We start from the raw sequence: 235,042 nt of genomic DNA, 5'->3' as shown, positions 1-235,042 counted from the left end.
CTGCCTGCTCTCTGCCTGCCCGGTGCCCAGTTGCTGCCTGCTCTCTGCTTGCCCACTGCCCATCCGCTGCTTGCCTGGCTGGGGCAGGGGCTCCAGCTCCCTGTCCCAGCCAGAGTCGGGCAGCAGCCGATAGGCAGGGCAGCTCCTGCCTCAGATTCCCCATAAACATCACAACAGGCTCCAGGATGGCCGAGGGGTGTGATGATGCCAGGGCCATGTCTGGTGCTTCACCAACACCGTGTCCTGGTTGAGGAAGAAGGAGCAGCTTCTCCATCCTCCTCGCCACCCAGGGCAGCACCCACCCTCTCTCCCGCCTCCCCATTTGGGCCGGGGGCAAGGCAGGCTGGCGCTGGGGAGAGCTTTCCGGCTGAGCGGAGGCGGCCGGCTGCGCGCCAGCCCGCTCTTGCCCGGGGTGGGCACCTTGAGACCAGTACGGAGAGACAGAAGGAGAGGATTTCGGTCTTTCTTACAGCAACTTGTAATAGATTTTTCCAGGCGAAACATCTTTGCATTCAGGAGGCCCTGTCACAAGCCATCAGCCTCAGCCAGGGAGAAACAGATGGAGAGTTAATTTTGGCGGGGAGGGCACTGCTGCGCTCCCCTCCTCTCCCCTCAGTCTGTTCAGGGAGAGGAGCTGTGTCGGCAGAGGCAGGGTTTAACCCTCACGGCCGCACAGCCCCTTGCCCTCGCCTCTGTGGGCAGGCTGCCTGCATGGGCCCTGCTTCCTCCTGCCCGGTCCCTCCCAGGGATGCCGAGTGGGTTGCATGGCTAAAACCACTGCCAGTTGCCACCACGGGTCTGCCCTATGCAGGAATGGGGTTGTCCACCCACCTCAGCTCTGTGCTGCTCAATGCCAAGGACACGCTCGGACATCTTAGCCCAGTGACCTGGTGGTGGCCCTTGTCATGATGGTGGCTGTGTGGCCAGCCCGGGTGGGCAACTGTGTCCTGCCTTCCCTGCAGGCCATGGCTCTCCAGAGCCACATCCTTGGCGAGCCCCCTACCAGCCAGTGTGCTGGGGGAAAATCCTGCCATGCCAGGAGCTCGGCAAATAAGTGCCCAGTGCAGCCAGGGATGCTCAGGCACTGGGTTGGCTGGTGCATGGAGAGGAAAGCATCTCCCAGGAGCAGGTGTGTGGATGGCAGCAACACTGCTCGTGGCCCCAAGCCACTGGGAGCCCTCAGGACACCCCCAGGGCCACTAATCGGGCAATGGCCAAGAGCAGTGGCTGTGGGGGAGAGTGAGGTGACATCAAGCCATAATTGTGTGTGATTCACAAGGGTTGAGCCAGCATTAACTGCTTTATAATGACATATAACTGTGTGTCAAAAGATATAATTGTATTTGACACATCAGGTTTGGAGTAGTGTGTTGATTCATCAATGAATTTGTCATCCCTTGACTCCATCATGTCTTAACCCTGAGGTCTGAAAGGGGAGTTGGGGACAGGCAGTGCGAGCGGTGGGTCAGAAGGGAAGGACGGACAGCAGGACGGGGGGAGAGGGAGGAGGAGTGCTGTTGTACCAATCCATATGAACAGCATAGAGGCTGGAGCACATGTGTGACAATGAAGGTAGCAAGCAGGCAGGGGGTGTCCTGCCAGGCCCTGGAAGAGCTGTAAGACTCTAATCAAGGGGAAATGGCTACAAAAAACCAAGTGAAAGCCCAAATCACCCCTGGGAACGCCAGGTCACACTTGGTAGGACTGGGAGAGCTGTGGACACATGAGCCTACCACGCTACTGCTGCCCATAGCACCGGTCCCCTCCAGGCACAGGGTCGATGCTGCTCCTCCCTGCCTGGCCATGAGGATGCTCAGGCAGGTGAAGGCATTTGCTGTCCCATCGGCATGGTCACCACCCCTTGACCTGCCGAGTCCAGGGGTGTCTCCCAGGACCAGAGGTGGAAATGTGGATCCTTGCTGCGGGATCCAGGTGGGAACTAGCTGCTCGTCAGGCCCTGGCACTGCCACCGCTTGGGCCCTGCAGCCACACCGGGGCTGTGCAGGGAGGGGGCACATCAAGGAGCGAGGGCTCGAGCACTCTCTGTGATTCACTCTGACTATAATGGGAGCTGCTGGTGAATATTTTATGGTTCCCACAGGGCAGATAGAACATATTGTGCATTTTACGCCACAAATCTCCGCCTAGAGACAGAGGGAGGCTTAAAAAAGAGCAGTACCAGCGCTGCACTGGGCTGGAGAGGGGCAGAGCTGCAGTGCCAGCGTCATAGTAGGGTCTGCAAGGGCATGGCTGCCAACCCATGCCACCCTCCCCGGGGTGCCCCAAGGCTGGCATCATCCGGGGCAAGGAGGATGTTTTGCAACTGTGGGAACAGGCCGCTGCCAAAGTGCTCTGCGGTGGCTGCGGCTGCTGGGCCGGCCGCCCCAGGCCAGGCCTGGCTGCTCTGCGGCTCTGCGGCACAGGCAAAGTGCTTTGCCCGGGGCTGAGTGCTGCAGGAGGGGGCCCTGCCTGCACCGCTGCTGCCTGCATCGGGATCTGCCTTCCCCTTCGTTAATAATGCAGTCCCTGCCCTGGACCACCTGCTGGCACTGCCCGCAATAATGGATCAGGGGTGTGAGCAACCACTCCGGCTCAGCCGAGCAGGAGGCTCTGCACCACCCACCCAGCTCCTGGCCCCCTCCTCATCCTCAGCCGAATCTGATGCTCTGCCAGGAGCTGGCGAGCAACGAAGGAGCCCACCACTGCCTTCACCCTTGCACGCACCAGCCACTGCCTGCTGCTGCCTAACTTGCAGACACCAGAGTGGGGGCTGGGGGGGGAACAGGACGCTGCCCGCAAGGTGACCCCACGCCAACCCTGGCATCCCCGGCGGGAGCTGGTGCTGTTGGGGCCAGGGGTCCTGCCTGGTCCTACTCACCAAGGACACATGGCCCACCCATGCTCTGGGTGCCAGGGTGCTCACCCTGCTCCCCTTGAGCACACTGGCTGCCTGGCAGGCAGGGAGCCATTAGAGATATTGCCGGCAGCTGCCTGCACCAACATGGTCTGGGCTGGAGCCAGGGGAAGCAGCTCAAAGTCCGGTAGTGCTCTGGGGGAGGAGGAGGAGGAAGATGTAAGCACAGGAACCACTGCGTCAGGGCTAGCCCACGGGTGCCACTGCAGGTGCTGAGCAGCCCCTCCCACCCCCACTCTGGAGATCCTTGGCTCCCCACACAACAACCATCGGCCAGGGGGAGAACCTTAGGGTGGGGGACAGTTGGACCTTCAGATGGGAGAGAAGCCCCTGAGGTCTGGGTCAGGCCTGGGCACACCCCACTGCCCAGGGTCAGCCCCCTGACATGGCCATGCAGGCAATGGGCAGGGGATACATGCTGCCACCAAAGAGGCCTGGGCATCATGGCTGCATCACGGACTCTCTGTGTCCCCAGCTCTGATGGGTAAGCAGAGCCCTCTGACATGCCCCCCCCCACCCTGAATGGGCGTACAGCAGAGCTGCACCCTGAGAGTGGTGGTGGGGCTGCTGTGGGGTTCTCAGCTGGGGGTCACAATGTCACGGTGGCACATTGCCAGGTGGCTTCGCAGCAGGGCTGTGATGGCGTCGCAGGGGGCTGTGCTGGCCACTGGGTGGGTTTCCCCAGGGATGAGGCTCAGGGGTCGATGCAGGCATCCACCCCCATCTGGACCATAAGCACAGGCAGGCCACAGAGAAGTCTTTGCTGGGATGACAAGGAAAGCCCCAGTCCAGGGCAAGTCCTCTCCTCCTCCTGCCTGTCCTTTCCATCCAAAGGTGGCTGGGCAAGGGGCTGTGCCATGGTCTGGGGCCAGCTGGCACAGCTGGGGCTGTGGTGGCCACGCTGCCCTGGCTGTCATGGGCTGGGCTATCGAATCTGAAAGCAATTAAAGCCATCATCAGTGCTCGCTCGGGGCTGGCTCCAGGCTGCAGAGAAGCTGCCACAACAGATCATGTGCTTGATGCTGCTGGCCTGAGGACCCAGCTCAGCCCCGCGCCAGCTCCCATTCACGCCCCGCCATGCACCGGTGCCAGCCCTGGCTAGCACCCATGCAGGGAAGGACAGGGCAGGGTGAGAGGTCACGGCGAGGGGCCAGGTGGCATCCCTGTCAGGCAGCTGCTCACTCTCAGCGCATCAGTGTGGCAGGATGGCGTCCTGCTCGGCAGCGGGCCTTGGCCACCAGCTTTGGCCACCACTGCGATCACACGCTTGTGAGAGGAGACGGCAGTGCTGGGCAACAGGACGGGATGGCTCAGGGATGTTCCCATGCGTGCTGAGGAGGGCTTGGCATGCTGGTTCTCTCCCTTGGGGCACAGTGGTTGGGCATGGCTGGGAGCTGCCTGCACTGGTGGCTTTTCCCAGCAGGATGGCTGTAGTCTGCAGCCCATGGCTCATCCCATGTGATGATGATAGGGACAGCCCTGACAGGCCGTACCTTGGGGCAGGGGGCAAGAAGGAGCAGACCTCAGCCCAGGGAGCTGCTGCAAGCAGAGTGGGTGATGGAGGGGTGCTGCAAAGGGTCCATCCCCGGGGCGAGGAGGGGGCTGTCACTGAGCCCCTTCCACCCCTACAGCCCCTTCCCTGCTGACAGGGAGTGGTGCTGGGACCTGCTGGCCCCAATGCCATTTTGGTGAGGCCACAGCTGCCTGCTTGCTGTTCCCTGACTCAGGGCCTGATCCAGCCGCTCTAGGAGCAGCTTCTAGGACTAAAACCATCCTTGTGCTCCTGCCGGGGCTCGTCAGGGCAGAGGGTCTCCCCTCCTCGGGCACCGCACAGTTAAGCAGAAGTTTGCTGGTACGGAAGTTGCACATTGTCTTGAGGCACATTTTCTGTTTTTTCACTTGTGAAATATTTCTGTCAGAACCAGTTAATGTACAAATTAGCAGCGGTGGTCTCTCTTACGTCTTCTGACTCACTAATTTGACAGGGGGTGTTTCACTGGTGGAGCTTGCTCTTGACAGGCAAACAGGAGGTCAGGGACCCGCAGGGGGAGGAGGCACCAAGCTGCATCTTCCCGGGGGTCTTCTCCTTCCTAGCCCACCCCACAGCTCCCATCTAGTCACCCCTGGCTGGAGGAGCTGAGCTTGGGTTTGGGTTTTTTCTCCCAAATAATTTTTTTTCCAAAAGAAAGGCTCCTGTGCTAGGTGAGGAAATGGGAAGGCAGCCCAGGGGGTGCGGGTTACAGTTTTGGAGTCCTGCAGGCAAACCCAAGGTGCACAGCAGGAAAGAGCCTGCATGAGGAGGGGACACAGGCATGGAGAGGGCTCTCCGCACCACGGCCGCACCCTTCACCCCCTCAAACTAGGCCACTCCTGGGGCTCCAGCTCTGCATTTGCAGGATGACCCCCCCACAACAGCCCCAATCCTCCTCCTGCCATTAGAGAGAAACTATTAGATGCTCATGTTATCTGTGCACATCATCCCTCCACTCCAGGTTATCGATGAGCCAAGGGGCTGCACAGCCCCCTTTTATTTCTATATGTGCATAATTGGGATGTTAATCAGCAGTGGGGGGAGAGATGCACCGCTGCCGGGGGGGGCTGGAGGCACTGTCTGAGCATCGTGGCAGTGGAGGGGAGTGGCCGGAGCCAGCCGTGCCTGGGAGACACGGTCCCAGCATTGAGCAATGCTCAGGACCATGTCATGCAATCTGTCCCCGGGCTAGAGGCTCACACAACAGATGGACCTCACGCCGTGCCCAGGAGGTCAGCAGCTCTTCGGGCTGTGGAGGGATGTGTCCTAAAAACCACCAGCCTCTGCTCGTGCTACCCTCCTCTAATATCCGGTGACTGATAGGGACTGCAGCAAATTGGCCCAGGACTGAGATGGGCAAGCACAGGCACCTCCTGCCCATGCTCCTGCTGGAGGAGGGGAAGGAGTTTGGTGGCTGCTCTCTCCAGCCATGGTCTCCTGGCTGTGTGGCTGCCAGGGTCTGGAAATGAGCCCAGGAAGGTGACCACAACTGTGGGAAGGGCAGCTCCAGAGCACACGTGCGCAGGCCCATGTTTTCCTTATTTCCCCTCATTCTACTGATGTTTGGTGAGGGCTTTGTTGGGGACTGAGCTCTCCCTGCTCATTGAGTTTACTCCGAAAGACATAAAACCCTCTGGAATGCTGGTGGTGCATCCTATGGCCTGTGTGTACCAGACCCACCCCAAAATCCTCCCTTTTTGGTACTTGGGTGACCAGAGCTAGTGTATCACAACATCAGGGCAGCAACCTGAAGACTTTTGAGCTGTTGCATCTGCAAAGGTCTCCTGTCAACCAGACTGAGTGGTCCTCTCCGCCCCAGAGATTCAACCCCATTTTCAGACATTCTGTCTCAAACTGGAGCCCTGAGCTGTTGCCTTGTAAGGGTGAGACATCAGGCTCCAAAAGCAATAGTTGAGAAAAACAGTTTCACATCATGTTGCACAGAAACAGCGGCTCAGTCAAGCCTGTTCCAAGAGCCCCTTGGCAGCAGCATCAGGTCTGGAATGCAACTGGGAACTCCCAATTCCTATTTCTAAATGAAAAATTGAAGTTTGCTTTCCAGGGATGAATCTGTGCCCAGCTGGCAGATGCAACCAGTCTCTGGTTACACTGGTGAGGTTGCCCAGGCAGCTGCTGGCACAGCCCTGCACTGCAACACGTAGTGGCTCCCATGGCTCATAACCCTTGAAGAAACTCCACAGCAGCACTGGTACCATCCTTTTCCTGACATGGCCAACTTCATCGTAAACCTGTCCATGCCAGATGGCACAGCAGTCACCCTAACACCTTTTGGCGGCTTCACAGAATCACAGAATGGCAGGAGTTGGAAGGGACCTCTGGCGATCATCTTGCCCAACCCCCCAGCTTGAGCAGGCACACCTAGAGCAAGGGGCACAAGGCTGTGTTCAGGCGGGTTTTGAAACTCTCCAGCTCTTCATAGAGATGTTGCACTTCTCCCCATACCTGACAAGTCCCACTGGCAATAAGCTGACATGAAAACCACCATGCTTAAACCAAGGCAAATTGCCTGCTACATTGACCATTGCTTTTGGCAAGAGTAGTTGGAGTAGGCAGATGAATGGGAGAGACCTCTGGATTAAGGCAGCAGCTTTCCTTCTCAGTCAGATCCAGGCCTCCTTGAGGCCACCTGAGATGCCACATCATGGAGAGGGGATCACTGGAATGGAGAGACCCTCATGAATTGCTGCCCCTGGCACAGTGCAGTGGCTTGGGGAGGGCTCCACGTAGAGCTTGCAGTGCCCTTTAGGGGCTGCAGTGGAGATCTGGTGGGGAGCAACCCACCTGCAGGAGACAGCACAGAGCTGATGGATACCCCAGGGCTGCAGTAGATAGCTCTCCAAACCCAGCTGTATGCTAGAGTGGGTGTCAGGCTCCAGCCAAGTGTCTTGAGGTTCTCCTGCACCCCAAGGTGCCCTTTTAACCACGTGGCTGCAGATGCATCCACCACCCCACCCCAAGCACCCACCCCACACGGTCCAGCTCCCCACCCACCATGGCACTGGTCACATCCCACCAGGGATGGGGAGTAGGACCACAGCTGGTTGCACCCCACGGAGCTGCCAGCCAGCTTCCCCGGCACAAGGGGCTGCGAGAGCAGCAAGCACCAGCCTCGCCGCTGCCTGGGAGGGAGCTGCCGGATGCAGAGGCAGCCGGGGCGAAACAGCTCAGGCAGCACAAATCGACTGTGACAGCCCCAGAAAGGCTGAGCCCGGGGGTGCGGAAAAATACAAGTTAGTTTCCTTTTCCTTACCATATGCTCCCCTTCAGCTGTGGGCGGCACGATAATTACTGCAATCCACCATGCTGGTCTGGCTTGTCATACACGCTGCCGGCTGCTCCACAGTGAGGGCTGAGCACAGCACCAGATCTGCAGGCAGCGCCTGCCCCTGCCCCACTCATGCTGGGGAGAGGGATTTGGGTCCCTGGTCTCCAGGTTTGGGCCTTCCTGGCACAAGGGGCATCAGCCTGAAGGTAGCAGAGGTGGAAAGCAAGCTGCAGACCCCTCTTCCTCCAGCAGTGTCTCCTGGGGGGGACACATGCCACCTTGCTGCTCACCTTGGCATGGGTGTATCTTCTCCACCAGTCATCTCCCAGCTGCATCAGAGCTGGGTGTGAACAGCTCTGGCCCCCTTAGCAGGACATTTCCAGGGAGGTCCCGTGCTAGCTCCCATGCCTGGCAGCCAGAAGACTCTCTGGGACCAGCTACTGCTTGTGCAGATTAGAAGAGCTCTGTGGCATGCCCTAAAGGTCAGGGAGGAGGTAGGCTTTGAGCAGGGGGTGGGACCAGACCATCTCCAGAGGCCCCTTCCAGTCCCAAGTGTGCTGCAGATCTGTAAGGATGCCACTAGTGGAGTGCAGGGAGGAGCACCATGCCCTGAAGAACATGCAGTCACTCTGGCATGCACAAGGCACAAGCCAGGGCACCATTCCCAAGGCAGGAGCTGGCTACAGGCTGGGAAGAGGGTAGCCCAGTGCCTTGACAGCCCCAGGACCATAAGGTCCCTATGTCACAGGATGGAGCTCTGCCCAATTCAACCCTACAGACCCCTCCAAAACACAACAGTGATTCTTCAGGCTTCCTGGTGCTCCACCAGTGATATCCCTCTAAAAAGCACCCATGCTGGTGTCTTCCTGGACTGTGTAGACCAGAAAGGTTGAAGCATGACTGGTTCTCATTACCTTCGGTGAGAGATGCCATGCCAAGGAATGGACAGGTTTGTCTTCGTCAACCCATGAGTTCCTGTGCATGGGTCAAATTGGATCTTCATTTCCCAGATTACACCCAGCATGAACACAAGCTTTTTCAGTCCCATTAGTTAGCAAGGGAAAGATAAACCCAGTGACCATGTCACCTCAGTCTCCCTTTGTACCAGAGCTTGGACCGCATGCCCCATGTAGATGGCTGCTGGTGGTGAGGAGGTGTGCCTGTCACCAAAACAGCCCCTCTTTCCCCAGTCTTCACTGGCAAAGCCTCCCAGGTGCAAGGTGGATGAAGGGCCTGGGCACACACCCTGCATCTTGCATGACTTGCTCCTCACCATGTACCATGGGAGTGGGATGGAGACACGGTGCCACAAATTGGTATAGTCCTTTCCTCTCAGACTGTCACAGCAGGGTGTGTCCAGCCATGGGACTTGCTACCCTTTGCAACAGCAGCTTCTTCTGTGAAAACAAAGCCAACAGCTTCATAAAAGTCCTAAAGCCATAATGACTTTGGATAACATGTGTGCTGAAACATCCAGCCCCTGCCTCAGTTTACCCATCACATCAGATCACCCTCTCTGGCCTCAGCAGCATCCTGCAGCTGTCAGAGGTGGGATGCAGAGCAGACAGCTCCAGCTGGAGCACTGGAAGATGCAACAGCTGAAAAAATAATCCAGACTCTGGCAACTTCCCCAGGATCCTCTCAGAGGCTGTGATGGAGACAGGAACAGATCTGACCCCTGGCTGAGCTATCCTTCCCCAGCCCTGCCCTGAGGGCTCGGCTTTTCAGGGCGTACACATGGTAAAGCAAAATTTGGGAGATCTGGGGTGCTGCAGGCTCAGCATCACCTGGAGGGGTTATTTGGAAGATGATCTTTCCCACATGCTGAACAGGGATCTTGCTTTCCTTTCCACATTTCAAAAGGAAAAAAACCCTAGACTCCATCTTTCCTCCTCTGCGCGATCCCTGGGAGGTGCCCATGCCTGGCGGTGCCCACATCACCCCTGGCTCTGCCCAGCCGGTTGAGCGAGTCGCTGACTCTTTAACTGGTTCTGCGGCGAAGGACCTTAATCGAGTCACCGCATCGGGGCTGGGACACTGATGTAATGTGACAGCCACCCTGCACACCTCCCTGAATGCAGCCGCTCGGGGCAATGGCCAGCACAGCACCCCGGTGCTGGGGCGCGGGTGGCAGCAGGGTTTTCAGTAGCACCAGGGTGGGGGGCAGCCACCCAGGGAGGGCTGGAGCACTTGGGGCCAAAGGGGGCTGGGGAATCCTTCACCATCACCCAAGTGACCCCTGACGTCACTGGAAGGCGGTTTAATATCTGTCAATCGCACGGAAAATTGCGTGTTTGGCCCCAGAGCCCTCCTCCCCACGCCCCCCCAGCTGCCTGTCCTATTTTGAAGGGCTCATTTTCTCAGCGCTAATGAAAGCGACAGCCGTGCAGGGCTGGTATTTGGGGTTATCAGTGAGAATATTAATGGCTGGTGCTTGGCGTTAACTCTTTGAGAGGCCAGCCAGAGTCCAGAGCTGGGCTGCCACTGCCACAGAGCCCAGCCACGGTGGATCCTGGTCTTCCCCATGCTGTGTCCGGGACTGGGGGTGGGATGGCAACCCCCTTGCCAGGAGGTTTTAATTGCCAGTTTTCAGCCCTAGGGGATGCCATTGACCCACCTGCCTCCTGCTGAGGAGGCTGGGGAAGCAGAAAGGTGGAGGCTAAAGAGATGGTGCTGGGTGCTGCTACCTGGTGCAGCAGTGACAGAAGACTTGGGCCAGTGGTGGAGGATGAGTGCCTCTAAGGGACCTCCCTTTGCACCTCCTTAGATCTGAGGGGTAGGCAGGTGCCAGAGGTGACCTGTCGTAGCCATGACAGACGTATGGAGAAGGGACAAATGCACCTTGTAACAGGAAGGCTCTGGCAGTCTGAATGTGTTCATGTTTGGCTGAAGATGTTCATGGTCAACTGGGTTGCAGCGTTCCCTACAAGGGCTTTGCAAGCACCAGCATACAGTTGTCGAGGAACAAACATCTCAGTCTCCCGTAGCACTCATGGTTTTTACCTCCCTCACTCCACCATTGGCATCTCATTTGGTTTCAAGATAACTTAGGTCACTTCAATGCCAATGGAGATGTCCATGTGAAATCAGCCAGCCACTGACTCTGTGGGACCTCAGGGTGCCTTGTAATTGTTGATCCTGTTGGGCGTGGGCTTGTCACAGCGGTGAAGGGGTGCTTGTGGTGGGCAGCCTACAGCGCACAGCCCGCAGAGGACATTCATGTGTGATGGCTCCTTAGGAAGGAAGCATCAACTTGGGCTGCATCTCAGCAGCAGATGATTGTGGTCGTGAAGAAACCAGCTGAGAAGTTGGCACATCAGCCTGTCATTACACAGGCTAATCCTGCCAATGAAGATGGGACAGGAGAGTTGTACCATGTCCAGAGATACCAGGCAGCAGCTACAGCAGTTCCTTTGGAGATCCAGGACCGGTGTAAATGAGACAGAGAAAACACAGACTAGTTTTGTATCAACAACTATGCAAGCTTTGAGCACACTAGGACTCACTTGCAGGTTTCTTGGTTCTGCCATCAGTTGTGCTGGTGTAAAAATCAGGATTGACACCGTGAAGGCCAGCAGAGCAACAGCAGTGACAGGTCATGCTGAAGGGAGGATTGTGTTTACCGGGGGAAGAACAACTCACCATCAGTCTCCAGTTAGGACATGAGGTTTTTTTGGCAGGGGCCCCTGGACATTCAGGAGCTGACTGCTTGTCTCTAAAGCCCCCTCTAATTGGATGTATTTAAAAATGCCTCCTGAGCTGTCTTTGTCTCCTTGCGGCCAGCAGGACACACGTCCCTAAAATGACACCAGCTAATTAAGGCCATGGAAGCCCAAGAACTCTTCTGTGCCTTGTTTGTTATCCAAGAGCCTGAGGCAATGCTGAGGCCAGTAGGACCATGACAGGCAGCTGGGGAAACCTGGTAATGACAGGGCCACCAAACCAGTCAGGGAGAAAGAGGCTGAAGAGTACAGAAATCAGCAATGACAACAACAACCAGCCATTCTAATGGTGCTGAGGCGCCTACTGTGCCTTGGAGAGATGGGATCAGTGAACCAGAGAGCTTTCTCCCTGCTCCTCACCTTTTTCCAGGCACCTCCAGGCTAAATGGGATGGAGGGCGGGGGTGGCAGAGGGAGGGCACCGGGGCTGGAGTCTGCTGCATGAAGGTCAAGAGATTAGTCTCTTATGAGGCTGTTTCATGCTTGCTGGGAAAACAGCAGCACAGCTCTGGTTTGGCTAGAGAACTGTCCCACTCACCAGCTGCCTGGGATGCTATCCTGGCAAGCCTTTTTTATTTGCCTTCAGCAACTAGAAGCTAGGGCAGAAACTCTGTGTTTAATACATACATGTGCAAGCCTGGACCTGGGAGACCAGTTCACAAGAGGACACCACCTTCCTCCCCTCTGAGTATCTCCTTCTGCTATTGTCCACCCTCTGCTTTTGCCTTCTGAAAAGAAACACCTCTTTCAGCATCCCTGTGCCCACTCCCACCTCCCTCACCCTGCACCATTTGCAAGTCCTCAAGAGCTGCCTCTGCACCTCTTCAGTGAGGTGGGACACACATGAATGCATGGGTTAGCATCAGCAGCTCTTCACACAATCCACCCTGCTGGGGGTCCCCCATCTATTGGGAAGGAAGAAGGCAACTGATGCCCAGGGACATTGAAACACATGCACTAACACCAGAACTGCTCCTCATCAAGGCCTGGGACAGCCACCCTTGTCTCCCCCAGGTCCTCAGTGCCACCACCCAGACTGGGCCTCACTAACACACTTCCTCTAACACCAGCCCCAGCAGAGCAGCCAGCAGATTAGCCACCCGTACAGCACCCATCAGAGAGTCAGGCACCTTGATCCCCTCTTCCCAGCAGCTCCTGTCCACAGCCTTGTCCCCAAAAATCATGGTCCCAACTTGCTACCAGCTTTTCAGCCTCTGGAGGAACAAGAGAGCCCCCTAAGATAGAACACAGACTGCTGCTGAGAATTGAGTTTATATTGATTTCCTGAGTGGAAATACCTGGGAGTGTTTCCACCTGAGTGGAAACTCCTATTGATGAAGATGGGAAATTATTCCATCTTCATTAAGGGAGACATGCACCTGCTGGGGATCTCCATTACAGCATGTGCGTCCACCCCATCATTCCTTTTTCTCTGACACCACCATATCAGACAGAAAAAGAGACGTTTCCTGTGTCTTGTGCCATTCCTGTACCATCTAAGCAAATACTAGTAGTGCAGTAAAACATCATGGTTAATGACTGTTATGGTCTGCTTGTCCCTTCAGCCATGCTCTGGTGATGGAGTAGCATGCTGGGGAGTTTCTAGCTTTGTTTTGAATTGCTCTGAAACAAAGTCAGGGAGGGGTGTCTGGATTGGTGAGGGCATTCAGGCTTTCTGAAAAGATTTCCCCAGAGTATCTCACGGCCAAGAGAAGCTGGTCTTGCAGAGACATCCTGGACCATAAGAACAGAAATGTCATCCTTCCACTGATCACTTGAGCTCCACATTTCAGGACTCATTTGTGCAGAGGTTAGATGTGATGGTGGCCTGCTGCTAACGCTGGTGGTAACTGGCTAGAACAAAGGTATCTGATGAGCTCCTTGGGTGACAAGACAGCTTCATGTCTGCAAGTGGAAGGAGGTGCAGACACCAGTGTGTAGCCCATTTGTGGCCAGTGCAAGGAGCATCCCCGTGCTTGGGGTTGCTTGCAAGAACTGTTTCCAAGGATGGTTGTCCATCCCAGTTTCACTGGCGTGAATTGTTACTTGTACCTATGGGGGGACCATTACATTCAGCACTGGCCGGCACAAGAAATACCCAGACTGTACCCAAGTGGAGTAACTTCCAGGCTCAGCAAAGGTACCACCAGCACCAAACCCAGGTGACCTGGCCCGTTGACATGTCCTTACCCAACCCACTCAGCTTGCAAGCACTCTGGGAGTCCCTCGGGGAGCGTTGCATGGCACTGAGTGTAACGGGCCTGACCTCCTCCAGCTCATCATGCTGCTCACTCCTTTGAAAAGGGGTCAGTACCATTGCTGAGTGCAGTCCTGGTACGGGGAGGACCATGGTGTCAGGCTGATCTGAGTGGCCAGAGCAGACCAATGGATGCCAGGGGATCTGGATCTGCAGAGACTTGTTTTGCCATGAAATCCATCCATTTGTTATAATTAAAAAAAAAAATCAGTTTTGGCTGTTTATATTTTTTTTTCTTTAGCAATAAGCAAGTGGGGGAAAACTGAGGTACTCAGAAGGAGCAGATAAAGAAATGTCAGTGCTGCAGCAGGGTGGTTGCCTCAGCTCTGTGTGAGTGCTGTGTTCCTGGAGATGCTCTGGGGAGCCTGCAGCTCTCCTAAAGACCACATTATATTTTACTTTTCTCCTTCCAGTTACTTATGATTCCCTGAGCATCCAAACCCTGGAGTTTACATTATATGACAGAACAAAAATGTCCTATGGGCAGGGGTCTAGGAAATCACACAAATAGCAATTTACTAATTTCATGCTGCCCATAGAAATCCTGAAGGCCTGGGGCTCTGGGGATGGCACATGGAGCTTTTCTTTTTGGGGGCAATTAGTTTCAGTCCAGCCTTTCTAATGATGGAAGGTTCTTGCATGCCTGAAGGCACTTCAGAGGCCTGCAGGAAAAGGGCCAGGGTCTCTGTGTCACTCAGGTCTCTGGATCATCTAACCCATCTCTACAAGTTGGGTTGTCATAGGCCAACTCAGCAGGGTTTCACCCTTTAAGCTGGTGAGAAGATTCATACACACAGAATACACAGAGAATCATTTAGGTTGGAAAAGACCTTTAAGATCATCAAGTCCAACAGTAAACCTCACACTGCCAGTTCACCACTAAACCATGTCCCTAAGCCCCACATCTACACGTCTTTTAAATATCTCCAGGGATGGTGACTCCACCACCTCTTTGGACACCCTGTTCCAAGGCCTGACCACTCTTTCAGGAAAGACATTTTTCCTAATCTCCAGTCTAAACCTCCCCTGACACAGCGTGAGGTCATTTCCTCTCATCCTATCACTCGACACTTGGGAGAAGAGACCGACCCCCCACCTCACTACAACCTCCTTTCAGGTGGTTGTAGCGAGCGATAAGGTCTCCCCTCCGCCTCCTCTTCTCCAGGCTAAACACCCCCAGCTCCCTCAGCTGTTCCTCATCAGACTTGTTCTCCAGACCCTTCCCCAGCTTCGTTGCCCTTCTCTGGACACGCTCCAGCACCTCAATGTCCTTCTTGTACCGAGGGGCCCAAAACTGAACACAGGATTCGAGGTGCGGCCTCACCAGTGCCGAGTACAGGGGCACGATGACTGCCCTGCTCCTGCTGGCCACACTATTCCTGATACAAGCCAGGATGTTGTAGGCCCAAGTGCAGGTCCTGACACTCAGCCTTGCTGAAACTCATACAATTGGCCTCAGCCCATTGTCCAGATCCCTCTGCAGAGCCTTCTTTCCCTCCTGCAGATCAACCAGTTTGGTGTCATCTGCAAATTTATTGAGGGTGCACTCAATCCCCTCATCCAGATCATTGACAGATATTAAACAGAACTGGCCCCAACACTGAGTCCTGGGGACTCACCACAACTCTTTGGGCCCAGTCATCCAGGCAGCTTTTTACCCAACAAAGAATCACCTGTCCAAGCCATGAGCAGCCAGTTTTTCCCAGGAGAATGCTGTGGGAAACAGTGTCAAAGGCTTTACTAAAGTCTAGGTAGACAACATCCACAGCTTTTCCCTCATCTACTAAGCAGGTCACCTGGTCATAGAAGGAGATTAGGTTAGTCAAGCAGGACCTGCCTTTTACAAACCCATGCTGAGTGGGCCTGATCACTTGGTTATTCTATATGTGCCGTGTGATAGCACTCAAGATGATCTGCTCCATGACCTTCCCCAGCACTGAGGTCAGGCTGACAGGCCTGTAGTTCCCCAGATCCTCCTTCCCACCCTTCTTGTAGATGAGCACCACATTTGCTAATCTCCAGTCAACTGGGACCAACCCAACTAAGCGACTGAGATCAGCCAGGACTGCTGATAAATGATGGAAAGCAGCTTGGTGAGCACTTCCACCAGTTCCTTCAGTACTCTCAGATGGATCTCACCCAGCCCCAGAGACTTGTGTGTGCCTAGGTGGTGTAACAGGTTGTTAACCATTTTCCCTTGGATTATGGGGGCTCCATTCTGCTCCCCATCCCTGTCTTCCAGCTCAGGGGGCTGGGTACCCAGAGGACAAGTGGTCTTCCTATTAAAGGCTGAGGCAAAGAAGTCATTAAGTACCTCAGCCTTTTCCTCATCCTTTGTCACTATGTTTCCTCCCACATCTAATAAAGGCTGGAGAGTCTCCTGAGCCCTCCTTTTGCAGATAATGTATTTATACAAGTATTTTTTTAATTGTCTTTTACAGTAGTAGCCAGGTTAATCTCTAGTTGGGCTTTAGCCCTTCTAATTTTCTCCCTGAATAACGTCCCTACATCTTTTTAGTCCTCCTGACTTGCCTGCCCCTTCTTCCAAAGATCATAAAGTGCCCCAGTACAGGACTTTTCCCCAGGGCAGCAGGAGGGACAACGTTCCTGCAGCAGAGCTACAGGATGCTTCAACAGCCCAAGTCCAAGTGTGAGGACAGCCACCAGTGTAGCACGCTGTGGGAAACACAAACCCCGGACATGTCCCCAGCCCTTGGGGACCCTGCCCCATCCCCATGTTTGGTGGGGAGCCACGACCATCCCCCTCCAGCCCTGCCTCCCATCATGACCGTTGCCATGCACTCTCCCGCCGTCCCACCACTTCCCCCGTGGCTGTCAGCACCGAGATGGCTGATGGACCCTGACAGTGCTGCTCTTTTTCTCACGACCCGTTGGCTGGCTGCAAGCGGGGGGACCCAGCCCATGTGAATACGATGCCACACGCACACCCCACACACACCCCCCCCCGCCACTCCCCGCAGGAGGTTGTGTTGCACCGAGCAGCTGTTCCACATCACATCATGTCACACTGCCTGTGCCGATGGGCTGCGGCACTCGCACCACCAACGCGGCGCCCGGAGCCATGGAGCCTGGCAGGATGGGGACGTGCCCGGGGAGGACAGCCAGCATGGTGATGGATCCGGCTGACAGAGACTGGGGGTGTGAAGGTGCTGCAGAAGGGGTGACAGGAGCAGGCAGGTCTCTGCACAGTGCAGCAGCCCTCGCCCAGCCGCTGTATTGGCTTAACATGCTGGTCCCAGCCTGCCTGCTGACCCTTATCCCTGCCCTACAAAACTCTGCCTCCATCCTCTTCATCCTCCACCTCCAAAGCTGCATCCAAGCATGCTGTACCTTTCTTTGATATTCTTGGCTCATCCAGCCTACAGCCAGTTCTGGCCTGCAGCATCTGGCTGCCAAAGACAGAGGGTGTCCAGTACTCCTGCTTTGCGTCCAGTCCTACAACTTTTTTTTGCATGCTGGCCCTACCCTGCAGGAGAGGGCAGCTTTGCAGAGCTGGCAGCAGGTTCACCCAGGATGCAGTAGCCCCTCAAGATAGGTGGGACATGACCGTGGTGTCAGGAGCTACTCAAGCTTCTGGAGAAAGGAGCTGGAAGAAAATTTCCCTTTCAGCCCGAATCCTGAGCAGGAGTAAGCCAGTGCAAGGGAGGCAGTGCAGGTCTTGCAGCCTGCCAGGGGCTCCACAGAAGCAAGGACTTGATATGCATGCTGCTTCCCCAAGCATAGGCTCGCTCATCCTGGCCTTCCTTGGGCAGCAAAGCTTCCCGTCCCTGGTGCTTGCAGTAGTTCTGCAGTCTCACTGCACAGCTTATCCATTTTTAAAGAGCACACCTCATAAATACTTTGTAAAGCACCTTCTAGCCAATGTGCTTTTTTGATTTTTTTTTCTTCCTCGGCTGCTTGGAAGGGATTCTCACTCTCCCCTTCCTCTCCAGTCTGCAGCTCTTGCCGTTATCTGGTACACTTTAGCTGCTTTGAAGCTGCTGGGGCTCTACCTTCAAGTTGAGCTCTGTGTGGTGCAGTGTGTTGTCCCCCATGGTGGGTCACAGTGAAGGATGACAGCTTCCATGCACCTTCCCTTTGTTCCATGCACCCTTCCCAGCACCCCACAGATGCTGTCGGTGCCTCCATTGGCCCCACCGAGTGCCGAGAGTGGCCCAGGTGAGCTGGGGCAGGCTTCTCCAGACCCTCACCCAGACCCTCCTCACCCTTCCCCTCCCAAAGGGCCTCCTTCCCTGCTGTCCATCTCAGGCACCTTGCAGTACCAGAAGAGCTGGACCTGCCCTCTTCCCTCATGGCTGCTCTCACATCTTGACATTTGCCTTCAACTCTGCCATTTTTCAGTTGATTTCCACATTCAATTTAAAAAGCAGGTGACTGGTGGAGCAGACAGACACAACTCGCCAGGGTTGACTCACTGCCTGGGAGATGTTCCCAAGCCAGTGTTTGGCTTGTTCAATGTGCAGCAGGTTGTTCTTATCTTTCTCTGTTTTCTGAATCAATATGTTGCATGGTGCCAGACCAGGCACTTCCAAAGCAGCTTGCCACAGAGCTATTCTCATCATTGGCCAAACTTCATCCTTTACAAAAATGCATCAGGGGAGCTGATCTCCCCAGATCTCCCCAGATCATGTCAACTGATATGGACTTTCCTCTAATTCCTCATTGTACAGCTCCAGCAACCCTTGACTCCACCAGGTGCTGACATCTGATAAGCAACAGGGCAGCAAGGTTCATGTAGTCACACTGGCTGTCCCAGCCTTCAGCTTCCGAAGTGCTTGATCCCATTTCAGCTGAATTGGTCAAAATAGTAACAATCTCAAAAGCGGTAAGAGGTTTTGTGAAAATTCTTGGCTTAGTCCGAGAGAAAGACCCGAAGTGCTGCCCTACGTTTCCAAAGAAATGCTGCCACATGAAAGCACCAGTATCTTCTAGAACCACCACCAGGCCAACGAGCGTGTGCATGGCCAGCCAACCAGCATCAATGTCCTAGGAGATGCTGGCTCAGGTCCCATGGGAAGAGGATACAACAGGGGACAGGAATGGGAAGGTCCTGCTGAGAGCTGGAGGAGGTGAGATGAACAGGGCTGGAGGACAGAAGTGTCTCCCAAGGGACAAAGGCTGAGGAGTGAAAGTGAGGTGGGAAGAGAGTGGAACAGGAACCCAGCTGCATGGCTGCAACTGCTCATGCTCCAGCTTTATCCATCCTTTATAACCACCATCACTGGCTTCTGAGGCTGGTTGCCTCTTGCTCTTCTTACCCAGGTGGTAAAACCATCCCAGGTAGATTGTAGGAGCTCTTGCCATTTTTCTGCTTCTGATTTCATTTTTGTTTTGTTTTTATTTTTCAGCTGTGTCTCACCCTTGTCCAGAGCTTTGCCTCTGCAGGCTTTGGCACCCCCAGCCCAGGGAGGACTTTCCCAGGCATGAAAGAGACAGCTTCAGAGTCTTTTGTTGTTGCTTTCTCCCTGCCGTGGTGTTAATGGCTCTTGAAGGCAGCCTGACTCCATAAGGCAGCGCAGAGTAACCTGTGCATCGAGCGGACACCCTCGCCCCTGGGCAGGACCTGCCTGTGTGCAGGGTCAGCTTTGCTGCTGTCACTGCGAGGCATCACAAGGGTCTGTCCCGGCAACAAAGGCTGTTCGTGGCAGCAGGTAAGCTGGGGAGGATGGGGTCTGCGGTGGGTGCACAGGGCTCGGAGCTTTGTTTCTGCCTTGCTGTTGGCCAGGGACTCATCTGCTGTGCTGGGCTGTTGAGTTTTGCCTGAAGGTTCTGCCTGTGATATGTGCTAGCCGTCCCCAGAAAACTGGGTGTGGTGCAGAAGACAGGAGCAAGGGGAGCACACTTGAGCCCACAGTTGACAGAAGATGTCACGGAGTTTCCTGCCTAGGCTGGAGGGACACAGAAGTGCAAGCCTTCATTCTGCTTCTCTTGCAGATTTGGGACTGACAAGAAGACCCCTAGAAGAAAGGTCTAGAAATGAGCACATGGAGTGCAACTCTAGAATCCAGCCAGGGATGTCCCCCAGGAAGGGCACTTCTTTGCAAGGAAGGGAGGTGAGACCCCAGCTCAGTCCCTCATTAGAAAACCAAGCTGTGTGAGATCCATACACTCAGAGAGGGAAGGCAGGGCAAAGGATACTGTGCCCTGCCATGCACTCAGTTTTTAAAGGAGTCTGGGTATTTACTGGGCTAATGAAAAGCACCTTCCCAAAAAGCAAGTGTGGCAAGATCCAGACGGCTGGGGTGTGCCTGTGAAGGCTATGCTTCGATGCAAGCATTGGGAGCATCCCAACAGGCAGGCAGCAGGACCAGCTCTGTCTGCAGCAAGAGTCCTGCAGACTGGAGGCTCCACCTCTCCCAGCTGCCAAGAAAACAGCCAGGCCACCAAACAGAGACCAAAGGTCAGTCCCAGGAGAGTTTTGAGGAGAAAGGAAGAGCAAGCAGTTAAAAGACCTGCCAAGAGAACCATTATTCATATACAAGTCACATGCCCTTGTGAAACCCTGCCAACCAAAGACCTATGGCAACCAGGAGATCTGTGAAAGCATTTAACAGCAATAAAACAGAAGATCAGATGGGTAAAAATGCTTGACATGTCTCTGTCCAGCCTCATCTTTTGGAAGACATAGTACAAATGACGATGTGACCAGGTGAGCTGAACTGGGTGCAGAGCTTCTCACAGCTCCTGTAGTCCTGGAGGGGTTTGAAGAGACCAAGCCCTGAACAGAGAAGCAAAGCCAACAGCTCCTTTCTCCGAGTCACTGGGCATATCTGCACCCAAACTGTTGATGCACTTTCCAGGCAGGTGTATATTGTGGGGTCATCCTGGTTGCCCATATTTGTTACAAAATAACTCTAGCTACATCTTTGATATAGGTACAAGGTGGAGCTACTTCACACAAACACAATGAAGACTTCAGCTGTCAATTTTTTTATTACTCAGATCATTAGCTGTGCCATCGTTGCTCAATTTTCTCCCAGACACCTTTGATTGGAGCAGTTCAATAATTTGGGGGCATGCTTTCCTCTTGAATGGTGCTACACTGTCCTCATTCTTCCAGTCTGTTCTTCAGGTTTCCACACCCAAATTAAGATGCCACTCACTGTTGTTTTGGAAGTCCCTTGAAGATCTCCATATTTGTTCTTTGAAATGTCTTTGGGAGCTGACTGAAGAGTGAGCAGCATCCCGCTGATCTGATCCAGCCCGACTCTCCTGTGTTTTGTCCCTAACGCAATCATTTGTACATGTTCAAAACGAATACGGGATGGGAACAAAGCACTCCAGCATCCGAATGTCAGCAAGGCAATCAGAGAAGCTGCAATTTTAATGATATGGAAGGAGTCACTTGTTTAGAGCCTGATTCATGATGCTCTATTTCCTGTGACAGCTTGTGCTGGGACTATATTTGCTTCTGCTCTCACCTTTCCTTGGATAACTTTTATTCCATAGCTTTCTTTAACGCATCTGCCCTGATTTCCAGCTGTTCTTAGTTGGCTAAGAAATAAAGAATTAACCCTTCTTTATAAACTGTTTTGCTTTTTTCAGTGTTTTTGCCCTCTCCATTCTTAAGCAGATACTCACCTCTGCCAGACAAACACAGCTTTTTGTAGCTCAGTCACTGAACTTACTGTGCTTCATGTTTTACATGAACTTCATGTGCAGCTCTCCTTCCAACCACTCTGAGTGTTGGAAACCAGCTGGGAATAACCTCAGTGTCTTTGCTGTGTTTTCCCTATCGAAGCACCTTCCACTAGCTTTGTTGGTTGACAGGTCCTTGTCTCCTAGACAAGTGGTTATAGCTATGTTTACTGCCTGGTTTGGTTAAGCAATGTTATAAATAAGCACTACTAGAGGGATTATTGTTCAAATCCAACAGGAGGATTGTTGCATTGCTTATTTGGCATTTAAATTGACCCATAACTAGCTGTAATTAGATCCAATTGCGTTGAGTTTTTAGCATCTCTCATGACTTTGCATAAACAATTGAGATCACCGACCTTCGTCATGGTGGTCCCTTTTCCCAGCTGGAGGGCTTCTCTCCCCAGGCAGCCCTGTGCCCTCCTGGCTGCTTGGCCACTGCCCCACCAGCTGTGCTCCTCCGCTCCCACAAGCATCCCCAGCCCACTGCATGGGGCTGCCAACATGGAAATGTCACTGCCTCTGCTTTGGGGGCTTCCTTGTCAGCACTGTAGTGGTGAGGGAGATGTCCAGCTTGTCCTAACTGGTGCCAGAGATTTCATGCCTCCATTGTTGGAAAGTTTTCTTGAAAACCCAGTGATTTCAGAGGAAAAAGGAGCTTTGGCTTGCTATAATTGCCAGCTCCTACGCTGAATGTTTGAAAGGGCTGCGGTTGGACTAGGTGGTCATTGTGGATCCCTTCCAACTGTACTATTCTCTTCTACGCCTCTTCTCTTCTTGAGAATGGACAAAGTGCTTTATAGTCATTGCAACAGCACTCAGAGCCAGAAAATCCCTCAGGTTTCAAGAGATGTCTGGTCCAAGTTTGGATCCTGCGGTGGGAAACAGCTGTTTTTATCATTACACAACTCCTGGCCTGGTGGTGGCAAAGTTTGCTCTCTGCAGCATCCAGCATCTGGAAAACTTGAGGCTGGAAATTAAATTGTTCCTGTGCTCCCATCCATGACCAGAAACAACCCAGTTACCATTGTCAACTGAAATTTGGGGTCCATAGCGGAGACAATAAGTTGGTACGAGAATCCCAAGATTGTCAGATTGTCAAATTTGACAAGATTGTCAAATATCCCAAGATATTTGATAGAGGATCTCAATTTCTCAAAATTGGAAAAGCATCAAAAACACATGCCAAGTGAGGTGAACTGACATTCTTAGTATCATCTAAAGAGTGAGCGGTCTATAAGTACTAAGTTTCTTCCAGCCCAAGAAATCACCTCTTCAAGCACAATTGAATGGGATGAGTGGAGAAAGTCAAGGGAAGAAGTGACTTCTTTCTGTTAACCATACTGTACCTGCCTCAGAAGAACGGTAAAACTATAGCAGTTCCCATGGCTGAGATTTCCCATCAGCACCAAATTCACCCACCACAAAGAATTCAGTGTCGTGGAAAGGACAAGATGAGAAAGGAGAAAAGGGGAAAATTATATCCATAGGTGGACATCAGGGAACAGCTACTCTGCCTCAGTGTCTGACCTGTTCCTTGGCCCTGAGTGGCAGCAAGAGCCTGGGGTGGCATCGGGACTGCTGCATCCTCTTCCAAGGTCTGCTGCCCCTTCAGCCATGGTCTTGGACATGCCTATTTGTCCTCTTCCCTCCACTGTGGCACTCTTACTAACAATACCACCTTTTAGAACAGCTTTATGGCATCATTAATGTTTATGGAGAGTTTTGAGGTTCTTGGATTGTGAGGAAGTCTTGGATTTAGTGGACACCTCCATGGAGCAGAGGAGGTGCCCACCACACAACAACCCTTTGCTTCTTTCTTCCAAGACTGTTTAGGACCCTTGGCGTTCCTGAGTTGCGTGTTGCCAGTCTTTGCCCCTGTTGCTGCTGCTTTTTCCCCCCTCTCTCTCTCTCTCACTCCCCCTTTCTTTCTCCTCCTCCTCCTCCCCAGCTCTGTAGCAGTTTCCTCTGGAGTGTTCAGCTAGCTGACACATTTGCCACAGATGGATGGTGCACACGGAGACAGCTGTCACTCCCGATTTGTGGTCCACTGCGTGACAGCAGGACTGATGCCTTCTGAAAGGCCGTCTCACAGAGCACATGCACTCTGACATTCTTCGAGATAAGCCCTACAGACACCTCTCAGTGGACCTCGGGAGAAGCTGGCAAGCTAACCCTTCCCGCTCCCCCTCCCCGAAGCAGCCTGCAGGCTGGAAGAAAGCAAGCGCTCTGGTGTGCATACACACACACACACACGGCCAACCTCCTTGGGTAGTTCTGTGCCACTACTGGTCTGCCAGGTCCCAGCCCGGCTGTTTGCTCCTGATGCTGGTGTATCAAGTGAGGCAGGTTGAGATTTGCAAGAGGGAAAGGTCACCAGCGAAGCTGCTCTTTTCTCCTTTTCCACCTTTTTAATTGCAGGAGGGAGGGATATGGGCTCCAGTTTCATTCCGTCAGAGCAGCTGCCTCCAGCCTCTTGAGCTACCCTGTCACAGGAAAAGCTGATAGACTTTGCGGCACCAGCCCCTTCAGGCCTCTGTCTTCTCCAGCACTTATGGTGGTTTCCATCACTGATGATGGTTTCCATCACCTGTGACCCACACAGCAATATGGAAATTCCCTCTCTTGGCAGGGGTTTTCCCCAGCCTCTCCACTCCAGCATTGCACGCTGTGGTGGAGCAGGCTGCCGTAACAGGTGTCTGACATTTCCTATGGAGGTTCCTCTCACCAGGTTGAGGCCAGATGCAAAGGTAAGGGTGACTTAGGCTGACTTTATTCTTTGAGAACTGAGCCCTCTGTCCTTAGCCAGGCTGAGGTTTGTAGTCTCAGGTCCAAACCACCCACACCTCTCCTATGCACTGACATGTAGGCACCTGAGTATTCCACTCTGAGGCCTTCAACAAAGCCCTTCCGGTGGCACTTTCTATTGGACAGACTAAGTGAACCAGTGAAACAATCTTTAGCTTTGGTCAGAAGAGCAAAATCTTCCAGATGCTAGACTCCATGAAAATGGGAACTGGTCCTTTCTTCAGTCCTCAGAGAAGAAACTTCTTTTCAAAAAATTGATATGCACAGCTGTTAATTGTCCATCTGACTTGAGGGAGGTTGTGGTCAAGGGAATAAGTCCTCCCAAAAGGGAAATAGAAAGTTTGAACTAGGTCTAGAGGACATCATCTGGGCCTTTCTGGAACTGACCTGAGACTTCCTTGTCTTGTTCAGTGCCCGCGCCCTATCCCACATTACAGAAGAACCCGGTGGCTACACAAGGTCATGCCAAAAGTCCTTCTAGTAAGGTTCCTGTGTGGCATTCAACGGTAGAAGCCCAGGGGAGAGGACAAAAGCAGAACTAACGTAGATGAGACTTCTCTTGGGTACTTTCCAAGCCTTCAACCAGTCATAGCTGAGGGACTTTCTGAACCAGATGAGGTTTCTCTGTGTTCAATAACTCCTGGTGGAGCTCCTATCCTAGCAGTGCCTGGCTAGGTCTTCCCACCCATCCCCTTCCAAAGTCTTTAGGAGCCATTCTTAGATACAGGAAGACAGTTACAAAACTGTGGGGATATTAGTTATCCTGGTTGCTTTGATCCCTTGACTCCTGTTCCCAACCCCTCAGAGCAGGTTGAGTCTGTTGGGTAGGAGCCAGCTCAGCAAGACACAGAAAAAGTGTGAGTTTGCACCAGGACTCAGCTTTCCTGGGTCATTCAGCAACAAGAATGGTGTCTCCCACCAAGCTAACCATGAAGGCTGCGTAGTGGTTCAAAGTGGGCAGCAGGATACAGGCACAGAGGGTGTGAACAGCAAGTGTGTTGCCTTTGAGCTTTAAGGCTGAAACCAGCTCTGTTATCTGGGCAAGGACACCTGCAGCTTAGTGGGAGGTCACACCAAGCTGACATCGGCATGAGATGAAGGTTTCTATTCAGGTAGGGTGGTGATCCATGGGAGGGAAGAGAGGGCATGTACCCAGTGCGAAAGCTGGCAGACCATCTCCATATGTGGCAAAGTATTAGGAAAAGTACAGATCCAGCAAGAAACTCCAGCACCAGAACTGCACATTCAAGATTGCTGAAAGAGTAATTGAAAACCTTAAGAGGCTGAAATGGACCCAAGTGCAGTTGAAACTAAGGAGAAAACAGCAGTGCCATTCCCCTCTTGGATGAGAACTCCCCAGAAAGGCAAAGAGTTACTCTGCCTCTGGAATAATTCGCCTTTACCCTTCCATTAAGCCATCTGTAAATAGAGCTGTTTGACCCTATAAGATGGGATGTCCCAGGTCATAAGCTAGCAGCAGTGGCTGTGAGAAAGGGTCCTGAGAGGGGACTGTGCTCCTCTGCTGGAGAGAAGGAACTATGGACTCTTACAAGGTCTCAAGAGGTTCTGGTCTCAGCCAGTAGCCCTCAGCCAGGTCTGCCACACAGCAGCGAGCCCCCAGAGAGTGGTGGTCCAGTGTCACATCCTTTACTCTGACACCGCTATTTTAAATGAGTTTGGGAAGACCACCCATTTTGGCATTGCCATAGACCGCTCTACAGTGGTGTATCAAGGCTCCAGAACGTGCAGGGGCATGAGAAGCAATTATGTTGTGAGAACATGGGTCTCTGGGGAAACCATGGTCTGTCTGGAAAAAGCATGATCAGACCAGGCACTGGCCTCTCCAGGACTTTCCCTCTGAGATTGGCAGAAAGATGAGAACTGGTGAGGCTGGGTTGCCAAAGGAAGAGCTCTCTGAGCTTTACCAGGGTGGATGCATGAGATCCAAGGTAGGCGACCTCTACTCAGTCCACCTCAGATGAGCCAAAGGCAGCAGACATGCTAGATGCCTTCTAGCCAGACAGACCCTCTGTGAAGGCATGTTACCGGCTTGAGCCTTGGCCTTTCAGCTCCTAACGTGGTTATAAGGACAAATTTGCTCATAACCTCATGGGACTCAGTCCTAGATGCCATGTAATTAGATGGTCCTATTAGATGCTACCTCAAAGTCACATTCCCCCAAGTTTGTGCCGGCTGGAGATGGAAGGTCCCTCTCCCATACTCAGCTGTGAGTGTACCCAAGGTTACAGAATTGTTTCAATCAAGTAGTATAGTACAACACTATTTTTCTTCCAAATATTTTTGGAGGAGGTAGAAATGAAGGTCAGAAAAAGACACAGGTTTGCCAGCAGGGTCTCAGACCTTATGAGCACATTGTCAGTCCAGCCAATCCAGGCTGGGATGTTTTGGGAAGGGAGAAAACCAAGTTTTTAATGAAAACTTCACAGTTTTTGAACCTTGACAAAATATAAATTAAAAGAAAAATATTTGGGAAAGAAAACACCATATTTGTAAGAAAAACAGGAATCCATAATTTTGGACAGAGAAACAATACACCTGTGCTGTACATGACCAAGTCCACCAGAAGACGGCATGCTCCAAGAAAGGTTTGGGAGGGATGTCATTACCTTGGTGTCCCCTTTCTCAGGACAGGCTTGCTCAGCAAGGAGGCCAAGGCACCTGCATGGCTGCTGGGAGCACCAAGCCACGGTGCTGGGGTGACAGTTCCTGCGCTGACCCAGAGACATTGCTTGGGGCATGCTTTCCCAGAGGAGCTCCAGCTGGGAAGGCCCTACCCAAAAAGGGAGACAGATGTGCCCCACTTGGCTCTCAGCCAAGAGGCCCAGAAGGTGAGCAGAGAAGCAGGGCTGGTGCTTTGCCGTGGGAAACTGGTGGGATGGTGGCAGCGGTACCAGGTAAAATTTGTTGGAGAAGGTGGTGAAACAGGGATTTCTGCCCACAGCCTGCAGTCCCTGCCCCACACAACCATGTGCACACCCCAGCTGCTGGGGAGGGTGTAGATGGGTAAAAGTGGGGAAACTTCTCTGCTACTGCTGGAGAAATGTCCTCAAACCATCAGGGACACCTGGCAGGACAGTAGGTGCAGCAGCCTCCTGCCTGTCCTTACTGTCCCCACTGGGGTGGTGGCTGGGACACCCACAGATGCCTGACTATGTGCCAGCAGCTCCCCACCACCCCCTTTCCCTTGGACAGGTGAAGGGGGGTGCCCCATTCCCAAGCACTGCATAGAGCTCTTCCTGGCCAGCACCCTGCTCCAGGAGATGCCACCTCAAGAGCTTTGCACCAGCATGGTGGCCCTGATGCCCCAGGACCTGGTATCCGTTTGTGCTTCAGGAAGGATGGTTGGAAAGCCCTGGGAACACTCCATCCCTGCCCAGCCTGACAGCACCAGGGGCATTACTGGGGACGGATAAATATTTTGCACTCAGAGAGCTGCAGATGGACGGCAGCATTTGGAAGCAAAGCCGTAGCCCCTCACCTGCTCAGCAGCGAGGCAAGCACGGGATCAAGGCAAAGGCGCCTTCACATCTCGTCGGCCTTGAACAACAGATGAAAGGGGGCCGCTGGGAGCCACGGATAACAAAAGGAGAGCAGGGAAAGTTCGGGTCAGGCAGGGATTTCTGGCTGGTGGGTTTTCCACTGAGAAATTCTCTCTGCCTCTTTCATGATGATGAAGATCCTTTTAATTTTTTTTCTTCCCCCTTTCTCCTCTCCTTCTTCTTTTCCCCTTTCGGCAGGCTGATAGCTGGGAGCCACGGAGCATGTGATGCATCTTCCATATAGGGGCAGGAGCAAAGCAAGACCAACTGATGGACGCCCTAGGGCCAGACTTGCAGACAATATATAACCTACTGCATGATCTAAAACGCTTCCCACTTTCACAGAGTGAACATCAGGCGGAGTGGAGCCGCGGCGAGGGAAGAGGAGTCCTGAGTGCAGGTAAGTGCTTGTCGTCTCCTACCCCAGCAGGCTGTCCCGGGGAGGGGGAAGGTGCGAGGGACCCGAACCACTCCTGTGGCAAGCAGCAGCGCCTGGCTGTTGTGCAGGCAGGTGGGATGGGGCAGTTATTAGTGTTATTAGTGGGGTTTTTTATATGCTTTTCAATGTCAGCAGTGCCTGTGCAAGTCAGAGTTCAGGACAGTGATTGGGTGTGTGGGAGATTGGGTCTGGTAGAGCACAGCTTCAGCCTCTCTCCTTGCTAACCCTGATGCCATGAGCTGGAGAGCATCCCGAACTACGGGATTGTTTGCTTGTATTTCTTGCTGTCGATGTCTGCCTGGGCTGCGGGCAGCGCACAGCTCCCGCCTGGCTGCTCAGAGACATCTCCCACCCAGGCACTGTCCCATCCCATCCGGCCGCACTGGGGCTCCCCTTGCCTTTTACAAAGGAGCAAAAGGAATTATCAAACAACTTTTAAAAGCACTTTTGCTCAGCCTGTTGCCTCCAGCACCTGCCTGGCTGCCCTCACCTTCCTGTGCTGGAATCTCCTTTGCAAAGGCAACTGTTCCCAGCCAGGGCTGAATGGGGGATGTGGGCTGGGGGCAACGCAGCGGCAAAATGCAAAACAAAGTGTGCCGGGTGAGTGTCTGTCTATGCGTGTGTCTGTGTGTGAGCATGTGTGTATGTATGGGGGGCTCTATACAGCCCACCTGCTGCGGTTTTCCCTATGCCATATATCCTTCCTCACACTGGGGGAACAGACTTCATGCCTGAGATAGTTTTTGTCCTGCTGAATGGAAAACAATCCTAGCAACAGCTATGTGGTCTCTGCGGCCACACAGAATTCATAGCGGGGGTGGTGGTGGGGGTGGTGTTTCTGGTTTCCTTTGGGCTAGCAACTGTGTCTGAAGGTGACGTGGGGACTGAGGAGCCCCAGCTGCGTTTGGGGCTGGGAACCTCCGTAAAGTCCACGACTTGAGCAAGCCCCCACGGTCCCAGGCAAAACAGATGTCTGTGATTGTAAATGAGTTAGAGGGACAAAATCATTAAAATTAATGTTTTGGAGCATTTCTGCTTATACACCCCTAGCGAGTGCATGGGTGATAAAATTGCTGTGTGTGCAAGGGAAAGACCAGGCTGAGGATGTTCCCTTGTTCCGTGCCTCAGTTTTCCCATCTGTGCATTTCACCTTCCCGCAGTCCTGCCTGTCAGCCCCGTGCAATGGTAGTCTTCACTGCAGTCCCCCTGTGCATGTACAAAGAGATCAGCCCAGGGGAGCAGCTTTTCATCAAGGCATCAGAATCCAGCCACAGATCGTAATTAAGATTGTAATTAGATGATGGGACTCAGAGGACCTGCAATGTTAAGTCAGAGGCACCTCTGCAAGCAGAGCCAGCTCTGCAGGGTGGCACGGGTGGGAGAGGGGCGGCTGCGCCCCATGACACTGGACAAGGATGGAGGTATGCCTGGGCAGCACGGTGCATCCTGCCTGTGGGTGCCAGGACACTGGGCATGGCTGGAGCTGCCAATCCTGAAGGTAATCTCATGTGACCAAGTTGGGTTACAGACCCAAGGTCTGATGCCCCCATGACCAAGGGGCCAGAGATGTGCCTGGGAGGTTTGGCAGTGGTGGGCAAGGAGCTTGGGTCTGTGCAGGGTGTCCTGTCATGTGGTTAATGATTTGGACCAAACTCTTTCTCTGCTGCTGTGAGCTTTTCCTGGGTGAGAGGGGAAAGTCTGATTCCTCTCAACAGCTCAGCATCACCATGATGAGGCAGTGCAGGAAGAGCCAGCAGGGGATCGGGGAGTCCCCTGCCCATGGCTTTGACCACATCCCTTGGAAAGTAGAGGACACCAGCCAGCAGCTGCTGGCAGCTGCATCCCCTTGGCTCCTGGAAGGGGACAGCTGATGGACTGCTGGTGACTTTACCTTTCAAAACCCTTCCTGTTGGCAAATGTTCTCAGATTTGCCCCACTGAAATGAGGGCAGTGCAACCCCCCCCCCCAGATTTTCGAGCCCCCTCCTCTTTCCTGCCAAGCCAGTTGCTCTCATTTTCCCCACTGCAAAATCCCAGCCACAAGCAGGGCACCAAGCCATACCCCCCAGGCCAGGAGGTACACACGTCTCATGAGCAGGGCAAAATCAGGTGAAAGGAGTGGCAAGGCAGGTACCACCAGGTGCCCTATCCTGGTGCCCACTGGCAAAGACAGAGGTGCCCAGCACCCTACTCTAGTGCCCAGCCAGAGAGAGAAGCAAAGATGTCAGGGATTTTTTTCCCCTCACGGGATCAAACCACCCCCATCTCCCACTGTTTTCTCCTTCCCACTTTTCTCCTCTCCCACCCTTCCCAAATTTCAAATCTGGGACAAATTTCAGGGCACTTTTGGCGAAGCTGAAGCCTAAAGTAAGCCCCCAGACCGGTTTCAGCCAGCAGTGCTGGTTTTGCTGGGGGCAACATCAATAGCATGAAGCATCCACTCCAGCGCCATCCCCGGACGTTCCCACTCTTGATGCTTTCAAGAGCAACATCTGGAGAAAGTTTTACCCCTGTAGTGCCTTGCCCTACTCCAAGGATCATACCCCAAGTTTCTCAGTGGCACCCACAGCCCCTGCGTGGCTGTGAGGGCACTGCCTGTACGGAAACACCAGCCCTGCATGGACTACGCCAAGTGCAGTTCCAGAGCTGAGAGCAGGACCCATGTCTCCAGCCTCCTACAAGCACCAGTGCTTGATGGACCTGGAGGTGCCCTCAGCTTGCTCTTCTCATGCCAGGAGGGGGGCTTGTCGCCTGCCTCAGTGCTCAGGCTGTGCCATGCACCAGGATGCAAGTGCTGAATGCTGCCGTCTGTGTTTGCATCAAGCTGGGGCTTGTTATTATTTGTAGTTATTATTTTTGATCTGCTGGAGTGGAGTAGTACAGAGGTGTGGGGCTGGCAGGTGGGTTGTTGGGCACAGAGGGCAGACCTATTGCAGTTCCATAGGTCTTCATCATGGTCCTGCAGAGCTTGGGAGAGTCAGCCTTCAGATCTGGGGAGAAAAGGGACCATCCCCAGTTCTGACTTGCTGTATTGCAAGGAGCAAGCTGCAAGCCCAGCCGGAGGGAGCCACAGACAGGGCCATGTTAGCAGAGGCATCTGATCGGTCTCCAGCACAGGCTCCTCTCTGGAAGGCAGGGCAGTTACCTGGGCATGACATGAGCTGCCCCAGCCGAAACTCGGGGCAGGCACTGAGCTGGGCACCAGGAGTGCCAGGAAGGGCTGGCAGAGGCAGCAGGGCTGGCACAGCTGTGTGGCTTTCGGAGATACTTGATCGATAGCTTCTTCCTAACACTCCCCCATTCCCCCAATCCCCACATGCATTTTTCATGCTAACCCCTCCTGGGCAAAGGCTGTCTACTCAGAAAAAGAAAAAGAAAAAAATACAAAACACAACAAACTACAACCAAAATCTACTTTTGTTTCTCTGGTCCCCAGAGGTTGTTTTAGTTTAAGGGCCAGTCTATAGATTCAGGGCTGGGAATATATTTGCTCCACAAACAAAGAGGCATGAAAAATCTCCCTGGGGCTTTTCTTAAGCCTCTTCAGGTTGGCCCAGAGCTGGAAAAGGGTGGGCTCTGTACAGCAAGGTTGGGTCTAACAGTACAAAAGTGGCTGGGCAAGGTGGGGAGGCTGGAAATGGGAGCTGGGCTCCTCTGCAGCTCTTCCTGGGTTCACAACACTCCGAAGATGTGCCAGGATGAAGTGGGTGGCAATGAGGGTCCACAGCCACCCTTGCCAGGGTGCAAAGGGTTGCTGGGCCTCCTTGTACAGCTGCAAGTTGATCCATACATGCAGAGATGGATCCGGAGTGATCCCAGGACACTGCAGCTGGGAAGCCCAGTGGATCCCTGGGCTGATCCTGCCTGGTCCCCCAGGAGACAAGAGCTCAGATGAATGTTTGGGTATTTCCCAGAATTAGGGAAAAAAATGCAGTGTTTGGGCAAAGGGCAATTTTCAGGGTGAATCCCATTTTTCCGTCTCCTGTTGTCTGTGATGATGTCCCCTTTTTGCTCCCCATTTTGGGTGGTATCAGTAAAACCCAGGAGCATCCCACAGCCTGTGCTTTGCCAGTGCTCCTGTGACTCTCCCTCCCATCACCGGTGTCAGCTGCCTGCCAGCGTGTGTGTGCTGAAGGACTGATCCCCTGGGCAAGGGCTCAGCCCTTCTCAGGGACCCTCCAGACCCATGCTCCCCACTGTACCACTATTGCCCCACGCCAGGCACAGCATGGGCTGCTTCAGCCCCATTACCTTGGGAGCACATCTGTGCCCATGACACCTGGGGCCAGACCCCTCTCCTGGGGGTTCTGCAGCAAAAAGACTCCAGCAGCACCACACGTGCTGCCCACATCCCAAAATTCCCATCATTTTTCCTGCATTGGGGCTGAAGCTGACGGCACTGAGCCCACACACAGCTCTCATCACCCCACAGCAGTTTTTCTGGTCTGTAAAGAGCCCAGCCAGCACGGGCAGCGTGCGGGCAGCTGGAAAGCATCCTCCCTGCAGCCCTCCCATGCACTTCCAGAGCCGAGGCATCAGGGATGCAGTTGCACCGAGACTGCGTGTCCGGGGTCCAGCAGACAGGAGTGCTTCCCCGCTCTGACTGTGAAAGGGCATGGGCCAGAAATAGAAAAGGGAGAAGGACGCCGTGACCTTTCCAGCAGCCTGTGATGAATAAAACTTTCCGGCTACCTGTAGGAAGGCGCAGGGCAGGCTCCGTTATCGTCTCATCAAAGGACGACGTCCCCTGCGAGCAGGACAGCAATTGCCGCAGCGCCCGTGGGGATTCCTGGAATGAACCTGCCAGTGCCAGGCTCCGGCAGTTGTACAGCTCCAGATACACGGTGGGCTCCGGCCGCGGCCGGGGGCGGCCGGGATGCTCCCGGAGCTGAGCAGGAGGGAGGTAGGGATGGCGGCTGCCACCAGCACAAGCAGGAAGGCAGATCAGAGTCATCTCCAGCTTTCCTGCCTGCTAACAGGCTCCCGAGGCTGCTTGAGGCTGCTCCCGTTGGGACACCCCTGTACTGGCACCGGGGCGGTCCTGGGCAGGAGGGGATGGGACCGCACCCCATGCCTAGCCATGTGCACAGCGCAGGGGGGTCCAGATCCAAGAAACCCCCAAAGACACACCTCGGTCGGGGTCCATCTCTGCTCCCGTGCACAAGGGGACATCCAGAGGCACTTGCTCACACCTGGGGACCGGGGTGCAGCCTGTTCCCACCCAGGGACCCCACCAAAGGGCTCAGAAATGCCCCCCCGCCAGCCCCACTGCAGCAGACCCTGGGAGAAACCTGCGGGGGGGCTGCCCCCATACCCTCCTCTGCCTTCTGCCGGGTGTGGGTGACAGTGCCAGCACCCTCACATGGAGCGAGTCAGCCGTGTCCCCCCCCCGCCTGTCCCCCTGCTCGCTGACCCGGGCGGGGGGCGCAGACGGCTCCCCCCGACCTCCCCCCTTGCAGATGGCGTGGGCAGCCAGCACAGGTGGCCCTGCACCACGGCAGATTGGGGCCGGCTGCCTGCAAAGCGCCCGGGAAGGGCTGCGTCCCTGCCACGGCTCAGGGACAAGAGCAAAGCCAGGCCCCCCCCGTCATGGCGCAGGGGGTGCAGAGCCGAGAGGGCACCAGAGGCAGCTTCGGGTCCCCGCACTGCCGTGCTCGGTGCCAGATCCGGCACTTCGCACTCGTGTCAGAGCCCTGTGAGATCCTAAACTGAGGATGTGGCCAGGCAGGGAACTGGTGGGTCAACCACGAAGGAGGACACAGGGTCTCCTCGCTTGGCCCCAAAGAGACAAGCTGGGCTAGAACATCAGGCAGTTTTGGGAGGATCCCATTTTAAGGAATTGCATTAAACAATGCAATGCGGGGTCAGCCTGACACGGATGTCTGGGCAGCATCCAGCGTCTCCTTGCAAGGAGCTTCTCGGGTTAGAGCTGTCCCTGGTCCTTCCAGCCAGGGCCAACCCTTAGGTGGGTACCAAACACCAAAACTGGGTGGTCTGAGCCTCACTGCTGTAGGAGAAAGGGACAAGCAAAGGGAGAAGGGGGTCACCCAAGGTCTGAATCACCCCCCTGGGGGGCTTCTGTCTCTCTCCATGCGTGATGGTGCTCAGCCCCACACAGGGATCCTAAGGCACAAGCTCCAGTGTGGACGTGGAGTGGGGGTGATGGCAGAAGCTTCAGTGTGGGCACAGGGTGGGGATGACAGCAGGGCTGTCCTAGCCTGAGGAGTCCATCATGTTGCACAAAGTGGGGTATCTTGCCCTGGAGAGGTGGTGCAGGAGTTGTCAGGGCAAGGGTGGCGGCTGGAGCAGGTAAATGATTAATGCCGGAGAAAACCAAGCTGGCATCCTGCCCGTCACTTGTCGACAGGAAAAGTTGATGTTGGAAGGGGAATTTTCACATCTAACCTTCCCCTCCCACCTCTGCCTCCCCCCAGGGGCAGAAGGCTGGAACAAGGAGTCAGCCCCGAGCCACACACGCACCCAGCCCCAAACCAGCCTCTTGCCAGCCCAGCTGGTTTTGCTCCCAGCCTGCTCCGTCTGTGCACATTAAAGCTTTTTCTAGGTCTGAACTGCTTTTGGCAAGCCAGGCTCCTGTTGGCCTATCCCTCTCCCCACCACCCTCCCCATGGCTGGCTCCCCCCCATCCGCTCCCCGTCTGGCTCCCGCTCCCCCTCCCTGGTCAAAGCCCAGCCAGGGACATGGCAAATCAGCGAGAAGCCTGCGGGGCAAATCGGTACAAATGAGACCAAGCAAGAGGGTGGGGAGGGACGGCGAGGGGGGGGGAATGACTCCTGGGTTGGTGCTTCTGTTCCCGAGTTTGATGTTTCCTGCAAACAACCCTGTAAATGCTCAGGAGCAGCTTTGGAAGTCACCTGCCCCCTGCCTCAGCGGGGTTTGGGAACGCTGGGTCCTAGCCGGGGGGCACAGCCCCCGCCCTGCTCTCCCAGCCTCCCTGCAGCCTCCTGGCCCCGAGCAGGAACCCAGCTGGGACAGAAAAGGGGGCTGAGCTGTAAGTCCTGACATTTCAATCTGTTTTGGGGCTGGATGGGGGCAGGGGGGAAGGCGCTGGGGGGCAGCCAAGGGTCTCACTGTAGGTCCAGGCAGGGGAAAAAAATGCACCAAAGACCTGAAGGGGGAAAAAGCTGCCTTCTTCCATTGGTTTTGCACTCTCCAAAAAAAAACCCAGCCACCCCATGGATGTGCTGCAGCCAGGGTCTCAGCTGGGGGGCAGGAGCCAGTACCCGGACAGGGGATTTGCAAACTGCAGGAATGGGCAGAGGAACCACTGGGGCAGGGACACGATCATTCCCAAGTAATGCTTTTTGATCCAACTCGCCAGTCTCTTTGCAAGCGTTGTAACTCCTTACTAAAGACGCTCGGCACCGGGGAGGTCATATGGGGCCTTTCTGCTTGGGTTGCTCTCCTAATGACAGGTCCGATTGCCTTCGCTGGGAATTTGCTCACGCGAGTCTTTGACAATAGAAAGTTTGTGGTGGATTTTGGACCATTTCCCTGCGACCATGTGGTGGATTGCAGAGGTCTGACTTCTCACTGAAAAATGAAGCAATGTGTCGGGAACCAGACTGGGTGGGCACAGAGTGCAGATTAATTTTAACGTATTTACCTCTCCATGTTCCTATAATAATGAAGAAGAGTAATGTTTTTTTGCAGACTTGGAGACATGATAAGTATTTGGAATTGTGAAAAAGAAATACAAATGGAGGAGAAGGGTGAAATTTAACATTAAGACAATATTACCCATATTATCTGTAATCTTTTTTCCTCTAAATCCTTCTTAATGGAAGAGAAAATGAAACTGAGGTGCTGAATTGTTGGAGGACGTTAGTTACTGAAATGCTTGATGGTGTTGACTATGTATATACCTCCTTACACCAGAGAATGCATGTTTACAGTAATTTCAGCAATTAAATCAAGAGGTCCCGTAATGAGGAACAGTTCACAGCAGTCAGTGCCTTCTTAGGCCCTTAAAAAAAAAAAGGGCAAGGAAATCAGGTCAGTCAGTCCTAGATGTGTATCGTAGTGGTGGCAAACCCTGGGACCGAGATGGGGAAAGGTTTTGGGCATCTGTTGGATGCTGCCTGCACAGCTGCATGGGGTCACCCTGCACTCATCCCATCCCACTCCCCAGCCTTCACAGGAAAAATTTGAGCTCTCCCCTGTAAAAATCCGGGATGGGAGGCTGTGGATATGTTACCCCCCCATCCCCTTGCGTCTTCTCACCCTTTCCTGGAGACCCCAGGCATTACAGAGCCCTGCCCGACCCAGATGCAGTCTGGGGGGACCCGGGTTTGAAGGGGGGAGGCAGAAAGTCATCCCTCTTCCTGCATGGGCATCTCTGGGACTGTCACAGCAGCTGCTCCTGACATCCCTGGCCAGCACCCTCCACTGCTGCTGACGTGCAGTGCTGGGCAGACAAGGACTCGCAGAAATGTGGCTGCACGGCCATTTCGCATGGTGCCACGGCACAGCACAGGTTAATAAGCTGCCTTCCCTGCTTTATGCTCCAGCTAATAACATCCCAGAGGCGTGTAAAGTCCCGGTGGCTTTGCCTCAGGCCGTTATTACTCGTCCTGGTCATTCCTTAGCCAGTACAGACCTCACTGGGTGATTTCATGGCCAAATGCTACCTGCCCACTTGGCATCTCAGCCTCTGGCTTCAGTGACATCCTTTGGCTCCGGTCCCCATGCTGCAGCCCAAACGCTGCCCTCGGTGCAGGGCCAGGGGCTGAGCCACTCCGCCCTTTTTGGAGGGGAAAAGACCTGGAAATGCAGGGAGCAAGACCACCAGGCAGCATCACCCTAGAGCTGCCTTGATCTGCATTAAAAAAAAAAAACATCCAAACACCGTTATCAAGAAACAGGCAGAAGGCAGAGAGGCATCCGCTGCCTGCAGGTGAGCCTACAGCATCCCAATTGTTCCTGCCCAAGACTAAATATGTGTTTTGGGGTGGTGGTAGGGAATCTGCCTGCAAAGCGGCTGTGAAAAGGAATGCTGCCTGGCATGCTCAGGGTCCCCTCTTCCTTGGGCCTTGTCCCTTCTCTCTGCTGGGAGTGTGCTATCCCCCAGGAAAAATTAGAGTTTCTCTCCTGCAGACTTTGTGGGTATCCCTGCCTGCTGGCCTGGAGTCAGGGTGATCCCACCCCTGCGAGAGGTCTTCTGGCTTCTTCAGCTCCTGCACCTTCACTGGAGTCAGTCCCAACCATCTCTTTTGCTCTGCAATTTCCCTTGCTGTTCCCAAGCTCTCCCAACCAGCAGCAAACCATTTCCCTTTTCATTTTTTATTTTGTGGCTGGAGTTGCTTGTGCTCATCTAAGGATGGGGAGGGAGAAGCAGGGGAGGTTCCTAATCAGGGCCATTTTGAAATGGGGTTTACAACAGGCTAGATTTCATGGATGTGGTCACCAAAGTGCACCAGTGCTACCATCTGTACTGTACACAACACTGCCAGATTGGCACATCAACACACCTACACACACACACCCCCAGTTGAGTTTATCAGCTTTTACCTTTAACATACCCAGTCCTTTGCAGGCAGCAGTTACTTAGTGGCTGGTTAGACCTTCTCAGGATTTAAACATTTCCCTTGCTGGCTGCATCCTAAAATTGCTGACTGGAGCCAGTGCTGGGAGCTGGCAGGCAGGAGCAGGGACGAGCCCAAATCCTCCCAGGTGTGGGAACAACATTGCAACAGCCCCCCTTTTCTAGGGGTGGTTGAAATCACTGACCTATCTTGGCCATGTTTGGGCTAAAAAGAGACCTGTCCACTAACCTAGGGAAGGGGGATCTTTTGGGGATTGCCCTGGGAGAGCCAGGATCCCAGCCAAGGAGGGGTGTACTCTGTCTTTGCCAAGGTCTGTCCGCCGTGACCTGTGGTCCCCTGTCCTGCCCTGCCCTGCCCTGCCCTCCCCATCCCTGCCTTCCCAGGCTGGTAGGAGGGTGCAGCATGAAGAAGGGACTGAATGAGTGTGTCTACTAGTAGGTCAGTGCACTGATGATCCACTGAGGAAGGCTCTTTGGCTGCATGGGGCAATCCCAAATGACAGATGGGTGGCTGCCACTGGCAGGGCTCTGCCTGGGTATTCCCCAGGGACACTGACCTATCTCAGAAAGTCCCAAGAGGGTCAGCTGTGGGACAGCCAAGCAATCCTCCAAGCACTGCTTCCTCCATCCCACGCTTCACTGAGATGTGCAGAGGTCCCTGCAGGAATGCGATGGCTCTTGGCTCAAGGGGCCTTATCAGACCTATCAGGGAGTGCCCAGGGTAGACCAGCCCCATCCTGGGCTCTGGGAAGGCTCTGAAGCAAGTCCTCCTCAAAGTCCTTTCCTGCCTTGTGAATGACAAGAAGATGCCAGGGTGAATTTACCAGGCGCAAATCATGCTGGAGCAGCACAACTGCCTTTCGCGAGGAGCTGACTGGCTGCCTGGATAACGGGAGAGAAAGTGACGTTGTTTATGTGTCCTTAGCGGGTCCCCTGACATGGTCTCCTGCAGTATCCTCATGGCCAAATTGGAGGTGTAAGGACAAGGTGCGTCAAAAACTGGCTGACTGCCAGGCTCGATGTGTTGTGCTGAGCAATGCAAAGTGCAGGTCCTGGCTGGAGAAATGGGCTGGCAGTGACCTGCCAGAGCTCAGTGAAGGGACGTGCAGAGTCCTGTGTCTGGGATGGAGTAACCCTGTGAAGCAGGACACATCCAGGGCCAACTGGCTAAAAAGCAGCTTTGCAGGAAAGGAGCCGCATCCATCACATGAGCAGAGCCAGAACATTTTCTGCAGGAACTGAACCGAGAGAGGAAAGGATGGGAAAGACCCTGAAGAAAGCAGGAAGCATTGAATGGGGACATGAAGACAAGGGGTGAGAAAATGCACCTTGTTATGTAACAGAGCTCATTGCTTCGCAGGGGAGGTGGCAGGGTGCACAGTGTCCATACCCAGCCTCGGGAGCCATGCTCACAATGGGGCAGAAGAGATGATCCAATGTCTGTGTCCACACTGACGACCCTCACATGGCTTGATCTGTGGTGGGAGGAAGAGGCAGATTCTGGGAATCAGCAGAGCTGAGCCCCACACTGCCCTGAGCGGACTGACGCCTGTGTGCCACAGCACACGGGAGGGGATGGGCCCAGGTGACCAGGAGGAAGGGGCTTCTGGAGATGTGCAACCATCCCCCAAGGCCTGCCCAGTGGAAGGCTGAGTGGGCATCTCCCAGGACAGTGGTCACAGGCAGTGGGATGCCATCCTGGGCTGTCAGACCAGCAAGAGAAGGAGAAAACTGTAAGTGGGGAAAGAAACTTCAGAAGCCATAGAAACTGGAAGAAGTATGAGAATTTTTCACGTGCATCATTGTCTTCCCCTGCTCACCATGCCAGCCTTGGACACCATCTCTTCTGCATATCTTTAGGTTCCAGCCACGCTGCTGACCCTCCTGGCTTGCGCACAGCCACTTTCCCCTCTATCCAGCTGCACCTTTTCGTTTGGAGACTGATATTGTCTTCACAGATTTGGAAGTCTTCTTGCATTGAGCCACTGACTCCACAGCTGGGAGCCTGTGGTCTCCTGGGGCTCCATTAGCAGATAGACGTGGAGGTGGAGAAGGATGTAGGAAGCTTCTGCAGTGGGGCCCAGCCACAAGCTTGTGCAGGTGGTTGTTATAATGTGGAGAGACAGTCTTACATCTCCTCACAAGGACCTGCCTCTTTCCCTGAAGGGCTTGCAGCGGGAAAGGCTGTGGGTGGAAAGCCATTTGCTGTAGAGGACCTTCACATCTCTGGAGAGTAGCCCGGAGGCTGTGATGGCCTGATCTCATCTCTTAAGGAGCTTGTGAGTTGTGCTGTGTGTGTCACAGGCAGAAGATGATGACTCCAATTCATTGTCATGTGGTTGAACGCTTGCTACCATGCATGCTTTTCATAGGATGCTGGAGTTGCCCCAGGGAATCTTCAAGCTAACTGAGACTCAGGCACAGACAGATGCTTTTTGGGCATGGAGGCTAGAGGCAGGAGTGGTCAGGAGAGGTCAGAGACATATAAATGCTTCTTGAATAAGTGCACAGATGGGAGAAGATTTTGACCCAAAATTAGGGAAGACTTGTGTGCATGAAGGTGTTGTGGCTCTGGCACGCAGCAGGGAGTAAGTTCATCATCTGGCCTGAAGGAGACTCCAAGGCTGGGCAGGTGATCCCAGACAGCCCACACTTGGAAAGGTAGCAGTGCTCACAAAGATGAAGCCACCTGATGTCTGGGCTGCTCTTTGGGAAGGGCTACAGACTGGCTTTGGGTCTGCAGGTGGCCCTCACCAAAAGCTGTAAAGGAAATATGAGTTTTCCTAACCAAAAATTCCAGATTCCTCTGAATACTGGAAAACTAAAGGTTGGGAATCCAAATCCGATCAGATTTTTAGACCATGACTCTGACTTTGGCTTGCCCCCTGGATGTGAAGCACATGGTGGTGACCCTACACATGGAGACATGCAACTGGTGATGAAGAACCCTCCAGGCAGCAGAACCACACTGAGCTACAGGACATGGGTAACAGCGTCTGGGTCTTACATGCAAAGACGCGGTGGATGGGCAGACATGGAAGGATTGGCAGTTTGGGGCAGATGCAAAACCCCAGGCCTTTCAGAAGACATGTGGCTCTGGGAAGAGAATAGATTTTGGTGCAACAACAGAGACCAAGCCAGGTGAAGGCACATCTTGAAGTGGGAATAGTTTCAAAGCTGCTGATGTAGGGACCCCCAAAGGCGGAGGTAGCAGGATGGTCTCACACAGTCACTTTTACAAGAGTGATTCAGCACACAGCCACCAGCGGTGTGGTTCGGGAAGTGCAGAGCTCCCAGGCCTCACCAGCCAGGCTTCCCTCCTCTTGCTGAGTGCATGCTGCTTTGCCATGGCCAATTGCCCTTGTCCAAGCCTCCAATAAACACTTAAAAGCTCAAATCACACAACCCCAGGCTATGAAAACAAAAAAGGGACCCAATATCCACTAACAGCCAAGCAGCCCCTACGGCAAAAGCATGTAGCTTAGGGAAAGTGGTTTGCATCGATTGGTGGCTCCCGGCTGCTGCCTGTTCCCCTCCCTGCAATGCCTATCTGGCTGCTCCAGCCTCAGCGCTGCTAAAAAAGGGATAAAACCCCATGGGAAGCACCACAACGGGAGAGTCCAGCTAATGGCAGGAAAGGGGTGGTTTATGGGGTTATTGTGAGATCTCATAGAAAAGCTACCTTAACCCCTGCTCCCCACTGTACTGCCCTGGCTATCATGGTCATCAGTGCAGTGAGGTCCCTGGGATGGCAATTGCTGCTGACAAATATCAATGCCGGGAACACACAGACTGGCGTGATGCTGAGCCCCAGGAGCATGAGCGACCTGGACAGCCCAAAAGGGAGCAGCTGGATGGACATAGGTGCAGAGAAGAGTTGTCACTGCAGTTGGTGCTGGGTGTGCAGGGGGCTGCCAAATGAATTCCCCCCTGTGCAAGGTAGAACCAGCTCATGAGAAACCATGGGAGCCCACATCTGCAGGATGAGGTGGGAGGCAGGAGGTTCATTGCAGTGTCATTGAGTGGAGAACTTCAGTGCCTTTCTTGAGTCCCTTCCTCCATGCCATGTCCTATGGCCATCTGGGAAAGGTTGGGGACAACCGATTTCCATGGGAGTGTTGTGGCTCCCTGGCAGCCTACACACAGCTTTGGAGGACTTGGAGGACAGTGGCAAAGAAGGGAGGACATCAGTTTGAGAGATAGGGTCTTCATTCCAGCCAGAAAAGCTCTTGGGGGTCTGCAAAAGCAGATCAGGACAAGTCCACAGTGGTAGAGGTTCTCTGATGGACACACAGGTTGCAGAAGACCTGTCTTTGAACCAGACTGATGTCCTTCAGCAGAGTCTTCTTGTCTCTCCCTCCCCTGAGCGATGGGCAGTGGGTGTGCCTATCTGGTTTGTATTGGTACAGGAAACCTGCTGGACTGAGCCCCTTCCTGCAAATGGCTGCCACAGACTGAGAGGAGGCTCAGGGAAGGGGAAGAGGTATGGAAGGGTTTGGCTGTACGTCCAGCTTCAGCCTAGAAAGGAGATGGTGAAGCAGGGGTGTGATGGTGAACCATGTGGCTGGAGGGTGGACAGGGACCATGGTTGCTGCTTCCTCCAGCCAGGGAGCTGGGGACATCAAATGAAACTTGTGGGGACCAAAAAGCTTGGGAAGCTGAAGGATGAAGCTCTGAGCGGTGTGCTGGGAACTCCTCGCTGCAGGATGCTTTTGGAGTTGAACATTTCCACAGCTCCAAGAGAAGCCTGTGTAGATTCATGGTAGGGAGGACCACTGCCACGTGCTGCATGCATCAGCACCTGGTCTACTGTAGGGATGTGTCGTGATGGCTGAGGGGTTAGGAAAATCAGAACAGTACAATAGACACTTGCCCTACATCCTGGGAATCTGTTTTTGACTGTTATTAGAGACATGAGCTACATGGACGTCTGATGCAATGCAGTACAGCTGCCCCAACAGTTGTATGCACTTCCCTGCATCCCTGTGTCTGGAGCTCAGGCTGGGGCTGGGATTTTTTAATGTACTGGAGTACCAGGGACTGCAGATCTCTTTCCTGAGCATCTCTCCCTTCTTCCTTCCCTTTGTCTCTCCCTCTCTTTCTTCTCCCCTTGCCACTCTGCTCCCTCCATCTGACCATGCCCCCCTCCCCTTGGCGTTCCCAGGGAGGAGAGCAGGGATGCTGCAATTCCCAGGCACAGGTGCACAGTCCCTGCCGTGCACTGCCCCCAGGCACGGCCCCCACCACCACAGCTGACAGCTCACTGGAAATAATGTGTTGTGGCAGAGAGAGACTCAGCAGACCACGAAGATCTGCTGGTGCGGGAACTGCTCAGCAACCAGGAGCCGCAACGCCTGTCTCCCAGCTCCGCAGGGCCTGATCCGGCTCTGGGGATGCCTCCTCTCTACCGGAGCCTGCCTGCCTTACATGCAGGGCACATTCCCACCCTCTCCCCTTCTTTTCCTTTGCTCTCTCCTCTCTTGCTGTTCCTCTCTGCAATGTTAGGGAGGTGGAAGCAGCCAAGCTGCCTGTCCCCACACAGGACGGCTCCCTGCTGTCCCCTGCACTACCAGGCAAAGAAGGGGAACGAATGGCTTTTGCCACAGCGTTGGAGAAGGAGGATCAGGTGTGCAGGAATGGAACAACCAGTTCCAGTCTCCCAGCAAAGATTTAATCTGCCTCTGGCATATAAACAGCAAATATTTGTTCAACTGACCTGCAAACAGGCAGCAGGGGCATCGCAGCAGGGCTGAGGCACCCAGCTCTCTACTCAGCCGCTATTTGTTTCTAGCAGGGTGGGTGTACAGGGAGATGGGGCAAGGGACCAGGGCACAGCTACATCCAGGGTCCTCAGGGCACCCCAGGCTTGGTGGCTGGAGCCAGGGACTGATGCTTAGGGGGACCCATCCTGCATAACTGCTGCTGCATCCCTTCTGCTCCCCTGAGCATCGCAGTGTGTGTGCAGGGCTCTCACGGCTTACAGGCGTGATGCACACAGAAAGTGTCTGAGGGCTCAAGGGCAAGCATATCCCTCTGGGCAAGTGGTCAGGCTGTCGCTGGCTGCAGTGAACCTGCAGGAAGGAGGCCCCGGGCTCTGTCTGCATATCCTACTGTGATGGGAGAAATCAGCCTTGGCTGCTGTAGGTCAGGTCTGCACTCCTGGAGCTTCCCCCCAAATCCATGGGGACACAGGTTCATTACAAGTGGACGTTTTTGCCTATTTTCTGCCTATTTTCTTAGTGGCGGGGTCAGCTTCCAGCTCAACTGACACTTGGGCATGCAGAGGGCTGTCCCCAAACCCTGCATGCAGCTCAGCCCGCCCTGCAGGCTCCTGTGCCACAGGGTCCTGTGCCCCATGCTGTGGGGATGCCACAGCATGGCTTGCTCCCTGTCCCCATCTCAGGCAGGAGATACTCTCTGCTGTTTGACAACAAACCTCAGGAAGAAGTGGAAAGGATCCTGAGCATGTAATTCCCACTTCTGTCACGTAAATGTTCTCACCATGCTCCCACGGGAAGGTGATGCCCCTTGGTGGCAGCAGTGAGGAGAGTGGGAAGCAGAGCACAGAGCATCTTTCGGCCCAGCACAGCCACGGCCTGGGCATGGGGCTGCTGGGACTGTCCCTGAGGCCACCTTTCCGGCAGGGCACACGGTATTCCAGGCAGCGATGTGTACCGGGAGTGGGATGCTTAGGGAGGGAAGTGCAGGACTGTGGGGCTGCAGGGTGAGCAGCCAGCCCCAAGGACTTGGGCTGACTGAGGGGAGCTGTCTGCAGCAGGAATGCAATCAGCCCCAGGAGGTGGGGAGCATCGCAGAGCTACATGGCAACCTGCCTCCCAGTGTGGTGCTGCACCCATTCGAGCCCCTTCCTGCCCATCCCACTCAGATCCCAACTCTTCAGCCCTGCTGTGTCTGTCCCACCCCAGGAGCTGCAATGCTTCCCCCAGCCCCGCAGGGAAGCTGCCCAGGTCATGTGCAGAAGGATGCAGGCTACAGCTGGGATGGGTCAGGCATGCTCCAGTCCAGTGGGGAGCGATGCCCGTTGCAGGGGCTGTCATCTCCTTGAGCCACTGCCTTGACCTGCCCCTGGGCAGCTCCTGGTCCTGGCTGCCCAAAACTGCCACATATCCTAGTGCACAGGGATGCACTTTTTCCCTTCCCATCCTGGAAAACTCGTCTCCTTCTCCCCAAAAGCCAGGGAGCAGACTGTTTCCCTGAATGGCTCCAGCTACCACATTGGAGCAATCTGGAGATGCTGCTGCCCCCTTCTCCTTCGTGGGCTGTGCATCCCCACATCAGCCTGCCTGTGGAGATCTCCTGGGGTAGAGCTCTGCCCCGGGACCTGCCATGTGGGGGAAGGATCTGGCCTTTGAGAAATAAGCCCCACCCATGCAGAATGAGCCCTCACATTTGCTGCCCTCCCCAGGCCTGGAAGAAGCCAGCAAGGGCAAAGTGGCATCTGGAGGGATGATGCAGGCATGTGCATTGGTGTCAGGTGCCCTGCAACTGCAGGAGATTGCTGCTTGGCCATCTGTGGAGGAGCCTAATTTCATGAGCATGGAGCCTCTGCAGATCTGGCTTCTCCAGGAGGCAAGGAGTTGGGGTGCTGTGCTCCCCTGCCTGCTCCCAGGGCAGGCGGGGTGACAGGCTGCGGGACTGGCACGACCCCACTATCCCCAGGGAGGCTGCAGTGGGAAGCACGCAAGGGCCAGCGCTGCATGGCAGGGCTGTGGGGGACATTTCCCAGATTTTTTGATCTTGGGGAAGCCACCTGGAAGAGGGAAGGTGCATTTTAGCCCAGATTGGTTTTCCAGGCTGGATTACACCTGTCCTGGCACAGGACAGGATCAGCCCCGCACAGCCAGGGAGGCAGGGCTACCTTTCCAGCAGCCAACGCCATGTTAAAGGCAGTCAGTCTGCAACCTCTCCCCATCCAGTCTGTCCATCCGACTGTCCTCTTTGCACCACAACTGCACGTTCATGTGCAGGGTTGCAGGTATCTGCATTAAGCCCAGCCCTGCACCAGCTTTGGCATGTGAACTTGGGAACATCTTAGTTGGCTCCAGCACTATGGCACCCCAGGAGATGGCAAAGCTGTGCAGGTCTGTGCCCAGCAATAGCGCTCAGGGCTGCGGGCAGGTTTCTCCTCCATTCCCTACCCTCAGCAGGGAAATTGTCCCTGGTCTGTGCTGGGGCTGCCCCATGGAGGCTCTGGCTGGGTGGGCAGGTCACCTAAGAACTTCAGCATCAGCTTGAGGTGGTTTAGCTTCAATGCCTTTAATAGTGTTTGCTTTCCTTTTCCTCTGGGGTGGTTTGACAGAGGGTTAAAAATGGAGCCATCATGTATGGGCATACCAATAGGGCTTGGGCAAAAATTCCATCACTGGCTTGGGTTTAAATCCCAAACACAGGAGCTCCAGGCCAAGGTCCCAGCAGGTCCACTGGGACCAGGAGGTGCCCATGGAGCAGAGCCATCATCCCAGGGAGACACACACACAGCTCACCAGCTCCATGCTGTCCTTCTTCCAGGGCACGCAGTAGTTTCTGGAGAGGTGTGGGAAGATTCGTGCTGTGCCCCTCCATTCCCACAAGGAGCCATCTCCAGCACCCACCACCATGTCCAAGGATGACATGGGCTGCAAGCTGACGTCGGTCTACAAGCACAAGGAAAGGAAGCCGAAAAAGCCCCACTACATCCCGAGGCCATGGGGCAAACCGTACAACTACAAATGTTTCCAGTGCCCCTTCACCTGCATGGAGAAATCCCACCTCTACAACCACATGAAGTACAGCTTGTGCAAGAACTCCCTCTCCCTCCTCATCGAGTCTGACTGGCCCTACAAGAAGGGCAATCTACTCCACCCGGAGCTGCGGCTCCTGCACGCAACAGACACCTCTCGCCTACGCGGGCGGCAGGATGAGCAGGAGATCTGTGACTCCTCAGCCACATTGGGAGGGCCAGTTAGGACCAAGCAGGCATCTGGCAGGGATGGCCACGAGGACGAGCCGATGTCAGGGGTGGAGATCCTGCCTGCTGAAGGGGCTGGTGAAGAAGGTGGTCCATTCCAAGAGGAGGAGGATGACGTTGCTGGCCTGTTGAGGGAGATGGATGCAGGGGAGAAGAAAGAGAAAAATGAGGCAGGTTGCCAAGGTGACCCAGCTGAACCAGAAGTGAACACTTTGGTCTTCGGTTTCAAGAACAAGAGGGACAAGCCTTGCAAGGAGGTAGAGCCTGACTTCATCATCACAGATGTCTTCTCCCTCAAGAACCATGTCATGAAAAGCAGGGAAATGGCCTCCCCAGACCTAGATGCTAAGCCAAAGCATTGCAAAGTGCCAAAGAAATGCCTGGCCAGCAGTGGGATCCTCATGGAGCAGTGGAAGCTGGTGGCAAACGGGCAAAGAAGGAACACACCTGAGGTCTCCCCATCTTGTCCTGACAACAACATCATCCCATGCTACCCCCCTCCAGCCTACAGTGACTACCACGAACCTCAGGGCCTCAACCTCTCACTGCTGGGTATTAATTACCCTTTGAACCCCAGCCTCTTCTCCTACCTGAGCCCCACCATGGCCAACAGTGCTACGACACACCCGCACCTGGCTCAGCTGCCCTTCCTGGCCTCCACGACACAGCTGATGCACCCACATGCCTCCCACTTTCAGCCTCTGCAGAGCCCTGAGCGCTCAGCCTTCCTTCCCCGCTTCTACTACCCCTTGCTCTTTGAGCACACCTTCAGCTCCACTGAAAGGAAGATGTCCTCCAGCAAGCCAGAAGCCCAGCAACAGGTAGGCTCTGTCATGCCCACGCCACCCCAAGCCAAACCTCCCAGTGAGCAAACCAAGCCAGGGCTGCTGAAGGTACCACTTCTGAAGACAGGTTTTCCTTGGTCCAAAAGTGTCAGAGAGGAGCCAGCCTCCGAGCTTGGCCATCCTGCCATGCTAGGGCAGGAAGAAGAGGAGAAATGGCTGTCCCAAGAGGAGAGCAACCCAGCTTTGGGCCTCAACAACGTGCGCAAAAAGCCAGCCACTGACATCTACCAAAACATGGTGGGGATGAAGGATGGCACTTTTGTGCCCGGCAGCATCCAGAAGACAGACTTACCAGTGGTGACCTCTCTGGAGCCCAGCAGCCCTCCAGGCAACTCCCTGAAGAGCAAGTTCACTGCCAATGGGCTGGATTTGATAGGACCCGAAAGGCTGATGCCTGGAAAACTCAGCTACCAGAGCAGGTAAGATACTTGTGATCTCTGCCTCTTCCTCACATCTGGTTGGCCCTAAACATCATCTTAATACCCTGTCATATTACTGATTCCCCCCACTTGCCTCTAAACCATGAGATGAGTCTCCAAGGGCTAAGCACACACCAGGCTGGTGGTCCATACCAATGCCCACTCAGAACAGGCCTTCCAGGAACAAAGGACCTGAATAGCTTTCAGGTCCATCCATGCACCCGGGCTATATCACCACTTGCTGGCCCTTGCTTCCCTCTGTTTTATACAGAGCCAGAAGTGGTGAGGTGTCTGTGTGGTGTGGACCTGTGCTCCCCAGGCACCTGAAAAGCTCTTCTAGGGTCCCCAGATATCTGAGGATTGCTGGAGCAATCATTGTCTATTTTTAAACATACACATTTGCATTCCTTTGATTTGCCTTCTGGTTTCAAAGCCCAGAGGGAGGGTCACGTTTCCAAACATTTCCTTTTACCTGGGGCTAGAAATGTGCACAGCTCCTTTTAACAAAATTTTAGTTCTTCCCTGGTTGTGCAACTCCAGCTGTGGCTCCAAGAAAATGTCGCTGTAAAACCCACCGCTTTTGGCACCCAGAGGAGTGATCTCTGGAGAAGCCCTCCATGGTCTTCTATCTCCAGCTGCCTCTTCCCTGCTCTCAGTCTAGCTGGAGAGATCCCCTCCAACTGGGCCTCCAGGACTGTGGGATGGTCATTTCCATCAACATTCTCCAGGAAGAAGGAGAATCCAGGTTTGGCTAGCTGAGAGGGGATCACTTATCAGCACAATCTCCCCAGGCTGGTCTCTCTCCCTTTGTCGATGGGTCTCACGACAATAGCCTGTGTCAGGGTCCATCCACCTCCTGGGAGAACCATGGCAGGAGTGGGTCCAGCCAGGGCTCTGCATGCTCAGATCAAAGCCTTTCCTGGAAGGGCATCCTGCTGGCAGCAGACAGTGGAGGTACCCTGGCTGAATCTGGCAATGCTGGCCCTGGACATATGCCCAAGAATTTTTCCTATCTCTTTCCCTACTGATTGTATCCACTACTTCTCTGCAGTGGTTCAAGGGCCAACCCTGGCCACATCCACAAGACCCTGGACCACTGGCACATGGAGGTCCTCTCAGGCCGGCCTGAGGAACTGGAGAGGGGCAATGACACTGAAGTTCTTCCTTCTGTGGGTGCTGGCCTGGACCACGGCCTCTGCAAGCAGAGCAGACCCCAAGAAACTTCTGCCACCATGACAGATTCTGAGGCCACAACAGTGCTTATTGGGGACCTGTCCAAAACCTTAGAGGAGTACCAAGAGGTGGAGAAGAAACTGTCTGATCTGGCAAAGGAGGACACCCCTGGGCAAAAAGAGCTGAGGGACCAGCTGGTCAAAATCCGAAAGGAGCTCTACCACATCCACCAAGCACTGGAGAAAGCCACAAAACCCCACGAGGGTCCTCTGGACCTCTCAGTGAAGAGATCCTCCGAAGGTCTGGGGAAGGTCCAGCAGGCCAAGAAAGATCCCTGCAACATCAGCCTGGGAAGTGAGAAGCTCCACAGCAAAGACCAGGGGGCCCTCACCAAATGTATGGCCACTGGGGAGGCTGGAGATGGGGAAGGGCTGGCAAACTGCCTCCTTGAGACCGAGAACAAAACCATTGACCTGCTGATCAAGATGAGCCGCTCTGAGAGCCTCCAGGCATCCTCTGAGGCCCACCTGGGCACTGTAATCAAAGCTGAGGTCCTGCCGCTCACCATGCCCCTGGAGCTCCGGCACATGATGGAGCCCTACTACAGCCGTACCACCAAGTGCGAGGCAGACTCCAGTGTCCTGCTTTGCTCCGATGGCAGATCCAGCACCACCCAGGGCCCTCAGCTCCCGGTCACCACCGAGGATGGGCCCCTGGGCTGCCTAGCCATGCAGCGCTCTCTGTCCTGCAGCCTTCCCAGTGAGACAGACACAGTGTGTGTCCACAGCCCTCTGCATGCTGACCCCTAAGTCCACCCTGCTCGAAAGCTCCTGGATCTCACTGATCACCTCATCCTTTACCTTCCTAGTGTCTGACCTCTCAGCTCCCCCTCTTCCCCATGGATGAAAGCTTAGCCACTGCCTGGCTGGGGCCACGTTGCGCAGGGTCCCAGCTAGCTCCCCCAGCTGACGCCACAAAGTGTAAAAAACCAGTCCTTGTCCTATCCCAGTATCAAGGGTGGGGATCCCAGTATTAAGATCCTGGGATCTACATGCTCTACATCCCTGGTCCTGGAGCTCCCTTTGAAAGGGAAGTCACTAGCAGGCAAAAAAGGAAAATGGATAAAAGCACCAAGCTTTCAGCAGAAGGCTCATCCAGCCCTCTCATCAGAGACACTCAGGGACTTTTGCAACACAGCTCCCATGATCTGTGGACGGGGGAGGGACCACCAACAGGGCATCTGCAAGGCCAAGTCTCAGTCCAGCCATAGTTGTGCTCAAACAGACTGTGGCTGTCACCTTGTACAGAGAAAAGACATGGTGACTTTGCCCTATGGTGGCCTAAGGGTCACAGCAGGGAATCAGATGCCCACCTGGACTGACCCAGAGGCCAAGTACTTTCCGCACTGTGGAGACAAGAACATCCTCCCAGCCACAATGACAAGATGACACAGGAGCCACCTTGCCACAGCTCCACACCTGGATCCTGAGCTCTCCTGCCTAGGGCATTTGTTATGTGTGAGGACTGCTGGGCTGTGGGGATTTGTTCCTGCCCACTGGTCCTCCTCCTCTGGCTCCTTCTTTTGCCTTTATACAGAAAGGACCTTCCGTCCCTCTGCCCCAGTAGACTCTCCCCATGCACACATGATGCACATTCCTCACAAAGGCCCCAAGCCTGCAGAGTACAGCTCCCATGAGCTCCTGCCCTATAGTCCTAATCCCCCAAATGATGACACATGGGACAGCAAAATGGGTGAGATGATGTTGCCATGAACACTACTGCTCAAGGGGCAAAGTCCCTAAAAACATCTGTGAAGGGAGAAGCTTGGACTGTCCCAAGCTGGAACAATGCTGAGTGGCCACCCCTCAGCCAGAGCACTGGCGAGCCAACTACCTGGGCAGGTGCCTGCTGTTTGTGGGATGAGTGCTGGTCTTCCTGAAAGGCCACCTTCTCCCCACGCTCACTGGGGGCTCTTGCCTCTGTTGGGCAGGCTAGTACCCACCGCAGGGCAGTCACACCTCCCTGTCCCCTGCCACCCTGCTGAGCAGCATCTGCTCTGGCTCAGGATGTCACAGAATCACAGAATCACAGAATGGTAGGGGTTGGAAGGGACCTCTGGAGATCATCTTGTCCAACCCCCCTGCTTGAGCAGGCACACCTAGAGCAGGGGGCACAAGAAAACATCCAGGTGGGTTTTGAATGTCTCCAGGGAAGGGACTCCACAACCTCTCTGGGCAGCCTGTGCCACTGCTCTGTCACCCTCACAGTAAATAAGTTTTTTCTCATATTGAGGTGGAACGTCCTGTGTTCCAGCTTGTGCCCGTTGCCCCTTGTCCTGTCATTGGGCACAAATGAAAAGAGCCTAGTCCCATCATCCTGACACCCACCCTTTAAATATTTATAGGTATTTATGAAATGCCCCCTTAGTCTTCTCCAGGCTAAACAAACCCAAGCCTCTCAGCCTTTCCTCATATGGCAGATGCTCCAGTCCCCTGATCATCTTCGTAGCTCTCTGCTGGACTTGCTCAAGGAGTTCCACATCCATCTTCAACTGGGGGGCCCAAAACTGGACACAGTACCCCAAATGTGGTCTCACTAGGGCTGAGTAGAGGGGGAGGATAACCTCTCTCAATCTGCTGCCCACACTCCTTTTAATGCACCCCAGGATACCGTTGGCCTTCTCGGCCACAAGGGCACAGTGCTGGCTCATGGTCAGCTTGCTGCCCACCAGCACTCCCAGGCCCTTCTCAACAGAGCTGCTTTCCAGTAGTTCAGCCCCCAGCCTGTACTGGTGTGTGGGGTTGCTCCTTCCCAGGTGCAGGACCTTGCACTTGTTCTTGTTGAATTTCACCAGGTTCCCCTTGGCCCAGCTCTCCAGCCTGCCCAGGTCTCTCTGGATGGCAGCACAGCCTTCTGGTGTATCAGCCACTCCTCCCAGCTTGGTATCATCAGTGAACTTGCTGAGGTTACACTCTAGCCCATCCTCCAGTTCATTGATGAGTATATTGAACAGGACTGGACCCAGCACAGGCCCCTGGGGAACACCACTAGTGACAGGCCTCCAACCAGACTCTTCCCCATTGATCACGACCCTCTGAGTTCTGTTGTTGAGCCAGTTCTCAGTCCACCTCACTGTCCACTATCCACTCATCCAACCCACACCTCCTTAGCTTGCCTGTGAGGAGGCTATGGGAGACTGTTGAATGCCTTACTGAAGTCAAGATAGACAATATCCACTGCTCTCCCTTCGTCGACCCAGCCAGTCACGCCATCATAGAAGGCTATCAGGTTGGTCAAGCATGATCTCCCCTTGGTGAATCCATGTTGACTACTTCTGATAACCTTCTTGTCCTCTACATGCCTGGAGATGACCTCCAGGATGAACTGCTCCATCACCTTTCCGGGGACAGAGGTGAGGCTGACTGGCCTACAGTTCCCCAGGTCCTCCTTCTTGCCCTTTTTGAAGATGGGAGTGACATTTGCTGTCCTCCAGTCCTTGGGCACCTCTCCTGTCCTCATTGACCTTTCAAAGATGATGGAGAGTGGCTCAGCAAGAACATCCGCCAGATCCCTCAGCACTCACGGGTGCATCCCATTGGCGCCCATGGATTTGAGAGGATCCAGTTTGCATAGGTGATCTCTGACCCAGGCGTTCTCAACCAAATGTCCCCATGCTTGGGCCAGGATTTCTTGGACTCCCTCCTACTGTGGCAGGTATAATGTGCTCTCCTTCACCTTGGAAAAGCCAGGCACCCTTTCCTCTCCTACCCATACTCCCTGGCCAGGAGATGGTAGTGTCTCCTGTTAGTACCCAGGGCCTTCATCGACTTGACCTGTGGCTTGTTCTTTGCAATGAGAAGAACCAGGATGGAGGGCAAGAGGACAACACAAAGAGGACAGCAAGCAAAACCACAAATAAGGGGCCTACACAGCACAGCAAAGGAGCTTTAGATGCTGGATCTTCTTGGGGCACAAAGCGGCAATTCTACTGTGGGTGGCTGAAGAAGGCAAGCCCACACATAGGACCTGGGGCTCCCAAGTACTTTGATGGACCCATACAACAGGAAGGGTTGACTCTTCTCACCTGATTGCTCCCTGGACAAAGCTTCCACTTCATCAAAGGGGTTTATTTCTCACTCAAGGACTTTGCTTGGGGCACACAGACCTGTGGAGTTATTGGTCTCTTCTCTCTGGAGGAAAGTGTGGTGGGGTGGGGGAGGCATTCAAAAGGAGAGATGCTCAGCTCAGCACCATGTCGCTTTTGAGCCAGCTCTAGATTTTCCTGATGGGCTATGTTCTGCTGCTTCCCAGCATGGCCCTGGCCCCACAAGGCCCAAGTGAAGGTCATGAGACACCACCAGAATAGACTCCAGAGCTTGGGTGCAGGACCCTTGATCCCAGAGCCGAGGGGAGGTGGTGTTGGGCCTTTCTTTCAGAGTTTGAATAGTGCTGTCATCTTTGGATGCCCTAACACCATCAGCACAGCAACTCCCTCCATACCAAGCACCTTGCTCACATTACCCTCTCCCATCAGTCTGCCAGTCTCTCTGCAGAATCTTCTGTCTCCCTGTGCCCCTCTGTCACCCACCTCTTCCCAGGTCCCTCACTCATACAGCCCTGGCAGCTGCTTCTCCCCGACACCAGCACCCTCCCGTTCCCATATCTCAGGGCTCCCTACTCTCCCCCACACTAGCTTCTCTGTGCATCTTTCATGCCAGGACCCTCATCCAGCACACAGGGCACCCACAGGCACAGCCAACAAGCTGGAGCCCCATTTTCCCATGACATCCTTCCCTGCCCACCCGGCCTTTACCTCCTCTGAGGAACAAGAATTATAGGTCCCTCTGCCCACCCAGGAGCCTGCTCTCCTCTCAGCCCCAAGCATCACACTGTTTTACTTAGCAGATCTCCATCTGAACTTGGGCACCTTGGAGGTCCAAGACACCAGAGGGGTAGCTGAGCTCTGTGACCAGCAGCTCTGGGCTTCAGCAGGAGATCCGTGCCCAGACCACCAGGCAGTGCTGCCTTTCACCCCTTTTTAGCTGAGATATTGCCTGCACACAAGTCACCTCTCCTTCCACAGCCCTGACTCCATCCTGCCACACTGAGCTGCGATGTTGCCCTTCTCCATGGTGCCCGTGCTGCAAGCCGGGTACCTCTCCCACAAGCGAAGCTGGTGCCAGCAGCCATCGCCACATCACTCACAGCCTCCCTCACCTCTGCAGAAAGCAGCGGGGGCAAGTGGGAGGTGGAGAACAATCACACAGTATTTATTGTTCACAGTTTTACGAATGTACAAAACAAACACCAAACCATTAAAGGGGAAACCTCCAAACAGGATTTGCTGCTGTCTGCTTTGTTCTCCTCTCTGGGGAGCCCTGCCTGCTCTGGCCAGATCCTGCAGTGGCTCCACGCCATGGCTCTCCAACACGGAGTCACGCACTCCCCGGGTTTCAGAGGCTCAGGGTTAGCCACCAGCAGGATGTGGCCAGATGTTGATGCTGGTTGCACATGGTCAGTATTTATGTGGGTGGGCTTTGACTGTTTTCTTCTGCTGGATCAGCACTGGGATCCCACCAGCTTGTCCTGTGCTAGGGAGAGGGGCAGTCTGTTATGTCTGAAGGCATTAATCAAGAGAAGTGCCCTCACAGGAGCCACAAGGGTCTTAATTCCTCCACCAGAAATCCCTGCACACACACAGCACCTTTTTCTTCAGGGAGAGGCATCCCAGCTCCTTTTACAAGCTACCATGGCTGGGCCATGAGGCTGCAGCACCAGAGACTGGGTCCTGATTCAAGGAAGAGCAGAGAGAAGGGTGCGGGGTCAGGTGCCATGTCCCCAATGCCAACCTGCTGCTTTGCACCTTGTCCCCAAAAGTTCTGGGGGGTGGCTCCCCTCTCCACCTTGCCATGGCTGTCCAGGGCAGTCCCCTGCCCAGGGACTCTTGCCTGCAGGCCACCAGGATGGGACCTTCAGGAGGTGGCTGAGCTGGTGGCACCACTCCAGTTGAAAAGATGAAAGCATTTACCTTTGCATTTAAATAATGGATGGGAGCTGAACTACTGGGCTGGCTTATCCAGTCTGCAATCTGTACCCCCAAGGCCCTCAGCCCACTCCAGTGCAGGGCCCATTACACCGCTATTTGGTCACCCTAAAGGCATCTGATAGTGAGCCATTACCTGCCCTTTACAGCAGGCCCACCTGATAGCCATCTTTCTTGGTCATGGTTGACCAAAGTCCCCCTACTTGCATGTCCCCCCCCACTTTCCTGCCACACCAAAACCAGTCCCAATCAACAGCTGGAGTATCCAGCCAAATCCCTCCCCTGCCCTGCCGAGGCCAGCAGCCCCCCTTCTCCTGGGGCTGGGGGGACATGGGGTCACAGCAGGTCCCCGGCACAGCTTGGAGCCTAGCAGCTCCTGGTCAATGGAGCTGCACAACTTTTATAGTTTTCTAATGCCTGGTGGGTACAGCTGCTCCTGCTCAAGTATTCCTTCTCCTCTGGGTTCAAGAGCAATGAAGAGCTCAGGAATTGGGAGTGGGGGAAGTTTCCTAATAAACAAATGCTCAGGAAGGGCTTATGTTGGGTAAGGCAGTGGAAGGAACAAGATTTCAAGGTCCCTTGTAAAGGAGGACGTTGTTGTGCTCCTCATCTCATTGGCACAAGGACGTGGCCCCAGGGAAGCTGAGAGCAGAGGACACAGAGGGTGGGTTTGCTGCATCCCAAACCAGTTTTCCAGCCGTGTTGACATGGCTGCAAGCTGCAGCTCAATGCACTGCCGGAGTCAACTACGAGCGGAGACAGTGCAAGGTCAAGCAAGGCACCCCAGGACATGGAGATGGGGCCACGGTTTGTGCAGAAGGCTGGCAGGACATCAAGTCAGGCTGCTTCTCGTGTGCAGAGCAGCCCCAAGCACAAGGTAGGAGCATCCTACAGACCCCATGAAAATGCTGTGACCCCCTGGTTTCCCTGGCTTTGCGGCAAAGGGTCAGCAGCAAATGTGGGGGATGGATCCCATGCTGGAACAGGACAGTCCCTGCAGAGGCACAGTCTCGGGGCTGCATGGAGGACTGCAGGGACTGTGGTGGGCATTGCCTCCTCCCACTGCACTCCAGCCTGGCCTGGGAAACCATGGTCCAAGGGACAGAGCTGCAAATGCCCTTGGGTTTGCCCAGAAGTAAAAGACGGGGTAGACACAACTCCGTGTTCAGGGAAAGATGGGGCTACCACTGGCAGCACTGGCAGGGTGCTTGCTGTGGCACCAAGAAACGGGAACATGTTTGATGCCAAGGTGAGTTAACCCCTTGCACATACCAATCAGCAGCTGGGTGGGGGACGTCCAAGTGATTTGGGACCATGCAAATCCAGAGGCCACAGCTGAAATGACAGGGAGAAGGCAAGTGTTGAGATGCCCTGCCTGCTGCGTCTTGCCCGGCCGGCCGTGTCGAGGCATCCTGCGACACACCTGTGGCAGGGCCGGACAGCTGGGCACTCACTCGTAACAGTGGGCTACCAGGTGGAACCAGCTGGGGACAAGAAGTGGTTCCTGCCCAGCACAACCAGTTTTCTCTTACCCCAACACAGGCAGGCCAGAGCTCAGAGCAGTGGAAAGTTACCAAACGTGGACTAAAGAAGGACCAAGGTCGGCCAGGAGATTTCTGAGCAGACGTGCAAAGCTGCAAAGACAACGTGGAGCAGAATTGCTCTGTCTCAGGCAAGAGGGAGGTAATGAACCTGTTTTGCAGCAGTGGCAGTGCTGAGTGCAGTGCACACTCCTTAACTGCGAGCAGAGGGCAGGCAGAGATACCAGCTTGGGAGGACTCTAAAGCTGGGAAGACAAATCAGAAATTGCCCCCAAAGAGTCCCCATCATCCCAGGAAGCCTGTCCCAGCCCAACTGGCACTTCCCATCTGGGGAAAGGCATGCAAGGTTTTCTTTTGGCCAAACAACCGTACTCTGGGGGGAGTTTCCCCATGACCTTAAGTAAGGAGCGGTGGTGTTTTCAAAAGCTCCAAGCAAAGTGTCCTAGAAGGTACTAGCAGGCCCAGGAGGACCATTCTCTTTGTCTCTTCCTCTGTCCTCTTCTCAGCCTTGTCCTTCGCTTTGCCTGGAAGTGTCTTGGAGCAAGCAAGGGAGGATGCTGACTCCCCTCGAGGCAGAATGTCATCCCCAGGGCTGGTGGCACACGAGGGAAGAAGCACAGATGTGCTGAGACTTGGCAGGGGGCTGGTCTGCAAGAGCAATGCAGCTGCATGGATGGACAGCCCAGCCTGTGCTGCTGCCTGCTCTCACCCTAACTGCAGCTCTTGTGGAGGAACCACAAGTCCTCCTCATCCTCCTGGGATCATCTCTGTGGGAGGAAAAGGAGCAGAGCTCAGGCAGCCCGGAAGGCATCACCCCACTCATTGCCTGATGCTCATCTTGGATCTGCTGGTCCCAGCTGTTTGTGACAGCAGCACTACTGCTCCTCACCGCTCTCACCATCACAACCACCGTGGTGGCATCACTGCCTCCAGCTGTGCCCTGGTGACTGTCCCCTGGCTCTGCCGGGACACTGCTGAAGTGGTTCAAGTCTGTCACAAACCCTTCAACCCCCAGCAGGCACCAACAGACACTGAACTGAAGGGCAGTCCCAGGGGAATGCACTCGGAGCTGCTCAGGTAGCGGTTGTATTCTCCATCCCTCCACGGCATGCAGTGAGCATGGGCAAGCATGCAAGAGCAGCTATCCCATCTCCTCAGCTTTAAATGAGGAAAAAAAGAATATAAAAAGCTACAAAAATTCCCTGCTGTGTTTTCCCCCTGCCTATCTGTTATTGCAATTGGAGGTTTCCTACCCCTGCTCCTGGATGCCTCTGAACGGATTGTTTCCCTGGGTGTTTGCCCAGGGCAGAACCATTCTGGCTTTGGAGTTGGATCAAAGGCCCACAGAGGGAAGCGCTCAGAGTTTAAGTACTTAAAAGAGTCAGGGCAGGTGAGAACAGTGCTCTGACTCTCACTGGGGCTGATGCTCCCCAAAGGCAGCCAAGCTGAGCGGGGAGAAGGTTTCCCTCAGGCACTGCAGGCTATGGTGGGGAGAGATCCCAGCTGAGGATGATGTTTGTTCAGCTCCTGCCTTGCCTGCCCACTCCCTGCCTGGAGGGTGCAGACAAGGGTGGCCCGCACCTGCTGGGACTGAGGCAATGTGAGAGATGCTGAGTAGTGCTGAGGCATCAGGGCTGGGTGCTCCCTGCTGCTACACCCTTTGGGTGCAGGAGAAGATGCTGAGGGTCTAAAGGGTTGAGAGGGAAGGAGGAAATGCTCCTGCAAGGCAGAAGCTGATTGAAGACCTGGGAGCACCTGTACGGTGCCTGGGCAGCCCTGGCTGCTGTAGCCTGGGCAGCAACTGTTGAAAAGCCAAAATGCCCACATCATTTTCCCAGATCTGGGGTTGCAGGGTGTCAAACCCCTACAGCCACTGTTATTTGCCCCGTAATTTTAAGTGTGGGTCACTCAAGGATGTAGACAGTTTGGGTTTTGTGTGGGAAGGGGGAGCAGAAAGTGCAGTTACTTCCTTGCCCGTCTGTAGCTGGTGCCCACCAGCCTGCTGCATGCCAGTATGCCACCCTGCATGCTTCCTTGCTGGGAGCCAGAGCAATGCTTCCTGGAAGCCCAGATGGTCCAGTACAGTCCATAAGAGGATGCTTCTGGCATGTAGCTTTGCACCAGTAATCCCCATGTCCCTGGGGTTCAGCAGTGTCGCTGGATCCCCCCAGGAGCCCTCTCCACTATAATGAGAACACAGGCCTGTGTTTGCAGAAAGCATCTGCCCCTCTTCCACGTCTCATACAGCCTTGGGACATTGTCCCCTGACAGGACATACAGATGCGTTGCTTTTCTCCCATCAGCCTCCTGGAGCTGGTGTGGAGAGGCTGCAGGAGCCAGGCCAGGGTGGGATGGAGGGAGCCAGCCTGGTGGAACCACTGCCCAGCTCCTGCAGCCCTGAGGTCAGGCTGGTTCCTGGGATGGGTGGGGAAGGGGGTGGCAATAGGGACACTGCCACCAGGGCCAGCTGGGGCTTGCCCATAGGGCTGCTCCCCATAGGAAAGGGGCTTTGTGCCAGTGCCCCACTGTGCTTCACAGCTTTTGGCCCTCTCAGTGAGGCTCAACAGGAAACTTGATGTCTCAGAGAGGATTAACTTCCTAATCTTTTTGTGAGCCTTGCGAGAGCAGGAGGCTGCAGAGGAGGAGCCAAGGAAGGGAGAAGCCAAGGTGTTAGCTCAGCCCCTATCAGTCCCTGGAGAATCTTCTCTGTGGGTTAGCTGATGAGCAGCAGGGACTCTGGGGTGCCCATGCCAGCCAGAGGACAGTGCCAGGGTAGTTTTAGGGACCAGAGTAGTTACAACTTTCCTTCCTGGAGTGGTTTCTTTCTGTGATACCTGAAAAGGTGTTGAATTCCTGCTCTCTCCTCCATGTAATTGGTTTTAGGAAGCCCCAGCCCCAGCCTGCGTGAAGGACTGGGCTCTGAGAGCACGGTCCCCCAGTCGCCCCGAGCCCCTGCATGCCCCCAGCTAGACACTGCAGGCCTTTTGGGGACAGTGGGGGAGCACAGCTGGGACAAGGGCTCTGCTTGGGCTAGAGATCATATTTTCTGTGTGTGGCTGTGCAGGCAGATGCTTGGGCTCCCCACTGCAAGCTCTCATACAGTCCTGGGACACCACCTTCTGTTGCACACACACACACACACACACACACACACACATACGCACACATGGTAAATTGCATCTTTTTGATAATTAGTGCCAATCATCCCCTGGTTGTTTGGACAGACAGAGCCGCCTGGTGTCTGCACAAAGAAACAACAAGGCCTTGTCCAGGTCCCACTAGCTGGACACCCACCTGCCACCCCATTTCATCCCCGCAACCAGCTGCTTCTGCTCTCAGCAAACAATCAGAGCCCTCAGCCAAGATCTCCCTGTGCTGACAGTGGTCCAGAGCAGGCTGGGGACTGCTGGGGCCCTGAGGGCTGGAGTGCTCCACATGGACCTGAGCTACAGAGGGGTTTCATTGCACCACAGTAACACTCTGCAGATGCCACGGCCATCCATGTCCCCCTGACCCTCTCTGCAGCCATGGAGGTGTGATCTAGACAGGGAAATATTCTCAGTGGATGGGTTTGGGGCTTTTTGCACAAGTCTGTGACTAGGTAGCAATCACATCGGCTCGTCCCATGGGATCTCCCACTGGCTCCCTGCATGCATGTGTAGTGCCAGGCAGGTGCCGGCCCATCTCCCTGGGCACGGGGACTGACAGAGACCCAGGACTTGCACATTTCTTGTGGACACTCAGGCAAGAGCTGCTGTCCCTGGGCAAGAGGAGGAAAAGCCCGAAGGGGAGTAGCCCACCATTAATACCTGCACATAATGTGCTCCAGGAAAGCCTGAACTGACCCAAACTCTCTTCCCCGGTCCTTCTCCAGTGCCTGCAGCCAGACCATGCCCCCATCCTTGAACCCTGCAGCTCCCAGTGTCAGCATGGGCATCGGCTGTGCCAGGGTCCTGCCATAACACAGGCATCTCCTGGGGTCTGGGGCAGGATTTCAAACAGGCTGTGACAGAACCACGGTCCTGGAAAGGTGAACAGGAGCCCCAGGGCCAGGCTGTGTTTGTTTATCCTGGTGATGGAGCACACAACAGCGAAACAAAAGGTCAGACCCTGTTGCCCTGGGAGATGGTTTTTGAAACTGCCTACCGTCCTGCTGGGGCTCAGATAGAGCAGCCCCAGCACTTGTCATATCAAGTTATTTTTGTAATTTTGGCTGGTAACAGGTCTGAAGCAGCCTCCCAGATGCTGTGAGCTCTGAGAATACACTGATACAGGACCAGAAGGGCCCTAAACATACTGGAAGTGGAGCACCCAGCCCCAGGGCTTGAGAGGCAGATCCCTGTCCCACAGCTCCTGCAGCCAGGTGACCTCAACCCGCATCCTTCATCCAAAGGGCCAGACACACAGGGCTCCTCCAAGCACCCCAAAAAGTAGGAGGAGTCTGATCCAAACTTCATTTACCTTTGGCCCACTTAAGTAATGAACAGACACAAACTTCTTCAAGCCTTAGTCAGGTTTAAAGCAGATGCGTTGAGCTCACTGCTGGCAAGGGTGGACTGAGCAGTGTCACCAAGCACTGTGAGGGAAGGAGGGAAGGAGGGAAGGAGGGAAGGAGGGAAGGAGGGAAGGAGGGAAGGAGGGAAGGAGGGAAGGAGGGAAGGAGGGAAGGAGGGAAGGAGGGAAGGAGGGAAGGAGGGAAGGAGGGAAGGAGGGAAGGAGGGAAGACTCTGACCAGCCCCTTACAGGCTCCTCCTGGCTGACTCTGCTTTTACTCCTGACCCTCTTTGCTTGAGCTGAACCAATAAATGCCGCCATCAACTCCAAACAGCTGTGGGGAGCCAGGGTTGAGTGGCATTGAAATGGAGAGTGGAGCTGTGCCCTGCAGTCCCAGCTGATATGCCCCCTCCATTGCTGGGACTCAAAGCCTGACATGGCAAAAATCACCAGTCTCCTTTTGGTGAGTGAGGAAACTGAGGCACACAGCCACACAATGCCCAGGCTGGGAGCACACCAGGAGTGAAAAAAGCAGCAGTGAATCAAGCAGAAGACCTGATTCAAGGTGTGAGAGTATTCCTGTCACGTCCCAGCAGCTGTGTATCATGCTAAGGGCCAGGTGCAGCATATCAGCGCCTTTGCCTCTACGTGAAAGCCTCAAATAGTCCCTGCAGATAGGCACCTTGGAGTTTCTCCTTTTTCTAGCAGAAGCAGGTAGATGGGACTCAGCCTGACCTAGGAGGAAAGGCACTTTCTCTCTGGGCATAAGACTAGCAGGGAATAAAAACTGCACATATCAGCCCTCGTCTTGCTGCTTCTGGTTGTCAGCACAAGGAGCTTTTTTGTTTACTCAGAATCAAGGGCAATTGCCCGTCACTAACAATATCCCTCGGCCCTCCTGCCCTGTGCCTGGCGAGGATGCAGCATGGAGCTGGTGGGAGGGCAGTGCTGTCAGGGAAGGATGAGCAGCCCCCAGGACATCAGGACAGAGGTACAAGATGTATTGAGCTACGCTCGTGGTCACATATGTGGTCATTGGCCTGAGCTGTGCTGGGGACAGCGTCAGTGCCCTCTTCCTGGGCTTAGACCTGTGACTGAGCAGCTCAGGCTTGGCTCAGAGCACACCATCAAGGATCCGATGGCAGCTTTGGATGCCCCTGGTGCTGGGTGTGTGTGGTAGCTGACATGTTGGCTCCCTGTTTGGTGACTCAGTTTCCCCATCTGTGAAATACAGTTTCTTGGATTTTGAACTCTGTCTAGCTCTGAAGGAGGACCCTGACAAGCAGTCCTAGGGGAGTGGCAGAGGGCTTGCTTCAACTGAGCAGGTCTCTGCTGCTGGAGACCCAAAGCACAACCACTTTAGGGAAGAAGGTGGGAAAGCTGTTCCCAAGCCCCCAAACCAGCAGAAATTGGATTCCCTCCATATTCATACTGATTTCCACCATCATGTATTTGTGTTTGATAGCTCTGCAAGTATTCACGGGATGATTTTTAGACAATTGTGGTGTTTCAGCTGTGGTTTGTGTAAGGGACACAAGGCAACCAAGGTAGAGCGGTGGCTTGCAAACAACTCAGAACAGCCAAGTGAATCCATTATAGTAATAATTATAATCACATTTAAAGCAAAGTTAACCTCTGGCTCTCCAGGAACTTTAATGAGGCCACATTCTCTTAACAATTCTCTTAGCAGCTCCTGGCTGTGTGCTATGAGCTCCAGCCAGCCCCTGCAGGGCACATAGCAGAGCTGGCTGTCATCTCTGCCTTTCAGGGGACTCGTTCCTTATGGTTTTAGAACAGAGAGTGAGTGGGCAAAAGAGAAGTTGTGGCTCTTGTGGCTGAAAGAATTGTGTAGGCTGAATGCGTCCTTGAGAGCAGTACATCCCTTCTTCCTGACAAGTTGTTGGCCATTTCAGGAATAACTTAATTTATCTGGATGGGGAGGGGGCTACCTTTAGCAAAGACATGCACTGGCTAAGTGTGACATCTGACCCAGGCTGGAATGGAGGAATAGTCATCCCCAGCGTCTCAAGTGTTAGCATGGACTGAGCACAGTTTGGAGAGATGAGGCTTACAGAAAATTGGGTTAGGAAGTGTTAAAGGCCTGAGAGAAGGCATCAATGTCAGGAACCAGAGAGGTGGAGATCACATCCAGTGTGCTCACACACAGGGATCTCCTTTACACCTAAATCCTCAGGCCAGATCTGGCACCAGCCAAGCTGTCTTTGAAGCCAATGGACCTTTTTGGCTGGTTCCTCCAGCTGCAGATCCAGCTAGCCAACCCTTTCATTTTTGCGCCATGGTCCCTGTTTGTCTTTATATTCTGAGCACATAATTAGCTGGCAGGGCTATGATCTGGTCTCTGTCACATCAGAGTGAATCCAGACTAGCACCAACACCTTGACCCTGGGTAGACACAAGCACCTGAGCTCAGACCATGTCCCCAGAGGTGGCAATAGACAGGGACAGTAATAGTCCTACTGCTTCCCCCAAACAGGGATGGGAGATTTGTCATGGACTACACTCCAGAGACCAGCTAGCAAAAGGAGAAGCTTCTGAAAACCATCTACACCCTCCATCTGAAGTCAGTCGCCATGTTCCAGCCAGCCAGCCTGCTGCTGAGTGGCCAGCGTGGCACGGGCATGGTGACACAGCACCAAGTCCACCAGCTGGCAGACAAGGCCAAAAGCCTGTGTGGAGATCTGGACAACATTAAGAACCTCTTCCACTGTTGCCAGGACAACCTGGTCCAGTGGATCCACAACCCCACTAGCAGCTGCTATGGGGAAGGGGAGTAAGTGGAATCCATTGGTCCCTGGATGGTTCCATCTACATGACAGCCAAGGGTGCTCCCTGGGTCCACGTCTTCAGCAGCAGAGGCCAAATGCTGCACTCCTTGCCCTGCTGGCAAACAGGGAAGGAAAGCAGCACTTTCTTGCCAGAAGACGTGACTGGTTCAGACGGGAATGGTAGTGGTAGCTGACACGATGAATGGAGCCATCTGGGTCTTCAACCCTCACACCTGCATCTCCAAGGGGGAATGGATAAAAATCAGAAAGGTTGGTTCCCCCAGGGGTATTGGAGTGGACTCCACAGGCAAGATCTTGGTAGCAGACTATGCACAAGGCGAAGTCCACAGCTTTGCTCTGGACCATGCCTTCAAGACACTCAATATCCACTCAGTCCCCAACCTGCAGGGACCTCACTACATCAGTCTGGAGCCCCATGGAGGCTTTGTGGTGAGGAGTGCAGAGGCATCAAGGTCTTCACAAGCAGCTGTAAGCTCCTCTGCTCTCTCAGCAGCAAATATGGACACCAGTTTGGCAACCCAGCTGGGATCTGTATTGACATGGATGGCAGCAACATCCTGGTGGCAGATGAACAGCACCACATGGTCCACTTGTTCCCAGAGCATGGGGCTCCTGTCTGCCTGGTGTCTGCAGGGCTGTGGAGGCCCAATGGCATGGCTTGCTCCTCCTTTGGGCACCTCCTGGTGGCAGATGCAGGGGAGAACTGTGTCAAAGTCTAAGTACCTTGGGAGGCCCCCTCACAGACCCACCAACTCTGAGGGACCATGTGGTGACCTCAGCCTAACATCCATGACAGGAGTGGGGCTGGTTCCACTGCAGTCCCACTGAGCTTTGGGTCTGCTGGTGGGTCATGAGCTCCACTGCCCCCATAGCTGAGCATTGTCCCCACACTCGACTGCCTTATTGACCTGCAGGTACTCCAGATGGCAGAAGCAAGGACTAGATCAGCTCTGAGTTTCTTGGACCCAACAGAATAGCTAAGAGGACTGAGCTACCCAGAACTGGCTATGCTTTGGTGCCTTGGCAAAGTTGTTATCACCATGCCATCAAATTCTTGTGTATTTTTGCAATGATAATATTATTTCTCTTCCACACACAATTTTTATGTGGCCATGGTTCCACCTTCCTGATGCCAAAGTATGACTGGAGGGGTAAGGCCAGGCGGGAGCTGGCAGCCATGGTCTATCTGGCACACTGGGTTTGCAGCAGACTTCAGCAGAACAGTAAAATAAAGGTAACTAATTCAGTACTGCATTCCTGACCTCTACAGGGAAGCAACAACTACTGCAGGGAGTAAAATGTACATGGCCATGTAGAATTGCTCATATCAACCCACATCCTGGGGCTGAGCCTCGCCTGCCATCGGGCTTTCCCCCTGGAGAGGAGGGCTCAGGGAGCCACAGCTCATCTTTATCAGCAGAGGCCAGGGGAAAGCGGGCAGGGTGTGGTGGCAGAGGGAAGGGCCTTCTCTCCCCGCTGCAGCCCTTGGCACAGGCAGAGTGTTGCACAACTCCTCAGCCTCTGCTGATGTCGAGACCTGAGCTCAGTCACCTCTCACCTCAGACAAACCCCAGAGAGGACCCTCTCTCCTTCTTGGCCCTGGAAGAAGCACAAAAGACAACGGACACCCTGTGGTGCCCTCCCAGACCCCCTTTCCCTGCAGAGCAATACAGCCCCAAGAGCGAGCCCAGCAGCAGAGAGAAGGCTGCATAGTTTGCAGAAACAGGGATAAGCCTGTCCCATCCCCTCTCCTCACATGAGCTCCCAGAAAACCAGTCTTCCCCCTCCTTATGTGCAATTCTGTGGCACCCAAAAAAAAACCCAAACCAACAACCCAACCTTTTCTTCACAGGAAGGAAGCTCCCAGGCACTGGCATCTGTGCCCATGGCCCTCGGCCAGGCCCTGCTGAGGCAGCAGGGATGGGGGAAAACGGGGCCCCGTGAGGAAAGACGAGTCCCTGGGCTTTGGGGATGGGGGACAACGGGGTCCCACGAGGAAAGGCGAGTGCTTGGCCTTGCCCCAGGCCCGGGTGATGCCCCGTCTGAGGGCTGTGTGAGCTGGCGTTCCTTATCGGCCAGCTCAGCCGCAGCCCCGCCGCCTCGCCCTCAATGTGCGGGAAGGCGTTGGGGCGAGCCTCCGGTGAGCAGCGCTGCCGGGTGAGCCGAAGCAAGCCTCCGCCGCGGCAGCTCCGGGCCCTCTCCAGGCTACTGGGCGACGCAGCCTTAAAACCCAGGTGGAAAGGGGAGCTGGGGGCCGGGCCGAGCGCCGGGCGGGATAGAGGAATCGGCAGCCCCGCAGCGCGGGCGGAACGTGGAGTGCGGTTCCTGGCGCCGGCCGGGCTCGCCGCGGTGCACAACCCGGCGCCAGCGGCGCCTCCGAGCAGCCGGACCCCGGCAGCAGCCGGCGCGGCGGAGAGGGAGGTAGGCGGCGGCGGGCAAGGCTGGGGGAGCGGGGCGCGCAGGCCTGCTCGCCCGCAGGGGCCTCCCCGTCCCCGCCTGCCCTCGGTAGCCCGGCCCCGAGACTCCTTCCCCGCCGAGGCCTGGCCAGGGGCGTTACCTCTTACCGGGGGTGGCTTGGGCTGGGGGCGACGGCGCAGGATCCCGCAGGTGTTGCGGGGACAGCCTGAGGGCCGGGGGGGTGTGTGTGATTAAATCTGCCTTAGGCTTGAACGAGGCGGGTTGGGGAGGAGGTGTTTCATTGCTGTTCTCTCTCGGCCCACCTGTGCCCTAAGATGGTGGGAAGGCGCTCAGAGGGGTCTGGACAGGCTGGATTGATGGGCCAAGCGCAACTATGTGAAGCTTCACAAGGCCAAGACCTGTGTCCTGCCCTTGGGCCACAACAACCACAGGCAATGCTACAGGCTTTGGGAACAGTGTCTGGGAAGCTGCCCGGCAAAGGACCCTGGGGGTGCTGGCTGACAGCCGGCTGAACGTGAGCCAGCAGTGTGCCCAGGTGGCCAAGAGGGCCAATGGCACCCTGGCTTGTATCAGGAATAGTGTGGCCACCAGGAGCAGGGCAGTGATTGTGCCCCTGTACTCGGCACTGGTGAGGCTGCACCTTGAATCCTGTGTTTGGTTTTGGGCCCCTCAGTACAAGAAGGACATCGAGGTGCTGGAGCGTGTCCAGAGAAGAGCCTGAAGCTGGGGAAGGGTGTGGAGAACAAGTCTGATGAGGAACAGCTGAGGGAGCTGGGGGTGTTTAGCCTGGAGAAGAGGAGGCTGAGGGGAGACCTTATTGCTCTCTACAGCTACCTGACAGGAGGTTGTAGTGAGGTGGGGGTCGGTCTCTTCTCCCAAGTGTCGAGTGATAGGATGAGAGGAAACGGCCTCAAGCTGTGTCAGGGTGTGTGTGTGTGTGTTAGACTGGAGATTAGGAAAAATGTCTTTCCTGAAAGAGTGGTCAGGCATTGGAACAGGCTGCCCAGAGAGGTGGTGGAGTCACCATCCCTGGAGGTGTTCAAAAAACATGTTAGATGTGGCACTTGGGGACATGGTTTAGGAGGCATGGGGGTGTTGCGTTGATGGTTGGACTTGATGATTCTAGAGGTCTTTTCCAACCTTAATGACTCCATGATCCTAAGATCACATTTACAAACCTAAAAAACTGTAAGTAAGAAGTTGGTGGGCTTGCAGGGACAGAGCCCTGCTGCTGCTCCCCTGGGACAGCCATGGCCAGTTTCTCAGTGCTTTCCATATCTCCTAGCCTGGTGGCCCTAAACCCTGTGGAAGGACCTTGGGATGCTCAGGCATGGGTTTGTCAAGAGACCAGCAACCCTTGGCATGGCTGGTAGTGATGGGGCAGCCTGCATGGGGGGACCAGGGCCACATCCTGCTGTTTGCCTTTGTTTTTCTGTCTAAAATTCTGAAATTAATCAGTCCTGGGGTCCTTTCCTTGTTTTTAGGTTGCATTGATGCATTTTAGGCAGTTTCTATTGTTGGTTTTGCTGCGCCTGAGATGGTTGCGTTGATGCTGTGTGCCATCTTGGGGAAAAACTGGGGCTTTCCAGCAGAAATGGGCAGATCTGGAAGACTTTAGGCACTTTATGAGCACTGACTCAGCATATTGGTAGGATATTTATGTTAAAATTAGCAGCAGTGGCACAGTTGACTGTGATGACATTTAAAATTTCAAGTTTGGATTTCAAGCAGTCTATTGAAATGAATAAGGTAGGATGCACAACCAATTGTGGATTTGGGAATACGAGCCTTGCTGCCTGAGCTCCCAGGCCAGCTCCCTGGTTACCACCATGTTCTGCATTAGCATATGAATAGTTGATGGTTTTCAACTATTGAGATGTTTTGTACAGCCTGAAAATGGTATCAGAGTCTTCTCTGCCATATCTGCAGCAGCCAAAGAACAGATGATGTGCTTAGGTATTATTTAACCTGAGCTATACCCAAAGTAGTTAGCTGCATGAAACTAAGTTAATTTAAAAGGTGTAAGAGGAAGAACTCACAAACTAGGGAAGGAAAGGATGAGAAGTGTTTCTTCTCCATGAGAAGTTTTCCCAGATGACTGTGGCTATCTTTAAAAAAAAAAAAAAAGTCAGTGAAAAATAAATGCTTGTATTAAGAGTCAGTTGATTATTCTTCTCTGAGGTGTCCAATGGATGGACAAACCTTTAAGGAGGACAGCTGTGCAGAGACACTGGAAGTCTCTTGTAATGATACTCTCAAACAACTGTGACATCTCTTGAGGAAAAAGAAGAATAAAAAGTCAACTTTAAAAAGTTATCTGTCCAATATTACCTGTGGTAGCTTTGGTAATTAAAATAGAAATACTGAAAAAAAATTCAAGTACTTATTTTCTTCATACTTTTCTGGGATCTTTAAAATACTGAGTTCAGTTTCAGTTTTTAGGGTATTCAGTTATTGGTAAACTTCATTTGTAAGGTTGCAGTACTGCAATATAGCTAGAATATTATGACTTGAGCTAAGTTTTTATTATTTAAAATAATTTCTGAGCATATGCCTGTGTGTACATTCCCGACATGTTCAATCTGTTATTTTTCCTTTCAGAGCCCCTGTATTGATGTAATTTATTTCTTTTTCCTGGGAAAACGTCTGTGGGTCTTAAGAGGGAAAAGAAAAAAGTCCTTTTCTAACCTAAAGCTAAATAATGAAGCAAATCACATCTCACCTGATCATGTTTCTTTAACATTCTGAGTTCGGCAAGGAGGTAGGAGAGGTGATGAAGGGGAGACCATTTTGGCCAGTATCATTGGACAAACTACAGAGTCTTTCTAAAAGAAAAGCAAAATGTAGAGGACAGTGTTTATTTCAAACGTTTTTAAGGGCCAATCTAATTAGTCTAATCTAATTAATTCACCCCATACCTGGTGTCCTGTACCCTTCCAGTCTCACGGTGTCACATCTGCCATTTTTCTACCCTTCCTTTGATATATCTTTCCCCTTTCCCTTCTGCTGGAGGCTTGCAACCCTTTGGAAAAACACATATTATTTGAGGTTCTTCTGAGATCCTGCGTCCTCACAGACTCCTCTTCTCTGAGGTTATCCTTCTGGTCAAGGAGGGAGGGATGGAGGTCCCTCTGTGGCCTCCAAATCTCACTGTGGCCTGGAGGGTCTGTGAGGCAGTGATGGCATTCACTGCCCTCAGAACCTGCAAATGGTGTCTGCTCCCAGCAACATGCTGTGAACAAAATCCCTTATGCTTGATTGAGGGGAAGGCTTGAGGTGTGCTTTGCAGTTTGACAGTAAAAGGGAAAATTCAGACCCAGGGAAATAACCATTACTCCTTGCAAACGCAGCAACTGTGGTGCTTTTCCTATCGGAGGAGCAAGCTGTGTGCTAAGGAACTTCACCTTGCTGCCTCAAGGGGCTGACAACTCACCCGTGAGCAGACATCTCTACTGCTGTACTTGGCAGGCTGTAGGGCTGGCAGTAAGTTAATCGCTTGCCTTTGCTGCTTCCCCATTGACTCCTGTGTGCTGTAGCAAATTGCCAGGTGCTGAGATTTACTAGATCATTTGTCCTGTATTAAAAAGAGAGAAAGCCAAAACTACCAGGGACCTCCACGTTGTGCATCCTCCCTACATGTTATAAATACGCTCTGTGTTCCTCTTTCTGATTGACTGGGTCCCTCGCAGAGGAGCCAGCCTCGAGGGCCTGCAGAGTTCTCACATCTCTAATAAAGCACAGAAGGACAGGAAAGGACAACAGGCGCTGGATACTGACTGTTCTGTGCCAGCACCCTCCTTACTGCAATTACATTTCTGTTAGAAACCTCCACCTTATTTAATGAGACATTGTCAACTGCCTCAAAGCTCCTTTTTGTAAAAGTCTTACAAAGCCAATGAGGTGTTTTCTTAATGATGTGAAGAAAAATAATGTAGATTAAGAACACTGATAAAGCAGAGATTCTTCTCCTTTTTTAGGATCCTGTATCTAATGAATTAAAACTACTATGTAAACTGCAATCAGTTAATCAGTAGAGTCCCTTTTGACAAAATTATTTTCTCTGTTTCCAGATGAGGGAAGTGAGTCAAGAGCAGCTGAGTGACCTGGCCAAGGTTGTTCAGTGAGTTTGTTGCGGAGTGTAGCTCTGGGTTCTTAGGTGATAAAGGAGGCCCTGAAATTACCTGGCTTTATAGTGTAAACTAATATTTGATTGCCGGTGATAGGAAGAAATATTTCCCAGAGGCATCACAGTATGCTACAATGTAGTCTGTTCTCTAGGAAGTGCTCAAGTGCATCCAGTGTCAGATCCAAGACCCGAGGCTGGATGGATTCCTGATCTTGGCTGGTCCAACAGGCTGTGCTTGTCAGTGTACCACCATGAAAGACTGCTCCAGGACTCAGAGAAGGGCTTTTCTGAGAAACTCCAGGCTTGCCACCCCTCACTTCTAAGTCTGCAGTATATCAGGAACCTTCTAAATAATTATCTGATGTGTGTATATATGTTGGTGGTCACTAATGTCATTACAGGAGTGGCTGGACTTAGTGTTTTAAAACTTGATTGGTCCTCCTCCCCAGTGACTTTGGTCAGCTCAAATTTTGCTTGCATTTAATCACCATTCTGAAGTTTTATTTCTGTGTTTATTGGCAGGTGTAGCATTATTCCAGGATCTCTGCCATGGTACTTAAGGTCTTTTTTCCGTCATGCTGCTCCTCAGCAGAAAGTGGAATTTTGATTGGCCGCTGGATCTCAGAACAGAACTCTGCTGTTATCCTTGCTGTGGTCCATTTCCCTTTTATTCCTGTCCAGGTGAAGCAGTATCTCAGTGAAGTCCAACGGGTGACAAAAGTCAGTGTTTCTGTGCTTGGCTCATGGAGCAACAGCAAACAGGAGAAAGAAGAGAGTCTGAGTGAGTTCTTGGAAGATCTTGGGACAATATTCTCCCATGAGCCATGGATTCAGATAAGCAAAGAAGGAGGCAGCAAATTCTGGAGCTGTTCTACCCTTCAGAAACACTCCAACAACCCTAAGGAGGAAGAAATCATCTTAGTATACTATGACCAGCGCAAAGTCATGCTTTCCCACCTACATCCCCCTTTGGACACAGCTACCTCCACTGACCACCAGACAGACAATGCTTCAAAGCTCTCTGCCATCTTCAGTACAGTCGCAAAGAGTAAGGTACTGTTCATGACAGACAGATACGATGATGGGCCCATCAAGTTGACGCACTGGCAGTCAGATGGCGTTGAAGCTAGTATCATTGTGGAGCTGATGAAGCAGGCCTCTGTGCCTGTGTGCATGCTGCTGACATTCCTGCTTTCACTTATCTCTGGGATCTGCAGGAGCAGGTAAGTGATGTGACATCAGCTGGCTTACATTTTGCATGGGAATGTAATTCCTGTTTAGGCATTTGCAGGGTTCCTGCTCAACCCCAGTGAGAAATACAGCTAATAAAAAAATCATTCTACTGGAAACAGGTTGCTGCAGAGCTGCTATTAAAGTTTGGGGAGCTCCATTGAAAACACAAGCTAAAGGCTCCCTCAAATATGATAGAAGTCTTCAAGCAGCTGGGAGGTTTTCTGTGGAGGCACTGATCTCCCCATTTGCAGCAGGCGTAGCTCAGCCCCCCTTCAGTTTCATCAGAGCTGAAGCATTGGGTTTCTAGCTATTCCATGGCTGACAGAATGACATGAGGATCTCCTTAATGGCTCAATATCTGGGACTCCCTACTCCCTGTTTGCTCTGAATCCCTCAGCGGCTGTGAAACATCAGCATATAGTGTGTCTAAATCCATCATCTCTAACAGATGGTGGTGCTGCAACCTTAGTACCTTATAGCAGGTTACAGGGAATGCTGGTCTACATAGATCCTTGGAGAAATCCTCTTGTCACAACTGTGAAACTGAATAGGATGCTTCAAATGTAATGTGTGGCAAGGCCTTGCACTAAAGAGGAATTCTGAGCAGATCTGACGGGGAGAAGTTTCTGCATATAAAGCTTAACAACACATCTGGTCAGCCTAGAGAGATTGTGCCAGAGAGGAGTGGAGGTCAGGTTCCAAGCTACAAGGGGACACTTTGAAATTTGGATAACAGCTTCTACTGTATTCATGGATAAATCTTCTCAAATACAGCCTAAGGGTATGGGGAATGGAGTTTTTAACAGGTTTCCAGTTGTATGATACTGTCATTAAAAATTACAGTGAAGTTCCTAATATGCAAAGATTTTCTGAAGAGTGGGTTATGCCTTTTGGTACACAAAGGGAAAACTGTCTGGTTTTGGACTTCTCTGTTGGAAGAGGTTTAGGGCCAAACCCAAACCTGATATAGTCAAGGACCACTAGTTCCTGGGACTGCTCTGTAGACACTGACTATGCATTAATGGTTTTTAATGGTAAGCAAGTCAGAACTTTGTGGTTGGGTAGAAGATTCGGGGTCAGCTCTGAAGGTCCTTTTTCTGGGTGTCTGTGGACTGTGTGTGACTACCAACAAACAGGATGATCCTTTTCAGGGTCAGACTTGCTCATCTTGATCAGTGCTAGGACTCAAACAAGGCTTAGAGTCAAGCCTTGCAGGTCTCCAGAAGGCCACAGTCTAAGCATAACTTGGGAGCTCCAGCTCAGTCTGGCAGGATGGGCACAGATAGCTGCTACCCAGCTTGTTGGGAGCTATTCTGATTTCAGCTTTTCCTAAGCCCAGTACAGACGTTTTGAGCCAGAGCAGCAGCCAGGCTAGCAGCTAGGTGTATGTACCAGTAGGCAGAATGCAAGGCTTGCTGTGTGAAACCTAGGTTGAACTTGTTCTTAATCTTAGGAGGTAGATACAGGTTTCTTTCTGCTTTGTTTTATTCACCCATAGTATCAGTATTATATTTACTTACCTTATGGGTGTTTTAAAACATCAGGCTTGGAGAACAGTGATTAGTACCCAGCTTTATAACAAACCTCCTGATTGAGCTTCTAAGTCATTTAATGTAATTCGGTTCAGTTTAGCACGTGATGTGTGGTACAGCCTTCTTTGTGCCAACACACACAAGGCAGGGAGAGTTCAAGATGTCACATGCAGGTGTCCTTCCTGTCCCCTCCTCCCTGTGCTGGGACATGATGTCCCATAAAATAAGATCTACTAGGTTTTTGCTCCTTCTGGTCACCGGACTTCTTTCTTTCCCATGATTTTGTGATGGTGAGGGATAGTCAGCTTTGAAAAGCTAAAAAAAGAGGTCAGTGATGTCCTCTCAGGCTGCAGAGGCTTGGGGCTTTTTTGGATATGCCACTGTTGTGTATTTGTGCTGGGGACGCAGGGCAGCAGTGTTAGTGAGCACTGACATCCATCCAAGCTTACCAAGCGCTCTCAAGTCCTGTACGTCTCAAATTAAGGCATTTTTTCAGCACCACCTGGTGCTAAATAATAGCCATTGCAATTCTGTCTTCAGAGGGACTTGTGTGCAGGATTTCCATTACCGCTGAAGGTCTCTAGTGTGCTGTTGGGGACATCAAGATGATATAGTACTGAGGCAATAAACTCTGTGTGCTCCGTTTAAAAAAAAAATAAAAGGCCTTTTTACAAACACCATGACCTCTGATTCCTCATCCAGAAGGGAGGCACTGCTCCTGCAGTTTCTAGCAAGGAGCAAAAAGGCAGCTGGGTATTGCAGATAAGCACAGACCTCTGACGTGTCTTTTGGGCCTATCCTGTTCAATCAAGGAGATGCGTTTACCCGGTGCAGGCTGCAGTGGGTGCACATGTTGCAGGGTGCTCCTGGGGATGAGGCTGCTTTGGAAATCATTCTCACTTGTGCAAGATATTCCTCAGGCAGAAGAGAGCAGCAGCCTACCTTTTTCCTTTGACACGGGAGAGTAGAAGTGTCTGGTCAGTGGGTGACCCACAAGCTAGCTGCCTCTAGCCTGGGGAGTTGTGGAGCAGCAATGGATGGTAAGAGACACACGTTGTGGGGAAAGGATGGGAAGACTGTCGGTCCAGTGAGTGTTTAGCACAGCACCCCAGAGCCGTTGCTTTCTGCTTGAACTGAGACAGTCTGGCAGCTGTTGGTTTGACCAGTAATTTTTCACCTTCAGTTGTCTACATAACCACACAGGTAGAGCGTTTCTCCTTCCCCCTTCTTGGCATTTCACATGCAATTCTCCGCTCTAGCAGAGGTTTGCCACACCAGAATTTGAAACCACTGGACTGGGATATAATTGGAAGAGAAAACTCATCTGCACTTGTGCCTTGGTGAATCAGCAAGCCCAGGACTTTGAGATTAGTGGCCAGTGCACCCCCCATGTCTCTCTCCCCTGCACAGCGCTCTTTCCTCCACCACTTCAGATACCACCTCCTGAGTAGTCAGCTGAAGAACAGTGCATTCATTTGTCTATGAGGTGGGAGGCTGTAACAAAGATATGAGTAACTCAGAGTCCTCAAATTAAGAAGAATGATTCACAGTACACCGCGTGTATTGCAAAACCAACGTGTGTGAAATCTGAATGGGGAGGGGGAAGGGGGGACTTCAGCACTCGTTTTTTAAGATGACAAACCTTGCCTGAAGAATCGTTGAAAGGGCTCAGGAGGATGGGAGGAGGAAGGGGATTGCAACTACAGCAAACTGAGCAGGATTTTGAACAAGCCATATCCTCATGATTTGTGTAAAATGTATAAATAGCGGCCAGAGCCCCAGTCTGCCCATTCTGTGCTTTATCCTGGCCAGTCCTAAAGGCACTCTGCTGCTGGCTGACAGACTGAAATCCTCCAGATGAAATCCGGGGAAAGCAAGCACATGTTGTAGGGACATCTCCAGGCTGCGCTTACTAATGATCCAAACAGCTGTACAATTTTAAAAGCAAAGCAGAATACTAGGAATAATCGTAGCATTTGGAATGACATAAACTGAGGAACATGTCAAAGCAGTAACAGAGGGTAGGTGAAGAAGGTGACTAAAAGTGAACATAGATTCCTGGACCCTTAGTAAGAAACTGTGAACTAATGAAACAACCATTGTGTACAGGAAAGAAGCGATCCAGATTATGTTCACATCAGAATTTGTTCCCCACAACAAACACAGAGCTTTGTATTGCTGTACCACTACTTTGCCCCGCCTGCATCCAGTGGTGTCATTTTTGACTACACAAATCACCCTCGTTCCTTTCTTTATAGGTTGTGTGGTAATAAAAGTAACCTCCAAAAATAATTGAGCATCATTTAGTACTTTTCTTCTGAGTTATAAAAAAAGAACCGTGTGAATATTTCCTTCCCTACAAGCCTCATGTGGATGTTAACTTTGAAAACTAATTAAATACTAAATGTCCTGTTAGCTACATAATGCTGGTCACCCTTGGCAAGGCATTAGAGAGAAGAAAGAAATTAAGACCCTGAGAAGGGGGTTTGGAAGTAATAAAAAAAAAAAGAGAGAAGAAAAGGATCAAGTGGAAGAAAAAGAGAGTAAAAGGGACAGAAACAGGGAGAACACAGTGGTTTGTTATACTGAGTGCACACTAGACAGAGACTTGTGATTTGTAATACTGGGGTTTGTGAAGCAGTTGCACCATGTTGTGCTGTTGCACTGTACATACAACTGCCTTGACTCCAGCCTCCTGGAGACTTAGAGCAGTGTGCAATCCCAGTGATGTATCCCAAAGCACAGGGTGGAATCAGGATTGCATTCTGGCTTCCTTGGAAGAACAAGACACTTGGTTTTACAGAATGGAAATTGAGATTGGGTTGTCTGCTGTAGATGGCTTGATCTGGAAAGGCTGCCTTAATTCTGTTAACCTTTAAGAGAGTAGTTGACACCTAACATTCTTTAATGATAGTATGTTGACACTATCTCTGGTTGTACAACCTTAACTTCACACTGACTGTTTTTTGCATGGAGTTTGTACACTGTACAGCCTGCAAAATGACAAAAGCAAAAGGGGACATACCCGTGATGTTTCTGCAGGGTGCTGAAGTTTTGGCCTTTGTCCTTCTTATGGAGCAAACTCTCAACTTGTGAGCAGCTGGGGCATCGCCTGCAGCACCTCCAGATCATCAGCAGCAACAAGAAAGCTCAAACCCAAACTCAGCTAATGAGGTATGGAGTACAAATAAAGTCATGCATGTGTTTGCTCTAGCCCTGTCTCCTCTGGGGAACCCAAACCACAGATCCTGTGTCCGTGCAGCACTACTGGGTCCTCACCACACCGTGTCATGTTGCCTTCCTTGCTGTACTCTCTGCTAGTTTGCAAATCTTTACTCTGCACTCTGTTCATATTAATTTTGCTTTTTGTCAGATATATGCCTTTTTCCCTAGCCTGGGAAAGGCAGCTGGGATATTGCCCACAGAAAGCTTGTACTGCACCTATGTGTGTAGTGCTTTGCTATAACTGCTCCCACAAGCTCATTGCTTTCACATATGCTGCTGTTAACCAAAAACTGCAATCAGTATTCAGTGGCACTTTCTGCAAGGGCAGAATGCTCCCCTCTTTCACCCACTCTTTTGGGGAATCCTTGCAGTAAATGCAGACCTGAGACTCCCACAGCAGTAACAAAGTCAGTGTAACAGAAAAAGCAAACATGCAGCACAGTGAGTGGAACAGGGAGGGGCAGAGATCTGAGACAGATAGTGAATGCCTTGTGGCCATTACACAATGAGTCTTGTTCTGTGTGGTTCTCTGATCCTGCAGTAATAGACTCCCAGGGAAAACTTAAAATAGATGAGCAGATTTGAAGGCCAAAAGTAACTGTGATTGTTTCATCTTGATTTCCCAAATAACAGACGTCATGGAATTTCATTGAGAAACTCTAGCAGTGAGGGGGCAGTTCAGCAGCCTTTCTGGGTATGTTTGAGTACCCAGAAACACTATTTATTACATTGACTAGTGGTTCAGCTGAAGTATACCTCTTGGAAAGCCATCTGATCTCACCGTGGATACTCCGCATGCTGGTGCCCATAGTATTGGTAAATCCCCTGAGAGTGTGTGTGTATATATATACACACGCTTTGTCTAACATTCCTCTTTGTAGCTTCAATCCCCCTCTTTGCTCCCCTTACTAAGAAAGGCTTTGTGGTGTGGCAGGCTCCGAGTGGTTCCATGTTTGGCCACAGAAGTAGCAGCACACCAGTGAAAGTCAAAAGATCTCTACACCATGCCTCTTCAGTAAATTATCCTGGTGTCCCTGGGACATTAAAGATGCTATGTAAGTGAAGCCAACAACTGTCATTGAAACATTGAACGCTGCCCTTCCTTTTTTCTCTAACAGTCTTTCTCTTTATCCTGCATGCAGGAAAGCCAACATCTTTGTCTCCCTGCTGATTGATGTGACCCTGGGGATACTGCTGATGTCCTGGCTGTACAGAAAGAACCGAATTGGTCATCTCGCTGACGCTCTCATCCCTATGGCTGATGTAAGTCCAGCCAAAGCCATTTCTCTCTCACCTGCTGTAGGTACTGAGAAGGTCTTGATGCCTGGGGTAGCTGTAAGGAGGCAATGCCTTATGCACAAGGATTTCAGAGACAGTCCTGTCTGAAGTCATGCAAATTAGGTCTCCTCTAGAAGAGTGAAATCTTCAAATCAAGCCTGCTGGGACTGCTCAAAAGGAACACAGCTCTCCTGTGCGTGTGCACTGAATAGTAATTAGATGTTTACCGGAGGGCTGCTCCAGTTCTTGAAGTAACAATTATGGCTTGGACAGAGCTCTGCAGCTGCAGGTTGAGTGGTTATTGAGCCAGAATACTTCTATTCTGGAGTCAACACAAAGTGTCCTGAAGTTGTTGCTGTATGGGGTATTTGGGGGGGTGGGGGCGGGAAGCTGTATCCTGGGTTGAATTTGATAAACTGCTGAAAAGTCAAACTTGATAAGCAGCTGTGCTTGTAAAGAGGAATGCCATGGGGAAATCCAAAGGCATTAGCTAGTCAGGATACAAATAGCTGAAATCCTGTCTGGTGTACAGATGGTAAAGTAGGAAAACTTGCTGTGTCCTGTGATTTTTCTCAAATGTAACTCCTCTTTCCCACTAAGATCCTTCAACATCAGCATAAATTCATGAAGAACAACTATGACTCATGCTATCCTGCTTTTCTGGTGGTTCATTTTAGGTGCAGTACTCCAATATATCTGTTTAGTGGCAGTAAGGAACATATGATGTACTTCAGAGGCTGGAGACCAGACCAGTAATTTGAAGTTAGCTCCATTTTAAGAGCTTCTGTGTCTTGGGAATACATGTGCAGCCAGTGTCGAGCACTGTCATGCAGCTGCACAGCCTAACCCTTTCTCTGCCCACTTTCCTTTAATTTATGGGAGAGAAGATGGATCTTTCCAATGCTTTCTTTCTAGCAGCTGGAGAATGTCCTCTCTTTGCTCTTTGTCCCACTTCTTGGTTGGGAGGATTTTATTCTGATTAAAGAATTCCAGCAGCAATTTATTTTTCTTACTTATCCTGTCTTTCTTGGGAAGAGCTCACATTTCCCTTGATGATGATCTGCTTGGTCCATGTCTAGCCTTTTAATTGTTACAAGCCATAGGTCTTTGATCATTCTTGTGCATCCTGTGCTTTCAGAAAGTGTGTATGGAGTGTCCAGCATAGCTGTGGATCATTATTATTGCTAATTTTTTTTTATCTTTCATAGTAAAACTTCTAAGGATTGCTGCAGACACTATTCAGCAGCGGCGGCGGGGTAGAAAGGACCACAATTCTTGCAATACACTTGCTCTTGTATTTGAGCTATACACTAAAAATACTTCTCTAAGTCTTATTCCTAAGTCTTTTTCCTAACAGGTATTTCAGCTGGAGAAGTTTAAGTTCTCTAGAGCTCTTCCTATGGGAGTACTGTAAGTGTCCAACTCTCAGAAATCAGATTTCTTAACAAGTCTGCAAGGAAGTGGCTTTTGGCTGCATTTCTGTTTGCACAGGTGCTCCAGGAGGGGTTCCATCTGCCCAGTGTCTTTGGCAGATGGACGCTCTCTGTGCTCAAGGTGTATCCAATCCCAGCACCTGTCCTGGATAGTCTTGCTTGAGAAAGCTGCTCATTCATTCCTCTTTCAGTAATTTGCTCATCTGTCACTCAACTTATGCATCATAGTGTCAGTTATTTTCATCTCCTACATGTGCGGACTCCATTCCCTTGGTATCACGAAGAGGTGTTTACTTACTTTCCTAGAAGCGTTAACTCCCCCTTGTGTGGCTGGCCTCATAATCAGTTGGTGCCGTTCTTCTCTGCAATATCTCCAAGCTTATCAATTCAGGCCACTTGCAGCTCTTTTTACTTTCCAGCCTTACTTTCTACTTTCAAGCATATTAGATTGCAGACATAAAGTCATTTGGAGTCCTTTTACTCTCTTTGGTGGGCATTGATTTATATGCATTATGTGCAGGCCTTGAAAAATGCAGATCCAAGTGATCCCAAAATACACCAGTGACTTCAGCATTTGGTATGCAAGCCAGCACCACTTCTTTTCCAGTAGGACAGCAAAAGCTCCCCTTAGCCATTCAGCAGTAGGTTTCCTCTTTGCTGCTGAGTGTCCATCTGGTATACATTATTCCCATCACTTGGGCTTTCTCAAGTCCTTATGTGTTGCCAAGATCAGTAACGCAAACTTTCCCATGTGCAGAATTAGTTACTTTTCCTTCCCTAATGCTCCTTGGTATTCTGTTTGTGATAATGTCCCCCAGATCTGATGATGGCATTGACCTTCCATCTCTCTATCTGTTAGTAAATAGAACATTACAGTAATCTTATTATAATATAAAATTACATACATAATTTTGTTTTAACCTTACTGACTTGATTGATTTTAATATTGACAAACTAACCTTATATAACATAACCTTATTGGTTTGATTGATTGATTGGAGTATTGACAAAATCATAGCTGTGTGGGGCTGGATGCAGTGCTCACTTTTTTTCCTAGCAAACATCTCTCTGGAAGGAAACAGATACAGGTAGATTATTTTAGCTCTCAGCAACTGCCAGAGTCACAAGCTCAGCCTGCTGATGTGAGGATCAAGCCATGTTCCCTAGCCATCGTTCGTCATCCCCCGATATAACGGTTCTCAAATCAGCGCTTAGCTAGCAGTTGTTGATGATGCACATGACGTCATTGACTGCAGCTCCCACTTTCACAGCTTGATGAGCTGCACTGTGCTGACTGTAATAACAAGTCGCTTTTGTCAGTAAATGAGGCAGATGTGATTCAGAGACACCCAGGGAGTAACTGGCGAGTAGCTGTATGCAATATGAAGGACTGATTTTCAAAACAGGCTTTCAAATCCAAGAATGGAAAATGTGAATAATCTTCTCTCTGTAGGTGACCTCACAACTCCTTCCTCTCACTCCCACCAGGCTTCCCAATGGTTGTCCTTGGTTTTGCCTTCCCAAGACAGCCTACTTTCAAAAATACCTGGTTCAAAGTGCTACGTTTGTCTGTATTAAAGAGAACTGCTTATAATAAACCATCTTTTTTTTTTCCTTCACCTCTTGTATCCTTGCTGATGTCTCTTTTTCTTGAGCTGAAATCTCTTTGAAACAGTTAAATATTTATCATGGATCGTGTGTCCAAAAATATTACTGGTTCTTGGAGATAATTGGATGTAAGTTCCTATTCAGTCATGTTCTGCTAATCCATAAACAAAACAAGCAGAGAGAACACTTACTGGAAAATATTCTTAGATGTTCATTTGTAAAATAGTATAACTTAGAGCCCCAAAGGCCTGCAATAGACACAGGGCAAGTGTGTCTGGTAGGGAGTGCTTTGGCCCTGCTTGGTCTGACTTGCACTGGATGCTCTGCTCAGGAAGTTTGCACTATGATTCCTGGTGCCCACCCTCAGTGCACTGTGTGTCCTTCTCTGTCGATGTCACATCACCATTAGACCTGCTGCATATGAAGACTAGAAAGGAGAGCATGACAGTAAAGAAAGTGTTTCCACAGTGATCTCATCTAAACCATGTCAGCTTTAGTCTCCAGTTCAGTAATGTCCCTACACCCGTTTTTGAAACACTTCCAATTCACTGTATCTTATTTATTCATACTGGCCGCATTCAGTATTCATGACTGTAACAGAATTGGACTCCCAGTCACCTTTTCTGATTCTGCTTGCTATTGATCAGTTCTAAAATATCTGGCTAGAAGACAAGCTGCAAGGTTATGTCTTAGGACTATGTTTTGAAATGCCTTGCCCAGCTAAATAACAGCAAGCTAGGGTACCTTCCCAGAGCTATGTGCCCTGTCAGAATTTAGTAGCACCTTTGGGACTGGCAGCCTCCAGAAGTATTCAGTGTTGAAAAACAGCCTTGCTGAAGGACTGCTTTCAAGCCTTTAAATATTTCATTAAAATCCCCAAATGCTTTTTCTAAGTTACCAATCCAACACTTCAAATATTAAAACCAGTCTATTTATAAAATAGCTAACACTTCTCAGCCACAGAGGTAGAATCCATGGGTTCAAATCAGTTCTGATTTGCAGTGAAATATTTTAATGGACAGAGGGAAAATGAATTAATAACAAGGTATTCCTTTTGGATAAGTTGAAGATGGAGTTCTTAATTTTGCCACTACACTAAAAGTAAATGTTTACAAACTCATTTGCAAGGGCCCTGTTGGTTAATAAATAAAATGGAATCATTCCTTGGAAATAATTTCCCTGCAGGGAAATTACCCATATGAATGATGGGGAAAGTAGGCTACAGTGCATCAGCTCCAGGTAGCATGTCTTGATTCTTCTGCATGTGCATAATTTGCAGTGTAATTCACATGCATGGACTTGACTGTAAGTGGGATTTTCAGAGGTAGAAGGCTTTTACTCCCAGTCTCTGTTCATGTGGGACAGTGTGAGAGGTCACTTCTTCCAGGTATGTCCCCTGCCTGTTTGCTGGAGGTTGCCACTCTCAGCTATCTCACTTCATAATCTGATAAATGGACTTCACCACTGATTTCAGCGTAGGTGAGTAGGTCAGGTGCAAACTGCTGAGGAGCAGAGCAACCCATCTTTTGCCCGGCTGACTGCAAGGGGGACTTCTGGCAGAGTAGGGGGGTGAAGGAAGGAAAATCAGTAAATAGTAAATAGTATCAGCCTGGGATTAAACCACCAGAAACTGTGAGTCAAAGCCCTCAGTGATTTGGGGACAAACTCCATTAGACTTTTTTTCTCAATGATTCAGAGGGCTTCTTTTCTACTGGGGTGCAACGGGTATCTCTCTATGAAGCCTGCAGAGAGACATGACAGTGGTAGGCAAGATCAGTGCCATACAGCATGGTTAATCTTGCCTAGTACACCACAGAGTATCCAGAAAGTTTGCTTATGTATGAAATACATTTCTATAATTGTGTTTTCTACCATGCTGTAAACACATATGGGTTATTTGTTTGTAAAACTTCACTTTTTTTTTGCCCATGAGTGCACTGCCATCTTGCACCTTTTAAAATCCTGACAGCTTTCCCCATAGTTAGATTACTTGCTCAGTTCTGACTTGTCAGTTGACTGTCCAAACAAGTTGATTTGTGCACCAACATTTGCTATCTATTTCAAGAACTCTTACTACACCAAGAAATCATACTGGCAAGTCTACCCAAGATGGCCATGAACAAACACTAGGTGTGTGTTCCCAGCACAGTTCCACATTTAAGCAGTTTGGCTTTCTTTCTGCTCTTATGTTTGAGTTCAGTAAAGAGTCACTAGCCAACAAAAGTGCATTTCTGGTTTAACTGGTTGTCTGTAAAGTAGTAGTTCAGATTATTCTTTTTTGCATTGGTTTGAAGGGTGTGGTAAGAATACTTTGTGGGGGAAGGATGTGCAGTACACTGGACCTGTTCAGTGTGCTAGCAGTCTTTTATCTTGGGTGCCTTGCTTCCATGTGTTTGCAGCACATAGCTGAAGAGCTCCAGGACTTGCTCCAGTGGCTAATGGGAGCACCAGCTGGACTGAAAATGAACCGAGCTTTGGATCAGGTTTTGGGCCGCTTCTTTCTTTACCACATCCATCTTTGGATTAGTAAGTGTAATTGTTTAACTTTTCAGCCTCCCTTTTCATCTTTCCCCACGAGTGTTTAATGTTTGCTGAGAGGTGAATAATGAATCAGAATGCTCTACTGCAAGTAAAAACTTGTCTGTGAGTCTTGCTGCTGTGGGAACTCAAGCCAAAGTTGGATTCCCACACGAGGAAGTCACACACATTAAATAAAGTGCTTGTACTGATGCTTCGCAAGAAGTGCAAATCACAGTGGAGCTTGCTTACTTGGTGCCATTAGTGGTGAGGGTCCAAGGGGAGGCTTTTTATAGTCCTTGCCCTGTAAGAGGCAGCTGATAGGATAGGGATGAGAAGCATGCTCTTGGGATGCAAATGCAAACTCTGTCTTGTCACTGACTTCAGCTTAGTGCAATGCTGTTATTTCAATGCACCCCTGTTATCCTTGGTAAGTGTCTTGATGAAGGAGTACAGTCATGATGGATGTGAACTCCTCAGTTATACTGATTTACTCTGCTCACCAATCAAATATGGTCTTGTTTCTGTGACTTTGCTCCACTTTAGTTATGAAAAAGGCTGTGTGCCTCCACACTATGTTATTTTACAAAAGCCATATAGGAAGGCTTTTGTGAGAATAGCAAGAAAAGGGGAACAGTTGCAGTAAAGGTTGATGTGTACAGTTAAAAATATAATTAGGGACCTGGACACAAATCTAGAAAAGGAAATCACATGTGGAGCAAGGTGCCTGCTCTCTTTCAGCTGAGCATGTCCTCCCCTTCCTCACAGAGCTGCCACACCTGGACAGAAACCCAGGGGGAAAGAGATTTTGTTGGCCCACCTAAACAGAAGATGACGTCTAAAGGAGTTTTCCAGTTTTACTTTTGTGTTTTCATGGCTATGGTTTCTGGAGCGATGTTCTAGGGCACAGATAATCAGTCTTTTGAGAGTGTCAACAGGAAGGTATCTCAGTCATATACTGACGCTGCAATGTCCACTAGGCTACATTCACCTGATGTCCCCCTTCATTGAGATGATCCTCTGGTATGTCGGTCTGTCAGCTTGTCTGGGCCTGACCGTGGCACTCTGCATCCTCTCTGACATCATCGCCCTTCTCACTTTCCACATCTACTGCTTCTATGTCTATGGAGCCAGGTGAGTTGATCTCTCTTGATTATGTCTTGGGTATGTTTGGAGAGCAGGACCACTGAATGCTCAGGGCACATGTTTAATTGTGGAGCGTTCAGTCCTGATGTAGTTCTTTTGAATTCACAGTTTGGCCAGCGGTTAATTTATTGCATTCTTTGTATGCATGTAGAAGCGGTGGCCACAGCAGTACAAGCAACCTATCTGCTGCATTTAAATGTTTATTTATTTTGGTAGTGACCTTGAAAAATCAAACTACATGATAGGCAGAGAACAAGAAAGCAGTTCACCCTATCCCTTTGATTCAACCTTACAGTACTCTTTTCAGTTGCACCCTACCCAGTAGTTTTGAGGGGATCTGGAGGAGAGGAAGAGGAAAGGGGGACCCTTGTACTTCTGGAGAAGTCCCAAAGTCCCTGCCTCTGCCCTGCTTCAGAGGTTCTTGTCTGCATCATGGAGCACAGATGGCAGGTTTGGGGTTACAGCATGGCTGTGTCGCCCATTCTGGTGTCGTGGTCTGGACCTACTGGAGGGCCCCACAGCCTGAGAGCCAGGCAGAGGCTCTGAGGGAGCATGTGGGTGTGCAGACAGCTTTGGGGCATGTTAGGGTTACTGTGCAAATGGTGCCCACCAACGTGCTCTGCTCATGCTCTCCGTTAACGTGCTGCAGCAAGGTGTCACACAGGCCACTGGAAAATAGCTGCTCTTGCCAAGGAGATGGGAGACAAGGTAATAAATAAACTTCTGGCTTATAAAGTACAGAATAGTTATCATTCCTCCCCAGGCTGCAAGCAGAGGGCTTTACATTGCAAACAACAGAAGAAAGAGGAGAACTTTTGTTATGGATAGTTTAGGGAATGGTTAGAAATATTGAGATATGGTTTGAGAATCAGTTCTGTTGTGAGCATAGGGCTTATGCCTGAAATCAGTGATGTTAGTAATGGGGAGTCTCTTCCCAACACCTTTAGTTACTGGAAATTCTGTTTTGGGCTGTGAGGAGTGGCCTTGCTCCTCCTAACTGTGCAGAGTGGGAACAAGAAAAGCATTTCCCCAGCCAATTGCTTTTCCCTTATGAGCTGCAGGGAGCCAATCTACCTGCCGTGGCTGTTTGTTAGAAGTGTAGAGCAGCTATGTTATCTTGCTGCTGGCACCAAACTACCCCTGCTGTGCCAAGTGCTGCCTGTGGAGAGTCAGAAAGGGATAGCAGTCACCAACATCAACACAGCCACCACAACACCTTGTTTTCGTGCAGCTGGCGGAAGAATTTGCTGTTTCAGGTGCTGGTGAAGCCTGAGATCCTCTTCTGAAACAAACCGCGCAGTGAAGCAAGAGCAGGCATGTGTGTGCAGGCAGCAAGGAAAGGTGGGGCGGGTGCTACAGCAGGAACACCCGCTTGGTGCCATGTCAGGGTGTGCGGGGGAGTGTGTGACCTTAGAGCCATAGGGCAGGTGTGTACCAGCAATCTGGAGGAGTTGTCCAGGGCACTCTCCTGCCTAGAGATTAGTGCACCGAGCTGTGCCTGCCAGTCTGGGGCACCCTGCCAATTCCTTGAAGCAATTGGTGTTCCTCAAACAAGGTTCTTCTCTTGGCTAAGTCTCCTTGCCTCCACTTTCAAAACACTGCCTTGAAATCTTAACTAGGCTGATTAACCAGTCTGGCTTTTGTAGCTCAGGCTTTCTCAGGCTGCATTCTGCCCCATGGATTGGCTGTGTCCCCCTTCATTACATTCATGTATGTTGGGCACTGCTGCCCAAGGCTCTTTGTGTGTCTTCTCCATCCCAGGGGCTCTTTCTTCCTCTATGGTATTCTGTAGGGGTGTCTATTTCTCCCCCTCTTATCACCCCAAACTTCTCTCATCATTGCCATTTTTCTGGGAGGGAAGCAGCTCCAAGTGTCGTAGCACCAAGTTAGAAAAGCCTAAGGAAAGGATGCAGTGGGGGTGCCACCAGCCATTTAATTGATCTCTTCCCACTCTTACGGGTGTTTGAAGCTGTGGTTTACCAAAGAAGGTGCAGGGGGTCCAGTCCTCTCCTTTGCCTTTCTGTGCTGCAGAGGCAAAATTGCATTGTATTGACTCAAGTGTGAGAGGTAAGACCTTGGCCACTCCTGCCATGGAAGGGGTGTGAAGCAAGGGGAACAAGGCAGATCTAAACTGGAGAGACAGAGGTGAGCTCGGGGGAATAAGCTTGCTGATTCTTTTGCTGCAGAAAAGGTGGTGGCATGCGGCTGGCAATTGCTGCTGCTGATAGGAGCCACCCTCCAGCATCACTTGCCACTTTCCATACGCCAGCCTCTTCCTCAATGGGAGCAGAAATCGAGAGCCTTGCTGTAGCCGTGGGCCATGGTGTGGCCATTGCCCTCCAGCAGCCCAGAACTGTCTGCAGTAGCCTGCTTTGCCCATGCCATGGGCCAGCCCAAATACAGTTGACTGAGCAATTAGTATTTTATCTGCATCATTCTCAGGCTGATTTCTTTTGCCACCCTGAGTTCTGTGGCATCGGTAAGTGAGCGGGCGCAGGGGTGTAATGGTGACAGCTGTTTTGTGTTGAAGCTTGGTTGCTCGCAGCTCTGATGCACAGCATTTTCTCTTTGCTCAGGCTCTACTGCCTGAAGATTTATGGCCTGTCATCTCTCTGGCGCTTGTTCCGTGGGAAGAAGTGGAACGTCCTCCGGCAGCGGGTGGATTCCTGTTCCTATGACTTGGACCAGGTAGTGCTGCAGTGCTTGGGGCTCTCTGCAGGACGCTGCCCATGGGCAATACAATCCTATCATGCTTTGACTAATACTGAGACAGAAGCCATGGGAAGCTTTGTGGTGCCCAGAACAAGTGCCTGCTCTGGCACTCTGCATCCATGGCTCTTCAACTGCTTGGACTCTGCTGATCTGCTGCACCCCTTCACTTCTCTGCATGTTCAGGGGACCTAATTCTGGCGAGTGCTGAGCACCTGCAGGGCACCGTGGTGAACTTTGGTGGGTGCTGCAGATGCTCACAGCTCCTGGAGCATGGGAGTGGGTGTGGGGGAGGGAGGCAATTTAAGAAGTGGTGCCCAGCAGTGTTGCCACAGTAACAGACGTGCAGGATTTCTATTAAAAGGCCCTGTTTCATTCACATTGTGCTGGAGCCTGGCCCACACGTTCTCCCTCAAGCAGCAGACACAGTTTTTTGTCAAACACTGTAGCCTCTTTTTAAATTCTGAAATGCCATGCAAAAGTTTAGCAAAGCCTGAACTGCTCCATGCTGGCAGTTGCAAATATCGCTAAAATAATACAATAATATTTGGCAACTTCCAGGGCCATTCTCTCCATTGCAACAGATAACCTTGAGCTTCTCACACCACGCAGGAGGAGCTATTTTTCTGTTTCTTTGATGATGGAAGAGTAAGAGCCCTTGTGCCAGGAAGGCGGTTTGCGTCGGGGCTTGGTTCCTGTGTACTTTGAGGAGAATTGGTTTGGCACTTCAGGCTTCATCCTGCTGGTCTGGAGGCCAGTGGGAATTTTGTCATTGGCCTGGGTGCAAACCTTAAAAGACTTTTGGAGATGTTAAGCAACTGCAGTAGAGTGACAGAGGAGGGGAGAAACAACTGCTGTGAAGAGTTGGTTATGATCTGTTTCTGCTTATGAGCGTAAAGCTGGGATGTTGATCCACTGCTGTGACAGGACTGTCTGGGTTATTTTCTCTCATAATATACCATGGCCACGATCTCTTTTTGCAGAAGTGGCGGTGCCCTGTGTTCCTGTGACCTCTCTGTTCTGGAAGTGGTGACTGAAAATTGTAAAGTCAGATCCCTATTTGTCATAAATATGCGTTTCTTCCAGTTGGAATTAGTTAGACTTACGCCAACTGGGCTGGCCCAGAATAAAAATATTTTTTTCTGTGGGCAGTGGAGCTAATGACACCTGCTTTCCTATGGATTTTTCTTCTTCATCCTCTGGATACCGCTCCCCCCACCCCAGTAACTCCAGCTTCTTTGTCTCCCAGTTTCCAACCAAGCAAGAGGCAGAAGCTCTGTGGCTAGACTGACCAGCTGACTGCTGCTGCTGGGAATGTTTATCAACCTAATTTTGCCAGCTTTTCCCCAGCTGCTTGTTCTGCTAAAACAGGGACGACCAAAAATACTTCTCCATTCTCTACAAAATTCCATACCAAACTTCTGCTTCTACCCTTCCACCTTTTCCTGGTGAAAACTGACCAATGGCTTTAAAACTTGCAGGGATAGGAGGTGGACAAACAACGTGGTCATGTAAGTCTTGTTTCATAAGGATTCTGGTCTGAAATGGGAAGTCTTGACTACTGGAAAAAATGCTGTCAGGATCCAGGTTATCTTTCCAAACATAGCCCTATTATAGGGAGCTTAATAAAAGGCCCAGTGAGAGAGAAAGTACTGAAAATATTCAAGGTAACAGCATTATTCACATGGGGAGTAAAAAGAACACATTAAGGAGTTTTGCAAACTTTCATTGCCCTACAGTTTCCTATTTTTTTGTTGTTATTGTTTTGCCATTGCTCTGCTAATCGTTTGTGTTTCTTTTTCCCCTAGTTATTTATTGGCACTTTGTTGTTTACAATCCTGCTGTTCCTCCTGCCTACCACTGCACTGTATTATTTGGTGTTCACCCTGGTAAGATTTAACCCTTGCAGCTAGTCATTTACTGTCTTCTGAGATCTTAAAAAAGGGTTTCCTAGTCTTTTACTGTCATCCACAAAGAAAATATGAGAGTTGTCTAAGTGTCCCAGGAAGGGTTCTCATGCAGCCTACTTAGGCCAAGCAAGTAGAATTCAGGATACATGTTTGTGTTTCTCCAAAGGGAATTCCCAGCAAATCCCAGTCAGCGGGACATGCTGTTCCCTGCTCTTTCACTCAGAAGTCATTTTTTATCCTTCCATCCCACGTCTGGTGTGACGGCCCCTCTAGTTTGATCCAGAACTTTTTCTCAGGAAATTAACTTGCTGTGTTGAATGCTTTCAGCCAGCTTTGCTCAGAGGGTTGGACTTCTTTATTTTCCTTTTCTTCCTCCAATATGACCAGTCTTCTCTGAGGCCTGCCTGGAACAAAATTTTCTACAGACAGTGGCCATCACATGGTTTCAACTTCTTTTTTGAGCCCTCTCTTTTCAGATGCGCTTGACAATAAAAATAAATGCAGTCTGACAAAAGGAGGTGCTTTAATCAGGGGACAGAAAACACAGAGCAGGACGCTCGTTTCTGTCTCCTTTGCTCTTGCTTAGATGCTGTACGTGTGGTTTCTTCAGGCAGAAATAAGTTACTTCAGTTCACTGTTGGAGAGAGAAAAATATACATTCACTCATACACAGTGATGGAGCTTACTGGAAATGGAAGCCTGAATTCTCCCTTTTAGACTATGACTGTTGAAAGTGGAATAGCTCTCATGTCCTTGCAGGTCACAGCCTCTACAACTAGGGGCTTCCTTTCAGTTACACCCTCAAGTTAAGATTGTCAAGGAACCTCACGCAGGGTCCGGATGTCCAGCATTTCTAGACATCAAACCCACTTTGGGAGGCTCTAGCTTAGTGCACACGGTGTCAGACTGCAGATGAGCTCATGAATTTGCAAGTGTTGCTTCTCCTGTTTCATGGAGATTTTCTTATAAACTGTTTCTCTGTAGCTCCGTTTGCTGGTGGTGATTGTGCAAGGCCTGATACACTTGCTAGTTGACCTGATTGATTCTCTGCCTCTTTATTCAATCATCCTTCGGCTCTGCAGATCCTACAGACTCGCAGGTAAGTCCTTCAGCACTGCACGGGCAGAAGTTCAAGGATTTTGCATTATGCATTTAATTTTGATGCGATGGGTAGTTTCTGAATAGAAAGATGCAGTGGGGACAGGAAAGAACCTGAGGCTCAAGTCATGCAGTTGTCCATACGTTGACCAATTACTGCAGGTTAAGGGTGTCAATGGAAAGAAGTTTGATGCTGAAGCAGAATGAGGAGCACGTTTACAAAGCCTGTGGCAACTAAAAGTGACATCCAATCAAGCACCATATAAATGAGTTCACCTTTTTATTCCAGTTCTAGTGTACTAGGTCAGGTAAAACTTCTGAGAGTTAAAGAAGCTGTTAATCTTGGGGGCTTGGGCTCTGAAACAAACCGAATTACAAAAACTACAAAAATACTTGGAACATCTGCTCTTTCAAAGGGCTGGATCTCCAATGGCTGTGAATCAAAGGAGCTGCTTCAGTTCTGTGCTGACTTGACTAACTGAAGTCCTGAGCTAAGATGTTTAGATTAATTTCAGAGCTCTGGCAGATTTCAGATAATCTTTCCCTTTTGAGACTAATCTATCACCGTTTTGAAACTAGTCATTGTTTTTCCACTTTTGGTAAACATCACCTATGGTTGGCATCAGAGTAAAGTGTCATTCTGAAATGGGTTTAACTGTCAGCAGCTATGGTTAATCTAGTTAAAATCAAGCAGATCTAAATTATTGTCTCCCATCCATTTAAAGAGCATGCAGCAGGAATTTTAAATATAAGAAAGAGCTCGATCATCACTAAACCAAGGCTAGTCATCAAATGCAAAGGAATCTTGAGGAAACCAATAACAGCTTTGTCTGTGGAAGCAGTGCCAGGCTCGATTTTGGGAAGGTTAAACTGAGCCATATTACCAACTCTTTTGCTTTTCCATGTGTGCCTTTAGCAGGTTCCTATGAATTTCCTGGCAGAAACTTCTTAACCCTTCAGGGCTGTCTTTGGAAAACAGGAGGTGCTGCTCAAGAAAACTGACCCAGTAAACAGCAGGTCCCAGGGCAGCAGGAAGTCTTGTTGCTACTGAGAGATAAGGCCATATATTCCTATCAGTCTTAGGTTACTTCTCCTCAGTTTTGTTCAGCTAGGGTAATAAGCCTCCACCCAGGCAGAGGATTGTCTTCTCAGTTTAATCTGTTACCTGACTTACTTTCTTTTTTAGCTCTTTGTTTGCTCCTCTTAAACATTTTAAGAAAGAGTGCAATGCTGCCTGCAAGATGAGGAGGCATCTCTGAGAATTTCTACAGCCTGTGTTCCTGCCCCAGCACACAAACATGTTGTTGGAGTGGTAACAGATGGAGCAGTTGAATCAAATTCAAAGGACTGCAGAGAGTACACATCACTTGATGTCCTCACTGCTTAGGTTTTGCGTCCCTTTTCAGACTCACAACTTGGATAAGACATCCTCTGGCATGTGTTAAGGCAGCTGATTTTACAGGCACCATAAAGGTGGCTCTACCAACCAATGAATGGATAGCGTTTCCTGTCAGCAAGGCTTTAGTGCAGTGGTGAAGTTCAATTCAGTTCAGTCGTGGCATCTGGCCTCCAAGTTCTTTGACTCAGTTTCTGAATTGACAAAGTTATTTCTATTTGTACTCCTGAGTCACTCTTTGATCTGTGGCAGATCAAACTTCATTACTCTTGCCCTATCTTCTTACCTGTAGAAAAGAATAATAGGGGCATGCTTGGCTGGTACAGGTTTGCAGAAGATGGATTGGTTTTATTTCTGTGAAGTGATTTGAGATCTTTCAAAGAAAAATGCCTCTTTAGTCGTAGGTGTTACCTTCATTTGAAACAATCCATTAAATGTTCGTGTGCAGTATGTCGCCATTGGAATCCAAAATCTTTCCTATTTATCTTTAAAGTATTGGGAATGTAGCAAGTCCAAGAGGAAATATGAAAGTGGCAGGCTTGATGGGGTTAGTACGGTGTTAAAAACTTATGAATGCTGGGATTAATAGGCAGTGGTTGCTTTGAAATGCCTTTAATGCTCCAGGCCAGCCACTTTCCTCCCTGAGTCTGAAAGAGGGAGAGATTTGCACATGTGCCATATCAACATGAGCACATGTTAAAGGTGATTTATTTGCTTGCCCCATGGACTTCCCATTCTGATGGAAGTTTGGGGAAAGAAAAAGATTTTTCCAGTCCTTTTTGTCATCGTCAGGTCTGGCTGTCTGATTTCTAGGCTTTGTGCTTTCTTTAGGACTGTGTTTTCAAGCTCGAAGTCAGAGGGCTGCTTTTAATGGATCTAAGAGAAATGCATCGTTTGTCAATATGCTTAAAACCACTATAGAGAGAATCTGTGCTTCCTGTTGAAAATGTGTAAGGGTTCACAAATCAAGAAAGGTCAAAGACACTGTTTCTAGGAAATCGGTGCTTGGCCAATAGAGCTGAACAGCAAATGGCATGGTCTTTTCTCCAGCATGGATTTGGTTTCCTTGTTTTGTTTCTTTTCAGCTGGTGTGAAGTTCAGAGTCCTTGAGCAGCAGGATGGAAAACCTCTTCGACTCCTTATGCAGGTAAGCCACTTGTGCCCTCTGTGACATTTTCTGCTGCAGGCTTCACCTCAGACTGACCCCTTCCCTCTTCTGTAGCAGTTCTGAGACTGGTCCCACTGAAAGGCCCCACTTAAAAAATTTCAGCTGTGAAATGCTGGAACAAGGGAAATATGTTTCACATTGCAATGACTGGATGCTGTTTTCTCTTCTTTTTATACCCTGCTTGAGTCCTCCGTTTAGAGAAAATGCTGTGTCTTGTATGGTGTGAAATGAAATGTGAAAGATGAGAGAAACATGGAGCTCTGTTACTTCTGGAATTAAGGCTTCATGTCATTATCACCTCAATCCCTGGCTCTGTGCAGCTTCACCATAATACTTGCTGAACACTGAGAGGAGCAAAAGCAGGCAGCTAAACTATCCAGAATGAAAGACATCTAAGGGCTTGTGAAAGGTCTTCCCCTCCAGATGTGCTGAAAAGCCTTAGCTGCTCCATGATGCTGGCAGGATGAGTGTGTGGGCAAGACGAGAGAAGGAGGCACTTCCTATTATTCTCCTGAGTTGCTCTGGCCAGGTGCATAGAAAAAGGTTAACCTGTGCTTTGGTAACCTTGCATCTCCATGCTCTGTTGTCAGAGGTACTAAAGGAAATTTTTTTCTGAAAAGAAATGAAGAGATGGTAGCAGTGAAGTTCTCACAATCACTCCTGAAAGCGTAGTGAAATTTCCATTTCCTGACTTTGCAAGAGTACTGCCATATCACAGGGGCACTTTTCTTGCTCTGTGCATCCTAGGAGGAGAGTCTGCAGGTAGCAGACTTTACAAAAACCACTTGGATGCTGGGGGAGTGTGTGGGAGGGAATTAACTGTGGCTTCCCAGTTCTTTTGCTTTTTCCATCACCAGTCCAGCCCCCGCCCTGTTGTCACAAAGATCAGATTTGCGTGGAACCATCACACCAGCTAGCAGCAATTCAAAAGGGAATTCCTTCAACAGATGTCTTCTAGGGGAAAACTAACATTTCCTAAGCATGCTGGCTTCCCAGTTCCTGTGTTTCAGTAGGGCAGTGGTGTAAGAACCAAAATCTGTCATTCTCTGTGGCCAGAAGACTCCATAAAAGGGAAACCGAACACCAACGATGAGGCACAGGAGCTGCTGAGCCGAGAATTTGGCATCAGTGTGCTTGTGAGAAGAGGTGGATAGCTTTCCAGAGGAAAAAGATCATGACTTAGAGAGCAGAGGCAGTGAGTCATATGAATATGATGAATTTTCCTTGGACCACTGCAGAAGGATCCTTCTGCTATCTACAATATAGCATAAGTCATCATATCAAGAAGTGGAAGTGCTTAGTGGATGTCTCTCTTGGCCTTCTGTTCAAATAATAATGAGCAGAGAGTCAGTAAGGGCACTTTTTTGCTCTGTTTGTGCTGGTGGAAATGAAAAATGGGCTTGTGTCAGAAATCCTGCTGAATAGACCACTTTCTGATAGGTCTTTTGAGAGGACAATTTGAAAAGCCTATTTTTAAGTGACATGCTAAAATTCTTATTTATGGTGCATGATGATGTTCCTTGCTAGAAATTTCACAGTGGCTTTGTCCCCTCCCCATGTAGTAGCTCTCTGGAGCCATGCTTGATGGAAGTAAGGCTGTGTGCATGTACCTATGCCCAAAATAACATAAGCTATAGGTGACTGATACATTCACAGCTGTCCATTGGGGTGCTGGTAATGGATTAGAAATCAATAATGCTGGTTTTGAGCATTCACATGTGGCTTGTGGTTCAGCCAAGTGATTGTTTTTTATTTTTAAGATAGTGTCACTGGAATGCAAAGTCCAGACACAGGCAGGCAGAGGGCAGGGAATGATATTTCCCTCCAAATGCTGCTTAATTTTCCCCAGAAAGTCTTACAGGGTTCACTATTTTCATTAGTGTTCAAAATAATTTATTTTGGTGTACAAGAAGAAATATTTCTGGCAGTGTGGCTCAGCTGAACTGATAGCCCAGTGAGAAGACACGATGAGTTTGATTCATCCATATACCTTCTGCTAGAGGTGTCATCTTTCACAGCAATTGATCTGAAAAGGGTTAAGCAAAAGAGGAAGGGAAAAAGGAACAGCTCCATTGTGAAACAAAGAATGTCTATTATATCAGGATATACTATAGGTTTGGAGTCCCAAAATTGCATAAATAGAACTCATATTGCCATTTCCCTAATAAATGGTTGCTCTCAATTGCTTGTTTGTTTCCATCTATAATAGGAGAGGCAGATGCATATATTGCACTGGGTGTAAAACTATCTCTCATTATTTCTCAGCAGATAGGTGTTAATGTGCAGTATCACTGCTCTGCCCAGGGATGATTTTTAGCAAGAAATGTTGTGTCCAAACCTTCCAGCCCATGTAGCTAATAGTCAAAGGAACATACACTGTGTATCTCCCTTGTATAGCACCAGTTCCTATCCTCCCCTAGTACACTTAAGATGTACTGGTTTGCCTACAGCTGAGGAAGTAGGCAGAAATAGTTACTCAAGTTTTACTGCAGTGTGTTTTGGGGGCAGGTTTCTTTGTCTTTTTTATTTATTTATTTTTAATTTTTTTTTAGCTAGCTATAACCACAATGCAGTGAGGTTGGTTATAGTCATGTAGAATATACCATAAATGCTGTGGTCAGTCCTTGGCCTTTAGGCCGTAGAATGTATTTTAATATGAGCTGCATGAGTTTGGGTTAGACATACCTCAGGTGGTATGAGCTCTGCTCTTGCATTTCTGGTACAAATATTCATTTTGATCGCATTCAGAAAGAGCTTCCTGCAAATCTGTTTGGGACCCGTTTAATATCTGCTAATGAGTCAGTGTCCCGCCACGGGACCACGCTGGGTCTGGCTGTTCTTTGGCTTCTCTCAGCCTGTGTGAGCTGCTGCCCTGGCCTTTTTCCTAAACTTCATAGGGATGCTTCTGGTACTGGCATTTTCTCCTTCTGCTTCAGCATTGCTGTATTTTGAAACTAATTTGACAAAGGTCTCCAGGACTAATTCTAATGAACTCTCTGCTTAATCACCCTTTCCCAGAGCTTCATCTTTGTAGGCACGCTGAATTCATCCTCCCCCTCTCCATGAGCACCAGGCAGCTGAAGCAAACTGGTGGTACAGGCAAACTCACAGAAAACTGGTTGCCCTTCAGTGGACAAAAGAAATATTCAGCTTTTGACGAAATAGTGACTGTCTGCTGTCTCTTTTTCCTTTTTGTGGCTGGATTTTCTACTGTGAATTACTTTCACACAGCTGCTTGCTTAGTTCCAGCATAGCCGAACCCTTTTACTAGAGGAGGATGTCCTTCCATTTCTCCCCACTGTCCAAGCTTCCTCTAGCTCTTTAAGGCTCCTCACCTTGGCATCTCTCATGGTCTGTTTTCTGAGATCCACCATTTATGTGTAATCTGTTTACTCTTTTGGAGACAATCTATTGCTGTGCGTCCTTTTCATGCATCACATCTTGGCCAGACTCGATTAATCCTCTGAGCTTCGCCTACCTCTCTACCCTGAAATGCTTCACTGGGATGAGATTTTTCCAAGGTCTAATGTGCTTCTGTTGCCCCTTGTCCAGCTAACATGTCTCCAAAAAAACCAATACAACAGCTTTGTGACCATAATCAGAGGCCACGAACTTTTGTGGGCAGGGGCTCCAGACATGGTCATTCTTAGGACAGTGACTGAAATCAAATCAAAAAAGATTAACTCAGTCAAGGAGGCTTAATTTAACATGGTAGTGAGCAGCCTTGTGTTGAATTGTGTGGTATGCATCCTGTTCAGCTAGGACTCGATTCCACTGGGTGGGTATCAGGTGATAATCAGGTTTAGCTTAAAGCATAGCTGTGGGCTGAGGGCTTAGCACAGTAAAGCACTAGGCTGGTAAAAGATACAGTTTAACTGGCACATTGTAGAGGAGTTCCTAAGAGTTGTAGTGCACCACCAACAGAGTATTGCTAGCTGAAGGGAGGCCCCTATCTCTCCAGCCTTTGCAACCTCCTAATGCAACAATGCAACAGTTGTACACCCTTGTGTAGCAAGCACCACTCTGAAATCCTGCTGGTGTTTGCATCTCTTTCTCTGCTTGAAAGTGATTCTAATAATACTCCTTGCCAGTCTCAATTTGTTAATGTTTTGGGATGTTGTAGAAGGCTAAACAGCTTTAGCTAGCCAGAGAGGGATTTTGACACTTTGTGCATAGCTGTATTGATGTTTTAACAGATGCCAGTGCTATGCAAAAGTTGCATTTGCCCTCCTCAGCTGCCTGTGTTTCTTGCTACAACACATTTTCATTGCTGCTATCCCTCCTTCTTCTCCTCATAGATCAACCCTCTATCATATGTCAGTGTGGTACAGACATACAGGCTGCCAACCTACAGCTGTTACCCTAAGGATTCCTGGACATCTCTCTGCAAGAAGCTGTTCCTTGGAGAGCTGATCTACCCTTGGAAACACAAAGGAGAGAAGCAAGACTAAAGACAGGAAAAGAGCTTGAAAGACTTGGTCAGAAAAACGTACTGAATCTTAACGCTATCGGACCAAAGGCGTCTCAGAGCCCACAGCTGCTGGATCCCTTTAGTTAGATTTTGGTAACATGGCAGGAGCTGGATTTTTAAAGGCAAGTATTTTTAAACATTATTTTTCAACTTTCCTCTTCCCCTACACTCTGTTTGTGTAATATGCTAATGATTATTTTTGAAGCAAAAGGTTAAACCCACCAGTGCCTCCTGGAACCAGCATTTAGTGTCATCAAGGAAGTACCTCCCAAATGGTTTGATAATGTACATAGCCTTGCATGTAAGCTCACAGGGCCATAATAAAACAGCCCTTCAGGTGGTTCAAAGCCATAATGCTGAGGTGCGTTCTGCCAAAGGGTATTTTGGACCTTTTATGCTTCAGCCTTCAAGCCAGCCGATCAAAACCAAGGTGAAGGATCAGCTTGTGTAGAGTCATACGCTGAAAACTGTACAGCAGGGTTATCTGGGTTCATGGGATATTTATTCTTTTCCTCTTGGGTGGGCTTGGATTTGCTCCCACTGCAGCACCAGAGGAGGTGTTAGGCATAGAAGCAGCAGGGCTGGAGGCCCAGAAACACAGACTGCTGTACGTTTGTGCCTATATGGTCTCACCTACATTTTTCAAAAGCAAATAGTGTTTTGGGGAGAGCTGAGCCCTGAGCCAACACCAGAACTGAAGTGCAGAGCACAAAGCCTCAGACCCCAGACTGCTCAGGTTTACGTGGCAGTGAGCCGTGCTAGCTGAGAGCTCTGGGCTCTGCCAAGGCTCAGGGCTTCTTTGCTTAGTTTCAGTGTAGGGCAAACGCAGCTTTGCTGAGTCCAGCTCCGGCTGGTGTGTCTGCCAAAGGACTGCAGCAGCCCGGCTTGTTACCCACCTTGACCAGTTCAGGGAAGCGTGTGCTGCACTCCCTTACAGGGTCAGTAAATCCCCCTGACTCAGGACCCAGGAGAGAGCCTCGTCATGTAGTGCCTCATCTTTTGCACTTTCTGATAGTCAAGGAGCTCTTAAAGTTATCTCAGATATGAGGCATTTAAAGCCACCTCTTTCCCTGAAACTGTAGACACATTTCTCTTAGGAGAGCTTCCCAGCTTTGATACTACCTCCACAGCGGAGCAGTGCTCAGCTTTTTGGTGTCCCAGTCTGATTGTGTGCTCATTTTGATGTAAGTCTTCTATTCTGTGTCTCGGGGAGAGTGTCTCTGTGCACAAGAGTGCGATGTCTCACTGGGTACTTGTTTGTTGTGTAGACATTTACCTACAATCGTTACCCAACAGCGTGCTTTCTCCATCTCTGCTAGCTCCTCTTGCCCCAGCTGAAACAATGATGCAGTATCACCGTCCCCTGCTGCCACTTTGCATACCCAGAGTGACTGCATTACCTGGCAGGTGAGAGGTGTCCTGGATCCTTCTCCCTTTTCCTCTGTCTGTTCAAGGAACCAAGGGTGGAGGAGGAAGAGGAGGATGTGTTGTGGCTGCATTGCTCAGCTCTTCTCTCAAGGGCTGCGTCCATATTCCAATGGGTGTAGGTGGAGGTGAGGTAAGCCAAGGAGCCACACAAACTGCCCTGGGCTTTAGTAGCCTTCAGTCAGCACCTCCACTGCCAGGATAAGGGTTTCCTACCGCAGCCCCTTGTCTCATCCATGTACTTGGAGCTGTCGCAGAAGAGAACGGGTTATGGCCCTAGGAACATAGGCTGCTTTAAGGTGTCCCTCACCAGATATATTTAGTTAATCTGTAGCTAAAAGCCTCTTCAGTCATAGATTGATCAGGAGGAAATGAAGGTCTATAAGAAGGTGCTTGGTCCAGACATTCCTTAGCAGGCAAACATAGCTGCCAAGGTCTTACAGTTTTCTTAAGGACATCATGAAGGGAGGCAGTATTATATGGACACTGCTACACAAAGAGGATGTCCTGTTACCTTGATCTAGGGAAGAAGGGCACATCAGTGAAGAAAGCCAGTGTGGCAAAAGCCCCGCACTACCATCTGCCACCGCAGGCTCTGTGTGGGACATCACCAGCTGCAGAAATTGGAGAGATTCTTGGTCTTCCCTAACAATCAGTGCTTAAAACTCACATAGTCATGTACTTTCAACTCATGTAGTCTCTTGGAATATTAATGCCCAAGTATTTCTCTCCACTCCAGGTGTGGATAACTCCAGGTTGTGATCCATTTAGTGGATGAATGGTCTGATAAATGTTTCTCACTTCAGCTTAAGTCAGAGTCAAGGACACCCATCCTTACCTGGCACTCAGCAGAGCAGAGTTCCACTTTACCTCCCTGTCATGTTTCCACTAGAGTTACTAAATTATATTCCCCCTGCTTCCTCCCACGCCTGCATAGTTTGGTTTACTAACTGCTGTGAGAAATTTTATTATTTTTGGTTCTTGTGAAAATAATGTTCCTAATATCCTGGCTTTTAAAATCTTTCTGTGAGACCAGACAGCTCACAGTGGTCGTAATCATGGCTGTCCTTTGGGATCAAGTGACCTGAAAGCCCCAAGGACAGCACAGAGCCATGAAAACCAGCAAATGTGACCTTCCTATTGGGAACTTGCCAAACATGTTAGATGTTCCAGTGCTGAGTCCGTTTACTAAGGCTGATACCGACTCCAGGGATGGTGAAATATCAAACTGAGAAAAAGCTCCTCCTCAAACTCTGAATCTTCTGCGACACAGAGGACTTGAGTAGCCCATCTGGGAAATGACAGCCCCTTGTGGGTGAAGTTCTCCTGTGTCAGGCAGAACCAGTGCCTGAGCTGTCTTACTGTTTCTCATGCTCGGTGTTCTCCTTGCCTGTGATGGTATCTGAGCCTATGAGTTTCTTCTGCTGGATATTTGCCACATCTCTGCTCTTCCTTTCCAGTTGCTGCTGTGAAATAGTCTTCCCCCACCCTTTTCCGATTCTGCGCAGAGACATTACAACAACTTAGCAGACATCCTGCTCAGGAACATTTGACCTTATGTCATCTCCCTAATTAGAAGTCGGGATCAGCATCATCTTTCACAGCAGCACAGGCTGGCCTAGCGCTGGCGTTTCCTCAGGGAAGAGACTGCTGGGAAGGTTATGGCTCTAATTTATCCTCAGATCCGTATTATCCGTATCAGTCCTTGGATCAGAAGTAGTTAAAGTTTTCAGATCTTTTCTGACTCCTACCACACACACCTTATAGCAGGCAACAAGCAGTCTTTGCCAACCATCATTCAAAGTCTGTAATCTTGCAGACTTTTTTTAATACTGCATTTCCTTATTATTATTTCTTCTACTTTATGGTTCCCAGTGCTGGCACAACACTTAATATGCCTCTTTACATAGACATGTTTTTTGTGGAGGAAAATGTGATTCACTCCATCCTAGATAGAAATTCTGCCTTTAAGAAATACTTTCCTTTGCTAACCAGAATAGCATGTGATGATGCTGAAAGGAAATCTTCAGTAATTACACTGCACAGAAGGCTCTGGTTATGGTTTTGGGAGTTTTCCCTCATCCTGCAGCTCGACTGTGCCTTGTTCTGCTGGCACATACGAATATCAGGCCCACAGAAAGAGCGTTGCATGTATGTATAATCTGTATGTTGACTTGCACTCTCAGGAGTCTAAGGCAGGAAAATTTCCTTCTTTGTCATCATGCAGATAATGAGTTGCTTTCCTTCGGCCCTGTGCTGCCTGATCCTGCTGCCACAACACCATCTTCTTGCTTAACTCAAGCCCTTAGTGATTTACTCTTTGTGCTCAGACCTGCTAATGACACCATCACAGAATCACAAACTGGTGGAGGTTGGAAGGGGACTCTCAAGATTATCTGGTCCAACCCCACTGCTCAAGCAGGGCCACCCCAAGTTGGTTGCCCAGGACCATGTCTAGATGGCTTTTGAATATCTCCAAGGAGGGAGACTCTACCACCTCCCTAGACAAACTATGCTAGTGCTTGGTCACCCTCACAATAAAAAAGTGTTTCCTGATCTTCAGGCAGGATTCGCTGTGTTTCAATTCGTTGCCTCTTGGCCTGTTGTTGTCTTACACTGAGCTAGGAGACACCATAACTCAATAACTTCAGCAAATTTGAAGACTTGCAATCCCATGTTGTCTGTGTTCCCGAGCAGTCGTATTCAGGGAACTGTTCAGCTGTCCTGTTGCCGTTTTGGGGGGTATCTAAGCCCTCTGCGGTTAGAGAGGGTTGCCTGCTCGTTGAGTCAGTTACCTGACCTGCTCTTTGCCAGCTTTTCTGGACCTGGTAGCAGAGAGAGTGCTTGCTCTCCAGCTGAACTCGCTGCCTGCATTAAACATAGAGTAGAAACTGTGGGAAATGTGGAGCAGAAACCCCTAAGCTGGCAGCATGCAAGTCTGCTTGGATCGGGGAGCCGCCTATGTGCAGTGCTCTTGGGCTCTGCGTGGGTAATCGGTGGCAGCACAGATGGGACGTGTCTGGATCTCAGCTGGTCCATCCACACGACACAAGGCCACAGGGCTTACCAGCGAGTTCAGGAGCTTTTGGGTTGTATGCCACTGTGCAGGATAAACATGTTTAGAGGAACTCAAACCTTATGTGGGCAACTGATCTGCCTTCCTGGATGAGAAGGGTATGCCTGTCACCTTTGCATCTGGCTCGCCATGTCGCACTGGGAACAGAACATCTGCCTGCAAGAGTCTGTCCCCTTCGACTCTCAGCTGGCAGCCTCAGTCCTACTCCATGGCTGGGCCTGGGCCTCAAACCAAGAGAGCTCAGATTCCCCATTTATTGTCTTAGCAAGCTGAATATGAGGAGGGTATATGCGATTATCAATGCTGCAAGTGACAGAATGTAAACCCTTCATTTCCAGATGGGTGATGAGGCTCAGGAGCAGGTGGAAGTGCTGGGTGGCTGCTTGCCCAGGGAGGCTCTCGAGCCAGGGCCCTGCTCTATGCTCACTGTGGGTGGAGTGGGCTGCACCCATGCCTCCTGTCCGTAGTGTTATTTAAACATCTGGCACGGGGAAACTTCGTGAGAACTTTACAACTATTGCAGTCAGTCCTACTGATAATGTTTTCAGTTTTTAAATAAAGTATTATAAAAGAGTGTTGAAGCATTTGCAGTTTAATTAGCAGTACGTCTGTGTTTGTGTGTGCACGTAAGAGATGGTGAGGCAATTTGATATGCTGATTAAAAAGCAGCGGTACATTTTCTCTTTGCATTCACATAAACTACCAAGTGTTAAGCAGGAGCAAAGTGCTCACACAGTAGCAACACACTGTTTTAAAATGCTTTAAAAGGTGACTTCCTTCCCACCACAGCCCTGATTTAAAATGCAGCAGTCCAGCTTACTGGTCCAGGGAAGAACCCCTGGCTTAGTAAACAGACTTGCTTCATGCTCATCACGGTACCATCTCTGCAGACAGCAGCGCCTGGCAGTGCAATGGCAATGCTAGCAGGGCTTGTGGCAGCAGGGCCGTGCACAGCTGGGACCAGAGAGGCAGGTGCTTGTGTTTGAGAGTTTAGAGATGGAGATCTTTGTTCTGCTGACAGGTGTGCATTTTTTGGTTAATTAAACCTTTTAATTAGAACTTAAATGGATTTTGATTACACTAGAATAAAGATGTTGGGAGAAAAATCGAGCTCTTCCCTCTTGTTTAACTTGCTACTGAGTACCCGTGTGTGGCTGCCTGCAGCAGTGTCTGCCACTGAACAGGGACTGGGCAGGGAGGCTACTGGAGGGTCGGCTTGTCCGAGTGGGCTGCTTGTCCCAGCCAGGCGGTTACTTGATCTCTGCTCTCCACACACAGATGGTATTTCACCACTCATCCAGCTGAGAGTGTTCTGCTAAGGCCAAAATATGAAGCTCTTGCAAGGAGGAGTGCTGATCTGGTGGATCCTGCCTCAGGCCTGGGAAATGGTCCAGGTGATGTTCTTCCAGCCCTGTTTTTTGCTGTGATTCAGTGAGGGGCTCCTTTGTTGTCCACAAGCCTGCCCATGCAATGTGTTGCTGTTCAGCCTGACCATGACAGATAGGACGGAGGGGGACAAACCTCTGCAGTCTGAGCAGGAGCACAAGCTGTGCCTAGAAATGATGGGTGCCTTGGGGCCACTCCGCTCCTTCTCACGTTAGAGCAGAATTTTTCTTCTGCTTGCTTTTCCTTTTCCTTTTTCCTTTTCTTTTCCTCTTCCTCCTTCTCCTTTTTCTTCCTCTTCTTTCTCCTCAGCAGTTTGTACCCAGCTGCCTCTTGCCCAGCCAGCAGCACCCAGTCCACCTGCCTTCTATAGTGTGCCATCGTCCAAGCTGGCCCAGGGTGCCCACCACTTGCAGGTAGTTTTCTGAGGCCATGCAGAGCTGGTGTGTGACTGCGACCAGAGCACTGTCACTAGCAGAGCCCCAGAGGGCTGTTCCTTGGCAGCCAGCGGATGGGGAAGGAGCAGCTTCCCTGGATGCTCAGGCTTGCAGCCGGGCTCCCTCGCAGCTGCCGTGTGCCATACCGCAGGAGCCCAGCGGTGAAGCAGCGTTGCTCCAGGCCAGCTGAGTGTCAAGCACAGCCGACTGAGTGCACAGCCATGACAGCATCCCTACGCCACAGCAAACCTCTGCTGGGATCACCCCTCTACGTTTGCCTTATGCTGAGGCTGCTGCCTCCTGCAGCATGCTGCCATCAGCCCCTGAAACAACCCCAGCATTTTCTCTGCGCTGCTCCTCTCTTGCAAAGATTCCCATCAGTCTGGGCTCTGGTTTGGTTTCCACCATCCCACCAAGGAGGTGACAAATCACTTGAATGAGCCATAAACCAAGACTCTGGGGCTGGCCCTGGAGGAGTGGCAGGACTGAGAACCAGAGGCTTAGGAAAGAGAAACAAAATCAAGATTCCTGCCCAATCTTCTTCCTCTGCCCATTCCCTGCCACTTTGGATCTGATGGGATGATAGAAAGGAGAGGAATGGCTTTTTCTCTCCTCCTGGACTTTTTTTCCCCTCTCTGCTTCCTCTGCTCTGCCATCCCAGGCTCTGTTCTAGAGTAAGAGTTTCTCTGCAGGCTTTACCCCCACTCTCTGGGGAATGCTGTCGGCAGTGGCTGGGAGTGGCAGCAGCTCCAGATAGAGTCAGCAGGACATCTGCTATTTCATTCTGCTTTTGTAGAGGCTGGATGAGCTGGGCAGGCAGGAGTGGGAGGACAGAGAGGGCTGTGTTTGGCCCCTGCCACACAGACGAACGTGCTGAGTGTGAGGATACCCTTACCCTGTGGGGATACAACCCCTCATCAAAACAATCACCCCCCAAAGGGGTTTACACCACATGGTTCCAAGGCAGCAAATGAGCTCAAGCCCTCAGGCTGCAGGAGAGGGGAGAGAGTCAGGCTGGGACCACCGAAGCAGGGGACAGCCCCTCACCCCAGAGCTCTGCCATCTCCCCTCACTCTATGAGCATGGAGGGAAGGGCTCTACCACCTGCCTTCCCCAGGGTCAGAGCATCACCCTTCTGCATGCAGCACAGGACCCAGGGGGGACAGCTCGCCGGAGCACAGGAGGGTCCCTTGTCCCCAGAGCTGTGGGGCAGTGGGGTCCTGCCACCCATGGGTTTCTCAGGCAAGGCATCTTGGTGCCCAGAGCTTGTGTCTCAGCTGACTGAGGACTGATGCATTCATCACTGCCCGCTCCCCGGCGCTGCATGATGCCAGTCCATCACCTCCAAAGGGTGAAAAGTCCCTTTGGCTGCCTGGCTGGCATGGTGGAGCTGCTTGGGCTTTGCCAGCTGCTGTTTGCCTCCTCTCGGTCCAACACACTTCAGCCCTTTTTATAGATTCCCCTTTGCCAGCACCACTTTTGGGGGATCTTTGGCAGAGGAGTCGGTGCTGGGGGCTATCCATGCACTCACGGATGCTGCTGTCCTGGCCCGTTGCTTGACGCAGAGCAATCCCCAAGGGAGGAACATGAATCAGCCATGCAGTAAAAGACAGGTTTGGGCAGTAATTAATATTTTATAAAAGCAAGAAGTCTTGCTGCTGCTGCAACTTGAGGAGCACAGGCCAGGGAGCAGAGGAGGAGGAGGAGCGGAGGCTGGAGGAAAGCGGAGCAGAGGAGCTGACTCACCAGCCCGAGGGTGGGCTGCCATCAGCTCTGCTGAGCCAAGAGCCATAGGCTTCCATGCCGCTGGGCAATACAAGAGCCCTGATCCTGCGCTGAGATGCTGCAGCACTGGTTATACAAAGGCTGGGGGTCTCATGCAGCATCAGGCTCCCAGACTCACAGAAACAGTGGAGACAGAAGGGCTGGGAAGAGGCAGGGGAGCAGGAAGGCGAGGCAGGAGGAGTAGAGGGACCCAGGACACCTGGGCTACATGGGGGGGCATCTTTGTAGCAGGCAACAGGGAAGGATGTGATGGATGCTGGTGTCCTCCCAGCACAAGGCAGATGGGAAGGGATTCAAAACTGGGAGAGGATCAGAGAAGGGGCAGGACAGAGGGAGGTGGGACCACTGTGCCTGGGGCTGGGGGCTGCAGCCTGAAAGCTTGAAGAGGACAGGAACAAAGCAGTGGCTGGGAGTGCTGGAGGATGATGGGGCTGGGTGGTAGGTACCATCCTGTCCCCCCGTCATGGCTTTCACCTTGTGCTGGCCCATCAAGATGGAGCTGAACCACTCGCTGGTGTCTGTGAGGTCCCTGCACATCCCAGGTGCTTCCTTGCACTGTGACCTGTGGTGATACTGGTCTCCACTGTGGCACAAAGCTGCTCCTGGCAGAGCAGAGGCTCATGCCCTTCCCCAGCAGTGCCCCAGTGATGCTCACCCATTGCCACCAGCACTGGGATGCACCCACCACCCCATGGTGGGACAGGACAATCTCCAACCCTCCTGTGGGACCTCCTTTCTCCTAGGGGAGCCATTTCCAGGGTAGTTTGGCAGTGAGGTCAAGGGGAAAAGCTCAAGCTGGGAGGTCACTTCCTCCATCATGTGCTGGGGAGAAGCCCAGCCCTGCCGGAGCTGGGTGCTGAGCTGCACAGCCCTTTGCAATCAGCCCTCCTGCTTTGGGCTGATGTGACACAACCTCTCACTGTCTCTATATTTCTGGAGACTTGGAGGGACCGGCTGGGCTGGGCAGGAGTGCTGCAGCTCTGGCAGCGGGGGCTGGGTGAATGCTGGTGGGTTTAGGGTGGTTTTCCCCTTTCTCCATCCCTCTTGGACAACATCAGGTGTCCACAGCAGTGCAGGTATCCTGGCTCCAGCAGAGTTTGCCTGGCTGGTTCTTAGTGCCAGCACTCCTGGTCCAGACATCTCATGGGCACCAGGTTGCTGGCGGCCTCACCCCATGGCTCGGACAGTCTTCTCCCCCAACCATCTTCCTCTTCTTAACCTGATTGCCACATCTACCACCAGAAACCATGGCCAAACTGTCCCCCACTTACTGCCCCAGCCCTCCCACCCTCCAGCCCCAGTCCAGCCATCCCTTCTCCTCCTCCACCCACTCCTCTCCATCCATCCATCCCCTTTCCTCCTCCCTCCATCCCTTCTTCCTCCATCCCCTCTCCCCCTCCATCCACGAGTGACACTAACGCCTGGGTGAGTTGGGGTTCATGGGGGTTTGCCCCCTCCCTGACACTAAACCCCTTGGGTAGGGGGGAGGTAGTAGGGTACCCGTGTGCAAGCACAGCCATGCATGCAGGTGGGAAGAGGTTCCTGGCACCCCATAATGCTGCAGCAGAGCCAGGAACGCACAGCCTGATGGTCCCAGCCAAACAAACCAACCTCACCTCCTGCTCTTCCAGCACATCTGTAGGGCTGACCCTCAATCTTAATTTGACTTCATGGAGAGGTTCTGCCACACTCTTCAGTCCTTTCCAGAGCTCTCTGGCGCTCACAGCTGCTGGAAACTCCCCAGAGGAGCCAGGGCAGCCGCAGCATCCCAGCATGCTGATGAACATGCCCAGCACTCGCTGGGCTGGGGGCCCCTCACTTCTGGGGCTGGGGGCACACACACATAATTTTAAATGGGACTAACTGGAGGCAGCCAGGCTGAGAACTTCATTAGCAGTCTGCCCGGCTCTAAAGAGATTAGCCAGGATGCTTTGTTTGGCATAGGGGTTTGTCAGTGATGATGGCAGCGAGGGCACCCTCGCCTAGCTAGGCAACAGCACCTTCCCATGGGAACCCTGCAGGACTGGGCCCCGGAGCAGCTTCTCACGGAGACGGGACTTCCCAGAGGCTGCCACCAGGCTGATGCCAAGGGTTTCAAAGGAGGTTGGCTGTCCTGGTAAGGTGCCCCTGAAGCTGCAGGGGCAGTTCTTGGTGCCACAGCCCTTAGTGGGTAGAGGCTCAGCCTGGCATCCACAGCTCTGCAGCCGTCCCTGTCCCCTGGGAACACACTGGATGTCACCTCTCTGGCCCCAGCCCTCGATAGGTGCCAGCTGCCCCGTCAGCCCTCCCCAGGCCTGCCCCACCAACAGTGGGGTGCCTGCACCTTCCCCACCACCCCGGACGCCCACACTGCTCCTGGGTGCCCCTGGTAGCTGGATGCCCCCTAAGCCTGGATGCCCATCCCACACCCCAGGTGCCTCCTAGCCTGGATGCCCACCCCAAGCCTGGATGCCCACCCCAGACCCGGGTGTCCCCCCAAACCCGGGTGCCCCCACACGCCGGCCCGGGCCCCGCCTGGGCACCCCTGGACTCGCTGTCCCATCATGCCCTGCTCCGGCGCGCCCCGCGCCGCCGCGGCCGCCCCCCGCAAGGCACGCCGGGACATGTAGTCCGTACCCCCGCCCCCTCCGCCGGCCCCGCCCCTCCAGAGCCCGGAGGGGGGCGCGCCGGGGCGAGGCCGGCTTTGACGGACGCGACGCCGAGCCTATGGGAGGGGCGGCACTCAGGTCGGGGGCGGGCCTTGCCGCTGCTCTCCCTCGGCCCTGCACGGCAGCGCCAGGCGGAGGCTGCGGCTGTGGTAGCGGTGGCGCGGCTCGGTCGCGGCCCTGAGGTGGGTGAGTCCGGCCCGGCCCGGCCCGGCCCGGCTCGGCTCGGCTCGGCTCGGTTCGGCGCGGGGGATCGCCGGGGCGGGCTGGGGGACGCGGGGCCTGGCGGGGCGGCGGCGCATTGTGCGGGCGGGGGCTTTGTCAGCGGCGGGGGGCGCTGAGGAGCCGGTGGGGCCGGGCCGTTTTCTTCTGCCTCCTCCTCCTCCTCGTCCTCTCGCCGCAGGTCCCCAGCGCGTCCCTCGGCGGAAGATGGGAGGCGAGGCGGCGGGCCGGCTGTGAGCGGCGGCGCGGGGAGAGGCCCGCGGTGTCCCCGGTCCCTGAGGCCGGCGGGCGGAGGATGCGGACTGGGCCTCCCGGCCGATGAGAGGAAGGATGGGAACCCAGGGCAGCCCGGTGAAGAGCTACGATTACCTCCTCAAGTTCCTGCTGGTGGGGGACAGCGACGTGGGGAAGGGGGAGATCCTGGAGAGCCTGCAGGACGGCGCCTCCGAGTCCCCCTACGCCTACAGCAATGGTAAGGGCGGGCCGGGGGGGGCAGGAGCCGGCGCCCTCGTAGGGTGCCCGAGCCGTAGGGGCGGCCTCTGCCGCACGGGAGGCGGCAGGGACCCCTCCGAGGGGTCCCAGCCCGCGGGGGGGCAGCGCTGGGGAGTGAGGACATGGCTTCCTTTTTATTTTCTTCCTCCGTTTTTGTTGTTTTTTTTTTTTAATTAACTGGAAGCATCGCGCGGTTTATCAGGGGGTCGCGCTGCTGGCGGCAGAAAGGCCACGGCTGTTCCCTAAAGATCCACATGAGAATTGGGCCAGAGAGACTGGCAGAGGGGTCGGTGTCTGATGTAATCCCCGGATGCGGGAATCCCACGGTGCAGCTGGACGTTGCCAAGCGGAGCTCTGCCCCGGCACCCTCCTTGAAAAGCCACCCCGATTTCCCTTGGCCGCCACAGGGGTTAATGCAAGGACCCAGAAGTACCGAGGGGAAGCGGGCCTGTAACAAAAGAACAGGAGCAATATTTCTAGGCCAGAGCTGCTATCACTTGGTAGCTGGCTACCACCAGCACAGCTTAGTTGGTCTGCCTCCTGCAAACATGAAGGTTTCTAATGAAGCCCATGACAGACCATTAACTACAGTGTCACAAGACTATAATTAAGAGCCAGGGAGTGGTACTGCAGTATTTCCTGCATCCCCTCACCACAGTTAAAGCATAACATGGCCTGGCGGGGTGCATGGCCTGGGGTGGCTTTCAATCTGTCATCCTTCCGCCTCAGCCTCCGTGCAAAATAACATCCCCAAAGGTTTGACAGAAGCAATCCAGTTCAGACCCTGCATCATCACCACAACCAACCCCAGGGCTGGAGCAGGTGGTGCTTAGTTTTGCCTGGAAGCAGGAGTCTGAGGGAACTGGGTGCTTCTCAATGCTTTGTGTTGAAGCTGGCTGAATTCAGAGCGTAAAGTTGCGGCAAGGCTTGGCTCCTAACTGCATGTTCGGTCCTCAGAGCTACTACCAGCTTCATAGGAGCTGATGCAAGCCCGCACCTGTTCCGCAGAGATTTACGGAGAGGTGGTGACTCAGAATTCAGGATGCTTGTGAAATGAGAGCAGCAAATTCTGGAACTAAAAGGTTGTGGTATCATTCATCTCCTTGGGTTCCTGGCTGAGCTGGTGTGGTTTGCCTTCGAGGAGGTGCTTGGCGCTTTTAAGCTTCCCTGAAGAGAGTTTGTGTCTCTGAAGAGCCTGCCTCATCTGGGAGCTGTAGAGCTGCTCCTGAGGGTTAGCATTTAGAAGCAGAAAGGGATGAAGGGTGTAATGGGGTGGTTAAGTGAAGTGTTACGGTTGGAATTGTCTTCTGATAGAAAAGGTTTTGACCACTGTTTTGAAGCAGGCAATGCAGGAGTAATAAGTATGACTGCAAAGTGAGTGTGCAGTGGGTTCTTTGATATATACATAAAACCCAAAGAATGGTGACTTTGGCTATGGCTGTAAAAGCTTTGTCTCTGTACCTGCTATTTTATAACAAAATACCACCCTCTTCTTCCTAGGAAAAGAAGTCTCAGTGAACTAATATTTTCATAACCTTCCCTCATCTTCTGTGGGCAGTTGAACCCATTCCTAATTAGAGAATTAAGTCACATACTGTTTTTTCACCATAATATATGCTCTGATAGCCCCTGCTTCTGCGAAGCTATATGTCTTTTGGATAATCAGGTGGAGAAGCTTTGATATCTGTGATTTTGGTACTGCTGGTATTCCTGACAGCCTTGGCAACCAAATTCCCTCCATCTCTGGTGCGGTTGGGATGTGCGTATGCTTCTCCATCAGCGTGCTTTCACTCTGCCGTGACAGAGACCATCCCCAGATGTGAAGGCACTTAGATTTTGTGAACAGCTAGTGCCTGCCCTCCTTTTTGACACATGCCTAATGCTGTCCCAAAACTGCAAAGGTGGAATGTTATATAGAGGTTCTTTTTGTAAATGTTTTTACTCATGAGTGCGTCATCCTCCTCATCCCCTCCCAGACCCCACATCCCAATTTGAAACAAGTATTGTATCATCTTCTACTTCTTTGATCTGTCCAGAAGACAGAACTTGCTGCTATCGGTGTGAAACAGAGTATGTTTTAGGTTGATCTTGTGATTGGAACATGTCATGTCAAGCTCAGATCCCTAACCTCCGGTGGGGAGGGGTAAAGCCATTGTGCCATCTCTGTCTCATTGGGCTCTCCTGCTTTTACTGTGTTGGCCAATGTTTTGACACAGGTTTTTAGAAATGCAGTGTGAAATGGATTGTCCCTTCAGCTTAGGGAAGGCATACCTTTAAAAGTGATGCTTTGTAAATGAAGCTCTGTATTTTTTGCTGCTGCTTATCTGCCGTACACTTGGCAGGGTTTGAGGGATTCCTCTCTTCTCCACAAGTGGCTGGGTGTCGGAAGAGCCAGCAACCAAGAGACAGCCCTTTTTCTATCAGCAATGCTTTTGAGAGCAGTAAGCAGCAAGCATCCTCTACTTGCTTACATCCAGTTTCTGAAAGCCATGGGTGCGGTATGAGCTGTGTTTTTCTTAAAACATCGTAGTCACTTCTGTCCATCCTTGTTCAGGATCCCTGAGCCGAAGCATCGCTTCTCGACTTAGTCTTATAGCTTGGCACCTTGTACTAAGTCAGGTGTGTCTTAAATTAGACACTGCAGTTCCTATTGTGTATAGCAAGCCCTTAGCAATGTCCTTTATGTAAATTGCTGTTAGAAATTAATCTGGTCCGTATATGTAGAGGTGGTTGTTGCTCCCTGGATGCTGATGGCCTTTGCAGTAGGAGGCATGAGTGATGCCCCTGACCATTGCTGCACCTGAGCTGCAAGGACACTGGATACAGAACTTCTGGTGATGTAAAAACAGCATTTTGAGGGGGGATTTGAGGTCTGGTTGTCACCTGCGTGTTTCTTAGTAGGTTCATGCCAAAGTTGCCAAGTGTATCAGTCTCCAGGAGCATCAGGCTAAGCATTCCCTGTGCAGAGCAGGATCTGCCCCCAGGAGTGCTGGCTGTGTCATGTGGCTGTATATTGTCACCTCCCATCCCCAGGAGGGTTTGTAACTGAGGTGGACTTTTACTTTTCCATGGCCAGCCATCAAAAGGCCCTGAATTAAGCCATCTTACTAGTACTTTGGCAAAAATGTGGGCTTTGGGGAGAATATTATGGTTCTTTCTTCTGGGCTTCCAGTGTTGTCCTCCTTCCCAACTTTCACCCAGTCTGCTCCACAAATCTGCAGTTGTGGAGGCAGGGTGCCATTCCTGGAGGCCCACCGCTGCTCTTGACAGCCAGAGGACCTCACCTGGGAACTGAAAAATCCTGCCTTTCCCTTGAATGCCCTTTCCTCTCAGCACTCTCTCCTTCTCCCAAGGTACAGGGGAGGGCTGCTCTGGCCCCTGTGCTCTGAGCCGTGGTGTTACAGCTGACTCAAAGCAAAACTACCTGCCTTACTCATGGTTATGAGTCAACTACACAGATCACTTTGGTGCTTAAGTTGTCTACTTGAGGTCTGTTCTTGTCCTTCCCCAAGTGCTGAAGCAGGACAGAAATGTCTCTGGTCACAGGTCAACACAATGTGCTGGAGCTACATGTGAAAGTAGGGGCAGTGTATGTGTCCTGCAAAAGGAAGGCAAGCCGATTCCTCACCTGAAGGACTCATAGCTTTGTCACTACTGTGCCATACTTCTATTTGGGAATATCTAGTTATTCATGTGCTTGTGCTGAAATGGTCTTGCCTAGCTGGTTTGTTGGCTTGCTTGAGAAGCAAGCCCTGCTTGGGTGAGTCAGGGGAGGACTCCTTTCATGGGAGCATGCTCAGGAGGCACAAGTGCCATTGCTGCCGTATGAGACAGTGCCCCATGTGCACCAGAAATAGGGCCAGGCTGGTCTCACCATGCAGACTTGAATGTTATGTGCTCCATCCTCACATGATGGGCTTTTGCTGCAGCAGAGCCTTCCCCCTCACTTGCTGCTGTTCCCATAGGCAGAGAGAGATGTGTGTAGGGGAAAGAGTAGAGTGTGTTTCTGAGCAGATGGCTTTGACTGGGAAGGGTATGGATTTTTATTTTTATTTTTTTCCCTGTCCTCAGCTTGTATTAAGAAAGTGTTGAGAAGGAAGCCTTCTGTCCGCACTCTGATCTCCTTTCAAAGAGCATGTGAAAGCTAAACTGAAAGTGTTGCCCTGCCACAGGGATGGTGCTGTGACCGCCCTTAGTGCAGTGAGCCCTGATGCCTTGTTTCAACCCCATCCCTTAGCTGAGGCTTGGTGCCTTTATTTGAGCACTGTTCTTTGGTGCTCTGTTACTCCACTGCTATCCAAAACCCCAAGGAAATGTTAGGAAAAAGGCAACTTAAGTGCTCAATTGCAATAGCTACTAACAGGTTTTATGGTCCAGATAAAAACTGTTTCCCAAGAGCTCTTCACCTGTAGCAGAAGTTCAAGGGATTCAGTTTTTGGGCAGGGGTGGTAAGCCCACCACAGCTCAGTGCCTGTGCAAGTAGCAAGGTCTGGGGCAGTGTAGCTTTGTGCCCTGTCCCTGGCCGGGAGGGCAGGGAGAGACAATGTTAATGAAGGGTGGCTGTAGGCACTGCTCAGCCCTAGGAGGTGGCCAGGACCCTCCCAGCCAGTGCTGTTTGCCTGGGGACCTTACCACTGGTGTTTAATTACTAGGTTTTTTATCTGAGTGACCCACAGCTTTGGATGTCTTTTCCCTCTGGTTGTTTTTGTGCAGCTGTCTAAATTTGGAGGTCCCTAAGCTGTCCCTTTGAAGTCTTTCTCTACAGCAATTACTCTCTCGGTATGTCCTGTGACCCCTCAGTCACCAGTGCGCACCCAGAAACATCACCTGTAAAACTGCTCTGCTTTGCTTTGTAGCAGTCTTCACATTAGTCACTTCCAACCAGGAGATCGTCTGTGCCACAACCAGTGTACGCAGGGATGGAGGAAAGGGGGCACCTTGTCTCTCCTTCCTCACTGACAAGGAGGGTATGTGAGGGGATGATTCTCGATGCTTCCACTCCTTGCCTGTCCAGTTTCCAAGACTGATCAGGGAGGTGGTCTCTTGCTTCTCATTTGCAGCCTCTGTGTTTGCTGCTGTGTTTGGCTGGAGGTCCTGCCGCACTGCTGTGGAGTTTGCCATTGCTGGTTCATTTTTCCCGAGCCTTAATGAAGCGTGTGGCTGAAGTAGTTCTTTAAACTTCTGCAGCTACTGTAAGGATAGGAACTCTGTAAATACCTGACAGCATCAAACCTTGAGCATAGAGGAAACAGTTGCTGGGTGTACCTGTGTCTGGTAAAACCTCAGTGTGAGCAACGCTGATGTGGTGACACCTTCTGGGCATAGAAAGGAGAGCTGTAGATGTTGAGCACAGCCTTGAGATTGCAGCTGAGTGCTCATCCTGGTGTTGTTGCAGTGTGTCAGAGCTCTCTTTGGCATTAGCAGGGAAGGAAACATTGATCCTGGTGCTGCTTTGCTGCTGCCGCTGCCTCCTCACCTGGCCATGTGCCACTGGGTGCGTTCCTGCTGTCTGCCGGAGCAGCGTTGTCGCTGTTGGTGGTACACATGAGCTGTCCGGCTGGGCTGGCCTCCTGTTTCAGATGCTGTATGCCAGTGAAAGCTGCTGTTTATTTTCTGGCTTGACTGTAATCATTGGAATAACGTTTTATTTTGAGGGTTTTAGCGCTCTGATGTGAAGGGGATTGAGTCAAAAATGTTCTAAGTGCAGCTTTGCCTTCACGTTTCTGTGGCAGCTGCAGAATTGATCTGCAGGGAGTGCTCCAGCTGGACCGCACTGCTCGTGCTGCTAGAAATGTCTTTTGATGGCTTGCAGAGTGGAGAGTGGTTGTTGCAGCAATTCCCTATGTCTGCCAGCACTTGCATCAGTGTCCTTCAGGGATGTTCACTTCCCTGCCATCAGGGGCACAAAACCGATCTCATCAGAGGAGTCTTTAGCTGAGGAACAACTCCTGCATCTCTTTTTTTCTCCATTGTTTATCCTTTGTGTGAAAAATATTTCCAAGCGTATGGTGTTGAACCTCCATCTCTGCTTGGTGTGGGACTAACTAGCTGTGGCTTACTATTAAAACAAAACCCAAAGCACACAAACAAACAAACAAAAAACAAACCTCAAACTCTGTGCCTGGCAGTTTTTGATGTCTTCAGTTCTCTCTCCAGTCAGGATTAAGGATGCACAGCACTGCAGGAGGGGTGTTTCCAGAGGGTGGTTGTCTTGTTGTGTTTTTGTAAAGATGGAGAGTTATTCTGCAAAGCTCTTGATGGCACTAGGCAGTTCTCACCACCTCTAATCCCCTGTCTGAAAGCTTTGCTTTTGCATGGCTGTTGGTATGTTTCTGAGCCCTAAGTGCACAAAGGTAATACGAACTGAGCTGTATAAATCTGAAATGGGTGGAATGTTCTTCTAATAACTGGGATTAAAAGTTTCTCTGTAATTTTTTATTTTTAAAAAGCGAGTAGGTTTTGCTTTATCCAGATCCCATTATGGCTTTGTCCACTTCTCTTGGTGCATACAGTTTTTTGTTTGGTTGTTTCAGTATATAAGTCACATAGGAAACGCCGTGGAAAATGTCTCCTCCTGCTCCGCCTCGTCTCCTTCAGCTTTTGTTTCCAGCTGTTTCCTGGCATGTTTTCCTCCGACAGCCTCCCTCTCTCAGAAGAGCACAGCATCTTTCATTTGCACTTGCAAATAGCTACACTACAAGCTCAGGTTTTGGAGCTGAGGTTTTATAACCTTGCTTCTTATCTCATTCTCTTTCCCTTTACTCCTCACCTTCCTCTAGCAGCTCAGGCTCGTCACAGAACAAGCAGTGATACAGAGGCATTATGTCATACCGGTTTCTGTTTGATTGCAGGCAGAGGAGGAGGAGGAATAAGGAAGCTCTGATGTGAAAATCTTCAGCTCTGTTTTGCTAAATGCTTTGCTGTGAGTTGGGACTCACCTGAAAGGGAAATTTCCCTGGGGCGTAGAAGATAGTGGCTCAGGGCTAGCGCCTTCCCTCAAAGAGGTCTGTTTCTGTAAAAGTTGTAGTAATAGTAAGATTGGAACATCAGCTCAGAAGACTGTTTGTTCCTATAGGGCTTCTGTTTGTTGAGAGCATTTTCATGTAGCCAGAGCGTTTTAGATTTTCTTCCTCTTTTCTACCTCCTCTTTGTCTCATTTCCATCACCCCATTGGGAAACTAGACAATAGTGTATCATTTTAAAACTTTGACACCTGTTCTTCTACAAATATAACCCCTGAAGTGATTAATGTCCTGTATGTGCTGTGCAGTGCTGCAGCCATTTCAATGTCAGGCATTGAATTTGGACAACAATCCTCATGCTATTCAAACAGAGTATTTGCTGTTTAAACTATCAGTGGTTAAGAAAGAGACAGGCAGAAGGGGACACTAAAAGGCTGTATTTAACTGGCAGTTTAATAGAAGGTGCTGTGCATCTCTGGAATAATCTCCTTCTAAAGAAAATGGACACTTTTAAAAAAATTTCTTTATAGAGATACCATTTTAACTTATTTTCCAGCCCAGCTTCTGACCCCCCTGGCCCATTTGGGGGTTTTATTGTACCACTTTCCTGTCTTTGCAAGTGATTGCTCTCTGCACATACCCCCAGTGGTGTACACAGAAATTACCCTGTCTTCTGTTTGCTTTTGTACTGTTTTTAACAGCAACAGGCTGTAGCCCATTTTGCCAGTGGTTCTGGAGGCCGAGTGGATAGGAGACCTAACTGGATGAAAACAAGGAAGAAACAGGAAAAAAAAACAAAAACAAACACCCCCACCCCACTATTTTGCCTGTCCTGTTTACTTAATCTTAAATCATCTCTTGTTGTCCCAAGAGCTGTTCTTATGCTGAGAATCTGCTTCATCCTCACAGGAAACAGTGCACAGGTCTGCGCTGTGGCACAAGGAGATGAAACTTGGTGGCATTGATCTTACCTAACCTGAGAGCCTTATCTGCACTCCTCGCCATGCTAACAAGCATATGTTTACCATGAAATGCCTCCTTAGGCTGAGACACGCTTGTGCTCTTGTTGGTGTCACCTGTACTGCAAGGTTAAAATTCAATACTTTTTTCCTCTTTTATGAAAATGCAAAATGCTGGCTTTCTCCTGGTAGCAGCAAAAGTTGTGCTGCAGAGTTGTAGCTGGGGTGAGATCTTTGTCCTACAACAGCTGTAGGTCAGGAGGAGGAGAGGACCTGGGAGGCTCCAATTTGGACTGAGAGTGGAGGATTTGAAAACATGATTTATGGCTGTGGAGAGCTGCTGTGGAGCCGCTGCGATGCGGCATGCTTCGTGCAGGTGTGTAGGGGGGTGCTTGCTCTGCTAGCAGGGCCAGCCGATCCTTTAAGGGCAAGGATGGACTGTTGAGCGTGCGCAGTGTATTGTAGGTCAGGTCCCTGGAGACTTGTTGTTATCACTGGAAACAGCACACCAAAATGTGAAACCAATGTTAGCAGGTGTCCAATGCTTCCAGTGTGGAGTGGTCCCTTTACTGTCATGGAACTTGCGGCCAGTGCATCAAGACCAAGTTTAAGAGCCAGTGAAATCCCTGGGGAGTGCTCTCTCCATAGCTGCTTGGGGAGCTCTGTAAGTACATATGCTTGGCAAGCATGTGGTGCTTAACTCAGCTACGCCCAGCTGAAATGTTGTACTCTTCTTTCTGGGCGTTTGGGTGTACAGCATCTGTCTGGAGACAGCTGCGTCATTGCTGGATGCCTCTGTTGCGGTGTTGCAACATGACCCTTTAAATGGCAAAACCTGGAGATGCCAACTGGCATTGAGGGGCAGGATGTGGGTGGCAGGACATGTGTCCTGCTAATTGAAAACTGCCGCTGTGTGCATCCGGATCCATGTGCAGGATCCCTGAGCAGGTGTGAGCTGTACGTGTGAGCCCAGCATCTCATACACAGTGGTGTACATGTCAGCATGGTGTTGATGCCACAAAGGTCTGGTGCTTATAGAGCAGCGTTTCCCATTTATTAACATGCTACGTGTTGAGAGGTGTAAGTGTGGACGGTGAACCTCTTCAGTATCCTGATATTGAAGGTATTTGGACAATATTTGGATTTTTTTTGAGTGTTTGGGGGGGGTGTTTGTCTCCAAATTTACCTTGGTGTTTGTATGGTAATCCAGCAACAATGAAGATTGTTATGGTGCCCTCTGATTTTCCTCAAGGGCTGGCTTTGTTTCTGCATGCAGCTGTATAGTTTTTATGGAGATCTGAACTGCAGAGCATGAAGAAACTCTTTTGTTTGTTGTCACTTCTGTGCATAAAATCACTCTTGATTTTCTTCTAAAGCACAAATCCACTTAACATTCCCGATTCTGGACTGACTTTTGACTGTTTCTGTGGCTTCCCGGGTGTCTACTGAAATTGTTTGAGCTTTAGGAACAGATTTGCTACTGGCTCCAAATGCTGTTTTCAGAAGGATTTGTCATCCTTAAATGAGCCCAGAACAGAGTTCCTCTGTGTGAGGACCCCATAGCTACTGAAATGCTGCTGGGCTGTGGAGCAGACAGTGGGGAAGTAAAGTCTCCCACAAATCTGGGCTTCCTAGATGTCTCTGAATAAGTGTTTTGCTTTTGGCTGGTTACAAAACCAAACAAGCAATTATTTGTCCGAGATCCCCACCTGCAAGCCCTCAGCTGTAGACGAAGATGCCGGGGAACAAACTCTGACGTGAGCAGCCTTTTTGTGAAAGGCTTCCAGTCCTAATCGAAAGCACTCTCAGTTGAAATGAGGTCAATACAAATGGAAAATGGAGTACGTTTTGTGGGAGAAAATCCACGAATTTGGATAACTTCAAATAATTGGGAGGTGTTTGTTCTTTCTTGCTGCATGTGTCTTTGTACGAGGTGCTTGGCAGCTTGTTGGACGTAACACGCAGAGCTGCCAAGTGCCACAGCAGCTCCCTTGAATTGGCAGGAGCTCGCCTGACGTGCTGAGCTTTGTTCGAGGAGGTGCGCATGGGGCTGAGCTGCTTGGTTCAAAACAGCTCAAATTGGTCTGCTGCACAGTTAAATAATCGGAAGCTCCTCGTTATCTCCCATTGAGTTGTGCAGAAGGAGTGGATTTTGTATTTGCTGCTGTGAGCCTGAGATGATGAAGGCTTGAGCAGATGGCTTACATCTAGTCCCGTCCCTGAGCCAGCGGGACTGGCACTGGTGGTCTCCTGCCTGCCCGGTAAGAACCAAGACCTCTTGATCCTGTTCCCAAGGCAGCTTCTCAGCTACAATGCAGGACAGGAGTGCAACGTTAGAAGCAAATGGTTTCTGACTCTCGGCTCCAGCTCTGCAAGCACTAGCGGGGGAGTATTTAGCAGTGATCTGTTCAGGAGCTTTTATCACTCTGCTTAAAACAAGGAAGTAATACTGTCCAGGTAAATGCTAACACCAGAAGACACAGACCTGGGGTGAATCCACCTTTGTTTTAAAGCTTATGTTTTGTTGACCCCTGTTGTTGATGGAGGTAATTTGTTGTTTGCCTATCTAAAGAGTAGGTAATTGAAAGCATGACTCAAACTGATGAGCTCATGTGTTGTTTGGAAGGGATTTTTTCTGTGGCTTACAGCTCTGAGCTGACTAGCTAAATTGCTGCTGTTAATGTGCTGTTGTACATGCTTTTTAAGGTTGGATGACTTCATCAGTTGTTGTTTGAATAGCTTGAATCTACTTTTTTATCAGCTCATGTTTATGTGCTCATACCACACTTTTTCTGAACAATTTAGTATCACTTACAGATGATGAAAATAACTAAGTTAATAGTAGAAGCTGCAGTGGAAGGTAATGCCTTGGTAGTACCTTCTACATATGGATGCTATTGCCTGGTTTTCAAATTACTTGAGTCAGGGGGTCTTGATACCTGCATCTTTGGTGCATGCATTACTTGGGTGCTGGCCCCAGCCACTGCCTTCTGCCAAGGAGCAGATTACAGTGTTGGAATAATACATTCTGCAGTTGCACACTGCAGTGCAAAACCTGTTTGCTTTGAATGTGTGTTCAACAGCTGGCAACTCCTGGCCCGCTGTAATTTCCGTACCCATCTGCCTCATTTGACTCGAAATGAAACAAGTCTTTCTGTATTGACTTCTGCCGACAAGTGAACAATTCTGATATGAGTCTTCAGCCCTGGCTGCCCGTTTACTCATAGGCTGGTGAAGGCACGAAAAAAACCCCAGAACCTGAAAACCCCAAAATACAGCATTTTGAACTACACTAATAATACATCCTAGCTTTGTATTCTGCTTCTTGGACCAACTTGGCTGCTGGACTCAGTAGCTGTAGGTTGACGGTTGAACATCTCACTATAAACTCTTCTTAAATGAAAGGGTACAGGGTGTGGGATGCAATGGAACACGGTGACTCAGGGTGGGGTGGGTAATAACTGCTGTTGTCTTGTGGAATATAGCTGTTCTGCAGGAAAATGAGTCCCGGGGGTCAGGGCCCATTCTGGTTTGAGCAAAGAGTCTGTGGAGCACCTGGTGAGTTTGTATGGCACTGCTTGTGTTGCAGGAATGTGCTCTGAAACTTGTGGAGTAGCTCTGTCCCTCTTGGCACGACCTAGCTCCCAGTACACCCCCAAAGCCGGGCACTGGAGAGGGATGCTGCCAAGAATGCCGCTTATGGATAACGCCCTGTGGGTGGGGGGTTATTCCACCCTGAAATAACCTAACAGGGAGGGTCTCTGTTCAGGTGGTGGTGTTAGCTGCTGCACCACTGGCCTGGTGTCCTTGCTGTCCAAATTCCTGCTGTCAGCCCCATGAGTGAGTGCGGTTTGGTTATGGGGGTGGTCTGTGGGTTTTGCCTTGGTTTTGGGGTGGGCTTTTTGCATGCTGAGGCCTGGAAGTGGGAGTGATGGTCTTATTCTGGAGCTGGTCTGCTGTTGTATCACAATGCAGACCTGGAGCTACTGCACCCATCTTTTGGCCTCAATTTTGTGATCTCCCAGCACTTCTCTTCCCTCATTTGTTCTCTCTGGCTTGTTGGTGAGGATGGGACTGGCTGGATGTCACTGCTTCTGCCCTTTCTCCGCACTCGGCAGGCACAGCGGTATCCCTGCTAATTTGTTTTGGAGGAAATCAAGTGGTATACTATCCCAGATGTCAGGTGCAGCGCAATGCTGCTGCCCCTTTGGAAATGATTATTGCTTTTTATCATTAACTTGCCCCTACAAAAACATCAGCCATGGTCAATTTGTCGGCTGTTCTCCCCTTGTGCATGGGACGCCACAGTCTCTCCAGCTTTTTGAGTGAGCCAGGCAGCCTCGCACAATGCCTGCATGCACAGGGACAAGGCTTTCAATTTTAAAACCGAGCTGCGAGAGTCCTGGCTGAGAAGGGTCTAGTTAACACCTGTGACGCCTAGGGACTTGGTAGAATAAACAGTTGTCTTTGGACACTGTGCAGTTATTGCTGGCATTTGGGATGAATTAATTTCTGCACTAATGGCTTTAGGCTGAACTTACCGGAGCACAGAAAGGCTCCAGTTACCAAGTCTCTTGTACAGTCACTGCACTGGTTTTTGCACAGATTAATGGCTGGGTTGGTTTTTCCTCTTTTAATCCAGCCAGAAGGTTTGCACAAGCCCTTTGGAGGGAGAGGGAGGGACCTTTCAGCAGCTTGCATTTTGCATGCACAACTAAGAAAACTGCTAGCTTATGTGATTAAAAAACCTGCCTGCATATCCCAAAAGGTGTGCTGAGAGACCGTGGGAGGTTGGGGAGCCCAAGTGATAACCAGCCAGGCTCTGCCAGCTCTGCAAGAGAGTCTTGGAAGAAGGGATGCCCTGCCCAGATTGTCCTGGGGCTGTACTGAACAGCCTGGCCCCACTGCCCTTGAGTGGCTGTCTGGCCAGTAAGGGACCACCAGGGAGGGGACAGGGCTCATGTGTGTAGTTTACAACTTCCCAAAAATTCACAATTGGTTATGGTGTTCTTGCTGCCATCCAGAGCATTGTCTGAACTGGTGATAAAGGTCTTAAACTAAATTTACCTGTCTCTGCTTAGCCACGGCTCTTGGAGTCCTTGCTGTTAAGAAGCTTTATTGGAGACTCATTCTTCACTTTTTCCTTTTGCAAAAGGGAAGTAAAAAAATGCTTACATCCCATTGACCCACTACAGTATTTCTTGGTGGTGTTCTACTTTTAAATGAATGTATTCACTGCCGCAAAACCGGCTGCACACTGGATGATTAGGACTTCTGATCCTTCCTTGTGTATTAAGTAAGGATTTCCACGATGCTTGGGTTACAAGTTCGTTCCAATTTGTCTGTAAAGTCCACCATGGTGACTGGGAGGTATTCTCAGTGCTGCCCCAGGAGAAACAGGGTTTACTCCATACTTTTGATGGTTTTTGCCTGTTCTATAATCATGGCATGTCTTTAAATTTTTCAGTTATTGATTTGCCGGTTGCTCACAGAGACCTACATCGCTTTCTCCTGAGGATCCTCTCGAACACGATGCAGCACAACTAGCCCTTCATAGCTGGTTACTCAAGTTCCCTGATATCAAGTTCCCTGTGATATCGCAGCAAGTTAAATATTTGATGCACATTCTCTATTTTACATTCCAGCCCTGCACTCTGCCCTCCTCCTGCTGGTCAGTGTGGCATTAGACCTGCAAACTTTCAAGACCTTTTAAGAAGTTCGGGAGCTTTTTCTAGACTCAGCAGAACTAGTGACCTGTAGGAGAACAGAAGTGTTTGGAGATGCTTTGGGGGAAAATACAGAATTTTCAGTTAGACAGTTGTGGTGTGGTGGCCTTGGCTGTGCTAGTGACAGTCACAGATCAAAGTCCATCACCAGGCTTGCTGGGTGAGCCGCTGTGGCGGCACAATGAGTGTTTCTGGTGGCTTGTGAGCCAGTGTTAAAATTTTCCAGTAGAGCAGAGGGTTTCTCTAGTGGTGCCAATAGATTGGGCACATCTCGCTCATCAGTCCTCTGAGGACACAAATGCCATCATTATTGGACAGTTGCAGAACAGAGCCACTCTGGCTTAATTACATCTATAGATGAAATGACAATCTGCCAAAAAGCAGCATTAGTCAGGTAGGTAACAGAAGTCTACTCAATTTATCTTATTTTCTTATTTATACAATGCATTGACTGAAGGATTGGCGTTAGCTCATCATCACTGAACACCTCAAGTTTTGACTATTGACCTTATATATCACTTTGCAAATGGGTTGGTTAACTTCTTTTGAATTATAAATAAACTGAACCCAATTTAACTAAAAAAAATAGCTGAGGTGGCATTATACAGCACATGTCTGTAAGCTGGGGGAACTGATTATATTTTTAATGAAGTTCAAATAACATGCATTGGTTTTTACTGTGGGCGGATTAACAGAAAGTGAGGTGGTGGATTCTGAGCTCCCACAAGCAGAAAACAATCCATTTAAGAAATGAAGTGGCAAAAGCATCTTTGGCCAATCTGATTCTCTCAAACTGTAAATGACTAAGTGATAAGTAGAGTGCCTCTCAGAAAGAAAGCAAACGTGTCAAAACTATATCAGTCTTGCTTGAGTGCGTTGATTTTTTTTTCCCCCTTTTTTTTTTAATTCCCCCCCCTTTGGGAAGAGGTTTTTTGAGCATCACCTGGAATGTCTTCTGCCCCAGACTTGTGAATAAACTATGTTCTTCTCAAAGACACTGCAGATGCAAACTAGAGATGTTGCTGCCAGCCTGCTGCAACATAGCTTTCAAGGAGCGTCACAGGAAAACTGGCTTAATGTGGGGCGAATCCCTTTGTCCCTCTGTCATGGGGCAAGCTCCAGTTGTACCTTTTTGATATTTGTATAGGAGCAGTGAAGCTGTTAGCTGGGGGTTGGATCATTAGAGCGTCTCTGAAGGAGGACACTTGATTTGGACCAATAACCTAAAATGCAATGTTGGCTCTAGCATTACACTGAGAACTGGAATCACTCTCACTCCAGCACTTCATGCAGATCCACTTGGAAAGCTGAAGGAGGAAAAAGGCACGTGCTGCTCTTACTGCTGTAAGGTTTTGCTCAAATCTGCCTTTTTAAGGGGAGGCAGCCCTTCTGGTCCCCTGCCCAGCCATTAGGGCAGAGTCATCTTGAGAGTGTGCAACTGCAAAATTGTCTCCTGTTCTCTAAAACAAAGGCCTACACAAAGCCAAGAAGCTGCTGTGCTTAGAGCAGTAGATGTTTATAGAGCCTTGTTCACTTGAGCTATTTAAAGTGATTTTCCTGAGTTACTAATCTGTTTAAAGGGAGAGCCCAAGAGTAGCATGAAATATATATTTCCCTTGTCTTTCTACCTTTTCCAATGTGACTTCCAGTTCCATGTATCTGCTTGCTTCCTGCCTCCTCAGTTGTGTTTGGTGTGCTGCTGCTCATGCAGATGCAGTTCAGGGCTTGGCAGAGCAAAGGGATGTCATGAATTCCCGAGAGGAAGAGGGACTGACAGCCTGATACAAAGTAGTATCGAGTGCTGGAAGAAAATCGTCATTCCTCTTGGAGGGGTTTACTTTTCCTGGTTGTATCAGGTGTAATCTTTTAGGTGATAGTCTAAGATTTAACTAAGCTAAGACTAGGTGGGTTGTTTTTTTCAGGTCATATTGGTACAAAGCGTGCTGTGCTCTGCATGAGTAATTTGGAAGAGGTCAGACTCTCCTATAATACATCCTGCCTATTCCCATGGGAAAATGGCTTGCTTTCTTAGGTTTTCCTTGTGCCAATTGGCAAAAGAAATAAAGGTTTGGAATTCCCTGGAGTCTTGCCCAGGAGTGTGAAACCCAGCTCTGCAGAGGGGAATTGGGTGTCTGACATCAAGCTTGGTGACAGCAGATTGCTTTGCAGAGCTCCCTGTGCCAGGTCAGCTTGCTGCTTGAGAAGTGGGGTTGAGATGGCGTCAGCATAAGTAGGAGTCTAAAGCAAGACTGGAAAAATAGCAGAGGAGTCGGCCTGAATGCTAAATTAGAGAGAGCAGCCCAGACTTGTTTTCCAAGCCTCATTCATTTTGTTGCATCATGCTAGATATTGGTCAAGAAAGAGATTGGTTGATATAAAATAAGCTTTAAACAAGACTTTTCTTTTCCCCCAGTGCTGTGTGCCCCGAGGGGCGGGCTAGATTGCGGAGGCAGCTGCTGGTGGCAAGTTGGCTGGTTTGCTGATGCTGCATGTGCCGCAGGAGCATCGCATGGGGTTTGTAGCAGCACATCCCTTCCAGGGGATCAAAGCATGTTCTGGTGGAGAATAAATGTCAGTCTCGAAATGAGCTGTACTTGACTGTGAGCAGAGGTGATGCTCAGGTGGGGGAAACCCTGTCAACTACAGAAATTAAATTTTAAAAACTTATTGGCATCTGAGCTGCCTGAAATGAAAAGGCAGAGGAGCAGCCCTGGTGCATGCATTGCAGCCACGGCAGGTTCTACCAGTGGCTGTCGTACTGCCAGCAGCCTCTGTGCAATGGTGGCATCTAGCGGCCGCTGTGGCCGGCGGGGCTGGGGCCCTCTGTCCCCAGGTCCCTGGGACAAGGAGGAAGCCAAGGCTGAGCTTGAGCTCTAGGCTGGGCCTAGGAAAGTGAGCTGGGCTGTTCAGCTTCTTGGTCAGCTGTAAATGGGGGGTGTATGTACTGGGCTCAGCTTGGGGAACTGCTGTGTGTTACTGGGGCTAAAATAGTAAGGTACTGGCTGGGGTGAGCCCCACGACTTTTAGGGCATCTGTGATTGATGCAGTTTTCTAGCACCAGCAAGCCACAGCCGTCCAGCACAGCTACAGGAGAGCTGTGCTTGTGAGCTGCATCCTGCTCCGGGTACTAAGCAGCTTAAAAAAACACACAAACAAAAAGAACAAAAGAAAAAAATGTGTGCAAGCAGGAGTCTGTTTGAGCTATCATGATGCACTGAGTGTGTATGGAAGAGGGACGCTGAAATTTTCTCCCAAATGTTGCAGCTGTGCACTTTTTGTCCTTATCAATGAGCTTGTAGGTAGAGATTTTGCTCAAAGACCTTTTGTAAATTTAGCGTATATTCAAATTAGGACTAGGGGCAAGTTAAAAACTGCATCACTTTCCTCTACCCTGTATTACCCAGGTACTGTGTAAATGCTGACTGTAGCCTCGAATAAAAAGTCAAAACAGCTTTGCTTTTAAACCAAGTGTATGCGAATTCCTCAGGGGAGTTTCATGGCAGTACTGCAGGTGTGCAGTCCTCAGAAAGGCCTTTTCCCCTCACCTCCACCTTCATCTCCATGCCAAGGAGAGAAGTCCTGCACAAAGGCACAGACTGCCCTGAGGCCAGGCAGCGAAACCAGCTGACTGACAGCTGTCTGGAAATGTGAAGAGATAGATTTGGTACTTTCCTTTCTCTGTGATTTTGCATTCGGCGTTTGACGTCAGTTTTGGTGGGCAGCAGGTGCCTGGAGAGTCTGCCGGAACCACTCCATCGTGATGAGCTCTTAATTTCCCACACAGCGATGGACTGCCATCCCTGCCTGTCCCCCGGGAAGGGATGTCTGCAGGGGCAAGTACAACCATGTACCTTGTGCTTCCTTCCTCCCTCCATCTCGCATATCTTCCCTTCTGAGCATAGACATCGCTGTGAAGGGCATAAAGGACTTTTACTTTGCCAGTTTATTTTCCCTGAGTATCTTTGGAGCAAGGAGTGGTTGCAGCAGGAGCTCAGCAAGTTTTCCAGTGCTGTTTTCTGGTGGCTGCCCACTTCAGTCCTGGCCATATTATTCTGCCCAAAGGCCAACGTTGCTCTGATTTAAAGTATGTGGTGTAGTTTCATATGGGCATGGAGGGAATGGGTATTTAAAGCATTGCTCTGGTGACTGAATCATGTATATTGGTTCCCTGTGTTGGGGGTGTAGTCTGGGCAGCTCCTGAGCATGGAGCCTAATGATGACATTTCTGGGTCTGTGTATTTGATATTTCCATTAAGGAGTCTTCTCTTTCCAGTGCAGCCAAACCTCTCCATCTTTTAAGAGCTGATGGTTGAGCAATTTGTTTCACACGATGGTGGCATTTGTGGAAGCATGTGGCCTCTGCACCCTGAAAATGTCATTATTCCCCCTCCTCAGTGCTTGCACACAACTGCTCTGTCTGTGCGCCTGGGCTGCTCGCATGGAGGGTGCTGAGGACTTACTGCTTTCAGGGAGCTCTTGTGCCGAAGGAGAAATGGGGCAGATCTGCTTGGAGCAGAGTCTCTGGGGATTCTGCACCTGAAACAGGGCAGCAGGCTTAATTAGACCCTTCCCTAATGGCCTGTCAGCCTGTGCCAGTGGATGATCCTGGTTCAGGAACTGCGGAGCAGATGTCTGGATGCTCCCTCCTGGTTGTGGAGCAGGCTTGCTCCCACTGCTGCTCGCCACACCTGGGGACGAGGGAGATTTATATCCGCCTGAAAATAAATACAGATCATTGGCTTGTCTCTGGAGGAAGATAAAATGTAAACTGTCTGTTTTCTGTGATAAAACACTGGAAATAGTTGGAATTAAAGATAATTATCTTTATTGCTTTTTATAGCACCCTGTGAAGGCTGAAATCTAATTTGTTTTTCACTAACAGGGAGCTCCTGCTGATGACTCAGAAAAATCCATTTGCTTTATTGACAAACTTGTCTGTTTTGTTATTGGGGCTGTATTCTCCTTGCAGCAAAAGGGAAATATAGGTTGTAACACAACGGTGGGTTTTTACTATGGATTCAAAGTTTGATATCTAGTGGTGAGAGGAAAAATAAAGTTGATCTAATCAGCGTGAAGCGACTCTGCTTTATTAAAGATGATGGTAAATTAGTTTATGCTTTAGTGCGTGTGCAGTAATGGTGCACAGTGCTTTGTGTTTAAGCAACTTCAGTACACTTGAAGCTTATTAACTGGAGCTTGTAAAGAAGCTGCTTTTCCTGGGCACCTGGTGCCCCTTGGCTGTTCCTGAGCCCAGGCTTTGGGGAAGGAGGTAGAAGGTGCAGTCGTGCCTCTTCCCTCGTGTGCCCAGGGCCCTAGGGAGCAGCATGTTCAGCTTGGTTTGGACATGTTGCTTCCAAGTGGAGTTGCCCCTTCTTTTAAACTTTTCTACCTCAGTGTGAGAGAGGGGGTCTCAGTTTTTAACAAACTCTCTGTATCTAAAGACGCTGGACACCCGTCATGTGAATGAGTAGCTTGTCAGCACAGCCTGGTGATGTGGTTTTGAGGGTCTTCTGCTGCTTCGATACTATGGCTCTATGAAAAGCAATTGTCAGTGCTGCTCTCTCAGCTGTTGGTAAAGGGGGAGTGCTTTCTGCGTTACCTGACCCCGTATGATACGCACCTGAGAGCTGCTCAGAAGAAGAAACAGCATTCTCTGGACAGGCGTACAGTATCACCCGCCTCCCAGAATGTCCTTTCAATGTTTCAGGCAGTGATGTTTGAGAAATGGTGGATCTGCAGGCTGACTTAGCAGAGATGCTTCTGAATTGTTCGCTTCTCTAGTCCACGCACCCCCCAAAAGTCTGTAACTTAGTGCTGTCACTTGGAATGGCACTACGGACCTCTGAACCTCCTACAGCTTGGGTCCTAACAGGTTTTATCCAACAATGGAGAAGTAAGAAGCAGTTTGGGCATTGACTGTATTTTTAGGGAAGAGGGAGAGAGCTCCACAAGAGTAGGCTTTGGCTTGAAGCAGAGGTCTATTTCTATCAAGTCTCTGTAGCCCTCAAACACGCAATACGGCAAGAGGGAGAAAACATCACTTTCTGTAAATGTGAAGTGATAGATCTGGGTGGGTAGAGCAGATTTTTTTTGTCTGTCTTTAAAGACCTGCTTGGCGTTTGCTCAGCTCTTTATTGGTTTCCTTTCAGGAATTGACTACAAGACCACTACTATCTTATTGGATGGCAGAAGGGTCAAGCTGGAACTCTGGTGAGTGTTTCTGAGCCACTTCGGCTGTGAGCGCAGGACCAGTGATGGGTGGTAGTGCTGCTAGTGGGATGCTGTACCAAGCTGCAGAGAATGCAGAGCATCCCCAGGTGAACGGTGAGGCTTGCTAGCTGTTCTTACCAGTGAGTTATTCTAGCAAACCAGACCCTTTTCTGTTAATCAAGTAGCACAAACAGCTTGCTGTTCTTTGCTGGAATAATCCAATGCCAGTCTTTCTCCATCATACCTGACTGTGTTCCAATACAGCTCTCAATCACTGAGGGGACAATATTGTTTTGGGAATAATACTGTTTTTTTCCTGAAATCCTAGGTTGAGAAATACAGCTGAGAGAATAAGAAAGGAGGAGTTTAAAAAAATGGTTGAAGCTCTTATTCCCTACAGAAGCTGGATATTTCTCAATTACTTGAGTAGAAAATTACAAAATAAGAGCAGTGAATATACCTCAGAGTTCATGTCAGAGTATGGTTAACCCCTGGAGAGCAGGACTTACTGGAGTGACCTGACACTGGGATGGAGATGGAAGAACGCTGCATGGGAGGGGTGATTCCTGCCTTATCTGTCAGCGCTGGAGGGAGATCTGGAGTCCTTCTGGCTGAGTTTTGAGGTTTAACCTGATGAGAAGCTGCCACAGCAATCCTCTAGATGAAAGGGGAAGGATAGGTAGCCTGCCCCTGTTCTGGGTTTCACCTGGATCTATTAGAAAATTACACAGGCTCTAAAACATGACATTAAATGGCCTCTTTACCAGCACTTGTATCAAGTAACAGGAATATTAGTAATCTGTGTGAATTGTTAAATAGGAATGAATGCCATGTTCTCAACCTCAGTGACTGACTCCAGCAGCATATGGTTTCATGGTTTAGTTATACCACTGCTCTCTGAAGCTGAATGTCCTCATTTTTCTTATAAAAGAACAGAAGCAGCTAATTTATCTCTTCTAGCTTGTATGTTTATATGTGCTGCTTATATTCTTTTGTCTGTCTTGTAAGATGTCTGTTTTAACATTTCAGCCCCAAGTGTGTGGTTACTTACTACTTCCCTCTTGAAACCCTCTTTTTTTTTTTGCTGTAATTCTTGAGCTGGAGAACCAGCACAGAACCTGAAAAGCTGGTAGCATTGGTTTATGATGCCTTAATGTAATCTTTTACCATTACTTTGCCCATACAACCCAATATTTGATTGTTGGCGGAGAAGGAGATTTAAGCACAGACTGTTAAACTGACATCCATGACCAATGATACGATCTTGAAAGCTTTAGATCTGAAAGAATGACTGTCCTGAATTTGAGGTGACTGCATTTTTCATATAGCTGGTGCCAAACTGGGGTTGAGAGATTCATCAGGCTTCTTAGTGCTCATTAATGTGTACTTTATCCTGGCCCAGGGAATAGATATGACAGTGTAATGTGTCTCTAATTACCATGATGCATTTCAGTATATACTGTTTAAATCGGTGGGCTGGGCTCTGGCTTACTGTCCCACATGCTCCCACGGGCACTGAGAGGTGCTGGTAATGTAGTCAAACTTATTTACACCATGCCACAAGTTGCAGTCAGGACAAATGACAGTGATTGAACAGTGCCTTGTCGCAGTGGGCTGGAAATGCTGTTCCCTAGTCCTGTTCCCGAGCTCTCTGTATGGTATGATCAGCCAGGTCAGTTGTTCTGTCAGAGATCCGTGAATAAAGATACTTCCTTTCATTTCTGGTTAACATGTATGGAAAAATAAGTGAAACTAGATGGTGCAAGACAATTTCTCATATCTTGAGTGATTATATTCATTTCACAGTAGGTCAGCTGTTCTCCGTGACTAGGAGAGATCTGCGGTCTCACTCTGACTTTCAACTCCCATGGACTGTAGGGAACTAGAGAGAAAATCCTTTGCCCAAGGGAGTAAATTACTTACATCCTTGTACATCATAAGGTAGTGCTGTAGCTGAGTGGTTTTAGTTTGTACCTTCTCCATGGGAAGTATGATGACAGCGAGGATATCTGGAGTGTGTCTGACTGTAACCAAAGGTGGTGATGCACCCATTGATTGTTCCCAGAAAACGCTGTGCAGAGCAGTTTAGGTACTGTGCCTGTTCTAAAGATCTGACAAGACCAACATTGGTTTTTCTGGGTTGGTTTTTTTTTTTTTTTTTTTGAGGACCAGTAGGGGATGTGGAGTATGGGATTTGAATCTCCAGATTTCATAGCTGTAACTTTACTTTTCTTTTTTGCAGGGACACCTCAGGGCAAGGAAGATTTTGCACTATTTTCAGATCCTACTCTAGAGGAGCCCAGGTAAGTGCTGCTCTCAATGTTTTGATGGGGCACGCTTGCTTTTCCTTCAGGCCGTAAAAACCTTCCATGCCATAGCAAAGAGCTCTTCAGGACCACATCAAGCATAAGAAGATCTGTGTAAATGCCAAGAGGTACAGCATGTCATCTTGGTAGTCTGTTTTTATGAAATGGTAGGAGAGAGGGTAGTGAATGACAGGCTTTCCTAGACTGCTACAGAAAAGGTCTGTTACAGACTATCTTCGTATTAGTTTCTAGAGAAGGGCTGAGAAGATGGGGTTATAGCAGACAAGGCAATTCTAGCTCTAGATCTGCCTTAGCTTTAATGTGGGATCTCGTACTTTCTGAGGTTTGTCAAATTTGTTTAAATATGACACTGGCTTTCCCAGTGGAGTTTTTCCAGTCTGTGTTGCCTGCAAGTCAGTTCCAAAAATAGGGTAGCTCCTACTTGCATGTTTGATGCAGACTTGAAACTAGAGCAGCTCAATTGGATTCATAAAGTATGTTCCTTAAAACATGAGACAGAGCGTTACATTTTGAGCTTCTCCTTTGGGCCCTGCTCCAGAATAGCATCTAGATTCTGAACAACAGAAAAATCTTGTGGTCCTCTGAAAAAATGCTGTTAGTTAACAGTGCTTTCTTAGAGTTTTATTGTCATCCTTTTAGGAATGTGACAGGGTCCCTTCAGGACAGTCTTCCTAAGTTAAATGAACTACTGTGTTTTCCCTTTTGTTTCCAAATTGGAAAACTTCAGAGAAAATTCCTCCTCTCTTAGACGCGGAGAGTCGGAAGCTATATATCAAGCTCCTGACTTCTCAGCCTTTGGGAAACTTTGCCACTTTTATTCAGGCTCTTGCCACTATTGGCTTTTTGCTCCTTGTAGTTGTAGACCTTTGCTTTGCTAGCTGTCGAAATCCATCATGTTTTCTTTCGCTAAGACTTCCTGCAAATTCACTTGTACTGTATATGTGAAAGCACTTTGCCTGGATGTGCTGTTGATATCTCCTCCTCCTCTTCTTGTTTGTGCACATCTCTGCTGTTGTGGATGCTTTGAGGCAACTCCTTTGAAGCAGAGGCCAATTTGCTGGTGCTTGCAGAAGTGCAAGGCAAGGAGTGTTGGAACGTACCTTCTTCAGTGGAAGAGTATGGCATCTCCTGTTAGTATGCTCGGTCCAATGTGCGAGTTTATCTTTAAGCTTCCCTCTGCCCTTACTGCATTTCAGAAAAATCTAGAGCTCCAATCCTAATATAACCTGTGGGCTTGAGCCCATGTCACTTCCCTTAGCAGTTATAAACAAACAGAATAGGTCAATGTGGTTTTCTGATGACCACATAACAGCTTTGGTCATTCTTTTTCTGAGACATGCTGTGTCGGATGCCCAAATCAAACTGGGAATGGAAACTGGCAGGCTTCTCAACTAATATGTCCAGAAATACCATTTGAGATCTTTTACCCCTCTATGCAGCATAACCTGCTTTTCCAAACTGCTGTGCAGAAGACCTTTTCCCATTTGCGTAGACTCTGAGATCCTCGGAGCAAGTGCTGTGTCTGCCCAGGGCTGCACCCAGCAGGGCCTGTACCCACATGCCAGAACTCGTAGCTGCTGCCACCATACAGCAAACTGGGGCAGACAGGAAAAGTGAAATAAGTAGTGATGAGAGTACTTGAACTGGATGGAGAGACAGGTACACATCTGTCTAGAAACTGCAGTGGAGCTCTAAGGCACTTGCACAGTGTACTCTTTGGGTTCCTGCAGCCTGTTCTCCCTAGATGCTACATTTGATGCTGGGTGCCATGTATCTGGCTGACCTTAAGTTTGAAATTTGAAGATTGCTTTTATCTTCCTTTCTCAAAATGAAGTTCTTGACCTTCTTTGCTTTGGAGGCAACATCTTGTACTTCTGCTGTGTTTGAGTGTTGCTTTAGGAACTCTCACCTGAACATCTGCAGGGCTCACCTCGTCCATCTTATCTGCTTACCTCTCCCAAGGGGTCTGTCTGAGAGATGTTCACAATAAACCTCATCAGCCAGGCATAGGGACCTTTAATGCTTTATTTATTTATTTATTTATTTAATGCTTTAATGCTTTATTGCTGAGTGCTGGGGTATGGAGCTTACTTACACAGCAAGGTGTAACTTACGCCTTTACCTCAAAGCCTGTGTTCTGCTTATGCAACAAATCCCTTTTCCAAAGTACTGTTGTGATGCCTCAGTCCAGATCTGCCAGAACAGTCAGCCTTTACGCTTAAAAACAACAAAACAGCCCTAAACAGGAAGCCTGCCCAGTAGGAGGAGAGGTAGTTCCCAAGTGAAGTCTCTCTGCTGCCCTGTGAAAGTGTTCTTGGGATGAGCACAGTGAAAAGTGGGTGCCTCTTGAAAGCTGGTAGCTAGTCCTTGTACAGTTTTCTCCACGTGGCTCAGAGTAAAACTTAGATTGGTTTCAGCATCAGGTGATTAGCTGTCATGTGGCGATATAGCAACATTCCTGTATTAGCAGGAATACAGATATTGACTCTCTTAAATAACTTGCCACATCTTTCAGTGGAAGAGGAAAGTATATGATTAACCAAAGCAAGAGGACTGTTTGTTTTGAACAACAAATGCCTGCATAGCTGCAAGAATGGACTTCAACACCTCCGGTTATTTTCAGTATGCAGAAGCTAACTTCTGGCATAGCCTTAGCATAAAGACAACTTAACCCAGCGTGATCTCAGGGGAAAAGATATAAAATGCTCCCAAGTTCTATTATTTCTTCAAGATGTATTTAATGCTGTGGCTGTACTGAATTCTTTTGCTTTAGCTATCTGCTCTCCTCTCTGCTGTCTCAGTATCACCAGACTTCAAGATTTCTGCTGTAGGAAGCCTGATGCAAATCATCCAGTTGGAGACAAGAGAAACAGCTTTTTTTTGTGTGTGGGTTTTTTTTTTTTAACCTAACAAGCCAAAAGCTCAGTAAGAATAAATACAGCAGAGAAGAGAGACGCCAGGGTAGGGAAAGCTCTGTTTAAAGTGCAGTGTGATATTTGTACAAGAACAGCTTGGTATAAACTGGCCATGAGCACCTTCACACTGCAAATTAGCAGAAGGTTCTCACTGAGTAAAGGGCTGAGACTCTGAACTGAGCTTCCTGTAAGAAGCACAAGGGGAGCTTGAAGAATGAGTTTCCAAAGAGGACTTTGACAGGTTGGCTGTGAGAGCAGGAGGCTGCCCTCACCAACCTGGCAGTCCTTACAGGGGTGACTGAGAACAGGGTGAGTCTATCTGAATAGCCAGTGCTTAAGAGAATACTTGGTATGAAAAGTACCTTCAAGTAAGGGACTCACACCTGACTTTCCCACATGCACCTTTTTATTTCTCAAGTGGAGTGGTAAGAATTGAATCTTCTGAAGTAAACCCTAGAGAGGCTGCAAAGTGGAAAAAGAGTCTCTAAATAGGGTGCAGACCTTCTTGGGAGTTTTCCTTTCTCCCAAAGCACAACCTCATGATTTGCTCAGTCTGGGCTGCAGGCTAGTCCCTCTCCAGTGAAAAGACTCTTCTTGAGTACCCTGATGCCTTCCCAAATTTATACTCCACACCACTTGCCTGGGTATGTAGCCATGTGGCTTTCATGTTCGGCAGGAACTTCTTCCTCTTGAAAACACCTAAAGTAAAATAGCTTCACTGTCTTTGAGTTGGCTTCAGATGAGGACCAGTCCCTTCTTTCAGCCACGGCGGACCAGCCACGTTTGCCTCAGGATTTGCTGCAAGGATCACAGATCTGTCATGCTTTCCTTCCCCACCCTGCCTAGCTGATCTGTTCTCATTAGGGATGCAATGAGCTCTGTGCCTCAAGGTGGAGGCTTGTGGTATACTGGTGTGCCTGGGACCCCTTCCTTTTCTCTTCTTGCTTCCCTGAGGCTTGAGTTTTTCCTCTCCAATCACAGCTGCTTTCATCATCCCTTCCCTCTTAGGGTCTCTTGGGCCTGCAGATCCTGGCCGCATCACTTCAGGGTCTCTCTTTGGGGCTAAAGAGGAGCAATCGTGTCTGGGATAGCAGAGCACTGGCCTCTAGCCACTGGTGGGGCAGGGAGAGTGCAGGCTGCGTCATGGTGACTGCAGGGCCAGGTGGAGGCAGGTAGAGTGGAAACCCAGTAGCATTGTGACCTGCAGAACTAACTCAGGGAGTTTGGAGCTTGCTGGGTTGCAGAAGGATTTTTATATTAATTGTCTCAGAGTTAGCATATGGTGAAAGACATTTACTGATGCTTAAAGATGCTTCCAAATCTTTCATTTTGCTCTTGGACTTCCACTCTTTGACTTTTTGTGCTTGGCCTTAAGGTCTCAATCATACTGACAGCAGAGCTGGCACGCTGATCTTCACTGTTGCATGCAGCTATGGCTCTCCTGGCTGCTGCAAGCAAATGCAACCTATTCCAAGGGTCATCACAGAGGGGAGGAAGAGGGTTGTGGTGGTGCTTTCTGATCTAGCAAGGAAGAAGCTGTGCTAGTATTGTTCCTGATGTTCTCATGTTCCAGTGATTTAAACTGTTTCTGGAAATGTGGCTTTTCAACTCTTCCCAGACGTTGTGATACAGAAGGTCTGTCATGAATAGTTTCAGGCCATCTACAGGAAGCCATAATCAACATTCAAAAATGCTCCCATCTTACAGCAAAGCTGCAGCCCTAACAGAATAATGAATATTGTTGAGTTCTGCTTAGGCAGGTCATTCGAGTATCTGCTGTTTATCCTGTTCAGGGCTTCTTAGTATGCAGGAAGGTGGTGGCTTTTTTGGCAGCTCAGAAAACTGAGATGTAGGTTCTGTTCTACCTTATGTCTTTCTTGGTTGCTGCAAATACCGTACCTGCTTCAGGTCATTTTGATGGGGCTGTCCAGCTGCTGGAGGAATCTGCCCTGCCTGCCAAAATGTCTATCAAAAGCTCAGTGATAAATAACGCCTCCAATATGTTATGCTGCTGGGAAGTGCTTTGGGAGCAGGATGTAATTGCCCATGAGCCAAGGTCTGAGGCGCCAGCTGGAAAGCCATGACCAAATGTCGCTCTGAAAGAGCAAACAGGAGACACAAAGTGTTTGCTGTCAGTGCTGGATCTTTGTTTATGGTTTACTTCATCCTGTGAGCCAGAGAAATCTTGTTGGTGGGGGGGGAGCTTCCAGGCTTCTTCAGCAACAGCTTTATTCCATTGGTGAATACCAGCGAGTGACGCCTTCCTGGCTGCCCTGTTATCTGTCTGCACTGAGCTGAAGTCTTTGACAGTCATGTGGGCACTTGCTTTCCCCAGCCGTGTTCTTCCGTGCTTGTGTGAGTGGCTGGGGATCCAGCTCCTGAAGTACCTGAGAAGGCTTTTTGGAGAAGTTTGCTTTGCACTGATGGGTAAACATGCTGCTTCTCTCTCACCTTTATATGGTTATTGCTTATAAGCCTGGTCTAAACCTGCAGCAAGCAGATTTTGCCGCCCCCCCCCCGACGTGGACAAATCTTTGTGTAAGCTCCTGCTGAAAACAAGTTTGGGTTTTGGCAGAGTAAACGTCCACATGTGCTGCTGGATACAGATGATCTCTGTTCCTTGTTCACTACGCAACATACTCATGTGGGGATTTGTCACTGGTGTGCTTAGGGTTGTGCCAATCCCAGTAGCGTGGAACAAAAAGAGAATGGAAATGAACTTTGAAAATCAGTTGTGAAAAGACCCGGGACAGATCTGGGATGAGTCCAGTCATCTACCTCACAAAGAACCCTATAGGCAGGTTGAGGAGAAAAAGAAGGCTGTTAGAGGGTTGATGAGGGCTCCAGAATACCCTTGATCAGAGAATCTGAAGGTTTCACTTCATGTTGTGGGAACCTGGGGTACGTAACGCTTACAAAGGTGCATTGTGAAACTAAAAATTGGGAGGTATGGAGATATGTGGTGTTGACAATCATCTAGGCACTTAAAGTCCAATTTGGGCTGCAAATGGGAAACTGTTCATTTGTCTAGTTGAGTAAATTAAAATTCTATGCACATTATTCCAAAGGAGACTTTTTTTAAAGTAAAAAAAAAAAAACCAACAGATCTTACTCGGAATTGTCTGCAGAAATTGAGCCAGCTTCCTGTCTGTGTGCCTCTCTCTGTACTGTTCTCTCTAGAGGAGAAAATGCTAATGACAAAGTGTATGTGGGATGTGTGCTCTAGAAACGTGGTGTCTGGAGCATGCCAGCACTGCTTGGACCAAGTACGAGGTTAAACAGCAGCACCATGAGCTGGCCAGAGGCTTTGAAGACTGCTTCCTCTATCTGCTGCTGAGTTATAGTAAAGCTAATATTAATACCCATGCTGGGGAGGATGGAGAGAGAAGCAAGGCATTAGACAGCTTGGCCTTGGTGTCTTCTGACCTTTTGGGAAGCTTTACTTGACAATCGTAATTCCAAATGTGTATGCATGGAGCTGTGTTATGACTTGGAGGGGAAGCTGGCAGACTGTTGTCTCTTGCATTTAGGTATCGTGGTCTTGACCTTCCAGCCTGCTCCTGAGAACCTGGGGGTGTGTTTTTGCTGATGCTTTATCCTTTTTCCTAGTTAAAGAAGCTCCAGGCTGCAGCTGCCAGCAAGCTTAAAAACTCTCTCCTCCTAGAGCATATTTCTGGCAGAAGCAGTCTTCACAAACTAGGTCTTGGGTCTGTTTCTCTTGGCTAAAGGAACTTGTCAATCCAGAAATAAAATAAGTAGACTTTATTTAACTTGCTGGCAGTTTGTCTTGGAAGGGGTCATCAAACTTTTTGCTTTGTGATTTCCTGACTCTCATTCATTCACATGTGCAGCCTTGGCAGTCCAAAGTCAAAACAGATACAACAAAAAATGAAAAGAAATTACATTTTTTTTAAAACGCACTTAAAATGTGACATATCCTGGTATTTCTTGATTTGGGTTCACAAAAAGCAGTATCTTTATGTGTTTTGTGAACTGATTCACTCTTCCAAAACAAAAGCAACCTGCACTTCCTTTTGAGTATGAATTTTTTTGACTGAACTAGAAATAACACTGCAAAAAATTATGGACTCTAGACACGAGCCCTAGACTTCCCTTGGATGAAACAGAAGATGCATCTGTTTCCCCAGTCCACACACACTTCCGCAAATTAGGAAAACTTATCATCAGGTCCCTCAGAATAACTGCAAGCCCAAAGGGCTCGCTTTTCACGTCAGGCTATCAAACATGGAAACCAACCCACCACGCATGACTTGCCTTTTGTACCCTCTTCACTTCTTTTCTTTCATACATTTGAGCCTTTCTGCAAATGGTACAAATGCAGAGGCATACATGTGGGAGGGCCAGCAAAGACAGAAGTAGTAAGCTTCGCCTGCAGAGTGACTGCCTGGGCTGGAAGTGCTGTGCAGTGGGGCTGGGGATAAAGCTCAAGAACCAGAATTGTTCTGACCAAGACTTTTAAAAACAATAAAATTGGGCAAGCTTCGTGAGAGTTGTTTATTGAGAGCTTTGAGAGAAAGGCAAACAATGTAGAGGCACACACAGCATACTTGGAGAAAGGCTGCTTTTCCAAATGGGGGGAACACTTCAAGTGCCAGCTCAAGGCATGACTATTAGAAGGAGTCAAGTGCCTTTGTGGCTGAGATGCCCTGGCGTTTATCATTCCTGTGTGCTCCAGATCTCATGCTGATGATTATTTTTTCATAAACTTGAGGTGTATCACATACATGGCTTCTGTACAGGCTTCCCTGGTTCACAGTGGGCTTTGGCAGCAGCAAATACTGTAAAGCTGTGTTTCAGGAGGACTGGGTATAGTTTGTGTATCCCATCTGTGTAGTGGATCTTCCATTTCAATGAATAAAGGAGCAGCTCCACTGGTACGTGAGGGTGACAGATGCTAGGCAGTTTGTCAGCTCCTTCCTTTGCTCTGCTGTATCTAGGCATCTCCTAGGGAGAACTAGGCTGCCAGATAAGATTTTCCTTTGCCAACTTAAGATCTCTTTTGCTTGCACTGGAGACTTGCTGTAGGGGCGGCTGTTCCTAGGATACCCCTGATTCAGAGAAGACTGGTTCTGCTGAGCTTGCTGCTAAATGATCTGTTATTCTGGAGTCTAGCTCGGGCTGGTTTGTTTTGCCCTTAGCTTAGTCTTGCTGCTGCTGGGTTACCTTTCATCCAGCATTGTGTTCCCAGCTGGGGTGTCTTCTCTCGCAGCACAAGATCATCTGTTTCTCTGTTGTTCCCATTTCAGGACATCTTCAATTGCAATTCTGTGAAGTAACCTTGAAGTGCCTGTTGTCACTTGAAATGTCCTTGATTGCAAAGAAAAGAGTGACAAGAAGTCAGAAAAATAACGAGAGAGTTGCAGAAAGGCGGCTGCTTAAGACAATCCTCTAAATGCTGTATGTGCCCAACTGGTACTGAGAGGCAGCTCCTGATGTGTTGACTTGTGTGCCTGCAGGGCCATGCATAACCTACTTTCCTTGTGTCTGTCCTCAGAAATAACTTTGATTCAAGAAAAGCTCACTTGTTAAGAGTTGCTGTGGACCTGAGTGGTGGCTAAGCAGTCTGGTCGTGGTCCTGAGTCCTGCTAGCCAAGCTTGGGGTGAGGGTAGAGGCCCTCCAAGGTGCTGTTCTGGGTTGTCATGGCTGCAGGCACAAACTTTCCTGTCTGGAATTCTGCCTGTCCTCATTGCCAGCACCATTGTGCTGCACCTTGAGAGGTGACTGGGAAGTGAGTCATGGATGTGGGTAGTGTTTGGGGAAGATGGATGTGGGCCTGAGGATGCAGTAGGTACCTCTCCTTCCAGAAGAAAAAGCAGGAGAAAAGGTCCTTCAGCAGGACCTTTGATCTGACCCTCTGGGGTTTGCCAGCATCGCTGTACTTTGTCTGTTCTCTGCCAGTGCAGCAATCACAAATTGCTGAAGGCAGCCGGTGTTGCTGTTCCTGACATGAATCCTGGTCATGAAATCTGTCCTCCAGAGATGCTGTGTTGCTTATTGCCATCACTCTACTTCTTCCCTGCCAGCAGCGGGACAACAGATTGAGACAGGTTCTGGGGCGGGAAGACATGCTGAAGATGGGTGTGCTTTATTAACTTTGTCATGTTCTATTACCACCCTACCACTGAATGCAGCTGTTCTGCACCAGGGGAAAATAGTGTTTCTGGCTGTCCTGGTTTCAGATGGGATAGAGTTAATTTTCTTCCTAGTAGCTGGTATACTGCTGTGTTTTGGATTTATGAGTTTGTATGAGTTTCTGATAGCAGGAGGGTGTGTTTTGCACAGCCTCACTCTTCCGGATGCATAGTCACCAAGGCAGTTCCTTTTCCTTTGTAGAGATTGCTGCCCTAGAAATTATTTGGGGGATGTTCAAGCCCAAACAGGAGTAAAACCTTCCCTAACACTCTGGGACCAAGTTAGTACAAACCTGTTGTCTCAGTTTTTGCCCTAGCAAGCACACAAATAATGCAACGGAGAAATGCTTTGCCCCTTAGCCTTTTGGTTGCTGCATATGGACATAGTCTTTCAGGTGTGTCTCCCTTTCAGTTTGCCTGCTATGAAACTTCCTGATCGCTCCTGATTTTCTTCCACCAGGGAATTCTCTTGGTGTACGACATCACTAATCGCTGGTCCTTCGATGGGATAGACCGATGGATAAAGGAAATAGACGAGGTAAGTTGAATGGAAGAACGTGTGTGGTAGTCTACAGCAAAAATCTGTGGAGGTGCCACATCTGATATGGGGATATGAATGGCTCCGCTATGGAGAGGAAATGGTGGCAGTCCGCTAATAAGCAAAGCAAGGGGATAAGTGTCTGCCCTCCATGTCTGTATAAATCCGGAATAGTAGGAAAGGGCTTGGGAATCGCCAAGAAAGATAGGAAAGGTGTCTTCTGAGAAGGTTTCCTCTAAAATGGACTTAGAAGGGATAAATTAGTCTTCGTTGCCATGTCATACTGATTTTGGCAGTCCCTGTCAGTCACAGAGCAGTTTCTATTTCTTTGCCCTTCATTGTTATTGCAGCTAAGCAGAAATCTCATTGTAGGCTGCCCTTACTAAGGACAAGCCGTGATTTCTCCACTTCTTTCTTTTCTTTTTTTTTTTTTTTTTTTTTTTAAAGCATGCCCCAGGCGTCCCTCGGATCCTGGTGGGAAACAGGCTTCACCTCGCCTTCAAGCGGCAGGTGCCAACAGAGCAGGCCCGGGCTTATGCAGAGAAGAACTGCATGACGTTTTTCGAGGTCAGCCCACTGTGCAACTTCAACGTCATAGAGTCCTTCACAGAATTGTCCCGTATCGTCCTCATGCGGCATGGCATGGAGAAGATCTGGAGACCCAACAGAGGTCAGTAGTGAGGAAGATGCTCCGTGTGGGGAAGGCATGAGAGCTGTCTGAGCTGAAATAGAGGGATAGGGTTCACTGCATTGGTGGGAGGTGTATTTATTAGTAACTGTGTGATCTGAAAGCACCGAACATGGAGAAATGCCTCGGGTCAGACAGGCTGAAGCTGAGCCACAATAAGCTGCCTGTACTAGTGCAGGAACCCGGCAGGCAGCCTGAAATAGCCCAGGAATTGGACAGGCAGCAGTGAGGGATGGGCAGCTCCAGAAGACAGTTCAGCATGTCTAGGATCTGAATTGCTCTGGGGCATCCTACACCTCTCCGCTTATTCTGGATGAGGCTGAGGGCAATTAAGTTCCCAACTTGAAAGTACTTCAGTCAAATGGCTGTGTGGGATGAATCAAAGCGTAAGCACCTCTGTCCTTACCTTTGCCTGAGCCTGTCTCTCCTCTTTTGGAGAGATGTGGAGGCAGAATGAGCCTAAGGAGCTGAAAGGGACTAAATCACATACCTGCTGTTGGCACAGAGCAGAGGGCTGGGGTCTTCCTTATGTCCGGGCACATGTGCTGAAGTGTGGCAAACTTCAGGCAGAGTCTGTGTTACATCTCAGCCTGTTGCGTTTGAAGTAAAATAGTCTTAAGTCCCACGTTCCTGGCTGGAGGTAGCCGTGTGCCCCACTGACAGTCTGAGCAGCAGATTTGCACGCCAGGGGTGACCTGTGTTCCTATGGATCCTCAGCTCCTGCTCATGAGGGAGGGAAAATCCTGTTTGCCAGCCCAAGTCACCGGATTATCTGCCAGGGCTGCCATGCTGCTGTCTCCGGTTTGTGCAGGGAGGGCAAGCAGGAGTAGGAACTCGGCTGCATTCACAGACCCCTTCTGAACCTCCTCCAGAGGCAGGACTGGGAATAGCAGCGTGGCTTTCACAGCAGGCTGGAGGTGAAAGTGTGCCCTCGTGTGGCCGCTTGCTGGGAAATCCCATCCAAGTAGACTTTCCAAAACAGGCTCATAATGTACATAGAGCTAAGAGGTCACTGGGAAGCTTGAAAGAGCAGAGCCGCCTTCTGGCTTGGTGAGATCTCTATTGCTGCAGGCACTCCACAGAGAGCTAGCCCCGTGGCTGCTGCTCCCCGCACAGGCTGCAACTGAGACCATCCTGCTCTGGGGCTTCCTTACCCTGTTGCTTCCTTCCCTGGGCATGTCCTTCTGGCTGCCAGGTCAGATGATGGCCTGAGAAGCCAAGTCTCTGGCAGGAACATGAACAAGGCACTGCCTGTCCCAGGCACTCTGCAGAGAAGAGGGGTGGCAGTGTCTAAGGCCTGTGTCAACACCAAAGCTGGTGTCTTGCAAAGCACTAACCTCTAAGGCAGAGCTTACCTGGAGTTTCCCAAGCTTTTGTCCCAACTAATCTGCTGCCTATTCAAGGCTCCTGTGCAGTCGTTATTAGCTTCTCTCCCCAGAGGAGCAGGAACTGCACATATATATAGGGAATAGTTGCAGGGACAAGGTAGCCCTTGAAACCTCTTGGCCCTTGACTGTCTGGTGTCTTCTCCCACCAGTGTTCAGCTTACAGGACCTCTGCTGCCGAGCCATCGTTTCCTGTACCCCAGTCCACCTCATCGACAAGCTGCCGTTGCCTGTCACCATCAAAAGTCACCTGAAATCCTTCTCGATGGCCAACGGGATGAACGCGGTGATGATGCATGGTCGGTCGTATTCCTTGGCCAGCAGTGGGGGTGGGAGCAGCAGCAAAGGTAACAGCTTGAAGAGATCCAAATCAATTCGTCCGCCCCAGAGCCCCCCACAGAACTGCTCACGCAACAACTGCAAGATCTCTTAGCAGGATGGACACACCGTGAGCTTCTAACGTATCCACACCCACCCACCGATGTACAGCTGTTTGCACACTTAACCCTTTTCAACTGGATCCTTTCGGATGGGCCGCGGTTGCTTTTCTGATGGCACGCACAAGCGTTGGGAATGTGCTCACGTTTTGGTTTCGCACAGAAAGTGTGGTGCTGGCTGGATCTTGTAGCGCTGGCAGGGAGAGAACTCTGCCAAGTGACCCTCCAAGAATGCTTTGGGCTTTGCCTTTCGGCCTGGGGTGGAAAATTCAGCAGCTGCCGGGTTGGGGAGGGGGGAAGGGGAAAAAGCTCATCCAGGCTCAATGGAGAAATGGATTTAATGGAAGATTGAGAGGCTTAAGGGAGTAGGCAAGGAGAGTCTGTGCTGCAACTTTAACTCTTGGACTCCTGAACAGATTGTTGGTGCAATAGTGATCATTGGATGTAGGAAAAAAAAGCAACAGGGATGGGAGACTAGTGACAGTTTTCACCAGGATGTTAACCTGCTGTTGCCAAAAACAAAGAAAACAAGGCAAGAGTTGGCCAATTGGAAAGGGGAGGGAAGCAGTCTGCTTGCTGCCTTCATTTATTTATGTAAATAGTATACATATTATATATATATCTATCACTTGTTTTTTAAGGTTTTTTTTAAGAAGCAGTCAGGGAAAATTTTATGCAGCCATGTAAATACAAGCACTGGATTAACTTTCCCAGTGTCAGCAAAAGGAGAAAAGTGGAGGATTTTCCAATGAAAATACACAAATGCTTTAAGAGACTTTCAATCACCACCTGGGCTTGTGCTGGGTTTTTTTAAAATACTACATATGCAGAAGGAAAGAATGTTTTGTGTGAAATGTACCCTAAGCTGCTTCATTCTGATCATTCCCTAAAACTTGTCAGTGCTGAAGACAGGGTGGGATGTAAGTGGACCGAGGGGCAGAGCGGAGAGGCCAGGGTCTTGGGGTTTGTTTTTGGCAGGCAGGACAAAGAGGCAGCTCTGAGGTCAGACTGATGCCTTGCTCGCTTTGCGTCTTCTGATGCGTGGCTGATCGGGGACTGAGGAGCTGAGGGTGGAAGCATCGCACCTAAAGCAGAGGGGAAATGCTGAATTTGTCCCTTATTGCTGCAAAGCCTCAGCCGTCGCTTCCAGAGCCCTCCATCCACGACACAGCCCTCTGGACCCTGACACGACACCACCCCATGCGACAGCCCCTGAATCCTGGCTGCTTCTTGCTTTGCTTTTCTACAGACATTCTGCCTGAGCTAGCATTGCTGTGGCTCCTCCTGGATGAAAGTAGGGAAAGGACAGAAGCAGCTTTTCCCACTGGAGCATGAAGGGAAGGAGCAGGGAATGGGAAGGTGAAAGGTTGGTGTGGGAAAACAACGATCCCCAGGTCCCATTGTGGCAAATGTGCTTGGCTTTCGTGGCAGCACCAGGAAATCAGGAAAGCAAACTGCTTTGCTCTGCAGGACTGCTCCTGGATTTTGGAGGGACATGCAGGCTCAACAGCAAGAGCTTGAGATGTGCATGTGCTGTTGGAGAAGATCTTGTCTCAAGCAAGGGCATGTGTGTCTCTGGCTTCATCCCATGGCTGATCTGTGCTGGATCATGGCTGGATACTTAGAAATAACTCCTAGCCCTTACTGCAAAAGCTAAGCGGGGCTTGGCAGTGGGACTAAGCTATGTCAGCCGATTCTTGTAGGCAGCTGGGATGTGTAGATTGTGAGTAGCATGGTAGAAAGTGAACTGCTTTTCCTTGTGCTGGGCCACTCTCCTCAGCAAGGAGCCCAAGCTGGTTCAGTGCTGCCATATTCCTCCTGGTGTTGGCAGCTCCTCAAGGCCTGGGCTTGCTCTTCTCCCCCTCAGAGCAGCTTGTTGCATTGCATGGGCAGAATGAAGCCGCAGCAGCTCCTGCACGGCCGACGGACCTGCTTTGTTCAGGCAGCAGGCAGGGGCACATCCCTCCACGGGGAACATCTTCCCCTTGCTTCTGAGCCGACCTGGGAGGTGAAGGAAGCTTCCCCCTCCCCATGCTGTAGAACAAAATACAATAGAGGGGTAGGTCTCTTGGCTCAGCTCTAGCGTGCTTTATTGCCCAGCTCAAATGAGTGAGGAGAGAATTAAACCCCAGGCAGATGGAGGGGGGAGAAGAATCCTTTGTAGTGGTGGTTTGGCTCAAGAGCAAAGCCGCAGCCGAGCTCGGCATGGTGGCGCAGAGGCTGGGGGATTTCGAGAACCTGTCTGGGATGGCTGGCACCTGTTTCCCATCACTTAACACACAGCAGAAGACAATCGCTGGCTCAGCAGCCTGGGGATATACAGCCAACAGGTGATGCACCCCGGCACTGCAAATCGACTTCTCCTGGAAAACATCATCCAGGCACCGTGGGGCCCCTTTGCCGGGCTCCTCCCGGGCACCGGTGTGCGGAGTGAAGAGGGACGAAGGCTTCCTTCCTGAAATCGCAAAGCTGCTGCATGTCTAGAAAAACTTGATGTACCTTGGCTTGGTTTGGCTTTGCCATGTGTGACACCTCCCTGCCTTTTCCCCTGCAGTTGATTTATTTTTTTTGTTTTTCACTGTGTAAGGTCTCAACAGATCCTGTCTGGAGTGAGGGTGAAAGATTTACCTGGAGCATTTGCTCAGCAAAAAACTTTTTTTTTTTTGTTTAATTTAAAAGAAAAAGGTTCTTGTATCTGATATCAACACTAGTCTGTAGCTGCTCTCCAACACTTGTACCATTCCCAAGTTTTTTTTTACTTTTTTTTAATTCCTTTGTACAGTCAGTGTTGTTCAATTGATTATACATGGGTTTGTTTTGTATAAATTAAAGTCTTTTTTGTTTGTTTGAACTACAGAGTGAAAGGTGGAGAAGTTGTATCAATTTGGTTGAAGGGAAAAGGGGGTAGTTTTGCCCAAAACTGGGGATTTGGGACTGCTTGTGGTGGAGGTGTGCATTGCCACTTCCTGATCAGCCTCAAAATAAGTTGTCTTGCCCTCGGACTGCATTTTCTGGGGGGTCTTGAAGTCACAATTCCTGGCCCTGGGGTTCTTTTTGCCCTTCTCTACAAATGCAGAAGCTAAAACTCTTCTTATTAAAAGCCTGAGTCACATAGAGTTGCTGATTTTTGGGTAGCGGAGCTCTAAAAAAACAGAGTTGCCTGCAACACCTTTAATATCCTAGGTGGCTGTAGGAAGCCAGGCTCTGCAGCAGCTTGTGTGGAGTTGTGCTCCATCCCCGCATGGGTTTTGCAAGTACAGTTGAAGCCTTAAATTGCCTCTTTGGGTCCGGGTGACCTCCAGGGGAGAGGACCAAGTGCCACAGCACTATTCACCCCTCCTACCCCAGGCTGGAATGAGCTGGAAGTCAGCCTGGGGTGAATGTGACTTTGAAATGGGAAAGATGCCACAGGGAGCTCAGAGCACCAGTGTCACCATTGGGGTGTCGCTGGGGCCGGGAGCCCCCAGGAACGGGGTTTTCTCCTGGGGTGGAGGGAGGCTTCTCCTTGCCCGATCCTTTTCTCTCTGGCTCCCATACCACCTCCCCTTGACCTCCCTTTTCCCCTGCCTGCTCACTTCCCTAGGATCAGATTTTCCACTTCGTACCAGACTGGCCATGCTTGTTTTAACAGCTTAAGGAGTAATTGCTGGGGCTGGGAGGGGGCAGGGGGGAAATGAGATAGTGTCTGCAGCCTGGAAAACCCTGGAGCTAAGGTGAAAGCCTGGTCAGGGAAGAGTCACAGAGACTTTTTTTTCCTCTCATTTTCAGGGGGGTTCTGCAAGTGTCTGTTCCTTCTCACCAGCAGAGCTGAAACAAGGGCTGTGTGTGGTTTCAGGTGGGGTACAGACAGCCGGAGCCCATTATGCTGGAGCCCCAGGGGCTGCCTTTGCTGCAGCTGTCTCTGCTCAGGAAGAGCAGGGCAAGAAAACACACTGCACAGCCTGAACGTCAGGGGAAAGGTTAGGCAGGCCTTTAAAGGTCCCTGTTCCTTGGAGAAAGAGGAGGGAGCAGGTTGCTCTGGGTTGGTTCAGTGCTTTCCTTGTTTGGTGCATTTATCTGAACCTAGCTTCCCAATTCGAGGGTGTCTTGGGTTGGTCCCGCTATCCCCTGTGGGGTTGTACCATGCAGACTGTGAAGAAAGGGTCACCTCTATCCGGCTGCACCTGAGATGCTTGAGAATGAGGATGCCCCCACCCCAAGGCGCATTGGTGGGGTAGGAGCCCTCCTCCCTGGGCGCTGGGTGTTATATCAGAGGGCTGTGCCCTTCCCTGCAGGCTGGGGTGCTGAGCCACTTCCTGCGCTCCCTTGTCTTGAAAGGAGATGAGCCATAAAACTCACATCTGTGTCTGGGATCTTTGAAAGCAACCCCAAAAAAATCCCTGTTTTGGGGTGTGGTGGGTGCTCCGATGTGTGGAGGCAAACAGCGTGGGAGAGACTGAAGTTATGGCTGCTTCAAGCCTTTCGATGGTGAAAATCTATTGTGGGCTTGGTCCAGGGTGGGGAGAGTCACTTTTTCTTTCATCTTCTGCTGAAGGAGCACTAGAAGAGGCTGGGTGGGGGTCCCCAGGCATGGGTGAGGCTCTCAAGTCTTCAGGAGCTGCATTTCCAACCACATGGCATCCAGCATCCCTCTGGCTGGTCTGATGCTGCCGAGGCAAAGGTTCCGGGCGGGCACTTGTCGCAGCCTCACCACTTTTGATCTTGCCAACACAGGGACAAAGCATCTCAGGCTCCCATGTGAAACACCCATCAGGGGCAGATCCCCTGGCTCCAGAGAGGGGTCAGTAGGGCAGGGGCTGACCCAAACTCCAGCACCAGCGTCTTCTCAGACTGTTGCTGTGACCACATGGACCCAGCGTGTGGATGGGTGAAATCTGGGCTCCAGGTTTTCTCTTCCCTCCTGCAGCAGCATCCTTGGAAGGACCCTGGAGCACACCCCGAACTGGTTCTATGCCCCCAGGCTGTGGAGAGTGAGGCACCATGAGAGCCTGCAGCACTGCCTCCTGGCTGGAGCGATGTGGGTTTGGGGGTGGGGATCCCCAGGCAGTGCCCACTTGGCAGCTAAAGAGCAGGGTCAGCTGGGTTGGTGTGGGGGGCTCCAGGCTGCCAGGGCAGGCAGGGTACAGTCCCCCTGGGCCATCCTGATGCAATTCCCTGTTTGCAGACCACTTCATCAGCCTCCCTGTGAGTGACCTCGGGCAGCGTAACGTCTGCTCCATGTCTGGGTCTGGCCAGAACCCACAGGTGGCTGCTTAGCCACAAAACCAGGGTGAGTGGGGTCCCAGGGCACAGCCACAGGACATGGTCCGGCCCTCCATGTGTGGTCAGGGCAAGCTGTTATCAGGCCTCACCATGCTTTGGGATTCCAGGCCCCCGGGGAGCCCCAGCATGGCGCTGCTGGCAACACAGCCATTTGCCAGCCCTGGTGGCCGCCTGGGTAGGGAAGTGGCAGCGGTTGCAGGTCATGGCACTGTGTCAGTGGCACCAGATGGAGGTCAGCGTGCCGGGGCATGGCACCTGTGTCCCGCTTCTGCCAGCGTGGCAGCTGTTGAGGGCCCCCCCCAAAATGCCTGGTCTGGTGCAACAGGGCTTTCCCCAGGAGCTGCAGGCTGGAGGAGTGCTGTACCATTACATGCAAAAACACCTCGGGGGTGCCGGTGGGTTGGTTTCCCCCCTCAAAAAAGTCAAGAAAAGGCTCCCCACCGGTTTTTACACCGCCTTCACTGTCTCGAGTTTGCAGTCCTACAGAAGGGATGCTGGGGGTTCTGAGCTGCCGCCCCCGGGAAAACCTCCCTCGCATGGGTTTGCTGCTTCCCAGGAGCTGCAGACCTCCACCTCGGCACTGAGGTGGGCGGGTCACAGCTCTCGCCAGTGCCGGAAGAGTTAACACTCCCAAAATGCCGCTAAATGTTCCTGGTGCAGGTCAGTCTCCACCCTCCACCGGGGATTAGGGAAATCTGGCCGGGGAGCCGGGGCCGGCTCCTGCCAGCTCAGGGGCGGCTGCGGGGTGCGCTCGGGGAGGCAGCGGCGGGATTGAAGCGCAGGCACAGCGTGCCGGAGCCGTCCCACCGGGGTCTGGCACGGCCAGGCGCTGCCTTCCAGCTCAGAAAAATACCGCCAGTTTAAAAAGCCTGGCTGTAAAACAGCAAGGAGGGAGGGCTGGGAGCCGTTGCTGGGCTGGGTGAGCCCCTTCAGGGGGACCAGGTGGGCACCCACCCTGCCAGGCGAGCCAGGGTGCCGTGCTTGGCAGCACAGCACTCGTGCGATGCTGGCTGGTGAGTAGGGATGAGCTGGGCGGACACATAGCAGTGCTGGCACCCTGCTCCTGGGTGCGGGGCTGCCTTTGCCTGTGGTGCCAGCGGGCACCAAGAGGCGAGTACAGGGTGAGGGGCTCCTAGACCAGCCCGGTCCCTGGCAGCCCCGCAGTGTGGGCCCCATGTGTCTCCCTGCCAATGGCCCTGTCCGAGTGGACCACAGACTCTGGCTGTTCTCTCATCCCGCAGGAATTCAGCTCCGTGAGCCGGACGGTTTTTTTGGTGTGTGTCCGTCCCCCCCCTCCTTTCACTCTCCCTCTTTGGAGACTTACTGCATTCTGCCTTTGATCTCCCCCCATGTTTGCCCAGCCGATCGCTGGGCTCGCTGGGGTTAGAGGCTGAGGTCAGCGCCTTTCCCATTCCAAACACCCAGAAACATCAGTGGGAAGGGAGGGGATTCAGATTACAACCTTCCCGTCCTCCCCTTCCACCTCACTCGCCCCGCTCGCCGTGCCGGCAGGGAGCCGGGATGGACTGAGCCCCTCTCACCAAGGGATGCTGCTACCACCGTGTCCCTGGCGCCCCAAGAGCTGAGCGGTGGCAATGGATGGAGGTGGCGGGGAGCATCGCCGGTGGTCTGGCTGGCGCTGGGCGTGCTGAAGGGCAGAGGTTTGGTCCTCTCCTCCTCCTCTTTGTCCCCCTGCCCACTCGCCTTCTCCGTCATCCCCTCCATCCTGAATGTGATTTATCCCGAGCCCTCACCAGTGAGCCAGGCCAGTGGTGTGGGGTGGCCAGATGCCTCCTTGCAGGAATTTCGACTGCCCAGGCCAGGGCAAGCGAGCGGGTGGGCGGCAGCACGCATCCATGGGCATCGCGCTCCTCTTGCCTTTGCTGGCAGCAGCAGCGGCTGGGCTGAGCCTGCAGCCAGGCGGGATGCAGCACCTGGGGGTCTGCCCCAACCAGCTGAACCCCAACCTGTGGGTGGATGCGCAGAGCACCTGCGAGCGGGAGTGCCAGGCTGACCAGGTGAGTGGGGGGGGGCTGCGGAGGCTGGGTGGGGTGTATGGAGATGGGGGGGCATCCCCAGGGTCCCGGAGGGAGATGCTTTGGGGTGCAGGTCCCCACCCAGTGGTGCAGACGCTTCAGTTGTTTTGGTGCAACGTGCTCAGGCTGGCTGCAACTTCACCCCTCCCTGAGTCCCTGCTGTTGGCAGGCTCAAGGGGTGCCCTGGGGCCACTCCCTGGCCCCCAGCAGGCAAAAAAACCCTGCTTGTAGCCCCCCATGTCCCACCTTGGGCCATGTCCTGTGGCCAGGACACCCCCTCTGCACACCCCTACGATGTTCCTGCCCCCCCCCCCAGCCAAGGGACTGGGACAAGGCAAATGGGTGTGCTAGCACAGGGACCCCCCCATCAGGCAGTGGGCAGCTTCCCCTCCCCCCCCCGCAACTTTTCCCTGAGGTCAGGAGCCCACCCATGGACCAGGCTGCCCATCCCAGAGAGCCCCAGCGCTGGGGTCTGCAGCAGCAGGCAGGGCACAAGCACCTCTGCCCCGGCTAGGGCTGCCTGGACGCAGGGGGAGCGACTCCTTCGCAATTCATCTGCACAATGAGGTCAGCCTCCTCTCAGACAGCTAAAGCTGAGAGGCGTGAGATGCTTTCTGCTGTGGGAGAAGGGGCCGTCATCACTGCAGTGCACCCCCTAACCCTGCTGGGGGGTCCAGGGGGGCTGAGGGTGGGCCAGGGCCAGCACAGCCATTCTGGGGGTGGTCTGGCTCTTACCCAGAGCCCAGCAATACTGGGGGTGCACAGGGCTGCACAGGGGACATCTGCCCACCCAGAAGTCCTGTGGGGAGTGGCAGCAGCACCCACAACACAGTGGTGACCTCCATGTCCCAACCCCCCATCTCCTCTCCCCACCCCCCGCCCCGGCCAGGACTGCGAAGGCTTCGAGAAATGCTGCACCAACGTGTGCGGGCTGCGGAGCTGCGTGGCCGCCCGCTTCGCCGACAGCAGCCTGCCAGCACTGGCGCTGGCGCCGGCAGCCTCGTGTGAGAGCTTCGTGTGCACACAGCAGGGCTCCGACTGCGACATCTGGGACGGGCAGCCTGTCTGCAAGTGCAAGGACCGCTGCGAGAAGGAGCCCAACTTCACCTGTGCCTCCGACGGCCTCACCTACTACAACAAGTGCTACATGGACGCCGAGGCGTGCCTGCGTGGCACCCGCCTCACCACTGTCCCCTGCAAGCACATCTTCACCTGGCCTGACACCAGCCCGGTGCCACAGGAGACGACAGCGCGCCCCACACCAGGAGCAGGCCCCGAGGTGCCGGTGCCCCCCGCCCTTTACAGCAACCCCTTCCACCAGTCGGTGCTTGCCGGCGGCACCGTCAGCTTCCGCTGCGATGTCAGCGGGCGCCCACGGCCGGACATCACCTGGGAGAAGCAGAGTGAGCGCGAGGAGAACTTCATCATGCGGCCAGACCAGATGTATGGCAACGTGGTGGTCACCAACATCGGCCAGCTGGTCATCTACAACGCCCGCCACGAGGACGCCGGCATCTACACCTGCACAGCCAGGAATGCTGCCGGGCTGCTCCGTGCTGACTTCCCGCTGTCAGTGGTCAGGCGGGAGCCAGGGGGGACCCCGCGGGCTGCCAGCCCCCAGCCCTTCCCCAGCGCCGAGTGCCTGAAGGAGCCAGACCGGCGGCGCTGTGAGGCCCTGGAGGTACGCTGGCACTTTGACGCCAAGCAGGGCTCCTGCCTCACCTTCCGCTACGGGGGCTGTGGGGCCAACAGGAACCATTTTGAGACCTATGAGGAGTGCCGGGCTGCCTGCCTGGGCAGCGCCCGCCCCACCTGCCTGCTGCCCATGGTGCAGGGCCCCTGCCAGAACTGGGAACCCCGCTGGGCGTACAACCACCTGCTGAAGCAGTGCCACTCCTTTGTCTATGGCGGCTGTGAGGGCAACACCAACAACTTTGAGAGCAAGGAGACCTGCGAGGATGTCTGCCCCTTCCCCAAGAACCTGCAGTGCAAGGCTTGCCGCCTGAAGAGCAAGATGGTGCTGAGCCTCTGCCGTAGCGACTTTGCCATTGTGGGCCGGTTGATGGAGATTGTAGAGGACCAGGACTCCGGCATCGCCCGCTTTGCCCTCGAGGATGTCCTCAAGGATGAAAAGATGGGCCTCAAGTTCTTCAACATCAAGTACCTGGAGGTGACCTTGACTGACATGGACTGGAACTGCCCCTGTCCCAACATGACGGCGGAGGATGGGCCGCTCATCATCATGGGCGAGGTTCACGATGGCATGGCCACACTGGACCCCAGCAGCTACGTCCGGGCGGCCAACGACAAACGGGTCAAGAAGATCTATGAGCTGATGGAGAAGAAAACCTGCGACCTCCTGAACCGCTTCCAGGACTAGGAGAGAGCCGGGACATGCTGACAATGGGGGGACCACAGACCCACCTTGGGGGCTGCAGACTGGAGGGTGGCCTGCACCAATGTATCTAGGGATTACCACCATCATGTAGCCCCCACCCCTCCATGCTGAGCCCCAGCCCAGTTCCCACCTCCCTTGTAATTTATCTGCCGCACTCCCCCTCCCAGCACAGCCAGAACCAATAAAGGATGTGGTTGGGTTGCAGAGGGGTGGGAGGTCTGCCAGGACCCACCCCTCCCCCCCCAAAAAAAGCCCCACAACTTTCCCGCTACACCAAAGCCTCCGGGCCCAGTGTAGCACTCCCAGGTGCTCCCAGTGTAGCATTCCCAGGTGCTCCCAGTGCAGCACCCCCAGGTGCTCCCAGTGAAGGACCTCCAGGTGCTCCCAGTGTAGGATTTGACCCCCCCTCAATCGGCGCTGGGTGGGGGTAGGAGGGGTTGGGGATGCTCGCCCCAGTGTCAGTGCTGAAAGCATCAGGGAGCTGCTGGGGATGGAGCAAAGCCCCAGAGTTTATTGGTGGGAGAGATAGGGGTCTCTGGGGTAGGGAAAAAGGGATGGGTCCCCCCACCACTGGCATGGCATCCTCCAAGGAAACTGGCACCAAGCGAGAGGTCTCCCCACACCCAGGGTGCTGTGCCCTGCACCGCCATGCCTATGCCCCCCATGTGAGTTAGAGCAGCCTCTCTGGGCCAGGCTGGGGTACCCCATTGCAAAGGGAGCCCCAAAGGGGCTGGGGGAGATGGATACCCCACCTCCTCCAGCCCATCAGCCAAGCCCAGCCCAGGCTGGGGCAAGGGAGGCACCATCCTGGAGCTGCCATCCTCTGCCCCAGCTGTCACCACTGCATGATGGCATCACCCCTTGAGGAGGCATCAATGTGGGGGGGTGGCCCTGCCGAGGAGGTGCCGGGAGATGCTAGGAGGTGCCATCACACCAGGTTACTGCTTGCGGAAGATGAGGCTCTTGTTGTTGGCTGGCATGTCCACCTGGAAGCACATTGCTGGGGTCACAGGGTTCCCCACCAGTGTGGGGTCTGTCCCTCTCCACAGACCCCAGCACCTACCATTCTCTCCAGGCGCAGCCCGTTGGCCTCAGCCAGCTGCTGTAGCAGTGCTGTGTCCCGAAGGCCCCAGGCGGGATTCCTGCCAGGGAGGGAGGTGTGGGTCAGACAGATGGACATCTTACCCCTGCGCTCTCCAAAGCATCCCCATCTCCCAGGGTGCCCAGGGTGGGGTGGGGGGGCTCCCCCAGCTGCCACTTTAGGTCATGTCTTGAAGGACCATGCTGGGAGGGAGCTCCCTGTGGCTGCAGGCAGGACAGGCAGCATGGGCAGGACTGGCCACCAGCAGCCCTGGGCCCCCTAGCTCCCCCTCCTACCTCTGCCTCAGGCTGCGGTCAAAGTCCACGTTGCTCTGGGGGCTGATCTGGCCGTCCACGGCGTAGGGCTGCTGGGACACGAAGCCGGAGCTGCCGACATGAGCCATCCTGTATCTCCCCGAGTCCCGCCCCCAGCCCACGGGTTGCTGTCCCCACGACGCACAGAGCCAAGTGAGAAGGGACATGGCCCCCAAGAAGGACCACGGGTCCCGTCACCTACTGTGGGTCCCACCAACCCCCACCATGGGACCCCAGACCCTGTCCTGGATGACGCGAGGACAGGATCCCTCCCGTCCTCGGGGCAAGCGGCCAAAGCAGCCCCACCCAGGGTTCAGCACGTGCCCTGAAAGGCTGAGACCACCCCAAAGCCAAGAGCCCTGCCTTCCCCAGCGCCCCCCAAGCATGTCCGGAGCTTCCCTCCCATCTGCCCCCCCACCCCAGCACCCCCAGGGACACCCATGACCAGCAGGATGCTCCTGCACTGAGATGGGTAGTCAGCACCCACCCCGTAGGTGAAGAGCACGCCTCTGGGCTTCAGCAGCACCCCAGCACCCTTGAACAGGCCCTGGGGAAAGAAAGAGGTGGGGACCAGGTCAGGGGGCTGGGGACCCCCCCCAGGAGCCCCATCCTCCGCCCTGGGACCCCCAAACCAGGGGACAGGGACCTGGCAAGGGCTGGCGTGGCTCCAACTCTGCCCTGCTCACCTCAGTGCACCGCAGCTCCGCAATGTGCATCATGTTGATGCTGACGAGGAGGTCGAGGGTAGCGGGTTGGGTGCCCCCCCACGTCTCCCAGCCCTGCGAGACATCCAGCAGGATGGGGGGCAGCACATTGGGCACCTGCATGGCCTCTGTGTAGGCAGTGATGCTGTGGGACCAAACCCCACGTCAACCCCAGCCAGGGCATTGCCTGCCTGCCTGCACATCAGCCCCCACCAGCACCCACTGCAGGCAGACCTGAAACGTGCCTGCCCTGGCTGCCGGCAGCATTTCCCAAGTGGAGTCTCTGATGTCTAATAATAAGGTTGTGCTTGTAACACAGCCCACCGAGGGGGGTGCTCTGCACAGGGTGAGGGGGTGTAGTACTGCTGAGCTTTGCAATGAACCAAAGGATGACAGGGCGTCTGCGGGGGCTGCCAGAGCAACTGGAGAACTGGCAGCAGCCACACAACTGGCAGCACATGGATTGCGAGACCCCAGCGCCTAAAAATAATCCCAATTCACCGTTGCTGCTCACCAAGGCAGCCAGCGTGTGCTGCCTGCACCCACATGCCCAGGCTGCCTGCGTGCTGCCTGCAGCACTGCCAGCACCCACGTGCTCAGGCTGCCTGCACGCCACCCCGCACCCACTCGCCTGGGCTGCCCGCAGCGCTGCCTGCACCCCTGCGCCTGGGCTGCCTGCATGCCGCCAGTGCTGTTGCACCCCTACCGTGTGATTTTGGTGTGATTTATACCCTTTTCAGCACATTTACCAGCCAGGTCTCAGCTGCTGAAGCAGAGAGCCACATCCTCCCAGCCCCAGCTTTGAGGTTATTTTTAACCACAGCAGCGAGTGCTGGGTGCCGCTGCCAGAGAGGTGATGGGTGGGAAGGACACTGGCTTCACCCCACCCTGGACAGGCGCCAATTTCAGCACTTCCCCACTGGGTTTATTTTTTTCATGGGGGAATTCCTCCCCGTGCTGCAGAGCTGGGTTTTATTTTTGTTTCCTGAATGGAAACCGAGCCCTTCCAACCCGGCACTGCAATGCCTGGAACAGGCATTTGGCTGCGGCCGGACCCGGGTATGCTGACGCAGAGCAAATAAACACAGCCTGACGCAGTTCACCGGGGCAGCACGATACCAGGAGCGGGGTGCAAGCTGCCCACCACATAGGTGGCAGCCACTGCTGGCGTCCTGGTGAGCTGGGCATCGGGCCCAGCACCACCGCAGAGCTTTGTGGCCGTGCGTAGGAATCGGGAGGGCGACCGCTGCCGCTCAGCAATGCGTGGTTGGGCGCTTTGCAGACAGGAATCGCTCCGTGGTGGGGTGGGCTGGTGGAAAGCTGAATATTGGGGCTTTTCTGGGAAAGAAGCACTAGGCTGGGCTGTTTGGGAGTTGGGTATTGCATCTTTCCTAGAAAAAATAAAGCATCAACTTGGGGAACCTGGGTCATGTGAGTTGAATATTGAGTCTTTGCTGGAAAAAATAAAGCACCAAGCTGAAGCTCGGGAGCCTGGGCTGTCCAAGACATCAGTATGGGGTTTGTCCTGGAAAAAAAAAGCACGACCAGCTGGGGAGCCAGGCTGAGACTTGGATATTGGGTCTTTCCTGGAATAAAACACAGCACTGAGCTGGGGAGGCCAAGCACTGCAGCCGTGGTTGTGTCAGGAAGGGAAGGGGCTGGTGGCTGTGCTCCCAAGGGACCCCTGACCCCATGCTCCCCAGGGCCCTCCCCACCCCCTCCTCCCCAGTGACCTGCACCCCGTGCTCCCCGGGGACCCCCCCCACCCCCTGTGCCCCGGTCACCTGCGCAGAGCCTGGGGGTCGATGTCTGACGGCTGCCAGCGGGTCTGCGGCAGAGCCTGGGCAAAGTGCACGGCGTGCAGCCCCGCGCCCGCCCCTACCTCCAGCACCTGCAGGACGCCGGGTCCCGCGTGGGCGCCGGAACCCACGTACTCCCGCAGCACCGCCAGGATCGGGCCCTTGTTGCGCTCCGCCGCCGTCGGCGCTTGCATGGCTGGAGGGGGGCGGTGGCCGCGGTGGGGGGGGGACTACAAGTCCCAGCCGCCCCCACAGGGACCGCCCCCACGCGCCGCGGGTGGAGCCTCTCACCGGTGGGGTGAGTTAAAAAAAAAAAAAGGAAGAGTTTTGCGCCGCCCGGGAATCGAACCCGGGTCGCAAGAATGGGAATCTTGCATGATACCACTACACCAGCGGCGCCGCTGCCAGGCCTCTCGGCCCGCCGGCCCTCAGCCCTTCCTCGCGTGGCCGCGGGGCCTCAGGCCTGCTCGGTGTTGCCGCTCTCCCCGTGCGGCCTTTCCCACCTTATTCTCACCACCCCTAAAGGAGAGGGTTAATGCTCCGTGTGGACACCCCAACAAAAATAGGGGTGCGTGGGACACCCCAGCTGTGGGGAGTCCTGGAGGGGGCGGCACGGTTACACCATGGCGTGAATCTGGCACACGGGGCTTGCATCAAAACCCATTCTGCAATGGTGCCCGCTAAGGACGGACACCTGGAAGGATCCGGCCAGAGCCCAAGGGCGCAGGGCTTGGGGCTTCTGGGCGTGGAAAGACCCTATGGGTTTCAAGGGTACCCACAGGCAGGTCTCAGGTGGGGAAACTGAGGCACAAGCCCCTGGGTGACAGGGCAGGTGACAATTTGGTCGTGGGGTCCCCCTGAGTAACAGTGGTATTTAAGCACAGTAATGAGGGCCACATCCTGTAGGGTTGGGGGCAGTTGTGTGGGGGCCAACAGCCACTGGGTGCCTCCCTGTGAGGTGTCCATGGGTGCCTGGCACACCGCAGGATCAGGCCCTGTTTTACAGGATGCTCTTTTGGGGGCCAGACACCCTCCCGCAGCACGTCCCACCCCGGCAGGGCTGTGCCACCGCTGGCAGTGCGGAAAGGCCAAGGTCACCCTTGTGGGGTGGCTTTGCTGATGACCCCAGACCAAGGCTGGAACATCCCCAAAGACCCCGGTGGGTTTGTCATATGGCCTGTCCCCAAAACCCTGAAAGCCACCCACGGGTGATGCTGCGGGGTGGCTGGGGACTGACTTGGGGTCATGTTCTGGGCTGTACCTCCCACCACGTGGGAGACCTTGGCATGCCTTCCCCGCTCCAAAGGTCACCACAGTGGCTGGGAGGTGGCCACCCACCCCACCTTCCAGAGCAGCAGGGTCGCCCGCGGCGCCCGGGCGGTCCCTGTGTGCACGGCTCAGGGCTCACCAGGCTTGTCACGTCACTGTCCCCATGGGGGTGGCACCTCAGCCCCTGCCTCTGCACCCCCTTGCTGTCCCCTGCCTGAATCCTGTGTGTTCCGGGAGTGACTCCTACACATCCCCTGTGTGTCCCGTGGCTCCGGTGTCCCTGTGCATGTCCCCTCCGCGTTCCCTGCGACTCCCATGTCCACGGCGTGCCTGTGCCATCTTGCGTGCCACGTGTCTCCTGCGCCCTGTCACCTACTTGACCTGTGTGTCCCCACGTCCCTTGTGTGCACCCTGTGTGTCCCGTACATGTCCTGTTGTTATCCTGAAAAGCGGGTTCATTCACCCGGTGTGCAAAACACCAAATGACACACAGAGCGGGAGTATTTTAGTCAAGTCCAAGTGCCAAGGTGGGCACTAGGTGGTAACCCACAAAGCGAGCACCCCACACCAAGAAACTGCAAGGCGTTTATACGGTTAAATGCGTCAATCGCAGCTAATATTCACACGCCCCAGCTAATAATTGGTTAATTTCTTGCTTGCTTCGATGTAACAGTACGGCTCACTCTAATTTACTGCACATGCTCTGGGAGTAAGGGACTTACTAGAGGGGGGGCGGTTCCTGGCCTATGGGCCTGATTTTTAGTGTTATAACGAGAATAATTCCCCTACTGGGCACTTTGTTTTAGTTCTTATCAACATCCCAATTAGTTGTTCTCCTTGACTGTACACTTTATCACCCCGTTCTCAGCGGCTTCTGAGGCGGGATGATTGCTTTGATCAGTCTCTCGGCTCTCCTCAACGATACAGTTGTAAAACAAGTGCTTCCCTGTCTCAGTTTCCGTCTCTGCCCCTCAACTTCTGTTTTGCCGGGCTCGCATAGTTCGTTGTTATGTCTTTAGCAAACAGTTCCAAAAATTCAATTTTTTTAGGGATACCCGTTTTCCCCCCTTTGAGACTATGAGACCCTTTTGTTTTATGAGTCCCATAAGTCTCACTCCTTTTCATAAGTGATATATAATTTCTTCCTATCATAATACATCCAACTAATATACAATCATAATTTTAACAAGTATTGCAACCATCCAGTAAGGGAGAATCCACATTTATTCAATATTTTGTTTAACTATCCGATTTTTACAGAACCCCTCAGGTCCTGTCTTGACTTTGCCACTTGTTTTATTCAGTCCAATTAGTCACCTGCCATGCCAGTAATGGTTGGGATGTGAACACAATAATCCTTACCACTTAAATTTGTATATGCACAAGCCTCCAAATGAAATTACTTTACCTACTGTTATTGAATTATTAGCTATTAAGTTTTCAAAGGTTAGATTTAAATCTAGAACTAAGATTCCCCAATCTGGGGTTTGTAACAAATTTTAGTAGTGCAATTAAACTGCTGCTATTGTGGATTCCCCTGAATGACTGGATAAATTGTAAGATTAAATTTCCTTTACAGACACCTACTAAATATATAACTGCCATCTTGGCATAATTATATTAACAAAATTTTCTGAGTTCTGTAACTATCCTTATGGAAAATATACACTTAATCTGTACATAGACAAGTCCCGTTTCTTGAACACCGTTCATTGAGGGTCTCTGGTCAAGAGTTCCAAGTTCATACGCAGACATTGTGTCCTGGCTGGAATGGGTGGACTGGTGTGTGCAAGGGAAGAGATGTCCTTTGATTTAGGTACCTGTACAGTGAAGACAAAATCTGCGAGAGAGAAATCAAATATTTCTTGACAGCAGCCTGTCCTTTATATGCATTTGGTCTCCCTTGTTGTTTAAGAGGTTTGTGGGATATGCCTTCCCATGTACTATCTCAAAGGGGCTTTACGCCTTCCTTAACCCTAGGGGTTATTTGAATTCGCAAGAGAACTAAAGGTAAGGCTTCTATCCATTTAAGGTGTGCTTCCTGGCAAAGTTTATAGACTTGCCTATTGAGGGTCTGATTCAAGTTTTCTACTTTTCCACTAGATTGAGGCCTCCCGGGGGTGTGAAATTCCCACTTAATCTGTAAAAACTTGGAAATTCCCTGTACTACTTCTGTAGCAAAATGAGGCCCATTGATAGAGATTTCCTCTGGAATACAAAATCTAGGAGTAATTCCTTTCAACAAAATCATAATCACTTTTCTAGCTTTGTTGGTGCAACAAGAGACAGCCTTTGGCCAACCAGAGAAAGTATCTGCTAATACCAGTAAATATTTATACTGATTACATTTAGGTAGTTCTGCGACCTCATTTGTTTGGAGAACTGCTTGCAGAAGTCTCATAATGTCTGTTCCAGATTTTATTGGAGCCCCTTGTGAGTTTAATAATCCTCTTTCTTTCCAGATTGCCCCACGTGCAAGTACCACCCCAAATGCATATTTGGAATCAGTATATACATGAACTCCTTTGTCATGACTCAGTTCTAAGGCTCAAGGCAGCGCCATCAATTCCGTACTTTGAGCAGATGTATTACCAGGCAGTCCTCTGGTTTCCGATGTTTGGGTATTTGTTAGCACCACGTATCCAGCTCTGTGTTTTCCACATGTAGCTGCTGTCATTGGTAAAAAGCTCCGCTTCCATGTCAGGCAGAGGCTTGTCCCGTAAGTCTGGTCTGCTGGAATACACTTGTTCAAAGGTGGTTAGACAATCATGCTGTAATTCATCAGACTCAGAAATGGGGAATAAAGGATTTAAGGTGGAGGTTAGGGAAGGCGTGACAACATCTTGTTCTCGTAGTACAGGATATCTCACTAATCTATTCCGGGAAATCCAATGCCCCTTGTTTTCAAGGAGGGACGATACAGCGTGAGGTACAAACACAGTAATCGGTTGACCCAGTGTCAGTTTTCGAGATTCCTCAATTAAGGCTACAGTCGCCGCTACTGCCCTCAAGCAGGCAGGCCAGCCTTTACCAACCTCATCTAATCGTTTGGAAAAGTTCCAGCTCCCCAGCTTTTGTGTCAGCACTCCCCACGCCACTTGTTGTCTTTTATGTACGTATAATTGAAAGAGTTTTCTCAAATGCAGGAGTCCCAGGGCAGGGGCTTCCATTAATTTTGTCTTATATTCTGACCAACATTCCCTTAATTTTCCATGCTCTAAAAAGAAATTTATCACCAGTTCTAATCCCTTCTAGACTTCCAGTTTAATAGGGTGTTGTTTCTTTCTTACCAGCTGGGGTCCCAGTTTTAGTTCTATCTTTATCAGAGTCACATTCTTAGCTCGTCCCGGCGTTCCCGATGACCACACCAAGGGTATGATTGCATGTAATACCTTGTCTGGAATATTTCCTTCTGCTGACTCCTTCTCAGGTAGCAGGCATATCTGGGCTCTCCATGCATTCTCTGGAGGAATATGTAACTGGACAAGATCTTCAGAGAAGGTTAATTGTGCATTTACTTTACAGAGTAAATCCCCTCCAAGTAATGGTAAGGGACATTCTGGCATATAGAGAAATTCATGCGTTAATTTAGTATCCCCAATTGTGAGCTCCATAGGCTGTAAAAACAGCCTACGGGTTTTTTTCCTGTAGCACCAACAGCGCTTAATTTAGTCTTACTTAAAGGTCCCTTGCAACTAGTTATCACAGAATAGGTGGCCCTGCTATCCGTCAAACGATCAATTGTTTCATTCGCCAGCTTAACTGGAACCCGAGAATCAGCTGGGGAAGCTTTAATAGATTCCTCTGGTCCCCTTCGGTCTAACCCAATTTCTGCCATTACCCCAACAGCTTCCTCTGCTTCTCTCTCTTGGTCATTAAAAAAACGTGGGCATTTTTCCTTGCAGTGACCCTCCCTTTTGCGATTTAACAAGTCAGAAGTAGTAACTGGTTTATGTACACACACCCATCCTCCTTCGGGTCCCACAGCCTGCCTAAGAGGAGCCTGGATTCCGGGTCTCTGTCCCCTAGTCCTACTGGCTGTAAGACTAGTAATCTCATCTCCCTCCTCACTGAAGGAGCTTGATCCTAATTGTTTTGGGAGGGTTACCAATAGCTGAGCATCTTCCTCCGTATCCTCTGACTTGCTTGTTTTCTTAGAGTTAGTACAGCACAAACTCTCTTTTTCCTTTTTTCCTTTTTTCTCAGTTAAAGAATGTACTCCATTCCGGTATTTCAAATCCACCAAACCACATTTCTTTCTATTATCCAAGTCATCTCTTAACATAAAGAACAAATCAATGTATAGCATTTCATCCCATTTCTCATTTTTCTGACAAAACAACATTAATTGCAGTATAGTATTATATTTCAAAGACCCATTTTCAGGTCATTTCTCAGCCTCTTCTAATTGATATTGTGGCCACAACTGATTGCAATACCATTTTAATTTATCCTTAGTCAGGGGGTCCCCTCCAAATTTACTCCAATTCATTAGGATGCATCCTAAGGGAGAGCAAGGAGGAGTGTTCCTGGAAGCAGCGGAACCCATTTCAGTACTGAAAACCAAACCAATGTTTCATACACAACAAATTCCTAAATTCCCCGTGCAAAACAAGGGATCGTCTCCCTCCGTTAGGAATTACACATGCAAAACGAGGAATTTTCTCCCGACATTAAGAATTCCAAATGCAAATACAACATGAAGAAACAAAACAACACTGCAATGCATCTTATGCAGAGCAAATACCAAAACAATTCCAGCTGATTCCCTAAGTTCTCACTCTTCCCCCCTTTTCCCCCTAAAATACCCCTTTAAATAGCATTGCACCATTGAGTCGCTCACTGCCCGACTGCAGGAGAGGGGCCGATGGAGTCCCCGATCAACAGGTAGGTGCGTGCTGGAGTCCAGTCAGCCCGCTTCTCTGCGTGTTCCCTGTGCATGTCCCCTCCGCGTTCCCTGTGACTCCCGTGTCCACGGCGTGCCTGTGCCATCTTGCGTGCCACGTGTCTCCTGCGCCCTGTCACCTACTTGACCTGTGTGTCCCCACGTCCCTTGTGTGCACCCTGTGTGTCCCGTACATGTCCCGTTGTTATCCTGAAAAGCGGGTTCGTTCACCCGGTGTGCAAAACGCCAAACGACACACAGAGCGGGAGTATTTTAGTCAAGTCCAAGTGCCAAGGTGGGCACTAGGTGGTAACCCACAAAGCGAGCACCCCACACCAAGAAACTGCAAGGCGTTTATACGGTTAAATGCGTCAATCGCAGCTAATATTCACACGCCCCAGCTAATAATTGGTTAATTTCTTGCTTGCTTCGATGTAACAGTACGGCTCACTCTAATTTACTGCACATGCTCTGGGAGTAAGGGACTTACTAGAGGGGGGGCGGTTCCTGGCCTATGGGCCTGATTTTTAGTGTTATAACGAGAATAATTCCCCTACTGGGCACTTTGTTTTAGTTCTTATCAACATCCCAATTAGTTGTTCTCCTTGACTGTACACTTTATCACCCCGTTCTCAGCGGCTTCTGAGGCGGGATGATTGCTTTGATCAGTCTCTCGGCTCTCCTCAACGATACAGTCGTAAAACAAGTGCTTCCCTGTCTCAGTTTCCGTCTCTGCCCCTCAACTTCTGTTTTGCCGGGCTCGCATAGTTCGTTGTTATGTCTTTAGCAAACAGTTCCAAAAATTCAATTTTCTTAGGGATACCACCGTGCCTCCCACATCTACCCTCTATGTATCCCATGCATGTCCCCTGTGTGACCCTGTGTTCCATGTGTCTGTTTCCTGTGTGCCCTCCACATCCCACATGTGCCCCGCATGCCCCAGTGTGTGCCCACATCCCACGTGTCCCCTACGTGTCCGACGTTTGTCCCATGTGTGCCCCCACACCCCACGGGTGCCCCCTACGTGGCCCGCGCCTGTCCTCCACGCCCCCCAACGTCTCCTCGCGTCTATCTCCACCAGCCCCACGCACGACTCCCCCGCCCAGCCGCCTGTTCCCCGCCCCTCCCTGCCCCGTCCCCCCCGCTCTCCGCTGTCCCTCCCGTCCCGCGCGGGCCCTTTAAGGGCGGGGGCGTGGCGCGGCGGCCGGCCCGGCCCGGCCCCTTAAAGGCCCGGCGAGGGGCACGCGCCGCACTCGGGCGGGGGCGGCGGGGCCGGTGCGGGGCCGGTGCGGGGCCGGTGCGGGGCCGCAGGATGTACACGCTGACGCGCGGCCCCAGCAAGCTGGCCACGCAGCGCCGCACAGGTACCGGGAACAGCGGGGAACGGGGGGGGCGGGCAGGGCGTGGGTACGGGCACCGTCTCCCGTCCCGCACCCCGGGGCCCGCCGTGATGCCCCGCCGCCGCCCGCAGGTCCGACGCAGCAGGCGGTGGAGAGCAGCGAGCTGCGGGGCCGTCTGCAGCCCGGCGCCTGGCCCCCCGCCAGGTGAGCCCCGCGGCGGCGGCGCCCGCCGTGACCTTGGGGAAAGGTTACCGGGCCGCGCCGCCGGGGGAGGGGCCGCGGAGGGCGGGGGGTGCCGCTCGGTGCCCGCATACTGGGACGTGCCGGTGGTTCCAGCGCTGCTGGTCCCCGCCCGCTTCCCGCGGGCCGTTCACGCGTGGCGTCGGTCGCACCTCGGCGCGGGGCGGGGGGGGGGGGAGCGACACCAAAGTTGGGGGGGGTGACCCAGCCCAGGCGCGGTGCGGGCAGGGGTGCAGCCTGCCCCCGGGGAGGCTTGGCAGGGAGAGCGTCCCGCTGCCCGGGGCGCTGCTGCCCGGGGCCGAGGGCGGCCGGGCCGGGGTTGTGCAAGCCCCGGGGGAGGCACCGATTACACAAACCCGCTGGCTGAAGGAGCGCCGGGCCCGGTGTGCAACCGCCTGGTCCCGGGGCTGGTGGGTCCCGGCTGCAGCCCTGGCTTCGTGGCGGCCCACGGGAGGGCTCAGAGGTTGCCCTGTGTCCCCAAAGGGAGTGGGGGGGACACGAGGTTTTGGGCCAGACACCTAGCTTCTGTCAGGAATCACTGGACCTGTTGGGCAGGTGCTGGAGGGGATTGAAGCAGCCGGAGGGGTGATGGCTTCTTCTATGGCGACGGTTTCTCAGCTGGAGAGCTGGGGCCAAACCTCAGCCTGTCAGAGCAGGCAGCTCTGCTCTGTCGGGCAGGGCTGGGGGGGCCGTACAGCTCTGCCCATTTCCTCCAGCTTCAAGAAATGGATGAGAAAAGCCTCCCCTCCAGCTCCCCTCCTTCCTGGGATCTTTCACTAATTAACCAGTGCGGCTGCCACCTCGCTTACCCTCCTTCAGGCAGGTTGGTTGGGTGCACTCCTGGCTGCCGCCCTGCCTGCTGCAGGCAGGGATGGCTGGCTGGTGCCCTCGGCCACGTGTGGTTTGGGGTGCACTGCCCTGCCCCAGGCTTTGCCCACAGAACCGGCAGGGGAGGTGTGGGCAGGGGCTACCTGTTCTCAGTCTCGCCTGCCCTGCAAAATGTAACCTGTCAGTGCTCCTGGGGCCCCTTAGACTTTGTCCTGTGAGAAACGTGGCTGTTGCAGACATGTCCTGCCCCAAAGCTGAGCAGAAAAATCAAAACACTGAAGTTCTGCATTGAATATGCCCACAGGTCTCATCCCAAAAACTTTCCTTTTGATCTGCCTGGTTTTGCTGTTTCCAGGCTGGTGCTGGTTTAAGTGCCCTGCTCTTGGGAGGGGATACCAGCTCTGAGGAAGCCTGACCTGCTCGCAGTTGGCAGAGGGTTTCGTCCCAGTCCTGGGGCACCTCAGGGATGTGTTGGGGGCCAGGGCTGCTCTAGCAAACCAGGGTGTTGGGTCTGCAGAGAGCAGCAATGGCCCATCCCCCTGCTCAGTGTCTAATGGGATTTTACTTCTGTTTTCCTGATATTTCAGCAGTTTTGGTGGCAGACTTTTTATTCTAGAGACTGCACTTGGTACTGGGGCTGGAGGATGGGTGGGAGATGGACAGCAGTTGCTTTTCCCTGGGGAGCTCCCCTCCCTTGCAACCCCCAGTGCAGGAACCCCCTCTTCTAGGGGGCTGGGTCCCTTTTGGTCCCCTCCCTTGGGGGCAGGGCTGAGCAGGACTGGCTGGCTGCAGCCATGTGCCCCTGGCCTCGCTGGGGCTGTGAGCAACTGTGCATGCCATGGGGCAACCTTGGGCATCTAAACAACTCCTGTCCTTGCTCCAAACTGTGGTGGGAGGAGCTGCTGTCCTCCCTCACCTCCCACTGGCTTCCCTCAACAGCCCAGCCCAGAAACTCGTCTTCAACAGAGTGAATGGCAAGAGGCCGCAGGTGCTGCCACAGCAGGTCTTGGCCCCTGAGGAATGCTACACACTGGCCCATGAGGAGAACGTCCGCTTTGTCTATGAAGGTGAGGGCAGAGGATCCCCCGGGAGGGGCTGGAGGACAGGGAGTCCCTTCTGAGGCAGCTGCATTGTGCTGGGGACATTGGTGGCAGGGATGGGGTCCCCAGTCTAGGCAGCTGCCCTCCCTTGCACCAGCTCCTGCTCCTCTCCCACAGCCCCCTTGGGCTGGGAAATCCCTATCCCAAAACCATCCACTGCCTGTTTCCCACCCCTCCTCCTCCCCCTGCCCCCCCACCCCAGCCTGGCAGCAGGTAGAGCAGCAGCTGAATGGCAGCCGGAGCGGGGAGAGCGCCTGTGGCCCTGTGCAGTACGTAGAGAAAACCCCCAACCCTGGACTCAAAAGTAAGTGGGAAGCAGTCGTGGCACTCAAGGGTACATCGGGCTCACAGGTGCAATGAGCTGGTGTGGGCTCAGCCAGGCACCTAGCAGGGCTGCAGTGGGAGGAGGAAACCAGTGCTGGATGTGTCAGAGGGGCTGGGTTGGGTCTGTTGATGCTGAGGCTGCCTGGGGAGTGCTGGGGAGCAGCTGGCCTCTGGCACTGTGGTGGGGATGTCCCACCATGCCCTGTTGGAGGAACCCAAGCAAGCAGGATGCCTGGTTGATGACTCTTCTGGAAATCATGCCTTCTCCAGCCAAGGTGGGTTCAACATTGTGTTGGAGAAGAGCCCCCTGGGTCCCACCATGGGAAGCTGCCTGCCTTGGGGCCAAGCAGGACAAAGCCAGAGCACAGCAGGGATGGGGACAATGTGTTTCTCTGATGGCAGCTGGGGGCTCCTGCAGTGGTGGTGAATTCCACAAGAAGAGAAAGTCGCTGTAAGCCTAGCCTGGCCTTTTGGCGACAGGGAACGGGGTGGGGGAAATTTTGGGCTGTCATTTTTTTCCAGAGGCAAATGGTATGGCTCAGGGGGAGCATCCAGAGCTCTGCTCCAGCTGCTCTGCTACACTCTCCTCTCTCCCTCCCCTCTCTTTCAGACTTTGTTCCCATTGACCTGGAGGAGTGGTGGGCACAGCAATTTCTGGCCAAAATTGAAAACTGCTCATAAAAGTGAAGAAAGGTTTGGGATTTTTAAGAGAAACAAAGCTGAGAGCATCTGGTCAGAACCCAGAATTGGTGGCATTTTAGAACCACATTTTTAAAAGATGACTGAAATCAAGTGACCCATGCTACAAGGCCAGTGGGACCGGACCACAGCCATGCCTGGCCACATGCCCCCTCCCCGCACCCAGCGTGGAGCAGCAGAATGCAGCCCTAGCCAGGATTCCTTAAGTGCCAGTTCTCGGACTGCTGCAGCTCCTGCAGCCTCCAGCTCCCAGGGACGCTGCAGTGCCGTGCTGGGGATGAGGGAGCGGATCCCCCCCTGTGGCTGTAGCCACAGGGAGGACAGCCGGGTGCTGTAGCAGGACCGCCAGACAATAAAGCGCTGAAACTGCCAGTGGAGAGGCACTTGCGGGATGGGGAGGATGTGTCTGCAGGAGGTGGTGAAGTGGTTGCGGTTGCAGCATCGTGCCCTGGGCTGGCTGGTGATGGAGCAGGGTGCCCCTGTGGAGGGGGGGTGCTTGTGGCTGAGTCTTGACTGAGTAGGTACCACACTGCTCTGGAGGCAAAGGGCTTGGAGCATCTGCCCATCTTCTTTGGAGCTGCACCCTTGCTGCCTCATCTCTCTGGGCTCAGGCAGGGGCTGATGCTGCCTTGGATGTATGTTTGGGACTGGGGGATGGAGATGGATATATACAGGCATCTGTAGGTGCCGAATACCCTGGCTGTGGTTCAGAGCCAGGCTGCAGTATGTAGGTGGGCAGAGCTGCAGGAATGAGAGTGCCAGGGCCAGCCCCTCCACTGCCATGGAGGCCCTTGCCATTGCTCTGACAAAAGCCAGTTTGAGACCCAAGCTCAAGGTCTCCCCCTTGCCCATGGCTGGTGGGGGTGGTGGTGGCAGCTGCCTGTGGTAGAAGGGATGCAGACCCCCACTTCTGCTCCCAGAGGCACCTGGTGCACAATCCCTCAGCCCATGGGCTTTTCCAAGCTGGACTGAGCCCTTCCAGGTCAGGTTTTAGAAGCTTCCCTCTTTCCCCATGTCTTTCCCCCACAAGGCAGAGGGAGGAAGACCAGCACAGCCCAAACCCACCAGGGTGGAAGTTGCTGTCTGACCCCCAAAGGAGGTCAGAAAACACCCAGTGGTTATATCTATCAAGCTATTTTTTGTATGATGGGAATAACAACTACACTGCAGCCAGATAGGAGCAGCAGCTACCTGGACCCATGGTGTTTCTCCCACCACACAAGGTCACAGCAGCCTGGGAGACCAGGGCCTTGCCAACAGCACCTGTGGCCCTGCCAGCACAAAAACGTGGCTGACCTGGAGCAATCCTGATCTTGCCCTGGGCTAATGCCACTCGGCACTGTGGCTGTAACTGAAACAGAGTGAGCAGTGCCATGCACAGCTAGCAGCACCTGCCTCTGGGAGAGGGGAGGGTGTTATGGCACTGTGTGACTGAGAACTGCGGCTGCATTTAGACTTTCTTCATTTAGGCCAGGATGACCCCCCCCCCCGCCCAGTGGTGGTGGGCTGGTGCTATGGGATGCCAACTTTGCCATTCACTCTTCTACCACTGGCTCTGCCATGGTGTTTGTGGGCACTGCTGGGGTTATGCTGTCTGTGTGCCACCTGCCCCAGGACCAAGCTGTGGGGGGGTGGGTTGTCACTGGTACCCCAGCAGGGCATTGGGGTGGGGTGGGTTCCAGCTCTCCTGCCTGGCACCACCACCCTCAGGGTGCTGCCAGCCTGTGGTACCTGGCACAAGCCCATGCTGGAATTTGGCATGTAGCCCTCCCACAATCCCTGCTTTCCCACTGCTCTCCATCCTGGGCAAAGCCTGAGGCTTTGCACCATCCTGCCATATCTCCCCCTACAAAAATTCACTGGGAGTCCTAGCATTTACTGTCCTGGTGGCTTCAGGTGGCCTCCCACCAGACAGCATTTCCCCCCCCCCCCCCCCCTTTCTTGCACAGGCACCATCCCAGAAAGGTTGCTGGTGCTGGGGTTTTCCCATGGTATGGTGCCCCTGGCAGCAGCTGGCTTTGCTGCCTGCAGGGATGCTTCCAGGGAGCAAACCCTCCAAGCCAGTTCCAAAGGGCCCTGAGGTGTTCCAGGGATGCCATTTACCTGCTGACTGCTTATTAATAAAAACACACATTGTTAAGATCCAGGGAAATTCTTAGTAACATGATGCACTGTTGTGCTGAACAACAATATTAGGCAAAGGGGAAAAAAAAACCCTGGAACAGAAAGGAATGAGTCACAGAGAAAAAAACAAAAACCCACCCCCAACTACGCAATCACTAGAAGGGAATCAGCACCCCTTGCCATAAATATTAATTCATTTTATATGTGCAATTGTGTGTATTACTATAGTGCAAATAGCTCTGCATTGATCGCGGAGCAGCTGGCCTGAAAGGGACTGCCCCCAGGTGACACAGGGACTAGTTAAGGACAGACAAGAACCAACACAGATTTAAACCAAATGAACAAAAAAAGCAACCCTACCACTGGGAAAAGTCAAAAAGAAATCCCAGGTGCTGTGTCCGACTCAGCGCAGGCAGGGCTGGGCAGGGCTGGTGCCTGATGCACCGTGCCCAGCAGCATCCCCCACAGCTGGCGGAGGACAGGACAGTACCTTCACTCCCTGCCTGCTGCTGGAGCAGCCTGGAGTGGTGCGGAGGGGATGGGGACACAGGACAGACATGCTCTGGTCAGAGCTGTGTGGTGTGTTAGGGGAGAACACAGCAGGACACAGGCGCAGTGAGAGAATCACTGGCCTTCACAACCAGTCATGTGGCTGTGTAGCACGCTGCAGGGCAGTGCTGCTGGTTAAACTGTTCCATGGATGCAGCAGTGAGCCCAGCAATGGCCCCAGGCACCCTGCTGCATCTCTCACCCACCGCACCAAGCCCAGCAGTGGCCCCAGGCACCCTGCTGCACCTCTCACCCATCGCTGCCTTCAGCCCAAGCTCTGGCTCTGCAGCCAGACCCATCCCACGCTGTACCAAGGGGCTGAGCTCTGGGCATTTCTCCATTAACACATCCTCCCTCCCACCCAGTGCCAGCACCCGGCACCGCCCAGCCAGCTCCCCCTGCACTGCTCGGGCCAGTGCCAGCTCCTCACATCAGGCTTGCCTCCACCTCTGGGCAAGCAGGCAGGAAGGGACAGCGCTAAGAGGTTAAAGGAGCCAGAGCCTCCTCCGTGCCAGGAAGAGGACAGACAGGGGGCTGGCCTTGAACCCTCCAGCTAGACACAAAGTGCTTCTAAGGGCAACCACAGAGCATCCTAATTAACCCAGCAAACAGTTTGGATCTAAGCTATTTGACGGCCTCCAGTTAAACCACGAGCGAACCACCTATCAATACATGTCAACATGCGGGCAAAGACCACGAAGCAGCATCCTGATGGGTGTGAGCGCTGGGCAGGGAAGAGAAGCACAGGGGGAATGTGGTGCCGTTTGGGGACAGCACCCCACTCCTCCTCCACCAGCCCAATCCCCAACACCCATCTTCACCCATCCAGGCTTCTCCCTGCTTTTTGGGGCTTTTTTTTTTTTCTGTATAGATGGGAATAAAGGCTGGAGAGTGGAAGTGTCCCATGCACACGCATACTCGCACACAGACCCGTGCCGGCGCTGCGGCGGCACGTGATGCACGCATACCACTTCTGTTCCTGACGGCAGAAGGTACGATGCCATCCTCTCCCCCCTCCCTGGTGAAAAGTTTGTTACATTTATACATTGTTTAAGACACGCCGATATATAAATTACTGTCTCTATATATACTATGTATAGGCAGCAGGGCCAGTCCATGACGAAGGGCGCCAGTGCGGGCTTCTGCTCATTTGCCTCTGTCCTCTGTGTAGTGCTGGAAGCGAGTGAAGCTCATGAAGACTTGCTCCAGGGATATCTGGCTCACCGAATAGTCCTCCAAGCGATACTTCTCTTTGGCTTTCTCCAAGGCCCCGAAGACCTGCAAGGGACGGCACGGCAGTTATCTCAGGGCACCTTGGCTGCGGGAGAACCCCGCAGGCTGTGAGTCAGAGAGCAGAGGAAGCTGCTTCCTCCAGGGGGACCTGGGGGAAGTAAAAACTTCCCTGGCAGGAGGGTGGTGGGAAGTCAGGAGATGGAGTCTTTAGCAGAGTGCCTAACCCCATTAAAAAATATGTTTTACATATATATATGCCATACATGCATACACACATATATGTATGTATGTATGGTTTTTCATATATACCCCTGGGCTGGGATCCCAGCCAAAGGTTTCTGCTCAATACATTATATATATATATTTTATATATACATATATAAAAAAATATATAAAATACATAAAAACCTATATAGCATACTAGATGTACTATACATAACTATCTGTATATAGTATACAGTTTTTATATAGTTATATACTATAGTTTTTACATAATCTGTAATCTATGTACTCTGTATACTGTATATACTCTATACATACTGTATATATACTGTATACTATACTCTATATAGAGTATATAGAGCATACACAGCATATACAGTATACAGATATATAAAAAACTATGTATACTACACACATTATAGAGTATACCGATATATATTAAAACATATATATACTTATATATTTATATGAAAACCACCTGTATACTCTATACATATTTATCTGTATACCATTTACATATTTATATATAGATAGTATATAACTGTCTGTATATAGTGTATATATGTAACTATCTATGTATACCGTATATAGAGTTATATATGCTCTCTTTCTATTTTTTTTAATATATATAACCCTGGGCTGGGACACAACAGGGTCCGTGGCTCGGTAAAGCCACCGTCCGTAGCCCTGGGTGGGACAGCACCGGTGCCTGTGTGTGGCAGCACCAGATGCCAGGGTGTGAGGCGCTTCCTTGGGCCGAGGGGCCGCAGCAGGGAGCAGAGAGGTCCTGATGGGTTGATGCTGTGACCACCGGTGCCGTGCTCCCAGCAGGGAGACGCGGGGTGGGAAGCATGCACTACCAACACATCCCCCTTCCGGAACCCTCCAGAGATCTACAAACAGAGGCAAAATCAGCTCTTGCTCCCCAGTGAGGCCCTGCTTTCCCTCTGGAGGGCTGCAGTCAAGGGCAGCAGGGTTGGAGGGGGGGGCATGGAGTGGTCCTGGCTGCTCATAGACTGACCATATCTGCAGGTGACCTGTTGGGGCCAGGAGGTGGGGAAAGGGTCAGGGAGAAAACCACTTTTTAATTAACTTGGATTTTGGACAGAGAGTGGCTCTGGAAGAAAAGGAAGATGAGCTGAGCATGAAAGCTGTCCCTCCAGCCTCCTGCGAAGGGGCAGCATGTGCTCCAGTACCCCCTTACCTGTGCCCAACTGAGGTTCTTGTTGGTCAAGTGATAATGCACCATGCCCTGGTGCTCGTGTTTCAGGACACTGCCTGGGAGAGACAAGCAAGGACAGGCTCTGAGTTAGGAAACTCGCTGAAGCTCGCAAGCAGCACCCTGCCCTCCCCTGGAGGGCAACCGCTCCAGCAGCTCACAGTACCTGGGAAAGTCTTTTCCACGAAGGCCTTGAAGGCCTGCAGCTCACCCTCCTCCTCACTCCGCGTTTTGGCCAGCAATGTGTAGCCGCTGCCAAACTTGCTTTTCAGGTGCTGGGGGCTGCCCAGGCATTTGAACTGCCCATTCACCATGATGGCCAGCCGCGTGCACAGGGCCTCACACTCCTCCATGCTGCAGGGCAGAAGAGGACTTGTTCAGCAGGGCAGGAGCACAGAGACAGAACAGCAGAAGCTTCTGGGAAGGGGCTGGAGGTGGATTCTCTCCTCTCTGGGCTTTCGGAGGAGGGAGATTTGGGTAAAGCGAGCTGCTACTGCCTGTGGGACTGCCCACCCCCCAGACTCTGGAGGTGGGTCCCATCCACTGGCTGGATCCCCACCACCCTCCTGGCCACTCCCTGATCTCTCAGGCCAAGTCCTGCCCACACAAGTGTCACCTGTGGGAGGTGAAGATGATGGATTTTCCACACTCCCGCGTCCGTGTCACTGCGTCCCAGAGCAAACGTCGGGCCACGGGGTCCATGCCGGTGGAAGGCTCATCCAGGAAGATCACGGGGGGACCACCGATGAGGGCAATACCAGCGCTAAGCTTCCGCTTGTTACCACCGCTGCGGAAGGAGACAGGAATGGGGACAGAGACCCAATACAAGCACAGAGAGCGCCCCACAGGATGCGGGACACTGGGCATGGGGTGCCTCCACATCTCTTCTCACCTGTAAGTTCTCACAAGCTTGTCAGCGTGGGGTTCCAGGAGCAGCCCTCTCAGCATGTTCTCCACACAGCTGCTGATGTAGCGCTCGGGGATGCCCCGCAGCCGGGCATACATGCTCAGGGTCTCGCGGCCTGTCATGTGGTCCAGGAGGGCATCGAACTGTGGGCAGTAGCCGATCCGCTGCTGGACCTTGGGGCAAGAGGAACCCAATGGGGATTAGCTCACAGGCAAGTCTCTGCAAAGAGGTGTCCAAGCCAGAAGGTGCCTTGGCACCCACAAGGCTTTGCTGCACCTCTGCAAGGGTTTTGCACAAAGCAATGGGGACTGAGCTGCAGCTCTGAAACTGCAGGTGAAACGAGGGGGAAATTCCCCTGCCACTGGAGCAGCTGGTCTGGCAGGGAGGGATGCACACAGCATGCCTCGGGATGGCAACTGCGTGGTCTCATGCGGCATTTCCCAAGCTGGTTTCTCATTGTGAGGGGCCATTTCAGGTGGCCCAGGCTCTCAGGAGAAGGAAAGCACTGTGGGGCCTGTATCTTCCCCATATCCTGGTCTCTGCTGGGGCCAAGAGCCCAACAGAAGGCAGAGTTCCAGGGGAGGAAGCAAGCAGGGCCATGCTTTCAGGGCAGACCCTTCCCATGTTCTCCTTTGCCTGATGCTGTCTGGGGCTGACAGTGGTAGATGTGTCCAGGGATTGAACTGAAAGCCTGACCCCTGCTCATCTCTTGCTCTTCCAGAGGGAGTGGGCCATTCCCAGGAGGCAAGAAGACCTCTAGCAGGGGTTTGGAAAGGTTTGACCTGCTTGTTTTAGAGCGACCACCATCCAACTGTGATCACTAACTCACATTTTTCACATTTCCAACTACATAACTAAACCCTTTGATGAAGGATTTGCCACCCTCCAAGGTCTGGCTTCCATTTGTTTCACATCTGTCATCCCAGTGGAGAGGGGACTGCTTCCACGTGGCCAGGTAACGAAGAGCTGGGCCAGACAAGGACACAACGTCCCTCAGCTATTACCTCCGCCCCTGGCAACTGTAAGCATGTCCTCCTCAGAGGCAACTGCAAGGTGAGCCAGCCCAGGCAGATGCAGGACTGTTTGTAAAGCCACCCTCCACCCCTGGAGCCCTCGATACCTTCTTAATGTTGGCCAGAATGCTGTGGCCATCCACAAAGGCATCCCCCGACGTGATGCTCTCGTCACCAGTCAGCATCTTGAAGGTGGTGGTTTTGCCTGCTCCGTTGAAGCCAAGAAGGCCAAAGCATTCCCCTTTGCTGACTGCTAAGGATATCCTGTCCACTGCCAGCAGGGACTCCCGGCTGTCATAGACCTGGTGGAGAGACAAGCCATGCCAGTCACCACCTGATGGCACAGCAAGGCAAGTGGTGGCTTTACCAGTCCTGTGAGGACCACACTCAGCTTGCACTGAGTACCTAAGCGCCCAGCAGGATGCTCAGGATGGGCCACACTCTCCTCACCTTGGTGAGCTCCTTGATGACCAAAGGGCTGCTGAGAGATGACAGCAGTTCTGGTGGTGACTCCAAAACCTTCTTCCTCTCATCTGCCACGTCCCGGTCCTCTGGCAGCACAGACACCCTGTTCAGCAGTGCCACCTAAACATGGGGGAGAAAAAACACACTCTGCCACCTTGCTGCTGTGGGACAAATGGGTTCCTCCAGTACCCCCGACCCGGGCAGAATCCATCCCTTTCATCAGCCACCTCTGGGGATGCCTCACTCCCTTTGCCAACTCATACTCCCAACAGGATAGGTCCTTCCAAGCGACTTGCTCCAGGGATGCTCCCTGGTAAGATGATTTAGGTGAAGAGGGCCTGTCTCCAGCTCACGGGGACTCCTAGGCTTCGTTTGGAGGGCATCTTACTTCTCCCTCCCACACACTTCAGCTCACCCATTTCCGCCGCCTGCAGATGCCACAGACCAAAGTTCTCAGTCTCCAGAGGAGGTTTGTCTCAATGAGGAAAAGAAGGAAGAGGAAGGAGAAACCCTGGATGGTCAAGGAGGTCAGGTATCGTCCGATTCCAGGCGTCTCCCAGGAAAAGTAGTTCACCTGATAACTGATATCTGAGCAGGAATGGAACAAAATCAAGACTTGAATCAATCCACGCTCTGGGGAGGGGCAGATTGCTTCAGAGAAAGCTCTGAGCCCAGAGCTTTGCTAGGCTCATCTTCATCCCAGCCCACAATGGGTTCCTTGCCCACAGCTCCTTCCAAAACTTCCCACAAGAGGATTCAGGTCTGGAGGGGATCTGGCAGAAGATGCCCAGTGGAAGCACGCAGAGGAGATCAAGTCACTCTTGGGACTTTGATTTCTTTAGTTGTCCATGAAACTTCCCCTAGCCCACATTTTCCTCCAAATCATTAGCAAGGAAAGATTCTTTCATTGGATCACCTATGAATGTCAAACGCTGTTTTTGCTTTAAAACAGTACCTGGAGCTACTGTCCAGGTTGGGTTAGAGGACCCACGATAGTGCCCAGCTCCACCACCCACCACACAGATCCCTCCCAGTGCAGCTACGGTGGGATGGCCAGGAGGGGTTGGTGAGGACCAATACAGAGACTCACTGAACGCTTTGCAGATGAAGATGGCTTCAACCGAGGAGGTACAAAACTGAATGAACTCATAATTCTGGTAGAAGTCACTGATGCATTGGCCCAAGCAGTAATTGGGTAAGACGAGAAAGACTTTATCCAGGGTTTTGGAGAGGTCTACCAAGCCAAGCTCTGAAAGAGGAGCACAGGAGGATCAACAGATTAGAGTTAGCTAATTTTAGAGAAAGACCCTGATACTATAGGACAAATTTTGTCATGTTTAATGGGTGAGAATGGACTGTCATAGGGTTTTTTTGCTATTGTTGGGACAGCCCTGGGGTGAAAGAGTCTCTTTGGGTGCTGGATCTTCTTGGTGACTGCAGAGTGCAGTGCTGGGGAGGCATGGAGGGCAGCGACCCACCTGGGATGCTCATGATGGTGACCGCAAGGAAGGTGGCCGTGCCTGAGAGGATGTTGAAGATGGTGAGACGGGTGTAGGCTGTGGCTGCCACTGAGAAGAAGAAGCTGAGGAGGTACATGAGGGGGATGATGGCCCAGCCATAGAGGAGGAAGATCAGCATCACATCAACAAGGTGGCTGTCTTGGGTGAAGGCTTGCACATTGAAGGCTTGGAATATCACCTGGGGCACAGCAACGTGAGAATGCATATTTGTCTTGACTGCAAGCAAAGTCTCCTTGTCTCAATGGCCCAGGCAGCAAAGTAGCGGCAGCACTGCACTGACCTGGATTACCCCTCACAGACAGTTCCTACCAGCAGCCCCTGCCTGTCCTCAAGGGAAGCCCGCTTTCTGCAGGACAGGATGCGGAAGGGCAGATCTGGGGAATTCCACTCCAAGCTCTCATGTATTTGAGATGTTCTAGTGCCCACACCCAAGTATTCAGGTGCCAGAGGCTGCAGTCAACTTGACCCAGCTGGTTGGCCATGGCCCTGCTACCAGCAGGACCAAGGGACAGCTTTCTTGCTGGTCCTTTCTATTAACTGAGACAATGCCAGTGGCCTCATCCTTGCACCCACACGCATTCCAGCTCTCGCTGAAGAGCAGCACCCAGAGCTCTCACCCAGGGGGAGGACAGGAGGGTATCAGGGTGTCAGGGGTGACTCACCAGCATCAGAGCACAAGGGATGAGGAAGTTGATGATATCCCAGAGCAGAGCAGAAAGCCAGAAGTTGACCACGTAGACACCACTGACAAACTGGACATGCTTGGCTTTGATGGCCCGCTCACTGACCAGCAGCAGAGCGAAGGTGCTGGCGAGTGAGGCCATGCCATACAGCAAGTTGATGGCAATGGCAAACCCAGTCTGGCCTCTGCAGGGAGAGCAGTGGGGTAGGTTAGGACAGGGACAGTTTGGCAAACTAACACTAAGGCTACGCAGGCACAGCACACCCACACCATGCTTCTTGTGGAGGCTACACTCACCCAGCAAGCCAGCATGCAGAAGAAACACTCCACAGTAAAAGCGCACCTCAGTAAGATGAGCATCTCCCACGCACAGCCCACCTAGCACACCACAAATCTCCACCCTGCCTTTGTGAGGTCCCACACATGTCCCCTGTGGTACAGGTATGGTTCAGAGACCCTGGATGCAGGATTTCGTGAAGTGTATGGCCATACAGCCCCACCCTGCTCTGAGCACCCAGGGAACACCAACCCCAAGCAGCAACCCCAAGCACTATCTAAAGGGAAATACCCAACCACTGAGATATGTGCATGGGGTGACATGGCTGCCAGGCTCAGGCAGGTAAGTCATCCACACAGCTTTGCTCTCCTGACCTCCTGAGTATAACCACAGCTACGTTTGGCTCTGAGAAGCTCCAGCCTGGCTCCTCCACGGACACCACTCCAACCAAGCCAATCTGCACCCATGGAGGTCACAAGCCCTAGCAGGAAAGCAAATGCCTTGCCATCAGACATACTCCATGAGCTGATCTTTGGCCTTCTCGGTGATGTTGCGGGGCTGAGGGTAGTTGGTGACTGTGATGGAGGCATTGGGGCCTGCCAGTACCCTGAAGACAGCGTTGTCAGCCAGCATAAGGGCCGTGGCAGGGGAGTGATATGCCTGGTTGTTGAAGAGCGCAGTGACCACCGTGCGGTTCCTGGCTCCTTCGAAGGAGGCGGCTGCAATACAGTGTTCATTGAAGGCTCCCCCTTCCTCGGAGGCTCTTGAGATGAGGTACTCCTCCAGGTCACCTGCTGAACACCACACTGTTATGAACAGGATCCATCACATGAGAGCTAACTGGGGCCAACTGGAAAAGACCCCAAGCAACCCCAGCCTGGTGGCCCGCCCTAGCCCTGATGATGGCCACAAATGCAGGGTTATGGAGAACACAGCTCTGCTCAGGTGAGGAGGGGTCCTGCCAACTGTGGAACTCTCCCATGCAGCAGAGGATACAAGGAGATATTTCAGATACACCACAGCTGGGACCTGAGCCACCCACACCAGAGGGCCCTGACAAGAGAAGACCGTGGCTCCTGCATGCCCCACTGGGTATCGTCTGCTCCACGGGTGCTCCGTGAACCCTCACCCAGCACCTCCAGCGGTGACTGATGCTGGGCGTCCAGCAGCTCCACGTACTGCTCTGCCAACCTCTGCGACAGACCCGAGGTGGCCGAGATGAAGAAAGGCACGATGGTCTGGCCATAGGGCTCCAGTGTCAGCCTCAGCAGGGAGGAGTCCCTGGGTCCCGGGAAGGTCTTGGCCACGATGAGGGCAAAGGCAGTGAAGATCAGAGGCACAAGGAACTGCGCTGCCACCATCTTCCAGTTGCGCCAGCTGTACATGGCTCGTTTCATGAACATGGCGTAGAACTGCTGACAGCACAGGTAGAACTGGGAGGGGAGAAGTCAGGTCAATGAGAGCCCTGCCAGCTGTGGACAGCCCCACCAGCCACATCACCCCACGCAGCTGATGCAGGGCATGACCCCAAAACCACCTCCTAATCCTGCATGTAGCCCACAAGCCCGCAGCAGAGCCTGCTCTCCTGCCAAGCCTGTAAAGGGATTAGCAGGGCAGCTGCTTGACTCCAGCACAGCCGGTCAGCCCATCAAACTCCACGCTTCCCAACAGGACGCAGTCACTTTGGGATCTCAGGTGTTAAAAGCAGCTTCAGCCATGACCTTTACCTTCCTCCACCTCTCAGCATTTGAGGTTCACAAACAGGATTACTGCAACACAGCTGTCTGCCAAAGCGACTGGGCCGAGATGCCTTGGAGCTCCCAGCCTGACCCCTGCAAGCACCTTCTTTGCTTTTTAAAACCCATAAACATCTTTCTCCCCTTCTGCCCTTGAGACATGCCCTCGATAAGTGCAGGGAAATTTATCACAGGCACAAAGGCAGCAGGCCATGAAGGGCTGCCAGGGATCTGAAGCGCAAGCCTAGGAAGGGAAGAAAGATGTTTTTTCTCATCTCCCTGCTGGAAATCCCAAGCAGTGTAGCAACAGCAGGTGACAGCCACTTTAGATCACCTGGGACACCTTCAAGAGCATCTCTGCAGGCCTCCAGATTAATGTGAAGAGGATGGAAGTGACCAATCCCAACCACCCTAAAAATAATTTCCCTGAAGATGTGGATTCCAATTTGATGTTCCAATTTGATCTTCCAAACCACATGCAGCGAGACCAGCCATGGGGGACCTCCACCTGGTAACCCCACTTCAGAAACTCCTCTCCCCATTCCTGCTGCACTGACACCCCCAGCACTCACCCCAGTGTTGAGCTTGATGCTGGAGCAGTCCTCCGTAATGAGTGCCCCGCTGTCATCCGTCATATCCGTCATGCCACTCAGACTGCTGGAGTCATCCATGGCCCAGTCGTTGGAGCGTCTCTCATGCTGGTACTGGAGAGCAGGCAGCTGGATGGCCTGGATATCCATGCTGGAGTCCACAAGCTTCCCAACCCTGTGCCAAGAGGGAAAGAAGGTGATGAAATACAGACCCAGACAGGACCAAGCTGCTCTGAGCTGGGGAAGCCAAACCCAAGAGACAAAACCCAACATGTGCCCCAGAGAGCTGCGTAGGACACCGCCATTGCCAAAGCACACAGGGACTGGTCATCACCAGAAGACACCTCACCGGGGCCAGCCTCCTTCTTGCCTACCTCAGGAAGACTTCCTCCATAGTGGTGACTGAGGCGCCGTAGCTGGCGATGCCCAGCTCCTCCCGCTTCTGCTCCAGCTCTGTGAACAGGGCCTCAAACCTGAATGGAGAAGTGAGGTGTTAGACACTGATGCTCGTGAGAGTTGGGTGCTCAGAGGTTAAGACCCTCTGGGCATCTGTCCTGCAGCTGGTTTGAGCCCTGCAGGCAGCTCCAGGGCTGCCTGCAGCACTAAGCACCCCACGGTCCCCAAGAGCAGCTTCTGGGCTCCATCTTCTGCTCTTTCTTGCCTCAGGCAGCCTCAGCTATCCATTTATTTGATTTTGGAGCCAAACCAGCCTGCCTTGTTTGTGCCACACTCCACACCGCAGCTGTCACCATCTATCAGCAACAAGTGCTGTCCCATGCAGTTGCTGCATGGACAGTGGCATGGTGGGCATGGTGGCACACAAGCGATGCACCAGCAGACACAGGGAAGGATGGCAGCGAAAGGAGGAACTGAACCCTATTTCCCAAGACCAGCACTGAGGCAGAGAGCAGCTCCCCTTTCCAGCAAGCCCATAACGACAGTGCATCCCCCAGTGTGTGCAGACAAGGGGACCCACCTGGGGAGGACAAGCAGGGGATGATGCCATTACCTGTGTGTGCTCTCCTTGGGCAGGATGAAAGACAGCTCTGCCCCGGCATTGCTTTCCAGGGTGGCATTGGGCACGTACTGACAGATGAGGCGGGAGATCTCCCCCAGGTTACAGTAGGGCTCCTTCACCATCACCATGTGATATCCTGCCCCTGGGCAGAGCCACAAGAGAAGGGATAGGAGGGTAAATCGCAGCTCAGCCTGGTCCTGGGGTGCCAGAGCAGAGAGGGATGAAGGCACCAGAGAGCATTGATGGCTTTGCCTGGGCTATGGACATGATGCAGAAGCAAGTGTGGTAATGGGCCTCAGAAGAGGCAGAACAGCATGACAAGGAGGAAGCAGCCATCAGACAAGGAGCAATGGGGTCCCCTTCCCTGCCCTATATCCCCCTCCTGCTCCTCCTTGGCAAGAAGACATTCAGCATGGCCTGCCTGCTCCTCCCCTTACCGTATTTACGCTTGAGGAAGAGTGAGGAGCCACAGCACTGCAGCTCGCCCTTGGCCATGATAGCTATGCGGTCCCCCAGCAGGTCAGCCTCATCCATGAAGTGGGTGGTCAGCAGGATGGTACGGTTGCTCCTCTGCTGCTGCAGGAGGTCCCATGTGGCCCTGCGAGAGGCTGGGTCCATCCCTGACGTCGGCTCATCCAGCATCACCACCTGCACACAGGAGATGGGTGCTGGTCAAAAAGGGCTGGGAGAGGCACAGCAGTGCAGGAGGGGGCAATCCCAGGGCCCAGAAGGAGCCTTGACCTTGAAACATGCTTGAGATGATCTTGCTGGGGGAGCAGGTCCCAGGCAGCAGAGCTGCACTGCAACCTCAGGGCGCTGTCCTCAGAGTCATCCCCCTTTGTGGGGGTGCTCCTGCCCCCTCCTTGCTGCCCCTGCATCTCCCACTGGCTCATCACAGGTGAGGAACAACCTCAGAGGCACTAGAAGGACCTACATTGGCCCCAGGGAGAAAGGTTCGAGGTGAGCCCCACCAAAGATGCTTGCCTTGGAGTCCCCAATGAGGGCAATGCCAATGGACAGCTTGCGCTTCATGCCACCAGAGAGCGCCTTGGTGAGAGAGTGGCGCTTGTCCTCCAGGTTGAGGATCCTCAGGATGTGGTTGATCTCCTCGGGGCACTTGGAGGGTGGGTACCCCTTCAGCTGCCAGACAGGGGGAAGGGAGAGTTAAGCCTGCCTGCAGTGGTAAGTGAATCTGGCAAAGACCCTTCCCAACACATCAGCCACTGGCTGCTAAACCCCACCGTACTCTCTCCTCCATACACAGGCAGGAAAGTGGGGAAGCACAAATGGACTCCTGCCCAACCCTGAAGGAGCTGGCACAGCTGACATGGGGGTTTCCATGGAGCCATGCTGCCTTTGATCCCCCATTCATCCATCAGCCAAGCAGGGAGCCCCTGCCTGCAGACGGGGTGGAAAGAGGCGGCAATGCCTCTTCTCTTACCATAGAATCATAGAATGGTTTGAATAGGAAAGGATCTTTAAAGGTCATCTAGTCCAATCCCCCTGCAGTGATCAGGGACATCTTCAACTAGATCAGGTTGCTCAGAGCTCTGCCCAAAATGACCCTGAATGTTCCCAGGGGTGGGGCATCTACCACCTCTCTGGGCAACCTGGGCCAGGGTTTCACCACTCTGAGCACAAAAAATTTCTTCTTTATACCTAGTCTGAGTCTACCCACTTTTAGTTTAAAACCATCATCCCTTGTCCTATTGCTACAGGCCTTAAGAAGCCTGTCCCTGTCTTTCTTATAAGCCCCCTTTAAGTACCGAAAGGCCACAATAAGGCCTCCCCACAGCCTTCTCTTCTCCAGACTGGACAACCCCAGCTCTCTCAGCCTGCCCTCACAGGAGAGGTGTTCCATCAGGTGGGTCCAGAGGAGGCCACAAAAATGATCAGAGGGTAGATCTCACCACACTTCCCCAGCCTCAGAAAGCCAGAGGGTGGCTGCAGCGTGCCTCCCCACGGCCGGCTCCCAGGGGTCTGACAGCACTCCCCCCAAACGCTGTGCTCACCCCTGCATAGAAGCGGAGGTGCTCTTCCACTGTCATGTTGTCAAAGAGGACGTCATGCTGGGGACATAGGCCCAGGCTGCGGCGGATCAGGACCATGTCCTGGGAGATCTCGTAGCCATTGATGTATGCCTGCCCGTCCGTTGGAGAGTGCAGACCTGGGAGGAGTGGGATGCAGTGGACTCAGCTCAGAGCTGAGGATAACCCTGGGTGGCAAGGAGCTGGTGGAAAGGCAGGGGTCCAGCTGAGCACTACCGCCCCCCCACAACATAGCTTTCTGCCAGAAGTCAGAGCAAGCTGGTCTCTTGCTGGAGCCAGAGCATGGCAGCTTCCTCCTCCTGCCCGCAGGGTGGGCTGCACAGCATCCATAGGCGGGAGGTGGAGCCGGCAGTGCTGCCAGAGCAGGCAGGCAAAGAGTGAAGTGGGCAGGCAAGCCTGGCAGACGTCCAGGCAAGGCCAGGGCAGAACTCCAGGGAAGGTCTCGTGAGCGCCCTTGGCTGGCAGGAACAGCACAGAGTGACAGGGAACAGGGAGAAAGGACTGTGTCCACCATGCCAAAACAGGCTGTCTGGGGCTGAGCGGCTCAGGAATGAAGATGACCAGTTCTTGGCCCGTGCCCTCCTTGTCTTATCAGGACAAAGCCTGCAGAGGCCCATCTTACAGCAGGTCCTTTCTCTTCTCAGGGCTCTCCAACACATAGACTGGCTGTCATTTTCCCCACTGGCTGATCCCACTCTCATGGAGCAAGGACCCCTACCCTCCCTCCATTTCCCCAGGCAGTGTTGTGCCCCTCAATACCCCAGCACCCCTGGCCAACAGCTCAGTGAACTGAAGGTCCTCCAGGGAAGAGCAAAAACCCCTCCCCAAGCTCAGAGATGGGGTTCAGCTCCCCTTTGCAAGTCAAGCTATTAGCCCTTCCTTGCCCCACAGCAGGACACAGCTCCTACCTGTGAGCATGGACAGAGTGGTGGTCTTCCCAGCACCATTGTGTCCCAACAGGACGGTGATCTGCCCTTCGTACATGTTCACCGTTAAGTCCTTGACTGCCTCTTTCTTCTTGTTTCCCACTTTGAACACCTGTGGAGATCACATTAATGAGTTGACGCTGCACTCGAGGCAAGTGGTCTCAGATCTGCCCCCTCCGTTCCACCTGGCAGTCAAAGCCCATGATGTTCACATGGTGTTGGCATTAGACAACAGGTCTAATTCAGGTTAAATGTAGATGTCACTGCACCTGCAAGTACCTAACACTTCAGCCTGCAACAAAATGCAGCCAGCTCTAGGGAAGAGCCTTACCTGCCTTACAGCAGCCAAGCAACACAGCCCTGGGTGAGGAGGGCAGCAAAATGATAAGGAGGCTTCCCACAGGCAGCAGTTTTTATGAAAACAACATTATGTGTTTGTGCTGTACTGAGCAGTCAGTACCTTGGAAAGGTGCTTTATTTTGATTCCCGACACGAGGTCGGCAGGTTCCTCCTCAATGTACTGGCTCTTCAGCGCTTTCTCAGGGTCCTCCTCCTCCTCCTTCTCTTTTCCCACGACAGTCCTGGGGCGCCCGCACCAGTATGAGGGCTGATGGAAGAAGGCAAAGAAACTCAGGCACTGGCAGAGACCATCTCTTCTCCCCAGCCTCATCCATCCTCCTCCTCCCATGCTACTGCCTCCCATAGATATGCAAGACCACTCTCCTTGGCCTGGGAATTGCCAACCAGCACATCTTCAGCAGACAAGTCAGCCAGAAACTGCTCCTCCTCTCCTGCTGCCTTCCCCTGGTTCTCCCTTACAGCAGGATTGCCTGGGATTACATAGGCAGCTTTTCCCCATCTTCATTCCCATGGAAAAGGTCAGTACTTTGATGAGAAGCAAAATTGCTCAGGCAGAAGCACCCTGCCCAGAAAAGCTTGCACAATGGAGGATCACCCCCTCCAAAAACCTTTACACAGACTAAATACAAAAAGGCCAGTGACCAGCTGCAGCAAGTATAGCCTTTCCTTTGACCAGGCTCTCCAGGAATGAAAATAAGTGTTTGGGAACTTAAATCCCTGTGGAAATAGCAATTCAACAGCTCCTGGATCCAAAATCGGCATCCTGCTGTGGCTTGTGGCAGACAGCTGTATCTCCGCTACCCTGGTCTAGCTGCAGGAGGGAGTGGGATGCTGAAGTGAAACTGGGCTGGGATAAGGAATTTAGAGGGGAGGAGGAAATACTTCCTGATCAAATAGCAAGGGATACGGCCATGGAATCAAAATTTATTGTGTTGCTGTAGCTTAACAAACCCTCAGCAGCCAGCTGAGCTGCAGTAACCACCACAGCTATGGCCGCTGAAGATGATGCCAAAGCATTTGACTCGGCAAAGTGAGGGCAGCTCAACTGATGGGATGACAGTCATCACCCAGCCACTGGTACTAGCGTGTGGGGGCTGGCAGCGGGACGCAGACCAGCCAGGTCCACCCAGATCTGCTTGCTCGCACCTGGGGCTTCTCTCCAATGCCTTCGCTTGGGACACGGAGCCACTGCACAACACCCTTGACACCAAGAAGTGTCGGGACAAAGATTTAAAGCCACAACAACCTTCATATTCAGTAAAAAAAATACAGCTGCATCAGCTGTTACCGAGGACATGCTGCAGACCCCTTGATTTTGGAGCCCAGATGGTGCCACCCTTGCACATTATTCTAGCCCACTGCACAGCACAGAAGTGGGAACTATCCCCAAGAGATGCCTGTCAAGCCTGCTGGAAGGGGTGCGTAAGCAATGCTCACCGTCAAGAAGAAGTACCATGGCTGAGGCACGCCGTACTCCCCTGGGAAGACAGCCTCCACGTACCAGGCCACCACACCATAGAGCACTGAGTCCAGGAGCAGCATCCCGAGGACTTGGGCTAAGGTAAAGTTGTCATCCACACTGATGGGCTTCATGAGGTCCCTCCACTGAATGCCAGTCCCTGCAACGCACATGGGGCACTGCCTAACGCTGCATTCCCGGAAGGACAAACTGCTCTCCAAGACTCAGATAGCATCCCTGTCCTAATTCACTGGTCCATAACAAGGAGCATGTGCGTGTCTCTACAATCCCTTCTATAGACAGAGGGAAAAGACACAGCAGAAAGCGCACTGACATCTCAAGGTCTCCCACCATGTCATGCTTCTTGCATCACATCCTCTGCAACTACCCTGGGAAGAGGCGAACTCTTCTCCAGCCACTGCCCCCCTTCACCACAGTTGCCTTTTTAGTGCCACCACTTTGCAATAGCGTGGCCACTGCTGGTACCAACACCAAATTCTTATTAACACAGAAATGAAAGATATATATTGGAAAGGAGGAAAGACAATGGATTCCCATCCCTTAGAACAGAATCTGCTTGGTAATTGAAGTGATGATGAATTTTGCACAGCCCAGACTGCCAGGGACATGGGTTCAGAGGGGCAGAGCCCTGGTGCTGATAAGACCCACAGGAGCAATCAGCAATTAGCCCTCCTGCTCTTGTTAGGAGCAGGGAAGTGCTTCTCCCTGACTCCTTTCCACCCTTCATACCACATGCAAGCCAGTCCCAACCCACCACAAAAAAAAGCTGGCTCCACTCCCGAGGGACAGGAGGCATTTTCTTACCTTTTCCTTCAAACATGCCTATAAGCTGTGCCCCCATGGCCATGGCCACATTAGAGATGAGGCAGGACGCCAGCTTCTGGCTGTGGGACATCAGGTCGTAGCGGGGCGAGATGAAGAAGTAAGGGATGTAGGAGAAAAAGTAGAGGAAGCCGCCAGCGGCAGCCGCAACGTTTGCTGCCAGGACAGAGAAAAGCAGGAGGGAAAACGTCAAGAATACAATGATGCCACAGGTATTTCCCCCCAGCCTTCCATCCACGGATATTCAAGTCTTTTGCACAAAGGGTGGTTACTGGGGTGCAGGATGAGGACTTGCCCAAGTCCCACAGCAAAGCAGGAGCAGTGCCAGACGCCGACCCCACAGTGGACAGCTGCAGAAATACCTCCCCCCATCCCAGAGATGAGCATCCTGGGGCCAAGACAGCCAGATGATGCCCTAATGCATGAGCCTGTCTGGTTTGGAAGAGATAGTACACACATCCCTTCATGTGCACTGTGGGGAAAATGCAGCAAAAAAAAAGGAAGAAAGCCGCCCCACCTCTATGTGTCGAACAAACACAGAGCTCCGTGCAACCTCACATAACTCTGGAGCTGGCCCTGCTTTGAGCAGGATGAACCAAAGACCTCCAGAGCTGCCTCCCAACCAAAACTAATGAAAAATTTTACAGCATGAGGCCTCTAACACACCCTCAGCCCCACAGGTCAGCAACACGAGGAGGCAGCTGGGGAGGGACTCACCTCTTGAGAAGAAGGTGCTCACCATGAAGTTGAAGGAGATGGAGGAGATGGAGAAGATGGCGAGGAAGGTGAACACCAGCGTGGGGTCACTGTTGGTGAGCACCGCTCCCTGTTCGCTCACCTACCAAGAAAATCTGGTTATGCCAAGGGCTGGCGAAGCTGGCCATGGCTGCAGGCACATGCGGGCAGCCAAGAACTGACTTCCTCCATGGGTTAAAGACAAACTGAGAGATGGGTGAGAATGCCCAGGCTGCCCTAGACCATTGCAGAGGGAAGAAATACGGGTTGCTCTTGTGTGACACAGGGTCTAAGAGACAGGGGACACCTTGATCAACACCCAGGCAGCCTCCTCCTGCTTCTCATAGTGTGGGTACAACCAGAGAGGAGAGCTCAAGTCCCTCCAAGGGCACACAGGGCTGCAGGAGTGAGGTGGTCCTGCTTCCCACGGGACTGCCTTGGCCTCCTGTGGGGCTCCCATCCCTCAGCTCCTTCCTGGGGAGGTCACCCCTGTTGTGAAAGACAGCTGTGGCAGGCAGCTCTACCCACCCATCTCTGGAAAAGGCCAACTCCAGCCTCCGTTACACACGTGGAGGAGTCCTGAGATACCACAACAGTCCAGCCCACGGCAGAGGAGTCTTGTCAGCCCCATGCATTGCCAGCACAAAGCTTCTGGCCTGCAGAACAGTGGCCTCACCTTGACACAGAAGAGCACAGTGACGAAAAACACGGACACCAGCAGGAAAAGGAAGAACATGAGGAACCAGGCGCTCCAGTGCAGCCAGTTGCTGAGGCCCATCATGTGCATGTACTCCTGCGGGGAGGTCATACTGTCACCCAGGGCTGCATCCACACTTCCCGGGCATGGCCGGGGTGAGGTGCAGGCCCTGGTCAGGGTGATGGTGGCTTTGCCGTGCAGCACTGGCAAGGGAGGTGGCAGCCCCAGGTCCCACCAAAGCGGTCCTGCGCAGCCTTCAGCATTGCATGGTGCCACCCACCTCCCCCCCTCACCACCACAGGAGAACATCTCCCTGAAGAGCTGAGCTGAACCCAAAACCACAGCAGCTGATGCCAGCAGGGCCGCCAGGGTCATCTGGCAGCATGGCAGAGGGCAGGACAACCCCACGCCCAGGGGAAGCCAGGCCCTGCTGTCGCAACCACCACAGCAGCCGAGCTCCAACCACCCCCACAACACAACTCAGACACACGGGTTTCTACACTCAAAAGACAAAAATCTTGCTTCCCACACACTGAACTCTTGAATCTAAAAAACTCTTGAATCCACAAGTGTTGCCCTCTCTCCAAGCCACCTTGCAGCCCAAGAGAAACAGCAGCCCTTCAGTCCAGCAGCCTTGGCTGCACAGCAAGGAGAGCCGAGCCACATCCTGGCAGCAGGATTAGTGACATTCCTTCCTAGGGTTTGCTAATCTGCTGCCATCCCCACCTCCTGCTTGCTGGCTCCAAACCCAACGGGGATTTTGTTCCTAATTTAAAGGCAACATCTGTTGGGAAATGCTGCAGAGGGAGAGGAACACCCAGACATCCTACCGCTCGTGTTACCTTCAGCTTCTTCTCCTTCTCATGCACGACGGCGCGGACGATGTTGAGCGAGGTGTAGGTGAAGCTGAGCATGAGCAGCAGGGGCAGCTGGTTCTGAATGGCGAGGAGAAAGAGGTCATTGACATACGCCGGGTAGGGGAAGCGCTGCACCACCACCGTGATGTTCTCCAGCAGGCTGGTGGAGCTGGTGTTGGCATGGTACTGCATGATGGCTCTGTCCACCGCGTGCTGCACCGCCAAGAAACCTTCTCGGATATAGCCTGCATAGCAAAAACAACACGGGGGAATAGAGACGGGTCCGGGTTTTGGAGGGAGGTGTGGGCAGAAGGAGAGAAACAGCCTTTGCAGGAGGGATTGCTTGGGAAGAAGAACAGGAAACAAAAAAAGAGCTTGTAGGAAAAGCAAAATAAACATCACTATCAACACACCGCTGCCGACACAGAGGGGCTCGGGAAGGATTTACATCACAGGAATTCGAATCTCTCATAATCATCACTTAAAAGCATCTGGCAGGAAAACTCAATTTAAACTGTATTTGCCTTTCTGCAGGTATGGCTTTATTTTTGTAAGGGGGGAGATTCTCCATCATCATTAACCACTGCCAGTGTCACTGAGCTTGTATTTCGTCCTTTTTTTTGTAAACCAAGAGAATACAGGATAATACGCAGGTTTTGGTGAGGAAGAATATATCCCATTACTCACACATTTGGCTTCCATTTTTGTGCATTAGAAAACAGTGAAGGATTTCTAATTTTCAACTTCTTTATTTTTAGGTGGGTTTTCTGCCACATGTTGCTTGAATAGAAACTCAAATTCTGCTTACAAAGCCCCAAATGAGCATTTTGAGAGTTAGCTGCTGAAAATGACCCACGCAAAGAAGGAAAAAGTAAGAATATGAGATCGTGAACAATGTTTTATATTAACTAATTTACTAAACAAACACTGTAGTGAGGGAATTGATCTGGGCTCCTGGTCACCCCGTCCTGTAGAACATTTGAACCAGCAGATATCGCTCTCTCAGGCTCAGGCTTACTTACACTGCGTGAGCAGTTCACCCACTTTCTTGGCCTCTCAATCTTTCCCTTGACATTGCTATTGAACAATGGAAGAAAAAACCCAACTGAGGGAAATATCCCTTTGCAGCCACAGGGAAGCTCCCAAAAAATCAAATCGTAAGCCAGCACCAGCTCCAGCAACACCACTGCTGCCTCCTGCTCGGACTCTGTTTTGACTTTCCTTAAAAACCTATACTCAAACCACAGAGTCGCTCTATTGACTTTTCAAGTATTTAAGAGGCACGACAAACACTGAACAGTTTGGACCCTGAAATAAATTTTCCATTAAAAATATAAAAGGGAAAAAACCCCAAATTTAAATTAAAAAAAATTCACGTGAGTAAAATTTATTCTTATCCAACCCTGCTCAGCAGAGGTACCCAGAGGCCAGCAGTGCCCAAGTCATCACACGGTAAAATTTAAATAATTATTATAAATTATAATTATTAAATATTAAAATTATTTAAATACAATTAAAACTATTAATTTAAAATTAATTTTATTTAATTAATTTTTAAAAATTAAACTATTTATATAAAAGCTCAGAGCCTCAGTGAATCTCTGTAATGAGCCGAGCTGCTGTACAGAAAACTGCGCCCAACTCTTTGGCTGTGAAATAGCCCATGGCAGAGGAGAGGTGGCCCTCACCTGGCGTCCCCCCATCGGCAAACTTGGCCTCCCGGGGCCCAGGCAGCTGGAAGAGTGGGAAGAGGTAGCTGGTGTGCCAGTCCCGGTCCAGGTTGGGGTTCAGACCCGTCTGCTCACTCCGCGGGGCGTTCCTTGGGCTATACTTGAAGCGCAGCTCATAGTTGACCTGGAAGGAGCACACAAAGGGCGTCGCAGGTGGGACAGAAAGAAGCAGTGTCCAGATCGCAGAGGATGCCAACCCCTCTGTGTCCTCCTGTCCCCCTGGCTCTGCTCACCTGGAGGGGCAGCGGGGCCGTGCTCTGATGGAAGCGGTGCTTGAACACGACGGCAGCCAGCACATTGCCCGAGCGGTTGTCTGACTTGACGTACTCCTCAAAGTCCTGCTCTGAGGCAAAGCCCTGAGCTGCAGAGAGAGGAAAGAGAGAGACGCAGGCATGGAGGATCGCAACTCAACGCGGGATGATGGTCAACCATCACCAATAACATCATTTTGGTCCAAGACACAAGGGATGCACTCCAGCCAGAGGTGAGAATCACCACTGCTGTCAGACAGAGGGGATTTCATTTATACAGCATGCTGTGGTGCCCATCATGGGGCATGCAGACAATTCCTCCTCCTCAAGAGCAGGAGTCAGCTCTGCTTTCAGAGAAAATCCTAACGTCACCTTCAGCTTGGAACATAAAAGCGCTAAAATTCTCTGTGCAAGAAGATTTCCAAAAATACTTTGTCTCGGGGAAGCGACAGCCACGTACTTTAACTATTTTGGGCAATATTTTTCTAGGTGGAAACTGCAACAAAATGCAACCAAAAATCAAAACAAAATCCTGTAGTTTTAGTAAAGCAAAACCAAAACAATTGCCTTGGAGTTCTGATAAAATTGATGCATCCCTGGAACAGAGCATCAGGATTTATCAGAGTAAAAATTTGTACCCATTTCTGGGGTGGAAGCTGTAGCCCCCGGCCCATGCTGACCTCTGATGCTGATGGGTAAAGCCCTCTCCACTGCCTCCGCGATGCTCCTGACGGCGCTGCTGTTGGAGGGGACGTAAGCCAGCTCCCAGGGGTTGCTGGGCTGCCGGCGGTAGAAGAAGCCTGGCAGGTCATCCACAGACTGAGGGGGGTAGACGGTGGCGTTGGGGTGGCTGATGGAGTGCACCCGGTGCCGCAGTGCTATCAGGATGGCAGCAAAGAGCAGCGGCAGGCAGATTTCAATGACTGTCACCAAGATCTGCCGTTTCTGCAGGAAAGGTAAAGATTAAAAAAAACTACGTAAACACTGAAGGTAGATCAAATGCAATAATAAGGTTCCGGGCACAGTAGTGAGGTTCCAGAAGCATTCTTGCATTTCCCAAGGTTTCACAACCTGGGTTTTTCCAAAGCCCAATAACAACACTGCACGGAGCCAAGGTGTCTCCTTCCCTAAGCACTGCTCCATCTTGAACCACCCTCCTTCAGAGCCTTCCCCGCCATGCTGCTGGGTTTGAACGAGCTGTACTGTTTGCCCTTTCCCTGTGCAACAGGGCTCTGCCTAGGAGCAGGCGGCACTCAGGACTCGCCCGTACCACTCCCGCAGGCAACCGCAGCGATACACCTCCTGCAAAGAGGCCCATGCTGTGGGACCAGCCGCAGCCAGGAAAGCAAAGAGAACAGCTTTAACCACAGCAGAGCAACCTTGCCCAACACTTACAGGGCTAGGAGCTAAAGATACTGTAACTAAATGAATGACTGGGACGAGCAGGCAGGGGGCAGGTAAAGCAGAGCAAAGCTAACGCAGTCAGTGAAGTTTTTTTTCTGCTGGAGCTTAACGGCTGCAGGCAGCGGGACACAGGCTCTGCGTCCCAGCCAGGGATGGGACCTGGAAAGCCTCTGGCTACAGGCATTGGTGCCCCCACGCAGAATGGAGAACATACCCACAAGCTCAGCCTTCACCCCAAGGCCTGTCTGCACTAAATACAGCGGTGCACTTATTGTTAATTGAGGTTCAAGCAACCAGACAATGAACTTGAGTCTGGTGAACACATGTGGGCAGCTAAGCCGGAGCATGACCCTCCAGTGGTTTCCCCCAGAGCTGCCTCTCCTGCAAACCTCCCACTAGCTACTAACACCCACCACTGACCCAGGTGAATTAGCGTCCAACCCAGGTTAATTAGCATTGAAAACCCCAGTCATCCCAGGGGAAATGGGTCATCTCTGACTGGAGGGGCAGGGGAGCAGCTGTCCCAACCAGTGTCACGCATGCCCACATTCCTGCAGTGCAACCCCCTTGATCTATTTTATGGCAGGAGCTGGGACATGCTGCCAACCAATGGAGTTATGCTTGTAAAAATGACTGCAGAGGTCACATGCGCTTGCAGAGAAGGGAGCCGTGAGCACCGGGCTGCTCCCACTGAAGCTGCATCACCCACGTGGGGCAGGGATAGGAGAGGAAGGCAGCTCCCTAGAGGCACGGCTCAGCCCTGGGCCTGGTGCAGCAGCAGCCAGGCAGGTCTGGGTAGAAGAGGTAAAATCCATACCCAGCCGTCTTATTTCCTCCTGCAAACCAAGCTGCCTTCACCCGAGCCCAGCCCAGGTGCAAGCACAGCACAGCACACCACACCAAACCTCAATCACTGCAACAACAGTTAATGAAAGATCCCCGGCAGCAGGGAACAAGGTCTGGGTGCAGGGATTCACATCTGCTCACTTGGAGCACTTGCCCAGAGCAGAAGCAGCAGCATTAACCTCTTCTGCAGACTCTGGCTAACAGACTTTACAAGACCAGGGAAGGAAGGTTGTCTACCCTTCCCTCCACTGGGCTGGAAAGAAGAACACCACAACGTGCAAGAGGAGCGCCAAAAGGTTTATTCCCACAACTTTGCTGTCTCAGCAAGCGGTTTTTATCTGATGGTGCAGCCCCTCCCTGACATCTCTGCACACTCGGTGTTGTTCAACCACCTCCTGCCTGGCCCCATAGCCACTGGCGCAGTGGTGCCATGGCCTGGATCACAGCAATGGGCAGCAGCACGGTAAAAAACACACCTGCAGATGGTGGTGCCCATACAGGGTGTGCACACTGCAGGCAGGGTATGGCTCAGCCCGTGTCAGGGATCCTCTCCTGCCTGCACTGACCACATGCTGGAGGCAGCACCCCAGCTGCCCTGAAAGCTCCCAGTGCCCTGCAAACACCCAGCGCTGAGCTGCACTGACCATGAAGCTACACCTCCCATCCCTCCGCAGAATGATAGATAAAAGGTTTTATTTTTCAAATGGGGGCACAGGGAAAGCAGCAAGCAGGGCACACTGAGGTGGGCAGAGTCTCTGGCGGGGCAGAAATGGAGCCCTGAGCACAGACCTCCCAGGAAGGGGGACAGTCTGCCCCGCAGCAGATGCGATGAATTGGCTCTTGGCTCGTTTGTCAGGAGGGGGCACATTGGCATATGACCATGCAGCTGCTCCCTGCATCACCCCAGTCCTCAGCACCCACTGCTAAAGCCAAAAACCCCTGTGTTTTCCCAGAAAAGAGCTGCTCACTCTGACCACAACCAGGGACCAAGCCACTGCTGCAGCCAGCCTGGCAGCACAGCCAGGAGGCAGCAGCTCCAAGCATGAGGGGGAAAAGCAGCCTTTCCAAAGGCCATGCTCATAAAAGTGGATGTTGCAGATGTCTGATGGCTTTATAATGCAGCTCTGGTGGACCAGCTGCCTCCCGCTGATTTACTATTGTATTAAACCCTCTCTCAGTCTCCTGAGCTGTCTCCAGAACAGTTGCCTGGTTCCCTGAACTCGCAGGCTAATACACATTTACCAGCGCAGGCTTTTGCTGCCGCAGAAGTCGTTTAAGCTGCCGTATTCCAGAGGTGACAGGGATACTCATCCATAATCACTACCTCTGCCTGGCCAGGGCTGCCCCAGCTTTGAGCAAGCCACATGTCCTGGCATCCATCTTCACACCAGTGTGATGATGGCTTGCGAGCTCTGTGTCTTCACTGAGTGCACATTTTTTTGGCAGAGGGGAGGAAGGGCTCCAGGTTGTATTCTGTCACAGTAGATCCGAGTCAGCTTGTGGCCTCACAACAAGAGGCGCCCCCGCTCCACAGCACACCCAGAAGATGATGCTATTCCCCTGCAGAGGGGGTGGGGGATTGTCCTACACATCTGGGGTGTACAAGGTGGGATTCACAGGGCTGGCCATCACACACACCCACGGAGCATGCTCCTGATTGCAAATCAGACCTGCTGCTGTTCCCTCCAGTCATATCCAAGCCCGCTGCCTGCTCCCTGCCCTGCTGGAAGGCCGGACGCAGGCACCTCAGCCACCCCTTCACTCTTCCTTTTGTTTATTTTTAAAGCAACATCGTGCTGATTGCAGAAGAGCAATTGAAAGTGTAAAGCCGGGCTGCAGCAATCCCTGCGCTCCCTCCTTTTCCGCCGCTCTCTGCCAGGGCCAGCTCTGGGTCCCAGCGGAGTCACAGCTTCCACCCAGGAGCACCCACATGCTGCTTAAAGGTGCTGTGGGAGCAGGTGAGACACTGCTGATCAGCAGGGCAAGAAGGCCCCGAGGTTGCAAAATCCCTCATTAGCCAGCGGCCATGCAGTGAGCCGGGCTGAGCGCAGAGGCCAGGTCAATGGTAGTTTAACTTTTAAGACCCACAAAAGCTCCTTCTGAGGGCTGTAGAAAGTACTGGAGGAAAAAAATCTGGGCCCTGGTGTGTTTAGAGGCATCATGCAGCAATCACAACCTCCAGAGGAGGCTGTGTAACAAGATGGCTCAAGAAACCCACCATCGGGGTGTGCCTGGGTCATCCTGCCCCGTGAAAAGGGGGAGCTGAACTCATGGCCAGACTGCAGGAGAGGAACGGCACAGCATGCACTCAAGGGGACAGGGACAACTGAGCACACAGACCTGCCTGTCTCTCCCCAGCGCAAAAGCAGGACAACACCACATGGACAAACAGACCTGCTTTCCTCCAGGAAATGCCTTGGGCCTATGGTGAAGATTTGCTGGAGAATCAAGATCCCAGGCAAGCTCTGATGTACCCATATTTAGTGACGACAGAGGCAGCCCCCCAAGAGCACAGCACCAGCCTACCTGCAGGATGTAGTTCTTCCAGAGCAGCAGCCCAAACTGCCTGAGAACAACCATCCTCCCATCAGAAGGGGACCACTGCCACTGCTCAGGAGGACCCTGGAAGAGAAGAGAGAGCCGTGAATGCCGGGTGCTGGCAGACTTGGGCGGCAGGAAGGCAGCATCCCACATCCCACCTGTTGGCAATCCAAGGGCAGCTCTCTGTTTCCAGCCTGATGTTGCAACAGCTGGCTTGGCCCCAAACGGGGGAAAATAACTGTTGGGCTCCCTCTCCAAGGGTCACTACTGACCCATAAGAGCCAGAGTCTGTGGTTTTTGGAGCAGCCTGTTCCCGGTCATCGGCGTGACCTGAGCTGCAAGGGAGGGAGGCCGCTGCTTGGAAACCCAACCCACAAGCACCAGCGGTCCTTCACCCAGCAGCCAGCAGGAAACAGCTTTCCTTAAACAGTAGGAGCACCAGGTTACAGAACTGCAAACACCAGCCTGAAGGCAGCCACCAAATTCCTTGCGACCCATTATTTTGGGACTGGTGAAGATTTCAAGTTGTACCTCCACCTCCTGCAACATGAAGGGTTGGTTTTGCAATGTTAACAGTGCTTTCCCAGTAGAAACTCTCCTTGGAGAGGTGAGGATGAGAAAAGGGCAGGGAAGTGGAAGAGAAGGTCAGTGCTCTCGGATGATACACTTGAAGATGATACACCTGCATCCTCCCCCTCTTTTAGGAAGTATCTGCCATTCCTCCAAGTCGTTTTTGTCTCCATTTGCAGCAGCATGTCCTGACAAAGCACTGCTGTCCCACCAGGGACACGCTCGCAGTGAGTCACCCAGCAGCGTGGCACATAGAAAGGGCAGTCCTGGCACAAGCAGAACCGCCTGCCCACGCAGGCAGCCTCCAGCTGAGCAGCCCTTCAGCCTCCAAGCATGGCAAAACCCCTCTTGCCACAGTGACAGGGCCAACCTGGTTCACAGCAGCGCTGATGAGCCCTACCGCACCCTCCAGGAGCAGGCAGCTGCCCGATTCATCTCCGAGAGCCTGTGCTCCAGAACCTGGCAGCACCAAAAAGCCTCTGCAGAGACAAGGACGGACACATTACCTCCTGGCAGCGTCCCAGGGTCACGCTCAACAGCACATTCTCCAGTCCCAGTTGGGACAGCATCAGCTCCTTCGACCCAGCTAGCACCCACCAACCTCAACAGGGAGTTTAGGGTGCTGCAGGGAGGGGAGGCTGGTGACCCAGCCTGCCCAACCTTCACTCCCAAACCAGTGACTGGTAAATGCACACTGCGAGCAGAACACCGAGAGCTGGGAGCAACTGAGCTGCAGTGAGAGCAAGCTGAAAAACCACGTAGGTCTGCGGACAAAGCAACAAGCATCCATCTACCTAGCCTGCCCTACGCAGTCACCTCCTTGAGCCCTCCAGAAGCATCCTCCTGGCTTGGCATGCACCTTCCCATCCCCAAATCAAAACAGAGGTGCATCCTCAGAGCAAAAAAAACACACCTTCTTTTTGCCACTCCATGTGCAGACATCAAATTCCTGCAACAGTAAGAGGCATCTGTGCTTGAGCGCATCCTGCCCTGGGACCCAGGAAAAAAAAGCAGAAGAGATCTGCTCCTGTAGCCCAGGAACCCCCCCAAGCAGCAAGAGGGCAAGGAACAGCAAAGGGGACTTTGCAAAGGCAGCTGCTGCCAGATTTCAGCTTAAACACCTTCAAGCTCATCACAAAGCACTGCGCCTCCAGTCCACATGTGCCCTGGCAGAATGCCACCACTCTGCCATAGGACCCCTACAGTAGGTCCCCCAGCCCCACGTACCCGCATACCACGTACGGCAGGATCCGACACACCTCCAAACAAGCGTCCCAGGAGCAGAAACCTTCCTCCCATGCTCGCTTGAACGGAATCCAGAGCAAACCAAGGGAATAAAATATTTTTTGCTCCTTTTAAAGAAGACAAAGGCAACAGGTCAGGCTGGAGAAGGCTGCTGCCCTTGCAGAGATCCTACCTCCTGCTCCTGCGTCTCTCCTGGCTGCTTGCCCTGCCGCACCCTCAAACACAAGCTGGACCCCCCCGACCGCCCACGTAGGTGTTACGGCTGCCATCGGGGCCGGTACATCGCTGAGAAAATGTCAAGCAGCTCTTGGATAACACAAACACTACACAAAGGCAGAAACTTCATTATTGCCAATAAATTTTTTCCAAGTTTCTTAGGGTCCCAAGAAAACCTGTACTGGACCTTTTGCTCACTGGAGAACAAGAGAAGGAGGAAGCTCAGCTGCTACAGGGCTACTCTTACCAGATTTGAGAGAAAAAAAGCTCTTTTGGAAGGTGCTGTCTGGATCAGCCCTGAGATACCCATGACCACAGGCTGTTTCGGAAGGGGCCCCGTCCGCGCCCCTGCCTGTGCTGTGGACCACCTTTGGGAGGAAAGGAGGGCTGTGCATAGCCAGTTCAAGACAACCTCAGAGGCACTGCTTGTACCTTGCAGGAACATACCCTGCAATCCACTTGCCTACTTGTGCGGTGGCAGGTCAGGTTGTCCCCTCCTGAGCTGCTCTCCTGCCTGACCTCAGCCCTATGCGCTGTGACATAAGACTGACTTTTCCAGCAAGAGGCACAGGAAAAGATCTGGGGCAAGACAGAGATGACCACCATCAGCTTCTGGGAGAACAACTCAGTTCCCCTCGCCCTCCCTGGAAATACCCTGCTCTCTGCACCCAACTGCACTGCGAGGAAGAGTCTCCTAAATACATGAGCACAGATTCACCCTGGCCATCCCCAAGGAGGTCAGCGAGGAAGACAACTAACTCTCCTCGCCACCCGGCCGCAACCACCGGCCCCTGCCACACTGTTGAGCAAAGTGCAGAGCTGTGCTGATAATGTGGCAGCTGCGCCAGCTGCCAGCCTGGGCTGGAGCTCTCCTGCTGGTGGATTTAGATGGGGATCGGCAGGGATCAAGGCCACAGCATCCCACCTCCTGACCCACTTCCATGCCGCCTCGTCGCCAGGAGCTGGCCATCCCTGGCTGCCGTCTCAGCGGAAAGGGATAGATGAGCTGAGCAAAGGCCACGTGCTCCTGGGAGCTGGTAGTTATTTTAGAGCACTCGCCGCATTTCTGCTCTTCTGATGTCCTGTTCCCATAGAAACGGGGCCTGGAAATGGCAGCCGTTGCCTTTTTTTTTTTATAAAATCGGCATTTCTCCCCACTGACTTGCAGAGGCACTGTGTTATCCCTAGAAGATGAGCTGCAGACCCTGCTGGGTGCCTCTGTCTCTGCGGCCATGCCGAGGACCACGCCAGGGCAGTAGCATCATATGCCTGGCAAGGGCTGTTGGTACCTGTGTGCTTTGCACGCTGCTGCCGAAGCAAGAAATGCCTCTCTGCTCCCTGCAGTGCCCGTGATGGAAATTAAAAGCATGAGCATCCGTGGCAGGGAGAAGGATTTCTTTTGGCCAGCATTTTCAGCAAGAGCGAGTGATTTCCGACGCCTGTGCGTCCGGGAAGTCCCATCTCCTGTGGCCAGGTCCTACAAAAAGCAACTGGAGCTGGAGGCTGCTGGACCAGCCACAGGTGACTGGAGGCACGCAGCCCTTGTTACTGTTTTTTCTTACCCCTCTTGACATTCACAGAGATACAAGAGTCACAACACAGCCAGACCATAAAAAAACCCCCACCTACCGCAGCGTGAGAGGTTGTGCAAACAGCGCAATAAAACTTTCTAGGAGGCTGCAAGCCCAGCAGGGTGCGAGGGGCTGCTGACACAGCACAGGCACCGAGCATGCAAGACCAGCACACTACCGAGTCCCCTATAGACCCGTTTGTTCTCCAGATGGGAACTTCAGGTCTTGAAATATAGAAGTAAACACAAACAGGGCTGGGGCTGGGTCCCATTTGCAGAAGCCGGGGGTTGGATCTGTGCCTGGCCAGTGCCCTGGAGCAAGGCAAGGAGGGGGCTGGTGGGCCCAGGGAGCCTAGCAGGCTCCAAATCACATCCCACAACAAGCCCCCGCGCTTGGGCAGCAGCAAGAGAGGAGGGAAGAAGCTGCTGCAACAGAGCCGATCGTACCCTTTGCTTTACAAACACTGTCGCTGGTTTTTGTCACTGGAGAGTTTAGAGTTGCACACAAAGAGCCAAACTCTTCAAATTCACTAGCCTCGCAGATTTGGCAGTGGAACAAGGCCTCCTGGAGCCTTGTTTCTCATGAACCCTCATGCAAACCACCCCCTGCCTCCCAGCCGCCCAGCCTGGGCCAGGCGGGACTTGCCACCCGGGCACGAAGCGAGCCCACGGCCAACATCACCCAGCTGAGCTCCCTTCCCTCAGAGGCTACCTGCACTTGGGCCCTGCTTACCGCAGGCCAAAAGCAGATGCAGAAATAACCTGTGAAGAGGTGGTTTCACACGGCTGAACCCCAGAGACCCAACGTCTTTATATTTACACTTCCAGGAAGTCGTTTGTATCGGCGGTACCTGCCTGGCCAGGGGCCCCGGGGTGCAGCCGGGTGCCGGTGGGTGCTCGCTCGGTCACCGCAGCCCGCGAAGCCGGTGCCGCAGCCCCGCAGTGCCGCGGGGAGGGGTGGCGAGGGCTGGGGCGCGGGCCGGCCCCCCGCGAGGCGCAGCCCTTCTCCCGGTTCCCAGCTGTCAGGAGCGGAGCAGGCCCGTCCCTGCACCCCGGCGGAGCCCGGCAGGGCGCAGCGCTACCTGCGGGGGAGCCGGGCTCACGGACCCCTCATCCCGCCCCCGGACCAGCATCCGCGGGCCCTGCCGGGCCCCGCGGCTGGAGGGGGACCACGGACGGACGCCATCGGCGCCGCCCGCACCCGGGGACGGGGAGGCTGGGCTCGCCACGGGACCTCGCGGGCCCCACGGGGCGGGGAGCACCCACCGGGACCGGGCTGGAGCGCGGAGGCGCCCACGGCGAGGGGCCGAGGCTGCCGCGGCCCCGGGCGGGGTCGCCCCGGCGGCGGAAGGGCCGCTGCATCCCCCACCCCCTCCCCCCGCCGGGCCGGCGCCCCCCGGCCCCCCCCGACCCGCCGGTGCTGAACCGCCGGTGCTCGTTCACTCACCCACTGGGCCGGGCGGCTCCGAACCCGTCCCCCGCTGCGACCCGCGGCCCCGCCCGCCCCGACAACGGGGACCCGCCCCGCCCCGCGCACGCGCCGCACCAGCGGGCGGGGCCAGGGCACGCGGGGGAGGGGGCCATGCGTCATCGAGCGTGTGTGTGAGCGTGCGTGCGCGTGCACGCGTGTGCGTGAGTGTGACGCTCTGTGGGGCCGGGTTGGGGGCGTGCGCGTGTGGGGTGACCCTCTGGGGCGTGTGACTGTCCATACCGCTCTGTGCGTGCGTGTTGCTTGTGGGTGTGCGCGCACACCTGGGGCGTTGCGTGTGCGTGCACACTGGTGTGTGCGTACCAGGTTGGGTGTGCGCGCGCGGGTGTGGGTGGGTGTGCACTGGGCATTGCGTGAGGGCACACGTTCAGGGCAGTGCATGGGCGCATGTGTCCCAGCACAGAGCTGCACGCGTGTGCCCAGGCACGCTGCGGGAACACCAGAATGCGTGTGTGTAAGGGGCTCGGGGTGCGCAAGGGGCCCGTGTGTTTGGGTAGGGGACTGGGTGTGTGCAAAGGGCTGTGTGCGTACGTGACACGGGCTCCCATGCGCTGTTGGGCTGCGGGTGTGAGCAGCCCTCCGTGGCTGTGCTGCGGGAGCCTCCCGGTGCACCCCTCCCTGCTTCCTGGTGCACTTTCTGTGCTGGCATGCCTATGTGTCCGTCCATTCATCCATCCCACTCCCGGACAGCAGCGCTGTACACCATGCCCTGCCCCAGTTTTTAGGAGCACACGCCAGCTCCGGCCTCATCTGGCTGGGCAGCATGTGTGGGAATGTGGTGCTCCAGGGCCACTCCGGCTGCCAAGTGGCACCTTCCAGATAAGGATGAAAGTGCCGGCAGAGGAGGGGGTTCATGGTGGCCGGTGGCCAGCAGCCCTGCCTGCCCCTGCCAGCCCTGCCCGCTCCCACTGCCAGCTGCCAAGTTGGCAGGCGAAGGGGCTGGAGGTGCCAGCCTGGCTGCTGATGCCAGGAACACAGAAGGGGGGAAAGTTTGCCATAGGCGTGTTACAGGAGAGGGAGGAAGAAGAGGAGGGTGGGGAGAGGGGATGGGGTCAGGATCAGCCACAACTTGATGCAACTCTGCTGGGTGAACAGGGCATGGGGTCCCCCTTGGGCAGCTGACTGGTGCTATGAGGTGCCCAGGGGGTACTGGGGTGCCACTGTGACCCTCACCCTCTCCAGGCCATGGCAGGCAAGGGAGCAGGGCATCCTCCAGCCGCTGCCTTTCCCCATGTGATAGAGAAGCAATCTGGGGGTTCTCCATTTAGATGAATGCTGCAGTGATGGCTTTGGGCATGACTGCTTTGGAGATAGTTTTCTCCTGTGATCTTTTCACTTTGATCCATGTGGGCTTTTGTAGTCATCCTCTGTGCCCCAGCTGGCCCCTGGGAAAGGAGAAAAATAAACAGAACTGGGGCAAGGGTGAAGCTATCTCAGTAAGGGAGAGAGGGAAGCAGCAATATGAGCTTTAAACATAGCTATGTAAAAACAGAGTGACACCCCGTGATTGCGCTGCTGGGACCACAGAGCTTGAAGGGGAGATCCCACCCTCTGCCTTGGTGGCTTTGGTCCTGTTGCTGGCAAAAGCTTAGGTTTGACTTCCCGGGGCACCCAGAGCAGTTACAACCGTGGGGCTGGCCTCGTAACAGTCGCCCACTGGGTTTCTCCCCACTAGCTGTGCTCTGCTTGGAGGGTGCTGCTGCCACCCTGGATGGGGTGGCCGCAGAAGTGTCCTCACTGGCTGACCTGTGCTCTGGTCCCATCTCCCACTGGGCTGCACTGGGAGATGCACAACCCTGGCACCTGTCTGCAGAGCCACAGTCAGGAGCCGTGTCCCCACACCCCTCCAGTTCATTCAACAGACACCAGCAGTCCTGGAGCCCATCTGCCAGGGACAACTGAGCAGCCACCAGACCACAGCAAAGTTTTCCTGCTCGCACTCATCTACTTAGCGGCATCCAGCAAAGCTCATTACAGGGCTCAGGGGCAGGAAGGGGCCAGCCCGGCTCAGCGAGTTGCCATCCCTCAGCATAGCCGCATGTGTGCTTTGAAATGTGAATAATGCAGCTTGGCTGGGCGTGGGGATGGTGTGTGCCTTCCCACCCAGCGTAGTCCAGCTGAGGGCTTGTCGTCTCTCCATTTGCCTTCCCCCATCGCTTGTCACCATGTTGCACAACATCAACCACAACGGGAATGGTGTGATGAAGGTCTCACCCTAAGTCTGCGTCCCAGCGCTCACTGCTGTGTGGGGACCCTGGTCCTGTCTCAGATGATGCCTGTGGACGGCTGCATAGTCATAGGTGACCATGGTCCTGGGGAGGATCTGGGACAGTCAGTGCCTGAGGTGACATGCTGAAGCCTCATGTCAGTGCTGGCTGAGCCACCTGTCCACACCCCTGCTTGAGGCTGGGTTCGATCTTCCCCAATTACAGCTGCCTCAGTTCTCCCCGTGACCTTCCCTATTGCCTCATGCAGTTCCTCTCTGTGCCTGCCTTTGAAGGAAGCTGAGCGATTAGATGAAAACAAAAGTCTTGCCAAAGAAAGTATTTACAGGCTCCTTGTGGCTCCTAGAAGATGGGAGATGTGGGCGCGAGGCGCAGTGGCATTGTGGTGACTCAGCTCACGCTTGGGACGGGGAGCGTGCAGGAGATGTAGTGGCAGATTGAGCAGGGACACAGGAGAAACCCACAGGACAGCACCAGAAAAGGGCAGTGGCCGAGGCAGCTGGGGAGTGCTTCCTTGGGGGATGTCCCTCTGTGAGATCTCCCATCACTGCCTCATCAGCATCTGAAAGGAGGAATCAGCCCCTCTGCTGGCAGGCCAAGCCTGCCAACCTCATTCCTGCTGCCTGCTGGTGGCTTGTGTGTCCCTGAGGTCACTGGATCAAGCTCTTCACCACCACCTTCCCTTGCTGGCTGCCACCCCATCACCAGCAGTGGTGGTGTCTGTAATGCTATTTCACAGTCTGCCTGGTCCAGAAACCCCAGCCCTGTCAACCCCAGACCTGGTTTCAGGGTTAAACCTGTTTTAAAGGTGCTGGCTGGCATCAGGAAACCATCTTATCTGCCCACTGAGGCAATGCTTCTCCTCCACCATCCAAATGACATTCAAAATGCAGGACAGGTAGGCAGAGGTGCTGTGGGGGCGACATGCCAGCTCGGACACATGGCCTGGACCAAGAGTGCGTGGCAGACAGTGCATCAGCTCCTTATCTCACCTCCTGCAGCCAGCAGCAAAATGCAGATGCTGGGAAGAGGAACATTGCTAAATAATTCCTCGTTAGTTCCTCTGCTTTCCCCACATCCCTGCCATCCCAGGACAGTAGCCGGGCACGTACCTCGGCTGGTGCTCACTACCACTATCCTTGTGCCACCACCTCTGTGTTGCTCCTTGCCCTCCATCCCAGCCTCCCACTGCTCCCTGCGAGGGTAGGCCCCATAATGCCTGGTGGCACCTTCCTCCAGGACAGCAGGTGGCTCTGGACATGCAGTGAGAGATTCCCTGGATGCCACATCCCATGAGCTGCCAAGCCAGGGACGAACACGCCAACTTCTGCTGAGAATGTTTCCCATCTTGTCCTAGTTTCTTCCCAGTCCTTAACTTTGGATCCTTAACTGCTGGATCCAAACTGCAGTGCTGGATGGTGCAATCTTGGGACTGGCGTTTTTTACCATTGAGTGCCACCACCCAGGAGGGAAACGCTAGGATGATGGTTCCCATGGAAGTGGGGAAGCAGATCCAGTACTTTCTGCTTCCCCAGACTTACCAGAAGAAGAGTCCTGCTCCTGCCTATCTCCCAGCACCAGCTGTACACATGGCTACACGACCTCCTGCCCCGCGCCCGGGCATTATCAGCCACGCAACATCAAGGGTTTGCTGCTGTAGACAGGGAGCATGTGCGTGTGCCCACATAAATGCTCAAATCCTTGCTGGCCACAGGCAGAGAGGGATCTGCTCTGCAAAGCCAGGTGGCTGGGAACAACCATTTTTCTTCGGAACATCAGCTGTGTAAAAGCAGAAACAATGGGAGGATTCCCATCTGCTCTTATTCCAGCGAAAGGCGTGTCCTTGTTGCTTCCCAAGCAAAACCCCGAGGGCTGCTGCAGCTTGTCCTCCCTGGCCCCAGTGCGGCGGTGAAGAGGTTTGACTTAGCCTGCCTGTGAGACCACCATGGGGGCTTGGGGAGGAGAGGCTGTTCCCCTGTGTCCCAGGGAAAATGAAGCAACCTTGCTGCCTTGCCTGGGTGCGGGTGCTTGTGGGGGCAAGGACCAGCTCTCCTGGGCTCTTTTACCCCTGGGGATGGATTCCCTCTTCCCTTGTCCCCCAGGGTGTGCCAGCTTGCAGCCCCCCAGCCTTGGCTGCCAAGCTGGAGTCTCCCCGCTCTTGGCCGGTGCTCAGGGTCTCAGCATGGCCCTCCACTCCAGGGAGATGTGCGGGGATGACACACTCCCCTTGCAGTGCTCAGGCACATGAAGATTTCTGTGGGCTGGGAAGGTTGGCATGGGAGGAAGCTTTCCAGGATCCCCTGCTGCTCTTCCCAATCCCTGCCCTCCTCGAAGTGTGATTTCCCTGGCAGAGATCTGAAGGGAGCCACTGGCTGCACCAGCCTCCTGCAAAATATCCCCAGGGTGTCCCTGCTCTGTCCCTGTGTCCCCGCTGGGGGTAACAGAGCTCAGTGCCCTTGGTAGACCCTGGTGCACCACTGGCATGGGGAGGCATGGCTGGAAACATCTGCTACCACTGCTCCTCCATCAGGCACAGAGCATCCCGCTGTGGTTGGAGAGGTGGCAGATGGAGCTGGGGAGGCAGCACAGCCTGGGACACATGTGGGCAGGCTCTACCTGCGCTGCCCAGCTGCTGCCCAAGGGCATGCTGGTTGTCCCTTCTCCCCAGAGAGGCAGCCGGTGTCCCCATGGCCGCTTCCCGTGGGAGTGCAGGTAGCCCTCCTGCGCTAACAGCCAGCATCTCTTAGGGCTGCTGGATTGGAACTAGCACTTCAGAGCCAAAAGGCTCCCAAAGCCTCTCCCAGGCCTGTAGCACCACTGCGCAAATGGCATCACTTCACTGCAGGATCAAAGAGGTGTGTAAATACAAAGGAATAGCCTCATTTCATTAAGAGCAATTGAAGAACTGGCAGCTTGGGGTGCTCTGTTAAGCTCATCAATCTCTGCCAGCACATAAATCCAGTTAGTCACATGCCTGGGCTGCTGGAAACCCTGCTGGGAATCGAGGGGTGAGATATGGGAGACACAGCTGAGCTGACACCAAGGAAATCCCTGATGGGAGGAGATCGGGATCTTTCTGTTGCCACATCAGCTGCCTGCACGTTGCCAGTGGGCACAGCAGCACGGACCATTCCCAGTGCACAAAGGCCAGAGGGAGGTGGGTCTTGTCCTAAAAGTTTAGACATTTCCCTCTTCCGAGACCAAGGGGGAGTTAAAAATTCACCTAAAACACTGCTTTAGAGGAAGCTGGATCCAGGGCAGGCAGTGCTGCTGGCTCAGCAAGGGTATGCAGGTCACTGGCTGTGTGGGCCGGATGTCGGCTTAGAAAAAATCTAGGAAAATTTTTGGGTTAGAGGGAGCATCTCCAGGAAAGGTGAGCTCTGGCTAAAGGAAAATGAGGCTGGAGTGCTAGTCCTTAAAGTGAACACCTTCACAGGAGGGGTTTTAAATCAAGGATAGTGGGTGAAATGAGTGGGCAGTGGGGCAGTGAATCATCCAGAGGTAAATTCAGAACTCTGTGCCTTCAATAAAAGAATGAGAAAAGTCAGAAAAAAGGGACATTAAAAAAGCAGGCTGCCAACACAAGATCAAATGATCTGCAATGGTTGCGGTGCCAGCAGGGAGAGGAGAGCAGGCTGGTTGAGATGAGGATAAGGATGGGGAAACCCCAGGGTGCAGTGACAGGGACACCCCAGGGATGGGACTTGAGAAGAAGGTGGCGGAGGGCTGGTGTGCTAGCAGGGAGAGGGGACATGTTGGCTCAAAGGAGTAAATGAGTTGGTCCATCAGGAATACACAAGAATCCGCAAGGAGTGCACCACAAAACACGGAGGATGAACAGAGGAGGAGGGCATTAGGGCTTGGCTATAAATCACCCAGAGAGGGTGGGGACAATACTCCCAAAATGCTAAGGGAGTCTACAAGGCTGAGAGAGCAAGAAAGCAAGAAACCTTCCTGGGGAGACCTGAAGCAGGGGAGTGTCACAGCAAAGCCATCCTAAGTGACTGGATCTGGAGCCCCCCCATTAGAGAATCACAATAAGAGGCATCCCCTGAGCCAAAAACGGTGTGGTCAAGGGTGAAAAACCTCTGCAGTGTTCTTTATCCTTGCCAGAAGTAGCTACATAAAATAAAGGAACTAATTTCAATAAAGGAACTGGTTGAAAGAAGTGAAAATCAAATACAGAGGAAGGTACTTGCAAACAACTGGGAGATACTGTCTAGCCAGTGTGGATGCGTGGCTCCTAGCCAAAGAGGTCCTAATGCAATACCACGGTGAACCTGCAGGAGGATGGTTTAACAGCAAAGCAAGCTAGCCAAAATACAAATAAACAGTAAAATTAAAGGAAAAAACCGAAATAAAATAAAAAATCTTCAAAAAGTGGCATTTTCTTTTTCAAACCAGGAAAACAGGAACATGCAAAGCCCCCAGCAAGTTAGAAACTGCAGTCACACAGACAAAAATGTATTTTGAGCGTAATTTGCTTACCACGTAAAAATTAACACCAGTGTATTTTTGCAAACCCATCAGAAGCAGGAAGTCTGCTGGAAATGCACTGTGGCTGGTGAGGACCGGGCTGGGGCATACTCGGGGCAGAGCCTGCACCCACAGCGGGATGCAGGCAGCAGTTCCCCGGCCTCCCAAGCACTGGAGAGGGAGGGGCAAATGCCAGGCTAAATTTTAGGAAGTGATCCACAGGGATCCAGGAAACTCTGGGATCTTAAACCTGGCTTTGGTAGCAGGCAAATTTGCTGAAAGACAGAAGAAAAAATGGCATTAGAAAATGTTTGGATAAACACCCTATGCTGAGGCAATGCCCGGCACAGGTTTGAGGAGGGAAGTCTTGCTAGAATTACACGGAAGATGCAAATAGTGGTGAATCAGGTGATATATAAACAATGGTTTTTGCAAAACTTTGTCAAAAATCTCCTTACAAAAGCTGTTCAGGACATTAAGGTGGATTAACAGTGAGGTTTTGCTTGTAAACTGACTTAAAAGTTTGGAGACAAGGGTAGGAATAAATGATCAGGATCTGTGCCAGACCCATGCTAGTCAATACATGCACAAAAGAAAGCAGATCTTGCTGACGCTATACAGCGTTTCAGTGATCCAGTCTAAAGCTGACTGCAAAGAGCTGGAAAAGGATCGCACAACGTCAAGCAGCTGAGCAGACAGATATCAAATGCAATTCAATATAATTAAATTCAAAGCAATGTAAAAGTAAACCTGTGTGTACACAGTGATGGGCTCTAAATGAGCTTTGTCATTCAGGAAAGACATGCAGAGTCCTTGTGGGTGCTCTGCCTGCACGCTCTGTGTTGGTAACCAAGGGAAAAGGGCATTAGGAAGGAATGGCTGGGATCACTGGGGTGTGCGAGCATGGCTAGGGCAGCTCGCAGAGGACCGGGCATTGAGGCCGAGAAGCAGCCGGGCAGGGAGACAGAGCAGCTCCCTCGGGGGAGACTCAGTGCATGACACAGCCTGGCAGGGCCATGGGGAAGGGGCCTGGTAAGGAGTCACTAAGATGGCAAAAAAGCACAAATATTTTCATTTCCTAGAGCAGAGCTTCAAAGATCACCACAGGGCTGGATCTGATTTAAAATTATGGGAAGCACTTTTCACACCGTGCATCACCATGTTGTGGGAGGCTGCCTCTGCTGCAGAGACTGAGCATGCAAACAGATTCAAAAGGGAACAGGACAGCAACACACAGAGGGTTGGTTTGCTGGGGCTGTGGCAGGTCCCGGATGCTCCCAGGCAACTCCTGGCTGAAGAGGATGAGATCCTTGTTGCTTGCCCTGAATCAGCCTTAGAATGGTCCCAGGTGTCCCCACCCTGGACCTACCCCACTGTGGCTGCCCTGGGCACACCACCCCAGTGGCCCTTCCCCAGTGTCCAGAGTCTGATACCTGCCCCAGGAGCGGCCCCAAGCGCTCCCCAATTCCTCTCCCCTCTCCCGCATGCCCTGACAGCCCTCTGGGACACCAGCAGTGCCCGAGCAGCTCTGGGCTGGGAGCTCCCATGCTCTCTCATGCAGCTTGAGAGCCTAAAGGTTCAAAGCAGCAAAGTTTGACCTCAGGATCATCTCTGTCCTGCTGTCTGGAGGCTCTCCAGGAGGTGGTCCCCCTCTGCGGCCCAAAATCCAGCCTGGTTTTCGATGCCCAAGGCAGGAAAGAGGGAACAAATTTCTGCTGAGCTGAGACCATGCAGAAGATGCAATGCCCAGAGACACAATCCCCTACACCATCGCTGCAGGCACCCAGCTCGCCCCACTGTACTCCCAATGCAAATTACGAGTTATGAAGGGGAGAAAATAGCTATATATTTCCCCTTTCATCCATTTATTATGGCTTTCTTTTTTATTGCTAATTGTTACTTTCGATATGCCGCTGAAGTAGGGTGGGGGGTTTCTCTTCTGTGAAGATAGCTTGGTGGCTCTCGGAAATAAAGCTTAAAGAATTGCCTTTTTCCACAGTTTTCTGTCTGCCTTTTCCCATCACCATTTTTTCCTCAGCATTTTTCTTGTCTTTAATGGGGTTTGACTTTTTAAATCGTGACGTATTTTTGTTTACTGAATGGATTATTCTCTGCCCAAATTGAATGTAATCATTCAATTCATGTGGTTCCCTAGGCAACCACAAACAAAATTATAGAGCTATGATCATGAATTAACACTGTGTTAAAAAGTTTTAAAAAAATAAAGTGGTAACTGCAAGGCTTAATGAATTATTGCTGAAACAAGGCATTCACAGCGGTGCCACCAGTCACCATGGAGGTCTTTAGCACTTAGTGAATATTAGGAACACATTCTGGTGTTTGGAGGGACTGGGAGGGCCTGACCAGCCCACGGCAGGATGAGGTCTGTGCAGAACACCTTGCCTGGAGATGCATCTTTCAAGCCCCAGGGCTCTGTGGTGGGCTCAGTCATCGGGCTGATACCCGAGATGTTATTTTATTCTACCTTCTGCCACCGCTCTCCTCACCATCTGCACACTGAGCTCATTCCTCATTCCCCACTAAGCTTTTGTGAGAGCAACTGCCGCCACTTGGCTCTTCATCATATGAGCTGTCGCCTCCCAGATCCCCCTCGCAACCATTCGCACCCCTCGGCCGTGGTGTTCCGATGGCTCACTGGGACAGGCTTTGAAAACCAACCTTGTTACACGTGAGGTGTTCTCCAGGGCAAGAAGCTCTGGGTCCCTGCAGCCCAATGCTCACCTGTGCCCTCCTCTGCCCTGCCATGGGGTCCTGGGGGCTGGCATTTTCCCCGAGCGAAGCTCAGCCTCATCCATCCTGAAGTGAAAGGCCTACACCTACCTATGTTTCTTTTATGGTAGTATATTGGTGCCTGGTTGAGGTTGATAGGTGTACAATGCATATACATGATGGTATATGCACACATATACACTGACTATAGCTACCCCTCCTAGCCATATGCTGCTGATTAGCACTCATTAACTTGTGAGAACATGTTCTCTAGTCCTTGAGTTATTTTTAAGTAGCTTGTTGATGTTGTGCCTTAAGTAACAAAGGGCCGGACAGCAGAGGGAAGCACTGGGGACACCACCGGCTCCTGCCTGAGGGAGCCCTGAAGGAAGCCCTGAGGGTAGCCTTGAGGAAGCCCTGACGCGACCCCCAAGGCGGCTCCTTCGCCCCAGGCCGGCCCAGACTTGCCCAGGGCGGCCTGCATGCCTGTCCCCGCGCGGCCCACGTCGCTCGGCCGGCCCGCAGGCAGCCGTGGCCGCGGAACCGCGATCAACCCCGCTGCCCCGCCCGGTCCCCATGTGCCGCCGGCGGCGGGCAGCGCGCCGCCAGGCTGCTGCGCATGCGCGAGGCTGTGGCAGTGACCGGCGGTACCGGTGTCGGCGCATGCGCGGTGTGGCCGGCGGGTGGTCCCGGACGCGGCCATGTCGGTCCGCGGGCGGAGGAGAGGCGGGCGGCGGGGGCTGGCGGGAGCGGAGCAGATGGCGACCGAGGCGGCCTGCGCTTCACTAAGGTGGTGGGAGCGGGGCAGCGGGGCGACGTGCTGCGGGTGCTGACGCTGACCGTCGTCCCCGTTGTGCCCGCAGGGTGAACCAGTTCTGCCCGCAGTGCGGGCGCACCGTGGAGCCGGCCTTCCGCTTCTGCCCGGCCTGCGGCGGGAGGCTCCCCCCGCCGCCGCGGGAGGAGGAGAGGGAGTGGACAGCATCGGTTCCGCCGCTGCAGCAGGCCCGGAGCCCCGCGGCCTCCCCGCCGGCTTCCCCCGCCCGTCCCCCCGCCGCAGCGAGGCTCAGCTCCCGCTCGCCCCGCAAGGCGCGGCCCGGCCCGGCGGCGCCGCTCCCGGCGGGGGCCGTCCTGACGGACCAGGGCGGCAGGCAGTGGAGGCTGGTCCGGCTGCTGGAGCAGGGCGGCTGCGGGCTGATGTACGAAGGTGCTGTGGGGCCCGGGGCGGGCGGGGTGCCGAGGGGAGGCGGGCAGGAGCGGGCCCCGCTGCAGGCACGACCTGGCCCCGGCTGCTAGGCCAGGCACCGCGGTGGTCGGTGGCGGCTGTCGGGGTGTCCCTAAACCGCCGGAGTCCGCCGTGAACAGGCGGTGGGGAGGTCTCGGCGCTGCCGGGCCTGGCGTTCCCACGCTGCGCGTTCCAGCGCCGGAGGCTGTTACTTGATGAAACGCACATCCTTAGGGGCCTTGCTTCCTCCTTCTGGTTTTTAGGTTCAAAACTTAAATACTACTGGCACCGCCCAGGAGTTCCTGTGTTGTAGGTGGTGTCTAAATGTCAGCTGAGGTTTCTCAGCCTGTTTCGGAGGCCAAAAGAAAGCAGCTAAACCATCTGGGCTGCTTCTCAGCTGTTCAGTGACTGCTGATCTTTTATTTCCAGTCTAGTTGTAAACTTCCAAAGGAAAGGTTCCGATCTTATTCTCTGTTGTTATCTTGGAAACACTGTTCAGGAGGAATTTTATTCATTAGTAGGCTTTGCCTGATATTTGACTTTAGCTTCTTTTTAATTACTTATGCTGTTGTATAACAAAGTCTGGGCAACTTTAAAAAGATGTGATATTAGAAAAAAAAAAAGTTGTTATAGTGGAGAGTGCTTGTTCAGAAACACCTTTTGGATGATGAGTGGCAGACAACCTGTGTATAGCACTCAGTCTAAGAGCAGAAGGGGAACTACCCTAAGGCCAAGTAATGGGTGCAGATCTTTTTGGAGGGGGAAGGATACATTTGACATAAGACTCTTAACAACCATGCAGAGCAGAAGGGACTTTGGCATCTCTTACAGACTCGACAAACTACAGAGTGAGCTGGAGGGAATGCCCAGCAAATGAATTTGGGCTTGCCTTTGAGATGCTACTAATGATTTGTTCTTTACATGCTACCTTCAAAGCACCCCACTACTGTAGCCATGCCTAGATGCTTCTGTGACGTACGCAGAACTGCATGTCAGGGGTGTGTGCTTCTGGAGCAAGGTAAGAATTATTTTGTAGTAATCTGGGAAGATGCTGTCACAGAGGATACTTTTGCAAAGACCAAGTGAAAGAAGCAGAGGATAAGTAAAAGCCATCTGCCCAGGCTGTGTTTAATGATGCAGCTAACACTGCAAGAACTGATTTTTCTGTGCTCCTGTAACCACATCTGTTCCATCATCCCACAGCACAGCCAGCATCTGGAACCTGTCCTCAAAACCAAAGATACTCCCTCAAACTTGTGAGTTTTGATCTGCTTGGGTATGGAGTAGTGTACTGTGTTGAGGGCCTGACCCGTTTGGCCTATATGGCTACGAGTGTCCAAGGAGTTCAGAGAAAGTGGTCACAGAGGCCCCTTCTAGCTTAGGAGATGGATATAACTTCCTGAGGGTTTCGGGCTTGGATTTTAGTAGAATTTGGCTCTTTTACTGAAGGTGTGAAGAAAACAGGTATAAGGATTTAAAAAATAGGGAAAGCCTTCATCCCAAAAGGTTGCCTCTTCAATCCACCAAGCTTCGTAATCTCCAAAACTGAATTTGGTTGTGTAAGGCAGAGATCTTGATTCATTAATGTCAGACTACGTTTCTTCCTGTTTGGTAAGTGTGTGCGTACCCTGCTGCAGTCTGGGGAGACTGGAGAGGTTATAATTTGGTGGCTGTGCTGAGGTAGTGTGATGAACCAGCACCAGAAGACTCTGCAAGGCCAGAGCACATCTTTAAATCAAACAGTTGTTATACTTGGAGTTCCGAGCAGGCTTTCTAGGCACTTGCCAATAACTTGGGTTCTCCAGAAATGTGCTGTTCCCCAAAACAGCGGTTCTGCAATGGAAATTCAGTTGACTGACTTTTAGTAACTCACAAACCAGAGCAGAAAGACTGTTTTCTTGTCTGCTGTGGCTCTCTGTGGGAAGCACACTCTCTGGGGTGTGCTTCTCTGTGGGAAGACCAGTGCTGTGGGGGAGCTGGTGGTGTCCACTCTTGAAAAATCTCTCTCCTGTTTGTCAGAGAAAAACTATTTAAGAGGATGGAGAAAGAATACAGTGTTAATGAGAAAAGACAGCCAAGTGCCACAAAGCTAGAACTGGTAGGTGGGAAACTAATCACTTTTGTACGCAGCACTCCCAGCTCCTCTGTTTTGCACCTTTGGCATCTTTTGGCATTTTGCTTCATAGCCTGATGGCGCAGCCCAGCCCTTGGGGTTATGGAGGACTGCGAAGTATGATACGGCCCATGAGGATATTTTTGGCTTCTGGGTTTGATGGTGCCTGGCTCACCAGGCAAGGTGCAGAATAAAATATCCTCTGGAACACGGTGGTTTTTGTTGTCTGGAGCCTGCTGATCCTCCAGCTACCTTGGCCAGTTGTGGGTAGGGCCTTTGATATCAAACCAGCCAGAATATAAAACTGCTGCCTCCTCCCATGCATAATAGCATCTGTCCTGAGTTAGCCTGCAGTATGTCGAATAGATATACACACATAGGTGTGCACAGGCAAACATGTACGTATTGACTGTAAACTATATGCATTTTGAATCACTCAGTAGCAGCAGTAGTAAAAGGGCAGTAATGGTTGCTGGTTTAAACAGGTGGATTGTAAGATGGTAGCATGCTACACAGGCACTTGAATGTCGCAAATACAGACTTTCTTGTTTCACTTTCTGACACCTGGAATAAAATTTTGTAGTTCTTTGTTGGGACTTGCCTGTTTGCAGAAATAACCTCACCTGTGTTGTGGATAAGAGGGTCACCTCTGGCTCCTTTTAAAATAATAGCTCTGGGACAATAGCCCTGGGTTGCCAGGTGGTCTGCAGTGTCTACAGGCTTTTAACCCACAGACAGTTCTAAGTGGTAGTGCTTGAGATGTCCAACGTGAGACAGCCACTCCCTTGTTCTGTGCGGATGCTCAGAGTTTATGTTGTTGTTAGGCACACCATTAAATGGTGAACATAATACCTGAGCTCTGGTCTCAGCTCTGTTGCTGATCTGGTATTTGATTTGGGGGGGGGAGGGGGGGGCAGGGCAGCGGTAGCAGATGGGGGGTGTGAGGGGTGGTCTTGTTTTCTTTAAAATGAGTAGTGAAGGTCTTGTAGCAGTCTTGCCCAAGTTTCCCTTTCTAGCAGGGTGTGTGTGGCTGAAGTAATGCTCCTCTTTCCTTTTCCCTTTAGGATGTCAAAGATGGCAAGATCTACAATGAACAGAACTTCTTCCAGCGAGCTGCAAAGGCTGGCACAGGTTGGTGCTTGGAAGGGCAAGAACTAGGCTGCTTGTTAGGAGAACTGGCATCCCTCTCCCATCAGTTATGTGAGTCTTGGAAGGCCAGGCTAGAATAAACTAATTCACTTCTTGGTTGGTGCCAGAGTGCTGAAAAGTTTGGCCAAGAGCCTACTCTCTCAGGAGTCTGTGTACCTTAGGACACTGCGGTATTGGCATTTTGAAGCTCTCTTGCTCTACCTGTGCTTTTCAGCCCTGCAGCCTGACCTGTCTTGGCTCCCTCTCCTGTGCCCCTTCTGAGGGCGTTTCTGTCAGCTGCTCTCTGGTATTTACTCCATTGACCCAAAAACCTAACCAAGAGCAAAGCTGACCAGAAAACATGGGCAGGTGTTTGAGCAGGGGTGATGGCAGAATTCATGTCAAACTTGCACTTCTGGGAGGACCGTAAAAATCTGCTTTTCCATCCCTCTCTGCCCCCTAGCCCTATAGCAGCCACATGCCTTAGCCTGCTCTGGTATTCCCAGAATCCTTTCTGCCTTACTCTTGCTCTGCAGTGCTATGTGCATTGACATGCCAATACCCCAGCACATTAGGCTGGTGTTTCTGGGCCAGAATCAGTATGAGAGAAGCTTCCCACTGTGAGCTGCCCCAGGCAGAGCAAACCTTTGGAGAAGGGGCATCCCTGACTGAGCTCCTTCGTCTGGAGTGCCTTAGCAGCACCTGCCACACTCTGTCTTCTTCTTTCCCCTTCCAGTGGAGAAGTGGAAGAAGTGGCACTCAGTGCCGTTGCTGGGAATCCCCAGTTGCATTGGCTTTGGACTGCATGCAGATAGCTACAGGTGAGGTGACTCTGCAAAGGGCACAGCTGAGCTCTTTTGTCCACAACTGCTGTCTTCTTGGGCTTTCCCTCTTCTCCCCTTGCTGTCTGCTATTTCTTTTCTCATTGTCCCTTGGACTGCTAACTTTATGCACTGCTCCTGTCTCTTTTATTAACAAATGGTTTGCCTCTCTCATTATCCCGTTTCCTTCAGTCCTTGTGTTGCTGGTGGAGTCACTGCTTTTCCTGCTTCTGCCCTCAGGCCAGGGCACACCTTATTCCTGCCTTTGATAATAACATAAAGAACAAAAAGACTCGGACTGTACATCTGCAACACTTGGACTTGGCAGTGGTAGGTTAACGGTTGGACTTGATGATCTTAAAGGTATTTTCCAACCTAAATGATTATGATTCTATGAACACATGGTCAGCATGTCTCTCCTTTTCCGTTATCAAAAGTTGAGGAAATGTTTGCCCAGGTCAGCTTGGAGTTGAAGGGGGATATAATCCAGGTGGATCGCTTGACAAGTGTCTGTTGCAGGGTTTCCAAATCAGGTAAGTACTGCTACATGCTAAGCCCTTGTCTCTTGTAGGTTTTTGGTGTTCTCTGACTTAGGGCGAACTCTTCAGTCTGTCCTGAACGATGGCTTATACCTACTAAGGGAGAAGGCAGCTTTTCAGATTGTAGTCCGACTGGTATGTAGAGAACCAATACTTTAAGAGACTTTTTCAAAAAAGACCTATAACTTTCTTCCAGGTCTTTTAAAGGTGTTTTTAAAGCTGATCCAAGGGGTTGGCTGGGGTCATTAAGTAGCATCTCTTGAGCCTGTTGTAAACTTGGAGTAGCATCTTTTGAGCAATATGAGCAATGCTGAAGGAATTTGGGGTAAGGAGAATGAGAGAAACCTCACACTTGAAAATTAGAGGCTGTGAGACATGGTGCTTTTTGTGCTCCTCCACACAGCTGTGGGGAGCTGGGGAAGGTCCAGGTTGGTGATAGCCAGGGTGCTGAAGGAGTCTGCGTGGTTCTGATATGCTTGCCTCTTCTGTTTACTCCTAGCTAGACTGCCTGGAGTACATTCATGAAAATGAGTATGTGCATGGAGACATCACAGCTGAGAACATCTATCTGAATGCAGCAGACCTCACACAGGTAGGGAGCAGGAGCAGTGCTGCGAGGAAATGGCAGTGAGGATGGGCTTGTGAACTGGGATAGAGCAACACCCAGGTTCCTGCTGCTGGGCAGGGGAGCAGTGTGGTCTGCAGTGCTGAAGCAGGTGCTGCGGTGCAGGATTGCAGGCTACGCTGTAAGCAGAATTCACACCACATGCATGCTTAGATGTGTACTTCTTGATGTCTTCTAGGTGACCCTAGCAGGCTATAGCTTTGCATTCCGTTATTGCCCAGGAGGGAAGCACGTGGCTCAGCGTGAGGGCAGCAGGACCCCTCATGAAGGCACGATAGAGTTTATCAGTCTGGACAGCCACAAGGGAGCAGGTGAGCATTGGTTTCTGACACAAGCCAGCAAAGCCCAGCTAGAGCTGTTAGTGTGGCAGTGCTTTCTGGAGCTAGGGCTCCCTGCTGGCATTTCTATTATTGCTGCTTTCCAGGCATTCACATGCATCTGGAACCAAGTTCCTGTTTGGACTGTTTTCTCTTGCCTCCTCCTGGGCTGCTGTGTTGGGACTTGCCAGGTCGCTCAGTGACTGCAGCAGGAGGTGCAGGGATGTTCCTGCTCCATCTGGAGCCTTGGCTACTGCAGGTGTGCAAGGAATAGAGAACAGGGCTGCGTCGTGCTGGCTTAGCAGGGATCTGTTTCAAGTCAGACTGAATCCCTGCCCAAAATGGATTTGCATCAGGCTCTGCTCTGACCTTGAAGCAATGAGGGCTGGAAAGACATTTAAATTAGCCAGTTCCTCTCCTGGCTGGGATGTGACTGTTGTCTCCCATTGTTCAGACTGGGCAAATCTTCCTCCAGAGGATGGGAGGTGATTCTTCAGTTGGGTGAGTTAGCAGGCTCCCAGAAGTATTGATATCCTACAGCACATCTTATGGAAGCTCTTGCGTTTCTTTACTTCTCATCTTTAGACTTGTGCCCCTTCATGAGGCTGCCTGTTCTACAGAAGGGGCACCTCAGATAGAGACTTCTGAGGTTGTGCAGTGGGTGCCAGAGTCCTTACTTGCCTTTGGAGGAGAGGTGCTTCCCTGGACCTCTTCTGAGATGGTTCCCAAACTCTTGTTTTTTTCACATGTGAATATCTTTTCCTTCCCATCAGGACCATCTCGCCGGAGTGACCTGGAATCTCTGGGCTACTGTCTTCTGAAATGGCTCTGTGGCATCTTGCCCTGGTCTGATGAGCTGGACAAAGTAGAAACTGTGGTGGAGAAGAAGGAAAAGTAGGAGAAATCATCTACTCTTTTGGGAAATGATCAGCAGAAAACAGTGAGGGAGGTTTTGTGACTGAAGAGATATCACTTGGCCATAGTACACTATTGGGATGTGGGTAAATCCCACTCTAAAGGGTGAGCCTGGCCAAAGGGTGTTTGATGAACCCTGATTTCAGCTGTTTAGAACGTGGTCATCTGAATTGAGCCTTTTTTTTTTTTTGTCCCTGTTGCCAAACACAGACTGTTCAGGTGCCTGCTCCATTGCTTGTCATCTGACAGCACTCTGCACTGATTATTCCAGGTACAGAGGGGATGTGATATGCCTTCTTCGACTGTGCTTCAGGCAGAGATGCATTCCAGGTATGGACTTACTCTTTGACAGTGGGACCTGGGGAAGGAGGATTGACTGTATCTGAAGTGAGAACCTTCTGTGCTGGGGTGTTAGTTCAGGATGGCTTCCACTGACAACAGTGACCAAGCATTGCATGGACTGGTTGACAGGCTCCTCTCATGAACAAATCCCTTGTTTTCTTTACAGCAAAACAAGGAGGGCTGCTACCCGTTTTCTGTACTCATGAGTTTTGCTGAAGAGGCAAGTGTTCTGGTGGCTTTAAAAAATGCAATATTTGGGGCTAGAGTTCATTTCCCCATCCTGTCTTTGAGCTTCATGTTAGTGTTTTGTTTTGTTTTCCTCTCTCTGCAGCTAGCCAGGGCAGGTGGGTGAACTGTCTACAGGGAGAGCAGCCTGAGAAGGCCATTTGGCAGCTTTGTAAGCCCAACTGGGGTTGCTGGGCTGCCCTGTGCAGTGATGTTCTTTGCTTTGCAGATGCCCTACAGAGCTACCTGCAGCAAGTAATGGCGCTTGAGTATGAGGAGAAGCCTGACTATGAGGCCCTGCGGCAGCTTTTCAAGAAGTCACTGGAAAAGATGAAAGCTTCAGCTTATGACTCTGTGGATATCAAAATGGTGCCCTAAGTAAGTGCCAGTAGTTTAGACTGCAGCAGCACAAAGTGCTTGTCCCACTGTGCTGCTGGAGCACAGGAGCAGCACAGTGCTGCTGACTGCTCATGGGGTGCTGCAGGCAGCAGTCAGGAGGTGAGGACAGAGCAGGGTGGTTTGTGAAATCTCTCCTGGTGAGACCTAGGGGCTCCTCCTGCCATGTGGAGGGAGTACTGGCCCTTCAGCATTCACTGTTAAGAGATCAGTCTAGTGCTACACAAAGCCAAGCTTGGTCTGTGTTGTAGCATACATATTTCCAGAAAAAAATTGAGGAAACATACTTAAAGGAATACAAGGGTTAATAAAGCAAAGGCTGAACAGTCTGCAGGGGTGTGGAGGTGCTAACACAATGCAGACTGATGCAATCTGGTCCTTTTTTTTTTTTTAAGAACTGAGGCTCTGGGCTGTATCTTTTGCTTTTCCTTTTCAGAAAGTAGCTTGTAGTTCTGGTTCTGTTGCCTTGGGCCTGTGGCAATAAGTGGTGGCTCTCTAGGCCTGGGTGCTCTGGTTTATCTATGAGGCACCTGCAAGACTGAGGCTTGATACAGGGACAGATCTGGTTTTAGTCCAGGGCTGCATCAGCCAAGGGCACTGAATGCAGCAGCAAGCCCCAGGAAGGTGGTGCCAGCTCCTGATTACCTCACTTACTCTTCCTGGGAAGGAACTGAACTGATTAATGTTGTTGTTTTGTGCCTTTTCTTTCAGATCAAGAAAACTGGCGCAGGAAAAAAACCAAGAGAGTTCAAAGCTTTCTGCAGTATGTAGCCTTTTCTGCAGATATCTAGCTTTTACCTGTTTTAGAACTGAGAGAGGTTTTTATAAGTGTTTTCCAATTTTAATGTGACCTAATGCTGAATGTTGAGCCACTGCTGTAACAAGTTACATGTGAAGACACTCCTGCATGGCAAGTCATTGTAAGCAGTAGCTGAAGAACTGCAATGGAGCCACCAGGAGAAGGGTGAAGCCTGGCTCTGAAACTAATATTCTACTCACTAAGAGGGGTCTTTTTAAACTACAGAGGCAGTACATAGTTTTGTAATAAACTTTATGGACAAGCACCCCATGCTGCTGTTAGCTGGTTATTTGGCATATGTTGAGGGCCCTCTTTCTGGGGCTTCTGTAGCGTTGTGATGGTGGTTGGAGCCCTGTGCTGGGTCTTCTCCCAGTTGCTCATGTTAATGTAAACAGCCTATAGGCACTCCCATCTGCAGTTTAATCATGGGAGAAACTCTGACTTAATCTCCAAGCATCCCCCTCAGTTCCCCAGGTCAGTGGGATACCAGTCACTGAAGTAAGACAGGGAGCCATCTATATAAAAAAAATTTTATAAAAAAAGTCACTACACCATGTGTGTGTGTTTGAACTGTTGCCATCTGCCACAGTAACTTCTAAACAAGAGTCATAGAGTCCAGTTCCAGTGTTAAATTTAGTGACATCTCCTGGAAGTTGTGTACCTTGGTATTTCAAAGCTCACTACGTGGTTGTAGAAAGTAGGTTGTTTTCCCAATGTTCACAGGCTGACAGAGCTTTAACCCAGGCTTGCTAGGCTGAGGTCAGTGTAGGTGGCTTCTTCAAATGGTTACTGAAGCGGCACAGGTTTCATTTTTGATAAGAGAAACATATGCTACCCTTGCAGATAAGGAGCCAGTAGCAAGGCTTAAATTAGGGCAGACAGTTTGCCATACCAAAAGCCATTTCTGCATTACTGCCTGGTGCTAGTGTTCAGGTTGGTTGTGCTTTACTTTGAGGACACATTAATGGAAATAGCAAGGAAGACTCTGCAAGACAGGAAGTGAAATTGAGCCAGACTGGAGGTGGCAGTTCAACCACACCATTCCAGCAGAGACTAACAGTGCACCAAGGTCACATTACTGTAGTACTGGGCAGTGAAGCATTAAGGCACAGGAGGAGAATTTTTCAGGCAAGGAAAACATGGCAGCTAGAGCCTGAGGCAAATGGGGTTTAAAACCATCTGAGAGGAAGGTAAAAAAGAAACTCAGATCTGTAGTGAGCCTTCATTTACCTTTTGATTGTAGCTATAAAAACCTTGTATCAGTGCAGCAAATGGTATATACAGAGGAGAGGGAAGCACCAGCTGAGTTAGTACCTGGCCAGAAGGAAAAGGCAGCACAACCTCAGGTCTTTCAGGTGGAAGAATTCAAGCATAGTGTTACATCCAGTAACTTGAGAACCAAGGTCAATTCCTTTATCGTGCCAGGCCTCACAGCAAAGCAAGGGCCATGACAAGTTCTATCACCAAGGAGTAACTGCTGAGGTATGACAAAAATAAGCTATGAAGTTTCATATGTGGAAAAGAATTTGCAGAGGATCAGACATTAGGGAATATTTTAAGAAGGCAGCTATCAAGGAAAGAAGGCCCAGCAGCAAGCTACAGATTTACAAACTAGGCATAGGCAAAGTTGGGGGGAAAGGCTCTTCTTGGAGGTATTGACAATTATTCACTATTATCCCTGTATAACTACAACAGAAGTACTGTTACCAGGAACTCTAGAAGAGTAAAGAGCATGAAGAAATCAAAGGCTCAAGAAGCCCAAGTTCACCCTTTCTTCACTGTGTTCTGCCACATTTTTTCGCTTGACTTGCCTTCTGTCACACTTGCCCTCACTGGGCCTAGCACAGACTGACTGTAAACAAGATTCCAAGTAATGAGGCAGGCATGGCTCCCTGTTCATGGCACTGCCAAGAGACAGTGCTGAGGTAGGCTTTAGAGGTATTCCAAGGCTGCCGTCTACAGAAGATGTAGGACTGGCACTGTTGACGGAAGAGTAGCCTGAGCTCCCTTCCAGGTTAGGATTTCTTGGGGTGAGATATGTGGAAAGGCTGCGAGTGTCATCTGGCAGCTTAGCCTCCCTCAGTGGTGCTGTGTGCCCAGCCCACTCTACAGCTACATTGTCTTCATCACTGGAGTCCTGACAGCAGTGCTCTGCAGGATCCATGTAGACCACTGTCACATCCAAGATTCCACTGGGACCTGTCACTGGGGAATGATAAAAAGGTTAGTTTTGGATTGTGCAACACCAAGCAGGCATTCAGCACAGAATCAAGCAGAAAAACCAAGCAAGAGCATAAACCTTAGTGCTTTACCCTCCTGTCCATATGTAAGTAGACATAAGTTCCCCCTCATTTAAAACAGTAACTTTCCCCCCTCTTCAGACTGTTTGGATAGGTACTAAGCTGTTTAGAAAACAGACAGTCCTAGTGTCAGCACTAGGCCGTTCATCACATTTGGTCCCCTGTCAGTGGTATCTGAAAACAGTCTTACCCCGAAATGCTAAGCAGCTTCAAAACCCTTCATCATGTTCTGAAGCAGTACAGAAAAATAGAAGAGATATATACGTCTAAAATAGTTTAATAATTCTAACCACTGGGGAAGTGGGAGAGTTTTTCCAACTGGTCTTCAGCTGAAAGTTCAGGCTTCTGTTGCCTGAGAAACAGTTTTAAGCAAAGATGAAAAGACAGTTTTAATTATCTTGTCTGCTTTTTATAAGGAGAAAAACACCCTCACCATCTCCATCTCTCTCGCCTTCACTTTCCTGATCACCTTCGTAACCAGAGCAGGAATCTAAACTCCAGTCTAGGAAGTTATCTAGAAGACTTTCTTCCTGGGTGGATAGCTCTGCTGTGGGTGTAGTCACAAAACTGCCTCTGTCATCCTGAATGCTGTCTTCCCTCCTCCTGTAGCAAGAAAATCCAGAAGCCACACATTAAAAGCCAAGTCTTCTTTTCCATCTCTTTTAATAGATGTCAAGGTAGTTACAGAAAAATTGATCATGTTTAAGAATGAAACCTCAGGATGCCAGAGAGGAAGAAAGACTTATGCTAATCTTCAGAAACATTTACAATGGTAAATTATACTAGCCTTTTAGTTCTCTTTCCAGAGGGAGAACTAAGGAAAGTCTGAATTTCCACCACATTTGTGTGCAAGGGACTGGGTTCTGGGTCCTCCTGTTTCACACCCAACAATGAACAGAGCTGGCTGTAACTCATCATCTGAAAAAAAAAATCAAGAGCCAGTAAGAATTAGACCATGAGATTCCCGTAAAGAATAGATAGCTAGGAGGAGGCTATTTTTATTTTCTAGGAGAAATCTATCCCAGTGAGTTCTTCCCACATGTACACAGACAGAGCAGTTAGAGTTCCCGCAGATCAAGTTTAAAACTACCACTTTATTTAGACATTCTCTCCTCCCAACAGTCTAAAGTTAGAACCCACTTCCCATTATTTGAAGTTCACTACATCCTGCCATACGGTAGCTTTGCTCTGGCTGTCAGACATCAGCAAATGAAGACAAAGAACTCACCCACCTTTTCTTTGCCTATTTCTTCATAACGGTCATCTTCAAATCGTTGTTTCACTGCAGTTAAGGACACCTGCCTATAATCCTTTGGGACATCATCATGGAAACTGGAAAGAAAGATTGAAGCCCCAGTCTTAGAATGGATTGTATGAAACAATGTTAACAAAACCTGCCAATTTAAGTACTTTCCCTCTGTCCACCTCAGCTCTGTGCTAAGGAAGTTGCTGTTTCAGGAGAACTGCTAAGCAGCTAGCCAGGACACTTGGTTTCTGAGCATATAAGCATCTAATTCCTTTTCTGTTCCTTGAGGTAAGCAAGATATTTGCCTTATGCTCTCTCAAAAATGAGCTACTTTTGCTACTGGAACTCCTGAAGCTCACCAATAAGCCAGTTGCAGTCTTCTGAAGACACTGCTGTTTGGCAAGCTGAAACCCATTAAGTCTTGAGCAGCATCACATTTTCTGTAACCCAGGGCGAGCATCTGTTGTGAGAAACAGAGCAGCTGCCCCTGAACTGGCCCCTAGGCCTCAGTGCCTTATGGGGGCAGGGAGCAAGGCAGTTTCCCAAAGCCACATCCTTCACTGGGAAAGGCTGACTCTATAGATGCTGCATGTCTGCAAGAACTGGAATCCAAGTACTTGTGTGCCCTCCCAGAAGAGTTCCAAAACTATTACCACTTTTGGTGGAGGCTTAGCACACAGGGCAACAAGTCTTCAAGAGAAAAACCGGTACACTCAGACAGCTGGCTGGTCCAGGGGTGTGCTGGAAGCGAGAACGTATATTACCATTTCATGAAGCTTGGTAGTTCTGTAATCAGACTTTTTTAAAAATTAAATAGAAATCATGATCTCTATGAGGTTATGCCTGCAGACAGTTCATTCAAGTTCACAACTAGCTTCACACATAAGTATAACTTCAGTTTGGCAGGTAAACCTAAGTACAGAAATCTTCAGTCTCATTTCAACACAAAGGTTGCATAGCCTGATGCTAAGATAATTGTTCATCATAGCTAAGAAGAGCTAAAGTAGACTGAACTCAACTCTTCATTATGAAGTCTTACACCTGTACCCCTTTTCCCCCACAGTGATTGAGGCATCTTGCCTAAAGACAAAGTAACACCAAAAATAAAAAGAGCTCCCTAAAAGGAGAGGGCAGACTGACATTTCCTGCGGCAGCTCTGCTGAAGAGGCTGTTCCTTACCTTGCCTGTGCAGTATCTTAGCCAGCAGCAATGCTGCAGCAGCCAGCCGAGCTGGGGAATACACACAAAGGCTTGTGTTTAAGAGTGACAGTTCACAAATGAAGCTGTAAAGGTGAAGAGTTCTTCTCTCCAGCAAGACTACATTTGACAATACTTCTTTGTAGTCCACAATGGTAGGTATCTAGCACATAAAGCAGAACAGAGGTTGGCAATACAAGACAAGTACCGAGTATTTAACGCAGTTATTTCCAGTGAATGCTGTTTTCTTTACATTAGGGTTTGTTAGCTTTTTTAAACTACTACACTGACACTGAAAGTCTCCAGTGAAAGACTACATGGCCTCTTAAAACTTAAGTTTTAATCTCTACAGAAAGTCAGAGGATTTTGTATCTGCATAAGTCTCCACAGCTGACTGAGAACACTTGCATAAAAATCCAACATTTTAGATAAGGAGAAGTGCTAATTACAATAGCCCAACTTCAGTAGCAGCCCAAGGGTTGAAATATTCCATCCACTTTCCAAACTCACCCGTATCTTTCCTTCTAGGGCAGAAATGATCTCACCCATCATTCTGACCAAGTCTTCATATTTGTATGTGTTGTCTGTTAGCCACACAGCTTCCCGTATTGTCAAGATCTCTTTGCTGATAAAACTGCAAAATTAAATATTATTAACAGTTAACTCCAGAAAAGAGGGAATTTCTGCACCTGCGCACTACTGTTTTTGTGGCAGATAAACGCACCCAAGATGACCATAGGGTTAAACAACTTTATAAAGTACTTTCCCAGGTACAGACCAGGAAAGAAAGAACAGCAGCTCTTCATTTATTTCACCTTTAAGCTGGAACCACCTACTACTAGAATATTCCTAATTCCTCATTTATGAAACCGCTTCTAGGTTAAGATGCAAGATATTAAGGGAACTAATACAAAAGAACAATTTTCCACCGCACCATGCTGTTTGTCTGAGCGTAACAGACTAACCTAGGTAACACCACCACTGCAGTTGCTCCTTACAGGGTTGACTCATGCTGATATGGCATGGAAGACTTCAGTTGCTGATGGAATGCATTTAGACCAATCCACCACTATGGAGTTTTTTAATATTCAAAAGCATGTTCGAGAAACAACATTTTGTCTCTCATTTGCAGAGATTGAGTGTGTTTGTGTATGAACACAATTCAAGTAGCAGTCAATGTAAAGGGAACCCAAAGACTTTTTTCCTAGTATTATTATTAGCAAGGGGAAAAAAGCTTGAGCCACAGAAGTTTATTTGAATGATCGCAATAACCACCTCTGTTCACCCATCAGAACCCCTACCGTGTGCAAATGACCATGCAGGCTATTCCCAAAAGTTGTAGTCGAGCCCGAGGCACAGGTCTGAGCTTCAAATAACGATCCACACATCCCACTGTCATGTGAAGGCACAGGCTAGAAAAGTCTTTCATGGTAGCCACTTCTACCAGCCAATCAATCAGGATGTACCTGGACAGGAAAGAGAGACAATCTGTTGGAAGCCATCCAAACTTGTGCTGAACACCCTCCCCAAGTCTAGTTACCGAGTCCCTTCTCCACTCAAAAGTTCAGACCAAGAAATTCAACCAAAAGAATTTTCAAAATAATGACACATTGCACTGAGAGAAGAATTTGCAACCCGAGGTCTGTTATTCTTGGAAGGGTCAACAGTCGTCTTAAGTTGTCTGTGAAATAGTCAGAAGCTAAGCTATAATTAGTAGGCACTTGCACATGGAAAGGGGTAGGGCATATCAGTTAGGAGGCTAAAAGCCACCTCAGATAACTGGAGAGTCACTGTACCTCCAACAAGCTAAAACAGTGCCTCTATTTCTTAAAGAGCTTGTTAGTCTTGACAGAGGCAAGAACTTACAGTCCAGAGAAAACCTCACCCCTCATTTCAGTTCTTCATCAAGGCTTGAAATAAGGGCTCTAGTACTTCCTCTTTGCAAAATGTCATGTGTTTCTTTGATTGTACATAATGCATCACAGAAGAGCGAAGCAAAAGATGCCATCTTCCAAAAGACCTCATTCTGGATTTGTTTCCCTCTACAGATGTGGAGGGAAATAAGCATTGATTTCTGCTGTGTGGCCTGACTCACAGATGGGAGTTTTTACCTCATTGTTTCATTCATTCCTTTCTGCACAGTGAAGATACTTTGCTTGCTGATAGGAAGGGAAGCTTGGAAGATTTGAGACACCATTTCACTGGAAGATTTTGCTTCTAATCCTAGTTGGTTTCCATTCCCACAAGCTTTGGCTAAAGCTATCTGTAGTAGAGAGAACACAAAAGAAAGTTATTTGGGGTAGGTTGTTTTGGGGTTGGTTTTTTTGTTTGGTTTTTCGTGGTGGTGTTTTTGTTTGTTTTTTTTTGTTTGTTTTTTTAACCAAATGCAAACTAAAGCAGCATAGGATGGTCCTGTGATTTTCTTGCTGAAAATAGAGAGTGAACATGACAAACTACTTGAAAGGTAACAGAATCAGTTCTTAGTTTGGCTTAAATGTTGGATGCACATACTATTTGGGGATAAGCTTTTGAGTCCCTCAAAAAGTGCGCCCTTACTTGGATTGTACCACAGACATGCAGTATTTTCCAAAAGGGGGATCTGCAGAGTAAATACATGCACACACATGCAGATATTATTCAGCAATTTTGACCCTGCTTCTAAAGAGAGGAGTTTAAGCCTACAATGACAGCATAAGAAAGACCAAATGAAAAGTTTTCCTGAGAAAAGTCAGTCTAACCTGTGCTTCCCAGCAGCCCTTTGCTGCATAGTCCCGTAGCTTCCTGAGACTTTGGAGGTATCTGCCAGGATCTGACATCTACAGAGAAGAATGTAAACATATTTCAAAAACCATTACCTTTACATAACAAACAGTAGGATTGTAGTACTAACATCCAGAGTAAGAACACTGCCTGCAGGTACATCTTATTTCAGCAACCAGCCTGTTTCTCATCATGATGACAACATTGTTTTTAAGAAACTTACTTCAGCTCTTGCCCAAGATCTTACAGGAAATGAGACAGGTTGTTCAGGATTCCAGTGAGAGAGCTTTGGCAGATTTATTAATGACAATGCAGGCAGCTTCCCCCCTGCTGTTCCCAAGTGAGCCATATGATCACTAGCCAGCAGCAGCGCCTATGCCTTTAGCAGAGCTAAAGATAAAGGAAGTTCTGCCTGCGCCTTGGCTACAACCGCTTGTAGACTCACTTTAAATCTTTAAACACCAAGGCAGACACCAAAGCTCATTTGAGAGAGTTCTTAGCACTCTCCTTGCTTATGAAGAAGGTAAGCTCTAAGGAACAGCAATTTCTTTCTGTGCATGTTCATTACACATAACAGATCTGGAAGTTGCAGTGAAAGAGTTGTTTCGAGACAAAAAAAACCAAACCAAACCCCAGAAAACCCTACTTACAGCAGCCTTTCTGTTACTTTCCCAAAGGAGGTAGGAGCTGTTTAAGCAACCCTGCTTTGAAGATTCTTCAAACATTTCAAGGGATTCTCTTCTTTTTTCTTCATCCTAAGAACAAAAGGCACAATGGTATTTTTGCTGTCCAGCCAACTGGGTGCTGAATACTTCAGAAGCTCCATAACAACTGTGTACTGAAAGCTACAGAGCAGAAACAACCAGCTGCTAGTCCCTTTCAGACTATGAGGGGGGGGCTCTCCCACAGCCACTCAGTGCTGTCATTTGAAGATCCAGGCTCAGGAAGCAGTAAGTGGTTTTCCTCAGCTAGACAGAAGCTTTTTGGCTTGCTTGCCATTGAAGGCTTTTTTTTTTAATATGCATTATGACTGGAAGGCTTCCTTTCAGACCCAAACACACTGCAAGCCCATGATCAAGCCAAAAATAATTTCACTGTTTGTAAAATTCTATAAACTAAGTTGATAACATTCATTCAAACAACCAGTACATTAAACTCATGAGAACAGAAATTCCTAGGCCATCCGAGGAATATAAGAGCATTTGGCTTTTTTTTTTTTTTTAAAATCAAGGTAAACAGCATTAGCATCACCAAAAAAGGCACCTAAACACATCAAGTCAGAAACACTGCTCACCTCAAAGAGACTCAAGACCTTAGCCAAGCAGTGGAGAATAGATCCTTTCTGAGCCTGGAGAAAGCATTAACATGAAGCATTGTTAGAGATAAACAAAGAACAATAGCAATTTTTGCTAATAATTCCAGACTACAATTTTGTTTGCCTTTCAGTCGTTACCCCCACTTGCTTTTCTCTATGTTTTGTTATCTTTGAGACAGTACTGAATTTCTCAGAAGAGACAGTACGGGCCTCTGGCACTCATGATATATCAAATGCAGTTTGGCAACAAATTCATTAAAATGATTGATCCACAGTCAATTAAGCAACAAGAGCATAGGAGCTCCTTGGGGAAACAAAAATAACTAGATGCAGTTATTGGCCTCTATGTTAAAGTCAAGGGCAGAAAGAAATCTTACTTTCTCCAACTGACACTCTGCTTTGAGACTCTCATAGACCACAGCTTTACAACAGCTTCCACTCAAGGACCACGGAGGACGGATAAAAAGCCAGATAAATGGGGCTGCACACACATTCAAACGCTCCGCCTGACTGAAGAAATGAGATGCCTTTAATCCATTCACTTCTGCACGACCCTCGTCAGAGATGGACACTACACAAAAAAAAAGAAGAAGCCAGAAATAGTTTTAAGTTTATTCATAACGCCTGCTTGGCATTTAGTCAGGCCAAGCAGACAATAGGATACAATCAGGAAAAGATTGGACAGTGTCTTCCCTTTAGAGCCTTAAAAATCATGGAGACGGCAAAAGAAAAGAAATCTTACTACAATCAGTCTTTAGGAACATATAACTCTGTGTTGGGGCGGGGGGTGTTCTGCAAATACCAACACTCAAAGTAATGTTAATTCCTGTCAGTGTACAAGCAAACTGGTACACAGTGGCCTTGCCAGTATCCTCCGCAAGGAGGCTCCTCCTGTCAATTGTCAGTCCCTTTTGTTACATTTATCAGTCTAAGCAAACAGCCAAGTTTGATCAGAAGTTTACAAAGGATAACCTCTAAACATTAATTCATAAGTTCTGCATTGACTTCTTTTCTAAAAGACCTGTGAACAGTACTCTAATTTAACACCTAGCAGTTTAGAGGCCAGTGCTTAAGCTGCACTGAAAGGTAAAACTGAAGAGGCGTGATAGTAAATGAGACCCAACCACACACTGAAGGCAGCACGCTGGCTCTGCACTTCATTGCTCTAGAACCTGGGTACAAAAGCATCAGCGTTTGAGACACAGGAGAAATAACTTTGTAAGCAGCCAGCAGAAGTGCCAACTTCATGATGAGACAGTTAGTCTGTTCTGTATCTATAGATAAAACTTCAGTTCGTCTATATTTCCTTCTGTCATGCCACCTTCCCCAAAGATCCGCATACAAGCTTCCACACTTACAGCCTTCATTGTACAGGTATGCTATCCCCAGCTTCACAGCAGCTTCAAAGTTACCCCTTTCAGCAGCCCTGAACAGGAAACAGAGATGTTTGAGGTTGAAATCAGTAGGTGCTTCCAGACCCATATCCTCAGACGAGTTACTTCAGCGTAGGCCAGGCTGTGAATTTGGTATCACCAGCCATAAGCATACGTGCTTTTGCTACGGAAGTTAAACGTAAGTTACACTGAGGCTTTTCTTGCTGCAACACTTTTGTATGCCAATGTCCAGGATAATCTGACAATTCCTAGGAACTGTTTCCCATTCCCACACAACATCCCCACCACCAGAATGCAATGACACAGTTTGGTACTTTTACCCTCGAGGACATGCATCAGGCGCTTCCAAACTGATGTGCACGTAATAGTCTTCTTCAGAAAGAACATAATACATGCATCAAAGCAGCAATAGTCAGAAGCAAAACAATTACCAAGACATTTAAACTGATTGATCCCCTTTGAGTCAGATGGATAAAAAGACACTCTCCATCCTTTCTAAGCAGATTATTACCCCTTCAAAATTCACTTGTTTTAATACTGAAATCTACCTCTCTTTAAATACACTGGTTTGTACAAGAAGTAACCAAACCAACTCAGAAATATGGTTATGCTCTTGAGCCTCTGATTTCACTTGCACATTCATAAGGAAGTACCAGTAACAGATTTTAGTTACTGTGCTATGTTCCTATATGGAATATTAATGCCCTTAAAGAGAAATGACTTCAGTATATGCAGTGGGCCCTGCTCCAGTTAAAGAAGCAGTAGTTATAAGCTGCAGCTTAGACATGAAATCAACAATTCTTCATCATGCTAAGCAAAAGTTTCTACAAAAAGGGAATGTCAGATCCCCCACTTACAGTGAGGACTGGTTAGAATTGTATATCCACCTTCAAACACCCCCTTCTACAACATCAGACAAATTGCATTCTTAAAGCTTACCTTTCAAACATCTTCAGATTGTTTGGAGAAGGCCATATTTCTTGGAAACTTGCACATGCCCAAACACTAGCATGATTATCCACAAGGTATTTAAGATGGGAGTGCACCTGCAAGGGGGGAACATAAAATAATTACTAAAATGAAGGGACCAACAAAAAAAGAGTCCTTTGCAATCTAATTTTACATAGGTGGCTAATTCATCACAAGTTAATCATAACTCATTATCTGCCTCATCATCATTAAGGCAGGAGATGACAAACCAAACTGATTTGTTCAGCCACAGTGATCAGGCAGAACAATTTCCACAGAAAATTTACGCAGAGCACTCAAACACTATTGCTAATCTTCTTAAGCTTGAGTAATGAGAAATAAAACTGCTACTGGGATAGCAAAAATCTAATTACTGCATGTGTTCTTTGGCTTTCTTCAGGTTGACTCTGACACAAGGAGCCAGCCTTTTCCACGTGCAGCCTTGGCTCCTAATGGCAGAGATAAGCCATGGTACCTGACAGAGAGGAAGCAGTAGCAGACTCACAGCTCTGACAGAAAGGATGTCCTCAGCAGGAAGGCCTTTCAGAACATGAAAAAGAACGTCCTCAGGCAGACTTAACAACGTCAGGACTCGGGGCCGTTTTCTTATTCTTCGCTTTGAAGGGAAAGAAAAACACCTGGAACATCTACAGTGAATCACTGGAAAACAAAACATGGGACACCTCAGTTAGCGACGGAACAGTACAAGGAAAAACAGCACTGCAGAGTGTACACATGCATAAACACATCTTTACCTGAGCACCTATTTACTGCAGCATAGGACGCTCCTTAAAACATATTAATCATACACAGATTTAGCATGTGTCACATAATGCTGGAAGACTAAGCCACAAAGTAGTGAGTGACTCGTTCAATTTAGTCAATTAAGCAAAGAGGCTCAGAAGGGATGGCTCACGCTCATGTCCTCTTCATTGAGGAGAGCCCCTCCACACCCTAACTCCATCATTTAACTGCGAGTAGTTAAACTGTCACTAGTACAACTTCACCTACCTCTCCCCTACCCCAACTTTTCCTTCTCAGTTGATAGCAGTCCTTGAAATGTGACCAGGGAGATGGGAAGTTAAGATCCACCAAACCAGCTCAAGACAAAAGCCCATCTTCCTAAACAGCCAGCTGCTGCCTCAGGTGTTCACAGAAGAGCCCCAAGAACCAGGAAGCTTTTTTTCCCCGTGTTTCAGCACCTTGTAGCATTCCTAGGCTAATACATTGCCTACATCTTCTGTTCCTCATTAAGACAATGTTTTCCTCTCTTGGTGAATGCAGTGAGGGTAAACCATCTAACAGATAAGGCAAAACCTAGAGCACATAAGTACTGCTTGCTGGTAGAGACTCCTACTCCGTGGTAAAAGGCCAGTCCCTCTTCCACCTCCTGGGGACAGCACAGCCTTTGGGCTGCTGCCAAGGGCCTGGCCCCTGCCTGCACCCACAGCAGCCTGACTAACAAATGGCAGAACTTCAAATCAGTGAAAGGTGCTAGGAGGAAAATGAGCACATTCCCCACCTCCAGCCCACAAGCGGCAGCAAATGATCACCCTCACAGAGTGGTGCTTGGGTGGAAGGACCCAAATCAATCCCAGTTCATGCTGTACCTTTCAGAGCCCTGCCATGCAACAGTGGAGATGCCAACACTGCTCATTTCCAGGTCAGGCTCTTACAGCTCTCAGGAGCAGTCTATACAAGCAATAGAGGCCCATTTATGAACATTTGCTTTGCAGACACAAGGGCTCAAAAAAATAAATTCTTAAGTGAAAGCTTGAGTCCCACAAATTAAAGGATGATGTAAGGGTCTTGGACTTTATTACAGAAGATTTCTTGGCTGTATTTTTCAACTCTGGTTTAAGTCTTATACAAAGAGATTATACTTAGGAAATTTACTTTTTTCTAAAAAAGCATAATGAAAGGCATAGACTCAGTTCGAGAGCCCCATACTGTGCAACATGCATGCACTAGCATTGCTTACCCTATTTTCAGTAGTCTATTATTAGTTTGAATACTTTTTGACATAAATGAAAACAGTAGAGTCAAAGTAGTAGTATAATACCGGTACCAAACCACCCCATATTATCTATGAAGTAAACCAAGCCAGAGCTATGTAGTCTCACTAGATTATAGGGTCAAAAGCTAAGAGAAAGATGCAGCTCCCAAGTTTTTTTTTTTTTTTTTACAACAAAAAGAGAAGGTGGCTGAAAAGTCAAGGTGAGGACAGAGAATTTTAATTAGGCATATATTTTTCTCCATTAATATTTTTCACCTTTTCCCTGCTTTTCTACTTTAAGTGTTTAACATCTCCTGGTTATAACCTAACATAGAGAAAGCCTTGCGATCTCATACTTGTCTCCAGTTCTTCACACACGACTTCAGTGAGACCCGAGAAGCAATGCATTGCATTTCTCTGAGAAGATAAGAGCAACAGCTCTTTCCAGCTGCAGCGGATGGAAGACATACGGACTGGCCAGTTACACCCTTGTCTCCCTCTAAGCACAGCAGCCCACAGAACTGGGAAGTGTCCAGATGTGCAGACTGCATAGCCAATGCAAAGTTCACAATCTGTTCAAAGCAAAGTTGCTGCATCAGAGTCAATTACTTAATACAGGTTTTTCCATTTGCAAAGGGCAGGTTATGTGGGTTTTCAGCAGCATCCTTAAGAGGAGCCTGCAGATTCCTAAGGGGCCCTTGAGCCATGGCTACCACTATGCAAATATAGGTTTTTCTGTTCATGTATGAGGTTAACTTCCTTAGCACTTCAGATTTAATGAAACGAACCACCAATCTGCTACAAAACAGCATCCAGTGTCTCACCAGTAGCACGTACCTACCTGTAACCTGTCTTTGATTAAAAAGCTATTCCCATGAAAATAAAAACTTGAGGTGCACAGGGCAGAATACCGCTATCCTTCTCATCCCCTTCCCTGGATAAAGCTTCAGCATTATTATTGCCATGAAAAAGAAATGGACTTCTACACTGGTATGCCAATTAAACCTGTATAAACATCTGAATGGCTAGGGGTATGGGGTACTCGGGCAGCTCAGGGAAAAGGAAAAAATCAATTTCAAAAGACAGGAAGTCGCACAGGGAAATCTACAATTTCTTGCTTCACAAAATCAGAGTGGTTTAGGCTGGAAGTGAGCTCTAGAGGTGGCCCAGCCCAACCGCCCTGCCCAAGCGGGGTCAGCCGCAACAGGACGGCGTCCAGCCGGGTTTGAAGGCCCTGGAGGATGGAGCCTCCGCAGCCGCCCTGGGCACCCTGGGCCGCCGCTCGGTCACCCTCAGAGTAAAAAAGACAGGAACGTTTACGTTTGAACAGGGTTTCCCGCTTATCGATTTGCACCCAGCAAGTTTAAAGCGCTTTATGTGCTGCTCCACACGCAATTTACAATTCTTAACACCCGTCTTCGAAGCGCAGTAGTGCTCAGACACCTCGGCCCGCTCCAGCCCCGGGTCCCTCGGTGGAATGGAGGGAAATGAGCGCCCCCAGGTACGGCACCGGGCGGCAAGCTCCCGCCGGACGTTCCCGCAGGCGGGGCCCTTCTGAGGCGGGAGGAGGACCGGGGCAGCCGCGGCCCCGACCGACCGTACCCCCCCTCCCCGAAGGCGCCCCGAGCCCCCCCCACCCGGCCCGCGCCGCCCCCCGCCGCCGTTTGAATTTGGGCGCGCAGCCGCTACAGCCCCACCGCCGCCGCCGAGCCGTTGCGGTCCCCGGCGGCCCCTCAGGCCCCGGCGGTGCCCGGGCAGGCCCCACTCCCTCAGGCGCGGCCCTCCCGCCCTCAGAGCCCCCCCTGAGGAGGGGAAGGGGGGGGCCGCGGCGGAGTCCCTCGGCGCGGCGGGGCAGGGGGTACAGGAGACGAGAGACTAAGCGCCCTCCCCGGAGCCCGCGGGTGGCCCCACCACTCACCGCCCGCCTTCATCGTGGCGCGTCCCCGGGGACCGAGCGGAGGCCACCGACCGCTGCGCCCAGACCGGCTCCGAGTGAGGGGGCACGCCGCGAGGGGGCAGGACCGAACTGGCCGGCGGGGGGCGGGGCTGCCCGCGGGAGGACACGCCCCCGCCCTCTGCCACACCCCTTTGCCGCTCAGCGAGGGTCAGGGAAGGCGCCGGCGGCGAGCTCCGTCCAGGCCACGTTCCCCGAGGCACCTCCCTGGGAGGGGCTGCAACTCCTCCCGCCCGCGATAGGCCCAGCTCTTCCGAGCGACGCCTACCAGCCGCGCGCACTTTTTTTTTAAACACAGCAGACTTCGTGATTGGTCAAAAGGCCGACGGGAGGCGGTGCCCGCCCCGCCCCGCCGGCC

The 235,042-nt window shown here is 51.5% G+C and overlaps 9 protein-coding genes and 1 non-coding gene across 22 annotated transcripts; 6 read left to right on the top strand and 4 right to left on the bottom strand.

Moving 5' to 3' along the window:
* The first annotated feature begins 46,738 nt into the window (after positions 1-46,738).
* PRR35 (proline rich 35) lies at positions 46,739-51,263 on the top strand. The gene is made up of 2 exons (XM_075106227.1): positions 46,739-47,968; positions 49,020-51,263. Exons 1-2 carry the CDS (start codon positions 46,746-46,748, stop codon positions 49,948-49,950), a joined length of 2,154 nt encoding a protein of 717 aa, XP_074962328.1. The 5' UTR covers positions 46,739-46,745; the 3' UTR covers positions 49,951-51,263.
* Positions 51,264-66,137: 14,874 nt separating this feature from the next.
* PIGQ (phosphatidylinositol glycan anchor biosynthesis class Q) lies at positions 66,138-101,279 on the top strand. Of its 2 annotated transcripts, none has more exons than XM_075105895.1 (11): positions 66,138-66,447; positions 71,093-71,793; positions 76,378-76,509; positions 77,703-77,823; positions 83,279-83,405; positions 84,377-84,530; positions 87,119-87,230; positions 89,060-89,140; positions 90,146-90,260; positions 92,741-92,802; positions 97,122-101,279. In XM_075105895.1, exons 2-11 carry the CDS (start codon positions 71,120-71,122, stop codon positions 97,272-97,274), a joined length of 1,731 nt encoding a protein of 576 aa, XP_074961996.1. In that variant the 5' UTR covers positions 66,138-66,447; positions 71,093-71,119; the 3' UTR covers positions 97,275-101,279. The 2 variants fall into 2 exon arrangements, with proteins under 2 accessions (XP_074961996.1, XP_074961998.1); XM_075105897.1 differs by having other exon boundaries at positions 66,150-66,260.
* Positions 101,280-108,096: 6,817 nt separating this feature from the next.
* RAB40C (RAB40C, member RAS oncogene family) lies at positions 108,097-145,915 on the top strand. Its single transcript, XM_075105901.1, has 7 exons — positions 108,097-108,230; positions 108,449-108,739; positions 128,556-128,616; positions 130,859-130,919; positions 140,472-140,549; positions 140,997-141,219; positions 142,775-145,915. The coding sequence occupies exons 2-7, from the start codon at positions 108,586-108,588 to the stop codon at positions 143,053-143,055; spliced, it is 858 nt and encodes a 285-aa protein (XP_074962002.1). The 5' UTR covers positions 108,097-108,230; positions 108,449-108,585; the 3' UTR covers positions 143,056-145,915.
* A 4,108-nt stretch (positions 145,916-150,023) lies between these two features.
* WFIKKN1 (WAP, follistatin/kazal, immunoglobulin, kunitz and netrin domain containing 1) lies at positions 150,024-152,820 on the top strand. 3 transcript variants are annotated; one of them, XM_075105900.1, is made up of 2 exons: positions 150,024-150,339; positions 151,388-152,820. In XM_075105900.1, exons 1-2 carry the CDS (start codon positions 150,109-150,111, stop codon positions 152,735-152,737), a joined length of 1,581 nt encoding a protein of 526 aa, XP_074962001.1. In that variant the 5' UTR covers positions 150,024-150,108; the 3' UTR covers positions 152,738-152,820. The 3 variants fall into 3 exon arrangements, with proteins under 3 accessions (XP_074962001.1, XP_074962000.1, XP_074961999.1); XM_075105899.1 differs by having other exon boundaries at positions 151,385-152,820; XM_075105898.1 differs by having other exon boundaries at positions 151,247-152,820.
* A 417-nt stretch (positions 152,821-153,237) lies between these two features.
* METTL26 (methyltransferase like 26) lies at positions 153,238-156,887 on the bottom strand. Of its 3 annotated transcripts, XM_075105902.1 has the most exons (6): positions 156,639-156,886; positions 154,837-154,999; positions 154,638-154,697; positions 154,133-154,200; positions 153,819-153,897; positions 153,238-153,741 (listed from the first exon to the last, which is right to left on the bottom strand). In XM_075105902.1, the coding sequence occupies exons 1-6, from the start codon at positions 156,845-156,847 to the stop codon at positions 153,694-153,696; spliced, it is 627 nt and encodes a 208-aa protein (XP_074962003.1). In that variant the 5' UTR covers positions 156,848-156,886; the 3' UTR covers positions 153,238-153,693. The 3 variants fall into 3 exon arrangements, with proteins under 3 accessions (XP_074962003.1, XP_074962004.1, XP_074962005.1); XM_075105903.1 differs by lacking the exon at positions 154,638-154,697 and having other exon boundaries at positions 156,639-156,887; XM_075105904.1 differs by lacking the exon at positions 153,238-153,741 and having other exon boundaries at positions 153,813-153,897; positions 154,133-154,222; positions 156,639-156,887.
* Positions 156,888-156,981: 94 nt separating this feature from the next.
* Positions 156,982-157,052, bottom strand: TRNAG-CCC (transfer RNA glycine (anticodon CCC)). Its single transcript has one exon. It is a non-coding gene; the product is annotated as a tRNA-Gly (tRNA).
* A 6,953-nt stretch (positions 157,053-164,005) lies between these two features.
* On the top strand, positions 164,006-167,710 carry MCRIP2 (MAPK regulated corepressor interacting protein 2). Of its 2 annotated transcripts, XM_075105893.1 has the most exons (5): positions 164,006-164,171; positions 164,279-164,351; positions 166,155-166,282; positions 166,518-166,619; positions 167,250-167,710. In XM_075105893.1, the coding sequence occupies exons 1-5, from the start codon at positions 164,120-164,122 to the stop codon at positions 167,318-167,320; spliced, it is 426 nt and encodes a 141-aa protein (XP_074961994.1). In that variant the 5' UTR covers positions 164,006-164,119; the 3' UTR covers positions 167,321-167,710. The 2 variants fall into 2 exon arrangements, with proteins under 2 accessions (XP_074961994.1, XP_074961995.1); XM_075105894.1 differs by lacking the exon at positions 166,518-166,619.
* A 1,761-nt stretch (positions 167,711-169,471) lies between these two features.
* Positions 169,472-200,746, bottom strand: ABCA3 (ATP binding cassette subfamily A member 3). Of its 3 annotated transcripts, none has more exons than XM_075105890.1 (31): positions 200,639-200,746; positions 195,576-195,671; positions 191,480-191,744; positions 190,782-190,909; positions 190,507-190,672; positions 188,804-189,063; positions 187,941-188,057; positions 187,247-187,367; positions 186,512-186,685; positions 185,665-185,846; positions 184,328-184,474; positions 183,850-183,979; positions 182,906-183,060; positions 181,878-182,033; positions 181,331-181,541; positions 180,885-181,035; positions 180,250-180,348; positions 179,858-180,050; positions 178,679-178,982; positions 178,067-178,343; positions 177,253-177,457; positions 176,549-176,768; positions 176,161-176,319; positions 175,486-175,658; positions 175,056-175,190; positions 174,713-174,907; positions 173,578-173,765; positions 173,302-173,472; positions 172,852-173,039; positions 172,671-172,744; positions 169,472-171,289 (listed from the first exon to the last, which is right to left on the bottom strand). In XM_075105890.1, exons 2-31 carry the CDS (start codon positions 195,627-195,629, stop codon positions 171,158-171,160), a joined length of 5,130 nt encoding a protein of 1,709 aa, XP_074961991.1. In that variant the 5' UTR covers positions 195,630-195,671; positions 200,639-200,746; the 3' UTR covers positions 169,472-171,157. The 3 variants fall into 3 exon arrangements, with proteins under 3 accessions (XP_074961991.1, XP_074961992.1, XP_074961993.1); XM_075105891.1 differs by having other exon boundaries at positions 178,067-178,340; XM_075105892.1 differs by lacking the exons at positions 190,782-190,909; positions 191,480-191,744; positions 195,576-195,671; positions 200,639-200,746 and having other exon boundaries at positions 188,804-188,896; positions 190,507-190,631.
* Positions 200,747-210,770: 10,024 nt separating this feature from the next.
* On the top strand, positions 210,771-219,818 carry VRK3 (VRK serine/threonine kinase 3). Of its 5 annotated transcripts, none has more exons than XR_012662564.1 (12): positions 210,771-210,901; positions 210,975-211,315; positions 212,537-212,589; positions 214,511-214,577; positions 215,311-215,395; positions 215,967-216,069; positions 216,434-216,526; positions 216,738-216,870; positions 217,650-217,770; positions 218,063-218,121; positions 218,300-218,736; positions 219,466-219,818. XR_012662564.1 is itself a non-coding variant. In XM_075105889.1 (12 exons), exons 1-11 carry the CDS (start codon positions 210,813-210,815, stop codon positions 218,734-218,736), a joined length of 1,293 nt encoding a protein of 430 aa, XP_074961990.1. In that variant the 5' UTR covers positions 210,771-210,812; the 3' UTR covers positions 219,466-219,818. The 5 variants fall into 5 exon arrangements, 1 of the variants encoding a protein (XP_074961990.1); XR_012662565.1 differs by having other exon boundaries at positions 218,002-218,121; positions 218,588-218,736; XR_012662566.1 differs by having other exon boundaries at positions 218,002-218,121.
* Positions 219,819-220,069: 251 nt separating this feature from the next.
* Positions 220,070-234,778, bottom strand: CCNF (cyclin F). Its single transcript, XM_075105887.1, has 17 exons — positions 234,649-234,778; positions 231,240-231,394; positions 230,705-230,811; positions 229,730-229,797; positions 228,749-228,942; positions 228,351-228,404; positions 227,707-227,811; positions 227,035-227,112; positions 226,408-226,559; positions 225,598-225,762; positions 224,807-224,930; positions 224,279-224,459; positions 223,753-223,840; positions 223,086-223,185; positions 222,641-222,771; positions 222,287-222,456; positions 220,070-221,758 (listed from the first exon to the last, which is right to left on the bottom strand). The coding sequence occupies exons 1-17, from the start codon at positions 234,659-234,661 to the stop codon at positions 221,295-221,297; spliced, it is 2,349 nt and encodes a 782-aa protein (XP_074961988.1). The 5' UTR covers positions 234,662-234,778; the 3' UTR covers positions 220,070-221,294.
* Positions 234,779-235,042: the final 264 nt, after the last annotated feature.

The sequence above is a fragment of the Phalacrocorax aristotelis genome, chromosome 10 (genome assembly GCF_949628215.1).
Source record: "Phalacrocorax aristotelis chromosome 10, bGulAri2.1, whole genome shotgun sequence".
Taxonomy (NCBI): domain Eukaryota; kingdom Metazoa; phylum Chordata; class Aves; order Suliformes; family Phalacrocoracidae; genus Phalacrocorax; species Phalacrocorax aristotelis.
This window is presented reverse-complemented; position numbering and strand designations above follow the sequence as displayed.

Coding starts and splice junctions, on each gene's coding strand:
- PRR35 (XM_075106227.1), top strand. CDS start 46,746: ATGTCAGGGGTGGAGATCCTGCCTGCTGAAGGGGCTGGTGAAGAAGGT. Junction 47,969..49,019: donor AAACTCAGCTACCAGAGCAG/GTAAGATACTTG, acceptor ACTTCTCTGCAG/TGGTTCAAGGGCCAACCCTG.
- PIGQ (XM_075105895.1), top strand. CDS start 71,120: ATGGTACTTAAGGTCTTTTTTCCGTCATGCTGCTCCTCAGCAGAAAGT. Junction 84,531..87,118: donor TTCTATGTCTATGGAGCCAG/GTGAGTTGATCT, acceptor CTCTTTGCTCAG/GCTCTACTGCCTGAAGATTT. Junction 89,141..90,145: donor ATTATTTGGTGTTCACCCTG/GTAAGATTTAAC, acceptor GTTTCTCTGTAG/CTCCGTTTGCTGGTGGTGAT.
- RAB40C (XM_075105901.1), top strand. CDS start 108,586: ATGAGAGGAAGGATGGGAACCCAGGGCAGCCCGGTGAAGAGCTACGAT. Junction 130,920..140,471: donor CCTACTCTAGAGGAGCCCAG/GTAAGTGCTGCT, acceptor TTCTTCCACCAG/GGAATTCTCTTGGTGTACGA. Junction 140,550..140,996: donor GGATAAAGGAAATAGACGAG/GTAAGTTGAATG, acceptor TTTTTTTTAAAG/CATGCCCCAGGCGTCCCTCG.
- WFIKKN1 (XM_075105898.1), top strand. CDS start 150,109: ATGCCTCCTTGCAGGAATTTCGACTGCCCAGGCCAGGGCAAGCGAGCG. Junction 150,340..151,246: donor GGGAGTGCCAGGCTGACCAG/GTGAGTGGGGGG, acceptor CGCCCCGGCCAG/GACTGCGAAGGCTTCGAGAA.
- METTL26 (XM_075105902.1), bottom strand. CDS start 156,847: ATGCAAGCGCCGACGGCGGCGGAGCGCAACAAGGGCCCGATCCTGGCG. Junction 155,000..156,638: donor GACCCCCAGGCTCTGCGCAG/GTGACCGGGGCA, acceptor TTGGTCCCACAG/CATCACTGCCTACACAGAGG. Junction 154,698..154,836: donor CGGAGCTGCGGTGCACTGAG/GTGAGCAGGGCA, acceptor TTCTTTCCCCAG/GGCCTGTTCAAGGGTGCTGG.
- MCRIP2 (XM_075105893.1), top strand. CDS start 164,120: ATGTACACGCTGACGCGCGGCCCCAGCAAGCTGGCCACGCAGCGCCGC. Junction 164,352..166,154: donor GGCGCCTGGCCCCCCGCCAG/GTGAGCCCCGCG, acceptor TTCCCTCAACAG/CCCAGCCCAGAAACTCGTCT. Junction 166,620..167,249: donor CCCCAACCCTGGACTCAAAA/GTAAGTGGGAAG, acceptor CCTCTCTTTCAG/ACTTTGTTCCCATTGACCTG.
- ABCA3 (XM_075105890.1), bottom strand. CDS start 195,629: ATGGTTGTTCTCAGGCAGTTTGGGCTGCTGCTCTGGAAGAACTACATC. Junction 181,036..181,330: donor CTTCCTCAAGCGTAAATACG/GTAAGGGGAGGA, acceptor GGCTCTGCCCAG/GGGCAGGATATCACATGGTG. Junction 175,659..176,160: donor CTTCATCTGCAAAGCGTTCA/GTGAGTCTCTGT, acceptor ATTCCTGCTCAG/ATATCAGTTATCAGGTGAAC.
- VRK3 (XM_075105889.1), top strand. CDS start 210,813: ATGTCGGTCCGCGGGCGGAGGAGAGGCGGGCGGCGGGGGCTGGCGGGA. Junction 214,578..215,310: donor AGCTGCAAAGGCTGGCACAG/GTTGGTGCTTGG, acceptor TTCCCCTTCCAG/TGGAGAAGTGGAAGAAGTGG. Junction 218,122..218,587: donor CAGGCAGAGATGCATTCCAG/GTATGGACTTAC, acceptor TTTGCTTTGCAG/ATGCCCTACAGAGCTACCTG.
- CCNF (XM_075105887.1), bottom strand. Junction 223,841..224,278: donor TAAGATACTGCACAGGCAAG/GTAAGGAACAGC, acceptor TCTCGCTTCCAG/CACACCCCTGGACCAGCCAG. Junction 223,186..223,752: donor CTAAGCCTCCACCAAAAGTG/GTAATAGTTTTG, acceptor CTTTCTTTCCAG/TTTCCATGATGATGTCCCAA.